The following is a 288,358-nucleotide window of genomic DNA, read 5'->3' as shown; positions in this document are numbered from 1 at the left end:
AGAAATACTGAAATTAATAAAGGACCCCCCCCCCCCCACCAAACGCAATCAGGTGTAAGTGCCCACCATTCCCGTTGCCGTTGCTGGCTTCTTTCCACCTGTGATCAGTTGTAATGAGTGGGATTACTGAAGCTGTTCCTGGAGCATTCATTCCCTTCCTTGGTAGTGCAACTGACAGCAAACAACTGACTATGGGGGGCAAGCCACTTTCAAAAGATCTCAGGGACAGAGTTGTGGACAGACATAAGACAGGAGATGGAGACAAAAACATCTTAAAGGCATTAGCCCAATAAAGTCCATAATAAAGAAGCGGCAAGTGTTTGGTACCACTAGAACCCTCCAAACTGGATGGAAGAGCAAGGAGGAAACTGGTAAGAGAGGCTACCCAGAGGCCAATGGCCACTCTGAAGGAGTTACAGGATTTGATGGCAAAGAGTGGTCATTAATGGTGTGCATGTGACAACAATTTCACAAGCGCTACACAATTGCGGATTGTTCAGGAGGGTCACACTTCTCAAGAAAGGCCACATTAAGGCTCGTTTGAGCTTTGCCAGAATGCACCTTGAAGATTTTGATGCCAAGATGGAAAAAGGACTTATGGTCAGATGAAACCAAAATCAAACTATTTGGCCTCAATACCAAACGGTACACCAATGCAGCTCACCATCCACAACACACCATACCTACAGTAAAGCATGGAGGGGGCAGCATCCTGTCGTGGGGGGCCTGGGGCTCTTGTTAGGGTTGAAGGAAAAATGGATGGGGCAAAATACCGTCAAATTCTTGAGGAAAACCTGCCAGAAAGTTGAAGATGGGCAGAATGTTCACCTTTCAACACGACGATGATCTGAAGCACACAACAAAATTGACCACAGAGGGGCTGAAGGAGCAAAAAGTGAAAGTCTTGGTGTGGCCAATCAGAGCCCAGAGCTAAATCACACTGAAAATCTGTGGAAAGATCTGAAGATAGCAGACCACCAACGCTCACCATCCAGTTTGACCAAACTTGAACAGTTAAAGTGTAAAGAAGAGTGGGGGGTACATATTGAGTGGGCTCAGTCTAGATGTGCAATGCTGATAGAGAAGAATCACAACAGACTCAAGGCTGTCATTAAAGCAAAAGGGGGGTCAACAAAATGACATTCACATTGGGGGGGGGGATCCTTTATTAATCTCACTATGTCTTGTTTTTGATTTTTTCTAATTCTTCTGAACTGTAGCTGTGATATCTTTCACTTGGATGTTAGCGGTTGCATTGAGTAAGTAAAGCTGGGAAGAAATATTTTTTTGTTTTCATTTAAGGTTGTAAAGCAAAAAAAAATGGGAATATTTCCAAGGGGGGGATTCTTTTCTATACCCACTGTATACATAAATATACACAAAACTCTCAAGGTGACTGAAGAAAACAAAAGACGCCCCTGTTCAGGTGAGGCACATCTATATACACGAGACACTAGAGACAGGTAGAAATATTCACACAAATCCAGTCCAAAGGGTTACTGTCCATGAAGGAAGGAGAACCAGGCGACGAGGGCAATCAGATTGGGACGGTGCTCTCCCGAAAGTAAAATAAAAAATGGTCAGAGATCTCACCCTCCGAAATCAGCAGGCCAAATCACAGGGACAGTCTGAAGAAAGGAAAAAAAAAACCATGCAGGTGGCCACTTCACTAACCTTATCCCAGCATCGGGGTGACACGTTTCTACTCCTTTTTTCCCTTGGCGTTGATAGCGTCTGTCCAGTTTCCACTTGTAACGCAAAGTGACTATATCTCTCCATCACTTCCTTTTCAATTTTGGCGCTCCATCCCTTTATTGGCTGTTAACTGGAAGTTTTTTTTTTTGTCCAGATCCCGCCCACAAAGGCATTGCCGTCAATCACCGCCTCGCAACTCCCGATCCTGAACTGCGAAAGGCTCCTCCATCTGAATCTGAGTGGAAGCCCCCCGGCAGTGACGAAAAGCACACCAAAGACAGACAAGATACAATACAACACACATAGTGTCACAGGAGGCTGGAGGACAGACCCAGCCGGGACGCCTGGAAGGACCGGGAGGTGGCGTATACATCCCCCGGGCCACGAGGGGGAAACCGCCCTGGATCTTGAGGGGACCACGGGAAAGGAGCAAGGAGGCTCAAAACCATTGGGGCCCGTGGCCACCATCAGGGGGCGCCCCGAGCCTCAGAGAGCCCGGGAAATATTCACTTCCATCACACCCGGAAAGATGGAGGAAGATCCATCCAGGGACGCCCGGAGTGCTTCCGGGTGCAAAAGAGCACTTCCACCACACCAGGAAGTGCTGCCGGAAGAGCATCATCGAGTACCTGGAGCACGTCCGGGTGAACATAAAAGGGGCCGCCTTCCTACAGTCTGGGAGCTACAGTCGGGAGTGGGAGCAGGACGAAGCTCCCGTGGAGAGAGGAAAGGCAGCCCACGGACATTTGAAGAGAGGCCCGTGTTAGGGGTGTTTGGTGCGGTAGCACTGTGTGCTGTGCGAGGTAGAGGAAAAATAAACGTGCGCTTTTATAAAGACTTGGTCTGTGTCTGGTGGTGTTCAGGCGTATCTCACAACAGGTAAAACATTACTTCAATACACTCCTTATGTGGCAGCACAACAGCAAAGCCACACAATGTAGGTGTTATTGACTCTATAAACGTTCAAACAGAGACAATGACAGTCCAGCCCACCCTCTCCAGAGCTGTACCAGTGCTGCTCTTGGCGAGCGCCATCATTTCAGACAGCGTCCAGTCCTGGCAGGTGCACTCGGAGAATGAAGCCGACGATGGCGACCCCTGAGACGTGGCCACATCTGCCATCCTCCTTCTCCTCATCTCCCCCCCCCCCTCCCCCCCCCCATGCTGTATCGGCTCATTTGAGGAAGCGGTCAGCAGACTGGCGGAGCACAGCAACACGTTTCAGCTGCCAGAAGTGGAAGTCTTCTTCAAGCACGCCTTGGTCCCAACTTCAAAAGCAGGCTCCTGAGAGCTTAATAAGATGTTAATGAAACTAATTATCAGGGCGATTACAATTTATAGAGCGCTTTTGATGGCTTACTCATCCCAAGCAGCGCTTCAAATGATGATCTCTTAAGCGGGCTCGACAGCAGCGACACCATATGTGCCGCGCACTTCTTACATCTGGAGCCACGAGAAGCGTCTGCACAGGCCTGACAGGAGGCCAATGGCTCAAACGGAGGCATGCAGATTCAATTTAAAGAGATATGAGATTAAAGCGCATCTCCGGTGGTTGGCATCAGCTTATTGGCCCTCCCAAAATTAGAAATTAAAGTCGGACAAGCAGCAAATAGAACAGTGATAAGTTACCTGCCTGGTGTCATTATGGAGATCAGGATAGACTTTACATCTCCAATGGGCAGGGGGGTTAATGCTGGATGCAGTGTCGCCCTCTAGTGGCTAAGCTTGAGCATTCAGTCCCCACCATTGATTTTCTGTGTAACGCTTAGTGAATCACACTATAGAAAAATAGAATGGCATTCAGAATGTAAAGGCGCTATATAGAATCACAAATTCAATCCAAACTACTAATTCCCTGTGTGACCCTTAGTGATTCACACACTAAAATACCTCAGGATGGTGTTCTTAGTGAAAAGGCGCTATATAATCTATAAACTCCCAGCATGAACCCAAATTTTGGACACAATATGAAATTGAAACGATGGTGCCATATCTGTGACGATGGGAAGATGCTCATTAAGTACGGCCGTGGCCAAAGGTTTTGAGAACGACACAAATATGAATTTTCACCAAGTCTGCTGCCTCCGTTTCTATGATGGCAATTTGCATCGGCTCCAGAATGTTCTGAAGAGGGATCAGATGAATCGCAATTACTTCCCTCTTTGCCATTAAAATGAACGTAATCACAACAAACCCACTTCCACTGCATGCCAGCCCTGCCACAACATGACCTGCTGACGTCATTTCAGTGATCCTCTCGTTAACACGGATGAGAGTGTCAATGAGGACAAGGCTGGAGGTCACTCTGTCACACTGATTGAGTTAGAATAGAGAGGTGAAGAAGGCGTCAGGTCGCCCAAGAGAGTCCAGCAAGCGCCAGGACCGTCCCCTAAAGTTGATTCATGGCTCAGGGCACCACCAGTGCAGAGCTGGCTGAGGAATGGCACTATATAAAATTACAACATGGACAGATCAATTCTCACCACTGACTCCTCTGTGAATTACTTAGTTGAAAATGGAGGCAAATTGCACCATACATATTCAGATGTTGTCCATTCTCTAAAGACTCTGGACTCTTGCCTTTGGGAACTCGGGATGGTTCAATCAAGGTCCCCAAGACTGGCCCGTCTGAGTCCCCTTTGCCATTTGACTTCACAGTCGCTCCCCAACTTTTCCTTGCAGAGCTAAAGTTTTCCATGTTCTCCATTCTCTGTTCCAGTGTGGTGCTGAGGTGTCACCTGCAGCACTCCGGTTCCAATCCAGGTGACTTGTCGTGTGGCAGGTGCGGCAACCAACCATTTCGATGATGCCTTTGAGGACGGACTGTCTGATCTCGGGGAGGTTTACTCTTGTAACCGATCTTCTGGTGATTACTCTTGTAACCTTGTGTGCTCACTTGCTCCCAACCAGTCTGCCAGACAGATGTTTACTTGATTAGGCCGAACTCTTTTGTAAGTCGCTTTGGATAAAAGCATCTACTGAGTAAATAACCGTCACTGTGTCCTCAAAGTGTAAGATGAAATCCATGGAGTTGAAGACTGAATATTTCCAGGCCCATGATAAGGTCCTCCACACCTGCCGGTTTGAGTTCTCTTTGCCGTTTGACTTCACAGAAGTGAGGTCGGTAGGAGGCGTGGCTAGTAATGGAGAGCAGGAACTGGAGGAGTCTTCAGCAGGTTTCTCTTCAGGTGATCGTCAGAAGAGGGAGAAAACAGGTCGGTGCCCTTCGTCAATCCCTGCCCTTGAATTCCACCCTCGGTTAAGCCCTTAGCCTGCCTCCTGAGTGCACGTGCGTGACTGGGATGAGACACTGACATTCTGATCTAAGGATGGTTCCATCTTGCAAAGTGACTTACTGATCTCCCGATGATCATTCTTGTACCCTTGTCCTCACTTGTTCATGAACAGTCCTCCAGAGACTGATGTTTACTCCATTATATTGATGTCTTTCGCAAGTCGCTTTTGCTAAGCAAATAAATGTTAACTGCATCCTCAAAATGGAAGAAATTTGTTGGGTTGAAGCCTTAAGAGGATTTTGATCACCCATGATGAGGTCCCCCAGACCTGCCAGTTTGAGTTCTCTTCACCATTTGACTTCACAGTTGCCCCAACCTCACCTTTACTTTCCAGAGGTCAGGTTTTCCATGCTCTCCATTCTCAATCCATAGCAGGCTGATGCCTTTCAGGATTGACTCCGACTTTCTGATCTTAGGATGGTGCCATCTTGTAAAGCGACTTTCTGATCTTTCGATGGTCATTCTTGTACCCTTGTCCTCACTTGTTCATGAACAGTCCTCCAGAGACTGATGTTTACTCCATTATATTGACATCTTTGGCAAGTCGCTTTTCTAAGCAAATACATCTTAACTGTACCCTCAAAGTGGAAGAAATCTGTTGGGTTGAAGCCTTAAGAGGATTTTGATCACCCATGATGAGGTACCCCCTCAGTTGGAGCCTGCCAGTTGGAGTTCTCTTTGCCATTTGACTTCACAGCTTCCCCTCTTCCTTCCAGAGGTCAGGTTTCCATACTCTCCACTTCAAAGATGCCTGTCAGGATGGACTCCGGACTTTCGGATCTCAGGATGGTTCAGTCTCGTAACTGACTTTCCGATCTGCTGATGAACCGCCCGGTAACACTTGTTCCTAAACAATCCCTCCAGACTGATGTGTATTCACTGAGGTTGTCCTCTTTTGTAAGTCATTTGATTAGCAACTGAATGTAACTGTATCCTCAAAGAAGAAGAAATCTGTTCTGTTGAAGCCTTGGAGAATTCTGAACGTCCATGATGAGGTCCCCCAGACTGAGTCCCCTTTGACTTCACAGTTACTTCAGCTTCGCCTTTTCTTTCCAGAGGTCAGGTTTTCCGTGCTCTCCATTTTCAATCCATAGCAGGCTGAGAACTTTCAGGATGGACTCCGACTTTCTGATCTCGCGGTGGTTCAATTTTGTAAAGCGACTTTCTGATCTTCTGATGGTCATTCTTGTACCCTTATCCGGTAACACTTGTTCATGAACAGTTCCCCCAGACTGACGTTTAGTTGATTATATTGACATCTTTTGTAAGTTGCTTTGGGTAGAAGTGTTTGCTAAGTAAATAACTGAATCCTCTCAGGGAAAGAAAGCTATTGGGTTGAAGCCTTGGAGAAATTTGAACGTCCATGGTGAGGTCCCCCAGACTGAGTCCCCTTTGACGTCACAGTTGCTCCAGACTCTCCTTTACTTTTCAGAGGTGACATTTTCCATGCTCTCCATTTCTCACCGTAGCAGGTTGATGCCTTTCAGGATGGGCTCCGACTTTTCGGATCTCAGGATGGTTCAATGTACACTTTGATACCTGCAGAAACACTCCCGCCGGGTAAAGGCAGGACGCCATTTTTCAATGCAATCTGTGATTCTGTCACCAGCTCTTCTATTCATTCCCTTAAGAGTTGCCGGCTGAATGCTTTATAACACAGAGATCATTGTCACCGGCTGGGGACTTGTTATTCCCTCGTTGTTGAAGCTGACACGGGCATTGTTGATTTTTGCTTCTATTGATTTCAGAGTGAGGGTTTATAGGAAGTGTAATGTCTATTGATCCGTAGGAACACTTGGGGTTAAGGAGACTCTCCTATTTTTTTGTCACTCTACAGGATTCTTGCTGGCCTCTAATCAATATCTCATTACTCCCCTGTCCTACATGACAACAAAGTCCAAAGGGGGAAATAAACCCCCAGTTATTCTATTCATTCTTTGTTCTTTTTTTACTTGCGGCTTCTTTGTTTGAGAGAAGGTATGGGCGCCCATCCTTCTGTTCTGTCTGTGGAATGCAAGCTCAATGAATCCAAGCATCAGTGACATCAGCATCAGGGCACCACCAGGCGGTCAGCTGGCTCAAATCGTTTTCTATCCTTCATTTATTGTTTAAAGCTGTTCACTTGTTTGGGTGGAATCAGTTTTAGACCACTGGGCTCACTCACCCAGACACTGACATGCAGCAAATGTAGATTGTGGGGCGTGGATGGAAAGAACTGGAATGAAAAAAAAAAGCCATCTGGACACAGGACAACATGTAAGCCCCTCAAAGAAAGTGAAAGTGGGCAGGATTTGAGCTCAGCAGTCCCCAGACGGTGGTTTAGCCTTCCATCCTTGCATTTATTGGCCTTCTTATGTAAATTTCATGGTCTGTGGGGATATTTCAGCCACCCCAGTGGTAAGATAGGAACCCACCCTGAATGGGATGCCTGTCTATCCTGGAAAACCTCTCATGCAAATTAGAAATCAACATTTAATCTAACATACTTTAGTAAGATAAGGCTCTACGTAAAATGTAATAAATAGATATGAAGGAAACTGTTTAAAATTAGATAGATAGATAGATAGATAGATAGATAGATAGATAGATAGATAGATAGATAGATAGATAGATAGATAGATAGATAGATAGATAGATAGATAGATAGATAGATAGATAGATAGATAGATAGATAGATAGATAGATAGATAGATAGATAGATAGATAGATTCACACAAGAGCGCATGGGGAGCAGCTTAAGGACCCGAAGCGCATCGCGACAAGTCGAGCCAGGGGAGAATGGCAGGGTACTAACCTCTCTCTCTCTGTTTCTCTGTAGAAAAGACGAAGCTCCGCCGCCATAATCCTACCCGGACACCTAAGAGAACAGCACTTCTGGGTCCCTTTCTCTCCTCTGGTCCCCCACTGATGACGTCCACTACCCATCCACCACGACGCCTTCCCAACATTCCATGTTGTTAATTTCCGGACTGGCTCTTTAAAATGTCCATCCACCCATCCCTTTTTGTCTGATGAATTCTTAGTTATTTGACCTTTGCTGTACAGTATACGGGGCTAAACACCCCTTTATGAGCATTCTGTCGTTATTATTACAATAGATAGAGAGGCGCTATACATTTCAGATATATACTGTAGATAGTATTTTTTGTCCCAAGGAGAAGTGTCCTATAGTATACTCTATGTAGCTGGACTGTCACATGTCAGATTCTCACTTGACAGACCATCCAACATGCAGCACATTGCCACTCCTGGACGCCATGACCAACAAGAGGCTGTTGAAACACACATTTTCTGAAGAAAACTCCACTCTTGTATCATAATAGCATAACATGACATTCTTAAACCTACATAATCTAGTTCTGGGCTACACAGGGCTGGGCCCTATCCCAGCAGCCCTGGGTGCAAGGCAGGAATATCCCTGAATGGTTTTGCCAGTCCATCTCAGGACCCCTGTAACACACACACAGTCACACCAGGCCAGTTTGGAAACGGTAGTTAGCCTAATCTGCACATTTTTAGGGATGTGGGAGGAAAACTAGAGAGTACCCTGCAGAAAACACATACAGACACGAGGAGAACGTGCAGACTCAACGTGGACAGTGACTGAGCACAGGTTATGAGCCCTGGACACTGAAGCAGTGATCAGCAGCAGCCCTCGCTGTTGTGCTACTATATTATAATGTTGTTCTACTCACTGATCACAGTGATGGTGAGGTGTTGCATGTTGATTTGCACATGCAAGTAAGAATTTCAATGAACTCTGTGACAGTAATGACCCATCCATCTTCTAAGCCCACTTATCCAGATCAGGGTCGTGGGAACCCTGATCTGACTGAATAACGCTGTGGTAGACTGGAACCTCTTTCAGGGCTGATTTCAGCATTGTAGTTTACTCGTGCTTCTATAGCAGATTAAAAAAACGGACAGATGGATTACTTTACATTGTGATCATTTTACCAAGCCCCATCACCAACTACTATAGTCTCTAAAAGGCTGAATGATGCGTCCACTTGCTGTTTTTGTGTACTCGCTGTCCTGATCAGATTTATGGGCCATCAAATGGGGGGCATTCTGACAATAAGAGGTACAAGACAGAACACCACTCTAGTTTATTTACAGTGCCTCAGAAAAGCCTCGTGTTGTGTTTAGCGACGAGTCCATGTGTGCAGCGCCATCACAAGATAATTGACAAAGCAGAACCAATTTCAAGGCTGCCTTAATGCTACTCACGTAAAAATACAGTAATGGTAATAATAAGAATAGTGTGCTGCCATCGGTGATAAAAGTGTGAGCGTCTCGGAGTAAAGGCCTGAAAATGTGTGACTAATAGAAAATAATTAGAGAGCGCAGGGGCCACTGCCGGCAGTGCAAAGTGAGCAATGTGTGAATTTCAGGCTGTAATACACCAAAGTTGAATTAAATTCCTCTCAGAGTGGGGGGCGGCAACTCAGTATGTAATTAATATTTCATATTGCTGCATATCATGCAAAATAAATAGAATTAGCATATTAGATCTGAACGGCTGCTACTCTGGCTTTCCTCCCACACCCCCCCAAAGTTATGCGGGCAAAGTGGACGGACAGTTCTCAGGCAAAACTTTTTTTGTCCCCAGGGAAAAATTAAATAAGATAGATAGATAGATAGATAGATAGATAGATAGATAGATAGATAGATAGATAGATAGATAGATAGATAGATAGATAGATAGAAAATGTGCTATAAAATAGATAGATAGATATACAGTGCTTCCGGAAAGTATTCACAGCACATCACTTTTTCCACATTTTGTTATGTTACAGCCTTATTCCAAAATGGATTCAATTCATTTTTTTCCTCAGAATTCTACACACAACACCCCATAATGACAACGTGAAAAAAGTTTACTTGAGGTTTTTGCAAATTTATTAAAAATAAAAAAAACTGAGAAAGCACATGTACATACTGTAAGTATTCACAGCCTTTGCCATGAAGCTCCAAATTGAGCTCAGGTGCATCCTGTTTCCCCTGATCATCCTTGAGATGTTTCTGCAGCTTCATTGGAGTCCACCTGTGGTAAATTCAGTTGATTGGACATGATTTGGAAAGGCACACACCTGTCTATAGAAGGTCCCACAGTTGACAGTTCATGTCAGAGCACAAACCAAGCATGAAGTCAAAGGAATTGTCTGTAGACCTCCGAGACAGGATTGTCTCGAGACACAAATCTGGGGAAGGTTACAGAAAAATTTCTGCTGCTTTGAAGGTCCCAATGAGCACAATGGCCTCCATCATCCGTAAGTGGAAGAAATTTGAAACCACCAGGACTCTTCCTAGAGCTGGCCGGCCATCTAAACAGAGCGATCGGTTGGAGAAGGGCCTTAGTCAGGGAGGTGACCAAGAACCCGATGGTCACTCTGTCAGAGCTCCAGAGGTCCTCTGTGGAGAGAGGAGAACCTTCCAGAAGGACAACCATCTCTGCAGCAATCCACCAATCATACCTGTATGGTAGAGTGGCCAGACAGAAGCCACTCCTTAGTAAAAGGCACATGGCAGCCCACCTGGAGTTTGCCAAAAGGCACCTGAAGGACTCTAAGACCATGAGAAAGAAAATTCTCTGGTCTGATGAGACAAAGATTGAACTCTTTGGTGTGAATGCCAGGCGTCACGTTTGGAGGAAACCAGGCACCACTCATCACCAGGACAATACCATCCCTACAGTGAAGCATGGTGGTGGCAGCATCATGCTGTGGGGACTGGCAGACTAGTCAGGATAAAGGGAAAGATGACTGCAGCAATGTACAGAGACATCCTGGATGAAAACCTGCTCCAGAGCGCTCTTGACCTCAGACTGGAGCGACGGTTCATCTTTCAGCAGGACAACGACCCTAAGCACACAGCCAAGATATCAAAGGAGTGGCTTCAGGACAACTCTGTGAATGTCCTTGGGTGGCCCAGCCAGAGCCCAGACTTGAATGTGATTGAACATCTCTGGAGAGATCTTAAAATGGCTGTGCACCGACGCTTCCCATCCAACCTGATGGAGCTTGAGAGGTGCTGCAAAGAGGAATGGGCAAAACTGGCCAAGGATAGGTGTGCCAAGCTTGTGACATCATATTCAACAAGACTTGAGGCTGGAATTGCTGCCAAAGGGGCATCGACAAAGTATTGAGCAAAGGCTGTGAATACTTATGGACATGGGATTTCTCATCTTTTTTATTTTTAATAAATTTGCAAAAACCTCAAGTAAACTTTTTTCACGTTGTCATTATGGGGTGTTGTGTGTAGAATTCTGAGGAAAAAAATGAATTTAATCCATTTTGGAATAAGGCTGTAACATAACAAAATGTGGAAAAAGTGATGATGTGCTGTGAATACTTTCCGGATGCACTGTATATATATATATAGAGAGAGAAAAAAGGTGCCGATAGATAGATAGATAGATAGATAGATAGATAGATAGATAGATAGATAGATAGATAGATAGATAGATAGATAGATAGATAGATAGATAGATAGATAGATAGATAGATAGATAGATAGATAGATAGATACTACAGTCTGAACACACAACAACAGAATGACTTAAAAGGAAGAAATTTTAAAAAGAAAGAACACTTCTGACTTGCCAGTCCCACTATGCGGACGTATTGTCATTTGGTATAAAGGAGCCCCCACAGCTCTTCTTGACACACTTCTGCTGAATAATTCACGGGCTGAAAGTCATGGAGTCAGAGAGAGGATATTCAGCATTGTTCCTAATGGCACTCAGTTCTGTTTTAACTCTCTCCTCCACTACTACCTCCAGGGGGTCCAGATTGTGCCCTTTAAATCAGCATGTTGATTCGGTGGGTCGCTATTGAAGTGATGTCACCAGCACACCACACCACACCGGCCATCACAGAGTTGTAGGAGATGTGAAGGATGTCACTTCCTACATTATTATACAGCCTGCTCTGCTGATGTGGACCCCCCAAGTGTGCCATGCACCACTTCATCCACTCCCTGAACAGTGACCAGGCGTAGACTCTTTGGTGCAATGAAAGTCAATAACCAATTCCTTGGTTTTGCTGATGTTGAGTTCCAGACAAAGAAACAAAGTTGTCACCTCTCCTCTGTCTCCGGACCCTTACTGACACACCCCGTAAGTGCAGAAGTGGCGTGTGTGTGTGTGTGTGTGAGGGAGAGAGTGAGTGGGTGCTGTGATAGACTGGATTCCCATTCAGCACTGGTTCCTGCCGTGCACCTGAAGGTCTTAGCATAGGATCAGCAAACCACAACTCTGAACTGCACATTATGTCCTGTTAGAGGTGGACAGATGGCGTGGTGGTAGTGCTATTGCCTCGCAGTAAGGAGACCGTGGAGTTTGCATGTTCTCCCCGTCTCTGCTCCGGTTTCCTCCTTCTGTCCAAAGACATGCAGGTTAAGTGGACTGACAGCACTGAATTGGCCCCTGTGTGTGTTCGCCCTGTGATGGACTGGCACCCTGTCTACTGAGCTGTTTGTTCCTGCCCTTGCCAGCTGCGAGAGCCTCCAGCCCAAAGAACTTTGTTGTTTTCAAGTTATGACGTTTCACATTTTTACATATTACAGGGCCTGTCAGAAGCACTCTCTAGAAGTGACTGGACAAGCAAGGCAGAGGAAGAATAGAGTTTGGGTGGGGGGGTGTAATGGTGGGGTAGTCAGAAGCAGGTGGTCTCAGAAGGCTTGGATGGACATCCACAAACTGATAATTGGGGAGGGGGGGGGGGAAGAGGGGGTTGCCTTTGACTATTAAAAGGGAAAGTTAGGTATGAGATTATCCCAAGAAAAGAGTGTGGTTGTGTTGGCAGGGGGTTTGGGGGGTGACTGATGTAATAGGAAGTTTTAGAAAAGGCCGGCAGCTGAACAGAAGTGAATGGGAGGGGCTCAGGAACAGGAGTAGCTGAAAGTTTGTGTGCAACGGTAGGTTCAAAAAGGTGATGCTTGAGTGGCAGCAGAATGGGCGGGGTTAGATACTTGAGTGGCAGCAGGGTGGTCGTGGAAATATCATTGAGTGGTAGCAAACTGAGTTGTGCGAGATACTTGACTGGCAGCAGGATTGCAGAATAACATGCTTGAGTGGCAGCAGAATGGGCAGGGTAAGATGCTTGAATGGCAAGCAGGATGGACAGGGCTAGATCCTTGAGTGGCAGAAAAATGAATGCTGCTACATACTTGAGTGGCAGCGAGGAGGGACAAGCTGCTTGAATGGCAGTAGGGTGGCCATGGAAATATCATTGAGTGGCAGCAAACTGAGTGGTGCTAGATATTTGAGTGGCAGCAGGATGCGAGGGGTAAGATACGTGAATGGCAGCAGGATGGGCGAAGTAAAATGCTTGAGTGGCAGCAGGATGGGCGGGGTAAGATGCTTAAGTGGCAGCAGGATGGGCAGACCAAGATGCTTCAGTAAGTGCTGTCTGTCTGGCAGATGGAGATCATTTGAGAAAGCAAACAAGAGACCAGGGAGAAAACAAATATACCCAGGACTCCCACACACAGCCATTAGCACTTGATGCTGAAGTGTGTGATGGTGGATAACAGAAAGCAACGGAAATTGCTGACACTGACAACGCTAACATCGCGGACCACTGCATTACTCCCGAAATGTCGAGCTTCTGTCTTCAGTGCCCTTAAAGTAACTCGAGCGGCAGCGCTGGTCTGTGGCAGGGTGGCACTTTGCTTCACAGCCGTTTCAGCTTGCCACACAGATACCGGTGCGAAGTACGCGGAGGCGAGGCTTTTCTTTGTACGCTGATCTGTTTAAGATATGGATATCCATACTGATAGCATTCTCCACAGATAATTCATTCTGTATTCTTTAGTTCTTAAATTCGAGCACGGGCGGCATCTCCTAATTACCACGGGGTATTTCACACATTGCCCGCTAAGCCGCCTTTCTGTCACAGCCACTCTCCGCTACCTTTTATGGGTAGCATCAAGGGGCTTTCCACGCTCCAGAGGGCCATTCCAGATGAAACCGTCCACTAATTATGCACAAGGATAATAACTCATTAAAAAGTAGCATTTTTAGCTGAAGTCTGCACTTTTTAAGCTCTGTAAATTCTTTCGTCGGAATGTTTATTTCTAGGCAACTGCGGCTTAATGGAACAAGAAAAGGAGAATTGAACAAAAAACGCATTAGGGATTCTGCTTCTTCATTCCTTAGTAGAGCCGTGAAGAAATTGTGAAGGGAATTAATTTCCCGGAAGCCTGGCTCCTCTGTCTTTTTTTTTTTTTTTTAATAAGGTCCTAAGGGAGCTGGTGAGTGCGCGCGTAGCCGTCGACTGACCGCCGGGACTGCAGCGCGAGGAAGCCTGGAGCGCGCGTGCTCGTAAGTGTCTGCGTGCGTATGAGAGGGAGAAAGTGAGCGAGCACGAGTGTGCATCTATGACGGAGACGGAGAGCACAAGCATCGGTACGGCCGTGTGCGCGCTTTAACCCCCGCCGAAGAAGCGCAGCTGTCCGTTTCATACTAAGTGATGACCCCATTTGGGCAACTTTCTTTTATCAGCATCTCCCCCCCTTGACCCCTGACCTGTCTGTTAAGTGAGACACGGCAACCTGGCAACACAGACAATTAGTGGACTAAAGAGTATGGCGAGCGGCCCCCGCTCAGGCTTATTAGGGGCTCATTGGGACATCATTAGCGGCAGGGAGGAATGCTCGACCGCTGTTAGAAAAGAAGTGAGTTTCACCTACGTAAATGATAGCTCATCCTGGAGAACAAAATAAAACACAAATAAAATGAGTATGAGACGAAAAATAACGGCAACCCTTAAGGGTTGGGAATACCTGAGTGCACCTAATGGTCAGACCTTAACAGAAGCTTCGTTTGATCATAATAACACGTACAAAGAACCGACAACATTTTAGGCTCCCTTTAGCACATTAGTGGTCACTTACTGGTGTGTAACAGGACCTTAACAAAGGCATACTTGTGTTACAGCAAGCAGAAAAAGTATGCGAATCCTTTGGAAATAACTACATTTATGCAAAATCTGTCTTAAAATCTGGTCAGATCGTCATCAAAGTTATAATAATGAACAAACATAGTCTGGTTGAATTGTTCTTGTACATATTGAATACATCAGTCAGACAACTCACATTGTGTGAACCCATTGTGGAGTTAGCAAACCTGGAGTTCAAGCAATGAAACGAGACTGGAGGCATGGCTTAGAGCTACTTTGACCTATAAAAAGAAAACTCAAAACATTTTGAGTTTGTTATTCACAAGTGCACCCCACACATGAAAGAAATCTCAAAAGAACTAAGATCAAGAATTGTTGGTTTTCATAAAGCTGGAAATGGTTACAAAGGCATTTATCATTCCAACAGATGGCTCATCACAAACATTTGTAGGATTGTATTTTATTACTACACATATTTGTGATGCACCATCTGTTGGAATGATAAATGTAATGTATTTTAGTACTGCAAATGTTTGTGATGCGCCAACTGTGGGAAGGATAAATGCAATGCATTGTATTATAACAAATGTTTGTGATGCGCCAACTGTTGAAATGATACATGCAATGCATTTGCATTTTATTAGTACAAATGTTTGTGAGGTGCTATTTGTTGGAATGATACATGAAATGCATTGTATTACAACAAATGTTTGTGATGCACCATCTGTTGGAATGATACATGCAATGCTTTATATTACTAAAAATGTTTGTGATGCACCATCTGCTGGAATGATACATGCAATGCTTTATATTACTCGAAAAATATGTGATGTGCCATCTGTTGGGTTGATAAATTCATTGCAATGTATTACTACAAATGTTTGTGATGTTCTATCTGTTGGAATGATACATGAAATGCATTGTATTACTGCAACTGTGTGTGATGCTCCATCTGTTGGAATGATAAATTCAGTGCATTTCCATCCATTTTCCAACCCGCTGAATCTGAACACAGGGTCACGGGGGTCTGCTGGAGACAATCCCAGCCAACACAGGGCACAAGGCAGGAACCAATCCCGGGCAGGGTGCCAACCCACCGCAGGACACACACAAACACACCAAGCCAATTTAGAATCGCCAATCCACCTAACCAGCATGTCTTTGGACTGTGGGAGGAAACCGGAGCGCCCAGAGGAAACCCACTCAGACACAGGGAGAACATGCAAACTCCACGCAGGGAGGACCCGGAAAGCGAATTCAATGCATTTCATTACTGCAAATGTTTGTGATGCACCATCTGTTGGAATGATACATGCAATGCATTATATTACTAAAAATGTTTGTGATGCACCATCTGCTGGAATGATACATGCAATGCTTTATATAACTAGAAAAATTTGTGATGTGCCATCTGTTGGGTTGATAAATTCATTGCAATGTATTACTGAAAAGGTTTGTGATGCACCATCTGTTGGAATGATAAATGCAATGCATTGTATTACTACATGCATTGCAGCTAATACCATTATGATTTGAGAGAAGTAATTACATCAGTGCCATGGGACCGCCCCAGCCTTTAAAAGCATATGGTTCATTGAGGAAGTGTTCTTGGAAGGTTGAGTGTTTTTAATGAAGAATAATATCTAGCATATAGGTTGTATAGGTTAATCTTTTTATTTTTTTTTTAATTTAATGTCTACATTTTAAAATGCTGGGAAGCTGCCTAAGCCAGTCCTTGCTTGGTGGACATTATTATGACTTAGTGAATCTGATAAGAGGTTCTCTGATAAGTGCTGCGAATTGACAAGAGTGGACCTGCTGTGCAGGAAGACTTCACATTCCATAATACAAGTAAACGAGAAGCAGGTTTGAGAATGCAGTTTACGACTTAATTTCCTATTTGTCTTTTCTTTCCTGTGCTTCTAACACTACATTTGTGCATCCTTTGAAACTGAAGAAAATACAAGTGGAAGAGCTGGAAGGACATGACCAGGCCACAACTGAGTCTGCCTGACCAAGAGTTGTACCAAGAACGACAGGACAAATTTGAATTAAGAGTTGAGAGAAAGGCAAAGTGTCTCTGCCATTTTCCATCCTTAGAACAGGCCATTTCTGCTGCCCTATGCAGTTGGCATGCTGGATCAAGGGCCATACTGGCCCATTATCTTGTTGTAGGATGAAGCATCACCCAGTGAGTTTGGAGGCCTTAACTGGAACGTGAGCAGATCAGATGTTTCTACACACCTCAGAATTCATTGTGCCTTCACCAGTTCCACCATCAATGAAGATAAATGTGCCAGGACCAGTGACAGCCATACATACCCACACTGTAACACCCCCAGCACTGCCATGTTTAACAGATGAGGTGGTCTGCTTTGGCCCTTGGGCTGTTCCTTTAGGTCTCCACACTTTGCTCTCACCATCACTCTGATGAAGGTCATCTTTGTCTCGTCTGTCCACGTGACCTTTACCCAGAATTCTGCAGGCTCTCTGAAGTCCTTTTTCACAAACTGTAATCTGGCCGTCCTGTTTTTGAGGTCTCCATCTTGCAGTGTGTCCTCCTCTGTGTTTCTGTTCATGAAGTCTTCTGCTGATAGTTGTCTCTGACACACACACACACATCGGCCCCCTGAAGACTGTGTCTGGTCTGTCACACGATTGTTTGGGCCTTTTTCTTGACCATAGTTGAGGATTCTTCTGTCATCAGCATTGGAGGTCTTCCTTGGTCTACCAGTCCTTGTGTGATTACTGAGCTCACCAGTGTGTTCTTTTTTCTTCATGATATTCCAGACAGTTGATTTCGGTCATCCTAAGGTTTTACAGAAGTCTTAATTGGTTTTATTCTTGACTTTCATTGGCACAGCTCTTGCCCTCAATGTTGAGCAATGACAGCTATGGACTCTTAAAGGGTAGAAGCAAGTCGAGGTATCAGTGAAGCCCCACCTGAGGAGTCACAAACACCTGAGATGCCAATTGTCCCAAACGTTACAGTGCACCCCAAAGTAGAAAATGTGTTGTGTGACCCCCTTCAATGAAAGTCTGCCGTGTGCACTTTAATCACAATGTCTGAATTGTTTGATTTGTAATTTTAAACTGTGGACCAGTGGGGGGTGAATCAAGGAACAAATGTGTCTTTGTCCCAAACATTATCCACAAGACTAATATTTACCGCATTTTTACTCTTTGCTTTTAAAAAGCCATTAGGATGGGTCACTGTGGTATTGCTCTGAGGAACTACTCTGGCATCATATTTTTTAAGAGTGTAACCGGCGTTATTAGATTTGTGATTTTAAACTGTGGAGCAGAGGGGGAAAAATGTGTCTTTGTCCCAAACATTATGGAGGACACAGTATAATACATGTGGAACTGCCGTCAGCAGTGTGTCTGTCTGCGGAGAGCGTGTCGACTTCATCGAGAAGTTTACTTACCTCGGCGGTGATATTCATGTCTCTGGTGACTCTTTCTATGAAGTCAGTAGATAGATAGATAGATAGATAGATAGATAGATAGATAGATAGATAGATAGATAGATAGATAGATAGATAGATAGATAGATAGATAGATAGATAGATAGATAGATAGATAGATAGATAGATAGATAGATAGATAGATAGATAGATAGATAGATAGATAGATAGATAGATAGATAGATAGATAGATAGATAGATAGATAGATAGATAGATAGATAGATAGATAGATAGATAGATAGATAGATAGATAGATAGATAGATACTTTATTAATCCCAATAGGAAATTCACAATGGATAGATAGATGGATTGGGAGAGCGTGGGGGTGGGGGGGTGGGGTGATGAGGTCATAAAGGAGTGTGTGGCGCTCCCAATATCTCTGGAAAAGGACGAAGGTCCAAGTCTTTACAGTCCTGGTGCTTCCTGTTTGTGAGACATGGACGCCAGTGAGCTGAGATGAAGACTGGACTCCTTGAGGTGCATGTCTTCAGAGAGTCCTTGGTCACCGCTGGTGTGACTTTGTGTTGCTCACAGAATCCCAAATGAGGTACATGACCTGCATTGTGAAGGAGCGTCAGTTACAGCACTACGGCCATGTGGCGCAATTCCCAGAGGGTGGTCCGGCTCACAGGACCCTCCTTGCTGATGACCCGAGTGGCTGGACGTAACACCCGGCTGTGGCTGATAGAGGGTCATTTCCGGAGGGTGGGACTGGACCGCGTGTCTGCCTGGCGGGTTGCCAACCAGGATCCCGCGCTGTTTTGTCGTGTGGTGGGTACGGCAACGCGCTGTACCAGTGCCTGCCCCCCCCCAACCTGACCTGACCTGAACTTAATCTAATTGCCTGGTGTTTCTTTAAAGAACGAGGGACATATTGAACTACAATAGCAGTCACTCCTGACAGTCTGGCAAGAGTATGGCATTTGAGGCATTCCGTTTTTACGGGGTTATTGTGGGCACTCTTTAATTACCGGGACCCGAGTACCAAATTTTGTATCTGCACACGGATGTTGGAATGACAATAAAAGATTCTTGATCCTTGAAAGAGTAAACACCCTAGGGCCCTACCATGACAAAACACAAGCATACGTGTCGGAGGATCTCCTCACGGACTCAATCAAGGTAAGTGATAACCTGCAGGAGGCGACAGGGGGCAGCTGTCACTAACATTGTCTTCTCCTTTTCTGCCCGCAGCACTGAACCACCGCCCAGTGAGGGCACTAAGCTCCGCCCCTTCTGGTTTGTGTGATATAAGAAGCCCGGCTGCATGGAAGGAGGCGTCTTTTGCACTCGGAGGGACCCGCTGGACAGCGCGCCAGTTATCGACCGCGGCAAAGAGACGAATATTTTTGCTGCCCGAGTGATGCCAAGAGGCTTTTTTTTTTTTTTTTTGAACTGCTTTAATTAAAACGGGGTAACCAGGTATGGCGTCCCAAACTTTTCATTTGTTCCACGACCGGTCATTCCCGTACCCTCAGGGTTAACAATGAGCACCTCAAATCTGAAAGACATCAAAGTTTATTTTTCCAAAGCAGCCTGGAGATAAAAAAAAAAAAAAAAATAGCCCGAGCATTTCTAATATCATGAAGGGTATCAAGATGGGGCTCTGGAGGCGCCACGTCGCTTTAAGGTCCCTCCAGATTCCTTTGGGGTTATGGCCACATCCCCTGAAGTCACTGAAGTCATAGATCGTTTTGGTCCGGTGCTCCTTATGGTGCCCCCTTGTGGCCAAGCTGCCACTCTTCATCTCCTTCTACTTCAGCTTCCAAGCAAATGTATTTATCCACGAGACCGGTATTTACTGCATTTTTACACTTTGCTTTTAAGCAGTATATAAAACCATTAGCTGAGGTAATGTAATGCCAGCAAATGAATGTGAAATCAAGTGTGTTAGCAAAACAGACCTTGGGCGATGTGCTAGATAATGACGCCGAATGACTCTGGTGCCTGCTTTTTTTTTTCTTCTTTTTCTTTCCCTGCCAACTCAATCAATAACGGAGCAGAGAACACATATTTAACAGTCATACACATCGGCGAGGAGCAGATTGACAAGGCTTGCTCACACTCATTAGAGTGAATAATGATAGCACTGTAACATTCCCCCAGGGAGCCGCGTTCCAAAAAAAGAGTTCTCCACATTAGAAAAAAAAAAAAGAAAAAGACACCTCCCCACGTGTAGTTAGGATAATGGATCAGCCCGGCACTGGTGTCTCAATGTTATGGAAAATAATTGCCCATGGTCTCCTGGCAGCCTGTTGCTTAATCAATCTATTAACCTGCCAGAGAGACTTAGCCAATGCCAGAGACATGGTGGGTCTCTGGAAAGGAGAGGCAGAGACAAAATGTGTGGAACGGGGAAGGAGGGCAATATGTACTGGCAAAGAGGGGCACAGACTGGAAATAAGGTCCTCGATTACAGTTTTTCTCAGTCGCTTTGGTGCATTTCACAGATTAGGATTGAAATTCTCAAAACTACTTGTTCAAACTCCATATTGGCTTATTGCTCTGCCCGGCCATGGAGACCCATTCATTCCATGAAGCTCTCTGTCTACGCTGCACTGTTCTTGAGCTTTTGGAGATCTGTCGCTATCGACTCTGCAGAAAGTTGGCAACTTCTGCCCACCTCAGCATGCACTGTCCCCGCTCTGTGATCTGACGTGGCCTAGCACTTTGTAACTGAGTTGCTGTTGTTCCCAATTACTCGCAACAGTTGACCGTGGAATATTTAGTAGCGAGAAAATGTCACGAATGGCACAGGTGGCATCCTATGACGGTCAAGTCAAGATGGGCAGCATGTACTGGTACAGATAGATAGATAGATAGATAGATAGATAGATAGATAGATAGATAGATAGATAGATAGATAGATAGATAGATAGATAGATAGATAGATAGATAGATAGATATATGAAAGGCACTATATGATAGATAGATAGATAGATAGATAGATAGATAGATAGATAGATAGATAGATAGATAGATAGATAGATAGATAGATAGATAGATAGATAGATAGATAGATAGATACTTTATTAATCCCCAAGGGGAAATTCACATACTGCAGCAGCAACATACTGATAAAACCAATATTAATTAAAGAGCGATAAAAACACAGTGCAAGTTAAAAAGTGCAAGGTGCAGAGTGCCAGGCAGGTATAACAGACAATAACTTTGTATAATGTTAACGTTTAACCCCCGGTGGAATTGAAGAGTCGCATTGTTTGGGGGAGGTACGATCTCCTCAGTCTGTCAGTGGAGCAGGATGGTGACAGCAGTCTGTCGCTGATGCTGCTCCTCTGTCTTGGAGATGATACTGTTCACTACACGACGAAACAGCTCAGGATCCCGGTTGGCAACCCCCCAGGCAGACATGCGGTCCAGTCCCACCCTCCGGAAATGACCCTCTATCTGCCGCAGCCAGGTATTACATGGGCGACCCCTTGGCCTGGTCCAGCCACTCTGGTCCCCAACAATGAGGATCTTACAAGCTGGATCACCCTTGGGGAAATGCTCCACATGGCCGTAGTGCTGTAACTGATGCTCCCTCACAATGCAGGTAATGTGCCACATTTGGGACTCCATGAGCAACACAAAGTCAAACCAACGGTACCCAAGGATTTTCCGGAGAGACACACATGTAGGAGTCCAGTCTTCGTCTCAGGTCACTGGATAGCGTCCATGTCTCGCAACCATATAGCAAGACAGGAAGCACCAGGACTCTAAAGACTTGGACCTTCGTCCTTTTGCACAGATATCGAGAGCGCCACACACCCCTTTCCAGTGACCTCATGAACCCCCATGCTCTCCCAATCCGTCTACTGACTTCATAGGAAGAGTTACCAGAGTCATGAATGTCACTGCCAAGGTAAGTAAACCTCTCAACAAGGTCGACACTCTCTCCGCAGACAGACACACTGCTGATGAGGATCTTGGTTTTTATCCAGGACACTCACAAGCCCAGACACTCAGACTCCTCGCTCGCTATGACGGTACCACACTTGAATTCACTGAGCTCCTGAGAGTGACCCATTCTGTCACAAATGTTTGTAGAAGCCAGCAGTCTGCATGCCGGGGGACTCGAGTTTATACACCTCTGGCCAAGGAAGTGATTGGAACACCTGAATTCAAAAATTGGAGTGGGGGGGGGTCCCAATACTTTTGACAATTTAGTATAATATATAATAATATAATATCTTCTTATATAATACACTACTGTGGCTGTCTGTTTGTCTGTCCAGGATTTTAAATCACTTGTAGCTCGCAAACAGTTTGACCAATTGACCCGAAATTCACCATCACTTCCTCTACCTCTTCATATCTTAAATCATTCTTGAGGCGGATTGAAGACTTAAGTGCCAGCTTAAGTGAAAAATTAAGAAAAATGTACCAAGTAATTGCAACACAAACACTGACTTAATCAGTTTGAAAAGATACCAAAGAAAGAAGAGAAGAAGTGGGCTGCTAGGGTGGAGAGAAGAAGAGCTGCTCAACCTCAGCAGGAACATCAACCTCTGAGCAAATGAATGCTAAACATACAGAGAAAGAGGATAAAAACTATAAGTCAAGTGGATTCACTGCACGTTATCGTTATAGCAGTGCGCCATTACTGGTAATATATAATATAGTATAATATATAATAATAATATATAATATATAATATAGTATAATATACCAGGGGTCTCCAACTCCAGTCCTGGAGAGCTACTGTGGCTGCAGGTTTTCATTCTAACTCTTAATTAATGACTAGATGTTGCTGCTAATTAACTCTTTGCCTTAATTTTAATTGATGCACAACTTAAGACTCAGGCCCCTTAATTATTTCTTTTTTCCTTAATTAGCAACCAAACAATATTAAGACACAAAATGAACCAACACAGAAACAACAACGACCTGCGTCCATCACACAATAACTGAAAATAAAGAAAGATGAAGGCCTCAGTAATGTTGATCTGCTCAGGTCCACATGCTCCTAAAAAAGAAAATGTCTGCCATGGCAGAATGAGCGCTATGGAATTAAATAACGGGTTTAATTAGCAACGAGAAGTGGCTTCAAATTAAGAAACGGAATGAAGTGAAGCTGGTTGGAGTTTGAGGCCCCAACTTAGTTGCTCATCTGTTGGCTCACTTTGCATCAAATTTATGTTTAGGTGCCGTTTAAGGAAAAAAGAATCAATTCAGCGGTCAGAGTCTCAAGAAAAGTCAATTAAAATAAAGGGAAATAGTTAATGAGCAGCAAGAACTGGTCACTAATTAAGAAAAGAGTTGGAATGAAAACTTGCAGCCACAGTAGCTCTCCAGGACTGGAGTTGGAGACCCCTGGTATAGACCAAGTATAACACAGATTACTGAAGCATTTTCCGACATGGTAATGGAGCAACCACAAGCTAATGAAGAGGCGCAACAGCCTGGAAGAAGGCGAGGTAGGATGCAGAGAGAGGTAGAGGAAGAGGAGGCTGAATACACAGGGTTGTTCCTGATGAAATAAGGGCCACCATTGTGGACCAGGCTGTCAATCATGGTTTCACAATGGCTGAGGATGGACGAAGGGTACAGCCAAATATTGGGCAAGCTACTACTTCAACTCCGTTTTACTGTTGCACTGCAACTGAAGACACTGAAGAAATGTTACAGCCACTGGTGTATTTTCAAACAATATTCCAAAAATCCTACCTACAGTATATCCAAGTCTCTTGCAACCTTTCAATTCCTGATCAGTAAACACAGTAATTTCAAACTTTGTAGTATAGACGTTGTTATAACACAGAAGAAAATATGTTGCCTTATGGATTTTCAGACAGTATTACCAAAATCCTTGTCAAAAATTTCAAATACAGATGAACCAATTATATTAAAAACTAGGGGGCTTTGCCCCCTGCTCACTTCGCTCACCAACCCCCGGGCCTGCGCTACACACGAGCCTCTTTGCGGTTCTGCCGCTCGCGTATGGTGTTGCGGATAAACAATTTAAACATATTTTTATTCTCATGGGAATTATTGCATATGCATAATAGAACTATTTTACATTATAGAGAGTAATTAACCATATTTAAAAATAGTAAAATGTAATAAATTGAAAGTAAATTATGTTTCAAGTTGCGTTAGAGGTATTCATTGTGTAATATGATTCCATTCTATTTGGCTTTGCAATTAATACGCAAATATTTTTTAAACTTATACTTTTACTGTAAAACTTGAATTAAATTTTCATCAATATCACTTTGAATTTTGATTCTGTGTTTGGACTTTCATCGTGACAGCTCCACGTATTACTGCCCGTGATTGAATTTCGTTTCTTTCTCTCTATTAAATAAAACGACTTTTTCGAATGTTTGGCTCTTGAGGTTTGTTAATTGTCTTTGCTATTCTAACGGGAAACTGTAAACATTTAAATACGAATGGCACATCAAGATCTCCTTTGGTGTCTCATGTTACCCCTGAAGATGGACTACATTTCCTTTCTTGGATACATCCTTCTTTCAGCAGTAATTTGGCCTGTGGATGACCAGACGGTGTTAATGGTTGTAGATATTCTTCAGGATATTGTAAGTTGATATTTTGATCTTCCACACCATCACCACCAACTGTTTCAGCAGAGTCTATTGATACGCATTTAACCAATTTGCCGTGTAACCTATCGACATTTTTCGTGTTAATTCATTTGACTTCATCGTTTCTCGGTGCTAGGATTGCCCGTGTACTCATTTCTTCTGTTGATAACCCTTCAGGATGAAATTCTTCAATAAGATTTGGACATAATACGTCTTCTTTAAATGGGAACTTAAAGTGAGGAAAACGTTAAAATTTGTAAGAGCGGAGAGCGCAGGAACTGTGTCTGACAAAAGCATTCACACGAATGAGAGGAGAGAGGACCGCTGGTGTGGGCTGTTAACTTGAAATGGTTGAGAGGAGGGCGATACTTGAACAAATCTCATGGCCAAAGTCTCAACTTGTCAGGACTTGGAAAAAATCTTCCAAAAAGTCTCGTTTCCTTGCAGGATTTTTTTTTTTTAATTTTATTAATTTTATTGTAATCATTCATACAAATCAATCAATTTTTACAAAAAAATTGGATTGAAAAACAAGTCGGCCCCCACCCCTGAGAGAGAGAGCATGGCCAATCTGGTAAAACTTGTCGCAGGATTTTTTATTTTAATTTAATTTAATTTATTTAATTTTTTTAATAATAATAGAGAAACATGTTCCCGCATTTTGACCATCTTGTCCATAGGCAGTGGTGCAAGGATTTGTCATTCTGGTGGCACTGCCAGTGTCACTGACACAAATATTTGCTTTTGGGGCAGAGACTAAGCATTTTGAGCAAGTCACTTGCTTTTGCCGGTAATACACTGTGTTTTGTGGTTTGTACATATTGTTCTTAGAAATGCACGTACCATTGCACAAACGTAAATTATGTTTCAAGAAATGCACCAAAATGAATGAGAATAACTGTAAAAATAAAAAAAATGTAAAATTACGCTGCTTGAAAAAAAACGAATCGGGAAGAAGTTTTACTACTCCATGTGAAGAAACTAACGTGTTCATCCGTCTGATTAATGATGCCGGACATTAATATGAAGGGTACTTTTAAACTACATGTTGTCCTGAACTAGGAGTCCCAAATGCCCACTAGTGGGAGGATTCCATATTAAACCTCAAAAATCTTTGTAAAATGAGCAGAAGCTCTGAAGAGCCCAAAAGGCATAAAGGAGTTGCCTGAAACAATAAGGCAATGGAATGCAAGGTATGGTTGTCCAAAAACAGAATCCAGGTACAAAGTTAAAAATGGAGCAAAAGGTGGAAAATCCATAAATGCAGTAAGAAGAACGATAAACACGGGTAAACTCACCAGCTCCCTAGCGCATTCACAATGAACCACCAGAAACTGTGGGAGATCTTCTGGATTTAGAGGGTGGAGGGCGGTTCCTGGAGATGACTGGCACGTGGCCCCTCCTCTTAGCAGAACCACCCACAGAACACTCAGAACATAATAAATACAGAATGACGCACATCTTCTTCTTCTTCTATCTTCTGCCTGAGATATAACACATTTACAAATCCACCATAATAAAGGTATACGTATCTGCGTGTCTGTCTGTATGCTAGGTCTCTGCTATTCCAAAAGACGGCGCATCTCAAAAAATTTTTAGTAAGAAAATGCATTTCATTTGTCATTCCAACAAATGGCGTGTCACAAAAATGAACACTGCTTTCACAAATCCCAAACCAAATGGCAATTCTGACCAGTCTCCCTGTCCCTGCTGTTGAGATGCACCTCCATGGCATGATGCTGCCCCCACCGTGCTTGTTAGGCAGGTGATGAGCACCGCTTGGTCTTCACTAGACATTGCTTTGCTCACGGAGTTCAATTTGTTTGTCTCATCAGACCAAAAAGTCTTTCTCCTCATGCTTTCAGTGTCCTTTATCTGCGGTCACATGCCTTTTACTCAAAAGGGGCTTCCATCTGGCCACCCGACCATAGATGTCTAATTGATGGAGTGCTGCTGGGGTAGGAGGTTCTCCTTATCCCAGCAGAAGGTCTGCTAGAGTCACCACTGATTTCTGGGTAACCTCCCTGACCATGTTGCTTCTTGCTCAGTTTGGCCATAGAGACAACTCTAGGAAAAGCCCTGAGAGTTCCAAACTTCTTCCACTCAACAATTCTTGAGGCCAGTGCGCTCCTGGAAACACTCAAATCTTTCAAAATGGTTTTGCCCTGATCTACTGTATGTCTCACCGCAATCTGATTGCAGAGGACTACAGGCAGTTCAGACACTTGGGGACAACGTAGTCAGAGATATTGTCAGCTCAAGGAGTCCCACACATGGCAAGGCCAGCACAAGAGATCATAAAGCTCAAAAGAGACTCACCCTGACCAACCTACTTCCAACTACCGCCAGGAGGCTTTGGCCTGACTAGGCCCAATAACGGAGAGCTTGTTTTTAAAGTTCAGTATAAATCTACTGTGACTGATGTTCTTTATTAATGTTATATATGCCCACCTTAGGTGCTTGTGGGACATCTTGGTGGCTATTCTGAGGTTTCTGAATTTGAAGAATTTGCTTAAGGCATTTATTTCATCCTGTCTTAGTTCCTAACTAAGCTGTCATTTTTTTAGTGTCTTATTGTGGCACCATTTTGAATATTGACAGGTGGCACCGTTTTGTTACTTTTGTGTTGTCCCTACTGTTGAGATGCACCTCCATAGCACGATGACCTAAACAGTGCCAAACTATCTCTCAAGGGAGAGAAACCATGGAAAACTCCGGCTTGTGGCCTAAAGGCAATGAGCAACTGCAGTGAAATTGAAAATATTCATTAAAGAACAAAAAAGAAAAACAAGATGTGTTCAAAAGACCAGAAAAGTACTTGTCCAAAAGGCAATCCTTAGGCAAATAAAGTCCCAAAACCAAAATCCACAATTGAATGCCAAAGACAGAATCAACAGTCAAAAAACAAAACAGCAATGCCTTGACTCCTCTTTGAGCTTCAGCGCGTGTTACAGGCTCAGGCTTAAGTAATCAGAGGGCGGGGCTCAGGAGTCATACGGTCAGGGTGGCCCCGCCTCCTGGGGCTCCACCCACAGGGGACATGAAATATTGGCAAATTTAATGGTAACAGTACACAATTAACCAATAATAAATAAAACCAACCAAAATAACATAAAATATGAAACAATTCAACACAAACAGAAACAAAAATGATGAAAATCTCTACATATATAAAATCCAACGTATGTCTGTCTGTCTGCTTTTCACAGTAGAGAACTACTTAAAGGATTTACATTGGGTTTTTTTTCTAGAATTTGCTTGAACATTCCAGTAGCTTTTGCAACTTCTCTCATCGTGTTAAGTATCACAGTTTGGTGGCGGCACCGATTTATTTGTGCAACTCTGACAGACAGGCTGCGGGCTGAGGGGAGGAAGAAGCGGGACCCTCAGGAGTAGGGAGCTGGGCGGGGCCCTCACTCACTCACTCATGCGCCAGCATCCATTCGAGTCGCTCTACCACTCACCACGTGTTGGAGCGCACCTTGCCTCCGCTTATTGTTCAGCAGACATTACCATCTACAGATTGTTAAGGAGTAACGTTTGACGTTTTTAAGAGAGAGATCAGAGCTACGTGTGTTTTAGAGGGCAGAGATTTCACGGCCACCTGCTCTTCTCCTCACGCGTTAGAGCTGAACAGAAACAGTTACAGTGGCATCGTCTGACATTTTGGAGCGTACCTACCTTCCACTTGGCCAGAGGTACCTTGCCAACTTTTTACATTTTTGGCAAAGAGATCTGTTGTGATGTAAGATTTTGAATATAACTTGATAAATATCTTTATTTGTATGTTAGGCAAAGCAATGTAATTTAGTGTTACAGTAGTGAGAAGCATTCATGTTTACCCCCCCTTTACGACTGAGTCTCTATGAATTTTACGACAGAGTTGAGGGGGAAGTGCCTGAAACAAGTTTGGCTAATGTTTCTCTGAAGTCTCTCCCTTCAACCCCCACAAGAAAGCCAGGCTGCCTAACTGCCAAGCTTTACCTTAACATAATGTCTTGGGGGGTGGCAAGTGTTAAGATGTTTTATTTCCCCCATTGGTCTGAAGTATGTCGGTTTGGAATTGGCTTGTATCAAAAGCCTTTAAGTACCATGACGTCCTATTGGCTCTAGGGGTTGGACAGAACATCGATAAATTTGCTCATTCCCTCACCCTCTCTCTCTCTCTTACTAACATCTGATGAAGAAGCATCTCTTACCAAATGGATGAACTGAAGGGACTACACAATGGAGAGCACAGCTCGGCAGCCATATTGAACAGACATGTGGCTGAAAGCTGACCACAAATGACCTAGAGACATTTTAAGAAACTAACAAGTCTGTGTGCCACCTGAAACTAAACATCAACATTTAATCAAGGTTGTATGGTTGCCAGTATTCAAATGTACTTTGCATATTGTTATTATTTATGAATATTACCAATAATACATTATTTAAATTGTAATTTAACTCTTGCTTGTGTTTTACTACACCTAATTGCCTGAGGTTATAGAAGTAGAAGGGAAGGTGGGGAGAAGTTAATAATAATAATAATAATAATTCATTACATTTATATAGCGCTTTTCTCAGTACTCAAAGCACTATCCACACAGGGAGGAACCACTGCAAAGCAGCAGCACTACCACTGCGCCACCTGTGAGGACATATATATAGTTATATACTATAATACCTTATAGATAGATAGATAGATAGATAGATAGATAGATAGATAGATAGATAGATAGATAGATAGATAGATAGATAGATAGATAGATAGATAGATAGATAGATAGATAGATAGATAGATAGATAGATAGATAGATAGATAGATACTTTATTAATCCCAAGGGGAAATTCACATACGCCAGCAGCAAAAAAATATTAAAGAGTAATAAAAATGCAGGTAAAAAACAGACAATAACTTTGTATAATGTTAACGTTTACCCCCCCTGGTGGAATTGAAGAGTCGCATAGTTTGGGGGAGGAATGATCTTCTCAGTCTGTCGGTGGAGCAGGACAGTGACAGCAGTCTGTCGCTGAAGCTGCTCCTCTGTCTGGAGATGATACTGTTCAATGGATGCAGTGGATTCTCTATGATTGACAGGAGTCTGCTCAGTGCCCGTTGCTCTGCTACGGATGTTAAACTGTCCAACTCTATGCCAACAATAGAGCCTGCCTTCCTCACCAGTTTGTCCAGGCGTGAGGCATCCTTCTTCTTAATGCTGCCTCCCCAGCACACCACTGCGTAGAAGAGGGCACTCGCCACAACCATCTGATAGAATATCTGCAGCATCTTACTGCAGATGTTGAAGGACGCCAGCCTTCTAAGGAAGTACAGGCGGCTCTGTCCTTTCTTGCACAGAGTAAGTGGTAAGTCTGTGAGATTTGAGGAATTCTGACAAAGGCTACATATGAATAATAGAAAAGGGGAAAGGAGAGTAAAATATTACTCTACCAAGACAAATCGAGATCACAGCTACATTCTCACCCGATAGCAAAACCAAAAATATTGTCTATCAAGAGGCCCTCGGATACGAAAGCTATCAAAATAAATTCTTCTCAATACAAATTATTACATTTTGTATTGATTTTTTAAAGTTTGTCCCGTTCCACTACTACAGCGTTTCTCAAACTTTAAGTATTTGTGACCCGAGTTTTCATGACAGTTTTAATCGCGCGCCCCCCCCCCCTCAACGAGGAGCCCACTAATACCAATTTGCTATTTTTTAATTAATGATATATCATAGGTGCTCCTGCCTTGTGCCCTGTGTTGGCTGGGATTGGCTCCAGCAGACCCCCGTGACCCTGTGTTCGGATTCAGTGGGTTGGAAAATGGATGGATATTTTATCATACCTACTTAACTTTTATCGACATTTATCTAACTCTGTATTTCTTTTTCTAGTATCCAAATGTAGTTTAAGTTAATTTGTTTTTCCTCAAATGAGTGTCTGCTTAGAATTCCAAGAGCTAAACTTAAAAGAAGTGGTAAGGCGGGTGGCCTTCTGCTGTTATGCAACTAAAATCTGGAATAGCTTGCCAACAGGAATTCGCCAGTGGAGCACATTAAAAAACTACTAAAAACACATTACTTTAACATGGCTTTCTCATAACTTTAATTTAGTTTAATCCTGATGCTCTGTATATTCAATCATCATAACTAGTCATGGTGGCTCTAAAATCCGTACTCACCCCTACTCTCTCTGCTGTTTCTTTTCCCGGTTTTCTGTGGCGGCGACCTGCACCACCACCACCTGATCAAAGCACCGTGATGTTCCTACATTGATGGATTAAAAGCCAGAAGTCTACATGACCGTCATCATCAAGTCCTTCCATGAGAACCCTAAAATACAAATGGGACTGTTCATTTATGTGAGGTAGAATGCCCAGAGGGGGCTGGGTGGTCTCATGGCCTGGTACCCCTGCAGATTTTTTTTTTTTCTCCAGCCATCTGGAGTTTTTTGTTTTTTCTGTCCTCACTGGCCATCGGACCTTACTCTTATTCTAGGTTAATTAGTGTTGTCTTATTTTAATTCTTACTTTGTCTTTTTTTCATCATGTAAAGCACTCTGAGCTGCATTATTTGTATGAAAATGTGCTATAGAAATAAGTGTTGTTGTTGTTGTTTTGGTTTCAATAGATGTATTTTTCATATTTTTGATTCTTGTTTTCTTTTTTTCACATCTTCGCGCCCCACCTAGGGGGGCCCGCCCCACAGATTGAGAACCACTGCACCACTACATGGGTGGAGTCGTGGGGGGACGGCTAGTATATCATACACAACATTTTCAGACCGTTACACAACAGTTCTGTAGGGTGGTGATATGTTGCATGTTGATTAGGTATGAATTTCACTGCAATAAGGACCCCCCCTAATAAAACAACTGATAATCCTCCTCCCAGGCTGTGTCCTAAACGGGCCAAGTCATATTCCAGCAATACCCTCCAATGGAAGGCAGCGTTCATTATACACAAGGTGGGTCTGGGGCTTGGGTGTTGTGGGGTGAGGCGGCCATTCGCTTCTTGATTTCTTCGCCTTAAGCACACGCATTTCTGTAACTAACAGGGGAAATAATTAGAAGGAAAATCCTTTCCACCCCGACATCTTCGGGGTGCTCGTGATCTTCGGCAACGTTGTTAAAAGGGAGAATGGCCGCTGGGCTGATGCGCAAGGGAATCCGGCAGTGAATTTTAAAAGCAACCGTTAGCACTTTAGATACTTTTCATTCCACGAAAATGTCACTTCCTTTTTTGCTTCCCTTCTGTAAAACATTGATTTAGACACAAAGGGGGAGCGTGCAAGGCTGAAAAGACTAGTTTGCTGCGGCAGTCAGGGAAAGCGTTAATAATTTATGATTGCTTCTGCTTTTCAAAGCACTCAGGCAGTTCTATTCTCCGTGACATTTAATTTATCTGAGAACCAGCGACCATGCAGCCGGATTATCACATGTACAGGGTGCCAGCTCTGTGCACTGCATAAAACAAAATAGGCAAACGACTGCGAATTGAATTTATTTACTCAAAAACGAATGAGTGGGAGTTCACAGCTGAACCCCTGAAATGCATGGCTCTCAAGTCGATTATCCTGTCATTCTCGCTATATGAGGTGGCACACCTCGCGTTATCTTGTGTCACACTTCGATAGTCGTGGAATTCCTGGCCGTCTGGGATGCCCCAGTGAGACCAGTCAAGGAAACAAAACTCTCTGCCTGTTTGTAACGTGTCTTTCAGTTTTGCAAAGGCCAGAGATATAAAAATAAATAAGTTATATGCAACAGAGTAGCCCTTTCATATCTATTTGCAAATGCTGTAATGGATAGGCTGGTGTCCCGACTGGAATGGTGCACAAGGCCAGCACGTAAAGCCCAAAAGAGGCTCACCCTGACCAGCCTACTACCCACTACTTGCCGGGAGCCTTTGGCCTGACTAGGCCCAAAAATGGGAAAACTACTTTTTGAAGTTCAGTATAAATCTATTGTGATTCGTTTTCTTTATTAATGTTATATATGCTTGCCTTAGACGTTTTTGGGACATCTTAGTGGCTATTCTGAGGCTTCTGAATTTGAAGAATTTGATTAAGGCATTTATTTCATCCTGTCTTAGTTCCGGTTCCTTACCCTGTTGGTTCCCACTGCTTCCCAGTTCTCATCCCAGGCGGAGAGACAGAATAATGGATGGACTGGTGGAGACCTTATACCAGAGACGGATTGTCCCCCAGTGTGAAACGTGGCAGTGCTCCTCTGGCATAGACTCGTACTCTGGATACCCGCAGGGTTACAACGGACTCGTAGTTCAAAAAGGGCAGCCCTGATGGGATCCTTGGGTGCCAGCAAAGGGCACTGCCGGGAAGAGACCCTCCTGTTTTTATGGAGTTTCCACCTGGCCCTGGAAGTGTGTCCACCATGCAATGTTGCAGCACCGGAAGTGCTCCTGGATCTGACATAAAAGGAGCCCATCCGCCTCACCCGGAGAGTTGGGAGTCAGGAGGTAGTGGACAAGGCTTGCCTGGAGGATTGTGATTGGAATTAGAATTGTGGTTGTGATCACACTTGTGCTTTCGGATGAAGAAGCTGAAAAAAGTATTTTATATAATAAATATATCTTGTTTGAACCTGTGACTGTGTCTGAGCACTTGTATCTAGGGCTCTGGGTCCATAGCAGGCAGCTGGCCATTGTGCTGACTTTGCAGGTTCCTAAGTCCATCCTGGATGCCGCTCCTAACGTATCCAGTATAACATCCTTCCACCTCCATGTCCTGGCATGGAAAGGAGATATCGCTTCATCCCTGGCCTTCCATTATCAAGGCCTCCTGTCCAGGTAAGGGAGCGGTGTCCATACTGCCTGGGACGCTGGTTCATCCGTCACAATACGTAAAATATATGAATTAAGAGTATCGTCTCATAGCTAGTAAGGATAAATCTTGGATGCGGTGCTTGGCAAAAATGCACTTTGTCCCAGGCTAGAACTAATCTGGATAAAATCTCAGAAACTGACTGGCCTGCTAGCCTGAGGGAATACAGGTGGGCTGAGATGAAAGGACATGAACAGGCCGCAGCCGGACTGGGCTGGAATGGGGGCCAAGTCGTGGTGATGAGCCGAGTCACCCCCACACTGATTCAAGAGTTTGTGTCGAGAAGACACAGGATTCTTTTAAATTAAGACCGATACAGAGGCTTTGTCTATCGTTGCCATTTACCGCCCCGAGGAGACCCTCGCTCGGTTGCCGTATTCAGACTGGCCATGCTGCCACTCCAATTCAAAGCCCACGCGGGAGCAAAGACTAAAGCCTGGAGGGTTCTTCAGGCTACTCCAGAAGTGCTGAGTGGAAAGCAGGAGCCAAACCTCAAACTGTCATTCTACATCACAGTCCTGTGAAAAAGTAAGTGCCTCCCATGAAATGCTTTTTCTTTTTTAACATATGTGCACATATCAACAATTGATTTTTATTTAAAGCGTATCTAAAGATAAAGCTGATAAAATTTGCGAGCTACAGGTGATTTAAAATCCTGGACAGACAAATTAACAGCCACGGTAGCGTATGATATATAAGATTGTACTTTATAACTTCTTCTCACCTTCCCTTCTACATTGATAACCTCAGGCAATTACAAAGAGTAAAAGATAAGCAGGAGTTAAGTTACAACTTTAAATAATCTATTATTGATAATATTCATAAAAAATAACAATAAGCAAAGTACAAGTGAATACTGGCAACCATACAACCTGATAAATGTTGATATGTAGTTTCAGGTGGCACACAGACTTGTTAGTAACTTAACGTCTCTAATTAAGCCATCATTTTTAGTCAGCTTTCTTCGGAACACCTCAAGCCTGTCTCAATATGGCTTCTCAGTGTGGTCTTCTTTTCAGTCCATGGTGTGTGAGATGCTCCTTTCATCATGATGGTGTGAGAGGGAGGGAGAGAGAGGGACGGGTAAAACAACCAAATTTATGTATTCTTTGTCCAAATTCTTACACCAAGAGGGCGTCAAAACGTCCTCTGATTCAAACCAATCCCAAACAGCCATACTTCAGACCAATGGTGGTGGCTGGGGCACACAATATCTTTCACACCGGCTCCCCAAAACCATTTGTTGAGCTGATGCTTGCTGGCTTTCCTGTGGGGGTTGATTGAGAGAGTCCTGCAGAGAATCGCTTGCCAAACTAGTTTTACGCACTTCCCCCCAACCCTGTCATAAAATTCACTATCCTAACTCAGTCCTAAGTTGTGTGGTTAGTTAAACATCCATTGCTGTTCTTACCAATGACTACCGTAGTAGTGAAACAGGACAAACTTTAAAAGTCAATAAACAAAAAGGTATCGCTAGCTAAGCGGAGGCAAGGTACACTCCAAAATGTAGAGGTAGACCGGCTCCCCATCCTGAGGTCACACCTCGCCCTCCCCTCGGCCCACAGCCTCTGTCTCGGATTAGCGCAGAGATATTGCTCCTGCAAGTGAACTGTGATACTTAGCGCGATGACAGAAGTCGCAAAATCAACCGGAATGTTCAAGCAAATTCTAGAAAAAAACCCGATCTAAATCCGCTAAGTAGTTCTCTCGTGAAAAGCAGACAGACATACAGATGTTGAATTTTATATATATACTAGCCATCCCCTAGTAGTAGTGAAACAGGACAGCGAGGAGGGTCCTGCCCGGCTCCCTACTCCTGACGTCACGCATCCCCCTCCACTTAGCCCACTGCCTCTCTCTTTCTCAGTTTTGCGCAAATAAATCGGTCCCACAAACGAACTATCATACTTAGCTCGATGACAGAAGTTGCAAAATCAACCGGAATGTTCATGCAAATTATAGAAAAAAAAATAACGCTCTAAATCTGTGAAGTATTTCACTCGCTAGGCGGAGGTAAAGTAGGCCCCGAGGTTGGTGTGTGAGTGAGGAGGGCCCCACTTCCCTCCTCTCGGCCCACTGCGTCTCTTGGATTCTCGCAAATAAATTGGTACCCAAGGAAACTATGAAACTTAGCACGATGAGAGAAGTCGCAAAATCAACAGGAATGTTCATGTAAATTCTAGAAAAAAAAACTGATCTAAATCCGTTAAAGTAGTTCTCTCATGAAAAGCGGTCAGTCATACATACAGATGTTGGATTTTATATATACAGTAGAGTGTGTGGCAGACGACCGGGGACCTGGCCCCACTGGGACGCCTGGAGAAGGGAAGGACCGGCAGAGGGCCAATATCTTCCCTGGGGGACAAGAGGACAGCCCGCCTGGATTACATCAAGGCCACGGATTGGGAGCTTGGAAGCTCAACCCTGTTGGGGTCCGTGGCCACCACCAAGGGGCACCTGGACGATCCCGGAGCTCTGGATGGCAGCACTTCCACCACACTAGGAAGTGCTGCCAGAAGAGGAACCAAAGGCACCTGGAGTGCTTCCGGGTGCCCATGCAGCACTTCCGCCACACCAGGAAGTGCTGCAGGAAGTTAATCAGGGCACACCTGGAGCACATCCAGGTGCAGCATAAAAGGGACCACCTCACTCTATTCAGGGAGCCGGAGTCGGGTGGAAGAGGACGGAACTTGCGAGGAGAGGAGTTGAGGTGGCAGAAGACTTGACAGAAAGAGAAGTGAAAGAGGACTGAGCCTTGTGGGTAATTTGTGCACCGTGTGCTGCGCAGAAGAGAATTAATAAACGTGTGTATTTGGACGTCGTGTGTCTCAGTGTCTGTCTGTAGCCATGCTGGTCTTCTACAAGAGATATAACACTAATATTACATTTGCTTTGTCTAAGTTACAAATAAAGACATACAAAATATTTATCAACTTATACACAAAATTTCACAGCAGAACAGATGCATTTACTTTTACCATGTGCAAAATCTGCATTTACTGTATGCTATTTTAATTATACAATAGACTACAAAATGTAAATGTGTTATGAGATTTGCGATAGATAGATAGATAGATAGATAGATAGATAGATAGATAGATAGATAGATAGATAGATAGATAGATAGATAGATAGATAGATAGATAGATAGATAGATAGATAGATAGATAGATAGATAGATAGATAGATAGATACTTTATTAATCCCAAGGGGAACTTCACAAGTATTCATTAGTATATCACCTTTCTCTATATGTTTAAAGGAAGATCAAATAATAATAATAATTCTTTACATTTATAAAGTGCTTTTCTCTCTATTCAAAGCGCTCTCCATGCATGGAGGACCCAGGAAGCGACCCCACAAAATGTGGTATTTCCACATATGCTAAAGAAGGGAACACATTTCATGGGGTGCACTTACTTTTACACGATTATATTCTTAAATGAGAACGAGAGCCTTAACAAAAGAAACACTCTCCTCTCCCCCTCACCGTAGGTAGCATTCACCGGCGCACTCCATTGACATCCTACTGGGATGCCCCCGCTCCCCCAGTATGATTACAGCTGTTGACACATTCGTTTGCCAAGGATATCCTGCCAAGGTGGGCTCATAAAATGAGGTCCCAGTAGGCGCCCCAGGTTTACCGTATTTGGACAGCTTTTCTTAAGCGATGTTCTTAATTCCGCGTGTAAACTAATCAATATTTTTTCATCACTTTTATAGTCGACGGTTTAAAATAAATTGGAAAAGAAAAGCCGTTGCTTATTGCACCCTTTACTCTGGCTTCGCCTGCCGTTGGTCCCTGACACGTTTAAATATTTCGGAATTAATTGCCAATCCGCTCCCTGCCCCTTGGGATTCTTTTGCTGAAATCCAGCCTTCAGAGGCCGTGTTAACGGCGACACGCAACGCTAATCACGTTAGTTATGTTTATCATGGGGATCAATAGAAGTAAGCGTGGGCCATATTTAGGGAATTTACTATTAAAAAGATGGGTGTTGGTAAAGTAGGATTTTATGAAACGCATTGATTATCGAGAAGGATAAGTATGAGGGACAGCCTTGTCATTCAGTCGCAGTCATTTGGGATCACGTCAATCATCCATTTGCTTTGGGAAAATGAATGGACTTGAATAGTGCAGCCTGGGAGCCTTCTCACTTTAAAGAAACAGACTCCTCGGCCATTTTTCAAAACGTTTGACATGGCCCTCAGTCGGAGTGGCGACTTGTAAAGTGCAGAATAATTGATTTAAATCGTAAATGTGCTTAATTGGCTCGTTCATTTGTTTTGACGGATGCTCCTCTTCCATTATCGTTCATGTTTCAGCTCCCACTGGTGGCAGTAGTGGGATGCAGGATTTAAATGCAGTGTACAGTTCTCAAAATGTCTGGTCTTAGAGATTTGAACACTACCAAACATGCAAAAAAGAGACCAGGGGCCTCATGTATAAACGGTGCGTACGCACAGAAACGTTGAGTAAGAACGTTTCCACGTTCGAATCGCGATGTGTAAAACCTACACTTGGCGTAAAGACACGCACTTTTCCACGGTACCTCATACCCTGTCGTACGCAAGTTTTCCGTTAGGTTTTGCAGACTGGCGGCACCCAGCATCAAAGCAGTGCTACTGTTCCTGTGTAGTTACCCTTTCTTAGATCCACATCCACGACAGCGGCTCAAGTGCTCCTTGTAGAACTGTTTGTACTTGCAAGTTACCGTGAGGTAATTGTACTTATGATACAGTTATAATACTGCACATCCTGAGCCACTTTATAAAGCGCGTATTTACATATGATGACGATATCATTTTTAAGATGAAATGCAGCAAAATATGTTGATTATATTATACAGATAAAACTTTAACTACACGGTGCTGCAGCGCTAGCGAGCTTGAGCTTCGTTCACGGTTTGTTCCTGCCTTGCGCTGTATTCATGCTGTGGCTGGCGCGACACTGGAAGGATAGATGGACAGAATAATTAAACATTATGAAGATATTTCGATGTTCCTTAAACGTTTTGAAGAATCGGTGTTCTAAGCTTACAGATGGCTTAACGTCTACTACAGAGCTGATTGTGTGGCGATTGGGTATTTGGAGAAAGAAAAGTAAGGACAGGAATTGGAGGTTAGTACGTTTGAAAAAGACAGTACTTCTGTACTAAAGTATTTCATTGAAGGTCGCGCATGGCGCAGCAAGCATCTTGCTGTAAGACATGAACAATCACTGCGCCACCGTGTTCCCATGTTTAATAACATGCTTTAACTCATATCGACATGAAAATGATATCATGTATTCTTCTCAGTATTTGAATTATTCAGAGAACTGTAATATTACGAACGCAATGGATTCTGTGTCCTGTCAGAGGAAGAGCACGTAGTGATTCAGGCACATAGAGTACATAGAAGATCAAATACACAACAAAGCATTTAACGTGCTACTTTAGTTACGATGGGATTTGAGAAACTAGTAAATTAAACAATTTTAAGATGAAGTTATGATGTTCTACTTTAATGACAAAATAAACTACGTGATTAAAGTGGAAATTTTCGAGATTAAAGTTGACATTTCGTGCTTTTTTCACACTGTGTGCCTTTTTTTCACTGTACCCTAATAAGCTTTCATATGACTCTCGGACAGTGGGCTACGACTCGCCTTTTCATGCCAACTTTGATATGTGACAACTTTTTTATTTCAGGCACTGTGCGACTTTGTGAACTTGAGCTTTCGAGTTTCTCCGACACGCTATGTCACTCGATCAACTTCCTTTTGTTGCTTATATAACTGTTTAAACCAACAAATAGTACGTTTTTCTTTGTCTCCATTTGGTATTCGCTGAAATTCTTTTATTTTTCCTCATACTTTTGCCATTGCCTTTTTACAGAATGCTGGGCTTCAGAGCTATTTATATTGATTTGCATATTCAAAGAGGCGTAATTCTGGGAGGAGTTGGGGTGGGACAGCAAGCGCGTGCATGTGCGTTTATTTCCACGCTGAGCGGGATTTATGTAGCTGAAGAACGCGGAAGTTGGCGAACGCACAGATTCCTGCATCTGGATTTTTCTGTGCGTAAGCACATTTCGGCTTTTGTGCTTACGTCATGTTATAGTGCGAATTCTACGCACAGCGTTATGCATGTGGCCCCAGGTGATTGAAAATGTAATGTTGTATTGTCTCATTTCTTTGCTCTTTTTCCATTGTCGCTTATTTTTTGAGGAGCTTCAGCTCTCATTGGTGGCAACGGTGGGATCTCTCTCTATTACAAAAAAACATAAGGTTGGGAGGAGACTAGACGTGATTTTCTCAGAGAGACACTTTCACATCCCGCAAGACAAGTCTTTGTCCCAAGAGATTTAACCACGCCCGGGGCCGCAAATAAAAGACAAAGAGTTGATGACAAAGTAGAATGTCATAAAGAAATCAAAAATAATGGCGCGATAGTTATCTCTAACCTGCTCTGCTTGTGTATGATACACTAGCTTTCCCCCACGGCTCCGCCCGTGTAGTATTGACACGGGACAAAGTTTAAGAATCAATAAAAAAATCTTTAAAAGAATGTAATAATTGGTATTGAGGAGAATTTATATTGACAGCTTTCGTATCTGAGGGTCTCTTGATAGACAATATTTTTTTGGTTTTGCTATCGGGGCGAGAATGTAACTGTAATCTGTTTGCCAAAAACGCAAAAAGTTGGCAAGGTATCTCTGGCCAAGTGGAAGGTAGGTATGCTCCACCGTCAAACATCACCACTGTGTCTGACCGTGTTCATCTCTGAAAGGAGAGCATCCCACATGTGGGGAGAAGAGCAGGTGGCTGTTATATCTCTGCCAATGTGCAGCTACCCTCTAAAACACACGTAGCTCTGATCTCTCTCTCTCAAAGACGTCAAACGTCACTCCTTAACAATCTCTAGATGATAATGTCTGCTGAACAAACAGGTATCGCTAGCTAAGTGGAGGCGAGGAGCGCTCCAACACATGGCGAGAGGCAGAGTGACTCAAACAGAGGCTGGCACGTGAGTGAAGAAGGCCCCGCCCAGCTCCCTACTCCTGAGGTCCCGCCTCCCCTTGGCCCGCAGACTGTCTCTCAAATTCATACAAATGAATTGGTCCCGTGACTGAACTGTGATGAGGCAAGTTGCAAAATCAACCAGAATGTTCAAGCAAATAACAGAAAAAAAACGGATCTAAATCCGTTATGTACTGTATACATAAACGTAAAAGTCGGGTCTTGAAACCTGAAAAATCGATCCTAAAATCAGACCCCGACTTGTATGCCCGTTCAAAAATGCAACAATTTTTTTTTTTTTTTTTCACATCTTCTTGCCTCCTCCAATCTCACACCAGTTTCTCAGACACATTGAATTTGGTTGCAGCGGCGCCGTTACCAATTTCTTTCGCCACTTCAATGACTTTTAATTCAAAACCAGCTTCATATTTTCTTCTGATCGAACGCTCCATCGTAGGTAAGGGATGCTCTTACGATAAAGGTGCGAGAGGGGGTGAGATACAAAAAACACAAAACAGTGCAAACGTCCCTTCGGAATAGTGCGGGTATTACCGTGTGGTCACATTAAAAAAAAAAAAGGGCCCTGTGCTTACTCTCTCAGGTGGGCATTAGCATATCATAATCTCATGGACCAATAGCGTGTGTTTTCTGCATTCGACTTATACGACCAACATTATAAAATACCAGAAATTATACGGTAAAAATCAAGCCCCGACTTATCCGTGGGAGAACTTAAACGAGAGTATATACGCTAGTTCTCTCATGAAAAGCAGATAGATAGAGAGACAGATGTTGGATTTTCTAGATATAGAGATACATTAGGACATCATGGTGGCCCCGAGCCTTGGGTTCAAACCTCAGCCACAGCACTGTGTGCGATATTTGCATGGTCTCACAAAGTCTGTGGTCATTTTCCTCTCAGTTCCATAAGACATCCATCTTTGATTAACATGGCACTGCGTGAGTGTGCCCAGTGAAGAACTGGTGCTCCAGAGGTTTATCCCCCCCAAAGTAGACCCCTTTCTCCATAGCCCTGGATTGGATTCAGTGACTCAAATACAACAAAAGAGCTCTTCAACAGCCAACTGAATTAAAATGCCCGATGACTTCTGAAAGAGAAGACATCCCTCCGTGCCATAACAAGCTGATGGATGTGCAGCAAAGAAACGAAAAAAGGAGACTTCATTCTGTAACAAAGGGCTGGAGAAAAACACTTTCCGCCTTTGAGAAAAATAAAAACACTTCAACAGTGCCCTCTGCTGGCTGGAAATAAACAAAATACCAAAAGAGCGAGGGAAGAAAGGCCTGATGAGCCAACAATCTGGTGCTGCAGCGCCACCCACAGGGACTGGAGCTTCACCTCCAAGTTACATAAAAACGCGTTCTGTATGTTCTGGCAAGTTATGGCGATGCCTCAAGAACACCTCCTAGTGGTCACAATATTCATATATACAACATAAAGAGAAAATATTACACAAAATATGACTTTTATCTTTACTTGTGTGCTTTTCTATTATGTTAAAATACTGACCCTCACAAATGCAATTCACTACTTTGTAAAGTTCTAGTTATCTTTATTACAGCCAACAGGGAACTACAGGTTGAAAAGGGGGATAGGAAACTTGGGAGTGGCACAAATGTGGAGTCAAGTGACGGCCCACCTGTCCCAATGGCCAAGTCACACTTAGAGAAGCCATCACGGAAGGAATGTCGAGAAACATTTGGACTTAATATCTCAGAAACAGCCAACCACCTTCTGACCTGCCAATCCCGTTGTTTTGTTACACATCACAGGTTCAAAAAGCTAAATGTAATGACAATACAGTCGACATTTAGTGGGCAGCCATCCTGTGCGGGACTGGGATGCTGCAATTCATGACCAAGACCAGGAATAACCACATTCAAAAACAGAATGAACAGCTTCAATATACACACACGAGTAGATAGATGAACAGATGGAAAGATAGATACTGTAGTTTGGATGGGTGGGTACACAATCATTAGACTGTTTGTCCTCGCAATTATCACAATGCCTGACTTCTGTTTACTCGTCATGTGTACTCCCTGCTTATACTAATGCTAAATAATTTGATTGTAAATGACTTGGGGTAAAACCAAATAAACAAATGTCAATGTAAAGCCCATCTGCTCGCTTTGTGGCTTGCACTGATTTACTCCTTTTGAAGCCACATGTTTATTTATTTAATTATTAACTATTCCATAAACGCATCCCTTGTGTGTTTTACACATGATACAATTGTCCATGAGATAGATAGATAGATAGATAGATAGATAGATAGATAGATAGATAGATAGATAGATAGATAGATAGATAGATAGATAGATAGATAGATAGATAGATAGATAGATAGATAGATAGATAGATAGATAAAGGCACTAGATAACATAGATAGATAGATATATACAGTGCATCCGGAAAGTATTCACAGCTCATCACTTTTTGCACATTTTGTTATGTTACAGCCTTATTCCAAAATGGATTAAATTCATTTTTTTCCTCAAAATTCTACACACAACACCCCATAATGACAACGTGAAAAAAGTTTACTTGAAGTTTTTGCAAATTTATTAAAAATAAAAAAACTGAGAAATCCCATGTACATAAGTATTCACAGCCTTTGCTCAATACTTTGTCGATGCACCTTTGGCAGCAATTACAGCCTCAAGTCTTTTTGAATATGATGCCACAAGCTTGGCACACCTATCCTTGGCCAGTTTCGCCCATTCCTCTTTGCAGCACCTCTCAAGCTCCATCAGGTTGGATGGGAAGCCATTTTAAGATCTCTCCAGAGATGTTCAATCGGATTCAAGTCTGGGCCACTCAAGGACATTCACAGAGTTGTCCTGAAGCCACTCCTTTGATATCTTGGCTGTGTGCTTAGGGTCGTTGTCCTGCTGAAAGATGAACCGTCGCCCCAGTCTGAGGTCAAGAGCGCTCTGGAGCAGGTTTTCATCCAGGATGTCTCTGTACGTTGCTGCAGTCATCTTTCCCTTTATCCTGACTAGTCTCCCAGTCCCTGCCGCTGAAAAACATCCCCACAGCATGATGCTGCCACCACCATGCTTCACTGTAGGGATGGTATTGGCCTGGTGATGAGCGGTGCCTGGTTTCCTCCAAACGTGACGCCTGGCATTCACACCAAAGAGTTCAATCTTTGTCTCATCAGACCAGAGAATTTTCTTTCTCATGATCTGAGAGTCCTTCAGGTTCTTTTTGGCAAACTCCAGGCGGGCTGCCATGTGCCTTTTACTAAGGAGTGGCTTCCGTCTGGTCACTCTACCATACAGGCCTGATTGGTGGATTGCTGCAGAGATGGTTGTCCTTCTGGAAGGTTCTCCTCTCTCCACAGAGGACCTCTGGAGCTCTGACAGAGTGACCATCAGGTTCTTGGTCACCTCCTTGACTAAGGTCCTTCTCCCCTGATCGCTCAGTTTAGATGGCCGGCCAGCTCTAGAAAGAGTCCTGGTGGTTTCGAATTTCTTCCACTTACGGATGATGGAGGCCACTGTGCTCATTGGGACCTTCAAAGCAGCAGAAATTTTTCTGTAACCTTCCCCAGATTTGTGTCTCGAGACAATCCTGTCTCGGAGGTCTACAGACAATTCCTTTAACTTCATGCTTGGTTTGTGCTCTGACATGAACTGTCAACTGTGGGACCTTCTATAGACAGGTGTGTGCCTTTCCAAATCAGGTCCAGTCAACTGAATTTACCACCAGTGGACTCCAATGAAGCTGCAGAAACATCTCAAGGATGATCAGGGGAAACAGGATGCACCTGAGCTCAATTTTGAGCTTCATGGCAAAGGCTGTGAATACTTATGGACATGTGTTTTCTCAATTTTTTTATTTTTAATAAATTTGCAAAAATCTCAAGTAAACTTTTTTCACGTTGTCATTATGGGGTGTTGTGTGTAGAATTCTGAGGAAAACAATGGCACTATTTAGCAGGTGAAGGGTCGGAGTGGAGGGGTGGATTAGTAAGGTGGGGTTTGGAAGGTGTTGGGATTAATAAAGTATCTATCTATCTATCTATCTATCTATCTAAAGACTTTTTTTATTATTTACAGTTGATGTTCTTCTGTTCTAGCCTGCGTATGCTGGGGGGCTCAAGTCCAAGTGCCTGTTAATGTCGTTTTCATTAGAAAGCTGCGATTCAGGCTGCTCTCTGGCACTCTTAGTACTGGCCCTGAATTTTACTTTCACCGTGTCCCAGTTAAACGTGTGTCCCTTCAAGCTTGTATGTGTGTAAATCAGAGACCGTGGGGCTTTCTTTCTGACGGCACTGCAATGTTCCTGTATACGTGCTGCGAGTCTTTTAGAAGTTTGTCCCACGTATACCGCTGGGCACTCAATGCAATTGAAAGCTTCTGAACTATTTTAAGATATGTGATTCACTTGCTCGCTTTGTGGATTTCCAGTTTCAAATATGTAAACCGTATCACAGGCCTTCGCCTCCATCTACAGTATATATGGGGTGTGGGCCAGGAGATTGTGTGTGAGTGAGAGTGGGGGGGCACCCTATAAAATGATAAGATTTCTAGACATAGGACTACTTTGATAGGCAGTGACAGAGTGTCATTCACTACATGTCAACATTCTTTTCTAAAACAGCGTGCTCAGCGGGCTGGAGTGGAGTGCCCCCTAGTGACTGCTTAGTGACAATGTGCCCTCATCCCAAAGCCTTAAAGGTTTCAGTATTTTTCTTTTTTTTTTTTTCTGTTTCCTTGGGACACATATCCACTTTGAGAAAACAAGCCCGGCTTATTTGACTGATGGCATCTTCCTCCACAGGGACCCAAGGATTCCATTACCGAGCGAAACAGAGGACGGCGTTGGGGATTCATACATTTGTTCTAATCTGAGTGAAGATTTTAATGTGCTCAATTAGCGTTCATTTACTGAAACAATAATTGGCTTGCTCAGTCAATTTCATGCTAATTCTGTTTAAAGAAATCCCAAAGAGGGAGCAACGTGTGCACGAGAAGACAAAAGAGCACAGCCTCCGATGCTGACATTAATGTCTTTGTTCTGACCAGACAGGGCACAGAAGAAGCGAGTTGCGAGGCAATTTCAATAACACTGTGATATATAAAAAAAATATGTAAGAAAAGGGAGTGGGCAGTCTTTCTTATTATACAGCGTCATTCACAGTGCCTGCCATCATTCCCTTACAACTCAGGTCACATTTTTCAGAGTTTGCCTGCAGCCATCAATAGTTGAGTCTTCACCTGCTGCATCCTGATTGGACTGTGCTAAATGGAGGGCCCGCCTACGAGTGCTGAGTACCACCCACATGAGGGATTAAACGGATGGGACTGGTGATCTTTGTTGGGCTGATTGGTCTGTTCTCGTCTAAATGTTCTAAGAACGTATTAATGTCCCAGAGTGGCCAAGTCAGAGTCCAGAATTGAGAATTCGTGGCTGGACTTGAAAATGGTTGAATTTAGTCCACTTCATCATGGTTCACTTTTCAGCTGGGAATAACGTAGGTTTTGTATTTGGATTGTGTCTGAATTACGTGTACACCTGGCACCAAAATGCATCTTCAATGCCTGCAATTTTATTTCCTGGTCAGAGGTCACCCTCTCCACACAAAATTCTAATCATCTTCTATTTACGTGTCTGGATTGACAAAACCCTATTTGAATTTCCACTTGTGTTTTAAAGTGGTCACTCTCTGTTTCTGACTTCCCTGAATGTGATCCGAGGGGTCCGTTGACAGGATCCTGCTGTGATACCGGAGCAGGACTGCATCACCGTAAACACATAAAAGGGTCCTGTGTGCTCAGTGGTGGAATGGTGTCCCGACCTGGACGAGTTCCTGCCTTGTGTACAATCGGGGTCACCTGCAGCATTACTGCTACCCTAAATGAAGCTGTAAACGGCACCCCACCCGACTCCATCGGCTCTGAGTGGAATTATCACTGGCTGAACTGTACGTAAAAACCTGGAGACATGAAACAGGGGGAAGAGCAAACTATGGAGGATCTGGGTACAAATCTGAGTTTATTATTTGAGAATGTTGAGGGGGACGCTTGATTAAATAAAGCAATGTCTGTTTCTCGAGGAGGGGCGACACTCCAGAAAACTCATAGGAACATGCATTAGCAGGCTTTCTTAATTTATTTTACATTTTCCCAAAGAAAAATATAAATGTTACACATAATCCAATAATCTTCTTATATAATACACTACCATGGCTGTCTGTTTGTCTGTCCAGGATTTTAAATCACCTGTAGCTCACAAACCCTTTGAACTATTGACCTGAAATTTGGTACACATATACCAAGTGACGTCTACTGTCTGCTTTCAGGGTGATGATTTTTATTCGTCTTTTTATTTTTATTTTATTTTATTGTAGAATCAACTCACTGCAGCGGGTAGCAAGTCGGCCATGCGGCGCATGTGTACGGGCGCCGTTCTCATTCCCTACCACCTCCGCCGTCATTTCCCCTAACTCTTCATATCTTAAACATTAGGACACTCTAAACAAGAACAGGCCATTCAGCCCAACAAAGCTCGCCAGTGCTATCCACTTATTTCTTCCAAAAAAACATCAAGTCGAGTTTTGAAGGTCCCTAAAGTCTTACTGTCTACCACACTACTTGGTCGCTTATTCCAAGTGTCTATCGTTCTTTGCGTAAAGAAAAACTTCCTAATGTTTGTGCTACTAGGGTGTTGTACCGTATTAGCCATTATGAATGTAGAGAAAAGCCAAGCAAAATGACACCGTTTATTGGCTAATTAAAAAGATTACAATATGCAAGCTTTCGAGGCAACTCAGGCCCCTTCTTCAGGCAAGATACTGTATAATACGGAAACTGGAGTTCCCTGCATTTATGTAGACACCAGGACAGATACAGCATTGGAAAACCTTTAAGTGAGACATCTTAAATGTAAAAAATTAATAGACCACTCCAGGCTAAGATTCATTTAGCAAGAGAGGAGAACAATGTCTAGTCAAGATCTTTGGATAAGATGACTGTCCAACAAAGTCTTTTTGCATCTCTCAGAATGACAGACAACCTGTCTACAGATCCACATTGTTTTGAAAAACTCATTACAAACTTCAAAAGACTTTGTTGGACAGTTATCTTATCCAAAGATCTTGACTATACATTGTTGTTCTCTCTCTTGTTAAATTAACCCTAGCCTGAATGAATCTTTTAGTTTTTTATATTTAAGATTTCTCATTTAAAGATTTATCAATGTTGTTTCTTGTCCTAGAGTGTGTATGTAAACACAGGGAACTCCAGTTTCTGTATTACATCTTGCCTGAAGAAGGGGCCTGAGTTGCCTCGAAAGCTTGCATATTGTAATCTTTTTAGTCAGCCAATAAAAGGTGTCATTTTGCTTGGCTTTTCTCTAATGTTTGTGCGAAATTTACCCTTAACAAGTTTCCAACTGTGTCTTCGTGTTCTTGATGAACTCATTTAAAAATAACAGTCTCGATCCGCTGGACTAATTCCCTTCATAATTTTAAACACTTCAATCATGTCACCTCTTAATCTTCTTTTGCTTAAACTCTGTATGCTCAGCTCTTTAAATCTTTCCTCATAACTAATCCCCTGTAGCCCTGGAATCAGCCTAGCTGCTCTTCTCTGGACCTTTTCTAGTGCTGCTATGTCCTTTTTGTAGCCTGGAGACCAAAACTGCACCCAGGACTCCAGATGAGGCCTCACCAGTGTGTTATAAATCTTCAATAGAACCTCCTGTGACTTGTACTCCACACACCAAGGCGCTATATAACCTGACATTGTTAGCCTTCTTAATGGCTTCTGAACAGTGACTGTAAGTCGATAGCTTAGAGTCCACTATGACTCCTAAATCCTTCTCATAAGGTGTACTCTTGATTTTCCGACCGCCGATTGTGTATTCAAACCTAACATTTTTACTTCCTATGTGTAATTCTTTACATTTACTGACATTACATTTCATCTGCTACAAATCTGCCCAGGCCTGTATGCTATCCAAGTCCTTCTGTGATGATATAACGGATTCCAAATTATCTGCTAATCCACCTATCTTGGTATCATCTGCAAACTTAACCAGCTTGTTACTTATATTCCTATCTAAATCATTTACATAGATTAAAAAATAGCAGCAGTTCTAGCACTGCCCCCTGCTTGTTACCACTCTTAACATCACCCAGTTCTGATGAGGTTCCTCGCACCATCACCCTCTGGTTCCTGTGTCTGAGCCAATTCTGCACCCATCTAAAAACATCACCCTGAACTCCCACTTCTTTTAATTTGATGCCCAATCTCTCATGTGGCACCTTATCAAATGCTTTCTGAAAGTCCAGATAAATAATCTCATCTGCTCCACTTGGATCGTATCTTTTTGTTGCCTCCTCATAAAATTCCAGCATGTTAGTAAAACACAACCTCCCTCTTCTGACCCCACGCTGACTGTTCCTAATAACTCCTGTCCTTGCCAGGTATTGCTCAGTCTTATCCTTAACAATTCCTTCCATGACCTTTCCTGTGATGCATGTTAAGCTTACTGGCCTATAGTTGCTTGGATCTGCCCTGTCACCCTTTTATATAAATCATTCTTGAGGCAGATTGAAGACTTAGTGCCAGCTTAAGTGAAAAATTAAAGAAAATGTACTAAGTAATTGCAACACAAACACTGACTTAATCAGTTTTAATGTGAAAAGATGCCAACAGAAGAAGAGAAAAAGCAGGCCACTAGGGCGGAGAGAAGAAGAACTGCTCAGGAAGCAGCAAGCGCATCAACCTCTGAGCAAACGAATGATAAACGTACAGAGAAAGAGGATGAAAACTAGGAATGATCAAGTCAAGTGGATTAATGTGCAGTGCGCCATTACTGGTAATTTATATTAGTTGAATTTTGTAGGTCTCTAATTAAACCACCAACTAAACAGGTACCTGACAATGATGGTGACAGTCTAGTTATATTCTTACCAAGGAAGCTTTGTAAACATATACTGTACATTTCATTTACATTATATCAACAAATTGACAAACTTACTATAATCACATCATTCAATGCAACTAATTTATAATGACTATCTTTAAACATTTACCCATAATTGCTATTTACTCTATGCTCAAGAATGCAAATAATGGAATACAACTAACCAATGGCTCCACCGCCATCTTGGAGTCAGTCAAATAGAGACTCATGTCTGAAAAGACCAAAACTGCCATTTTCCTTTTTTCTTCAAGCTGTCAAGTACACAGAGTTCATCACGGTGCCCCAAATCTTCTATCTGTTTCTCTTGTCTTTGTTACACAGTGCATGCTGGAATCTGGAAGACCACGTATAGGGAGTCACATGTTCAGACCAAAGAAAAGGCAAAATAATATAAAACGAAATAATTGGAGAGTTGCAGCGGCAGATCTACTACAAAGTTAAGCCCTTTGCCCATGGGATTAATAAAGTTTATCTAATCTGATCCTGGAGGGGGGCTCCAGAAGCAACTTTAGTCCACACTGCTTAAAAATGTTGGGTGTCTACTGTACTGTATTTTTTAAGAATAACAAGACTAATAATACAGTGTAACTCAGTACAGTTATTTTAATCAAAATCTGATGTGGTGGTTACATTAAAAAAAAAAAAAAAGTGTGCCGATCTGTCGTAGAATAACCCCACTGAAGAAGGTAACAGTGGTTACCCAGTCCTTGTTGCGGGTTGCGAAGGGCCCCCCATAACAGTTCAAGCTTCAGGGCCCCACTGGAGAGTTGTATTGAGCCCAAGAGTTCGTCAGTTAAGAGTTTGTATTGTTTAAATAAACGCTATTCCCCCCCATCCCCCCCAGGTTTGCCTAAATTGTGAATTTCCCCTTGGGATTAATAAAGTATCTATCTGTCTAAATGGCAGGGCCAGTCCTGTGTTCAATACAGCATGCGCTCCGACTCACCTTTATCCTGTATTAGCTAATCGCATTTCATTTTAAAAGCTAAGGATCTGTGCTGATGTCTGAAAGGCTGCCGGTTCAAATCTCATTACTGCCAGAAGGGATCTTACTCCATTGGGCCCTTGAGCAAGACCCTTAGCCTGAAAATTGCTCCAGGGGTGCTGTATAATGGCTGACCCTGCGTTCTGACCCCCAAATGTCATGCGAAAGCACAATTTCCTGTTGAGGATTAATAAAGTATAACAAGTGCAATACAAATAAAATTTATTATTATTATTATTATAAATAAAATAAAATTTATTATATATATATATATATATATTCATTGCATTCATAGTCTGAGTCCCGACCTCATTGTATGAGTGCTTACCTACCATATATATATATATATATATATATATATATATATATATATATATATAAAAAGCTTGCTCTGGTACTACCACCTTCTAACCAGTAGGGGGCATCCAAGTGCTAGATTTCTTCCTTTTTTTTTCCCCATCAAGATGCTGTGCCTTCAGAAAATATTCCAAGCTCTTCACTTTTTTCACAGTTTCTTATGCTGTAGGCTTGTGTTAAAATTAATTAAATTATTTTTTCCCTAATCAATGAGAGTATTTATGCACACGTAGAAGATGAATAACCCAAATAGGCAGAAACCTGGTTTCTTAAAAATCTACATTTATACAGGCAAGTTATGTTCTGGAGTTCTCCTTTTGTCAAAACACACCGACGTCATTAAAATGTGCAAAAAAAGTTAAATGTCATCATCGGCCACCGTGAATCCGATAAGACGTATCATTTTCTTGCGTTTTATAGATAATGTTTAGTCAAACTGATGCTTTATTTACAGGTTTCTGTTACCGGATTGCTCGCTGCACACTCTTTTGTGCTTGGCTGTGCGATTGAGCCCTACAATGGATCAGCATACCTGTACGTGTGCTTCTTACCTTAAACCTGGTGCTGCTGAAATAAGGATAACGCAGGGATTTTTATCTCAATAATGTAAGTTATTACATTAGGTTACTTGTTACTCTAAAAAGTACCGTATATACTCGTGGAAAAGTTCTCCCGCGGATAAGCTGGGACTTGATTTTATCGTATAATTTCTGCCATTTTATAATGTCGGGCATATAAGTCGAATGTGGAAAAATCGCGCTACTGGTACAAGAGATTATGAAATGCTAATGCCCACTTGAGAGAGTAACCATGGAGCATGCGGCCTTTTTTTCTTCTACGTATTGCGCCTACGTGACCACATGGTAATACCCAAACTATTCCAAAGTGAAGTTTGCACTGATTTGTGTTTTTTGTATGTCACCCCCTCATACACCTTTATTGTAAGAGCATCCCTTATCTACAATGGAGCGTTCGATCAGAAGAAAAAATGAAGCTGCTTTTAAATGAAACATCATTGAAGTGGCAAAAGAAATTGGCAACTGCACTGCTACAACAAAGTTCAATGCGTCAGAGAAACTGGTGTGAGATTGGAGGAGGCAAAAAGATTAGAAAAAAATTAAGTGTCGTATTTTTGAATGTGCGTACAAGTCAGGGTCTGATTTTATGATCGATTTTTCAGGTTTCAAGACCTGACTTATACGTGAGTATATCCGGTAATCGGACTACTGAACACATGATCACCAGCACTGCTCCCGAATTTGCGCTGGGCTAAGCACTGTATATACAACTCTTCAACTTCATATTGGGCGATTTCTGAAATGTTGAGACAGATTATGTCAACCTGGAGAAGGAATAATGTGATCACCCAAACCTTTGCCTCTGGAAATGTATTTTGTGGACACTTCCAACCGTTTCTGTTGGAAGTGTGTGCAGAGCAAATCCATACAGCAGGCTGACAGAGTGCAACGGACATGCGCAGACAACAAAGTCCTTAACAGTTAAGGGTTTACACGTCCACATAATCGGGTTATCTGTGGACAAATCTACCTCTGTTAACACGGCAACTCCGAGGACAATAACCCAAGTTCTCTAACCGAAATAAGGGTCTACATGACATTTCAGAATCCAGGTTTTTGGAAATAAATGGGTTGTTGAAGTGCATGAAGTAACACTCAATATCCCATAATGAGAAAGCAAACACAGGATTTTAGACATTTTTCAAATGTATTTGTCCCACCCCCTTTTAGCCCCACCTCTGTCTTATATGGATGTGTGCGTGCATACCTTGTAACAGACCCCCATCCCGCCCAGGCCTGGTCTCTGTTGTGTGCTCATTATGACAGCTGGTTTGGTCCAGCACCAGTCCATGGAGATATTCAATAGAGAATCAGCACCTAAATGTCTAAAATCATTGCTGGAAACACTGGGACAGAAAAAAAATCAACAATGGAAAACACATTATACTATACTTTCTGCCTCAGAGATATGCTACACTCTTAAAAAATAAAGGTGCCAGATTGGCTCTTCAGAGCGATGCCACTGGGGAACCATTTTTGGTTCCCAAAAGACACACCCACCCACATGAAGGTTCCAGAAAGAACTTTTATTTATTTAGATCTGTATTAGGCTCCATACAGGGAATACCAAGAACAGATGGTACCAAATTTGTGAAATAACAATGGTCCAGTACTTTAAAAGGACTCTCGCTGCATACAATCACACACAGGCCAAGTTCAGGTTTTCTTAATCTGTTAGTGTCATACTGGGTAGCCCACCATACATTAAAGATTTCAGCTTTATCTACATATTGGGAAGTTTTTCAATGCACAAAGAACCAACTTCAGGTCAGGTCAGGCTGGAGAGCATGCACCAGTACAGCACATTGCCGCACCCACCATAAGATGAAAAAGCTTGGGATCCCGGTTGGCAACCCCCCAGGCAGACACACAGTCCAGTCCCACCCTCTGAAAATGACCCTCTATCTGCCGTAGCCAGGTGTTACATGGGTGTCTCCTTGGCCTGGTCTAGTCGCTCGGATCCTCAGCAAAGAGCTGGATCACCCTCGGGGAATCTGGTGCCATAACTGACGCTCCCTCACAATGCAGGTCATGTGCCTCATTCAGGACTCCGTGAGCAACACAAAGTCAAACCAGCGGGACCCAGGGATTCTCTGAAGTGACAGACATGAAGGAGCCCAGTCTTTATCTCAGGTCACTGGATAGCGGCCATGTCTCGCTAAACAGGAAGCACCAGGATGCTAAAGACTTGGACTTTCCAATCTTTGGCAAAGACATTCGGGAGTGCCACACACCCTTTTCCAGCGACCACATGACACCCCCATGGTCTCCCAATCCGTCTATTGACTTCATAGGAAGAGTCACCAGAGACATGAACGTCACTGCCAAGGAAAGTAAACCTCTCGAGGAGATTGACACTCTCTCCGCAGACAGACACCCTGCTGATGGCTCTGGCCAAGAAGTCATTAAAGGCCTGGGTGTTAGTTTTTATCCAGGACACTCGCAAGCCCGGACACTCAGACTCCTCGCTCAGTCTCTCGAGCCTCTGTTGACTCCATGAAGATCACATCATCATGAGCAAAGTCAAGATCAGGGAATCTCTCTTCACCAACAGATGCCCCACAGCCGCTGGACCCCATGACCCTGCCCACCATCTCAGTCCATACAAGCATTGAACAGAGTAGGAGCAAAAATACACCCCTGACCAACCCCAGAATCAACTGGGAAGAACACAGAGGGTCTGCCTCCACTCTGCACAGTACCAACTTCATCCTTATGCAAAGAACCCTTTTCAGAATGAAATGGGACTCGGTCAAGCAATGGATCCACACATCCTAACCATAAAGTGCAATGAAAGAAGAAGCACTTTTAAGAGTGTAGAAGGACCCTTAGAGCATGGCTTCTAACTGAAGGAATTACTCACAGGCCGATACTGGGCTGATAACACCTGATATGCTTAAACATTGGTGTGCCCTTGAGGTACAATCTTTAAAATGCTGCTTCTTTATGGTTCTTTACTGGGTTGTGTGGTTCCATTGCTTGACCGAGCCCCATTTCATTCTGGGACTAGTGCTTTGCTAATGAACTCGATTCTTTGTGCTTTGAAAAACTCCCAAATATGTAGTAAAAACCTAACATTTTCAATATATGGTAGGCTACCTAACAGATTAAGAAAACCCGAACACAGCCCGTGTTATTGACTGCTTCAAAAGTCCTTTTAAAATCATGAGCCATTGGTAATTGAACAAATGTGTTACCATCTATTTGTGGTTATTTACTGTGTGGCGCCTGAGACAGAGCTAAATAAATAAAAATTCTTTCTGGAACCTTCATGTGGAAGGGTCTTTTAAGCCCCACAAATGGTTCCCCTATGGCATCGCACTGAAGATCTGCTCTGGCGCCTTGATTTTGAAGAGTGTAGCAGTCGGAGACTGAGAATTGCACAAGTATGAGTGGGCGCTAACTCAGCGTTTCTCAACCTTTTAAGTATTTGAGACATTAAAAACAGTTTTAATCGCGCCCTCCTAACGTTTTTTTTGAAAGGAGCCCACTAATACCAATTTGTTCTTTTTTAATTAATGATATATCATAGATGCATATTTTATTATAGCTACTTAACTTTAATCGACATTTAACTCTATTTTTCTAGTATCAGAATGTAGTTTAAGTTAATTTGTTTTGGTTTCAGTAGATGTATTTTTCATATTTTCGATTCTTGTTTTCTTTTTTTCACATCTTCCCACAGGTTGAGAACCATCATTTCCGAATCCGAAGCCGTTTCCTTGTGGCCTGCCACATCTCTCCTTTTTCCGTCTGCGCCGGTTCGGGGGACTTTAAAGGGGGTGACACAACTCAAAGACGCCCTCACGTTAATACAGGTGTGCGAGTCCCCATTTGGCAAGGCCTGCTGTTCTGTAGAAAAACAGAAACCGAAACCGCGACCCTAACGCCCCAGACAGTCTGAGCGTCCCCATCAGCTGACTGCCCTTGGCAACGGCAGGTGTAAAGAGCGCTCGCTCGCTAGCTCGCACGGCCCGGCAGTGTCTACAGCACATCGGGGGCTCCTTCTGCGTGCCAGATGGGCTCGGGGCTGGAGGGATGCGACGATCTGGCTCATCCTGTCTCAGACAGGAGAAAGGCGGTGTGACCAGCGCTCCAGTTAGACCCCCAACGCAGCTCGCTAAACTCTCTAGGGTCATCATAGCCGCCCCCAGCACGCGCCCGGCCAGCTGCTCCCGGCCGGGGCACCTTTACTGTCGCTAATGAATAGACGGAGAGGGCCAGTCGACCCATCTGCTCTGCTCTGCGGGCCGACCTCACGCGTGGCATCGGGGCTCTGGAGGATTTGCATGGCTGGGGTCCATTTTTAATAGTCTTGGAAACTAATACCTTTTGTACGGTTCATTATAATAATATATATAACTCCATCTTAATATATCTTCAGCCCGATGCCAGAGGGGAACAATTTTTGGGGCATAAAAGACCCATCCACATGAAGGTTCCGGAAAAAAAAAATTTATATATATATTTATATTTTTTTCTGTATGAGTTTATTTAGTCTGACTTGTTAGAACATTAAAAGAGAAATTCGAGGGGCCAGCAGCAGCTTCCTGGCTCAAAGTGCAAAAACAAAGAAGGCGACACTTTCCCGTGTACCAGTTTCTATAAGGCGTATGTGTGTCCACGCAGAGCACATTGCACCGACAAAATAAAAAAAAAAAAAACAAAAACCTGAAATTATGTTTTAGGGTTATTTTATTAAGGTAAGTGGTTGCACAATTTTTTGTCATTTAATTTATAATTACATTTTATTTGTTAGTTGGGCTTAAGTAATATTTGGCTCAACTATTTTGAGCAGAGTTTGATACAATTTGCTCCATAATTGCAACTCATTTAAAAAACGAATGCTTGAAATGTATTACTTTTTTTAAAAGTTTTTACATCCAAATACAATAAATCCGATTTTAAAACATGCTGTATTTACTATATGCTCGTATATTTACAGTTTTTTTATTTAAACATAGATTACTTCGGCAACTCCAATAAGCTTTTAAAGCACGGGGTGTGATGTATACGTGCAAATAAACATTTAAAATAAGGCAACAAAAACAATAAAGAATAATAAATAATAAATTATATATATATATATATATATATATATATATATATATATATAAATAAATAAATAAAGGTAAGGCAGGGAGCATGTGCTAAATTGCGCATTGCCGCACCCACCACAACAAACCACCTAGATTAGGACCCAAGTGCAGCGGGTGACACCTCAGCACCACACTGGAACAAATATAATGTAAATCATATAATTTTATGTAAAAGTAAATGTTATATACACAGTACTGTCTTGTTAAAAGTTCATACCAATTCAATTACAGCTTATAACAAAAACATTCTTATTAAACATTTTCTTCTCCACCTAAGCACTGAACAAACGTCCTTTCTACACCCAGTAAATGCCCTATTATCCTGTTCCCCAATATTTGATTGCATTTTTTTTTGCGAAATATTAACGATAATGAACATATTAGAAGCAAAGAAAAAGATGGAGGGGTTGGGGGTTCCTTAGATTTTATGCAAAATATTATGCTTTATGCAAAAAAGTGTGCGTTCACATAATTTATTTAATTTAAGTTAAATCAACATAATTATGTACTTATAAAATGGTAATACCACGTTTTGAGTATTAAAAATTGTTCATTTTCAAAAAGATTATGCTTTCCTTAAAAGAAAATAATTCAATGGCTTTGTTTCAACTTCAGTGAATTTTTTTATATGTAACTAGAAAAACTAATACCAGCAAACCTGATTATTTTTCAGTTAGATAACCTCAACTTAGATAATGTAAACATCCCTCAGTTATATATATATTTTTTTAGTATGCATATCACTCTTAAAAATAAAGGGGCCAGAGCAGTTGTTTTTTTAATCTATTTTGGATCCCAAAAGCCCCATCCACATGTAAGTTCATGAAAGAAACCTTTAGATCCACAGCAAGGTCCATAAATAGATAATAATAGATTTGTAAAATTCAAATGGGTTCCTGATTTTACAAGTAGAGTAAACACGGGTGGAGTTGGGGTTTTCTTGATCTGGTAGTATCCTGCTCAGTCGCTCTCTATAAATTAAATATTTCAGTTTTGTCCACACATTTGGAACCTTTACAAAGCCCATGCAAAATTAACTTTTTTCCCCCTCAAACCAGTGTTCAATGAAGAATCACACAGCCCAGTACAATCCCATTAAAGAGCTGTTCTTTTAAGAGTGTATACCACCATGTCTAATAAAACGCTGGCGAATGAAAACTCTTAATTTGCCATCCTTGTACTTTGTTATATTTGGCTAAAGATTGTGATGGAATAAAACCCACTGCTGGGAAGGTCCATGCCTTTCACTTGGTGATACTGCTGTAAGGCTCTGGCTCAATTATAATATATAATGCCTTTCACAACTATCTATTTTAAAGTGCCTTCCATATCTCTCTATCATCAAACATGTGTGAGTAGGACAAATACGTGGCTTCAATATGAGCATGAGAGAGAGCGGCCAGCAGCACCACCTTCTCCTTTACCTCCTGGTCAGATCCAGTGGCGCAGCGACGTCACTTTGTCTTCTCACAACCTGGAAGTCCCTAACTCATCAGCCTCGAACCAAACATGAAGGCCATTTATGCTTAAAGTCGGCATTCATTCATAGAAAATGCATCTGAGTGTGAAGATGAACACACAATTAGACCTTTTGATGATTTTATGACCTGTGCAGTCATTTTTGTTATCTGCTGTTTATTTCCATTTGCTTATTACACGGGGTATACCTTTGTGTTTCCACTACGTTTCATCATTGTCATTTGTATTTTATTACAAACATATATTCTATACTGACTTTCACTTCTATTTACAGTATATATCATTATAACATGTCTTTCACTTCCGTCTGTTACACCCCCTACAGGCCACAACCAATGTTCCCTCTAAGGAGTAGCATATAGTGAGCAAAAAACATTGTTTATGAGCGACATTTTGTTTAAGCCAAAAATTTATGAGCACCAACTCCGACGGTCGGAGTGAGCGATCGTGCGATAAGTACGAGCGACGCCGTCGGAATGAGCGATCGTGCGGGAAGTATGAGCAACGCTCTGAATTCGTGTGAGCGATCGTTCACGCGCTCAGCTTAGAGGGAACATTGGCCACAACCTGTATGTATGTATGTATATGAGCATTTGGGTTTGCTTAGGTTGGATGGAAGCCTTTATTGTCATTGTACTGGTACACTGATATTTTAAAACCAGTACAATAACCTACTAGAACAAAGTATTACCTATTATATAGTGCCTTTTACATCAATGAACCAATCAATCAATCAACCAACCAATTAAACTATCACATAGTACTTTTCACATCTGTCTCTGCAAATACTAGATAGATAGATAGATAGATAGATAGATAGATAGATAGATAGATAGATAGATAGATACTTTATTAATCCCAAAGGGAAATTCACAATTCACATTTATCAATCCTATAGTGCCTTACATATCTATCTAACTGTATAATATGTTATCTGTTATACAGCACATTTCACAACTATTTATTAGTGATTCTCATATATATATATATATATATATATATATATATATATATATATATATATATATATATATACTGTATATATATATATATATATATATATATATATATACACTGTATATATATATATATATATATATATATATATATATATATATATATATATATATATACATATATACACTGTATATATATATATATATATATATATATATATATATATATATATATATATATATATATATATATATATATACACACACTATTTATATAAATAGTTATCTTTCATATATTGTCTTTCACATATATCTACACTATATAGGGTACAAGGCAGGAAACAAACCCCAGGCAGGGGGCCAGCTCACCGCAGGGTGCGCACGCACACACACACCCAGCATGTACTAGGCCAATCCACCTAACCTGCATGTCTTTGGACTGTGGGAGGAAACCGGAGCACCCGGAGGAAACCCATGCAGACACCAGGAGAACATACAAACTCCACGCAGGAATGAACTGGGAAGCGAACCCAGGTCTCCTAACTGCAAGGCAGCAGCACTACCCACTGCGCCACCATGCCGCCATCTATAATATCACATCTGTTTATTATATACTCCTTTTCACATCTATCAATCATATAAGACCTTTCACATGTATTGATTTATCTATTATATAGTGACTGTCACATCTTGCTATGTATTAAATAGTGCCTTTTACGTCTATGTATGCATATATCTATCAGAGTGCCTATCATATGCATGCTCTATGTCTGTCAAGCACATAGCGCCCTTCATATCTATGTAGCTGCATAACATGGTCCGTCTATCTACATCATTTTTAGAAATTCAAAAAAGTGAAAAACCTAAATCCAATCATAAATATGGAAGATCACAGGATTAACAATTATATAAAGATAGCAGAATAAAAGGCAGATTTGCATTCTATACATTATATATATATGTGTATATACACACAGAGACACACGCACACACATATAAAAGGGAACAAGTTGTATGGAGACGGATGAAGCCGCAGTTGTCAGCTCCACAGGCTGACCTCGTGCACACGTTGCCCTCAATGACAGAAGAAAGTCGTGGTGCTAGAAACGGCCGACACGTCACTGACAGAGTGTCACCGCGGCTTGCAGGCCAAGTTAAAGGGTGTTAATTTGTTTTTGTAGCTCGACAGCTGTGCGCTGTGCTGTGAGGAGCAGGTGGCTGCCTTGCAGGAGAGATAGGGAGCGTGGGCAGGCTGATCGCACCACCCAAATGTCCTGTTTACGGAGGGTGATATACGAGATGCTGGACACGCTCCAGTATCAACCCGCTGCCATTCACTGTAAATCTCTGGTCAGGTCGGCGGGGCACTCACCCTCCTTATGAGACAGCAATAGGGGGCTTTCAACACACGTCCCCATAACATGGAGTTAACTGACCCACACGTAAAGATGCGTTTTTTCATTGTGCGAGACACGCGCTGAGCTATAAGAGGATTAAAACGTGTGCCGGGGTCACAAACTGCCCACCTGATGTTCATGCAGTTTCAGTCATTCTCAGTCTGGTTTTAACTGTAGATGGGGTCCATTGGATTCAATGACTCATACGCACTCGTGCCCCACACTCTCCACGCTGTCACCAAGCACCTCAGCAGATCCACAGGTCGCAGGTTGTTCCCTTCTTCAGCTTTGCCTGTTGTAACGCCGTTTTTTTTTATCAGTCTGCACTCCCTTTGTTGTAAGTCTAACTATTCTAAGAACTTTTAATTTGGTTTTACCCCAAGTCACTTACAATCCTATCTATCTATCTATTATATAGTGCCTATCTATCTATCTATCTAATCCTGCTTACTATACAACAAATTTATATCTATCTATTATATAGTGTCTTTCTATATCTATCTATCATATAGTATCTATCTATCTATTTGCTTGTAAGTCTACTAGATGTTAGATGAATATGGAACAACAGATCTTCTTGATAATAAATACATTCGTTAACAATTACAAACCTAAGAACCATTCACTGTAAGACCCACTACATACTAGAGCCTATCCGGCCCATCTCAGGGTCCACTGATGCACACAACCACACATGCATGCAACCAATCTGCATTTCTTTGTGGATGTGGGAGGAAAAATTACGCAGACACCCATAACTTCAATCTTTTAGAGTTCCCATGGGATTCTAAGAGGCAAATTTGGGTCCACAGCCCGTGGGTTGGGCGACCGTCTTATCCAGTGGGCCAAAGGAGATGTCCTGGGTTTAGGTGACTAATCATACTGCAAAAGCGTATCTTCTCAGCGGGCATTTAGACTCAGGATCCATTAGGCAGTGGTGTGTTTACCTGCCTAAAGTTCACCTATCAAAGTGTTACAAATAATATATCTAGATCCGTCACATCTCTTTCTCTTTTGAACCAGACAGACAATTTACGTTTACTTTGACTGAACTGTAAACTCTGGTTTGGGCTTGCACCCCTCCTGCTTTGTACCCCCATGCTTGTCGGGATTGGCTCCAGCTGCTCCATAACACTGCGCCGGACAAGCAGATTTGGAAGAGGTATGGACGGACAAGGTACAGACAAAGACGGCACCCAGGAATTAGACTTTTATAATGTATATACAAAACTGTGATGAACAGCATGGCATAACAACAGCTTGGCATGTTTATGATGATATCATCGTCACCCCATATATTTATATAAATGATAAAAACAATTAAACATAGTTTCAATGACTGAAATTTTACAAAACAGTGCAGGATTGAAACTCAAACCACATATTGACATCCTATTACTCTGCCTGCTGCTGACGGCTTACAGTTGCCAAAGGACCCGGTGCAGTGCACTTCCAGACTGCTGTGAAACCATATGTCCTTCTCAGGGCCCTGCTGTCTGCACCTTCAGGCCGTCTGACAGTGTCGGCTCATGGAGGGCTGCAAGCTCTTTACCACTGGATCTCAGGGCCTGTCCTCAAAACGGCCAAATCGCTCCCCATCTTCTAGGATGACATTGAAAACTGAACTCTTTGAAATGTACTTAACTCCCAGAGACAAAGCCTGCTACTGGGCACGTCTAGCCATCTGGTTTCCTCATTTGACTTGTTTAGCTCTTCTTTATATTTCCAACACTTTTGATTTTTCATCCATGGTTTAAACATGAACTTTTTGCACTTCAAAATCTCTGAAGCCCTTCTGGGCAAGATCTGACACAAGGCAGAAACCAACCCTGGACAGAATGCCAGCCCGTCGCCGAACAGATGAATATTCATTTATCATTAGATTGTTTGTCCTCGCAATTATCAAAAAGCCTGACTTCTGTTTACTCATCATGTTTACTCCCTGCTTATGCTAATGCTAAATAATTTGATTGTAAATGACTTGGGGTAAAACCAAATAAACAAGTGTCAATGTAAAGCCCATCTGCTCGCTTGTTGCTTGCGCTGATTCACTCCTTTTGAAACCACATGTTTATTTATTCAATTATTTACTTTTCCATAAACAACACCCTTGTGTGTTTCACACATGATACAGTTTTCCATTAGTTTATATTTATTACTTATCAATCCTGCAATCCTGTGAACTATATGATAGATAGATAGATAGATAGATAGATAGATAGATAGATAGATAGATAGATAGATAGATAGATAGATAGATAGATAGATAGATAGATAGATAAGGTGCTATAAGGATATAGCAGGCACTATGTTAACATGAATGCAAAAGGCATTATATACAAGACAAGACGAATACGAAAGATATTATAAATAATATAACTATTAAAGAAAGAAAACAAATTGACAGAAAAAAAAGCTATATTTACAGAGTGGTAATAAAGGATACATAGATAGGTATGAATGGCAGTATATGCAAGACAGAGAAATAGATAAGATTTGAAAGGCACCCATAGATAGACAGATAGATTTATATAAAGCCTTTCACATCTATCTTACAATGTGTTCCCTTTCATATACTGAATGTATATATATATATATATATATATATATATATATATATATAGGCATATATGACTCAGGCGCTGCCGTGAGTGGCAGCCTTTCCAGCAGCTCCATGTACGACTTTATATTTCTACCTTGTTCTCTATTTTTCTCTGATCACTCCTACCACTTTCTTTTATGTGGACTCGTTTTCTGGACACTTTTTACTACTTGTGAATTTCCCCTTGGGATTAATAAAAGTATCTATCTACAGTATATCTATCTATCTATATCTATATCTATATATATATATATATATATATATATATATATTATATATATATACACATATACAGTGCACCCGGAAAGTATTCCACATTTTGTTATGTTACAGCCTTATTCCAAAATGGATTAAATTCATTTTTTTCCTCAGAATTCTACACACAACACCCCATAATGACAATGTGAAAAAAGTTTACTTGAGGTTTTTGCAAATTTATTAAAAATAAAAAAATTGAGAAAGCACATGTACATAAGTATTCACAGCCTTTGCCATGAAGCTCAAAATTGAGCTCAGGTGCATCCTGGTTCCCCTGATCATCCTTGAGATGTTTCTGCAGCTTCACTGGAGTCCACCTGTGGTAAATTCAGTTGACTGGACATGATTTGGAAAGGCACACACCTGTCTATATAAGGTCCTACAGTTGACAGTTCATGTCAGCGCACAAACCAAGCATGAAGTCAAAGGAATTGTCTGTAGACAGGATTGTCTCGAGGCACAAATCTGGGGAAGGTTACAGAATAAATTCTGCTGCTTTGAAGGTCCCAATGAGCACAGTGGCCTCCATCATCCGTAAGTGGAAGAAGTTCGAAACCACCAGGACTCTTCCTAGAGCTGACTAGCCATCTAAACTGAGCGATCAGGGAAGAAGGGCTTTAGTCAGGGAGGTGACCAAGAACCCAATGGTCACACTGTCAGAGCTCCAGAGGTCATCTGTGGAGAGAGAAGAACCTTCCAGAAGGACAACCATCTCTGCAGCAATCCACCAATCAGGCCTGTATGGTAGAGTGAGCAGACGGAAGCCACTCCTTAGTAAAAGGCACATGGCAGCCCGCCTGGAGTTTGCCAAAAGGAACCTGAAGGACTCTCAGACCATGAGAAAGAAAATTCTCTGGTCTGATGAGACAAAGATTGAACTCTTTGGTGAAAATGCCAGGCGTCACGTTTGGAGGAAACCAGGCACCGCTCATCACCAGGCCAATACCATCCCTACAGTGAAGCATGGTGGTGGCAGCATCATGCTGTGGGGATGGGAGACTAGTCAGGATAAAGGGAAAGATGACTGCAGCAATGTACAGAGACATCCTGGATGAAAACCTGCTCCAGAGAGCTCTTGACCTCAGACTGGGGCTACGGTTCATCTTTCAGCAGGACAACGACCCTAAGCACACAGCCAAGATATCAAAGGAGTGGCTTCAGGACAACTCTGTGAATGTCCTTGAGTGGCCCAGCCAGAGCCCAGACTTGAATCCGATTGAACATCTCTGGAGAGATCTTAAAATGGCTGTGCACCGACGCTTCCCATCCAACCTGATGGAGCTTGAGAGGTGCTGCAAAGAGGAATGGGCGACACTGGCCAAGGATAGGTGTGCCAAGCTTGTGGCATCATATTCAACAAGACTTGAGGCTGGAATTGCTGCCAAAGGGGCATCAACAAAGTATTGAGCAAAGGCTGTGAATACTTATGGACATGGGATTTCTCAGTTTTTTTATTTTTAATAAATTTGCAAAACCTCAAGTAAACTTTTTTCATGTTGTCATTATGGGGTGTTGTGTGTAGAATTCTGAGGAAAAAAATGAATTTAATCCATTTTGGAATAAGGCTGTAACATAAGAAAATGTGGAAAAAGTGATGTGCTGTGAATACTTTCCGGATGCACTGTATGTATGTATGTATGTATGTAGATATGTAGATAGATAGATAGATAGATAGATAGATAGATAGATAGATAGATAGATAGATAGATAGATAGATAGATAGATAGATAGATAGATAGATAGATAGATAGATAGATAGATAGATAGATAGATAGATAGATAGATAGATAGATAGATAGATAGATAGATAGATAGATAGATAGATAGAACGAACTTCATTTATCCCGAGGGAAATTCTTTTGTCATATACATGCTCAGTGCAACAAGAGGAATAAAGATAAGGTAGTAAAGAGTTAAAAAGATCAGTAGTAATAGTGCAAACAGAATAACAAAATAACTCTAAACAAAGTAACAAATAACTATAACTATAACTAATAGTTTGTATTATAACTATATAACTAATTTGTGCAAAGCAACAAACAACTATAACTAAAACTATAACAGATATAATAAAACAACAGATAAACAACAGATATATTAGTCTGTGCATCTGCATTTATTTCTATTAGTTACTTTTTAATATTGTTAATCCAGTAATGTTCCATATTTATTACAGTTCTATGATTGTTTGGATTGGGTGTTTCACATTTTTGACTTTCTAAAAATGATAGAGACTATATTATACAGTTATATAGCTATAAAGGTACTATTTGATTGACAAATATAGTATATGCATTTGATAGGCACTATTTGACAGATATATACATACATACATACATATGAAAGGCTCTATATAACAGTTAAATGTGAAAGGCAATATATGATAGACAAGTAGATGGATATGAAATGTACTATATGACAAATAAATATGTATATATACGATAGATAGATATGAAAATCACTACATAATAGAGGTGAGATAGATAGATAGATAGATAGATAGATAGATAGATAGATAGATAGATGTGAAGGCACTATAAGAAGCAGAATGAGTTTTTTCATTTCACCCTTTAACCAGCTCCATGTTAATGTGCACAATAACGTTTACAAACTTCAAGAAACGCCCTTCAGCATGAACTGAGGGTGGTTTGAATCTGGCACCCGAGGGGTTAATCCCATTCTTTCCTTCACAGCCGGGAGATGGAGCAGGTCACAAGGGAAACAGATGGGATTGGAGTCACATTTGAGCCGACAGGTGGCTACTGCTAAAGGCTGCTTTCTGCACCAGGCGTAGCGTGTTACTGAAAAGGCAGGCAAGCAGTAAAGTCATCAAGAGTCCTATCATCTGGGTGTGTGAGGATGCACTTCCTGTACAGTGTGTGTGTGTGTGTGTGTGTGCGTGTGTGTGTGTGGTGAGCAGAAGGAGGCGGGTCAGCGGAGGGCGAGGTTTTGTAGTCACAGGACAGACAGGCCGCCCCAGGGATGTGGTGTGTGCACACACACATTGACCAGAAGGAGGCAGGTCAGGGGTTGGCGAGGTGGTGAAGTCACAGGAGAGACGGAGACCCCCTGAGGGATGTGTGTGCGTCTGCCTGCTATAGGTCTGCACTTCCCTCAGACTGCCAGCTGCTTAGAACGGTAACAAATCCCAACTGCTTCCTCAGAAGTGCCTTGCTTCTTAATCTTCTTTGTCAATTGTGTTTATAATAGCGAACTTGATTCATTAATTTATTTATTCCTCGAAGTATGTGCTTTTTTGTTTTGTCAGCGCATCCCCCAACACCACAGTAGAAGCTACCCGTTCCACTGGACATACTGTAGACACTGTCTTGAGAGAATGGAACATCCCCTGAGCCCTAGAAGTCTGTAGTGACAGTGACACCACGTCACCTGCGTATCAAGGCTTACACTTTGACACTGAATCTAAAGTTTGCGTTAATTGCACATGGTCTTCCAGTATCTGCGTGAGTCTTCCTCCCACAACAACCAGTTTTCAAACCCATATCCCATAAAATGTGCAGGACGGGTCAACAGGCAACTGTAAATTGTTGTGAATGTTTGTTTTTTTTTTTTTTTTTCTTTTCTGTCAATCGCATCGTGGAATCTTTTGGCTGCATTTCGAGTCACTTGCGGCAGAAGGTGACATAAAATGGAGAGAGACAGAGACAGCAGCCTGGCTAGCAGCAGCACCAACATGCCAAATCTCTAGCAAGTGCTCATGCCTTCATCAGCCACTGCTGTAGAGACTGGATCTGTCTGCCATTGAACCTGCAAATGTACGAGTGGAACCTAAAAAATGGACATTCTGTTTCATGGATAGTGCTTTAACGCGAGTACCCCACCTAATGTATATTTATATATAACTAGCCGTCCCCAGCGGCTACACCTGCGTAGTAGTGAAACAGGACAGTAAGGAGGGCCCTACCCGGCTCCCCACTACTGACGTCACGCTTCTCCCTCCCCTCGGCCCACAGCCTCTCTCTCAGTTTAGCGCGAATATATCACTCCTGCAAGCGAACTATGATTCATAGCATGATGAGAGAAGTCACAAAATCAACTGGAATGTTCAAGCAAATTCTAGAAAAAAACCTGATCTAAATCCGATAAGTAGTTCTCTCATGAAAAGCAGACAGACAGACAGACAGATGTTGGATTTTATCCATATTACTAACCGAGAATAAACTGGATATGGACGCAGGGACACGGCGATGGGACCATGAGATGTACTGCGCAGGCGCGCGTCTCATAAACCGCAAGCAAAGTCGTATCCATCGCGAACGAAGGAGTCACGGCACAAGACCGAAAGAGCTCAACTAACGTGAATGAGAAATGAAGCAACAACGCGCCCATAGCTACCACTAACGACACAACCACACAAAAAAGACGATTCTGCGCTGCACCCCAGAGTCAAACGTGAGAGGCTACGGAGGCCCCACAGGTCCACAAAGATAGTGCAAAAGGTGCAGGCGTCACCGCCATATTGTGAGTGGCACTACTGCGGAGTGAAGGCGCAGGCGTCACCACCATATTGTGAGTGGCACTACTGCGGAGTGAAGTTAGGACGTGCGTCTGAAACTGCGGACGCAAAGCAGGCACGGGTTCAAAACGAAAGACCACAACTGACGGAGATAATCTCTTTCAAATCAGGCGCCTACAACGCGTGTCTGAAACTGCGGAAGCAAAGCAGGCACGGGTTCAAAACAAATGACCTCCACTGACGGATATACAAACACGAGCCCGCTATTTCGGGTTACCCAAGACCAGGGGTTGGCGAGCGAAGCGAGCAGGGGGCGGAGCCCCCTAGTATATAGAGAGATGTAAAAGTTTCAAGGAACTGTAAGGAGTCAATTTATAGTCTTAGGTCCCAGGTCATCTGGCCCTGATAAAAAGGGCAGTTGTCCTGAATTGTGTCAGCCTTGATGGACAGCAAGAGAAAATTCTAGGATACAAGTTTTTATTGTGGGCTTACTTTACTGATTTGTGGACATTTTGGTATTTTAATAGGACAAAGGCCAAAAAAAGTGCCCGATCTGCTAACGTCTAAAATGTTAATTGGAACGTTGGATGCTCATGTGCTCAAGTAAAATATATCTCTCTATTATAAAAAAAAATCTCGGAAGGAGACTAGACGGGATTTTCTCGGAGAAACACTTATATGCAGAGCAGGTTAGAGATAATGGAAGTACGAAAATTCGAAAGTCTCAAAACAAAGGATAGGAAAGATCATATTAGCGCAAACAAACGGAAATTATTACTCGGTGAAATAACGGAACAGCGAAAAGAGGTTGAATACATTGTTTGAAATTTAAATTTTTAAGTCAGAGACTTGTAGATTTGTCTAATTCGTGTTGCCATCAGGGAAAAAAAAGTAGTGTTTCTTCCCAATGAAGAGGCACATCTGCGAGAATTAAAAGATTTCAAAAACGTTGTCGCGGTACACATAAACAGCAGGTTAGAGATAATGAAAGTACGAAAATTCGAAAGTCTCAAAAAATGACAGTAAAGATCGCATTAGTGCAAACAAATGGAAATTATTATTTGGTGAAATAACGGAACAACGAAAAGAGATCGAATATGTTATTCAGATTAAAACTTTTAAGTCAGAGACTTGTAGATCATCTAATTCATGTTGCCAGCGAGAATAAAAAATTTCCAAAAACGCTGGCACGGTATGAAGTCCCATGAGACGGAGACTTTTAACATGAGATTTTTTCAAGTCACGCCATACTTACAACTATTTTCAAACAAGACCACGGTCATCTAACCTCAGTCATGTGAATGCTTTTGTCAGACCCAGTTCCTGCGCTCTCAGCTCTAATAATTTTATACGTTCTAGATGACACATCAATGACTAAGCGAAGAAGAAACAGCATGGACAAACATTTGAAAAAGTCATTTTATTTATTAGAGAGAAAGAAACGATATTCACTCACAGGCAGATATACGTTGCGTTGTCACGATGGAAGTCCAAACATGGAATCAAAAATCAATGCGATCTTGAAGAGAAGTTAATTCCAAATATTGTTTTTACTAAAGTTTTAAAGTAAAAGTGAAAATAATGCATATGCAACAATTCCCATGAAAATAACAATCTCTTTAAATTGTATATCTGGTTAACCAAACACGGGGGTGGGGGAGTGAAGCGAGCAGAGGGCGGAGCCCCTAGTTTATAAAAAAAAGAAGAGGACGAGTAATTGTGAACTGACTTGGAACTTCTGAGATATGAACAAAGGTTTATGAAATGTGATCTTGCTGTTGTTTGAGTGATGCCACCTGTGCTGCCCTTCACTGGCGATGTGTCTGCTCAACCAACCTGAGCCGCCCAGCACACAATAGAAAAAGACAGCAAATATCTGAGCAAAGTGAGGCCAGCTGAGAGAGTGATGGACACTTGCTAGTAGCTCTCAGAGTCCTGCTGCATTATTTGCTTTAACCCTGATAAATTTTACATATATTCAGCCTCATGGTTTATTAATGGCACGGAGCGGTTACTTGTGGTGTGAAGGTGCTTCACGCTCTTGGAAAAATCTGCTGTCAACTGATGTTGTGGTGGATTAGCATTTTACCAGTCAAAAAATCTACAACTGATAATTTAAATACCACCTTTTCAACTATTTAGCAATATCAATGGCATGTTTATCACAAGGATGTGAGGGTGGGTCATTTTATTTTAATCAAGTAACATAATGAATAGATGAATGGGAATCTTGATATTCACCCCACCATAATAATAAGAAGAAGAAGAAAAAGAAGGGATGTGCAGAGCTGCAGTAATTACAGGGGGATAAAACTGATGAGCCATAGCATGAAGTTATGGGAAAGAGTAGTGGAAGCTCGGGTTAAGAAGTGAGGTGATGATTAGTGAGCAGCAGTGTGGTTTCATGCCAAGAAAGAGCACCACAGATGTAATGTTTGCTCTGAGGGTGTTGATGGAGAAGTACAGAGAAGGCCAGAAGGAGTTGCATTGCGTCTTTGAGGACCTGAACAAAGCATATGATATGGTGCCGCGAGAGGAGTTGTGGTATTGTATGAGGAAGTCGGGAGTGGCAGAGAAGTACGTAAGAGTGGTACAGGATATGTACGAGTGAAGTGTGACAGTGGTGAGGTCTGCGGTAGGAGAGACGGATGCATTCAATGTGGAGGTGGGATTACATCAGGGATCGGCTCTGTGGCCTTTCTTATTTGCTACGGTGATGGGCAGGTTGACAGAGGAGATTAGACAGGAGTCCCTGTGGACTGTGATGTTTGCTGAGGACATTGCGATCTGTAGCGAGAGTAGGGAGCAGGTTGAGGAGAACCTGGAGAGGTGGAGATATGCTCGAGAGGAGAGGAATGAAGGTCAGTAGGACCACCATGACAGAATACATGTGTGTTAATGAGAGGAAGGTCAGAGGAATGGTGAGGATTAGGGGAGTAGAGTTGGTGAAGGTGGAGGTGTTTAAATACTTGGGATCAACAGTACAGAGTAATGGGGATTGTGGAAGAGAAGTGAAGAAGAGAGTGCAGGCAGAGTTGAATGGGTGGAGAAGTGGAGTGATTTGTGACAGACGGGTATCAGCAAGAGTGAAAGGAAAGGTCTACAGGACGGTAGTGAGACAGGCTTTGTTATATGGGCTGGAGACGGTGGCTCTGACCAGAAAGCAGGAGACAGAGCTGGAGGTGGCAGAGTTAAAGATGTTAAGATTTGAATTGGGGGTGACTAGGACGGACAGGATTAGAAATGAGGACATTTAGAGGGCCGGCTCAGGTTGGACGGTTGGGAGACAAAGTCAGAGAGGTGAGATTGCGCTGGTTTGGACATGTGCAGAGGAGAGATGCCGAGTATATTGGGAAAAGGATGCTAAGGATAGAGCTGACGGTAAAAGGAAACGAGGAAGACCTAAGAGAAGGTTTATGGATGTGGTGAGAGAGGACATGCAGGTGATGGGGGTGACAGAGCAAGATGATGAGGACGGGAAGAGATGGAACAAGATGATCCACTGTGGCGACTCCTAACGGGAGCAGCCAAAAAAAGAAGAAGATGACCAAAGGACAACGAAAGACCCATTGTTGACTTCTGTCACCTCATACAGGCCCATCTATTCAACTAAGCACTCTGGCATCCTTAATTACCTCATGCATTGGCATAGATGGTCTCATCAACATCATTTCATAATTTGTATGTACAGAGTTTCTTGGCACAGCCAAAGGTTTTGCTTCCTGAAAGATTTTGTTGCTTATAATAGACAGATTTAACTTGAACACATACATCATTTCATGTAGGAATTTGGACAACCACAAAATTAACTTGGATTGAGTTTGGCATGTTTACTCACGTAAGGAAGCTGGCACATTGCATTAGTTCAGTTGAGCTAAAAATGTTTTGCCTCCGATTTTCATTTGTACTTGGCATCTAATGCTCCTTGTTTCAGTGTCCAACAATTGTCATCCTGCATTAATTATTATTAACAACAACAATAATAGTTCTTTACAATTACATAACGCGTTTCTCGTTAATCAAAGCGCTTTTCAAAGTGAATGGGGAGCTAACTCAACCAGCAGTAATGTGTAGCATTCACCTGGTTGATGCGACGGCAGCCATTTTTCTGCCAATATGCTCACCAAACATTAGCAGTTAGCTGGTGAAGGGGAGAGAGAGAGAGAGAGAGAGAGAGAGACAAAGACAGGGGATGCTTAGGGGGCCAGAATGACTAGGCCATGGAAGGCAACTCAGCTTGGACATCGGGATACACCCTGCCATTTACGAAGAATGTCCAGGGATCTTTTATGAGCACACAGATCTTTGTTTTATGTCTCAGCTGAAAGACAGTGCCATTTTTAACAACACTGTGTTCCCATCGCTGCACTGGGATCCACACTTAAACCACAGGGTAAGTGATCCCTGCTAGCCTCCCCATCACCTCTTCCAGCAGCATCCCAAGCTTTTCCTGGTTGTCCTCCCATCCATGTACTGGCCGGACCCGAGCATGTTTAGCTTCAGGTGGATGACTTGAATGGTTGTCCAGCATTGATGGATTCCACCTGCCCTCCTACTACTGCTTTTCCATCATCACAATGTCACCATGTTCGTCAAAGGCTGCACCAAGATCAGCAGGGAAGAAGTCCAAGTGTGAATGCAAAAAATGAACCTTCAGTGACTTGCTGCACGTTATGGTTTTGTATGCTTGAAGCACGTTGTCAACCAACTGGATGTAGTTTGGTGCTCTGCAGTTGCCAAAAAAAAAATCTCAACAACATCCTTAAATGCTTCCCGTGCAATTTCCTCCAAGCCCACCAATCCATTTTTGAACCGCTTGTCATTGATGATGTGTCTGATTTGTGGACCAACAAAAATAGCTTCCTTAATTTTGGCATCAGTTATGCGTGGGAACATCTGTCTTAAATATCGAAATCCTACTCCATACTTGTTTATCGCTTTCACACAAATTTTTCATCAGTCCAAGTTTTATTAGAAGAGGAAGCAAAAATGTGTTTGTTGGGTCTACAAGTGGATGATGTGCCACGTTTTTCTGCCCTGGAACCAAAAGGTTATGGAGTGGCCAGTTCTTTTTAATGCAGAGAGACCCTTTAGCATGGCTGTCCCATTCATGGAATTTGTTACATCCGAGTTGCAGGCCCACTGCTTTTAGCTCAGCACAAATGTTTCACTTGTAGTTGTTGTACTGCACATATATTTATGAGAAAAAAATAGGCAAAAATAAATAAATAAATAAATAAAACAGTACACAATAGAAAATTTTAAAGGTGATTTTTTTTGTGATCAAGATACACCCGAAAGTTTTCAGGAAGCGAAATCTTCATTGTCCGGTGTGTTTGTTAAATGCTGATAGTCAAAAATGTATAAATTCTGAGTGATATTAGTTTAAGAGTGATGTACTGGCGCGCTCTTATTACCATTTATTAAATGCTAGTACCTTACTCTTATTATTTATTGAGTATTATTATACAAATATTATTAACTGCTAAGTGCCTTCTCATCAACAGCATAAGGAGATTCTATCTGCAGATGATAAAACTGGATAAGCAGTGTAGTGCAGCAGAGTTTCAAGCGGCCCTGCATGAATCACTGGCCATCTGGAAAAGGAGCGCCTTGGGGGCGAAAACTAAAATGGGCAGGGAGCTCCAAAAAGGTGAGTGTTAAGGAGGCCTGACCTCCCCACCCACCACTGGATGCTCTTTGTGCAGTTATTGAAATAACAAACTATAAAAATCCTGGCTGGCCCCCAACAGACGAGACGTAACACTGACATCCATTGTGGAGAGTCGTGGCCTAGCAGGCATGGAAAGAGAATGGGCACCAAGTCATAGGTAGGCAGAAGCTCCCATACAGTTCTGCCTCCATCAGATTCCCAAGCAAATCACATCCTTGCATGCTTAGTTATGTATATTTAAATTTGTTTCAGCACATGTGGGTTGTAATTTTTGCCAAACCGGCTAGAAGACTAGACCTCAGTAAAGGATTCTCGATCCCATTTTGGTGACAGGGAAGACAGTTCTACTTTGGCACAATTTATGAGGACTAGTGGACTGGGTTGGTGCAAGCCATTCTTCCGATCTAGACAAAAATACTGCTGTGCAATCCCCCTTGAATTCCCAACATCAAATAAAATAAAATAAAATAGATAATAACACGTAAAAGCTGCATACAGTCCAATATCTGGCCATAGACACACACAGAATACAGATTTTAGTTTGTGGCACTTCTACTTTCAACACCCCTAAGTATAGGCTTTATGGGATCCACTGTTTGAGCATCGCAATGACTTTAATGACAGTTTGATACACAAATGCAAATCTCTCGGTAATACACCACCTCTTGCTCACATTGCCTTGACAGAGATCGACACCCACAGTGAATGAATTTGACTTTACACTCTTAGATCTTATGGGGTGTACTGATAAACGGGATGAGACCTTAGGAGTATAGGAGTCAGGTGGAGAAGTTTGTTTCTTGGCGCAAAGAGAATTGTCTTCACCTTAACATCCACAAAACCAAGGAACTGGTGATTGACTTTCGTGCACCAAAAAGTATCTATGTTGGGTCACTATTCAAGGAGTGGAAGTAGAGGGAGTCCACTCCTACAAGTACTTGGGGGTCCACATTAATGGCAGTATGGGCTGGACTTGGAACACAGAGGAACTAGAGAAGAAAGGGCAGAGCAGGCTCGGTGTTCCTTTAACGTGGGAAGTGACATCCTTCACATCTTCTACAACTCCATGGTAGGCAGTGTGACTTTCTAAGCTGTGGTGTGCTGAGCTGATAATATCACTTCAAGAAAGCCCTACTGAACCAACAGGCTAATTAAAAGGGCAAGCTCAGTTACAGTAGCGAAGGACAGAATTAAAACAAACCTGAGTGCCATTATGAACAATGCTGCACATCCTCCCTCTGACACACAAACACCGAGGACTTTCAGACAACAAATTATTCAGCAGGCGAGTGTCAAGAAAACATGACTGAAACTCCTTTGTACCAACAGCAATAGGTCTGCGTAATGTATTACTGGGACTGTGACAGCCAAGTCAGAACTTTTCCTTGTAAATTTTTTAACTTTATAGTCATTCTGATGTGTGTTTAGACCAACGTATGTGTGTACATTTACTTGGTTATTTAGTTAGTTACCTACGTATTTATTATTTATTTATTTAAATGTTTCTACAAAAATCCAAATTTCCCCCCTTGGGACAAATAAAGTTCTATCTATCTATCTTTAGCAGCTCTCACTGCATTCACATAGAAAACAAATAGCATGCAAGAGGGGGCCTGTCCTCCCATATTTCTACTTCCCAAAGGACATGCTGAGGAACATGGTCATATGCTTTTTCCAAATTTATACTTCCATACACGCTCCAGCAGCTGCACCAGGGAGAAGAGCCGGTCTACTGTTCCATAGCCTAGCTGGAATTCATATTGTATCCTGTATCTTAGGCTCGCCATTGGATGAAGTATTCACAGGCGTGTATGACTACCTTTCTACAGCCTCAGCACCCCCCCTCCCACATGATCACAACAACAAAAAAAATTCTTTCTTCTTTAATATACATCATAGTATGCGACAATACCCTCATTTTGTGATACACCTTGGTTTGGCTGTTTCCCTTTTGCGTGTGAGTGCCAGCTGTGTATTAGTATAAAAAACATTGGCGACTTCAAGTCGTTTCAGCTGGCTGCACTTTCTGATCGAAGAGGTATGGGGGGCGGGGGGGGGGTTTGGTTTAAGAAGCAAGATGTCATCCTCTTAACTCATTGGCAAGATGTCCCGTGGAGACTTAGGCAGCAGCTCCAGATATCCACAGAGCGGAAAGATGGCATTGACAGGTGCAGCCAACCAGGGGTGAAATTCAAATGAAGAAAAGAAAGTTGTGCAGAGCAACCAGGTGGAACTTACTGGCAAACTTTATTTTTTCCTTAAAGTGTAAGGGGATGAGCGCATGACAGCTCATGAGTATCCGCTAATGCGCATTTCTGATTGATTGATTAATAAATAAATAAATAAATAAATAAATAAATAAATATGACAATGACGGGCCTCACCTGTGAATCACACGTGTGACACAAGGAACCATTTCCAGTAGTAAGTCATATCTGCAGTGCAGAATTCAATTTATTTTTACATAATGTTTGCCATGGAAGAGAAGCAAACAACAATTACAAAGTTTTCCATTAAAACAAATAACATAAAATATAAAACTGTGCAATATTTAAATTCATAAGGACACATAAACATTTAAATGAATAATAACAGATAGATCTATAAACTTTGGCTAAAGCTGTTCTTACACGAATGCAGCTTAATATGCCTCCTACCAGCAGATACTTTGGTAACTGTGTTCTGAGACTTTTCACATAAGGAAGACAGAAATTTCAAGGTAAGGATGTTATACTCGCTAATCATGGTATACGTTTATTAGTAAATGCAAGCAAGAATATTCCTATACTATACACCTACTATATAATTGGTCAGAAATATGCACAGATAGCACGTACTGTATACCTATAGAAAGAATTTAAAAAAATGTACTTGTAAATGTAATCAAAATCATGCTAATAATAGGCAAAAGAACAGAGAAAACCAGTAACTCCCACTTATGGTTGTAATAAGCGTGAAAACCCAAAATGAAGGTAATAAAGAAAATGGACCAGGACATGGAGTTGAAATAAAGTAGCAACCAAAAGCAGGTGCTGACTATCCTATAATAGAAGCATTCCCCTTGCTTACCAGCCAATAAACAGACCTTTCAGCACTCTAGGTGGTCACCCTTCCTCCCTGTTGCCAGCTCTTGCTGCTATCTATCTTTCAACTTCATGAGACTTAAGCCATGATGTGACAGAACTTCCAGGTATCCCAAGCAAGTAAACACGTGAAGAGTCCTGGATGACTTTACCAACCCCAGCAACTGCCTGTCACCTCAGAGGTGTATCTGTGAGAGTCAGATGCTTTATCCCATTCAGTACGCTTCTGAGGCTGCGACACACTTCTCCCTAAAGCGTTCTCAAAGGGGATCACTACGATTTAACTTGGTGTCCCGGTCTGTACCTGTAGCACCCCTTGTGAGGTATAAACTAGACGGCTACTCGAGAAAGCTTCACACTAGGCTATAGCAGAAGAGCAGCATTACCAATGGTGATTGGAACAAATCGTATGGATATGCAAAGAAATACAACATGACATTTTGTGTCTTAGTAATATAGTATTATATAGCATAAGTTACCTGGTCACCGTGGTATAGGTTACAGTTCACTCTTATCCACTTGTTTGGAATGTGCTGAAGGCACAGAAGGGTTGGTTAAATACTTAAAATGCCTCGAACCTTGTTCTGCTCTCTTTTGTGCCCACCAAACTGAAAAAGGTCCAGACCACCTCTTCCAGTTCACCCTAAGGAAAGAAAAAAGGGGACAGGGGGAACTCAAGGGTCTATTGCTTATAAATGGATCGGAGCTTCCCCAATAAAACTGATTACCAGGCTGAATAATATTCAAGCTGGCCCCAGCAAATATTTTTTTTTTTCAATCAACAGCAGTGCCAGCTCTGTGAAGAAACTAAGTTGAGAGGATTTTGGATGAGATTTAAAGTCTGTTCAAGAAAGACCTTCAGCATCACTGTGACATTTTGTCTTAACTGGAGCAGCACTGGGTGGCAACTGTTTAGTGCTGCTGCCTCACAAATCCAATATCTGATGCCTGCGTCTTCCCCGTGTCTCCATGGCATTTTTCTCTACATATTGCAGTTTTGTTTCACATCTCAAAAGCGTGTATTTTTATTGCCAATTTCAAATTTTGAGTGCGTGTGCATATATATATGAGTGTGTTTGTAGAGTTGCACTCCATCCTCTACCGTCTCGCCTTGTGCCTGCTTACTGCCAGGAAAGGCCTCTGGGCCTTATTAAAAATTATAAAATGCTTCCTCTTCGCCTGTGCACTGTTCTATCAAGACTTAAATACAGTATGTGCAGATACCTTAGCAATTTTGAGTCATGCCATCCATCCATTTTCAATGCTCCTACTTGTTCCGGAACAAAGCGGCGAGGAGATGAGAGAACCCCAGTTTGCAGGGTGCCGAAGTGAGGAGGGTGTAGCATTCTGAAGTAACTACAGTACCGCGTTGTGCACGAAGCGCAGCACAGGTTTGTCCTCGAAAGGACAGTTTTATGCAGTTATTCATTTTCTTTACCTGCTTTTGTTATTAAACTTTTAAAAGAACAAAGCGCGACATACTGTTTTTCGGAGCACAAATATGAAATGACGCCGAAAGCAGCCAATGTTTGCTGACCAGAGAATAACCAGCTGAGGACTGACCGGGAACTTCGACAGGTAGCCGGGCAGAAGGGCGGGACTAGAATGCGCTACACAATGGGCGTGACTTGTTAGGGGCGGGGATTAGTTTGCGTCTACGAATAAAGAGAGGCGGGGTCAAAGACTACTGCTAGTTGGGTGGGCTCTGAAGGGGCGGAGTCGCCCTGTTTAGTATCTTGCGGCAGAGGCGGAACCAAAGGCTTCCACTAGTTGGGCGGGATCTGACGGGGGCGGAGTCGCTGCGGATTAGGATCTGGCGGCTGAATTTGGGTGGTTTGTTCCGCGCGTTTAGCGCAAGGTCGGTTTGTCGTGTTTTCGTCGCTGTTCACAAACGACATATGATTGTGAAGAAGTGACGAGAAATGGTTGGCATATCGGGGAGCTATCAATGTAAGTACCACCTATTTTTGTTTATTGTGCAGGCGGCGATATATATGTTACTTTAAGCAGGCGGGTTCGGTTCGGGTAGCCAGGGAAAGAACGAGAAAGAATGTGGCAAACTTGCCGTTCATTTTTCCCCTTAGAACCTCCTTCTGAAGGCAGATGTTAACGTAGTTTCGGATTTCATAGGGTGATACGAACACGAACTTATGTGCGTGGATCCTTGCAGAGTACAAAGCCTAACGCGATTAAAAAAGACGATTCGTCCATTTTCTTACCAGTTTAGATAAATTCGCGGAGGCGGGGAGTGTGTTTGGAGTCGAAACCTCCATTAAAAAGTCAGTATCTTTTTTTCTTAGAAACCTTTTGAGTCGTTAAAACGGTCGTCGACGTTTTGGACTATTGGGACGGTTTTACTTAGAACGGTTCCACATTTTTGTCGAGTTGCATCCCATTAGGTGCCATTGGCTGTTGAGTTTTATTGGGGTGCTTGCTTAAGCCACACGAGCCCTGCAAGCAGCCACCTCAAGCGGCGAACGGGAGACGGACAGCGGCTGCCTTTCTTCCAGGAGGCCCGATGATGAGACTTGAAGACACACGAAAACTGTCCGCGTTCTGTGAATTCGAATCTGCCGTAGCTTGCCGGTGACAACGACAGATGCGAATCGGGCCACAAAAGCTCAGCTTCTGCCTTCGGGAATGAAGTGGCGATCAGTTTGAAAGAGCATCCATCGCTCTCCAGCCGCGCTGGGAAACCTCTTCACAGTTGGCTGAACATACACCACAATTCCTCCAGGCCAGAGGAAACCTTCATTTTTACTTCGTCGACAAGCGTAATTTTTCTTGAGAAAATTGGATGCAGTCGGGTGAAGCGTTCTATCCGATCTTTGTCAGTAAAGAAGTTGTAGAGCATCCTATAATTGGTATATTGAAAGATTTATTTTAAGGAAGAGAACATTGAGGCTACTCCAACATTTCATCATTAAAGTCGAGTGCTTTTTAAACATTTTAAAATTTCAGGATAAATAATGTTAAAAAACGATTCACCAGTTTGAAGCTATTAACACATGAAAAGAGCATCAGACCCATAAAATATAATTAGAAGCATAATATAAAGGAAGCCCTCTAGTTCTATAGTTCGCTTCCCTTGGCTTGAGCACACGTTAAAAACACTTCTATAGGATTTATACATTCTTTTTAAATCTATCTCCTTCATGAAGCCTGAACTGCCTTTCCATTTTCGTCTGTCTCTTTGTGGTTTCAGATTGAAGATTTTAATGTATTTGGCTGACCAGAAATCATTTAGTGCTTTTATGTAAGAATTCTGCAAAGTCTGAATGCTCATTTTGACTGCAGATTGAAGCCAGTACATTTTTGTGTTTGGCACATTTTCTACATACATTTTAGTTATAATTCAATATTACTATTGTGTTTTTGGTTTGATAGGAGATTGCGCTCTTTGGTGTATATTCACACTGCTCTATTAAGAAAATGTTTCTGTAAGTTATGTTTTTTTTTTTATTTTGCCAAGCTTTGTTTGAGGTCTGAATTCTGATTTACAAAGGGGGCATTTCTGTAACCACTACAAATGTAAATTTAGCTGAATGTTAAAATCACAGGCCATTAGAGAAGGGAAACTGTTAAATGGCGATTGATTGTTCCCTTTGCTGAGGTTATTCAGACCACTCGGATTCTTTTGATCCCCATACTACTTTTTTCTCCCCCAAAGGACATAGAGGTGGGGGTGTTTACCAGTCCATTTCTTTTGTCATGTAAACAACTCCATCCGTTGAACAATAGCCCACGGCAGTAAAATCTGTTCTTCAGCTGTGGGATTTTAATCTGTGAGGCGTATTTTGGTACCATCTGCAGAATGCTGAGTTTCTGTCCTTTTATTTCCCTGTTGTCTACTTGCATGGATGGGATCGTAAGTTCATGGTGAAACATTTTTTTAAGTAATGCACAAGACCAAGCAGAGAAAAAAATAAACTTGTGTACCACAAAGATAGACATTGAGCTTGTTTGTTAAACCTTTTGGAGCTTTTTTTACTTCCATGCAAATGGAAGTGTGGTGATTTGGTCAAAGATTTGCCATTAAGTTCAGATTCTGAATCCGTGGTGTTCAAAACACAGAGGAAAACTGCTTTTAGCATGGCGTGTGTGTTCTGTGCAAACCCATGTATAATGATAACTTGTAAAGAACTGACCTTTTTAAAAACACCCTGTTTGTCTTGTTACAAGTTCCAGGAGTTTTGTTTTTGGTCCAGTGCTTATCTCCATATCTTTCAAACACCTTTTGACCAATGTTACATGATAACCAGGATTTTTGCCTTCTGCTCTGTTTAGTCTTGGCGCCTATTGATTTGCAAAAGCCTTGCTCGAGAAGCTTTTGAGATACGTGGTTTATTTATGTTGTGATTTTTTTTCTCTTTATTATCCAGCAAGATGTACACGCCACAACAGACCTGTAAAGGTTGGCATGGACAAAGGCGTTGAGCCACCCCGTCGGTCGGTCTGTCAGTGAAGCTTGTTTACTTCATTTGATCCAAAGTGTTTTGTTTTTAGATATCATTAAAGTTGTTCACTTAATTCAATTTTCTGTTTGTTTTAGTCTACATTATTTTTTACATTTAATAAGTATTATTAAAGTTAATGTGTTTGTACAAAAATTTTAAAAAAATCAATCTGTGGTATTGCATTATAAAATCTTCTGTGGGGTGATTTTGGTATCACTAAAGTGAAGGTTACATGGAAATACTGTATGGACCATTGCATGCCTTGTTATTTTTTTAATCGGTAAATCACCCTTTGTGTGCATCGATTTATGTCCATATTATCTCACACTTCAGAGACAAACGTTCTAGTTACATTAATAAGGTTATTCTCGACATTTAAGATTTTCATTTTCTGAAATGAGTCTAGGGCTAGGTCAGGGGTAGGCAATGTCGGTCCTGGTGAGCCGCAGTGGCTACAGGTTTTCATTCCAACCCAATTGCTTAATTAGAAACCAATCACTGCCAATCTCGGACCTTATTTAATTTTATGGCTTGTTAGTCTGTGCAATGTAAGGCTCTTATATCGTAGATTTTTTTCCTTTCCAAAGATATCATCCAAATGATTTGAAGCCTAAAACAGATCATTTTCAGTCTGTCACATTTTTCTATTAAGTGTTTTATTAAATCAAACAGTGCATGATGAACACACACAGGTGTAATTGGAAAAAAGCTAGCTGGAGAACTGCTGGCTGCTTTGTCTTTTACATGTTATTGCTAATAAGGAGCAATTAAAACACTGAATGCATCAGTTTTAAGATTGAAATAAGCAATTAAGGTTGGAGAACCTTAACAAGTGAGACCACTAAAATGAAGCATCAATATGTGCTTCATCAGCAATAGAGTTCTCGTTAAGGAACTGGGTTGGAACAAAAACCTGCACATACTGCAGCTCTCCAGGACTGACATTGCCCACCCCTGGGCTAGGTGAAAAAGTTTGTTAGGTTATAATGTACCTCCTTTTAAAATGTAAGTATTGCAAAGTGGGAGAAGGTCCACAGCTAAACAGTTTGCAAATAGTATGTGCAACTAAGGACATGTTCCAAGCGCAGCTCCATTTCAATTTGGTTTTTTTTACCGTGAGACATATCCAGTTCTTTTTTTTAAAGAAATGTGTATAGCAAAAACCCGCAAGGAATTGAAACTTTTTCATATCAGATTTAGACCACTTCATTATGTGATACCTAATCCGATACAGCAACTTACTCAACATTCAAAGGCAGGTTGTGATTAAGTATTACTTGTTTTATGTCGTGGTTTATGCAACCCTTTGTCATATTCTCTGCATTGAAAATCAATACAGTTCCAGCTTTGCATGCCACAAAGAGAAAGTGAAGCAGTGGTAACTTGGTGCATGTGGGCCACTTTCAGGATAGCTTGCATACACAGTCATTTCGGAAATGCATTGCTTGCAAAATTTGAACCACAAAAATAAAACCAGATATGAGACAAAACTTAGCATTGAGTCATTTTGAGCTGTACAGTAGTGTGAATGTACTCCTTGATGAAATGCATATGACCATGGGTATTTTAGTTGGCCAATACAACTGTTTAAAACAAAGGCATACTATCAGTAATCTATAACATTATTAATAATATTATATCTTAGAGACACCTTTCAGCTATTACTTAATGAATTACAGTAATGCATTCACAATTTTCAATGTATGACCTTTGTATTTGAATTGACCCCTCCGAAGTGTCGTATTAGAATACAGCTAAAGAAATTGGAGATTCAATATTATGAATTAATGATCCAAAATTTTTTTTTCTTGTCGTTATCCTATTCTGCCACCTGTCTGTGTGGTGTTTACTTGTTTAATTACAGCGAGATAAATATTTCATTGACTTAGCAGACCTGTTTGCACCCTTCTAAAATGTTTTACATTTTTACGTTAGATAATGCTTATTGACTTTCTATTCACGCTTGGCACATTTGATTCTAAATCCATGCATTATTGAGTTGTACGCATTAAACACAAGTGAGAGGATCATCACACAGTCAGAAAGCACGTTATATGTTCGCTTTGGAAATCCTTGGTCACACAACAGAGCAGTCTTAAGATGGAAGTAGGAGAAATCCGACACCAAGTCCTGCGAATAGAAGTTACTCGCGGTGTAGAGCACTAAGACTTGAAACTGACTCCAGCATGAGATGATTGATGGTGTCATTGTAACATGTGTATGGCCCAGAACAGCTTCCACTTTTTTTATATGGTGCTCAAAACATTTGTGTTAAAGCAGTCATCCCACGGTGCTACAAGCTATAGTGGTTATGAAAACATTTTAGTACGTTCATATTCCTGAAGTTTAGTCTGGTTTGCCACATCCAGTATGAAAACTGATATGCATCTGTTCTGAAGTAGAGATGAAGCTCAGGGCTGACTTTAGTAGTTGTAGATAGCTAGAGAAAGGGGGGTAAAATAAAGTTGTTGGTAAATGAACTCCTTTATCCTGATATTTGGTATGTTCAGGTTTAAAGCAAGTAATCCGAGATTGTCAAATGTAGTCAAATGTCACACTCTGGAGAATGCACTTGTACTTCAGGAAGCTCGCTATGTTGTATTTTTGTTTTTTATTTTTTTACACTTTGTAGTCTGAAAACAATTTGGTGGCACTGACCAGAAAGCAGGAGACAGAGCTAAGAAAGATGCAAAGATTTGCATTGGGGGTGACGAGGATGGACAGGATTAGAAATGAGGACATTAGAGGGTCGGCTCAGGTTGGACAGTTGGGAGACAAAGTCAGAGAGGCGAGATTGTGTTGATTTGGACATGTGCAGAGGAGAGATGAGCGGTATATTGGGAGAAGGGTCCTAAGGATAGAGCTGCCAGGTAAGAGGAAATGAGGAAGGACTAAGAGGAGGTTTATGGATGTGGTGAGAGAGGACAAGCAGGTGATAGGTGTGACAGAACAAGATACAGAGGACAGAAAGATGATCTGCTGTGGCGACCCCTAACGGGAGCAGCCGAAAGAAGTGAAAGTCTGAAAACAATTTATGACATTTTGGTCTAGGCTCTCACACTGGTTTTAAGTTCATATTTGCTCTCCTTTCAGTAGAGCTGTGCTGGTTCTGTTAGCAGTATCTTCACATTTTTCATTCACTTTTTAAGAAAATTTATATTGGAATTTTTGTAAATTCTCATTGTTTTTTTTTTTATTTATATATTTTGGGTGTGTGAGGCAGAAATGGAGGTTCAACTCCAAGCATGTTTAATACTGTCTGGTTTTATTTTTTTAATGCATCCTTTGTGAGTTCTTGTGGTATTGCTGTATCGCTATTTGAAATCTCAAAATTGTCACTTTAAAAAATATGCCAGAAAAAGTTTGGAATTTCCCTTGCTTTTCTAATCAAAAGCACATGTACTAGCTTGATTGCAGGCCCGCTCATCTGTTTTTAGTATTGCGGTGGGGTGAAGTTCTGTCCAGATGTGATTTGCCTTTTTTTTTTTTTTCTTTTTGGTAACCTCTGTTACTAATATAGCTAAAAGGACTTGAGTAAATCATTGTAGCTATCAGTTGCTTGTATGTTAGGATGGTGAAGCTTTCGATAGCTGTTGTGTTTAAAGCACCTTATTTTTGCATTGGTCTTTTTTTTTAAAAGCAATTATTATATAATTTTGACATTTTATTTGTCAGAATTAATAAGCAGTGGAAAATGGTGTCAAAATGCAAATACATTTTGACCACATTACTAATTAATGTTTGTGGCGGGGAAACATTTTTTTAATTTATTTTTCCAGTCCACCTCTAACTACTTTACAAATTACAAGTTAAAGAATCTTATTCAGTCCTTTTCCCAGATATATATATTTTTTTTTCTCTAAAATCAGATTAGTTGTTAATACAATATTTCCTTTATATTTACTCTATAACGAGCCTGCAAAAAGGATATTTCAACTCGGGCTGTGTATTGGCAAAAATTTTGCGATATGATACGTATCATAATACAATATATTGTGATATATTGCAATACTGTAAGCAAGGTGATATATTGCAGTTTTTTTAAAACTCATTTTAGGAAAACTATCGTAGTGTAAAGCACATCACTATATGCATAAAATCTGAGTAAAAAAAGAAAGTTTACTTTTTCATGCAATCGGAACAGTGGGATCTGCAGCTTTATTTATCACAGTCCTTATAACTTCAGACATCATAGCAATACCTTTTGTGCAATCTGAGGAAAGGAATTAACATGTTCCTGTATCACAAAAAATCGCTGTACTTTTTGATCCTGCTTTAAAGGTTCATAGTTTGCCACACTTTCAAGCAGTTTATAGGAAAATACATAACATCATAGCACTGTAATCTGAACAAAGGAATTAACATTTGCTTACAGTATATCAGTAAAAAAGGGCATGCGGGATTCTTTAGGTAAACAAATTGAGAAAATTAAAAAAACTCAAACAGTGTTATATAATTAAATTCAGACAGTATGTATATTAAATTCTGCTTTAAAGATTCACATTCTATTATAGTATATGTAGGCCATTTTTAAATTTTTCAATCTGAAGTGATTAATAAACGTGATTAATAAAAGAAAATGCATTGTCCCTGTAATATCCAACATCATAATATTTTCTGCAATCTTAACAAAGGAACTACATTTGCCTATATCAGTGAAAATTAAAAGTGCTTACAGGATTCCTAAAATTACATCTTGCCTGAAGAAGGGACCTGAGTTGCCTTGAAAGCTTGCATATTGTAATCTTTTTAGTTAGCCAATAAAAGGTGTCATTTTGCTTGGCTTTTCTCTACATTCATAATGGCTAACACGGTACAACACCCTAGTACTACAGGATTCCTAAAGAAAAGATTAAACAGATGTAAGTATACATATAAGGCTTCACTCTCTGTACAAAACTCGTAGGGCACATATCTTTGCGAATTAGATCGAGTATTGACTGAGTTATTTTGTTTGCTTGAGTTGAGGTCTGTTTGCTAACTTCGGTGTGTGAACTTGTTGAGTTGAGAGGGATCCACCTTAACGCTTGCCGTTTGCTGCTCCTTTATCTGTACATCAGAAAGGTGTTTAGCTAAGTGTGCTCTTGGATTCGTTGTGTTTCCCTGAATATTTTGATTTTGGCATGGCACAATTTGCAGATAATATGGCTCTTGTCAATCTCCTTGATGCCTTCTTTATTGTGAAAGCCAAAATGAGCTCACACTTACGCATTGAACTGTGTTACTAGTCAGCTTGGTTTGTCACTGCACGATCCACGTTGTCTGTCAGATCCGCTCGCCTGAGTATTGAATGCCTACATATCAACCCTTGCGCTACTTCCTGTCTCAATTTATGTTGTTACGTTTGCTGCTATCTTGCGATCAGGGGTTTAAACACAATGCAAAATGAACTGTGTGCCTTTGAATGTACACTAGTCATTAAAAATCGATACTATGTTTTTGAGAATTGATGCACTATCAAAAAACATAATATTACAATACTCGGGTGTATCGATTATTTTTTTTACACCACTAATTTCAATATTGTCTTTTTAAAAATTTAATGACCTTTTGTCAGTCTCAAATTTACTTTGTCCTTCTTGGGAGTCTAGTGTTTTCTCCATCGCAAGACATACACACATGTAAAGACCAAAATATTCAATAAACATTATTTTAAGTTACATTTTTGGAGAGAATCTATATGTTGCTATGCCTACTTTAACTGTTAAAAATTATTAGAATGGAACTTTTGGGTTTTTCACTGTTGGGAAGGAGAAACCGTGACTGAAGCAATCATTGAAATGGTAAAACTGGAAAGAGGAGGGTGGGCAGAGAAGGGTAGAAATATTGGGGGTGTGTGATCAGACTGGGTGCTCCGTAGGAGAGCACCTTACCCTGAAAGACCGTAGCACAGTCCTGCAAACGGTTACAAATGTCAAACAACACCAAATATATGAAGGTAAGGAGTACAAATCCATTAAAAAACAATGAACCAAATAATTTCTGGTAGGTCCATTAGGGGTATAGCTATTCTCATCAGGTGTATGCCAAATGCCTCTCCGTTTTACTTTTTTTAAATAAACCAGGCTCCTTCTCTTTTGAGTCTTTGTCTCTGTTCCTCTTCCAACTCCAGGCTTATTTGACTGACAAGATGGAGACCCTCGTATGCTTAGGTTGGTAGTATTTTTGTAGTACATTCCCAGCTCAAGATCTATTAACGTAATCATTTGACCAGGTAGTGGCATCCCACCTGGAATGTGTACCCTCCTGTAGACATTGTTGCTGTTACCCATGCTGTTATGCTTGTTAGAAATGAATGGGCACAGCAGATATAGGTTTTGTATTTTGTATATTGCTATATTGACAAGATACTTCTACTTGAGGCAAACTGTGGATTATATATACATTGGTGTATACTTTTTATCAGTTAGAACTGAGGGAGTGGCTTATGTACCTGATTAATCAATAATTATGGTTGTCTGTATTGACAGTCCCAAGATAACTTCTTCAGGTCTGATGGGACTGTATATTACATATGGCAAGTGTAGAAAAATAAAAAAACTGGCACACTGTTCAACCAATTAAAGTATATCAGAGTCTGAAAATTTGCTCCTACTAGGGATGAAAAAGATTATGCATAAAACTCCATGGAAATCATATACAGGATATAGTGGTAAATAGTGAACCTTGGAAGCAGCACCATGCCATACTGTATGTGACAAAGTGCTGTGGACTGTGCTGTTTTCGGAGACTTGCACGCCTATTTGCAGTACTTTGTTTATACTGTACTATGAAGTGTTATCTTGTGTGTTTTTTAACATAACTCGAAACAAAAATGTCAAAAAACTGAAAAATATCAAAATAGTGGGTTATAAGTGCTAAAAATACATAGCAGTAATTGTTCTAGGGAGAACACAATATATTGAGAAGGAGTTTACATCCTCACTTCTGTATGTGTGTGTCTCTCTGCTGGATTAAATGAGAAGTGTGAGAGTGTAGGCAACATCCCATCTGACAAGCTGTTTCTGTTTCCTTAACTCAGCTGCATGACCTCCCTGTCAGATGAGCCCTTATTCCAACCCTTCTACCAACTTTGAGATCAATGAGCCACTCACTGGGAACAGTGTTTAAACTCCATCATCTAGTAGTTTGGTGTAGGACAATACCTGGAATTACTAGAGTCGGTAATTGTGTTTTTTTTTTTTTTTAATGTTCTCAGTCTGTCCCAGCAGTACTTCAACTAGTGAACCCTGATATTCTGGCATCTCCAAGCCCCATTTTACAACTTATAGGCCAGGCACCTTTGGTGGCTCTTGGACTGCTTGCCTTAATTAATACACAGCAGTTTCCTTCTCATGTTCTGACAGGAACTTTTTACAGCAACATTTCAGTGTCTGGAAGTTCACCTCACTTTCCCTTCGTTTCCTGTAACTCCTCTTTCACTGTGGTGCCTACTGAGTGATCTCTTTTTGTCCTGGAGAGATGAGTGTTTGTTCAGATAACCTGTGATGAACCGTAAAATAATTCTTTTGGGACTCTTGTTATACAGATTAATGCTGTTTTACATCTATACCTTTTCTTTCTTTCTTTGTTAGGTTGGTAGTACTTTTGTAGTAGTAATATAGTCATTTGACCAGGTAGTCTTTCTTTCTCTCTTTTTCACCTACCCTCAAGTAGGGAATGCAGGTGGCCAAGGTGTAAGGACAAGAAGGATTGGTCTGGCCAGGGATAGCGGGGTTGGGGGGGTGTGTGGCTGACTTATAGACTTATACATGAAACATGATTGATCAGAGTGTGAAGTCTAGATCGGGGAAGGTGGCCTGCACTAGAGGGTCCCACTGCCCTAGGAGGTATTGAGAAGCCATGTAATCCTGGTGCAAATTGAAGGCAATGCGGAAGCTTGTGTCTCTACATCATTTCATCATCCACAGGCCACGCAGGAGGATGAGACGTTGGACTCCATGCTTCAGCTTGACTTCTAGCTTTAAACAAGGTGCACAAAGTGACATCCTAATTCTGACATTGCTGTTCAGTAAGCGTTCTGACTTTAAAGCAAAGATATATTTTTGTTTAGAGAGATATATATGTTCACAATTAACTGGAAATATTCAACCTCCTCACCTCAGAAGATGTTATAGGGATGTGAATTGAGGTTAAATCACATATACAGCAGAAAAAAAACTTAAACAACAATACATATTTGGAGAGCATAAATTGATTTTGAGCTCAGATGGAAATAATTCTTTTCATAAATGTGCATGTGCACTATTCCTGCAACTTCAGTATTTTGTGGTGTATCCTTTAGCATCTATAACTTCGAATAAGCGTTATTTTTTTTTATTTGATAAGTGCTAAGCTTCTTGCAACCCTCTATTGGAATCTATGCACATTCTTCATGTTCAGAAGTCTTTAGCTCATTGATTTTTGATGTTTCCTGTGCTGCAAATGCCTTCTGTTAGTCCCACCAAAGATTAGGGTTGGAATTTTGTTTTGTTAGGTTTTGTCTTTTTTTTTTTTTTTTTTTTGCTCCTGCTTTCTGAAGTTTTTTCCCCCTAGTTTGACTTTGGAGTAATTTTGTTATATAAGTATGGCTTGATTATATGCAATTTTTAAAATTAAAAAAAAAAAAAATCCTCCAAAGATGATGTATGTGATTTAAATCTGGGTTCTCTGAAGGCCACTCCATTACATTCCAGGATCTGTTTCTCAACCAATGTTTGGTTGATTTGGATGTGTGCTTGGACTCTCCAGCAAGACAATGATCCCAGTGATCACCAAGGTTCGATTTCCCAACAGGAGGCATCAATGTCCTATTTAAAATGCCCTGGAATTTCTGGGAATTCATGATGCCAGTAACCTAAAACCCATATCATTGACACCAGCCTCTGTGCTTGACCATAAGGATGGTATTCTTCTGGTTATAAGCCTGGCCTTTCCCACACCAGGTATACAGCTGGTCCATGTGTCCAAACATTTCCAGTTTGATCAGTCCATAGAACTATCTCCTAAAACTCTGCAGGCCTACCAAATTCCTTCTACCATATTTTGGGTGACCTTTGATGCTTGGCATGGTCAAGAGTGGAATGCTTCTCGGATGCTGGCCATGAAGTCCTGTACTTTGTTCAGTGTTTGTCTAACAGTTGCCACTGAGACACTTCCTGTTTCCTTCTTCAGGTCATCCTGCAGGGGTTTTCTTATTTATCCTGATTAAATTGCTACGGTCGCTTGATGAAATGTTTGACTTTCTCCCACGGCTGCTGTGCTGTAGGTTTTAATACTTTCCTATGAGGCTCCCAATTGTAAATCTGCTTGTACCCAAATGCCCTTCAGTTGCAGTGAAATTATTTCTTCTCTCAGCTTTTGTGAAAGCTCCTTAGTCTTGGCCATTATTGCACTTCACCTTGAGCACATTCATGGGTGGGCTTTCTTCATGCATCACAGCTGAAGCAAATTAAGGATCATTATAGAGTTCCAAAAGGCTTAGTTATGTTTTGATACTACTTTAGGCCATAAAAACTAGCAGACATTTTTAAAAACAGCAATATTATACAGTGTAGGAGTTGAATAATCGGGACATGGCTATGTTAAAGTATTCTATTACTCATGAATACAGCATTCTCCATTTTCTTTGATTGTATGTGTTACTTAACTGATAAGTAATCAAAATCTAGATTTTTGAAATAGGTTTGGGGGGGTGTGATTATTTTCGATTAAAACTTTGTGATTGTGTGTCTGTCTGGTCTATATACCTTAATCCCTCATTATATCGCGCTTCGACTTTCGCGGCTTCACTCTATCGCGGATTTCTGCGCACAATGGGTCTTTTTATTTCTGGTACATGCTTCCTCAGTTGGTTTACCCAGTTGATTTCATACAAGGGACGCTATTGGCATATGGCTGAGAAGTTACCCAATCAGAGCACGCAGTTAAGTTCCTGGGTGCTGATTGGCTCAGCGACGGACAGCAGCATTCAGTTCCGCTTTGCGTTAGCCATCATCTCGTCTCACTCATTCATCATCGTGTTTCGCTGTTGGTGAGTACCCATAACTTATTTTCTACGTACTTAGTACATGTGTATACAGTTGTGTATACAGTTGCACTAAACGTATGTACATTTTATACAATTGTTCTTGCATTGTACGTATTTATTGCTGGTGGCCTGTCCATCGTAATGGCTGTAACATATGTGATATCGGAGACACTCGTTATCTTTAAAATAACATTTAGGTTTTATTTATATTTGCATGTTGTAGATTTTTCATTTATTTTTATGTTACCTAATCAATAAACTACATTTTTCTTAATTTATTACTGGTATTATGTTCCGAATGAACTGTACCATTTTACAACTGCCAACAATTAGCGGTGTTACCAGCCGAAATCAGCTGAGAATGTAAACATTACCAGAATGCAAATGGCACATGACTGCAGTGTTCATATTTTAGAAATATGATACTAATACTAATGGAATAATCATAATATATCTAATATAACTGGATAAGTAAAACGAGTGCATTACTACCGTCTTTTTCTGAAAATAAGACATCCCCCGAAAATAAGCCCTATCGAGATTTTCGGAACTTTTTGTAATATAAGCCCTCCCCCGAAAATAAGCCCTAGTTAAAATAATGTGAAAAAAAGAATTCGTTAAATGCTGTTGATTTATTAAGTATGTTTAGCTTCCCTAATACTCGTATTTCAGAGAAATGTTTGAAATAAAATATTCCGAGAAATTCATTGTTTACCTCTACAGTTCGTTTCAAATTAATTCTTGGAATTTATCTTAAAAATACAACATAAGGCAGCATGAATACATAAATATTGTGTCCGCTCTGCTCTGCTGTGTTGTACTGCGTCGCGCGTATCGCAGAGTATGGTCGAATGAGGTGGGGAGGGGGGGGGGGGGGGCATGCATATGCGGAATGCGACGGAACGCGTCGTTGGCGCACACTATAAATAATTGTTCGTTAAGGCAGCAGTCTACATTGAGCGACAGTGCAGATACAATATTTGTTCATTTCAGTCTTGTAAGTCTGATTATTTCCTCATACGTAATTTTATTTTTTATAAAGTGAATAATTTTTAACCGCAGTTAAAATGAGTACAAAACGAAAGAGCTATTCCGTCGAGTACAAAAAGGGAATTGTGGAAGACTCCAGGGGTGTAAATCTTGATTTATGACGATGTTCCAGAAGAAGATGACATGACTGTAATTGAATAAATTTTAATTTCTGTATTCTGTGTAAAATAAATAAATATTAAATAAAAATATATAAATATACTTTTATTTTTGTCCTCCCCCGAAAATAAGCCCTAGTGCGTATTTTGGACCAAAAAAGAAAGTAAGACAGTGTCTTATTTTCGGAAAAAGACGGTATATATACAGTAAATATAAAATTATTTTTGTTAAAATATTATTACAATGTGTTTAAAACTGTATTACGTATTAAATAAAACTCAATGATATACGATAAGGATGTTTGTGCGTAGTATATAAACAGTGTGTTTACATACATAATTTCAATTAATCTTACCTAATATCTAAGAGAATATAAAGGGTTTATGCTGTATACTGTGTGGGAAATGTTTATAAGGGCTTAAAATATATAAAAACAACCATATAAATATATGGTTTTTACTTCATGGATTTTCACCTTTCGTGGGGGGGGTTCTGGAACGCAACCCCGCGATTAAGGAGAAATCACTGTGTGTGTGTGTGTGTGTGTGTGTGTGTGTATATATATGTATATGTGTGTATATACTATATATATATATATATATATATATATATATATATATATAATATAAAATTCATATTTCAACATCTGTATGTCTGTCTGCTTTTCACAAGAGAGCTACTTAACCAATTTAGATTGGGATTTTTTCTATAATTTCCTTACAATTGAATTTGTGTCTTCTCTCATCGCGGAGTGGGTGGGGCCCTCCTCATTCGCGTGCCAGCCTCCGTTATTTTTTTATTGAATTTTTTTTTAAAGTTTGTCCTGTTTCACTACTACGTGGGTGGAGCCCACAGGGATGGGCGGGCACCAGTATATAATAAAGAGCATGTTCTTGCTATCCACATATTCTGTTCCTGTGGATTCGCTTATTTGCTATTGGGATACAAGTTATGCTTTTATGATTTCCGCATTCTAATCATGCCTATTCACAGATGAGGTTGTTGCTGTGGGATGTGGTGGGGTGTTCATCAGTAGGTTGTATTTCCAGCCATGTTCAGCAGGGGGGAAAAAATTCTGAGAGGCCTACTGTATCATACAATAGGGAAATGTGAGCTTGACCAATAGAAGGTCCGTGACCCCTGGGGCTCCATGCGTGCTACACTGAATGGATCAACTTGTGGGCTCTCTGGAGCTGAGGGGAATAGGTAAGTGGTCGAACATCATTTGTGATGGTGACCAGGGCTTGCAGTTGTTACCCACAAACAAGGAATTCCCAGTGGGTCATAAGTTTGCACTTACTAAGTCCGTGCCGTTTGTACACCCCACTTGTTGTAGTACCGTTTGGATGGTTCATTGAGCTCCTCTGATTGACCCTGCTGTGGTCGCTCACAGCCTTTGACAGAGTGCCCAGTAGACAATTGACCTTGATTATGGAGAAGTTGTAACAAGATTTCTGTAGGAGAAACTCTGTGCCAATTTGGAATCTTCACCTAATCTGCACATGTTTGGGGATGTAGCAAGAAGACTGCAGTTCTTAACGGAAGTGGTGAAAAAAGTTACCGTTCAATAATCTGATCTGAGTATACATTCTTATAATCGAAATCTACATGCGATTGTAGACTTTGGTTTTTTTCCATTCCAGGAATACAATTCAAATTTTTAAGTTATTAGAGGGAAGACCTTTCATGTACGTGGAATACACCAAGGGGATTACAGTTGTGTCATTTGAACCTTGTGATGTTTAAAGTTGCCCAGTTCTCTGCTGGTGATTTCTTTGTAAGGGTAATTCAGCTTTATTTAAATATTTCCTTCCGTTTTCATAGTCTTCACCTGCCATGAGTCTTTTACACATCCAGAACAGCTGTTGAGGTTTGTGCAAGTTGAACCCAACTTACTTGGGGTGGAAGCAGAAACCATTGTCTATGGTTTGAGCCACCTTGGTGTCTGGAGCACATAATGTCAATGGCACCACTTGACCAAGATTAATGTAATCGTAGATTTAAAGCCACTTTCTCAGGGTCACTTGCAGCGAGATGCCAAGCCATGTATGGAGATTCTCGTAGTTTGTGAAGCGTGTCCATTCCTTTTTGGAATTGGCTGCCTTCCAGTTAGCCAAGTTTGAAGTGACATTATAGTACTGGAATAACAGGGGTGTGCAGCAGTTTATTAAAAACAGTAAACATTAATTAACTAAATTACTGTTCCGTTAAAGGTATTGGTTTTGCTGCATTATTTTATAGTGAATGTTTTTAGACATTCAGCCAGTGCGTCATATATTATTTATTAAAAATGCATACATGTCGTCCCTTGAGCCATTACTGGTTTTGACACAATTTACAGCAATTGCTGCAACTGGGTAATTTGTTATTTGTTAGTCTGACAGCATTTTGTTTCTGCTCTTCCTGATAGTGCTGCTTAGATCCATTGATACCTGAGGATTTTCTAGCATGTATGGTATATACTGTTTCTTCTCCCTCCCTGATTTTTGACCGTTGCAGTTGGCTTAACATCAGACTAAAGCTTTCACATACATTTCTTTTCTATCAGCTGTTCTGATGGAAACTCGTTGCATAGTCTTGCTGTGTTTTTCAGTATGAATTCACTGCTACAGAATAGGGTTTTTGGTGCCTTTTAGTGATTGCCAGTTGTGCCGCCTTATAATGCAATAATGCTGTGTGGCGACGTATTAATTGGCATTGCTGCTTTACAGATCCAACATCCAGGGTTCCACCTGTCTAACTTTTCCTCTGGTTTTCCTCCTACATTCAAATGACAAATTGGCAAAGTAAAGGTGCAAGCATTGGGGGATGTGCCATTTTAGGGCTGATACCATTTTCTGAAACATTGTCCCCAAAATTGTTTAAGTCCAATATTGATGTTTTTTCAAAAATTTATTTCCCTTTTGAAATTTTTATAGACTAAGCTCCTGCATAACCTGCCACACAAATTTCATGTTCTTTATTATTGCGTAGCGTATGGTATTTTTACAATGAAAGTTAACTGCAGACCACACTTGTTTTTTTTTTTGTTTTTTTTGTTCACTATATCCAAATTTTCAATGACCAACAAATACAAAAGCTGAAATAAAATTAAAATAAAACATTCGTAAGATGTTTACCAAAAAGAAATGAAGCTAACAGGCTTAACAAGTTTCCAGGTACAATGGCTTACAGTAATTGGGCTCTCAAGCTAACAAGCCTATAATTTGCTAAATACAAAGGACATATTGTAACTTATCATGACGAGCGTCTCTATATAACAGGGGTCACCAACTCCGGTCCTGGAGGACCACCATGGCTGCATGTTTTCATTCTAACCCTTTTCTTAATGAGTGCCCTGATTTTGCTGCTAATTAGCTTATTTTTAACTAATTTTAATTGACTTGCTTTTTAAGACTCAGACCCCTGAATTGTTTATTTTTCCGTAATTAGCAACCAAACAATCATGAGATACAAAATGAGCCAAAACAACTGGTGTCCACCATACAATATCTGAAAATAAAGAAAGATGAAGGTCTCAGGAATGTCGATCTGCTCAGGTCCACAAAACATTTTAACAGAACTCTTAGAAGAGAGAACATCAACAATTTTGGAAATGTCTGCTAATGCACCACAAGAGCAGCAACAAGCCATGGAATTAAAGAACGGGTTTACTTAACAAGAATCAGCACCTAATTAAGCAGCTGGTTGGAGTGAAATTGGTTGGAGTTTGAGGCCCTGACTTAGTTGGTCTTCTGTTGGCTCACTCACTTCACGTTTCATTTCTGTTTGGGTTCCATTTAAGGAAGGCAATTCGGAGGAACGATGAAGAAATTCAGGGGAACAAATCTTAAACAAGCAATTCAACTAAAATGAATTCACAAGAAGTTAATTAGCAGCACAAACAGGGCATTCATTAAACAAAATAGGTTAGAATGAAAACCTGCAGCCATGGTGGTCCTCCAGGACTGGAGTTGGTGACCCCTGCTATATAACATATGCTGCCTAGCTGTCAATCTCATTTGAGAAGTGGCATTTTTAAACAAAGACCAAAATGAAACATCCTGAGCTTGTTAAAGCAGCTTCTCTTTTAATTTAATTTGAAGATGTGATGCTCTTGAGTATTTTTGTTCACCCCCCCAAGCCCCCCCCCCCCCCCCCCCCGAGTCAGTTGAGTGACACCACCCAAGTTCACCTGGACAACATATCCATTGGCCTTCCTTCCACTTGTAGAGAAGAACTCCTCTGATTTCTGGTTCTCGGTTTATTACTCCCATCTTGTTAAACGTAAAATTGAAGATATCAGTTTCCTCTTTACAGGCCACCTCCCAGCAATAGCACTACTACGTTTAGAGGAGCACTGCAACTCCATTACTATAATGTTTAGAAGAACCGAGCATGAAACAATTGGATTTTGAGACCAGCCAATTTAGACTCCCGATTGGTTGGTGGTGAATACCGAACAATTTTGACAGGCAGCCCATTGATTGGAGCCTCATTAGTGTGCACGAGTGGCCCATGTGCTTGAATAAGGTTTTTGACTTTGTTGTGTTGCCATTCAGCAAATTGCCTCCACACTATCTCTCTCTGGTGGTGTTCAGTTCTTGTTGTGGAATGCAGTAATAGCTTTTCTCCAGAAATGACAGGGTTCATGTTTGCCAGCAAGATCATCTTCTGACTCATCATCTCATTTTGAAGCAAAGCTCTTGAGGCTCATCCAAGTATGTTTTGGCAAACTTGAGGCAAACATTCATGTTCTGCTTAGTGAGGAGTGCATTGATTAATTGCCATTCATCTGATTTTTTTTTTTTTCCCCCCTCTCCTCTCTCATTGTCTATCTGATGGTGACACATTGACCTTGGCTGCAGGGTATGAGAGTCTTGCCGAGAACTAGATGTTGTAGGATTCTTATGAAAAATCATTTGCTTTGTTTTTGGAATATGTTTAGCATAATGGGTGCTCCTGGTAAAAATATAATACTGCCACAATCTCTTTTTTTCATCATTTGTGTTTCTTCCATCCCATTTCTGTTAACCCAGAACCTTAAAAATGTCTTAAGTCTTATTTTGTTTTGCAGACTGATCTATATAAGCAACTTTTTACCCCCAGAGGTTTTCAGGAATTTATTTTGGTCCTGGCAAGCTGTGCCTCTAGTGTGTGTGCTGATGGCTGCTGCTTAGAAGTGAAGTTTGAATTGTATTGGGCACTGATGTCCTAAACGGGGCCTGATTGATAGCTAAGGCTTTGAAACTCCTTTCATCCACTGTTGAACGGGCTTAATCCCGAGACTCAAAGCAGGAATCGGCACAGAATGGGCATCAGTAGCCAACCCTTCCTAGTCCTGGAATCGGCCTAGTTTCCCTTGTCCTGGAGTTTTATTTTGTAACACACTTTTCCTCCAAGTGAGACCCCACCAGTGCTTTACAAAGTTTAAGAATAACCTCCTTTGACTTGCTGTCTGCACGACGTGCAATGCAACCTTCTTAATGGCTTCTGTATACTGTCTGAATGTAGACAGAGACAAATCCATTGTGACTCTTCAGTCCTTCTCATAGGGGGTACTTTCAAGTTTCAGACCTCCCATTGTATATTCATATGTAAAATTTGTACTTGCTAAATGTAATTCTCTGCATTTACTTACAGTATATTAAATTTCATTGTACACAAACCTGCCCAAGCCTGCATGCTGTCCAAGTCCCTCTGTAATGGTCTGGACATCTCTAGATTAGCTGCCATTCCACCTAGTTTCGTATCATCTGCCAACATAAACAGCTTGTTAAATGCCCATTGAGTGTAGTACCAGTGGGCGCACAGATGTACAGTCATATGAAAAAGTTTGGGAACCCCTCTCTGCCTGCATAATAACTGACTACTTTCAATAAAAAAGATAACAGTGGTATGTCTTTCATTTCCTAGGAACATCTGAGTACTGCGGTGTTTTCCGAACAGTGACACAGTATTTAGTTGTATGAAATTAAATCGTATGTGAAAAACTGGCAGTGCACAAATGTGGGTCGTCCCCTTGTCATTTTGCTGATTTGAATGCATGTCACTGCTCAGTGCTGATTACTTGCAACACCAAGTTGGTTGGATGAGCTCGTTAAGCCTTGAACTTCATACACAGGTGTGTCCAATCATGAGATATAAAGGTATTTAAGGTGGTCAATTGCAAGTTGTGCTTCCTTTCCTTTGACTCTCCTCTGAAGAGTGGCAGCATGGGATCCTCAAAGCAACTCTCAAAAGATCTGAAAACAAAGATTGTTCATTCTCTTGGCTTAGGGGAAGGCTACAGAAAGCTATCTCAGAGGTTTGAACTGTCAGTTTCATCTGTAAGGAATGGAATCAGGAAATGGAAGGCCAAAGGCACAGTTGCTGTTAAACCCAGCAGGACTTGCAGGCCAAGAAAAAAACAGGAGTGGCATATGAGCAGGATTGTGAGAATGGTGACAGACAACCACAGATCACCTCCAAAGACCTGCAAGAACATCTTGCTGCAGATGGTGTATCTGTACATCATTCTACAATTCAGCGCAATTTGCACAAAACATCTGTATGGCAGGGTGATGAGAAATAAGCCCTTTCTGCACTCGCGCCACAAACAGAGTCACTTGTTGTACGCCAATACTCATTTAGACAAGCCAGATTCATTTTGGAACGAAGTGCCTTGGACTGATGAGACAAAAATGGAGTTGTTTGGTCAGAACAAAAAGTGCTTTGCATGGCGGAAGAACACCACATTCCAAGTAAAACACCTGCTACCTGCTGTCACATTTGTTGGAGGTTCCATCATGCTGTGGGGCTGTGTGGCTAGTTCAGGGACTGGGGCCCTTGTTAAAGTCGAGGGTCAGATGAATTCTCCCCAGTATCAACAAATTCTTCAGGATAATGTTCAAGCATCGGTCACAAAGTTGAAGTTACGCAGGGGTTGGATATTCCAACAAGACAATGACCCAAAACACAGTTCAAAATCTACAAAGGCATTCATGCAGAGGGAGAAGTACAATGTTCTGGAATAGCTGTCACAGTCCCCTGACTTGACTATCATCGAAAAATCTATGGGATGATTTGAAGCAGGCTGTCTATCAAACTGAACTGAAATGGAGAGATTTTGTATGAAGAATGGTCAACAATACCTCCATCCAGAATCCAAACACTCATCAAAGGCTATAGGAGGACAGCGTCTAGAGGCTCAACTAAGTATTGATGTCATATCTCTGTTGGGGTGCCCAAATTTATGCACCTGTCTAATTTTATGATGCATATTGCACATAACTTAATGTCACTGAAATACTACAGTTTCCATAAGGCATGTCATCTATTAAAAGGAGGTTCAGCCAATGAGAAACAAAAATCCAAAGAATTAAGAGGGGTTCCCAAACTTTTTCATATGACTGTAAATGTCATTATATATATTCCCTATATTTCTGTCATGTTATGCCACTGGATTGTCTGTTTCCCTCTCTTACGGCAGTAAATCATTTTGACTAAAATTAATATGTTGTCTTTATTAAAGTGCAATATCAGTGCCGAATAAATCACAGCTTCACTCTACTTCAAGAGACTGACTGATTGCCTTTATTTTGAAATGTGAATCTAAGTGTTGAAAGGGAAATACTTTGTTCAGCACTCAGCATGCAGCTTAGCCCTTAGTGTTTTTTTGGGGGGGGGGGGGGGGGGTGTTCATATGATCCTGCAGACCAGGTGTTTGCAGCCTTAACCACATTTGAGACATCTGTATTATCTGCATTCACAGGTGTGGCCCTCAGTTGTGCTGGCAAAACACAGCTGTGACAGCTTAAAGGGAAAAGCTCCAGGGTGCGCGGTTTCATCTGGAGCCTCGGAAGAGTTTCTCTGCCCTGAAGGAATGCTCCCTGCACACACAGCAACAGCCACCTGATTCACATCCTTCACGTTATTTGTATATGAGGCAAGATGAAGTGTGTTGAAATTTTTTTATTTTTTTTTCCCCCTTTGTTACTTACTTCACCAGACTGCTTTTCTGAGCAGTCTTGTTTGTCCTCCATCCATCCATCCATTGTCCAACCCGCTATATCCTAAAACAGGGTCACGGGGGGTCTGCTGGAGCCAACACAGGGTTCAAAGCAGGAACAAACCCCGGGCAGGGTGCAAGCCCACCACAGGGCACACACTAGGGGCAATGTTGGATCGCCAATGCACCTAACCTGCATGTCTTTCAGGAGAAAATAAACCCTTTTAGCTGACAGATTTTACCGAGCACAAAGTAAAGTTCAACCCATCTTGATGCCGTTTTCCCCTAAGGTTTTAAATGGGAAGTTGCACGTGAGCAGTAAGTCCCTTCAAGTTTCATCTTCTCCATAGTGACGGGGCTGGTCGCATCTAGCCTGTCATTGTAATGAATAGAATATGCTGCAGTTTGTGTGTGATTGTCATTGCTTCTTGTACTGTATTTGCTATAAATATTCAGTAGGTGTGCTGGTGCCCATTTTAATTGAACCGTGTGCTTAAGTGGCAAAGTGCATGGAGTGAACCACAATGAGTCATTGTGTGACCCTGAACAAGTCACTTGACCTGTGCATGTGTCATCTGTAATAAGAAAAGCATGTAAATAATTGTAAAATGTGTCTGTACTTGTGAAGTGCCTGGGAAGAGCCATCACTTTATAAAATAAGATTTGTTTTAGCCTTATAGATATTTGTGTGATTTAGGAATACATCTGCAGAGCATCGTTTTTTACAGTCTTATTGATTATAAAATATTACAATTGCTGAATTCGTGTGCTATACGTTTTGAAAAGCTTGCATTTAATTTTTTTTTCTTGTTTTACTCCCTAAGAGTACTGAACTGTTGACTTTGTAAAGAAACTATAGAAGTTAATTGCTTGTAGGAAGCTGCTTTAGGCCTGTTATCCAGGTGCTCCTGTGGCGGCGTTTACACAATACAAAGTAATTTGGTGTATTAGTGCTGTGTTAAGACTGCCACCCTATGCAAACAGAATGTGGGGAAGCCACTGGAGGCTAAATGGTGTTTGCAGAAACCCTTTGTTTGCAGTGTGCAGCTGCAAGATGGCAGGTATGAGTATTAGGTAGATATTGAGTATTTTAATTGATGTTAATTTGTTGAACTTCCAATATTTTAAAACCATCACATGAGTGCCTGAGTGCATCCTGGTTGCCACAGCATCAGCATGTAATTTTTACAGCTATGTGTTGCTAGAATTTGCCAGTATGGGACATAATTATAGTCAATTTTTTCTCATAGGGACCTTTTTTTTTTTTTTTTGCTGCTCTGTTATATTCTACCTACTGTTCTATTTATAAGTTTACTTTAAATGGAGTTTAGGGTAAAATGTGATTCATGGAGTGCTACATAGGGGGGGTCGCCGCCCGGATCATTAATGGAGTATCCACAGACACTGTGCTGCTGACCCCCGAATTACATGTACAACTCCACTGAACATTGAGTTGATTTTTGACTGATTTAAATTAATGAGGTGATGTTCTAGTGGACCATTAAGATTCAATCACCTGAGGGCATGAGGGTTAACCATGCATGTTCTCCTCATTCTAAGTGTTTTCTTATGTTATTTAGCACTTTTGATAGCACCCTCATGCCCTGCGTTTGGAGCCCTGGCTGATAAAGTAAAGAGAGCCTGGTAGTGCCCAAGGGGCATTTTAAATTATCAGAGCATTGCAGTTAATTTGTCTTAAACAGAGTAATTGTGTTAATATCCTCTGCAAGCCTGGCTTTGCTAAATATTCATATTTGTTTGTTTTTACTTTACTATTTTACACATTAATGAAATATATATGAGATTTTAGATTAGATATACTTTATTAATCCCATGGGGAATATTCAGATACAAACATACAGCAGCAGATAGGTGTCATCAGGGCTCTACATTACTGAGCAAACACCATACCCACAGACACAGTGGCCAGGGAAGCAGAAGAACATCATATCAAAAAGGCCCTAAGAAAATGTGGTCATCAAAGCAGGGAAGACACCTAAAAAATGCTCTAAGCAATCCAGGAGAAAGGAAGGACAACCACTGCTTAAGCAAAAACCTTTGGTGATCCCTTATGTGTCAGGAGTATCAGAACAGCTGAGACGCATTTTTTCAAAACACCAGGTCTCGGTGGCTTTCAAACCCTAAAACACGCCACGGCAAAAATTGGTCCACCCCAAGGACTGGGTTTCTCCGGCACAGACAGAGTAATATAGTTTACGCAGTTAAGTGCCAAGAGGATTGCCATGAATTATACACCGGGGAAACCAAACAACCACTGATGAAGCGGATGGCACAACACAGACGAGCTTCCTCGTCAGGCCAGGACTCTGCAGTCTATGTACACCTATGGGGCAGTGGTCACTCTTTCAGTGATGAAGATGTGCACATCCTGGACAGGGAGGAATGCTGGTTTGAGTGAGCTGTCAAGGAGGCCATTTACGTGAAAAAGGAACGACCATCTCTGAACTGAGGAGGGGGCCTAAGGGTACATCTTTCACCATCTTACAATGCAGTGATTGCAGCCATTCCCCATCTGTCTGTGAATGGTACTCATGGCCATTGATCAATGGACAATTGGCATATCGTTGATCACACGGCCCATTGTTGGTCAATGGTGCTAGTTTCGGTCATTCTGCAAAGGTACTGTTTATAAGGTTGGAGAAACCTGCAGTCAACTGAGACTGAGGAAGTCACTAGGATGAGTGATGTAACGTATCTCCCTGGAAAAGAACTACATCCGGATGAACTGAATCAACTTTCTAGAATACAGCAGCAGAAAACTAAAAAAACAAGGACACAGTCTCTCAGGATGGATAATACAGCCAATCAATCAATAAATACAAATAAACTTAACAAGTACATTGAGTGGAAGGATTGAACTCCCTGATAGCAGTGGGCAGAAAAGACCCCCAGAGGTGATTCTTAGCACACTGGTGGAGTGAGCCTGTGAGAGTGCCTCCTGGAGTGGATGGAAGAGATTTTTCATGATGGTATTCAATTTTGTGATCATCCTCTTTTCCACAACAGCTTCCAGTGTGTCCAGATTTTATTGATAAGTTTGTTCCGTCATTTTGCTGCTTTTGAGCTCAGGCTGCTTTCCCAGAAGACCACAGTGTATAGAACACCACAGTGGCTACTGTCGACTGGTAGAACATTTCCAGCCACTCGAGTCTCCTTAGTCCTTTTGTGTAGCACCACTGCGTTGTGCATGTGTTCAGCATCGGCTGGGTTTAGCCAAGTGGATAAAAAAAGAAGAGGGACAGGTAAGAAAGGAAATAAAGGAGTGAGTGAGCACAAGCTCGAGAAAAGCCACTGCCAAAAAGGCTTCCTAGAGCTCTGAGAAAGTTTCAGGTAGACGTGAGAGTGAACAAGATGGGAGGAGAAGGCCAGATCTGATGAATAACTAAGGGAGCAGTGAAGGTGGAAGCTAGCTGACGTATATGCCATACTGCTTTTATTTTTGGTTAAGCAAAAAATATATATACAGTATTAATGATATGCAATATAAGTTATTATAAATGTGTAACACATTGTTTGATTTTTATGTGATACAAATTATTTTCAGTTCAGTTAAAAAAAGAATATTAATGATATGCATTTATAATAACTAATATTGCATAACACATTAATTTTTATGATACACATTATTTTCAGTTTATTTTCGGTTAAAAAAAAGAGAATATTAACCCTTTAACCGCCAACTCCCTAAATATTCCCCACGCCAGGCGAAATCTGAACAATTTTTGTTTTTTTACTTTTTTACATTTTTTTTTACATTTTTTACATTTATTCAAGCAGTATTGACCACTAAATGTTGTGCAAGTTGCCAGTGTATACACGAAATCTATAAATGTAACCTGAATTCTCAGCTAAGCAAAACATCTTGATACCAAACCGTGCCCTTTTCAATGGTAGATACTGTCGAAACTGTAAGCGGCCCTTCCACGACAATAAACTTTCATCAACTGCAACTGACGGTCCTGGCATGTAGGGCAACTGAAATGCTTCAAATAAATGATCAATCAAAGGACGTAGCTTGAACAAGTGGTCGCGGTTTGGATCTTTCTTATCTGGCTCGTTTCTGTTGTCATTCAAATGAAAGAATTTCAGCAGCAAAGAGAATCGGTTACGTGTCATGACAGCTGCAAAAATAGGTGTTGCATACATAGGATCTGTAGACCAGTACATCTCAATATCTGGTTTTCTGATTATTCCCATCAACATCAAAATCCCAATGAATTTTTTCATTTCGTTTTCATCAGTGTCAAACCAAGCACGAACACGGGAATGTGGAGGTAAATGGGATTTTTCTCAATAAACTGTGCTGCATACAGATTTGTCTGATGAACAAAATGTCTAATCAAATCAGGTGACACAAACAGCTCATAAAACTGCTCAGCAGTGTAATTGTTTACATCAACAATAAAGCCACACGTTCCCTCAAACGAATGCAGAAAAGGTAGTTCACCACGGGCAGCAGCCAGCTGAGATGCTGGGGATACACCCACTCAGCGCCGTCATCCGATGCGTCTTCATTCACAATATCATGCAGCGCACGTTGCTGCTCATCACTGTCACTAAAATCTTCTTCAGAACTGCTACAATCATGATCAGAACTGTCCAAAATCTCCTGCAAAGCCTCACTTGAAGTCAGTTTACGTTTCGCCATATTCACAGCTGTTACATGCGAATCACGTCACATGACCGGCCAAAACAACCACAGACTTGTCGAAATACAACGTAGTAATAATACCCACGCCAAACCGTCAGTTATACTACTTGCCAGGCATTCATATAACCACAGGCAAATGTGCCGGATAATTCCGGCAGTATGGCGTTAGCATTAAAACAGCGGTGCCGGATATATCCGGCAGAGGGTGGTGAAGGGGTTAAAGATACACATTTATAATAACAAATATTGCATAACACATTGATTTTTACATTTACATTTACATCATTTAGCAGACGCTCTTATCCAGAGCGACTTACAACAGTGTTTGTTAGTTTTTTTCGCATACCCCTTGGGGTCAGAGCGCAGGGTCAGCCATTGTACAGCGCCCCCTGGAGCAATTACAGGTTAAGGGCCTTGCTCAAGGGCCCAGCAGAGTAGGATCTCTTTTGGCACTGACGGGGATTCGAACCGGCAACCTTCGGGATACCAGCGCAGATCCTTAGCCTCAGAGCCACCACTATTTTTATGTGATACAAATTATTTTCAGTGTTGTTTAAATACTTTTTGGCTTAGGCATATGTTTCTGTGATCTTTCATCAGACTCTGGAAATATTTAGTATTCAGGATTCGCAAATTACCGAAACCACAAATGTCAAACCTGCGTGTCTGGAGCGGTCACTGTACGTATGTATTCTGTATGTGTGCAGTTGAGGGATAAACGTTAAGTAACTTTCACACTGAAAAGGAAAAAAGGTTAAAGACGCCACATTTTCACTATAAAAGATGCAACATTTTGACTATATAGCCTTCATCAGGTGTACAACTGAAAAGTAAAGAGCAGGTGACATACTGGAGGGGAAGGAAGAAACCAAGCCAGGGCTGATAAAAGGAGGCAACATGACAGTAGGTGAGAAAAAGCTGCCATTAGAGAAGATAGAGAGATGAAGAAGTTAGTCGGAAATATGCGATCCCAAGCGGAGAATGAGCTTAACTTTTTGTTGGAAATGTATCTTTGAAGTCCTGTGACAGAACACGAGCAGAGAGGTCAGTGTGGCTATGATCAAGGGATGTAAAAATAAATAATTGCTTTAATTCGAAGTGATGTACTGCAAATGTGTATAAATTAGTAGTAGTGATTTTAATTGTTACATGCATGTAGTGCAGTGAAAGTGTTATTTGCATGTGCAACCAACACGCCATATGTCACAACTTCCGGTTAAAGGGGTCCAAGACCAAGAATCTCACATTTTTAATTGCTACCAAAATGATAGCAGCCCACCTTTGCCTTTCCCTGCCATTTGATACCACTTGGTCTTGGCCCACTATCTTATTTTGTCGCTCTAGATCAATGTCTTATGTCAAGGAATCGCTCCTTGTGTTATGACCTAGAGCTAATAAAGCGTACTGTATAAAAGTCTGCATATCAGGTATCCCAGATATGTGTATGTGTGTACATATAAATAAACTGAGTTACGGAGTTTAACAATTCTTACATTTGGATTAATTTTGCAGACACTTTTACCCAAAGCAACTTAAATTCTTGTTTAACGCAGCCGTTTTACAGTTCTTTGCACTATTGTGAATTTATTTAAGACTTGGTCATTGTCACATATCACATTCATAATTGTTTCTGACAAATGTCTGTGTTCTTCAATGGAATGAGCAGATTTCTAGCGTCCCATGCAGGTTTGCTTTTTGCCTTGTGTCTGACACGTTAGGCTGCTGCTCCCCCACTTTTAAGGGTGCTACACTGTTCTAAATGGCTGCCTAGGCAGACACAGTCAGTCAGTTATTATCCAACCCGCTATATCCTAACACAGGGTCACGGGGGGGATTGCTGGGGCCAATCCCAGCCAACCCAGGGCGCAAGGCAGGAACAACCCCCGGGCAGGGCGCCAGCCCACCGCAGTCAGCAGACACAGATTAAATAGAATCCCACCTTTTGGAACCTGTGCACATAGTTCTTGTGCTTGACTTATGTGTTTTTTTTTTTTGTGTGTTTTTATTTGGCGAGTGCTGTGCATTCAAAAGTAGTCCTCTTTGATTTACTTATGCGCTAATACAGCGTGAAGGCATGGGATATGGGGGATGCAGATAGAATTAACAGAACAGCAGGCTAAGAAAGCCCCACTTGCTGACATATTTACCTGCTTTCAATTGCTTTCATGCTTTATAGGCCAGTATGAAATGTCTGTCGCCACACATTCAACAGAAAAAGGGCATTTGGTTGTCTGATCTGCTTGTGAATGTGCTCTGTCTCTTTCCTCCGCTTCCTTTTCGGTGGTTGTGCACGCACATGTGCGCTCCTTCCTCCCCTCCAGTGTAATGAGAGATCTGAAAGTTTTCCATGGGTGGGTAGCCAGGTCAGGCTTTGCTTAAACTAATCGCTCCCAGCAGTGCTGGATAGTCAGACTCTCTGGAGCCATGGGTTGGTGGGGGGGGTGGGGAATGGGGATGCCAGTACAAACTCAATGCCTGCCTCCCCCCAACCCCTTTAAAAAGAAAAAGGGGGAGACAAAGTCTTACTTGTGTAGAAAGCAGCAGGTCAGGTAACAAAATTGATGATGAAGATGGTGCGTCTGTGCACAAATGATCCTTGTTATGACGCTCCAGTAATGTCTGCTTTCTTCTGGTGGCCTGGCCCGACTCGCTTTGGCTGCAGCATGCTTTGAAAGTTTAAATTTGCATGGCCAAACTTGGAAGTTCCTCACGTATGTTCTCCCCCACCCCCCCTTGAGGCCCCCTAATTACAACAACATGATTCCCACTGACGCCACAAAACTTAACAGAGGCCAGAATACGAAGAGAATTCGACTACGTTGAGGAGGGGGGGAGACTGTGCTGTGTTTCACTGTTCCCATTTACTACCATTTTAAGTGCATTCTAGGTCCCTGGTTGCTCACACACTTCTACTTTAGCGGATGACATCTTGAAATATATTTTAGCTATTTGCTGTCATATGAGGCTTCATGTTTGGATTTTTTTTTTAATGTGGTAACTTACAAATAATTAATTCAGGTGGTAAATTTGTTAACCAACATTTCGTTTCTTTTGGCTCAATTTGGTAATTAAGCTGCCATCTATTCATTCTTTTACCCAGCCTGCTTTTCCAATACAGGGCTATGGAGGCTATTTCATACATCCGGGGGTCTAATAGAGGTAAGAACCCTAGACAGGATGCATGCAGCTTTAGTACTTTTTTTACTAACATGAGAATTGAGCTAATTATCTAGTTCTTGATTGTAATGGAAAACACAACCTAGAACTCTGAAGGAGGTAATTACTTGTATGTTAATTAATGTTGTATGTAAAACACAAATTTTATGTATTGCTTTACATTAGGACTTTGTCAAAGGTGACACACAAGATGAGAATATGGTACAATTATTTTAAAGGATTTATTTTTTTTAAATAGTTGGAGCATTATGGTCAAGTGACTCGCTGAGGGTCATATACTGAGTCTAAGGGGTGAATTGAGCTGGCAGACTTCAGGGTTAAAAGTCCTTTAGTGACGGAGCCTAGCTGCATTGAAGACATGGAGGACACGGGCCATAACAGGACGTCCGGCCGTCTGTGCAACTAAGGCTCTGGCCTAATAAGAAAATTAGATTACCGTTAATACTCGCATATAAGCCGGGTCTTGAAACCTGAAAAATCGATCATAAAATCAGACCCTGACTTGTATGTCCATTCAAAAATACAACACTTAATTTTTACATCTTCTTGCCTCCTCCAATCTCACATCAGTTTCTCAGACACATTGAATTTTGTTGCAACAGCGTAGTTACCAATTTCTTTCTCCACTTCAGTGACTTTTAATTTAAAACCAGCTTCATATTTTCTTCTGATTGAACGTTCCATCGTAAATAAGGGATGCTCTTACAATAAAGGTGTATGAGGGGGTGAGATACAAAAAACACAAAACAGTGTAAATGTCACTTTGGATTAGTACGGGTATTACCGTGTGGTCACGTAGGCCGTGTGCTCCGTGGTTACTCTCTCAGGTGGGCGTTAGCATATCAATCTCTTGGACCAATAGCGTGAGTTTTCTGCATTTGACTTATACGACTGACATTATAAAATACAGGAAATTATACGGTATTTCCGGGGTATTTCTCGACTTATCCGCGGGAGAACTTCAACGTAAGTATATACTGTATATTGATTTTATTAATCCCTTAGGGAAATTCTGAATAGATGGAAATGGTACAGGTTTCTATGTGTATACATGAAACATGTATGATTATATACATGATCATTTAAGCATACAAGAATGTAATGTGTATATACAGTAATCCCCCCTCGATTGCGGGGGTTGCGTTCCAGAACCCCCCCATGAAAGGTGAAAATCTGCAAAGTAGAAACCATATGTTTATATGGTTATTTTTATATTGTCATGCTTGGGTCACAGATTTGCACAGAAACACAGGAAGTTGTAGAGAGACAGGAACGTTATTCAAACAATGCAAACAAATATTTGTCTCTTTTTCAAAAGTTTAAACTGTGCTCCATGACAAGACAGAGATGACAGTTCCGTCTCACAATTAAAAGAATGCAAACATATTATCCTCTTCAAAGGAGTGCGCGTCAGGAGCAGAGAATGTCAGAGAGAGAGAAAAAAGCAAACAAATCAATAGGGCTGTTTGGCTTTTAAGTATGCGAAGCACCGCCGTATAAAGCAGTTGCAATGAAGGCAGCAGCTCACACCCCCTCTGTCAGGAGCAGAAAATGTCAGAGAGAGAGAGAGAGAGAGACTGATAAAAACAATCAAAAATCAATACGTGCCCTTCGAGCTTTTAAGTATGCGAAGCACCGTGCAGCATGTCGCTTCAGGAAGCAGCTGCACAGAAGGGAGCAACGTGATGATAATCTTTCAGCATTTTTAGACGAGCGTCCGTATCGTCTAGGTGTGCGAACAGCCCCCCTGCTCACACCCCCTACGTCAGGATCAGAGAAAGTCGGCGCAAGAGAGAGAGAAAAGTAAGCTGGGTAGCTTCTCAGCCATCTGCCAATAGCGTCCCTTGTATGAAATCAACTGGGCAAACCAACTGAGGAAGCATGTACCAGAAATTAAAAGACCCATTGTCCTCAGAAATCCGCGAACCAGCAAAAAAATCCATGATGTATATTTAAATATGCTTACATATAAAATCCGCGATAGAGTGAAGCCGCGAAAGGCGAAGCGCGATATAGCGACGGATTACTGTACTTGTATGTGTATTGTGCTCCTTATTGAATTAACTCTTTTTCAGGGCTGATGTCAACTCTTGTCAAAAGGAGGACTTGATGATGGTAATCGTCTGTAAACTGTGACAAAACCAACCGTTATGTTTTAGTTGGACTCTCGTTGCTAGAAGGAAAGTTAGCTTCATTGGTTTGACTGAGATTTCCTGCACTCGTGTGAGTAGCAAGGCGCAAACAAGAGAAAAAAATGGCACTGACATAATGGCGAGAGATCAAAGCGAATGCGTAAAGCAAAATACTCTGTGGACGACGTTTTGCCTATCTTCTATGAATTGGACTATGACTTGTCGGACTCCGGTTTTGATACAAGTGATCGAAAACGAATGTGAGGTTGCAGCTTCAGCTGACTGGTCCCCAGTTGTGGTGCTGAACAGGTTCATGTAGCTGACACGCCTATGGCAATGTTCACCAGGAGGGCTGTCACTTAACAATGATAAGAAGTAGAAACCAGATTGCAAAGCACAGCGACCATGACCGGTGCTGCTACTGCCCCAGCCACGTGAAGACAACATGGGAGCAAGCCAGCTACAGCATGCAGCAACAGACGTTTTATGTTGATTTCTGTGTGAAACCATTGCTTTTCAGAAACTGTTTTTTGGAAAAAATAATATCCCTCAAAGAGTTAAAAAGCAGTTATACACAAAACACTTCCTTATACACAATTCTCTGACTTCACACTCTTGTCTTCATTGCACATTAGTTTCCCTTGCTTTTATATGTCAGTTTTAACTTTTGCTATTAAGGTTGTTCTAGGACAAAATCTTTGTGGCAACAATAAATAAATACCGAAAATATGTAATGTGTGCCGAGTGATGGAGATGGTTGAAATGGCACATGTACTTAGTCTGCAAAATGGAGTTGAATGGTTATAAACATACATATCTGTACTCTGTATGTGGGTATTTTCTGCTGTGTGTTTATTACCATCTACATATTCACTGCTTCCTGTTCGACGTGTCGCACTGCTTTGTAAAATACGTGCACGGTGCAAATTTTGAGAAATCTAAAGCATTGTCCTTCATCTGCACATACTGTAGTTCTACTTTTTGTTTGTGCAAATTCCCATTTCTTCGTTTGTTTGATATCGGACTTTATTGTTGTGTATGGAGGTTTTCGTGTCCTATAAAAACACTCATCCAGACAGCAAAAAGTACTTGCACATGGTCCAGCACACTTGGGTGTCCATTTTACTCAAAAAGCTAGTACTGTGCAGAACAATTATGGGGTGGAGTGGTGGCTCTGAGGCTAAGGATTTGTGCTGGTATCCAGAAGGTTGCTGGTTCAAATCCCAATTGCTGGTAACAAATTCCTAATACAAGAAATTGTAGTTTATAAGGCAAAATAAAGAACAAAAAAAAAAACTGGTCCACACCAATAAAAGATCCCAAGGCAACCGTGCTAGACCAGCAGTCCTTCTTTTGGGCAAAAAGACTGGCATCATAGTGTCTCCAACAGCTTAGTAGAAGCTTTCATAGAACATCATCATCATTTTAGGAGTTTGTTGCTTATGTTGGTACAGAATCCACATAATGAGCTGGAATGCTTGGTTCTGTGAGCCTAAAGTAAAAACAGGAATGGGGCCCAGCCCATGTCTATAGGGCAGTGTAAAACTGGCCGCGGTTTTGCCTTGCAGTTTAGTGCAAACGTAGAGAACATGACTACTCCACCCAGAATATGTGGAAAACCTCCAATGCTACCCAGTGCTTCTTTCAAAAGCTAGCTTTGAAAATTACCGATAACCAAGCCTTGCATGTGGCAGTGGTTGTGCCTGAAACTTGTCATTTGAGGGGAGCGTATTAAACAGATTGCCTTTATTTCATTTAGACTGTTTACTCCTTGAAAGCTGGGGTGATAGTTTAATGGGGTGCACCTGTTTGTTCATTTTTGCATTATGGAATTGACTAATGCCAGTTGTTTAAAATGAAAACTTTTTTTTTTTTTTTGTACCTCTGAAATGTAAATGTTTACAGCAAACCACACTAAACACTCCTCTGCCTCTTTTTATGTTTATATTTAAAATGTAAAAGCGAGCCAAATGTTCTAAAACTGCTTTGCAGGAGGTTGTTGCAATTTCAAAGCAAAAACATTGACCTGTTGATACAGTTTTGGTATACTTTATTAACTTGGGGAAATTGTCATTTGTGACCTTTTTGGGGGGGCTTGGGGTCACGGAGCAGGGGCAGCCATTGTACAGCTTGGAGCAGTTTTCAGGTTAAGGGCCCAGAAGTGTAGGATCCCTTTTGGCAGTGATGGGATTTGAACCAGAACCCTTCCAGAGACCAGCGCAGATCCATAGCCTCGGAGCCACCACAATGCCTTAACTGGGGCTTCTGATCACCCAGTTCTGAGGTGGCAGTTCTAGCAGTGTGCTATTCCACCACCTCATTATGTGTTTTTGTTTGTTTTATCTGGTGATGTGGAAATTCAGAATGATTTGATATTAACAGGCTCGGTGCTTTCTATAGCAACATAACATCCTAAGACCTGCTGAATGGATTTCAGGCTTCTTCACACCCTAACACCAGTAACCCACTCTTACCGCTCACCATATTGATACGTGTAATTGTTGTTACCCTGAACTCGGTGACACGCTAAACTGAATTTCTTAAAAGTCGGCAGTTTTCTTGAATCATGCCTTTTTGTCATCAGATTTTAAAATGTTTTCACAAAGATTAAGCAACACAGTAGTGCCGTGGTTGCTGGGTCCAGTGCCTTGGGTTCGAATCCAACAAGATTGTGAATGCTTGGTCATCTGCCCACATTCCCCGCGATGTGCAGGCTAGTCTAACTGGTGACCCCAGTAAAGGTGGAAGGCACTTGGTGATTTACGGTTCTGCAGAGCTGGTTGTGTTTTAATGGAGGGCGAAGGGTTTTGATACAGTGCATGCTGAGCAAATCCTGTCTGGATTTTAATGCATCTGTTTAACACATCAGTTTTAAATTGCACCCTTAATATTTTATTCTGATTACTCTGACTCATTCATTTTGGATGTACTTCAGATTGAGTAGGTTTGGACTTTTGCATAATAACAAAAAACAAAGGCCTCTGCTTTTATCCGTTGGCTTCCTACACGACTTTGCCTGGTTAAACTGAAACTGATGCTTGGTCATTTCACCTTGAAAGTATTGCACTCTGAGTGCGAGTGCTGTGTTTTACTTTGTCATAATATATTTTAACATAATGAAATGTGACAAACTGGAGCAAAGCATTCAGGCCATCAAGCTCATTTGTTTAGCGAATAGCAGAGCTGTCCGAATATCTCGCCCAGATTCCTCTTCAAGGTAGACAAGGATTTTGCTTTAACCATTATTCTTCTTCTATTGACTATTCATGTTCCATAAAGTAAGGTAACTTTCATATGGCATCATTTTGAAAGGAACAAGCTTAATAAGTACGTAACAATAGCAGAGCTGTTTAGGTGGGTTTGTTTGTGACGGGAGTACATACGCATGAAGGGTCTTTTCTTGAGCTGGGCATTGAACCGTCTAGCCTTTCATTGTAAGCTTTCACTACCGGGCCTCTATAAGGGCACACAGAAAGTCGCTAGTGCACCCCTGTAGTCTGTTGCTCCTTTGATAAAAGGTTAGAATGATTTACATGGTTAGAGATTGGAGGGGAGGAAACTTTTTAAAAACAAATTGGGGTTAAACTTACTAACCGTTAAAATAAAATTCTAACGTGAACTGGCGGTGGAGATGGGAGAGCTGCTGTGGATTTGTATGTTTTGGACGGGCTTTTTGTTTTGTTTTGTGTGTGCCAAATTAATTAGTTATGTTAATTACCAGGCTGTCAGTAAATATATTAAACAGGTTAACTGCAGATTGGCCAGGGTCCACCAAAGGGGTGGATAAGTGGCTACGTCAGCTTGGCAGACGGCCCTTGGAAACAGAGGACGGTGTGTGTGTGTGTGTGTACGCGTTTGCGAGAGTGGAGTGGAGGGGAGGGGAGGCAGTGTCGCTGGCGTGGTAGAGAAAGCCAGTCTGCTTGGATAGCCCTTCCCATCTGGGACCCATCTGTGATTCCACAGAATTGGACAAGCTGCCTGGGCACCAAAGGAGTTTGCATATGTGGGAGAGCAAACACATGTCCAACATATGAAGGTGTGGGGGGAAGAAAAGAAGGCAAGCAACAGCCGTCTGGATTGAATTATGACGGAGAGGGACCGGGATACTGGAGGAAGGTGAATGTGAAAGAGGAGCACAACTTGCAGGCTGCAGGACATTATTCCGGATATAAGGACTCCCATTTGGTTCTCGTTTTCTGCTTTGAGGTAAGGAATCCAATTTTTTCCCCCCAGAGAACAGAGGCCATGTAAAGTGTTACAAAGCTTGCTGCTTAAACATTTGGGCCTGTTTAGTGTTCAGATGTTTTATGTTACGTCCAAGCTGAACCTTTGTGTAATTTGGAGGAAATAAACCTTTACAATTGTCTTGAAATGAAGTCCAGTAAGAGTTCCATAGTCAAATACGCTTTGTGTCCCGTAATGCTTGTTTTCCCTTGCGGGATGTGATTATCTATTTGAGTTCTGGTCCTAAATGTTAAAGCTTTATGTTTTTATTACAGTGCAGCAGTCAGTGATGCGGTGGTCCTGTGTTGAGTGCCTGCTTTCCAGTGTTTGCTCGGTGCTCCTGCTTCATGTAAACCACTTCATGTCTATCTGCTTAGTTAGGAATTGTATTTCCAAATTTGTTTATAGCACTTAGCCTGTTTCTTACTGTTTAAGACTTGTGAAGATGCTGCTTATTAACACGGGCAGTAAGTTGCTTTTGCCTTCAGGTGCCTGCATGGACTGAGCTTTAAGCTCATGATGGGGCCTTATCGCTCCCCTTGTGTCATTAGTTTGCATTGACCAGTGGGTTCATTATTTAAAGCCAGAGTGAGAATAAAGTAGTTGAACTTAAACTGAACTGTTGTGTTGGGCTAAAATCCATTTTTAAAGAAATGTTTTTACAACCGAGTCTGTTCAAGGTGCAGATTACGTATCAATTATGGCATGTGCTTTCAAAAATATAGTTAACAGGCGTGTAGCAATCCTGGTGATGAACTGGACAGGGTCCCTATTAGAAAATATCCACTTGGGACTTGCTTGTTTTGTTGTATTCCAAGTAAAAAGTGACGGCGTTGTGTCCTTCCCCAGCTGTGGACTCTGTGAAATCTTCAGACACCAGGCTGTTTGAACATGGAGAGAGGGACGTGCCAAAGAAAGGGCAACGGTTTCTGGACATTAAGGGATAATAAACTGTGATCATTCATTCTACTAGCTGGAAAAAATCGGAAGAGAGTTACAAATGTACTGAAAACGTCATATTCAGGTCAGGTTTGATTTGTCACGTCACCTGGCTGAATCTGCACATTGAAATGGATTTAACTTCAGTTTATTAGATAATGTGACAACTGTACAGTCCTGTAAAAATCTTTGTGCTTAAAGGGATGATTTTACAGCTAGCTGGAATAAAAAAACGTGATAAGACTATACTCGTGCTTCCGTTGGATTGTCAATGTTGACATGGCTGAAATGCAATGTTAAGTCTCTCGAGTCTGAAGGGGTTTGTTTTGAAGACATTTTCATAAAAGAACTCTGCAGTCACACAGGTTTGGTCATTCTCCTTCATTAATGCAGTGTATGAATCTGGTAAGTAACTGAATATCATTACATGGCATTTGTAAAGCCTTGTTAAGCAGCGCCATTGTTGATTCTTATTACACTGTCCCTGCAGGTACTGATTTCTGCCTTTTGTCATTTAAATTGCAGTCATTATGTTATTCTAGCAGCAGTTGGCTTGAAGTGTAGATAAGGGTTTGTTTGAAGTTTTAATCTTGTATAAGCTTAATTATTGAGGGTCATGAAAATCTAATTTGTAAACCTTTTGGGTTCTGTGGTAAGGATTTGTGCTAACAGTTTTGGTTTAATGAATGTGAATGTGTGTTATTAGGTATGTGTGAATTTTGTATTTGTGATTAAATTGTGTCTGTTTAGAGTATTTACAATAATTTGTAGCTGTTATTGAACTGAAACATAGGAATTGTCTGTAATCTCGTCATATAAAATTAGGGGCTGGAAATGTAAGAGCCTGTCTTAAAAAGGTAGAATTAAATGTTAAAATTTCATAGTTACATAGACAATGGGAGATTTTTTTTTAAAATCCCCTATATGCTAACTTATAAAGGAAAACCCTTCTTGCTCTGCAATGTATGTGATGTAACAGTGTTGGTTAAATAAGAAATATGGACAGATTAGACTGTTTGCTTGCTGGAATAAGATCCAACTTCCCTACAACCTGCTCAGAATAAAGATAGTTTGGAAAAATGGATAGACGGATATTTACTTCCAAATGGAAAGATGTAGAGGTGTACAGTTTATGTCATAGCATATAACGTGATGACATGTAGAAATTTAAAGAAACGTAACTAAGATACACAATATACAGTAAGCCTTAAGCACAAGCATCATAGACCAGTTTTCCTTTTTTTTGTGTATTATCAGGATTTTGTTCTTTATTATTGTTAAAATTTTTTGCATTGAATTTCACTAACACTTTTAAAACAAAGACACTTGAACTCTGGAATATTTGTGCATGTATCATACTCCGTGCTGAAATCCTGCCAAGCTGTCTGTCTATCTATCTATCTATCTATCTATCTATCTATCTATCTATCTATCTATCTATCTATCTATCATATAATGCCTTTCATATCGATCTATCATATAGTGCCTTTCATATTGATATATCGATCTATCTATCTATCGTCACATATATATATATAGATAGATATAGAGATTTATAGATACACACTATATTACATCTACATAGATATAGATTATATGTATGTACTGGGGTGGGCAAAAGTAAGATAACAGTAGTTATATGGAAAAAGACCTGCAGGTTATGGTTATTGTAATAACTTTATTAACTCAAATAACTGATACAATCTCATAAGCACTCAATTTGCCGGCCTTGCATACTCACAACTGTAAAGCTACTTTTGCCCACCCTGTGTGTGTGTGTGTGTGTGTGTGTGTGTGTGTGTGTGTGTGTGTGTGTGTGTGTCTGTGTGCAGGAATGACAGGCTCTCAGAAGTTTGCTTGGTTCATTCAGGTCTCTCTTGCCATTTAGGAAACTGGGGGGTTCTTGTGGATGGGGTACCAGAAGGGGCGCAGTCAGGTCCCCCCCCACTGGGTGCTTTCTCAGTGCTGCAGGGAGAGGAGGAGAAGACCATATTAGCAGCAGGTTAGAGTCCGTAAGGAGATCCTCTGATGTGCATGCATGACAATATACTGTACGTGCAAAATAAACTGCAGCATGTTGGCCACTGTATATACTTTTTGTTTGTTTTTGTATTGTATTTTTGTCAGCTGTTCTGAGGAGGCCTGCAAACGTACAAATGACAGTAAATTTTACTTGATAAGTATAAAGACTCTAATTGCCTAATTCATCCTTCCCTCCATTTTCTAACCAGCTTACCTTTTTGAGGATTAAGAGTCCAGTGCCAGTCCACGCCAGCATTAGAAGAATAGGTGGGGGAAAAACCCTCCCCCGTTTAGCGATGGTGATTCATTCATGGACTGTAGAAAGCCCAGAGGACACCGGGCTGTCTTTTGGCCTGGGAATCTTCCAAAATTTTATTTTCTCTCAAATCCCGCCAACTGGAGTTTTTATGTTCATATCCTCCCTGGCAAATAACTATAAATTACGATGGACATTGTGATTCTCTGGTGTAATAATAAACAATTGTCCTTTAGTTTTTACTTTCTTTTGTAACTCTGTTTAGTCGTTATTATTGGAAAACACCTTGAATCGCTATCCTGTATGAGCTTGTACTATAGAAACAAATGATGTTGCTGCACAGAACAGCCAGTCCATTCTAAGACACTTTTTTGCACACTGTAACCAGTAGAGGGTGCCACTGAGCCCCAGACACAGTCAGACCCAAACCAGTCAGGGGTTCAAGTATAGCCCTTTTCTTTTTTTAATAAACATTATCTAAACACACAGGTTAAGACAACAAAAGTATAAACAGCCCAGAAAACAATCCTCTTCATTCCCACTCCACCCGACTTTGACTCCCCAGTGTGGACAGCAGGCTCCTTTTCAAGTAACACCTGAGAATGCTTCTGATGTCACTGGGGAAATTCCAGGTCACATGGAAACCAGTGTTGTCCTCCCACGGCAGCTCCCTCTGGTGGCACCCAAGGACCCCAACAGGGTCCTGCTTCCACACTGCATTTCCCATGCAACCCTACGGGTGTTCTGATTAGGATCAGCCTATCAGTGTTTCCCAGACTTGGTCCTGGGGACCCCCTGTGGCTGCAGGTTTTTGTTCCAACCAGCTTCTGTTTTTAATTGAACTCCTGGGCTAATTAAGTGATGTGTTATTTCCCAAGTTCTGTGTTTAGGGAACAATCTAGAAATTAGAAAACTAAGTTTGCTAAAAAAAAAAAAATATTAATGTACCAAGCAGTTATATAGGAATAATGTATTTTTTCTTCTTTTTAACAGTGTGTTCATCTTGTTTTTCATTCTACTTTTCTAGGTGTTGTAATTGTTTAATTAATCCGTTATTGACTAATCAGTGGGTGTGATGCTAAAGTAGTTGCAGCTTTGATTATTGTGTGTTGTTTGCCTGGGTGTCTGATCTGCTAGTTTTAAATTATCATTATTAACATACAACGAAGGGGGAAAAACTGCACAGAGAAAGGGCAAAGTATAACGAAATCAACAAAAGAGAGTTAAGCATTTAAATCTCTAGCAAAAGCAGAAATATTTCTAAATGTGTTATAAATCTAAAAATCATGCTGCTGTGCTTTTCTGAACGTTGAATAAAAAAAAAATAATACCAGCTAATTAAATGAGATGAGTGCTATCCGGTGTTGTCACTGATTAGGAATCTGGTTGGAACAAAAACCTGCAGCCACAGGGGGTCCCCAGGACCAAGTCTGGGAAACACTGGCCTAGAGGAGCACTGCCACCTCCTGTGTGGGGGTATGAACTGCTACTGATATCCACATTCATCCAGTCAGTCTCTTCATTATACGTCGATCCTAGTCAGGACGAAGATTAAAGGGGGCTCCGGCCAGGTTGTGTTTTCACTCCTGTAGTCCTTTCTTTATGGCCTCCCAGCCGGGCAAAAACTCTCGACTGGGATGCACATCAGTCCTCCATGACACTTACAACATAACACTTGCTAATTTGCAGTCGTCAATACATTTATGTGAAACAAGATGCCTTTTCTGGTCCTTAGTGTCCCCGTATAAATATTAAGACGCTGTGAGTGAAGTAATGCGAGAGCCATAACTGGTAGTGTAGCAGTACAGCGGCGGCATGTCCTGGTAGATGAGGCGAGTTTGTACCCAGTGCTACTGGATTAGACATTGGCTAAAATGGGTTTAAAAAGTGGATGGATAGATGGCGTATCGTCTGCTAGTCATTCAGGTCCCAATGAAATTTGATCAGTTGACGCTAGTAGTTTCTTGAATCCTAAGGTGAAACTCTGATGCATGCAGCAGCAGAAACATAAACGGATTCAGACTCACAGGACAAGTAACACAGCCAATCGACCGATAAATAAATAAAAATAATTGTGCAGATATTTGAAAATGAACTCGACGAGCACATCGGGATGATGCCATGAATTGCCACCCCCCCCCCCCCACTGTGGTGGGATGTGCCACTGGCTAAAAGTGCCGCCAGAGAGCACCTCCTGGTGGAGATGTAATTAGACTTGTATATTTGCTATGTTGATCGACCGCACACGAGACACAAGACATTTCATCGCTGCCATCGGGACTCCTCAGGCTACTGTTTAGCACCCTAATGTGTTCAAAGTTTGTGGTGACGTTGCTGTGACTCTCAAACACTGAGTAGCATTTGACATAAAACTTAAATTAACAAGATTTAAAAAAAAGAAGCTGTGTTTTTATCAAAAGTCTAGAAGAAATCTTCTTCTTTCGGCTGCTCCCGTTAGGGGTCACCACAGCGGATCATCTTCTTCCATATCTTTCTGTGCTTGTCATCTTGTTCTGTCAAACCAGTCGCCTGCATATCCTCTCTCACCACATCCATAAACCTTCTCTTAGGCCTTCCTCTTCTCCTCTTGCCTGGCAGCTCTATCCTTAGCACCCTTCTCTTATTATACCCAGCATCTCACCACTGCACATGTCCAAACCAATGCAATCTCGCCTCTCTGACTTTGTCTCCTAATTGTCCCACTTAAGATGACCCTCTAATGTCCTCATTTCTAATCCTGTCCATCCTCGTCACACCAAGTGCAGATCTTAGCATCTTTAACTCTGCCACCTCCAGCTCTGTCTCCTGTGCCACCGTCTCCAGCCCATATAACACAGCTGGTCTCACTACCGTCCTGCAGACTGTCCCTTTCACTCTTGCTGATACCCGTCTGTCACAAATCACTCCTGACACTCTTCTCCACCCATTCCACCCTGCCTGCACACTCTTTTTCACTTCTCTTCCACAATCCCCATTCCTCTGTACTGTTGATCCAAGTATTTAAACTCAGTCTGGAAGAAATAATAGTTTAATTCAAATTAGTATATGTGAAATTGGAAATGTTAACACATTATATTACAATTTACATTTAGTACATTTCTACCGACTTCAGGAACCTAATAATTGCTTCTGACTCCAACTCCACAGCCCTGTAAAGATGTCATGTTTTTCTTTAAAACCATAATTTCTATTGGATAAATACGCACCAGCACTCTTTTGCTAATTGTGAAAGCAATTTTGCCGACAGGCAGTTTCTATTCCTAGTCCATCACTTGAATGCTCTTGTATTGCACTTTATTTAATCACTTTGAGTACCACTGCATGCTTTTTCAAAGGTGCCTTTCGGTCATGCGCTGTATGAAAGGTCATCAGAGTCGTCGTGCTGTGATGTGCCAGTGATGCCCACTGCGCCATCATGCCACCATAAGATGATATATAAACCCATCAGCCGCCTCCCTCTCTCTAACTGTATCATTCTCTAAGTGACCACTAGTAAAATAACAGAATCATGAGAATCATTAGGTTGGCGTGTAATGAAATACTTCAGTACTGATTAGGTGACATCATGGAATGTGGAGAGCTGTTGAGGTGTGTTTGTCATTTGAAGGTCTCTTTTACATGCTCTTTAATAACACACACATTAACAGATACCCGGTTTAAAAGAAATATTCTGTATTATCGTTAGAAAAACCGGGATATTGGGTCATGAGGTTAACACATGTAGATTTCTCTGATTTGTGAGGCCATATAAGCCCTTACCAGGGTGGCAGGTGAGGATTGTGCACTCTCCGCATGTCCATTGTACTCTGGTAACCTGTGCATCCAGCAGCCACAGGTGCAGAATGGTGGAAGCGGCCACCAAGATAAGTTCCTTGGGGCAGATGCTTGGTCGGTCGCATTATTCCTTCTCCTAGTTGAATCATCTGTCTCAGTGTTTCAGAAATCACTATTTATTTTAAGGAGCTGAACATGTTCTGCTTAGAATTCCAAAAGCTACACTTAAAAGAAGTGGTGAGGTGGCCTTCTGCTGCTATGCACCTAAAATCTGGAATACGAGTTTACCAATAGAAATTCGCCAGGTTGATACAGTGGAGGCGGCATGGTGGCACAGTGGTAGCGCCGCTGCCTTGCAGTTAGGAGACCCGTCTGGGTTCGCTTCCCGGATCCTCCCAGTGTAGAGTTTGCATGTTCTCCCCGTGTCTGCATGGGTCCCCCCCCCCCCACAGTCCAAAGACATGCAGGTTAGGTGCATTGGCCATCCTAAATTGTCCCTAGTGTGTGCTTGGTGTGTGGGTGTATGTGTGTGCCCTGCGGTAAGCTGGTGCCCTAGACAGTTTTTGTTCCTGCCTTGTGCCCTGGGATTGGCTCCAGCTGACCCCCGTGACCCTGTAGTTAGGATATAGCGGGTTGGATGATGGATGGATGGATACAGTGGAGCACTTAAAAAAACCTGCTAAAAACACATTACTTCAACATGGCTTTCTCGTGGCGTCATTTTAGCTCAATCCTGATACTCTGTATATGCATGTCATTGTCCTTATCATTCATGGTGGCGCCATAATCCGTACTCACCCCTACTTTCTCTGCTGTTCTTTTTCCGGTTTTCTGTGGGTAGCGATCAGCACCATCACCACCTGATCAGGGCACCATACTGTCCCTCCATTGTAGGATTGGCCAGAGGTCCACATGACCATCATCATCATCAACTTCTTCCATGTGAACCCTGAATACCACGAGGACTGATTGAGGTCATTTCTGTTAGGGGGGCTGGGTGGTCCTGTGGCCTTGGTACCCCTGCAGATTTTTCTTTTTTTTTTTTTTCTTTCCAGCCATCTGGATTTTTTTTTTTTTTATTCTGTCCTCCCAGGCCATCGGACCTTACTTTATTCTATGTTAATTAATATTGCCTGATTTTATTTTTTCATTTGTATTTTTTCCTCATCCTGTAAAGCACTTTGAGCTCATCGTTTGTATGAAAATGTGTGACAGAAATGAATGGTGGTGTTGTAATCTCAGCAGAACATGATTGTTGTTGAATTTTTTTTTAGCATATTTTTATGCCATCTGAGTAGTTTGGATGACCCCATATGTGAATTTCTCATTGGGATTAATAAAGTATCTCTCTATCTCTCTATCTCTCTCTCTCTCTCTCTCTCTCTCTCTCTATCTATCTATCTATCTATGTGGACTCGCACATGTAAACTGGAATTTTTAAGAAATGGTGTATGTTCTGACATCAAAATTTTTTTGGGGTTTTTGCCCTACTCGGGTTACTCGACTTAGCCATCAATGAGTGTGTGTACCAGGATAACACACTCTCAGTAATGCTAAGTGCTGTCACTTAGGGAATGTCCACTGCTTAAGGAACTCTGAGGTAACCTGGCATCATTTGGGTGGTGGTTTTAGGGCATTTTGGGGTTTATGCAATTCTGGGAGTTTCAGGACCTTCTGTATATCTAATCACTTGTTGAGATATCTCTGTAGCCAAGAACCCGGGGTGGGCTGTGGGGGGGGGGGGAGCAGCATAGACCTGTTGCTAGTTCTTTTTAAGAAGCCCTCCAGGGAAGCCGAGAGACTCCAAAGAATTGTACTTGGCAGCCGACATCTGTTTATTCAGCATTCAGTATTGTTCACGAATGGATCGGTATAATCCAGAACACCACTTCCATCTGCCATTGGCGTAAGTGATTTGAAGCCCGATGAAGGCCTTTCCTGTTTTACTCCTGCTGGCTAACAGGAAGAGTCGGATTTTATTGCACATGTAATAATAATTCCAATAAAATATAACCATACACTTGTCAGCTTTATTCTTTAGTGAGTCGGCCTTGTCATTAACTGCATAGCAGTAATAATTCGACGGGATTTTTCATGATGGCGTAGAGTTTTGCCACCATCCTCCTTTCCACAACAGCAAATTTATCAAAAATATGAGCCTTGTAATATTCTGTCATTTTGCATTGTTTTCACTCTCCCTATACTTCATATACGAGAAAGTATTGTAATCATCCACAAAGTCGATGTCGAGATTTTGATGAATCTTGACGTTTTAGACCTCCCTGACTTTCTCGTATACAAACTATAGGGAAAGTATTTCCATTTCAAAACTTTAATAAATTGACGTTTTAGACTTCCATGAGTCCAAAAATACCATTTTTGGGATTGTGTGTGTGTGAGAAAACACGATAACTTGAGGACACTTTCACTTAGATCATCCAAATTTTTTAATAAGCCTTCCAATATTTTACTGTATGTTAACTGTCAGTCAGTCATTGTTCAACCCGCTATATCCTAACACAGGGTCACGGGGGGGGGTCTGCTGGAGCCAATCCCAGCCAGCACAGGGCGCAAGGCAGGAACAAACCCCCAGGCAGGACGCCAGCCCACCACAGGGCACACACACACACAATTTAGGATCGCCAGTGCACCTCACCTGCATGTCTTTGGACTATGGGAGGACACCGGCACAGACACGGGGAGAACATGCAAACTCCACACAGGGAGGACCCGGCAAGCGAACCCTGCGCCACCATGCCACCCGTATGTTAACAGTTGTTTAGATTATCGTACACTAAAGTGTTCCCACCATCACTTTTTCCAATATGAAACCCTGTGTTTGCACAAAACCATTTTAATCCTACAGGTTTGTGTTGCACTGTTACTGTAAAGGAGGCCATGTTGATTTGAGTAAAGTGCTAAAATACATTTCAGCAAAGTTGCATTTCACACCCAAGACGAGGATCACGACAATGCCATGCCATGTCATCTGAAGTACTCGCTCTTACTGTATCCTTTAATTTAGTATGATATGTCTAATCGTTCATTTTTACTCAGGTTTAAATATTATTATTGCTTCAGAATAGCATTTGGCATGCTGTCTCGCTGGCCAGATGTTTAAGCTCTTTTCTTGTCGGTGCAGCCTTGGAATCCGATGTGCTGTATGGGAATTCTTTTTTGCTGTCAGGGCAGGTCATGAGCATTTGACTTCTGCTATTTTTGTTTTGTATTTATAAAGAAAAATGCACTTTAAAAATAAATCCAGTAATGTTTCTATTTGCGGTGAGCTTATCAGTTTGTAGTCTTTCCATCTGTGCTTTAACGATGGACGTGTTCGTCTCCGTTAGCTCACAGGCTCTCTGAAGGCCGTAAATCAATGGAGCGCCAAGTTTTTCTGTCCAGTCCAGGATGGTCAGATCTAATACTGGCATCCTCTGAAGCTGAGGGGTCTGCATGGCTCCCCTTGTTAGCGTTGGGTTTGTTTGTTTTTTTTTTTTTTTTATCCCACATCCCCAAAGACATGCAGGTCACGTGACCCTGGGCGTGTGTATGAGTGGGCCCTGTCATGGACTGGTGCCCTGTGGCTTTGCACCCAGTCCTGCCACTCTCTGCCCAGCCGAATCCTCAATTAGATTAGGTGAGTGTTCACATTTTTCTTTTTGGTCAGTAATATATCCAGTTTTTCCAACTCTCCACAGTTCACTTTTCAAAACACACTTACTGTCTGGCAGTGACACCTCATTTCAAATGACACTCTGAGCAGCTGACTTTTGAGTTGACGGCGGGTGATGTTGTTGTAGGCTTGTCACGTGTGCAGACTGTCTGACTAACGTGTCGGCACTCCCCGGTGCGATGGTAAAATACTTCATTTTATTTAATAGAAAACCCAAATTAGCTTACCCAATGTTTCCATACCACTTGTCCACAGTAAAATTGTCAAAATGCCCTAAAACTTGCTATTGTTACAGCTTAGGTTGTACTTGACTGTTCCACTCTGCTTATGGACACCTGTTCTTCTCCATGGATAATGCCAAGTTACTCAAAATGGCCTTGTGGGTATAGAATGGCTCTAAATAGCTAGTGCAAAAATAAATGACTTGCAACCGTAAATGTTACCTGATACGGACGATCAATGCCATCAGTTTTAGTAATGGCACCCTGTTTCTAGTTTTAATACCTTTTTGTTTTAAGGCAAGTGCTGTTTTAGAGGACTGCAGGGTCTTCAGCTGTTAGTCAAGCCCCGTCCACACCAGCAGCCTATTCACCCTGGTGCTTTAAACTACACGCTGCCATTTGTATGGATTCCATAGTTTAACATTTCGTGTCTTGCTGGCCTCCGACTGACGAAGCCGCATACTGTAAAATGTCTCTGCTGTACGGACACAAATCAGGGCCACACGTTTACTACACGCTGTAGGAATGGCAGAGTGGGATCATACACAGCCAATCCATTAGAAATGCAGAGCAGAACTTTAATGTTATTTACGAATTGATGTGACTAATGACCAGTAAAGTATTAATAATATTATGGACTGTGACGTATGTTGGCAAAAGCAGCACATTAGTTATCCAGAGCAGCAGTTTCTCTTTTAAACGAGACCTGTGTGCCAACACCTGGCAACTCGGTGCTTCCTCCTGACATTCCAAACTCAATGCTCTGATACTCTAAGTTCATTTTGCAGTTTCTGCACGCTAAACATTTATTGATTGATTAGTTCCATTGTGAGGCTGTATTCTTGTTTTTAGTCTTCCATTGCTGTATGCATGTCAACTTTCCCTTAGGATTAATGAAGTTCATCCTTTAGATTAGATGCTCTCTCGTGCAGATGTAGGGTGAACAGAACGTTACCCGTCACTCTCTCATAGGTGGTCCTAAATTGAATACGTATCTGATTTGTGGCCATTTGCCAAGAATGAGAACGGTCCGATCAGAGTTCATGTGCCGTTTTTCGCCCATTGGGTGAGTGCTGCCATCATAATCCACACCGACAATTGAGCAATTGAGGACTCGGGAGAGCTGCAGTCACTGCCTCACCATTGCGGACTACTCCTCTTGGTGCAGCGGTGCCAGCAAAGGCTACGAGAAGAGCAAAAAGCTTGCTGTCTTTTTTTTTTTTTTTTTTTGCCTTCTTGACATAACCGTGTAAAGCCAATGAACTGTTTGCCGTCCTCCTGACCTACTGGTGTGTCCATTTTATCGCTTTTAATGCCGTCTGTCGTCTCACAAATATGACGTTTTTTTGTTGTTGGTGACGCAGGTGACTTGGGCACAAATGTGTCAATGTGCGCATGCATGCTGTTCTGGAGGACCATTGCATTGACGTCAGTTACGTACAGCAGATCACTTGCGCGTATAAATGTGAACCATCTAGATAAGCAAATCAAATCTGAGCAAAGAACAGTGAATTTAGCATTGAGGATGTAACGATACGAGACTATAAATCAGAACTACATTTATTAGGGTCACCAAATTAGAAAATTAGAAATACGGGACACTCTCAAAATCTCTGTATATTACTGTATATGTAAATGTGTACATGCCCCCTACATACCCAGACTTATATTATACAAACTGAGGGCACCGTGACGGATGTTAGCAGATTGCTGGCCAACCACAAGCGTTACCTGGTAGGTAACCACCCATCCAATCAGATTGTGACACAGACTACGAATGCCGTGAATATATATATATATATATATATATATATATAATATAATAGAATTCTTTTCACATTTGAAACGGAAATTACGTATGACCACAGAACATATTATAAATACAGGAACTAATCACTTCGTTTGGCGTGTTTGTATTGTCCACAGTCTATCCCATAGAAGTGCGCCCCGCATCGCCCTCTCCCAGCCCTCCTCTCTGGACTACCACGCTGAGCCGTCCGCCGCCAGGCGCATTCTGACAGAGAAGTTTTATTTATTCATCCACATTGTAACTTTTTTTTTTTAGTTGGCAGTACTTGATAGTAGAAGAGATGAGTAAAACAGCTTTGCGTCTTTCTACTTTTTAACTGCGCCGAGCTGTAAACAATGTGAAGACGAGACCGCCTTCAGCGGCCAGGGGTCGTGAGAACAAAGTGGACGCTGGGAGGTGCAGAATGTGGGGCTGCTCCGTCGGGTCGAGAGCTTTGCAGTTTCGGGCAGCGTCCTCTCTTCCCACACTGTTTGTGACGCTTCAAGTGCCCTGTTGGCTCCTGGGAGAGTGGAAATCTTTGCGAATGAGTGTAATCGGCGCCATCGAAGCAGGACTCTGTTTGTTAATTGCCCTCCACGACTACTTACTGTCCCTTAAGGGGAGTTTGGGTCACTAAAACCCCGCAACATTCAAGGTTGCTTTTGTGATCAATTATTTTAAGAAGACGCAGAGTTTACATCAAAGATGATGTACAGACCTCTTCATGTAAAGTGTTGGACTTGGGAATTGTTTGGACCTTTTGCCCATTAAGCACGGAAGAGCAGCATCCACATTTATCAGAATTATTTTTTCTCTTAAATCACAGGCACGTAGTGCAAGGTTGTCGGGCAGAAATTTGAACGATCACATAGAAAATGTAATTTCTGTACCACAGCGGTCGTGTAGCGTCTTTCACAAGGGATCTACTACCAAGAGATGATCCAAATACATTTTAGCTGCTGTTAGTACTACTTACCTGTTGTGTTATAGCGCCTTTAAAATATAGTTTACCCAAAACCACTCCAGTAGTGCTCAATGTATCTTTACTTCTTAAATGTTAATGTTTTACTGTTTAATAACTTATAGAATACATTTTTTGTTTCCCTTGCACTCAGTGAGCGAAGCCACTGGGTAATCAGCTAGTATTATATAAAAGTAGAGACATAAGTTAAAAACAAAGCAAGGATTTTAATGGGTTATGAGGAAAACAAAAGTATAATCATTTGAAAATTATTTAATACAAGCTAAAAAAATAATTCTGTAAAAGTGAAATCATTTGAAAATATTTATCTAATACAGACAACAGAGAAATATTATTATTTACAGTAATATGGGCAGTTAGAAAAAGAGTGGGCCATGGCAAGTAGTAACAAGACACTTTGCTGACAGTCACTGTATGTGGCAATGGCGATCGAGAACTGGAGAGCCAAACGGTAATAAGAGTGTCACCATCCACCGCCAACCTGAGCAACTGAACAAGCTGCAGACAGGCAGCAAACACTCGTTACATTTGGGTTATGTTCATAAAGAGAATCTGAGAAAAGAATTACTTGTAAAGTTACAACTAAGTACCGTAAGAAGGTAGTAAAAATATTCAAAAATGAAGTAAATATGGGGACATTTGGGTGTCCCTGAAAGGTCAGTACGGGACAGGGAACATAAATGATCAAATATGGGACATGTCCCGTATATAAGGGATGTCTGGCAACCCAAACATTTATGTATCTGTGTGTTGACGAGGCTTGTCATGTGAGCGTACTGTTTGAGAGCGCTAGCAGAATAGTTGTACAGGAGGCGATTATCTTAGTTTAAGGTTCATCACAAATAAAGGGCAAAATTTGTCAAGGTCATTACATGTATAGGTTGCTAGTTTCCTTAATGTAAACTTCACATTCAAGTTCAGGTGTTGTGTGTGTGTGTGTGTGTGTGTGTGTGTGTGTGTATTCACACCCGAGTAGTGGGAGCGGCAAATAAAGAGTGTAGAGCAGAGTGAAAGGACAGAACGACACGGCTAAAGGCCTTGTCACGTTGCACAATTTTTCCAGCAGTTTACCGTTCACAGGCTTCATTTACGTAGTAAGAAGTCGAGCAGAATGACCCCTTTTATTGGCTAACTAAAGATTACAATACGTATGCAGGCTTTTGAGGCAACTCAGGCCCCTTCTTCGGGCAAGTTCTAATGAAAGGTGTCCTTTTGCTTGACTTCTCACTACATTCATAATGGCTAACGCGGTACGACACCTGAGGACTAAAGGCTTCATTTACTTAATTCTTTGAGTTGTGACGCTCGCTCCAGTGACTACCAGTCGTGTGGTCGGACATCTCCAGTACAAGTCTGCCACAGGTTTGAATTTGTCTGTAAACTGTATAGTTGGGCTCTTGTGTGAGAGCTGATAACTAATGAGCGCCCATCGGGACTAAGGAACACTGCTGTTTGGGACCTTGCAAACAGAAGAGAGACTCGTCCGTCTTCATATCACAGCACATCAGCCTGGTCAGAATGGGGGCAGAGGTTGTGGCTGGACTCGGTGCACCTCTAAACCTGTTGTACAGCACCAGCTCCACCGGGTAGCATGCTGTTGGTCATCAGTAAAAGGGACGAGCGAGTGTTACTTTCAAAATGTGAAACTGCGGGGAGAGTTCGATCTCACCTGCAATGGCTGGTCTTCTACTCTGACATCCTTGGACGAGAAAGACCAGCAACCACCGTCATCGTGTTTTCCCAGTGATGCTTTGTCCTTTTTGTAGCCTGGAGGCCAAAACTGCTGATGGCACTCAAGATGAGGCCTCGCCAGTGGGGTGTTGTGTGTGTTGTTTTTTTAAATAACATTTTATTGAATTTATGAAAATCAAATAACATTCCATACAAGCAAGTCAAATGAGTCAACATAACCTCCTTGTCCTTCTACTCCACACCTCTGGACACTTTATAACATTTACATTTATTTGCTTGGCAGACGCTTTTAACCAAAGTGACTTGGCCTTCTCAATGGCTTCTGAACACGGACTGGCAGTTGATGGTGTCGAGTCCACTGCGACTCCTAAACCTTCTCATGAGGCGTACTTTTGATTTTCAGACTTCTTTCAATTTGATGCCCAACCTCTCATGTGGCGTATGCTCTCTGAAAGGCCAGCTTTATGCTCCATTCCGGTCGTATCCTTTTGTTGCTTCCTCATAGAATTCCAGCCTGTTAGTAAAACACGACCTCCTCCTTCTGAGCCCATGCTGACTGTTCAGTAAAACTCCTGTCCTTGCCATGTGCTGCTCAGTCTTATCCTTAATAACTCCTTCCATTAATTTACCTGAGATACAGATGAAGCTTACTGGCCTATAGAGTTGCTTGGATTTGCCTTTTTATATCACGGGATATTATTTGCCCTTTTCCAGTCCTCCATTTCCCCAGTGCACAGTGACTTCCTAAAAATGCGTCAAGGGTTTATATCTGTACTCGCTTACCTCCTTAAGAACTCCATGATAAATCTTATCTGGTGATTTGTTTCATTTCAGCCTATTTGATCTACGCAGCTGTTCTGCCTCTACAATTTCCAAATCACTCAGGGTACGTCCCTAGTAGCCCCTGTTAACGCTGGGGTTACTACAAGCACAACGGAAGGTTTTCCTGGATGCGTCTCTGTTGTGTTTTTCCAAATGTTGTATTGGAACGCAAGCAAGTGGAACACAGCATAAAGAACGTGTGCGTGTAGAGTGCTGAAGTGATGGCGACGGACTGATTACGTGTCCTGGTTCCACTGCCCTCTTGGATCACACATCGCTTTCCGTGCACATATATATATATATATATATACACTTGCGTATAAGTCACGTCTTGAAACCCGAAAAAAATCGATCTGATCATAAATCAGACCCTGACTTATGCGCCCGTTTAGAAATGCGACCCTTATTATTTATTTATATTTTTATTTGTACATGTTGCCTCCTCCAATCTCTCATCAGTTTCTCAGACACATCGAATTTTGTTGCTGCAGCGCAGTTATCAGTTTCTTTTGCCACTTCAATGACTTTTAATTTCAAATCGGCTTCATATTTTCTTATCGAACACTCCATTGTAGATCTGGGATGCTGTTACGATAAAGGTGTATGAGGGTGTGAGATACAAAAAACACAAATCAGTGTAAACGTCGCTTCGGAACAGTCCGGGTATTACCGTGTGGTCACGTAGGCACACTTGGGCTGTGGGCTCTCTCAGGTGGACGTCAGCATATCATAATCTCTTGGACCAATAGCGTGAGTTTTCCGCATTCGACTTACATGACCAACATTATAATACCAGAAATTATACAATAAAATCGAGCCTCGACTTCTCCTCGAGTACATATGGTACTTAATAAGAGTATTCAACCCCTGATTTCTGGGTAACTTGACAGCCCCGTTCTGAACGCCCTGCCCCAGAATCTCTCTTGGCAATACAAATAAAGACCTGAAATTGTACGTATTCGGCACTCATCTTTTTTTTTCCTAAGCTTACAAATGTCAGTTCAGTGTGTTGTTGGCTCTTTTCTGCTTCTGTCAGTCTGGTTTTTGAAAACCAAGAGGCGTGAATGACTAAGAGCTCAGCATTCTGGTCTTGGCAGGGCCAAAGCGAGGACTTTTTGAAAAGTGGCTGCCATTTTGTGTTTTGTGTCCGAGCACCGGAAGGGAGTGAGCCCCCCAGACCACCATACCCAGCAGCGTTGGTCAGTCTTTTTAAAAAAACAACATTTATTTATATTGCACATTTTCAAGTAAATAATGTAAAACGGCCAATATGAAGCATTGCTCAGTGTATCGCCTGCTGTGCTGTGAATTTGACCGGCCTGCCTTGTACTAATCTGCAAACGTTTGGGTGGGGGGGCATGTCGGGGGCAAGGGCAGATGCGTGTGGACTGGCGAGGGACCAGGTGCACTTATTGTTGGAAGCCAATTGTTTCCTTCTGCTATGTGACTCGTATCTCTTCACCCACACCCCCCCGACACATTGTGTCTGTGCTCAGGCCTTCTGTTCCTTTTCTCCATCACAGGTGACTTTTTGGAGAGCCCCATCTGGCAGGCTCTTGCCCGATTACATCCATATGCTGGAGAGGGATGGACAGAGTTAAGGGTGGGAGCTGCAAGACGAGGCCGAGCGAAGCGGCAGAGCGGTGCGCCAGCAGCTTAACTCGTTTTCCGTGGGGATTACTTCACCGTATGTTGTTTGGTTGTGATCGATGTCAAGCGGTGGAGCCAAAAAAAATGAATTTGCCATCCTAACGTCCTCCATTGAAGACCCCAAGACGAGCCAAACTAAAAGACCAGAGAGGAAATTGTGTTTTTAAAAACAAAAAATGGTTTTATCTGTTTGGTTCTAGCTTGGGGTGGTGGGGGGCTACACATAGGAAGACCGCTCAATTCAATTTTCCCAATCCACTAGCCGTCCATGTTTCCCACTGAATACTCGGGTAAGATTATTATTATCACACGTTTAGCTAATTGTGTTATCCACAAGATCAGCGTGAGGCGTTTATCACTGACCACATCCTGTTGGCATCCCTTTTGTTTCCTGCCATGTGGAATACAAAGCAGGATGGTGAGATTCACAGGTCCAAACAGGGACTCTCTAGCGGCTCCACCATGCCAGCTAAAGCCAATGGCCCACCTAAAAATGCAGAACCGGGGCACAGCCCTGTGGTGTGTTACAGTCAGTAAGGCCTTGACCCCGGTGCTCTGCCATTGCCTCTTAACATGGCTGCCTCGTATTCAGTTACACCAACTCATTTTTCATGGCTTCAGTGGCGGCCCCTGCCTTATTGACTTGGCTCTCAGTTTTCACCCGCGTGCCCCCATATAAAACGTTTGCAGAGCTAAATCCCACATCCAGAAATGTATTTAATGATCCATGGAAAACCCCACAACCATCATCATTCATGGATACTCACCCTGGAAGATGTTTCTGTCCCGCACAGGTGGATCGCTCTCGCTTTGGCTATCCTGTGAATGGGGGGGAGAGCGGGTATTAGGTCGCCAACTGGCATCAGACTTTCCAGTGCCTCATTTTCCAGGTTGTCGCAAGTTGAAAGCAGGTGGCAAGACTGGAGAAAACCCTCATGGTTGGCAGCAGAGCTCGCCACATGGCCGCTAGAAAGTAGAAATGCCAAATGGACAGGAGGGCCGCACGATTAGCCAGACAGCTGTCAGCGGGCACGCAGGACCACTTGAAGTGTTGTGCTGATGCTGGCTGCCTTGTGTAGAACAAAAAAAAAAATCAGAAGGCTTCCTGTTCGGTTTGCAAAGAGTTCGGCTTAAATCGAGATTTCTACTTTAAGGTACTAAAATATTGACACTCGACGTGCAATTTTTTAAAGGCACCTCTGCCCGGCTTTGTTTTAGTTTAGGAGCAGAACGGCAAAAATCAGGAGAGCGTCGCCCTTCAGGGTGCTCACAGTGAAGTGTTGGCCAGACAAGACATGCAGGTTTGGTGGATTGGTGCCCCTGAATTGGCTCCTGATAGACAATCTGTGTGTGTGTGTGTGTGTGTACCCTGTGATAGCCTGGCACCCTAACCAGGGATTGTTCCTGTTTTGTGCTCTGTGCTTGCTGGGATACACTTCTCGGACCACCACGTGGGAAGATGGAGTTGTACAGTTTTATTATGGAACTCGCTGAAGGAAAATAAAGTTTAGCCTCTATTGTCAAAATATAATCGTGGAATATGTTGATGGGAAAAGAGGAGCCTTTAAGGTTTTTTGACAGATTCATTTTTGTTTTATGGTCTAGGAAAAAGTTTTTACATGCTGAATTTTTGACGACCAAAAAAAAAAGTCAATTTATGTTCATATTATTATTAGGTTGTTTTAATTCTGTTATCACTACAACATTGTTACAAGAAAAATAATCCATCCATCCATTTTCCAACCCATTGAATCTGAACACAGGGTCACGGGGGGGTCTGCTGGAGCCAATCCCAGCCAACACGGGGCACAAGGCAGGGAACCAATCCCGGGCAGGGTGCCAACCCACCGCAGAAGAAAAATAATGCAAGATGAAAATATAGTTAACAAAAACAAAGGACAAACAAACAACACTACGGACTTTTCATGATTTAAACTGTCGGTTGCTTTTATGGAGCACAACAGAAACGTTGATGATGACAGACGTACAAGAGTGCGAGATTGTGACAGTCTGCTTTATATATGAGAGAACTGATGTGTCTGTCTGTCTGTGTGTGTGTGTGTGTGTGTGTGTGTGTGTGTGTGTCTGTCTGCCTGTCCCTCTGTGTGTGTGTCACTCTGTCTCTGTGTGCATCTCTCTGCCTATCTGTGTGTGTATGTGTGTCACTCTGTCTGTCTGTCTCTCTGTGTGTGTGTGTCTGTCTGCCTCTCTCTCTCTGTGTGTGTCACTCTGTCTGTCTGTCTCTCTGTGTGTGTGTGTGTGTGTGTGTGTGTGTGTGTGTCTGTCTGCCTGTCCCTCTGTATGTGTGTCACTCTGTCTCTGTGTGCATCTCTCTGCCTGTGTGTGTGTGTGTGTGTGTGTGTGTGTCTGTCTGCCTCTCTCTCTCTGTGTGTCACTCTGTCTGTCTCTCTGTGTGTGTGTGTGTGTGTGTGTGTGTGTGTGTGTGTCTGTCTGTCTGTGTGTGTCTGTCTGTTTGCCTCTCTCTCTCTGTGTATGTGTGTCACTCTGTCTGTCTGTGTCTCTCTGTGTGTGTGTGTGTGTGTGTGTCACTCTGTCTCTGTGTGCATCTCTCTGCCTATCTGTGTGTGTATGTGTGTCACTCTGTCTGTCTGTCTCTCTCTGTGTCACTCTGTCTGCCTCTCTCTCTCTCTGTGTGTATGAGTGTCACTCTGTCTGTCTGTGTGTGTGTGTGTCTGTCTGTCTGCCTCTCTCTCTGTGTGTCACTCTGTCTGTCTGTCTCTCTGTGTGTGTGTGTGTGTGTGTCTGTCTGCCTCTCTCTCTCTCTCTCTCTCTCTCTCTGTGTGTATGTGTGTCACTCTGTCTGTCTGTCTCTCTGTGTGTGTGTGTGTGTGTGTCTGTCTGCCTCTCTCTCTCTCTCTCTCTCTCTCTCTCTCTCTCTCTGTGTGTATGAGTGTCACTCTGTCTGTCTGTGTGTGTGTGTGTGTGTGTCTGTCTGTCTGCCTCTCTCTCTGTGTGTCACTCTGTCTGTCTGTCTCTCTGTGTGTGTGTGTGTGTGTGTCTGTGTGCATCTCTCTGCCTATCTGTGTGTATGTGTGTCACTCTGTCTGTGTGTGTGTGTCTGTGTGTGTGTGTCTGTCTGCCTCTCTCTCTCTGTGTGTGTCACTCTGTCTGTCTGTCTCTCTCTGTGTGTGTGTGTGTGTGTGTGTCTGTCTGCCTGTCCCTCTGTATGTGTGTCACTCTGTCTCTGTGTGCATCTCTCTGCCTGTGTGTGTGTGTGTGTGTGTGTGTCTGTCTGCCTCTCTCTCTCTGTGTGTCACTCTGTCTGTCTCTCTGTGTGTGTGTGTGTGTGTGTCTGTCTCTGTCTGTCTGTCTGTCTGTGTGTGTCTGTCTGTTTGCCTCTCTCTCTCTGTGTATGTGTGTCACTCTGTCTGTCTGTGTCTCTCTGTGTGTGTGTGTGTGTGTGTGTCTGTCTGTCTGTCTGTCTTACAGTGCTATTCATCTATCCATCTGTCTATCCTTCCATTGTCCTTCACCTAGCTATCTGTCTGTCTGTCTGCTGTATGGTGCCATTCATCTTTCCGTTATATGGTGTCCCCTAGCTGTCTCTCTGTATATCTATTATTATATAGTGTCTTTCACATCTATCAATTTAACAATTCCACATGGCTAAACACAACCCATGATGAGACAGACGTACTCCTCTCGTACAAAAGCTGTAATCCAACAAGACAAAGAAACTGCTCCAGATTAGTTGAGAAGAAGCCCCCCGTCATGCAGTCTCCCCCAATGCGTCTGTTTTAAGTCGGACCAACGGTGGGGCATTTCATGAAAATCGGTTCAGCTGTTTTTGTTTGATTAGCAAGCAAAACCGTTTTCAATTTAATTTTTATAGATGGCAATATCTTTTGTTCAGAGGGTTAGGGAAAGGGGTGTTTTCAGCTCTTTAATGTGATAAACACCAATCCATATTTTAAAAAGTTTTTTGTTTTTGGTCTTATAGTTCATTTTGTTTGTTTACATTTAAAAAATGCCCCCGTGTCCGATTTATTTTCAAGTTATTGGCCCAATACAAAGGTCGGCGATGCCTCTTAAATACACTGCCTTTCTCTGTGGATATGTGTTGCATTCCAACAGGGGGTGTTTTCGAGCCACTGCTTGTAATGGTGTCTGTCCTATCTGAGATGTCACAAAGAGCTTCCTCTCCCAAATACCTGAATGGCTTACTTCTTATAAATTATACAACTGATTCTCCAAATAAGTACAGAAATCTGTGAAATGACACTGCAACTCCAACAAGGCAGAGAGTTGAATGTGCCTCACCACCCTGGTAAAGTGGCCCGTGCTGGCAGAGGACGAGTCTTGGGTGCCACTTCTGAGCAGTTGGGAGGTGGCGTTGCGTTCAGCCCGTCTGATGCGATCCCACAGAGGAACACAGAGTGATGCTGGGCATGAGAGACAAGTGCCAGAGCCACACTGTGCATCGGTGGGCGCAGCGCCCATACTGAGCCACCACTGAAAGTGCCTACAATGAGATTGTGAATGTCGGAGCCGCACTGTGGAGTAATGTCAGAAAGTGGCCTGGTCTGATGACTTCCATTTGAGTGTGCGTCGTCTACCTGAGAAGGGGGGGCAGCAGCATGCACTGTGGGAAGAAGGCAAACCAGCGAATGGCAATATGACAACATTCTGCTGGGCAGCCTTGGGTCCTTACATTCATGTGGATGTCACTTTGACGTGTACCACCCACCTAAGCCCCTTCATGGCATCGGGATTCCCTGATGGCTGTGGCCTCCTTCGGTAGGATGACGCACACTGCAAAAATCGTTCAGGAATGGCGTGAGGAACGTAATCAAAAGTTGGAGGCGTTCCCCCAGATCTCAATCAATCGAGCGTCTGTGGGATGTGCTGGAAAAATTAAAAAACCAAGTCTGATCGATGGAGGGTCTTAAAGGATCTGCTGCTAACCCCTTGATGCACAGGGCGCCTCCAGAGGTCTTGTGGACTCCATGCCAGGACAGGTCAGCGCTGTTCTGATGTCACGACACAGGATTTTAATGTTGTGGGTACGTCCGTCTGAAATCTGCAGAAGTGCGTTCTACGGGGATCAGTTTTTAATTACACTGCGATTCGGGGTGTTGGCCGTGCCGCTCATTCCTAGCAGAATCCATTTTATTTTGAGATTGTCCTTTCTATTTAAAGGTAGGTAAAGTGTGACCCATAGTGACGTGAGTAACGTGAAGTGATGCGTGTCGCCGACGGTGCAGTGCAGTCCTTAATAATCAATGGAAAGCAAAAAAATAAACTGAAAACGGGACGTCCTGTAGAAATTGTGAAGAAGGTGCTGCGTGATGTGCAGCGGCCCGCTTAACGTTCATTTTGTTTTTAACCCACTTCCTTGCCCCATTGCTGCATTTTCAGAATGCTGACTTTCACCTTCAGTCTGCTTTGACGTTTGTGTGGCCTCGTAATAAGCGAGCCTTCTGTTGCCATCCCTTAACCACCCAACACTTGGTTGTCTCTTTTTATTTTTTTTAGACAGTGGAGAAAAGAAGAGTCCTGCGATGCCCGGATCCCCTGGCGAAGTCAAAGTCCACACTCGATCCACACCCGGCGCTATGCCTCCTCTTCCACCATCCAATCCCAGCAGACCTCGGCCAGCATCTTTCTCCTCTGCAGCCTGTGAGTTGACGGGTTTGACGTTTTCTCTTTTGAGCCACGCGGCTCTGACTGAAATTTTAATGATAATATGAAGGTAACTTGGTTAGCCGCTTTAGCCCTGGCACATCATTGGCAACTCTCGTATACAGTGGAACCTCAGTTGGTGAGCGTAATTCATTCCGGAAACGTGCTCGCAATTCCAAAGCACTCGTATATCAAAGCAAATTTCTCCATAAGAAGTAATGGAAACCCAAAACTATTCATATAAAAAAGATTACAACAAAATATAAAGTAAAAATACATAAAACAAATTAAGCTGCCCTTTACCTTTGAAAAGAGTCCTGGCTGGTGTGAGGGAGTTTCTAAACTCTTTGTGGGATTCCACCCAACATGCAGAAGAGCGTCCTGCAGCAACCACAGGCTCCCAGCACTGTAGCAGTTGGCCATAAAAGCGAATCTGAAAAGATCACGGACTTGCTGTAAGCGCCTGCCATCGATGGGTGATAGAAGGAACATTAGAAGTGCGCAGGGCACAGGATTACCTGGTCACGACCCTACCTGACTGCTGCGTCTCTGTATAGGAGGGCGGCAGATCCACTACAATAAATAACCGCGCTGTTCCTGTTTCACGCTGGTGTTGCTAAAGGACTCGGACTCGGCCTTGTGTTTTGGGGTGCAGGACAGGGACTCGCACGTCACAGCGCACACACACACATGGTCACCATGCTATAGTGAGGCACACCGACTGAGACCAAGAATGGGAAACGATTACCCACAATCCCGCATCGGTTCAGTTGTGATCATGTGACAGTCGGCCTTGAAAGCGTATACGTACTACTCGTATTGCGAGACCTCGCTCGTTTATCAAGTCAAAATCTATTAAAAAATTCTAGCTCATCTTACAGATCAAGTTACTCGCAATCCAAGGTTCCACTCGTACTTTCAACTTCCCAGTGTTTACTACACCAGCGTCACTGTGTTGCAGGTGGTGCCATCAGATTGTCAGCTTTGCTAATGAAATCCAAGATAAAAGGACAAAGGACGGAGTGAAGGCCACTGGGCGCCTTGTGTTAGAAATACGTGTGAATAAAATGAGCAAACTCTCCAAGGGGCGGCGTATTGTGATGTTATAACCAGGGCTGTGAAGTCGGTAGATAAAACCTCTTGACTCTTTAGTCCCTGGTACTTTGACTTTGACTCCTTAGTTTCCGGTATTTCTGACTCCGACTCCTCTGTATTTAATATTCTAATGTGTTTTCCATGTTGAATTAAAGAAGGCAACACACACGTCGTCACTTAACTACAGAACTACTGGCTAGAAAGCGGCCTCTGTGCCATATTGGCCAGTTTAAACAAAAGACACACGTCAGGCCATAGCACACACCTACACCTACATCATTACACTTGTTAAACACATTAGATCTGAAATAAAATGAAAACCTAATCCAGATTACGACATGTGAACGTCAGGTTGTATAATCGCTCGGCGGAACTTCACACTTGTAGTAACACAACTGTACACTCGGCTTTATTCTGACATCGGAGAGGTTCCGTATTTTTTGCTTCATAAGACGCACTTTTTTTTTCCCCCCAAAAGTGGGTGGAAGTGTCTGTGCGTCTTACAGAGCGAATATTGCGTCACAGACTGTGATGTGTATTACATGACCCGACTCTGATGATGATGAGGGTTCTACATCGGAGAAAGAATGCACGTCACACCTTTGCCGTCGCTGTACTCTGTATATGTACGTGGGAAGCTCTGCAGTCTACTTGTGACTTTACGCTGTAAGTAAGTAAATCGAGGTAAAGAACATTCGATCTGGCTCTTATATACAAAGTACAGCGATGGCAGCTTCCACCTGCAGCTGTGGACTCTTCAGTGAGTGAGCGAGCGACTCTCCACGCTGGTGTTTAGATCTGGACGGTGCGTGTGCCCAAAAAAGAAGTCTAACCGCGTTCTCGTAACATTGCTTACAAACTAAAGTGTCAGCAGGCACTTTTCGTGGCATTACATGTGTATTTTTTGAGCATGCCTGTGTCGATCAAACACGGAGCTCTGCAGTCTACTTGTGACTTTATGGTGATGGAAATAAGTAAATAAATCGAGGTAAAGAACCTTCAATCTGGCTTTTATGTAAGTAACATATAAATGTTAATGTTGTGTGCACATGCACCGTAAACACCAGCGTGGAGAGTCGCTCACTCGCTCGCGTACTGAAGAGTCTGTAGCTGCAGGGGGAAGTTGCCATTAGCAATGCCTTAGCCCAGGGGTGCCCAGTGCCGGTCCTGGAGGGCCGCAGTGGCTGCTGGTTTTCATTCTCACCCTTTTCTTAATGAGTGTCCTGTTTTTGCTGCTAATTCTCTTCTTTTGAATTCATTTTAATTGACTTGCTCTTGAAGACGCAGACCCCTTAGTTGCTCCTTTTTCTTTAATTAGCAGCCAAACAATAATGAGATACAAAATGAGCCAAAACAACTGGTGTCCATCACACAAGATCTGAAAATTAAAGAAGGGTGAAGGTCTCAGGAATGTCGATCTGCTCTTAGAAAAGAGAAAGTCCACAATTTCGGAAATGTCTGCTATCACACAATGAGAGCAGCAACAAGCCATGGAATTAAGTAACGACGAGACTCGGCGCGTAATTGAGCAACTGGTTGGAGTTTGAGGCCCTGACTGAGTTGGTCTTCTGTCTGCTCCCTCACTTCACGTCTCATTTCTGTTTGGGTGCCGTTTAAGGAAAGAAATGAAGCAACTGAGAGGAACAATGAGGAAATTCAAGGAAACCTTTCTTAAACCAAGTCAATTATCATTTCATTGTATGATGTACTACTGTATATGGATGAAATGACAATAGGTACAGTAATGCCTCACTTATCGCGGGAGATAGGTTCCAAGGCCGACCGCGATAACTGAATTTCCGCGAAGTAGGGACACCATATTTATTTAATTATTTTACGTGTATTTGGACGTTTTTAAACCCTCCCTGTATTGTTTACAACCCACCATTTACTCTATTAATAACAGGGACAACTGCTAAGCAATATGAAATCGGTAGATAAGTTTACACTTACTGTATAGCGAAGTACACGTAGCAGCTTGTAGGCGGTCATGACGTCGTCGACCTTGTTGCAAAGATTCCTAAAGCAGATTCCATCCACACTACTGCCTTATCACGTCCACTTGCAACTCGTTTTGCACCCTGGTTAAAGGACACTGCGGCCATAGATCTTCGATTCTTTTTATTTAAAAAGGAGGAAAAGCATATGTGTCCTGCAGCGGTGTAGCTGTTCCCTTCCTTCAACATATCCAAAACTTTTACCTTTTCTGCAATCATTTGCATCTTCTGTTGGTGCTTGGACACGGCCCCTGAAGCATTAGCACGTTAATGATGAAGAGTGAGATGAGACTTCCTGGTTAATGCAGCACTCCGTCGCTGAGCCAATCAGCAGCACACAGGAACTTAACTGCGTGCTCTTGATTGGGTAGCTTCTCAGCCATCCGCCAATAGCATCTCTTGTATGAAATCAACTGGGCAAACCAACTGAGGAAGCAAGTAAAAAGACCCATTGTACGCAGAAACCTGCAAAGCAGCGAAAAATCCGCATTATATATTTAGATATGCTTACATATAAAATCCGCAAAGTCGTGAATCCACGAAAAGTGAACCGCGAAGTAGCGAGGGATTACTGTACTCTTGAAAACAATTAAAATGAATTCAAAAGAAGTTTATTAGCCGCAAAAACAGATCACAAATTAAGAAAAGGGTTAGAATGACTGCGGCCCTCCAGGACTGGAGCTGAGGACCCCTGTCGTATCTGAAGATCGCGACGACAGTGATATCAGTGATTGGGAGCAACTGAGCTTCGTAAACACCGACACGGGCGACGAGGAGTTCTTGGGGTTTCCAGAAAACGAGAAGAGTGCTTGAACCTTAAAGTCTCTCCTTATTTGTTAACGACCGCTGTTGACTTTACATTATTCTGCAATATTTTATTAAATAAATCTATTAATACACCATTTGGTTCAGAATATTTTTTTTTTCTTGTTTTCCTCCTCTAAACCAAGGTGTGTGTTATGGAGCAAAAAATACGGCACTTTAATTAGGACATTTGAACTTGCTGTATTTTTTTTTTTCATTACAATTTAAATTTATTAGGAGTCCGTACATTTTTCACGACTCCGACTCCTCGACTCCGACTCCACAGCCCCGGTTATAGCAAGACTTTGGCCTGAAAGCCGTGATTTGTGCTTTTAACATTTTCTCAACGTTGGGTAGTAGGCCGTGAGTAGTCTTCCTCAGTGCTGTTTTCTTTATCCTGCCATTTTGCAGATTCTAATGCCTGTTCGCGTGCCCGAGTTTTGCTCAAATGCATCTCTGAATCTTCTTGTTGTTAACAGTGGCCAACGGGATTAGTCATTCGCCTCCCACCCTGAACGGCGTTCCTTCTCCACCTCAAAGATTTAGCAATGGACCTTCTTCCTCGTCGTCCTCCTCACTAGCCAATCAGCAGCTCCCTGCCACTTGTGGTGCCCGTCAGCTGAGCAAACTCAAACGCTTTCTGACCACCCTGCAGCAGTTTGGCAGCGATATCTCACCGGAAATTGGCGAGAATGTCCGCAGCCTGGTTTTAGCCCTTGTGGTGAGTACACGGATATGTTGGCAAAGTGACATTTGCTTTAAATTGAATCTTTTTCTATGACGTCTGTGTTTGCAAAACTCTCAAGAATATTGTTACAAATGTAAGATTTAATGTTAGACGGTAGAGGCTTCACCCAACACCCTTCAAGTTTATCGTCCTCTGGGGGATTTGAAGGGTGGCGGTCTGCTCCACCGATGGCCTGAGAAGTTACACAAACACATCGGGTCACTGGCTTTTGTCACCTGTCACTCTGTGATTAACATTGTAGAAATAAGGAGACCCACAAAGCACCTGGTAATTTAGCTACAGAATACAGAAAGGCGCTATAAATGTACGCCTCGCTGTGTTAGCTCATTGTCTGGAGAACATTTGTTTGTCAACATTTTTAGAAAGTGCCACAAAGAGAGTCGATCAATATTGGGTTTATAAGACGAGATGTATAATGTAACGACTTTCTTCTAGTTTGCAGTAGGCCACAGCCTGGCATTTCAAGGCCCCTGTTCTTGGCCTTCTTCCTGCCACTCGCCCTGTCAACCCTACAGCCCAGCGTCTCCTCGTCACACTACAAGCTGACACTCACTTCTGTCACCCGGCACATATGATCACGCAAGCTGGTGACCCTCAGAATCTTGTCTTCTGATTGGCTGGCGACATTGGCTCTGCCAATCAATTACCTTTGCATTGCGCAGGACACCACTGGACTCACTGACACTCTGATTTTTATTTATTTGCAATTTCTCTCGATGAAAGGCCGACACTTCTAAGGGTACCGATGCTGTCTCGTTTAATTTAATTGCCGTTATCACTGGACTGTTGTCCAAGTAGGACTTTGGAGGGTGGAGTCACACAGGGTGTTCCAACTCTGCTTTAAGACAATGGAGGGTTTTTAAGTAATCAACACAAGTTGGGACACCTGTGCAAATTGTTTGCTTTAATTTACTTGAATTGCTGCCGAGGATCTGTAGGTTGTAACCCGTTAGTTGTTCCCTGAAGAAGGCCCATTTGTAATATTCTGATATCTCCTCTGGCGCCCTGCCCGGGGATTTTTTCCTGCCTTGCGCCCTCTGCTGGCTGAGATTGGCTCGAGCAGACCCCCGTGACCCTGTGTTAGGATATAGCGGGTTGGGAAATGACCGACTTGACTGACTTCTTGCTTTGAATTATTTCTTTGCCAACTCTTTTCCTGGACAATCGCCATACAGCCTGCTTGGACAAACTTTTCCCCAGAGCCCCATGATGCTTTGCGAGGACTGACTGATATTTCAGATTTGCTCACCTAAACTTTTCATTTAAACCTCTGGCACCTTTTCACCATTTTAGGCCATTTATTGCATTTCAACTGATTTAAATTTAAAGTAAAATGGAGAACTTTTGACCGGTAGTGTGTATGTACAGTATACAGAGTGTGTGTGTGTGTTTTGTTTTCACTATCCCCAAATTCCGGTCTTTTCTTTTCAGAATTCTTCCATTACAATAGAGGAGTTTCATTCCAGACTTCAGGAAGCCACCAACTTTCCTTTGCGGCCGTTTGTCATACCGTTCTTAAAGGTACGTCCTGCGGCTCAGTGCCTTTAACAGTCTTCTAGAGGGCACTGCCCAGTGTGGTCTGTATCGCTGATTGTGCCGAGTGTGTGTGTGTGTGTGTGTGTGTGTGTGTAGGCCTGACCTGTTTCAACCCTGAGCATCACTGAACCTCTCTGTGTTTTCACCCCGTGCAGGCTAACCTTCCCCTCCTGCAGAGGGAGCTCCTACACTGTGCCCGCGCTGCAAAGCAGACCCCCGCGCAGTATTTGACCCAGCATGAGCATCTCCTCCTCAGCACCACCATGAGCTCCCCTCACGACTCCTCTGAGCTGCTGCTTCTGACAGGCGACAATGGGAAGAGAAGCAGCCCTGACAGGTGAGTGGACTGCCCACCCACCCCTTCATTCGTACCCGAGTTAGAACATTAGAACGATTTTGACAGGAACGGGCCTTTCAGACCCACACGACTCGCCAGTCCTGCCCACTTAGTTTCTGCAGGATAACGTTCGGTTGAGTCCTGATGCGTCGTAAAGTCCTACTGTCTGCCACACCACTTGGCTTTTATCCATCATGTTTTTATAGCTGCATGGCACAAATGGCATTTGTGATTCTGGATGTTGGTACAGTATGCCAATCCCTTCTGGCTGACGGACAAAGAGGTGCCAAGCTGCTACAGAGCTCCCCAGAGTAGCCTGCGTTTGTAAAAGGGGGGGTCGGCCCAACCAGTTGACTAGTGCAGCAAAGCTCTGGTGAATTTTGGGCGTTGGTGTGGCATGGGGGTGGGTTTTGTGGGTCTCTCCCCATGCAGAGTTGGTCCTCTTGCTACTAGGGAAAATGATGCCAAGCTACAGTGGGCTCTGGTACTTTTCATCGATGTTGAAACTGGTGCCAAGCTGTAGTGGATTCATTGACAGTAATGTTTATCCAAACAAAAAATCCAGAAGGCTGCACCTGTGCCATTGGGCGCTAAGCTGAAAAAGTCGAGCAGTGTCTGTGTACCCACAGTTGAACTGTGTAGCTCGCTCTTGTGTGTTCTTAGTGTAAGTCACATGCAGGCGTGGCTTGAAATTCACATATAAAAGTGGCATCTCCTGCTGTTGTGTGCCCGCATGTAGAGAGCAGCAGGGTGGTCTGTCCTTAAACACTGCATGTAATCAAAAGGGACGGCCAGTTGAAGGCCTTGCTGTGCTAATTCAGGTTGGTCAGCCTGGGCACAGACATCCTCTTGGATGAAATACAGAAAACGGAACCTGCATTTGGTGGCAGAATCCCACCCTGCTTTTAAAAGGACGACTTGTGGACAGTAAGCTGATCACATGACCCCTCTTTTCATATCCGTTCCCTTGATGTTTTGAACGCGCGTGTTTTGCCAGACTTGATCCATTCATGCTGCCTGTGTCTTTTATTAATTTTTTTTCTGTCTTAGAACTAAAGAGAACGGACTTGTGGAACGTGTGCCGGGACCGATGGAGCCCCCCGCGAAAAGAATCTGCACCATCAGTCCTGCCCCTCGCCACAGCCCGGCTCTCCCATCACCCCTGATGTTAAGTGGGCAGGTGCACCCGACGCCACCTCCTCTGCAGCACTATGCCCTGGAGGACATCGCAGCTCCACATCTGTACCGCGAACCACAGCGCCTGCTGGAGCTCCGAGACCTTCGGGATCGCTCACGGCACCATGGTATGTGGGGCGACAAGAACGTATCGGCCTCGCTGGTAATCGACAGAGGTGTAAATAGTTGCCAACAGATCTCGATCTGCTGCCTTGTTACTTAATGCTTATGCCACAACACTAGAGTGCCGCCATTTTGAGATGTGGCGGAGACGGGCGATAGAAATTCGGTTCATCAGTTAAGAGCCATTTGCTAGTTACATAAGAATCATAAATGTGTTACTAAATATTAGAGCATAATCTATGGGAGGCTCCTATTACTCGGAGATCAGTAATTTAATAAATGAGTATAATAACAACATGATTAACGACATACAGTACACAATTCAGTTACGTTACAAAGCGTGTGGATGCCACACAGAGAAATCGCAGATTGTACCCCAATACAACGAGAAACAAACATAAACTCTGACCTCACAGCCCCCCATCACTAGAATTGAATTGGCATATTGTCAGTTGGTGATCAGCCCTGCCATGTGTAGAGGGCACACGGTTTTAAACCGGGCCTTGTGTGCCAAGTAACATGCAAGACAAAGCACTTGAGTGAAAGGGCTGCGCCGTACGTTTAAAGCGTACAGAAGAAGAAGTCGTCTAGAAACAACTAAAGTTTGACAAGAAAAGCCAAGTTGCCTTTTATTCTACGTGTGTAACAACTTTTTTTTTCTTTCTTTCTTTGTGTGGATTGTTTGCTTGGAATTTTCACTAAATATTTTAAAACAAACTTTTGGACCGAGAGATTTCTTTCGGCACACGTTTTACCCGTGCACTCCTGTGGCTACGCAGATTACTGATTAGGTACCTCTGGCATACACCACAACATCGACCCAAGATGCACTTTGAGGAGATAAGAGGATTTACAGTAAAAACGGTTAATCATTAAAGCGGTACATCCTAATATTGATTAGTTACGTTAATTACGAGGGGCGTTCAAATATAACCAGGAATTTCTGAGCCATGCTTTCTTTATTGAATACGACGAAATGACTTGCACACTGTTCTTCTGTGTGGTCTCCTGCCACTGCAATCCGCTTGTTCCAGCGCTCAATCCCCAAAGAGTAGAAGTCTCCTGACGCCATGTTGGCCTATTCTTGCTCAGCGTCGGTAACCTCCTCATTACTTCCCTCCTACAAATTCCTTAAGTGGACCGAAGAGATGCCCGCCAGTCTCTCTCCGAATGATTTGCACCAACCATACACTTCAGACTGAGAGACGGAGACACTCATCTCCAAACTGATTTGTAAGTCTCAGATAAATCTGAGATGGTGCGACTCCTTCATTTGTCACAAATTGAATAATAACGCGCTGCGCACCACAACTGTGTACCTTCTGCTGATTACAACGGACAGGAAGGGAGGGAAGAGCAGCCAGCACTACTAACGACAAGTCCATATATGCGTGTGTTTGTCCAATGAGTCAGGCCTACCTTGCACTACTTATAAGTAACAGAGCCTGACAATTCCTGTTTATAATTGAACAGCAGGTCGTACATTTTGACATCTGGTAGAGACGGAGGATGTAACTACAGTGGAGGGTCATGTTCTGTGTCCCCCCCCCCACACACACCTAGGGGCTCTCACCGCAGCACTCTCAATGTTGTTTTTTTTCTGACATTGCCGAGTACCCCACAGTACGCAGAACGCCTTCAGCAGATGGTAATGGTGGCTGGCACAGCAAGTGCAGCAGACGAGACTCGAGTTTCTCACCTTTCAGTCTTTGCTGCCATCTAGTGGATACAATTAAACAATGCAGGCAAGGCAACTTTTGTCGACTTGGATTTGCACCTCCGTTTTCTAGCGTCCTCTGGCAGCTTTTTCGCCATTAAATTGGCCGCTTTAGCCGAGTCTTGTAGGGAGTGCCAGCTGGAAACCATTCGAGTGTGGTGGGTTCTTGCCATCCTCGGAGAGCGGGCTGACCAGGCTGTGGTAGCACGTCAATAGAAGGAGCCGATCATAAAGGAATAAAAACTACACACACACACACAATTTGTTACTTGCCTCGTGTGGTTTGCAGTGACAGTTGAGAAACTTTTACTCTCCTGTTTTCATGGAAAATGCAGATAAGTATTTCATACAGTTGGTGTCAATGGGGCCAACGCCAAAGAACAGAAGTGGAGTATCTATCTATCTATCTATCTATCAATCATGTATTATCTATCTATTATATAATGCGTTTCACATCTATCTATCTATCTATCTATCTATCTATCTATCTATCTATCTATCTATCTATCTATCTAAAACATTTACGACTCGTGACACATTATCTACACCTCACTTATCCAGCCGTATGCCCAAAAATGCTTTTTGCCCAAAAAGTAAAATATGAAATAAATACTTCTGGAAAATCGGAGTAACCCATGGAAACAAATGGAATTGAGCTTTTGAATGTGTTTGGATGTTCACAGTTTTAAAGTCTAATTAAACCTAAAACATGTGCCCCCCCCCCCAGCACCACGTATGTACCCCTGCAAGTGGCGCGAAGTAAAACGACTTATTTTACCGATGATCGTTCTCCTTGTTTTAAGGCTCAAACGGAAGCTACCGCGACGAGCCAGTGGACCACAAGCTGACGGACCGAGAGTGGGCAGACGAGTGGAGACACTTAGACCAGGTAAGGGTACGGTGGGTGGGCTGCTGAAGGGTACAAGACAACTGGATGCTTACGTGTGCCTTTTTTTTTTCGTCCATATGACATAGAAAACTTTTATAAAAAGACAACTTTTGCGTTGTAGAATTTTTTTTGTGTCTGATGATACAGAATGTGCCATCCTTAGAAGTGAGATGTGATTGAACACCTTTACCCAGAAACCCTTGCAGTCCAGACCTTTTCACATACTGTCCATCGAAGCAGTGTGAAATAAATAACATTATTTAGGAGTTCAAAACCCACGAACTTTAACACTGGAATCCCTCAAGCCTACGAACAAAGTCATAATCCCGGAATAGAAGTTTGTGCGATACGTTGGCGAGCTCTGTGGGTCCTGCTGTTTCGCTGAAGGACAGGTGTGGGGCAAGCAGACTGACTGGCAGGATGACTTCCGACCTGTTGCTGGAACCAAATGGTGCCATCTTTCGCCTTTATGCCTGGTGCTCTTATGCGTGAGTGGGTTCTGTTCTTTCTCCGATGTAGGACCCTCATCTGAGTTCACCTCTGCTACAGGGTAAGGAGCTGATACCACATACTGCACCCACTTCATGACAAACCAACTCAGGATCCCAGATTAGGACCCGAGTGCAGCCATGCGACCAACGGGTGACACCTCAGCACCACACCAGTTGAGATGGAGGTTTCTTTATGGTGGCTGGAGTGCCAATTCTGCCACCGACCCCCAGGTTTTTTTCTCCAGATTAATGCCATACCCAGGACGGGTATGTGGGTTGTTTTTCACAGTAGTGGTCCCCCACAACCACGTTGGTGGGTTCTTTTCTTCCTCTGATTCTGCGCCGTTCTCCACGTTCACCGTGGATTTGTCCTCCTTCCACAGGTGTTGAATTGCATTGTGGACATGGTGGAGAAAACCCGGCGCTCCATCGACGTGCTGTGGCCTGGTCAGGAGGCATACCTCTAAGGGCCTCGATCGAGGGCCCAACGGAGTAGTCACTTTTAGCGTTTACAGGATTTGAACCAGCAACCTTCCGATTAGCAGTGCAGACCCCTACCTCCGAGCCACCACTCCGCGTCTGTGTTTGAAAACTGACAGATCAGGGGGAGTGCGAGACCAGCCAAGCGGACGTGTCTGTATCGTCCTCTACCCCAGTTTCTTATTCTTTGGTTGTATTCTTGATTTGTTTTGTTATACGTGTGTGTACCTTTTGTGTCTATTTGATATTTGGACTTCTGTCTTCACACATTATACACTTGACGTCTACATTTTGTCATCAGTACAATAACATGCCAAGCGTTTCTGCTTTAGTTACGTGTTCAGCATTTCTTGCCTTGCATCTCCATTCACCCAGACTATTGTAGGCACGAAACACACAATGAGGTGTACGGATTCCGAATGCTGAGATATCCTTCACCCTGTACAAATCCAAACCCCTCCCTGCCAGATAAAGAGACTTCAGCTGCCTCCGTCGGGGGGGTTGAGTGGGCCGCCTGCCACCAGTGCCCAACAAAGACGCTGATGAGGAGGTGCCAGGGAATTTTAAGGTGGCCCGGGATTACAACTTTTCTCGTAGGCTTCAGGGATTCTGGTGTTCATGAAGTAACGACAAGTCCACTGCAGACGTACACATCAACGGAAGACGGCAGAAAGAAACTCGTTTATAAATGTGAACTGAAAAATGATTTGATCGTTTTAACTGTCGCATTAGCGAGTGCTGTTTTCCTAACAGCCGTCTTGGAGCTCATGCAGCATCTGACTAACCAATTAGAAAGAAGAAAATGAAATGCTTTGGCAGATCAAGTGACGCTCTTCACCAGTGGTCCTCAGTCCCAGTCCTGGTGAGCCGCAGTGGCTGCAGGTTTTTGCCCCATCCCAGTTGCTTAATAAGAAGCCCACTTCCTCTTTAAGATTTTGAGCCCTTATTGCGTATTTTAGTCTTAAACAGCTGAATTCTTGTATTTTATCAGCAATAAGGTGACAAGAGAGAGCAGCATTACTCCATGTAGCTGGGTACCACTGACACCCCTGTGCGTATTTCTCATGCACTATTGGGTTTAATGAAATACTTGGAAGGAAAGTGAAGGACTGAGAATTACTCCTCCATTTCAGCCTTCAGATCATGTGGATGACACCCTCAGAAAGGGGGAGAAAATCCAGGATATGAGAATGAGCTGACATGGCAGTTATAGAAAATAACAAAAGCCATGAAATTAAATTATTGGCAAGAATTGCTTTCTAATTAAGCCACCGGGTTAGAACAAAAACCGGCAGCCACTGCGGCCCTCCAGGACCGGGACTGCGGACCCCTGGTCTTCACAGTGGGAAGTGGGGTGGGAGTGGCTAACTCTGACCCGCCCACATCTAACCATGCAAATGAGGATAACATTACATGGGTGGGCACAGAATCCTAACCACGCCCCTTTCTGTTTACACCCAAGTCTCCACCCCATTCCTCAATGAGGGTTACTTGAGTCGGGCAGGGTGAAGTGGGCTGAGGGTGCTGCCATTTGGGGGGATTTCTTCTCTTGATTTTTCAAATGCATTCATTCTGGCCAAAACAAACCTGCCAGAAGCGCCGTGGTCCGCCAGTCTCATGGACGTCTGCTGTATGTTCAGCATGGTGTCCTACTTGCACCCGCCATGCTTACCTGGTGATGTGCCACTTATTGGGTCCAATCAGGACACCCCTCTGCCTTCTCGACTATCTCCATTAACTATCTAAACTTCTCGGACGATCCATAAAGTGGTGCCATCTGCCTGATCCTCCCCATAAGTTTCCTTTCTTGAGCCTGCTGTACTTTCTCCTCCCTGTCTGTCTTGCTTGATGCATACGAGACACGGACGTCCTGGTTTGTTTTTCACTGTAGTGGTCCTCCCGTTGGTGGTTTCTTTTCTTCCTCTGGTTCTGCACCATTCACAGTGCATTTGTCCTCCTTCCACAGGTGTTGAATTGCATCGTGGACATGGTGGAGAAAACCCGGCGCTCCATCGACGTGCTGCGGCGCTGTCAGGAGGCGGACCGCGAGGAGATAAATTACTGGAGGAGACGGTCCGCTGAGCACGAAGAGGGACGCAAGAGTGGCCCCCCGCACTCCAAGCAGCTGAGCCCCCTCATAGCCGACATTCTTTGCAGTGGTGAGTGTCTTGTCGAGGTGCGATTCTCTTCACACCAGCTGACCCACCCTGGCGAGCTGCCCGGGACCCAGAGGTTTGAGTAAAAGGCCCTTTTCAGAGACGGGACCTGCCAAACGCATACAGACCTGTGAAAAAGTAAGTGCACCCCATGGAAGATATTAACCCTTTGTAACATATTTGAACAGGCAAACCGTCGCCGTTCATACAGTCGGTGGCAACGGATAAAAGGTGAGAGACCTGAAACTGACCTGGTGGCTTCATTCTCATAATCCTGCAGATTGGTCACGTGGGGAAAAGTCAGTCGACCCCTCCACGGGTCACCACTGCCAGTCCATCAGATTAGAGTCGGCTGGCTGTTCCAGCGGAGGTCACGATGACTGGCACCTCCTGAGGCAATGCAGGTGCCACCCGTCTCATTTTAACCACAGATAGCGAGGGTCTGGTGTTCTCTGTGCTATCGCCACGTGTGTGGCGTCCTCATGCCAAGGCCAAAAGAGGCCCTCAGCAAGGAGGTGGTGTATGCCTAGGAATCTGGCAACAGATTTCAAATAATCTGGTGATCTTTTTTTCAATCAGCCATTCCAGTGACTACACACCCGAGGGCTGTCGGCACGAGAACATTCCAGAAAGCAGGGTACATCCTTACCTTGGTCAGGGCATCACAGGAGCACACGTAACAGTGCTAGGGAAGTGGTGGCATGTGACAAGGGAGACGACGCCAAAAAGTCACACAAGTGGCATCCCACGTGGAAGACAAACTTGAGCCCCGACAGTCTGGCAGGCGGCGTCTCTTTGTCAGCCCGTCGACGTGCTGCGTTGCCCCTTTTGGTTTTGTACCGCCAGAGGAGTTCACTTTCCTCCAACCTTATCACAGGGTGACTCTGTCCCCCCAATCTGCACTGCATATTTCGTAAAAAGGAGCCCAACGTAACATAAGTAACCAACGGTAGCGTTGGGGTGTCAGGAATGACTTGTTTCCGGTGCTTGCCCAGAATGCACTTGGCAGCCAGTGGGGGACTGAGAGGCCGTCCTTCCGCCATCACAGCCGCCTTTCATGTCCCTGCCAGCATTGTGATGAATTCCAGTCTCCCCAGTTGGGCTATTTTCGATTGCCATTATGGTGTTTTGCTTTTTAGAATTCAAGCTTTAAAAGTCTCTCTTGGATTAACGTCCTACCAGCGACGGAGCAACCGCAGGCGTTAAAAGTGCAAGGGCCCGACGTCGTCGAGTCACTTGTGGTGTTTTACGGGATTCGAGCGGTGCAAACCCGCCAACCTCAGAGCCACCACTCCGCCTGGTGCCTAAACCCGTTCTTTAATTCCGTGGCCTGTTGCTGCTCGCTTTCTCTTTCTGCCACAGCAGACATTTTCCAAAACTGCCAATTTTGTTTATTCAAAACAAAAAAAATAAAACTGGCCGCTGCCCCCCCACTCACGACGATTGTGTAAATGAAGGCTGCGACTGCTAGGCGTCACGTGGCCCGTCCTCGTCAGTCGTTGTAATGCGCGTCGTCGGTGGCGAATTCTTCTGCGATTTTGAAATTTCTGAATATTTATAAGTGTTACGTGTGCCCTTTAGCTCTCGTCTAAGCGGAAACCTTTTTTTGTTTTGCAGATTCACAGCGGGATCTCACAGTCGTGTCGGGCCCCGGATACGTTTCTGATGAAATCTGGAAGAAGGCAGGTATGAAGGCCATTGGGCTCTTGTGAATGTTTGTGTTCAGCTGCCCGCTTCAGCCATTGCCACGGCCGTCAGTAAGAGGGCACCGCGCTCCTCTGCTTGGTCAAAGGGCTGAGGCGTGGGCCCACCACTATTTTATTTCCACTGCACATTTTCCCAGTTCACTTTATGTCACCAACTGTTTTCCCAGTTTCATAGAAAAGTGAGGGAGTATCTCGAGTCCAAAACTTCTAATAATCGATGGCAGTTTCTGGCGAGAGAATCTTGTAGGCAGTGGGGACCACCTCTGACGAGAGAGGAGACCCCTGAGCGAGCCGCTTGACGTTCACGATTGTAAGGATTGTAAGACCCTGTGAGGCACCTGAATGGGTCTTCATCTTTCTGCCATACCCCCCCACATTGCTACCTAAGCCTCTTTTGCTTTGGCAGTGAATTCCCAGTATGTGACCAGTGCATTTCACCCTCATTCACTAACCAGTTAACTGTCTGGTCCTCTTAGTCAGTTTTCCCAAACTTGGATTCAAAACGCTGGGGGTACGGTGACTTAACCTGCATGGGGTGGGCAATAAAATGAGGGTTTTCTTGATAGGCCCGTCCCGCATGTTCAGTTGTCTTCACACAAAAAAACGTTGCAGAATTTCTGTAATCGAAACAAGCGGGTAACACAAGTTCTCTCTAAAGTCCCAGTCCACGACTGCCGAGGATGCCTCCTTCTACGACTGCAGCTCTGAGGGCCTGTCACATTCGAGGACTGCGTCAAAGGCTGTCGCGTTCCCCAAGTAGCCCAAGCTCGCCCCTTCTTCTGAACAGCTAATAACATGCTGCCTGGCGGAGCAGGTGCCTGTGCGAAGGGTGTTATGGGTATGGCGATTGTGGCCGTAATCTCGGTCCTCGTTGTGTCGAGGCACATAAACCTGGTCAGACAGATGAGCGTCACCCGTTTGTCAAGTCCTACACTCCCATGTTCCTCGTTATATGCATTGACCTTCTAGGTGAGCACTTATTGGTTGCCAGCGAGCCCCATTTATACCAGTCTGCCTGAAGACTAAACCTGTTTGGATCTGTCGGGGTGAGTCCCTGGGGTTGTCGGACTACACGACTGGCACGCCACAAGTCAGCAGTTGAAAAGCTTTGATAAATAAGGTGACGGGGCCTTTAGGTGGGCTTACAACTAAAATAGAAGGCAGCCTTGAAGAGATGACGGATCAAACGTAAGAGCATAAGCCGGGACCAGCGATGGCCTCGTTTTTAGGTGGCAGTTGACAGATTCCGTCTTACCCTTTTATTCAGCCAAGTGTTGTTGCCCACCTTTACCCTTCTCCTGATGAGCCGTCTTGTACTTTTCTGCAGAAGAGGCGGTGAATGAGGTCAAGCGGCAGGCGATGGACGAGGTGCAGAAGGCCGTGGCCGAGGCCGAGCAGAAGGCCTTTGAAATGATCTCGGTGGAGAGAGCGAAAATGGAGAAAACTCTTGCCGATGCCAAGCGCCAAGCCACAGAGGACGCCATCCAAGTCATCAACGAGCAAGAAGATTCCACTGAGGTAATCTTGGGGTTTCTCCTTAACGTGAATGAGGGAGCGGGCACCGGTGGCTGCTGGGCAGAAGAAACCAGCAATGACACACATGCACGCTGCCATGACTGGAAGGAGTCAACCCGGGCACACAGCACACACAATCGTCATTCCAGTGGCACGAGAATACCTGTAGAATTTGCATTCTAGGATTTCTGCAAATTAGTTTTAGTTTTATTAGTGCCAAGATGTCACGTTGCACGACTTCTCGCTGCAGGGTGTCTCACATTAGCCAACCGCCACTGCTGGACCATCTCAGTTTACACAAGTGAAGATCACTGGGCAGCATGCTGACCTTCCAGCACAATTGGGCTACTGTTTGTGACGGCCAATAGCGGACTGTGGGATGGGACAGCAACTATGGCGGGTTGTGCCACACTCTCTGCCCTTATTGTTGCTCTTTTCCATTTGTTTGTGGTATGAAAACCATGAGATGTCAGACTTTTGAGCTCCTGTTCAGCACTTGCTACATTCTATGCATTTTACATCCGGATGAGTGTTCATCGGTGGTCCGCTCTCACGGAGCAGACAACTAAAGACAAACTCGAGACGGGTTTGATTTTCCATCCATCCATCCATTTTCCAACCCGCTGAATCCAAACACAGGGTCACGGGGGGTCTGCTGGAGCCAATCCCAGACAACACAGGGCACAAGGCAGGAACCAATCACGGGCAGGGTGCCAACCCACCACAGGACACACACAAGCACACACTAGGGCCAATTTAGAATCGCCAATCTACATAACCTGCATGTCTTTGGACTGTGGGAGGAAACCCACCAGACACGGGGAGAACATGCAAACTCCACACAGGGAGGACCTGGGAAGTGAACCACAGGTCCCCAGGTCTCCTAACTGCGAGGCAGCAGCGCTACCCACTGTGCTGCCCAGGTTTGATTTTGTTGGAGTGAATTGCAGAGCACATTGCATTAGGCGACCACCTCAGAGTCAAAATGAAGGCAACAACTGGAAAAAATCGCTAGAAAAGTCGTGTAACGCGAGACGCAGCCGTAAGTAGGCTGACACAAAAATGTTTAGAGGGCAGGAACAACCCCGCCAGTAATGGAAGGCGCAGCCCCTGACGGGAGTTCGGTAAAGCAGGTGCAGACTGCCCCCCCATACCCGCACCGCTGTATCCGCCCACAACTCGATTGACAGGCCAGCCATTGTTACAGTAAGCGCCTAATCTTAAGATACCTACAGTGCCCTAATGTTAGTTTCCTTTTTCCCTGTTTTTAAATACGATTTTTTAACCCAATTTTGAATAATTTTTAGTCCCTCAGGTTAAAAAAAAAAAAAAAAAAGTATATCCTGTAGGACTTTAAAGATATGAACTAATTTTACAGTTTATATTTTTTAATTTTAGACATGCCTTTTAATAAACAACTATTTTAATTTTTCCTGTTGTAAAATCTGTTTTCTGAGAGAGGTGTATGATTAGGGGGCGTATTTTACAAAGAGAATAAAACCTGCTTTTAGCCCCATTTCGAGTTTCACGTCACACGCGTTCTCGTCCAGTTGGGGTTTGTGACAAACTTGATGACTGCCGTCACCCTGAGGAGGTCCGATTACACGGCTCCACTAAGAATTCTCAGCCCAGTTTTAAATTTCCAAAGCTCGTCCCACAAAGATTGCAAATTGCTGTGCTGCCCGACCACACCGGTGCCTGCAAAACCAAGTAGGGCAAGTTCATCACCCCCACCCACCCGTGTTGAGACCCCTCTCTCGTGGAGTGTGTGGTCCTCATGTGCCCATGCAAAGCCTTTTATGGATACGGCAGGTGCAGCCTCTACCCGTTTTCTTTTCGTGGTACGTAAACAGACAGACGAGTGTCTCTTCAGTTCATTAGGCCCGTTGCTGTGCCTGTCCCTTTTTGTGTGTTGCGGTCTATCGTGTGCATTTCACTCCCGACTGAGCGCTCATCGGCTCTAAACTCGCACACACCAACACGTCGCTGGGGATGTCAAACTACACGACTGGACAACTGGCCCGAACTCGCTGAGAGTATAGAAGTGAAGTCTGGGGCTGGAAAACGTCACACATAGGGTGACAGGCCTGAATCTTCTAGGCACACTCCAATGACCTGCTCACTGGCTGGGCACACGTGGAGATGGCAGTTGAAAACGCAGGATATATTTCATGTATACAAGAACAATCAAAAGGCACCACTACATGACGACTGACCAATTTGTTTTTCTTTTTGATTAGAGTTGCTGGAACTGTGGACGCAAGGCCAGCGAGACGTGCAGCGGCTGCAACGCCGCCCGCTACTGTGGCTCTTTTTGCCAACATAAAGACTGGGAACGGCACCACCTGATCTGCAGCCCCGGGCTCCAGGCACAGCCAAAGCCACCACCCGCGGCGACGGCCAGAGCCACAGGCAGGTTCCCCGACAGAGGCGCCATCGCTAGCCCCTCGCTGGAGAAAGCAGCCGCCTCGCGGTCATCGACGCCTTCTTCCATCTCGGCCGGCGAGGTGAACGGACATTAAGGCCGGTGGAGACGCCCTGCCCTGCTCTGCTCCCGTCTTCTCTTTATCTTTTGTCTTTCGATTCATTCCTGAGTGTGCAGCTCTGTGGGTGGACTGGTGCTGTGTGGGCCCGGACTGGTGGCTGCCTTAACAGCCTGAGCTGATCACCTTCTTTTGTTTTGTTTTTTTTTGGCTTGTGTTTTTGTTGCTTCTTTGTAATTGTTGCAATCTCAGGAGGGTCGTGTAAATGCTAAATTAAAAACGGAGCATTTCTGTCTGTCTTATTGAATTCTTTGTATGACTGCAAGCTTCAATTGAAACTCACACAGCAAGGAGCCATGCTGGTCACTATGGGGTGGGACGCGACTGATGCGGAGGGGAACTCCGTAAGTTTGATGGCCTTCGGCCTCGCTTGATGGTGCCCACACCATTGTGTCTCGCCACTGGCACAGATGGCCAATCCCAGCCTGACACTGGGTGTTACAGGCGGGTACTCCACTAGAAGGTGGTTTTCTTTTCTGCACTTTACGGTGGTGGCCAAGAAAAATAAAGTGAATCCTGCAGAAAGGAGAGACAACATCTTTACTGTTGCAGCTTCTTGAACTGTTTAAACAGTGGAATCATCGGCATGGGCCGAATGACGGACATTTTGATGTGAAGGCCACCCCACCGTTCAAGAGTCGTGTCTTCAATTCAAGAAGGCAGCCTCTCTCTTACCGGAGGACCTCCGTCATTTTAGTCCTGTCCGAGTCGCTCGCATCGCCAACTTTTCACAGACTGCATGTTCACGTCTCATAAATTACAGAGACATTTTTTTTAACAGAAGGCAAGTCCTTAAAAATTAATAAATAAATAAATAAACAAGCCCTGGATCAACTAGTCAGGTGTTTAAATAGAATTGAGGAAAATTCATCTGAGTGATTTGAATGGGACTAAAGTCACAGAGGTCCTCCAGTAATCATTACGTCAGCCAGTGCCATTTGGGGAATTGAAGAACTGTCTGTGTCCGTAGTAAGGGAGGGTGGGCAGCGTTATATCCCCTCAGAAGTTCGGTGGCCCCCTGCCATCCACTTTTATAAAAAGTACCGGGGTTCTGGGCTGCACCAACTGGACGTGTTGTTTTTTTAAATAAAGACTGGTAGTGTGGTCTGAACTGACGGTTAGCCCTCCATTAACTAAAGAGAACTGGGAAGTGCTGATAAAGGGCGACGCACTGCTGGTTTACATCAAAAAAAAAAAAACGAATCCCACCTGAACGGGGTTGTAGTTTTAGCACCAGGAGCTCAGGAGACGCAGAGGGAGATGAAGCTCTTGAGTATCGTCAACTCAAAGTATAGTTTTAGTAATAGAGAGGCATGGTGGTGCAGTGGTTAGCACTTGTGCCTCACAGCGCAGGTCATACTCTTAGCTACAATAATCGGTCCGGCGTTGTTGGCAGGCACCTCCAAAATACTTAAAAGTCCACTCCATCCTTCTCATCCACTCAAATCTAATTCATTTTACCCTTCCTCCATTTCACCAAACTCAAAGTGAAGCAGGGTTGGCATGGTCCTGGGTTTAAATCCTGCTTGTTTGGGGGGGGGGGGGGGGTCCACACCGTCTCTCGCCCACAAAGCGGTGATTTCACTTGGTGGAAATTGGGAGGGTATGGTCTGCCCTTCTGTACCCTGTCTCTGGTTGTTTTGTTACCTGATGCTGCCACCCTGAATTTGGACCAATGGGGTTGAACAGTACTGTGCAATAAATAATGACAAGAAGAAGTGGTGGTGCTTGGGGCATGGCAGCCTTCAGGACAAAGATGCCATCAAAATGGAGACAGGTGGCAGGTCTGCCCTTGCCATAAGGTAAGCTGACCTTCTGTAGATGCCATTTATTGATGTGGCTGACACCTTTATGATACAGTGGGTGACATTTCTTTTTGGTTTCCCAATGGGAGCACAGGCAGGTCAAGTGACTCCCCCGTCTAAAGCCTTTGCCCACTATGCCCCACTGCCTGTCCGATTTGTACACACCATGTCAAACCTTACTGAATTCAATTCAGGACCGCCGGGTCCGGGCCTATCCTGGCAGCACTGGTGCAGGGCAGGACCCAACTCCAGATGGGGGTGGTCCGTCTACTGCCAAGCCCCACACTTCGTATTCATAGGTGCCTGGACAGTGAAAAATGACCAGTGGTGTGGTGGCTTGATGGCACCAGGACAGCTTGTGGCAGCACGCATCCTGACAATGACCATCCTTTCTTATTGTGTCTCCAAGGGTGGAAAGCCCCCTAACCCCCCCACACCCCCCCCTACCTACCTTTTAAAACTTTGTGAACAAGCCTGAAATGACAAAAGTTGCCTTCAAGAACTTCTAAAGTTGCAGGCACAGAGTGGAGCCGTGACCGATTTCAACAGGCCTCACCATATCACGAGGTACACAGCAGGGGCACATTTAAAAACCACTTTACTTCGTCGATTGCACCTGAAATGACAAAGCAATGCGCTTGACGTCGTTCCCATTGGTCCTTCTTTTACGGAATGTTGAGGCGATTTCCTTCCATCACATAAAGGCAGCCGAATTCCTGAGCTCTTTCTTGACCACATCCAGTAGTCGGTTAAAAAAGAAAATAAGCTGCCAGAGACGTCCCGTCAGTCTACAGCCTGAATGAAGATGGGCACTGCCAGCATAGTCACGTCCTGGTTAGTCTGCAGCTCCGCCAGATCTTCAGTGCTTGGCATGGCTCCCGAGAGCTCCTGCGCTGGAATGTGGACCTCCGCCGATTCTTTGTCTCCGTTCTCCCCGAGCGACTCTAATATCCGGCCCTCTTTGTCCTTCTCGAGGCCCAGCACCTTGCCGTCGTGAGGAAGGTGTGCTTCCTCGTTGGTCCGCATGCAGTCTACCTCCTTGGACGCCTGAGCGGCCTTTTTCTTAGTTGCACTTTTTTCTGGTCCCGATCTTCCCGCTCCAGACACCAGTGGGCACTTGTGGTCCCGGAAATATTTCTGTCGCGTGAAGCCTTTGTTGCAGGTAACGCAGCGGAATCTGTAGTTGTCGGTGTGTGACCTCTGGTGCTCGAGCATGTGAGCTCTGCGGCTGAATGCTTTTTGGCAATACTGGCACTTGTAAGGCTTAATACCTGGAAGACAAAGGGAGAAGACCACTGACAGAGTGTTTACACAAATATACGTACATACATCAATTAAAAAACAAAAGAAAAGGTCACACTGGCAAACGCTCCAAATCCTGGATTATGCATTGATTGGATTACAAGGAAAAATGACACCTCAGTTCAGGGTCATGGGAGACAGACGCCTGTCCTGGCAGCAGTGTGGGCAAGAAATCGGTGGACTTAAAAAACTCTTAAGATACGAACAGCACTAATAGGAATGCAGGGTGGAGGATTTAACTCTAACTCTGTGGTGGAGACGCCAATTGGGTGATCGATCATCGGTGCTAACGAGCCGTGGATTTAGACTGGCAGTTCAATGGAAAGCGAGTCATCACACGGCCTTCCCAGGACATTCAGAAATACGCAGCCCCCTTCACAACTGTCACACTTTGGTATGTTGCAACCCTGGGACGAGACCTCTGAACCGGGCCTGCATGGCATGAAGCTGCTGCTCTGTGATTGGCTGTTTGGAGAAAGACGCGATTTAGATTGGCAAGCACGTGGTCCCCACAGTTTGTGTATCAGTATATCTACAGTACACTCAGACCCCCCCCCCCCCCCCCCCCCCCTCCCCGGTGGTCCCCACAGTTTGGGTATCTGTGTATCTACATTGCAGTCAGACCCCCCCGGTGGTCCCCACAGTTTGTACTATAGATATACAGATACCCAGTCAGCCCCCCCCCCCCCCCCCGTTTGTGTATCAGTATATCTACAGTACAGTCAGACACAAGTATTCGAGACCCTTTGCTGTGGACTCTTAGTAGTAACTTGATATCAGCACACAGATAAAAAATCTCACAAACGACTCGCCGAATCAGAGCCGCACCTGATTAAGGCTCAAAGTCCCTCGCATGCACGATGAGACACCAATTGAACATGTTGGAAGATCAGTCAATCAGCCCTGGTGAGACCGCCGATCAAGTGTACGAGTACATCTGCACACAGGAGGGGCATCCACTCAATGCGCACCCTGACACGTCCGTCAATGCTAATCAAGCCTTCTAAAATAAACCCTGATAACAAATATGTACAAAAGTTAAGACAGCAGATTAAGGTTATGTTCATATTGTGGCTACGGGAGAGTAAATACGCCAACAGCATACAGTTAAATGAAAATGACGTGATACGTCTGCCATCATAAAACTGAAGCACATCAGTGGACAGAGCTCGTCGTCTGTTGTACACTCAGCTATTTGAAACGTGTTCTTCAAAGCATAAACTTAGTAGAGCACAGTCGTCAAGTAGTCCTCCAGTTAATGATTATGAAACATCCAGTGGTGCGCAAATCCCCGCCATGAGGTTTTTTTTTTTCCTGAGGGTAAAAATTATTCTGCCCAATGAGAGAAGTCCATGACACACCCACAGGATGTTTAAAAAAAGTTTACAGAGTGAAATGCAACCAAACTAACTGGAAATTGAAACAAAGGAACAAAATGTCCGTTTGCTTTGTTCCAAATCGGGGGGACTAGGGGTATGAAAATGACTTAAGTGACATAATCATCAGTCCAATACAGGAGAAGCAGCAAATCACATCTCCAATGCCACTTTCTCTTGTGAGACCCCTGGAGGCAGCTGGAGATCTATATTACTAAACGACAGTTTAATATATGCATGGACGGCGGACACAGGACGCACCGAGGCACATGCGCCAGAACGCCTCAGAGTCAAACCCAGCGGCTTCGCAGAGTCAGTAGGTGGCGCCCAAACAACACAACCTGTACGAGACCGCATAGATGCGCCCAAACAACACAACCTGGAAACTAAACTTGCTCTTATCCACTGTGCCAGCAGTCAGTGTGGCATATTTGAATCACATAACGGTAATTCAGTATTAAAAGTAAGAGTTGTACCTAACGACACAGCCACAGAGAAACAAAAACGAGACCGCATGGATAAAAACAATAAACGGAGGCTCCTACAACGCGCCTCTGAAACAGCAGAAGCAAAGGAGTCACGGCTCCAAAAACAAAGAGCTCAACAATTAGAAATCCAAAACCGAGCCCATATGGATAAAAACAATGAACGAAGGCGCCTATTAATATATGCACGGACGGCGGACGCAGGACGCACCGAGGCACATGCGCCAGAGCGCCCAGAGTCAAACCCAGCGGCTTCCAAGACTCTGATTAAACTATTTTGGATTTACCATTTTATGAATGTTTTGTTTCCAATTTACTTCATTTAAACCTTTCCACTCCGATATTGTTTGTATTTATAAGTGCAACAACTCAAAGACATTTTGGACTTAAATGATGTAACAATTAAAATTCAATTTTTGTTTTAATAAATTGATTAATTTTAGTACAAATATATTATAAATATAAAATAAACTTTACCAGGACGCTCCCACCCTCCACCATTTGTCATTCCTCCAAATATCGGAGGGAATAGAAACTGATTGCCATTCTTGCATTTGCAATTCTTTAGAGAATCGGGGGTTTACTGGTAAAATACATCTGGTGGACGTATTGCGTTCTTACCCGAGTGGGAGAGTATATGTGCTTTCAGCTTGTCTGGCCTGTTGAACTCTTTGCTGCAGCCCACATGTGTTCTGAAAAGAAAGAAGCGAGATGGTAAGAACCTAAAACTCACAGAAAGGAGCGATGATAGGCTGGTGGGGGCCATCTTTACCTGAACGGACATTTGTACTTCTTGAAGGGCTCGTGGATCAGCATGTGTCTTTTTACTTTGTCTTTGCGATTGAATGTGGCGTCACACACAGAGCATTTATAAGGCTTTTCTCCTGTAACGTAATTTCAGAATATCAGTGACATTTGTAAAAAGTTCTTTCCACATTTAAGACTTGCTTAGCAAATACAGGGTGAGCCAAAATGAAGTACCACATCTCTCAAGGTGGGTATTGGGGTGGGGGTCCTTTGATAGGTGATCCCTTGTAGTTTTCAGTCGGTCCAGTGCGCACTGTGCTCTCGCTGTCGAGGCGTTCTTCAAAAACAACGAATCCATCGTCAGTACACAACGCACCTCAGCATCCCTCCTAATGGCGACGTCCCAAATTAGAAAACAATTCTTTAGTGGGTGGCTAAATTTAGACGGGTACAACATTGAACAGAAAAGCTCCAGGCCGTCCTCAAATGCCTGAAAACATCCAAGGTGTAAGGGCATCCATTTTGCAGTCTCCTAGACGTTCAGCGCGCTTCAGCCTCGGGCATTTCCAAAACTTCTTTCGTTTTGCATAAGGACCTTAATTACCACCAATACAAAATGATGGCAGGGCAGGAACTCGCTGAGAGAGACTGGCAGAGCCGTAGAGAGTTGTGCGCAAACATTCTGCAGACCGTTCATCGAGATGCCATCGTCATGTGACGTCAGCGATGAAGCACATTTCCATTTGAATGGTTGTGTAAATAAGCAAAACTTTCACTTTTGGGCTGAAACTAACCCTCGTGAACTTCACCAGAGACCCCCCCACAGTGAGCGTGTTACAGTTTGGTGCGCTGTTGTACAGGGTGGGCCATTTATATGGATACATCTTAATAAAATGGGAATGGTTGGTGATATTAACTTCCTGTTTGTGGCACATTAGTATATGTGAGGGGGGAAACTTTTCAAGATGGGTGGTGACAATGGTGGCCATTTTGAAGTCGGCCATTTTGGATCCAACTTTTGCTTTTTCAATAGGAAGAGGGTCATGTGACACATCAAACTTATTGGGAATTTCACAAGAAAAACAATGGTGTGCTTGGTTTTAACGTAACTTAATTCTTTCATGAGTTATTTACAAGTTTCTCTTTGTGTACAGCCATTGACATGTCACTGAGGTTAACACGTGAGGAGCGGATAGAAATTGTGTTGATGTCTGGTGAACGCAGTAACCGGGTCATTGCAGCAGATTTCAATGCAAGACACCCTACGAGACCACCCATCTCCCATGCTACAGTTAGCAAACTGCTTGCTAAGTTTCGTGAAACTGGTTCAGTGTTGGATTTGCCAAAATGTGGACGCATCAAAACTGTCACTAATGAAGAAACATCAGTGGCTGTCCTAGCTTCATTCAGCAAGAGCCCACAGCGTAGCACTCGCCGCATGTCACTGGAGAGTGGCATTAGTCGAACATCCCTTCGGCGGATATTAGCTACTCACAAATGGCACCCTTACAAACTCCAGCTACTGCAGCATCTCAACAAGGATGACCCAGATCGGCGCACTGAATTTGCAGAATGGGCAAAACAAAAATTGGAACAGGACCCTCAGTTTTCGCAGAAGATTTTGTTCAGTGATGAGGCAAACTTTTATGTGAATGGTGAAGTTAACAAACAAAACCACCGCTATTGGTCTGACACTAACCCACATTGGATAGATCCCTCCAAGACTGTTGGAACAAAAAAATTGATGGTATGGTGTGGTATATGGGGTACAAAGATAGTGGGGCCATTCTTCATCAATGGAAACCTCAAGGCCACTGGATATGCGAAATTGCTACATGATGATGTGTTTCCCTCTTTATGCACTGAAGCTGGCACGTTCCCCGAGTTTTTCCAGCAAGATGGTGCACCACCACATTATCGGTGTCAGGTCCGAGCATTCCTAGATGAACAGTTTCCTGGAAAGTGGATTGGTCGTCGTGGGCCAGTTGAATGGCCCCCAAGGTCTCCCGATCTGACCCCCTTAGACTTTTATCTTTGGGGTCATCTGAAGGCAATTGTCTATGCTGTGAAGATACGAGATGTGCAGCACCTGAAACTACGGATACTGGAAGCCTGTGCTAGCATTTCTCCTGCGGTGTTGCTATCAGTGTGTGAAGAGTGGGAGAAGAGGGTTGCATTGACAATCCAACACAATGGGCAGCACATTGGACACGTTTTATAAGTGGTCAGAAACTTGTAAATAACTCATGAAAGAATTAAGTTACGTTAAAACCAAGCACACCATTGTTTTTCTTGTGAAATTCCCAATAAGTTTGATGTGTCACATGACCCTCTTCCTATTGAAAAAACAAAAGTTGGATCCAAAATGGCCGACTTCAAAATGGCCACCATTGTCACCACCCATCTTGAAAAGTTTCCCCCCCCACATATACTAATGTGCCACAAACAGGAAGTTAATATCACCAACCATTCCCATTTTATTAAGGTGTATCCATATAAATGGCCCACCCTGTAGAATTTGGCCCTTACTTTTTTTGAGGTTTGGGGAGCAACGGTCATCGTCACTTCAGAATGTTACATCGAAATGCTAGAGAACTGGAAGCAGTAGATGTGGCGGATGCCTGGTGTCAACAGGATGGAGCGACAGCTCAAACGGCGCAGAGATCCATGCAAGTTTTGTGGGAGATGTTTCCGGGGAAGCTGATCTCCATGCGTGGCGATGTCGGGTGGCCTTCATGTTCGCCTGATCTTGCTCCGTGCGATTTCTTCTCAAGTTGACGCTGAAGCCCTCAAGGACGCTATTGGCCGAACGAGTCATGCAAGTGTTCTGAAATCGTCTCGAAAAGTGTATCGCTAATGATGGCCACCATCTTGAAGACATTTTTCATTCACAGTGAACAAAAATGTATTTTGTTTACCCTTTGTTGTGTCGTAATGAAATTTATTTTATATTGTGGCGTTTTTGTGGAATAAACTGTTTGAAATGTGGTACTTTTTTTTGGCTCACCTTGTATAACTAGTAAACTTTTTTTTTACTTAATTGATCCTTTTAATAAAAGATGAAAAGGAAAAATGTAGTTACGCAACGGTCTGCCAAACATAACCCATTCTTAAAAATGCAACAAACAGCAGCATACTGTACACAGTGCAACACAAAGCCAAAATGGTGAGTGACAAAGCAGAGGTAAGCCCAGGAATTTTAGCGCTGAATAGAACAGTTTTACAAGTTCGCTGACAGCCGAGATCGCAGGACGGGTAAAACACCTTCTCCTCTCACCAGAGTGAATGCGAGTGTGAAGTTTGAGGTAGTGCTCAGTTTTGAAGAACTTCTTGCAGATCTGACACTTAAATTTGCCCCCAATTCCATGTGTTGGAAGGTGTCGACGAAAGTATCTTTCACATGGAAACACCTATAAACAACAACAACAAAAAAAAGAAATCTGTGTTCAACAAAGTCAGTCGCGTGGGCAAACGTGTTTAGACCACCCCCCAATTCAAACAGGCCGCGGTAGGAAGAACCGTTGACGGAGGATCAGTGAACCGATGACCACTTTGCATGAAGTGTAATTTTTCCACTCTTTAGTGTGGAAGTGCGGATCTTTACAATTTCACTTTCTGTTGAAGTCTTCTCAAGCTGCTTTTTGTACAGTGGCTTTTCAGTGTAAGCATGATCATGTTTTATATGAAAAAGATAAACAAAATAATCAAGTAGTGGTGAGGCCTAAGCAATTCTCCACTTTCAGTAAAGAGTCCCGTTTCACCCCGTAAGATCCTCTAAAGGCTGCACTGCATAAGGATTGCGATGTTGTATCCACAAAAGACATTTTAAATAAAAGCTGCAGAGTCATCATGACTGGCTGAGTGTATATTAACACAAGATGAGGACAAAGCTCCCCGAGTACGAAGAATTTCTATTGGAAACAAAATAAAAACAGCTTAGCAGAGTGGCCATGTTGGTCTACTAATTTATAAGGTGCATCTTTACATTTTCTACAGAGCTGGTGCCCCTTACAGCGATTACAGCAGCATACTGCAGCCTGCTTGTCACATGCATAAAAAAAATGCAACTCATTAGTATGTGGCCTAAATTTATTTACAATTATATAAAAAAAAAGAAATTCTTTGTGCTTTTGCTGTCAATCAGATGATAAATTAACACGAGAATTACCAGAGCCTACGAGAAAACTCGTAAATCTGGCCCACCTTAAATCTGTTCGCACCTCTCCGTCAGCGTCTTTTGTCCTGTAAATGTGCCGACTAAGACTTTCTTTCAGGTGTATAATTGAAACCACCACACAGAGAGAAGTGTGTGCATTGCAACAGGTACACATGTCATAAATGTAGGAAGGACGGTTCTTGCGTGTGTGTACACGGTTAACATTTGAATCTGATGAATGCATATAGCGCTGAACTGACCTTTCTACTGTTCTTTCCTCTGCATGTCCTGGAGTACAAAAGAAACATCACCATACAGCAACATGTGGGGACTGGCAAGATCGGGGGAAAAAAAACATGCGATCAGTGATTACTACCGCAAGATGTTATGCGAATGAATATGAAAAATACGGATAATGTTGCATCCGCGCCACGATGTTTTCCAAAATGTACTATACAGGTCATAAAATGAGTTATTCCAAATGTCTTTTATCCCTCCAGATCAGAGAATTTCCAGTTCCATTGCCTCAAAACACCATTCACATCTACAGTTATTCCCAGTTTCAGATAAAAAGTATCCGCGTCAGATCCCGGAGTGGGGGGTATGGTAGTATGCATCGTGGTCGTGACTCAGAGACGTGAAAAAAAATGTTAACTTTTACAAGTCCTATAAATGTACAGCGGCTGTTACAGACACGCACCAAATATATGTGTGTACTGTATAATATTAACAATAAGAGGAGCTCACTACTGAAAACGCCAAAATATAGGAGGCAGTGGGGATCGAACCGGGGACATTTGATTACAAGTCAACAAATCTTAGCGTTACGCCACGGAAGGTGTTGCATCGTCCTTGAACCTTTTGTGAAACTGTTTATTTGATCTTTGGACTTCAGGCTTCACACATTCTATACTGTAGTTTATGCCTACATTTTGTAACATTTATTACTAAAATATGAAAAAGTTTCTGTTGTAACAATGTGTTTACACAGATTATTGTAGAAACGGAACACACATGAAATGCATGTGTTCCAAATAACGATCTATTATTTCCACTCTAAAACTCCAGCACTTCACTCCCAGATAATCAATCAAGGCATGAGCTGGGAGAACACTGTGCACATTCTGCGACGGTAGGGGGATGGAATAGCAGGCTGCTTGCTGCTTGTCTTAATCGGCACATTTACAGGACAAAAGACGCTGACTGAGAGGTGCAAATGGATTTAAGGTGGGCCGGATTTACGAGTTTTCTCGTAGGCTCTGGTAATTCTAGTGTTAAAGAGAAGGATCTATCTGCAGCCTGCAATACCCATGACATAGATGAGGTAATGCCCACAATGTCAGTCACAAAACACCCTTTGACTGAGATAACCCTCATCTTAACCATCGTGTAACGGGGCTCTAATATTAACCATAGTCTAATGTGATGGGTGTTACGTGACTGACGTTGAAGGTGTTTCATGATGTTGGGGGCATAACTGACCTCATAGGTACTGCGGTCTGCAATTACACTCTGTTGAAATTAAGTGGAGATTGTTAATTTGAATATAGCACAGAAGCAAACAAGCTGGTACATATTTTTATCTTCGCACAACTTACATCAAATTTGGACAATTTCTCGACATTAATTGCCAAAATCAATGTGCATGGCCACACCAACACTTCGCTTCCATCAGGCGGATGTAGTTTCCACTAAGACTGCTAGATGGCGTGACCAGTGCTTCGAATATGATCCTTGGTACGTATCGAATACGCATCAACTGGCATTGGCAGGATACATACGCCACCTCGGCCACATTCAGTTGGTTAAATGAAAAGTTGTACCAAACAGCAAATCTACCAGGTTGTTAAACACAGAATCTAAAGCTGGCCTGGATATTATCTGCCATGCAAGAATCTGTATGGGCATAAGTGCATATTAAACCAATCAAAAATGTCTTTTTCAATTTTCCCACTACTTTCCCTCCTCTATTTCGATAGCTGTGACTGTCCTGAAGCATACAGTCTACACTGTAAAATCACACAATTCCCAGAAAGGTGTCACAGCAGCAGCTGTTCATTTTAAAATCTGCTATTTTGTAATTTTGCGGAGATACCTTTTGACAGTGTGGGCAGGGGAAGTTGTGAGAGGCTGTTTGAAGATGCTGTTCCAGAGCTTCTTGTGTGGAGTATCTGCTTTGGCATTTTAAACACCTAAATAGTAAAAATAAATACAATTGACATACGAACAAACATGTCTGCAGGAGACAAAACAAAAAAACCCAATCGGTTCTTAGCACTGCTTCTATTTATTAAACAACAGAATTTTGCAAATTTATAAAATAATTTTTAAAATAGAATTTAAAGAGAGATGGTGATGTCAATAATGAAACCAAAGTAACCCAACCAACTTGCAGCCAGTTTTGTGTTTTCCTTGTAAAGCGAATATATGTGCACACATGCTAGGATTCTTCCAGTCTGTCTCCCCACTTTTTGCTTACAAACCTGCAGAAGCAAGCTAAGCATACTATCAAAACAACAGTGTGGGGTTATCACTGAAGAAAGTTACGGAAATTCAGAGCTGCTGTTAATCAAGACTCGCATCTAAATACTTGGTTTCCTGCCTTGTGCCAGATTTTGCCATGATGTGCTTTAGTCAGTTCAATAAATAAGTTAAAGCAATGAGAGCACACACCCTGTGAAATAAAGCTTTTCATATCTAAGTGTTGGGCATGACAGCAAATGCTCTTTCACTGCTTATGAATGACAAGTGCAATGGCCAGGGCGTCAATCTTACAAAAGGACACCCAAAAGATGTTTGCAGCTTATTCTAGAATGCAGTATCTGTTATCCATTCATTGATTTTTCTTATGATAAACAATGTGATGTCACAGAGAGGACCCTGTCTAATCTACACCTATTACAGCAATATTTAGACTGAAGAATTTGCAGGCGATTTAATGGCTTACCTGAAAAATGTGGACTCCTTTCGAGGATTCTGCTGTGGACAGAAGTTGTGTGAATACTGATGTACCCCGAGTTCAAACAGCGAAGGAAACACTTTACTGCACAGATGGCAGCGGTATGTGAGCTGCTCTTGATGGGTTCTTATATGCTCCAGAAACAGATCCAGCTTCTGGAAGGTGAGGGAGCAGGACTTGACAACACACTTGTAAACCTGTGAAAGACTGCGCCAGTCAATAGAAAGTCACTAGACTATCTGTATAGACACTTTCAGTTCATTGCTCAGATTTTGTCTTCATCAAAAGCACTTGCTGAATGACATTTTTAGAAATCAGATTCACACAAAACTGTTGTGTTCCACTAATAATATACAGAGTTCATGAAAACAAAATCCCATTATCTTACTTCTCCATGTTTAGACCACAAGAGAGCAAATTGCATACAATTGATAATGCACTAGTTTCTCCCAAATTCCACATGCTCTAATTATTGCATTAAATGTCATTTATTGTAAAAGATGAAAAACATTACATCCTATCATGGTGTAAATTCTGTTAGAGTATGCCACTTTTTGCCTATATGGACTCGAGCAACACTATATTCATATAAATGGCTCTTTTTACTAAATGAACAGCCCATCTCAAACTCCTATGTCTTTGGCAGTCTGCAACCCATTTTGTTTCTAGTTCTGCATAGCTACGAACAAAGAAGGGAACAGTTCTGTGTAAATATTCTTTAATGAGAACTTTGCCACCAAGTCTTTCATAGAAGATGAGCAGCTTTGGGTTTCAATTTCTCATATCACATTAACAGCCTCTGGAGTTTTTTTTACTAAAATAGGATATGAGGCAACAAGACTAAAAGTAAATTATATAGGACATGGCCCTAATGTCAAATTTGCAGTTTTCAGAATATGATTGATTTATAATGAAACCTTGTATTCCGTGTCACTTTTCTGTCTGTGAATGAGTGTGCCATACAATGGACTGGCTCTCCATCCTATTTGTATTCTGCTTTAGCAGGAAAGGCTTCAGCACCCACAATCCCAAAGTGGATAAAGCAGGTTTTCTAGTTAATGGATGGATGGAGATTCTACAGATACCTCCAGGTGTGGTTGTGTATTTTTTGCTTAACAGATATGGTACTGCTTCTCTGGTGGAAGCTCAGCTTTATGCAACTTTTGGAAACAGTGAGAAAGGCAACAGAATTCATCTTTTTGACAGTTGCTGCTTCATATTTGTACGCACTGTTTTTCCACAGTATTATTGACCTTTAAAATTAATCTTTGAGATTCAACTACCTGTATATTATATCATACAGTACAAAACCACCTCTCAACCAATGTTGCTTAATCTATTTTGTTTTAGTCAAAAATAAATAACACTTTAAATAAGACACTCTGAAGTTGGTGGTTGTGGGTCTTTTGTACACCTTTTAGGATCTCTGCCCCCATGTCTGGGACTATATAAGTGAATACAATGCGTCAGTCTGGGGAAATTACTCTGTTAACCCTTACATCTGTGAACAAGCAAATCCCTGTAAATTTTGGCCTGGCTAATTCTGGAATATCCTGGGCTACATGTATGGTGCGAGTCACTTCTTATAAAGATCACAAGTGTAAACATGAGGCCTGTCAGTAGTAGTGTCCCTTTGTTGTGTTTTTTCTTTTGATTTGGAAATTGGATACTTTGTAGATGCTTAGATAATCCTGAAGTAATTCCCATAAATTTGCACACAAGATCTCTAGGGTAAATTTAGTCTTGATGCAAGTCTGACTGTGAGGATAGTAAAGAAATTTATTATATGCCAGAAGCCTAAAATTCTTGGCATGTATTAATAAAGTGAGACACTTCAGTTGCTCAGCTACAGCTGTTCGTACCTGCTCATCCTTGTGTTGCGTCATATGCGACTTCAGTTGGAAGTATGTACTAAATTTACTGCCACAGAACTGGCATTGGTATGAACTATCGATGAGTACAATCTGCTTGTTTTCATTGTTCCCACACGTCCTTGGTTTGCTTTGGAGCTGGCTGTCCATTTCAGGAGGAATGGTGCTGTCAGGTACTCCCATCTCGCCTGTAACAATACAAGGGATTTCTATAGAATCTCTGTACTATTCAGTAAAAACAAAAAAGCAAACAAGCAATGGCCTGAAAGCAAGCAGGCAGGGCGATGGATCAATCGATAGATAGATCGATAGATACTTTATTAATCCCCAAGGGGAAATTCACAGTAAATACTCAGTAAACCTATGTTTATAAAAGAATGAATGCTAATGAAACTATTCCTTTTAGAAGTCAGATTTCACATTTTAGTTTCTATGCCCCCAAGGGGAAATTCACAGTAAATACTCAGTAAACCTATGTTTATAAAAGAATGAATGCTAATGAAACTATTCCTTTTAGAAGTCAGATTTCACATTTTAGTTTCTATGCCTATTTCTTCTTCATCTGCTCAAATTACACATTTCTAAAAACAATGATAAATGTTCACCTGAAGTATAGCTGTTAAACAAGCACACTAATACAACAATGGAAGGCATGTTTTCAGCCTGGGCTTTACATTCTTGATGTATTACACTAGAGCTACGGGCACTGAACAAAACAGATTCAACAGGTAAAATGTCACCAAGTTTCTACTTAATACATAAGAATGGCTGGGAACGATCAGAGCTTATAGGCATTCATTTCAAGTTAAAAGTCAAAGCGAACTTTATTGTCATCTCAATCATATATAAGTATACAGACACGAAATTGCGAAGCTCAGGGTCCACAGTGTAACAACATGAAGTGCAAATAAAAAATTAAAATTAAATTAAAAATAGAATTTAAATTTAAAACACAAACAAGATATTGTGCAAAGACAAGACAAAGATGTAGCAGCAATATTGACGTGTAGTAATCAATATGAACATTGATGCAATGTATGGTATAATTTTACTGAACAACAGCTTAATACCTTGTCCTATTTGTATTTTTGAGATGGTGTATTTCCCATCTATCTATCACACACACACACACACACACACACACACACACACACACACACACACACACACACAGACATAATCCAACATCTATCTGTCTGTCCACTTTTCACGAGAGAACTACTTAACAGATTTAGCTTGGGGTTTTTTTCTATAATTTCCTCGAACATTCCGGTTGATTTTGTGACTTCTTTCATCGTGCTAAGAATCATAGTTCGCTTGCAGAAGCGATTTATTCACACAAACCCGAGAGAAAGGCTGCGGTCTGAGGGCAGGGGCAAGCGGGCAGGGCCCTCCTCACTCATGCGCCAGCTTCCATTTGGGTCAGTCTGATGTGGCATTGGCAAGAGAATTCTAATCCCTCACATTCCTCAAATCGCGATGGACATGCCCTTTCAATTCAAGAGATTACAGTCCCCGGTAACACTTTGCAATGTCAATTAACAAGACCCAGAGGCAGACACTGAAGGTGGCAGAGGTTGATCTTAGCTCACCAGGCTTCTCGTATGATCATCTTTACATCGCTTTCTCCCGAGTTAGTTCCCCAAGAAACTTACATGTCTTCGCCCCCAATAGCAAAACCAAAAATATCGTATATCAAGAGGCCCTCAGATACGAAAGCTATCAATATAAATTCTTCTCAATACATTTTTTTTTTTTTTTTGATTTTTAAAGTTTTCCTGTTTCACTACTATGTGGGCAGAGCCGCGGGGGACAGCTAGTATTAATATGGCAAATTGACTGTCGAACTGGAATGTACAAAAATATTTACACCATCTATATGACCCAATGGTGTGTACTGTACAACGATAAACACAGCATAGTGTGTTGAGCATAAGCACGGCCTGAGCGGTCCATTTCTGCTTTCCTGAGAAAAACAAGCATTTACATTTATGTTTGCCCTTAAATCAAGTCAGAGTAGCACATTTATTGTATGCAGTTTCAGTCAGCAATGGGTCTCCCTAACAACTGTAAAATATTTCTTAAAATAAACAGTACCACAGACTCGATGGCACAGTGGTTAGTGATAATGCCTCTCAACTCCAGCTTCCTTGGCTCAAAACCTGTGCCCAGATGAAATTCTGAGTGGAGTAGTAGTCTTCTCAAAATATCTGCGCAGCTTTTCCTCTGGATACTCTGGTTCTTATTCTACACCCCACAGATGTCTTTGGTCAGGACTGACTAACAACTACAAATGAGCCCAATGTGTATATATGTGCGAGTGGTCCCTGCAATGGAATGGTGCCCCTTACAGTGCTGATGCCTGTCTTGTACCCATTGATGATAGTATAGGCTTCAACCACAGACCATACACAGAATTAGATAAAGTGGGTTTGAGAATGTTCGGTTGTTGCTGCACTATTTTGCAAAATTGCATTTTTCAAGTGTGCCAGGAGTGGAACATCACATCAATGCAATTATACCTTGTGTGGGCTTCATTTTTACAGTATATGTGGCATTATACAATACTCCACAGCACTTCTACTATAATGTGATGTAAAATTCAAAAAACATGTTTAATTCACTGTAAACCAAGCTAAACAATGCCTATCTTAACAATTTAGGAACAAAATATTAAAGGAAAAAAATAAATTTCTGTCGAGTGAGATAATGTCTGTTATCAATTATTAATGGAATCAGTGAACGAATATAGAATACACATATTCAATATACTATATTATACAGCATCCATTAGTTTCACTTCTTGGAGGCTACCTATGATTGACAAGCCAATTATCAGATGCTTCAATGAGGAATATTTTTTAATACATGCAGAATTCTGCTTTGTCCAGAAAAAGATGTCATTAAGCAGTACCTGAGTGGTTTTCTTTCTCTGTCGGCTGATCTCCACCTTCACTGTTATTTGAAGGAATGACCTTAACAGTAATGGGCAGCCGAGAGACCGTTGATCCCATTCCAGAAGGCCACACTTTATGAGTTTGCATATGTTTCTTCACATTCGACTTCTGTGCGAAGGCCCTACCACACACAATACACTGAAATGGCTTTTCCCCAGTGTGGCTGTTAAGAGAGATAAAGGTAATTGTGCTCTGTAATACAATATTAAAAACCTTATTTATTATTCTTATTTTTTTTTCTTAATAGTCTGACCTTAAGTCAACTTGCAATTCCTTATTCTACCTACTGACCGACAGTACTCAGCTAGCAGTTTTCACACAAACTTAACAGACTAGTAATGTTCACTGTCTGCTGCACAGTATATTGCAGTTGTAGTTTGTTTCACATTAAACTATTCTTTTTACAAGCATATGCTTATTTTTAAAAGGGTATCACACAAACTGGGGAGGTAATACCAAAATTCTCGTAAAACATATTCAATTCTAAATTAAATCACAAACTCACCTACGGACATGCTGCTGTAGATCAAAGTTCTTAGTGAATGTTTTGTCACAGAAGCTGCATTTCAGCTTCTGGGCCTTTCCTTTTATTGAAGCACCTAATAAAGGAAGCAGAGCTGGGATTAGCCTTTTCATGCCTTATGCAAAATTTCGAAAGTTCTCAGATGCTCACAAACTATTTTTAAAGACAAAAGACCATTGTCTTTAGGTACAGTAGTGTTAAAAAGCTTTACGTTTACATATAAATTACATTTTGGCTGGTTTCATTTTACCTACTTTCATGGGCCAATTCTAAATTAACATGTTTTGCTCTTAAACGTTCTATACCAGGGTCTTCCCAAAAAAAAAAAAAAAAACAACTTAATACATATATAATGACCAGATGGAACACAATATACTGCATTTCTTGCTCATGTTTATGGGAAGAAAAAAAATCCAAAAACCAACGTAAAATTGACCATAAACACAAAAGTCACAGATTCCACTTCTGCAATCCCAAATCCAAACTTTAGGTTTTACTAACAAGTTTTAATGTGCTGCAACATTCAATAAAGCCATAAAGTTCAATAAAGTTTAACTCCTTCAACACAACTTTGGAGTTATCTGTCACTTTCCTAGCCTCACATCATCATGGGCTCTTCCTGGTACAGTGATCCCCTGCCTATCACAGAAGTAACATTCCAGACCCATCAGTGACAGGTGAAAATCTGCGATATAGAAAGACCATATAAATAAACATTTTTTTATAGTTTAAGTTTGGGGCAGAGTGGTGGCTCGGAGGCTAAGGATCTGCGCTGGTATCCCAAAGGTTGCCGGTTCAAATCCCGTCACTGCCAAAAAAGGTCACTGCTCTGCTGGGCCCTTGAGCAAGGCCCTTAACCTGTAATTGCTCCAGGGGCACTGTACAATGGCTGACCCTGCGCTCTGACCCCAAGGGGTATGCGAAAACTACCAAATTCCTAATACAAGAAATTGTATAATGCGAAATAAAGAACAAAAAAAAAAAAAAAAAGCGCCTTAAAATACCCCTCCCACACGCTTTAAACACATGTAAACTTATTAAAATGCACTTTGTAAACACATATGATATGTGGATGTCGGGCTAAGGATATGAGTAACATCTCCATCCATCCATCCATTTTCCAACCCGCTGAATCCGAACACAGGGTCATGGGGGTCTGCTGGAGCCAATCCCAGCCAACACAGGGCAAAAGGCAGGAACCAATCCCGGGCAGGGTGCCAACCCACCGCAGATGAGTAACATCTCTCTATTATAAAAAAAAAATCTTGGCAGGGAGACCAGGCGTGATCTTCTCAGAAGACAATTTGACATCCCGCGAGAGACATTTTAACGTCACGTCAGCCAGTAGCTGATCCGTCTGCTTCTCCTTAGCATGCGTTCAGCTCCCCCCTTCACAACACGAGCGAGAGAGATGCGAAGTGGCAGGAGCGTAGCGCGCCTCCGGGGGGGGTTGAGCGAAGCGATTGAGACCAGATCATCTCGGAGAGACACTTTGATGACACACGAGACTAGACATTACAACCTTAGGAAGCAAAACCCGTGAGACGGTGACTTTTGCATGTCACGTCCTACTTACAAACAATTTAAAACAAGTTCACGGACATCTAACCTAGCAGTTGTTGGAGTGCTCCCAGCTCTTAAAACAATGACATGCAGAACATGCAGCTCGCCCGCAGCAGCTGCAGCAAGCCAGCAGATGATCTGAGTGCATCTCCTTGGTGTGCGTTCAGCCCTCACCCCCCCCACCCTCCTTTCAGAAAGCTAGTGGCAGATGCGAAGTGGCAAAAGGACAGCTACTGTACATGCTTTTAAGTGATTGATGCAAAACGTGACAAGCAGAACACACAGCTGGCCAGCAGCAGCAAGACAACAGCTGAACCAATCACATCTCTTTAGTGTGCGCTCAGAAAGCCTACAACCTCCCCCCCCCCCCCTTCACAACGCAAGCAACATTATAAGTCCTACGAGAAAGAAACTTAACCATGCCCGGGGCAGGAAATACAGGACAAATATTGTTTTTACAAAAGTTTTAAAGTAAAAATGAAAATAATGCATATGTAACAATTCCCATGAAAATAACAATCTCTTTAAATTGTTGATCCGGTAAACCAAAACGAAGTGAGCTGGGGGCAAAGCCCCCTAGTAATAATAATAATAATAAATCCAACATGTAGCGGGGGCGCGATAGCTGAACCGCAATACAGTGGGGGATCACTGTAATCATTTTCTGCTCTCTAATTTCACACAAACTCAGTCATAAATTCAATTTAATGATTTTATGACATATTCACAGTATTCTGTGTGCTGTTTGCATGCGTGGGTTCCCTCCCACAGTCCAAAAACATGCAAGTTAAGTGGACTGGTGACGGTAAATTGGCCCGTGTGTGAGTTCACCCTGTGATGGACTGGCCTCTGTCCAGGAACTGTTCATGATATGCACCCTATGCTTGTGACCCCTGTGACCCTGCTCAGGATAAGGCTGTTTTAGAAATAGGAATGAAGAGAGATTAAATTAATTTTTACTCCTACCATATTTCCACTGTTTCCATGGAGCAAGACACCATGGAAGGTTAGCAAAGGCAATACAAAACTGCTGGGTTAGGATAGAAATAACCATCATTCCGAGACAAATATTCAAATCTCATATGTAAATGCCCCCTTTCTGCCTTCTGCCAAAAGTTTTAGTCTTGATAAACACAATTCTGCATGGTATAAAGTTTAAAAAAAAAAAAAAAAAAAAAAAAAAAAAAAAAAACAATTTTCCAAAATAGACCCTCCTCTTTTCTCATACTGTAACAGGTGACATGCACAAGTGTCTTTGTGTTTGCTTTTATGTGGACATCTGTTTTTGTCATCATGCGCACTAGAGGTTTGATTTGCTGCTGTGGTAAATCATTTAAATAATTTACTTAGCATTAATGTTGCTTTTCACCAGTCAGGAAAATGTATCTGAATATCAACTGTTAAAGCAATTAAGAATGTTCTTTACTTTGACTCATAGAGATCCCAAGGAAATAACTCTTCATGTTCATAGTTGTGTGACTCATAGTACTGCACAGACCACAAAAACAATAACGGACTGCTGAAATGTAACCAAAACAAAAATCTGAAAATCAAAAGCAAGCAATCCAAAGCCAAGGTTTAGTCACAACAGAAGTATGGAGTGGCAAAAACTATAACAGGATGAAAATTCTGGAGGAAACAACCTCTTATTAATAAACTTTTACTTCATAAGGCAAAGGTCAGTCCGGCCATGGGCAGATGGTGTTTATTTACTATTACAATAAGCGGAAAAGTTTTCAGACAAGAAAAACTGCTCTGCTGCCACATAGCTTCAAGAGTTCTAAGTTCAAATACCAGACCATGCACTGTCTCTGTGGTATTTGCAAGTTCTCTCGATATCTGCAATACTTCTGTCTTCCCCACATATTCCTAAGAGTAACATGTTTATTGAGGATTTTAAATTAGACCAGGGTGTGTGTGTGTGTGTGTGTCTGTGTGTGTGTGTGTGTGCATGCATGCAGATGCCACTTCAAAGTTAGGTGCACTTTTGTGATCACTTTCCCGGCATGTGTGGCAGGAGGTGGTGCAATGGTAGTGCATGGGTCCGCATCCTGGGTCCTCCTTGCGTGGAGTGCTTTCAGCAGTGAGAAAAGGACTACATAAATGTAAATAATTATTATTTCCAATATTGTAAAACAAAACTGCAATTTAAAACAAAAAAGGGAAAATGTCCATGATTTGCATCATTGTGAGCTCAAAGCCACCATGCAGTCACCGTCCAGGTTTGTTCCTACCTTGTTCCTAGGTTTGACAGGAAAGGAACCTGGCCCTGGAAACATCTCAGTTGGAAAAGTAAATTTGAAAAAGAATGGATGGATGAACAAAAAGTATCTAGGAAAGCAAGTACAGTACACAGTAAAAGTGGATGGTACAACCTGGAGGCTAACACTAATTGTGTGGTTTCACTCACTTATTATGTTAGGCCATGCCCTAATTAGTACTAAAGATATCACTTGCAGAGCTGCTGGCATTTAATTTGTCAGCCTTAAAAATGTCTATTAGAAAAAATGCAGGCAGTGAAGTCAACAGTTGTGAAGCCAACAGAGGGAAATAAAAAATTAAAATATACAATATCAGGTTCAGTCAATTCAATGGGGATTGAAACTTATACAGAAAAGGCAGAGGAGAATAAAAAGCACAAGGTGACCATGCTGCTTCATATGCCATTTAGAAAAAGAAGTATGGGTAGGATGGATATTAAAGCTCAGACAGTTAAATCTTATGAGTGAAGGAATCATTTTACTGATGGTTAGAGAATGGGGGCTGCCAGTGCCAGCAGAAACACAATTACTATGATTTACCCCCAAACCAATCCTTTACCCGCAAACCAATCAAATTTTCCTTTTAATAATGCACTTGCAGTAAGTGGTAAAACTTGCTATTTATGTTCACTGCTAGACACTTTTTGTCCAATTTTCCCCACAGTATAGTTTAACAGGACCTCCCCACCACTACCACTACAAATCAAATGTATTCCTTCACAAAGGCATGCCTCATTGCCACCCTAGGAATCACAGTACTCTCTCTTTGTTGGTAGATTTAATATGAGCAGCAATAAATTAAAAATAAACCAAACATTATGTCTACATTTATTCATCATAGTACCTGCCTGTCCATCAACTATGCTTTTTGTATGGTGCGGCTTAGCAGATTGATCAAAATCTCCTTGCTCCGAAAGGTTATTGCTGGTGATGGAACTGCTAATGCTGCTGGTTTTTGTCTTGAATCCTTGCTTTCCAGGGCTATACACTGGTGGACTGGAAAATGGAGGACTGTCTACACACTGGCTTGGAACCTGCTATAAACAAAGAAAAGTTAACATTTCTTTTTGTAACCGCTGCATGACAGAAAGAATGATCATATTTAATCACTTTAAATATTTTAGTAAGTGGCCTCCAAAGAATAATGTTCCATCTTTTTCTAAACTTTTAGCTACATTGTATGCTGCCTTATACACAAACCAGGGAACTGCTGTCACTAAAGTGGTTGCTGCCAACATCAGCTGTATCTGCTACCTTTAAAATTTGGCAAGGCGAGCTTCTCAAAGTATTCAAACCTCTCTTATGTGTCTCATTTCAAATGCAAATGATAAATATTGTAGAAACACAATTTTATACTGCATCACTGCCTCATGCTTTCTTTCATCTCTGTAAAAGTAAACATCTCTTTCTGTTGTCTGGCCCTCTTGATTATGAAAACAAATTCTACAGAACTAAGCAGAAGCAAATTTCTGCTTCTTGTATGCACTATCAATATTCCAGTGATAACTACTGAAAAAACAAAAACAGTATGTGTTTCATCCTTTACTCCTACCTGTGATTGCTGAAAGTGCTGAAGACTCAGACCCTGAACTTCTCCAGCACCATTTCCAGTTATAGCAGGCAATGAACTGTAGACCTGGGCACCAGCATTGCTACTACTAGATGGCACCTGTGCAACAAGAGAAGCTGACTGGCCTGGAGGTGCAGGATGTTGGAGGTAGGATGAGCTGGCATGCATGTTCATATTGCTCTAAGAAACAAAGAAAATAATTATTTATAGAAAAAAAATACACACCATAGAGAAATAATTCACTCGATTATCAATACTGTAACGATGGGGAATTCTGAATGTTGGTGTTATCGGGTAGGCAACTTTGGATGGATCACACTTCTAACGGACTGTTCCTTTTGTGGACAAAACAAGCTGGACCTGCTGTATTCAAATGTTAATGTGTTTAAATGAACATCTGGACAGGTCTGACCATCTTACCACCACCTACAAGCCTGTTATTGACAGCAGCAGCTCTCCAGTATCTAAGCTAGTAGTCCTTATGTGTGGTTATGGGGTTGTTGCTTTATATTTTATTGTGCAGACAAAACGATATCTTAATTCATAACTGCAAAGTATACAACAACATACTTTAAATGCAACATTAGACTGTATGCATGAGCGGCTGTTGATTAGACTTGTAAATCTAGAGGTGCTAATGGCTGACTTGTCTGCCAGAACTGAGAAGAGAGAAAAGTGACTGTGCATGATGACAGAAGTCTTACTAATATTGTCAGCTTTTCTAAGTACTCTTATTTACCAGCATGGTATTCTGCCCAGAATTTGGTGTTCTTTGCTCATGTATGAGTTCCCACTGTCCAACGTGGAGGGCTTTGATAGAAGGATCAGTTCTCAGTTCTGCAAGTGGTCAGGCCTGCCACAAAGCCTAAGCAGCATCACACTGTACAGAAATAAGAACAAGCTGAGATTCCCCATCAGTAGCTTGGGTGAGGAGTTCTGCAGTACAGAAATTCAAGTGATCTAATGTCTCCCAAGCGGTCATCAAGGTAAAGACTGAGAGAAAATGGTGGGCACTGGATGCCACGACTCTGTCTGGTCTACTGCTAGATCACAGTATGCTGGTGGGTTTAATGGCAGCAGGCCAAGTTGGATTAGGGAATGTATTGGCACCCTTCTATGACAAAGCTCTGGGTGAAGACTGATTCAAAAGAAGAGCTGAAGCTGAAGAACTGCACATAAATTAGATGGTGGGTATGCAGTAGCAAGGTGTATGGATAAGACTGGAACAAGCAATAGGCTGTAAGATCTGGTTCAGTTTGTGACAGGCTAAATATTACCACAATAAGTTGCTTATCCAATCTGTGTATGATGTTTTACTAGCCCATCTGCTGCCCCGGACAAGGTGGACTCACCAGCGTGCCCCATGTGCCTCAGAAGAGGAACATTTGAGCGTATCCTCAGCTGTTGCCCTACAGCAATGTTTCTCAAACTTTACTGTCTTGCGACCCAGTTCTACCTTTTCGATTTTATTGGCCACCTACAGACAGCAATTGAAGAGAGCATATACCCTTTAATGAAACGAGCAAAATTAGAAAAGTGGAGGAGTACTGTAGACGGGGTGGCACGCATTATGTGTACCCATAAAAGAGTGCTGCAGAGGCTTTGCAGGTCAGTTTCTATACAAGGCCTTCAGCTTCCAAGCCATTCTTGGTGCATTCAGAAGAAAGGACTTTAGGAAAACAACAGTGGCAGCAGAGAAAGCCTCAAGATGGCTGTAGATTGGGAGGGGTGCTTTGCAGTCACATGCTAGGAACTGATCACTCCAGGCTGGATCGCCTGGATGAGGGTGTGTGATGTTTAAAGACCCAAAACAGTGGATGAAACCAGGAACTATCACTGATGAGGTGTTCAAGTGCATCACTTAGCAAAATGGCAGCAGGCGTTGTATACAGTATGTACTGAAGGGATCTGTATATACCAGTAACATTATGACAGTCACCACATTTTTGCCATTCAGAGCTGAGCAGGTATTGTATTAGGATATAATGCAGCCAGTGAGTATAGACCCCACTCTTCACCAGTAGAGGTTAATAAACATAAAACAGGAGATCTTGGGTTTCTAGGCTTTCCTCAGACATCTTAGGAAGTAAAAACATTGCTGATTAAACCTTAGTTAATTTGCATAAACCAATTTTTGGACTTTTAGGAAGTAGAATTTCCCTAATTAGTACATATGCATGAGCTGAAAAATGAGAAAATATGGCTGCGTGTAACACGTGAACTTTAATCAACTTAACAAAAAGTCCAGAAATTAAACAAAGCCACTTTTCAATTAATTTTAAATAAATATGCTCTTTCCACCTTTAGTGTATTTTACTAAACAGGTAATGAATTGTGAATTTCCCCTTGGGATTAATAAAGTATCTATCTATCTATCTATCTATCTATCTAACACACATACCTCACATTGTGTGTTAAGAATATATTATACATTTGTAGTGTGTATTTTTATATAGCCTACTCTTCACCATTATTCACATACCAAAAACTTATTTCTGAACTGTATACAGGGAGTCCTCGGGTTCCAACACAGTTCTGCTCCTACAACAGTGATGTAACCCGAATTTTGGTGTAAGTCGAAACACACCCTAGCCTAAGTCACTTACCTATCCTAACACATTTGCAAAATCATAATCTAGAACATAAAAACACAACTAAGCCACAGAAAAAGGAAAAGGACATAAATATAATGTACTGTACACTGTACTGTAGTAACAGAAAAAAACGAGTGTAAAAAAAAAAAAAATAAACCTTACCTTTATTCCTTCTCATGTCTCAATTTTTTAAATGTTTTTATGGGAGTGAGCGTTGTAAACTTGAAACGTCATATGTCGAGACGTAACCCGAGGACCCCCTGTATTTCCATTGTTTCGACCAATACTGCTTTATTTCTTTATTCATAAATGACATCTGATTTGATAAATGCAAAACAGTTTTAAAGTTGAAAAGGATTTTTCGCTACCTTAAAATAAAACATAAATGAAGTCGACAGGAGTTAAAATACAGTTTGGTTCATGGGTAATTTGGAGAGTGACACCATTTTCATAATTTTGGCCACTACAATGGATCTGAAATAAAGCAATCCAATATGTGATTGAACTATAGACTTTCAGCTTTAATTTAAGGGGTTTACCAAAAATATTGTACAAGCAGGTTAGGAATAATAAACATTTTTTATATATGGCCCCGCTATTTTAAGGAGCTCAAAAGTATTTAAACATTTGACTGAAAAGCTGTTCCACAGTCATGTGGTAGCAGTTCCCTTGTTGTTTCATTAACTACTGGGCAAGTAAAAGGTCTGGAGTTGTTTCTAAGTGTGGAATTTGCATTTGGAAGCCGTCACTGTGAACTCTCAATATGAGGTCAAAAGTGCTGTCTATGCAAGTTAAAACAGTCCAACATTAAGCTGAGAAAACAAAACAACCCCTTTAGAGAGATAGCAGAAACACAAGGAGTGGTCAAATCAATCATCTGGAACATTCTTAAAAAGAAGGAATGAACTGGTGAGCTCAGCAACTCCAGAAGGTCTGGACAATCATGGATGATAACTGCACTGGGTGATTCCAGAATTCTTTTCTTGATGAAGAAGAACCCCTTCACAATATTTAGCCAAACCAACAACAACACTCTCTCTCTGGGAGGTCGACCTATCATTGCCAAAGTGTACAATGAAGAGGAAACTTCATGAGTGTAAATAAAGAGAGTTTACCACAAAGTGCAAACCACTGGTGAACCTCATAACCACAGGAAGGGCAGATTAAAGTTTGTTAGAAAACATCTTTTAAAAGCCTGTCCAGTTTTGGAACAATTTTATTTGGACAAAGAAAACTAAGATCCATATGTACCAAAAGAGAAGTGTTTGGAGAAGAAAAAGAATGGCTTGTGATCCGATGAATACCACATCATCTGTGACACATGTTGGAGGCCATGTTACGGTATATGAGTATGCCTGACTGCCAATACAAGTCAGTCACTGGTGTTTACTGATGAAATGACTGCTGGCAGAAGTAGCAGGATGAATTCTGAAGTGTGTAAGGCTATACTGTCTGCCGAGATTCATCCAAATGTTGCAAAAGTGACAGGACAACGCGTCACGGTACAGATGGACAATGAGCCAAAACATACTGCAAAAGCACATCAAGTGCTTTTCAAGGCAAAGAAGTGGAAGATTCTTCGAAGGCCAAGTCAATCAACTGACCTCAACCCAACTAGACATACATTTCACTTGCTGAAGATAAAATTGATGGCAGGAATTCCAACGAACAAGCAACAACTGAAGACAGCTGCAGTACAGGCCTGGCAAAGCATCAATAGGGTGGAAATCAAGCACTTGGAGATGGCCAAGGGTTGGGGTTCAGACTTCAAGCAGTCATTGACTGTAAAGTATTTTCAACCAAATATAAACAATGATTGTTATATTCTTGATTATGTTAGTTTGTCTAAATACTTTTGAGTCCCTGAAAATTGGATCATTCTTAAACAGTTCATATGATATTTTTGGTAAACCCCTTAAATTAAAGAAGAAAACCTACACTTCAATCACATAATGACTACTTTATTTCAAATTCATTGTGGTGGCATACTGAGCCATAATTATGAACATTTTGTCACTGTCCAAATACTTATGGACCTGACTGTACCTCACTGTGTCTGTAAAATATATAAAACATGCAACTGGTGCAAACTATCTCCATCCCTCTTCATTTTAAAAAACAGTGCTCTTGTTCACTGTGAAAGCCTATAGGCCAAATGACTGATTCACAGGCACTCTGTGCTTTGTGCTCACAATTAAGATGGAGTCTTATGTTCATAGTGGTAGGGAGCAAAGTACTTGAGAAGCACAGAAAAGGGACATACCTGCACAGATGGCTGCATAGCAGACTGGTCCATAGACGTGAAGGCCGAGATAGCAGACATCAGTACATCATCACTGACAAGGACATTCCCCTGTATCAATGTGTGAGCAAGGGGTGACTGAGGAACCGTAACATAGGTGGACACTGGCTAAAGAAGAAACAACAAACAGCCCACAGTTAGGTTTTCTCACATTGTTATCTAAAGGACTTTAAAAATTCTAAATCTGAAAATTAATTACTTGTCCCCCATGTTAAGCTGGTAACCTTTTTAGTCAGGACTTCGTCCTCAACGTCTGATAAGTGCAATAAAGACAGACTAGCATACATTTACATAAACAATCATTTTCCTTTAACTGTTGGTACATGGAATGTGTTGCATACTACCTCTTCACTGGCCTAAATTAGAGTGACAAGAGTGGAAAACCACAGTCTAGAGCAGGGATCCCCAACTCAGGTCCTGGAAGGCCGCAGTGGCTGCAGGTTTTCATTCTAACCCTTTTCTTAATTAGTGACCTGTTTTTGCTCCTGATTTAACATTTTTTGAATTTATTTTTATTGGACTTGCTCTTAAAGACTTTCATTAAATTAGCAGCCAAACAATAATGTGATACAAAATGAACCAAAACAGGACCAGCAAACTGCGTCCATCATACAATATCTGAAAATAAAGAAAGGTCTCAGGAATGCTGATCTGCTCAGGTCCCCAAAACATTTTAACACTGCTCTTAGAAAAGAGTAAACAATTTTAGAAATGTCTGCGATTGCACAATGAGAGCAGCAACAAGCCATGGAATTAAAGAACGGGTTTAATTAACAATGAGAATCGCCGCCTAATTAAGCAACTGGTTGGAGTGAAATTGGTTGGAGTTTGAAGCCCTGACTTAGTTGGTCTTCTGTTGGCTCACTCATCTCACATTTAATTTCTGCTTGGGTGCCATTTAAGGAAAGAAATGAAGCAACTCAGAGGAGTGATGAAGAAATTCAGGGGAACAAATCTTAAAAAACAAGTCAATTAAAATGAATTCAAAAGAAGTTAATTAGCTGCACAAACAGGGCACTAATTAAGAAAAGAGTTAGAGTGAAAACCTGCAGCCACTGGGGACCCCTGGTCTAGAGCCACATACATAAGCAGAGACAATTTCATACCTGAAACAAAACTCCTTACATATTAATTTCCACATTGAAAATTAGACAAAGTTTGTTCTCTTCTTATTGTGAATAACAACATTGCAGTTCACCCCACACTGCAGCACTGACCCTCTAACATACAAATGTGAGTTGCTGAAATGTATCTACTGCATCCCTATAGTCTTCACATAATACAAACAAGCTAGCAATAATAAAGATAAACCTCCTAAGTTCTTTAAGTGAAGTTCTCCCAAAACAAAAAAAGATTTTAATTTGATCACAACTGACTATATCAAAACCACACAAAAGCTACAAAGGCATTCAGGATGGAATGGGCTACTGTAACAGATGAGGCTATTACAACAAAATAAAGAAATGGAATTATTGAACTGTAACAGAAGGTATAAGCACAGGTAACCAGAAAGATGAAAACCATAATGTACTGTACGCGAGGATATCTGAGAGGAGGATAATAAATATAATCAACTTGTACCACTCAGCTGCTGAGGACAGGTAATAGAATACATTTTTAAAAAATTGATATTTGTTATTTCTTGGCCTATGTGAGCTGTGACTGTACCTACGTTGCTTGTTTCCAAGGTTTGGGGCTCAGTACTGCTCCCTGTCTGTCACACTGCTCTTTGATTAACAGACCACTTTAAATAAAATCTGCAGCTCAGGGGCTCAGCTTGCAACCCTCAATTCCAAAACAACAAACATAGATCACACACATTGATAATCTAAATATGTAGAAGACTAAACACAGATAAAGTGGTTTGTAAAAATAATGTAGTATCACAGGCAGCTCTTAATAAGAAGCCTCATCGTGTGTGTCACTTGTGATAATAAGGACATTTAAACTCTCCGAGCAGTACTATCGCAAATATTCATTGAAGGAATGCCAGCTACTGCTAAAGCATCATTTTTTTCTTATTACAGACAAATCATGTAATTTGGGGAAAGGGAGAGTAACACAATCTTCATTGAAAAATACAAAATATTGATACCATTTTTATTCTAACAAAACCTTGTCATTCTTAAAACAGGGAAGTATTAGCAGGAAAACAAATGCTTAAGTAAGTGCTCTCATAGTTTTACTATTTTACACAACACAAAGCAGTGTTTGTAGATTACAGAATTAGGCTACAGATCACTAAGAATGAGAGCCGTGTGACTGACAGCACCTTTGGAATTAGGCCTTGAATAAGCTTTCAAAGCTGAAAAATGTCCAATATGCCTGCTCTTGGCATAATGGCTACGGTTAACTAATATTAAAACTCTATACAGGTAGTAGGCAAAAGGACCTTGAGTTGGGGTGAGAGGATACACAACACAGATTTCCATAAACAAAACGATAAACAGTGTGAGATATGGCTGACCATTCATCCCGGCCAATACACCCAGGCCACCAGATGGAGCCCTCCTTGCAGCATGGATGTGCTCCGAATGCCAGCAGGGAATCATGGACAGTGGAGTTATAATGCACAGCCCTGCTGGATACCATTGGGGCCGCCAGGAGTCGCTGCAGGGAGGCCCAGGGATTTATATTTTCCATATAGCCCGGAAGTATTTCCAACTCATGGGAATGGAAGAAATGATATACTTCTGGGCTGAAGAAAAAGAAGTTTTTACCTGACCCGGAAGTGCTGGATAATCACATGGACTGAGGGCTCATAAGCACTTCTGGGTCGAGGACTATAAAGGACTGTGGGAGATCCCAGACAGATGAGCTGAGTTGGGAGGCAGGATGGCCAAGCGTCTGGGAGTGGAGGATTGTTTATTGGTTATTGTTCTTGGATTTATTGAGTATTGTGGAGAGGAGGGTGCTTTGTGCACTTATTTATAATAATAAATATTATTATTGGACTTTTATCTGGTGTCTGACGTCTGGTCTGAGGGTTCAAGGGGACAACAGTGCCTCTAATTGTCACAACAGATATTACAGAACACAATAAAAGCTGGGACTGAAAATATGGTCAAAAAAGTTAACACTATAAAATATACAGTACATACCTATATACTCACGTTTAAGTTCTCCCGCAGATAAGTCGGGGCTTGATTTTACTGTAAAATTTCTGGTATTTTATAATTTTATAATGTCGGTCGTATAAGTCAAATGCGGAAAACTCACACTATTGGTCCAAGAGATTATGACATGCTAAAGCCCACCTGACAGAGTAACCACGGAGCACACGGCCTTTGTTTTCTATGTATTGTGCCTACGTGACCACATGGTAGTACCCAATCTATTCCGAAGCGACATTTGCACTCTTTTGTGGTTTTTGTATCTCACATCCTCATACACTTTTATGGTAAGAGCATTCGTTATCTACGATGGAGCGTTCAATCAGAAGAAAATATGAAGCTTTTAAATTAAAAGTCATTTAAGTGCCAACAGAAACTGGAAGCTGCACAGCTGGAAAAAAATTTGATGCGTCTGAGAAACTGGTGTGAGATTGGAGGAGGCAAGAAGGCACATTTAAAAAAAAATTAATTAAGTGTCGTATAAGTCTGATTTTAACACCCGATTTATATGCGAATATTATATAATAATAAATAATATATACAGTATATGTAATAATTTCATTACATGGTTTTAACATGTTTTTACTGTGTATATGACAATAAACTTGTGTGTGTGTGTGTGTATATATATATATATGTATGTATATTTTTTTTTTTTTCCGATTGCCCTTTATTTATGTCCTTGTTTATATTAAACACTAGCTGTGTAAGCCTGTGCTGTAAAAAGCCCAGAGTCCTAGAAACTATTGAAATTGTCAGAAAAAAAAATTGAAATGTAGAGATGCCAGGTAATTGAAAGGAACTACTCTGGGCTCTCCTAGAAGGTTTCGTTTTGATGACGTGCTCACATCGCTTTTGCGGCTAAGCAACTTTGTCTGTCTTCGGAGGTCTTGTTTTGCCAATGTGCTGGCCTCGCTTGTGTATTAGCGGCTAAGCGAGTTTCTGTTTCCTCGGAGGTGGAGCCTTTACCCCAACTCCACCTCTCACTTCCGGGCTGGACAGAGAGACACACACTTCCACGTGTAGACGTTTTATATTATATATATATATATATATATATATATATATATATATATATATATATATATACACACAGTGGAACCTCTAGATACGAGTTTAATTTGTTCCAGCACTGAGCTTGTATAGCGAATTTCTCGTATCTAGAACAAACTTCCCCATTGAAAATTATGGAAATCCAGTTAATCCGTTCCGCACCCCAAACATATTAACATAAAAATCCATTTTCCTAACAAATAACACTGATAAATTATATATACTGTAGTCTACCTTTAATAAATAACACTGGTAAATAATATAACTGATTATTAAAAGAATCAAAACAGGTGTCCAAAGTGCAGTAGAGCATTCAATAAATCTTTAAATAAATAATCCTTAAAACAGTTGTGAAGTGGAGGTTTAAAATACACAAGAATAACAGTCCTTTAACACGAGGTTAAAACGTCAAAAGGATGCAGTCTTTAAAAAACAGATGACAATCCCAGGTGCTTCTTCTCTGTTAGCGTCTCACCTGCGGGCTCTGCAACAGGCGAGACACTCTTAATGCAGCGGACCTTCTCTACACCGTCCTGCTTCAGCTGTTTGGCTTGCCTGTTCAGCTCACTGTTCAGCTACACGCGAGCCTGCACTCGCTCGCTCGCTCTCCCGCACCGACTGCCTGCCTGCGCGCGCGCGCGCTCTCTCTCTCTCTTTTATTTTACTTCTTCTCCCCCTTAACCGGCTCGCGCTTCTCTATATATGCGGGGAGGACATGGCAGCTGCAGCCCATCAGCCACAGGAACAATCATGGATGTGGGCAGTTTCCCACCTGTGCACTTAAGTGAGAAACGCAGACACCGCAGATCGCGGCTCGCAACTGCTACCACGCCCCCTCGCTAAGCCGCGAGCTATACCCACAGCCTGGCTCGTGGCTCGTTACGCGAGCCAATGCTCGCATTTAGATCTGAATTTTTCGCTCATACTTTCCTCGTATTTTGAATTTCTCGTATACAGAGGTGATCGTATCTCAAGGTTCCACTGTATATATTCAGGATGGTAATGGTTATAATGACCCTGTGATGGAATGGTGCCCTGTCTAAGGACTGTTCCTGCTTTGTACCCAATGACTACTTTGAGAGGCTCCCTCCAACTCTGCCCTGGATAAGCAGGTTTGGAAAATATATTGATGGATGGAGGATTATAATGATACAACAAATAATGGTACAGTGATCCCTCGCTATATCGCGCTTCGCCTTTCGCGGCTTCACTCTATTGCGGATTTTATATGTAAGCATCTTTAAATATATATCGCGGATTTTTTGCTGGTTCGCGGATTTCTGCGGACAATAGGTCTTTTAATTTCTGGTACATGCTTCCTCAGTTGGTTTGCCCAGTTGATTTCATACAAGGGACGCTATTGGCAGATGGCTGAGAAGCTACCCAACTTACTTTTCTTTCTCTCTCTCTTGCGCTGACTATCTGTGATCCTGACGTAGGGGGTGTGAGAAGGGGGGCTGTTCGCACACCTAGACGATACGGACGCTCGTCTAAAAATGCTGAAAGATTATCTTCACGTTGCTACCTTCTGTGTGCAGCTTTTAAGTATGCTGCACGGTGCTTCGCATACTTAAAAGCTCAAAGGGCACGTATTGATTTTTGACTTTGTTTCTCTCTCTCTCTCCCTCTCCCTCTCCCTGCTCCTGACGGAGGGGGTGTGAGCTGCCGCCTTCAACAGCTTTGTACCGCGGTGCTTCGCATACTTAAGAGCCAAACAGCCCTATTGATTTGTTTGCTTTACTCTCTGTTTCCTTTGAAGAGGAAGATATGTTTGCATTCTTTTAATTGTGAGACAGAACTGTCATCTCTGTCTTGTCATGGAGCACAGTTTAAACTTTTGAAAAAGAGACAAATGTTTGTTTGCAGTGTTTGAATAACGTTCCTGTCTCTCTACAACCTCCTGTATTTCTGCGCAAATCTGTGACCCAAGCATGACAATATAAAAATAACCATATAAACATATGGTTTCTACTTCGCGGATTTTCTTATTTCGCGGGTGGCTCTGGAACGCAACCCCCGCGATGGAGGAGGGATTACTGTATATGCACATTACTACAAGGATGATTTTTCAATTAAACCATAATGCAGGAAAATTCACAAAGCATCACAATATTTTACCAAGGTTAACGTTAAGCTGATAAATGAAAATACACATACATATAAGTAAAACAGCCAATATGTTACAGCGCTTAACCATTACCTCTGTATTGTCACTAGCTTATTATTACAGATAAAAAATGCATGCCCTATTGATTTGCCCTTCACTAGTAAATGAACATGACAAGCTTTGCACAACACTGAACTGACTAAAAGTTTTTGTGAGTTAGTTCTGGCTGTATCCATATGTGGACTGAGGTAGAGACTGGTATTTACAAGGACACTACTATCATTCTTTATTTCATGCTACAAAATTTTAGTGCTGTCAAAATGAGTCAGTGGTTAGAAGATAATATGCAAGACTAACATAATCCGAGTCATTAAAAAAGATTATACTTTGTAGTTTTTTCAGTTGCTTTATCATGTTGTCACCCAGGCCTAAATAAAAGTCAGTCAGCCAGTTGATAAAGCTGAATGAGCTCTATTTCAACCTCTTTATCAAAATAAAAATCTCATTAAAAAAAAAAAAAAAAAAAGTGAAAGATATCCACGCAGCTATAAAATACATCCTGTACAGGTTAATAAATTATCATCTTTCAACTAAAATTTTATAAATGTAAACCTGCTTCAGGCAAGACCCAAAATAACTAAAAATAATAGCCTGTCTTGTACTTCCTTGTGAATTTTTGTACCCTTACCTGTCGACTGGAGATGGGACTGTGCTGAACAGAGTTGATGGATGGCACAGATGTGTAAGCATTGCTAGAAGAGAGTGACACTGTGGCTAGAGAAGGGGTGTTAGCCTGGCATTGCTCCCGCTTGTGGATCATAAACGCAGTGAGAGAGTTGAACTGTTTTTTACATTTCCCACACAGAAATACATCTTCATCATCTATAAAAATAGGAGTGAAGAAGAAAGAACAAATGAAGACCACAGACAGACAGTTTCATGCATGAGCTAGACACACAAACACACACAATATAACAAGAAACAAACCCTTCTTAACAGAAGATGGAATGTCTTCAAACACCTCATAAAACTATACTCTGATTAAGGCATGTGTTACAATTAATCCTGCCACATCCAAACAACTACTCTTTTTAACATACTATAAAGTTAGTCATTTTCCATTCAGCCATCCGTTTTCTGCATCTGCTCAGTCCAATTTAGGGTCACACATACTGAGAGAGTAACTATCCTAGTAGGAACAGCAACAAGCCAGGGACCAACATTAAATGGGGTGGTGGCCCACTGAAGGGCACATTTGTGCCCACACATGCATGCCATTTTTGAATCACTAAATGACAGAATGCATATCTTTAGGGTGTGGAATATTTGATACATTTTTTTCATTTTTTCAAATAATACATTGTGACCACTGGGAAGACATCTTAAAACCCCAAACATTTGACACAACTGTACTGGAAACAAGCCTAGGTCAAATTATTTTTTTCTCATTCAATTCTTCACAAATGCCTTCCATGGGCTTTTTCTTCTTCATTCATTATTATAACAGCTCCTTCGGTCATCTTTGCCAGTCTTCTATAGGTAAGCCTGGTCTAACACCACTCGCTTAACTGAAAAGCTTCTTTTATGCTGGACATGGAGTATTTCTGGTGCACCAATATTGAATCCAGGAAGCACTTCTGGGTCAGGTGGAATCTCTTGAGCAAAGAGGACCTCCCTCTAGCAGCACCTAAGGATTCCATCGGAGCAGTTCATTGCAGCCCAGTGGGTGTCCAATTCAGAGCAACCTCAGAGGCCTGCTGTCACCCAACGTACAGGGGGAACACATCTCCACAGGAGAACGCCGGGATGTCAGTCAGCCAGTCCTTGCCTTCTATGACAACACTTTGTGAAATACATACTGGATCTTCAATTTCACAATCATCACACCAATAATAAATAAAATGGTACTGTTTAGATGCCAGTGTTAAGGACCACACTGGACATTATCTCAATGAATAATGAAGAGAGAAGCAACACTTCAATCACACAAAAATAATTACTAAATATGTGAACACCAAGTCAGATTCCAAAGGCTGTGTGAAAATAGAGAGCTTGTGTGTGCATTTTTCATACATTTCTTACTGAATAGCAGTTTTGATTTCTAGATTGTTTTTCTAATTTATTTAATAAACACTATCTTTCAAATATCAATACCATCATTGGCCATTATTTTATCTAAATCTATGTATCTCTCTATATATAAAAGAAAATCCTGGAATGGAAAGCAAATGCAAGGCTACGATACGTGATCCTCTCGGAAGACAATTTTAAAGACCCGCGAGACCAAAGACACTTGCCACGGTGCAAGACACACCCTACTTACAAGGTAAGACCACGGGCAGAAAAAAAAAATCAGTAGTGTAAAGGCAGTCACGCAGCACACACAGCTCCAGGGCTCTCAGTGCATATAAAGTGTATAAGGTCAATATGGTGGAAATGAAACGTCGACGACTAAACAAAGATGAAAGAAAAGCATGGAGAAAAGAGACCCACATGCGGTGGAGAGAAAAAAATGCTAAAAAGAAAAACAATAATCTAGGTGCAAATTTAGAAAATAAGGAAAGTGATAATCAGCCCAGAACAAGTGGAATTGAAAACAAAGCATATCCAATAGGGCTCAGAATTAAAAGATTAGAACTTCATAAACGGGAGCAGCGTTATACGTCCTGCAAGAAAGAGATTTAACCACGCCCGGGCTGGAAATAAAGGACAATTATTGTTTTTACAACGTCACGCGAGATAAGTCAGTGAGCCATCATTTAAAACAAGTCCACAGACCTCTAACTAAGCAATTGCTGGATTGCTTTTGGCAGACACGCACAATGTGCTCCCGGCTCTTAAAACAACGACATGCAACAAGCAGAACAGGCAGCTTGCCAGCAGGTTGAAGCCTTTTTTGTTTTAAGTGACTGATAGGTCCGATTGAGGGGGGCGGAGTACAGCACGGAAGGCTGATAGCAGGGTACTGATTGATGCGGTAAGGGGGAGACCCGGGGGAGGAGAGGGTGCTAGACAGTTGTGTTTGGGGTATGAAGTCGGCGATTGTTCAAGTAAAACGTTTGTGACACTTTATTATGTCAGTCGCTACAGTATCCAAAAAAAAAAAAAAAAAAAAAGATAGTAAAGATCTCATTAGCATAATCAAAAGGTGATTAATCATCAGAGCCAGGTGTAATTGGAAAAAATAGCCAGGACAAAGCATGGTCGTCCCACAACAGTTAAAGCAACGACAAGTTTAATTTCAAAGAATACACAGTTCGGTCAGGTGTATATTTATGATGACGCAGATGCAAATTTTAACAGGCGACAAGTAAGGTGATGTATATATTCCGCGAATAACATTAGACACCAAAGGAGATCGTGATATGCGATTCGTATTAAAATGTTTACAGTTTACCGTGAGAATAGCTTTTGCTATGACAATTAACAAATCAAAGGGACAACCATTAGAAAACGTCGGATTATTTATTAGAGAAACAGAAACAATATTCACTCACAGGCGATTATACGTTGCGTTGTCACAATGTATTTCCAAAAACGGATTCAAAATTCAATGCTATCTTGAAGAAAAGGTAATTCCAAATATTGTTTTTAATAAACCTTTGAAGTAAAATGTGCAACTAATGAAACTGAAACAATTCCAAAGAAAAAAAAGCTTTTAAAATTGTATATTCGATTAACCAAACAGTGGCACAGTGGGTAGCACTGCTGCCTCACAGTTAGGAGACCTGGGTTTGCTTCCCTAGTCCTCCCTGCGTGGAGTGTGCATGTTCTCCCTGTGTCTGCGTGGCTTTCCTCCGGGTGATTCTTCCCACAGTCCAAAAACATGCAGGTTGGGTGGATTGACGATTCTAAATTGTCCTGTGTGTGTGCGAGCCCTGCGATGGGCTAGCGCCCTGCCCGGGGTTTGTTTCCTGCCTTGCGCCCTGTGTTGGCTGGGATTGGCTCCAGTAGACCCCAGTGACCCTGTAGTTAGGATATAGCAGGTTGGATGATGGATGGATTAACCAAACACAGGGGTTGGCGAGCGAAGCCCCCTAGTAATCCACAAAAATCAGAACATCTAATCAACACTGAATGTAAAACTGAAGGCATTCCATTAGAGATTTGAGCAAACGTATTACACAGGCAGATTACTCTTTGGGTAGGGTTGTGAGCTTTAAAGATGGGACATTATGGGTTTCTGTAAGTAGGTAAGTTTCTAAAAGGTATACACTTTTCACACAATTATGTTTCTTACCGGCAACTAAATCCTGGAGAACTAGCGTCTACCCTGTGAGTATGAAAGGCACATGTAGGAACTAGACCTTGACATAAGACCAGTTCACTGCCAAGAGACACACCTCTGCATATTCTCATACTTAATAAAAAAAAATAAATTACCCAGCATATCTCAGATTTATGGTAAAGAACTGACTTGTTCCCAGTCCCACCCAAACTACATTCTTTTACGTTTAACTTGAGAACATCCTTACCAGTGAGGCCTATTCCTGTCAAACACGTAATCATTTTCATCTCATTCTTTCATCACGTTGCTTCATGTTACTAAGCACCACAAATAAGTTGTAAAAAGAAATGATAAATAAAATGAAAATTCATTGAGCTCATTACACCAATTAAAGAAAACAGCTGTGACAATTAGCAGGAAGCAGTCAGAGGCCTCCTTCTTGGCTAAAAACCCAACTCACCCAGCTGGATGGTGGAAGCTGCCGATACATTCTGGTTAGATGGGTCTGTCACTCCACTTTGTCCATCCAAAAGAGACTGAACAGCCAGCACCGTCTGATTGTCCATCCCTGAGAAAGATGAGCATATATGAGAAACTCTGGTGAATTATGGGAAAACAGAATTTTCAATTGAACATAATTATTAAAAAAGTATATAATCCCAGTGCCTTATATAATTAAAACAATATTTCAATTAAAAACAAAAACAAATTAGCCACGCACAAAAATCGCTAGTCTTCATGTGGCTTTAAATTTAATTATTAACAAACTTGAAGTAAAATACTGCTTACAGTGCTGCTAGCTTGGAAAAACAGAGTCCCTCTGTCAGAAATACATTAAATTGCTCTAATTCATTAATCTAAAAAAAGACACCTCATCACACAGTTGCACACTTGCATACTTTGCACTAAAGGTGATATTTTAAGCAACTGCTAAGAAAGAAAAGAAAGTGGTAAACTGACATCAGTTGTAACCGCAAATTCATATTCAATGCCTACAGTAAGGCAATATAACCAAGGGCTGTAGAAGCTGAAAGATCTTTGTATAACAATCAACCCTTTTTTTTTTTTTTTAACAGAAATATATTTTAAAGAGTTTTTTTGTGAATATTATAAAAAAAACATTTTTATTTTAGGACCATTACAGTATTGTTAATTCCTACATTAGAAAACATTTGGAACATTAAATATGCACAATCATGAAATAAAAGAGTAATAAACAGCTGAAAAGTAAACAAATAAACACCGTTAACACATGTAATTATAACAGTGGGAAATACAAGCAAAACAGATTTCAGCTGCTATTGGCTGGCCACCTACGGCTCATCTCATTAGAAGAATGCTGAAAATGCTCATTCTCATTTCTTTTTCATAAAAGTATGACAGCACAACTTTTCTAAAGCGGAGAGGAAAGCCTTCATATGTGGTTCCATGTTATTATAAGCATATTGCACGGTTTCATAGTACATAAGCAAGACATACTTCTGAGCAAGTGTGCTTTAGATCAAAACTTTTATTTCTAGTCTGACATAGTTACTTGGCTGTGTCCGCTTCCTCTCCAGTATCCGAGACAATTCACACCGAGGTTTTTCTCAAAAGGGAGCAAAATATCAAGTGTTCCCTGAATACCAGCTTCATTCTAAAATCCATTTTAGTGAACAATTTGAATCTATTATTTTACATGCAGGCTAGATGAGAAACGGTTCTATGCAGCTAGATACGTGACAAGAAATGACAAATTACTAACTTTCAGCCAGATATGTGACAATAAAATGACAAACTGCTAACTTTCACTCCAAACATTACTTTTCTAACCACACTGAGTACTTTGACAGAATAATAATACTAATATACCAAACAGTTTAATTCAAATTTCAAATAAAACATTCCCTTCACGAAAATAAGAGCAGTAAAAAAACTGCAAATTATGATATATTGTTATGGTATATATTTACTGCAGGGGTCTCCAACTCCAGTCCTGGAGAGCTACTGTGGCTGCAGGTTTTCATTCTAACCCTTTTCTTAATTAATGACCAGATGTTGCTGCTAATTAACTCTTTGCCTTAATTTTAATTGATGCACAACTTAAGACTCAGGCCCCTTAATTATTTCTTTTTTCCTTAATTAGCAAAATTTGTCCCTAGTGTGTGCTTGGTGTATGTGTGTGTGTGTGCCCTGTGGTGGGCTGGCGCTCTGCCCAGGATTCCTGCCTTGCACCCTATGTTGGCTGGGATTGGCTCCAGCAGAACCCCGTGACCCTGTGTTAGGATATAGTGGGTTGGATAATGGATGGATGGATGGATAGCAAACAATACTAAGACACAAAGTGAACCAACAAATAAACAACAACCACCTGCGTCCATCACACAATAACTGAAAATAAAGAAAGGTGAAGGCCTCAGAAATGTTGATCTGCTCAGGTCCACATGCTCTTAAAAAAAACAAAAAAAAAAACAACAGTTTTGGAAATGTCTGCCATGGCAGAATGAGTGCCATGGAATTAAGTAACGGGGTTAATTAGCAACGAGAACAGGCTTCAAATTAAGAATGAAGTGAAATTGGTTGGAGTTTGAGGCCCCAACTTAGTTAGTCATCTGTTGGCTCACTTTACATCAAATTTATGTTTAGGTGCCGTTTAAAGAAATTCAGCAGTCAGAGTCTCAAGAAAAGTCAATTAAAATAAAGGGAAATAGTCGATGAGTGGCAAAAACTGGTCACTAATTAAGAAAAGGGTTAGAATGAACACTTGCAGCCACAGTAGCTCTCCAGGACTGGAGTTGGAGACCCCTGGTTTACTGGGAGCTTTGGAGGCTATGAAGACTAGGTGTTTACCCACCTTTCCCAATGTAAGGGATTCAGACAGGAGCACTCAAATAGGTCTTTATTATAATCAAGGATATTAAATGATTAAAGGTAAATCCTTAACCAAAAGCAGAAAACACCAAGTCCCGCAGCTTGTTGGTCACCCTGGTATATCAAATGCAGGAAGACAACTAAAACTTCACTACTATGAGATTCAGCAGATACTGGACATCAACTGTAGGTGCAAGTGTAGTAAAGCAAGTCTAAATACGGTAGTTAGAGGTATTCCATGCATAATTATTTACTTTGTTTCCGAATTCACTTAAACACCTTGATGTACAGTACACTCTTTATGAAAGCATCACTAAAACCGCTAACAGTAAAAAACGTAATATCCATCCATTATCCTAACAGGGTCACGGGGGTCTGCTCGAGCCAATCCCAGCCAACACAGGGCGCAAGGCAGAAAACAAACCCCAGGCAGGGCGCCAGCCCACTGCAGGGTGAAAACGTAATACTAAAAATATTTTTTACACAATGGATACATTAGTCCTCATAACTCTGCTTTTTTAGTTATGGGTTGTGAGATGCTATAGGCTATTTTAGCAGCAGCTAATGAAATATCACAACATTAATTTAGCTCCTGGTCTTTCTTTAAATATTAGCAGATCTTATAAATTGGTTTTGCACTAGTTATCATGTCTTACGGTTCATAAACGTCTTTTCATTCCTTAGCTTTATGTTACTCTGTAGTAATTTAAACAGGTCTTACTTTCTTGCCAGTCTGTAAATCAATGCTATTTCTGCCAATCCAAACACAAACATAAGAGACAGTTAAGAGCTGGGCTGATAAGAACGGACAAACAATCAACTCAGCAAACACTTCATAACCTTACAATACATTACTGTGAGGTGGTTTAAGCCAATACAACAAGTATTTGTTTACTTATAGCAAAGTTAGGCATATCTTTAAATTCTAATATTTAATACTAACACGCTAAGCAAGAATGCAACCAACAACATTCTACATTTTTCTTCAATAGTAGACCAAGAAAAACCAAAAGCTATTAGAATAAGAAAAAAAAACTCTGATATCATTAAACTGCACACAAAAAAAAAAAAAAGTTAAACTTTATCATCAGCCACTGTGAATCCAAAAATAAGCATGATGTATGTGATAATTGTCTTCTGTTTTAAAAATATGTTTAGTCAAACTGACACTTTATTTATAGGTTTCTGTTGCCGGATTGCTCGCAGCACACTCTTTTCTGTTTGGCTAGGTGATGGAGTCTTACAAGTGATCAGCATAGCGGTACGTGTGCTTCATGCTTTACACCTGGTGCTCCTAGTAACAATGCACTTATGTTTTTTCAGTATGGTAAGTATTGTGTTAGGTTATTTGTTGCTTTAAAAAGTAATCTGAATTTAACACACATTACTTTTAACACGTTACCCTACTACAATCACCGACTGTGTTGCCGAGTTTAGTACTGTACGTTCAGCTCACCAACATAAATGTAATGGTTTCTGAAATATTAAGACAGATTATTTCAGGCAGGAGAAGGAAAAATGTGATCTCCCGAATGTATCATGTAGACACTTCTACCTCTGGCTGTTGAACGCGTGCGTAAAGCGAATACATGTGCAGGCTGACAGAGTGTAATAGACATGCGCAGACTACAAACTCCTTAACAGTAACTCGGTTAAGGGTTTACATGGCCACACAATCGGGTTATTCACTGAGAGATCTACCTCTGTTAACAAGGTTTCTCAGAGGCCAATAACTTGGTTTCTCTAAGCAGAATAAGGCTTTACATGGCATTTGAGAAATCAGGTTTCTGTGAATAACCAGGTTACTGAAGTGCATGTAAACGCACTGAATTGACAATAAAAGTCTACCATAAACTTGTAGAGTATAAAATGACGCATCATGCAAGAATTCTAACATAAACTGTTTGATGTTAAAATTAATAAGTGTACATACAACTAACAGCTTCTACAGCTTTTTTTCAATATAGGCTCCATGAGAACTGGAGTCTATGTATCAAAATCACATACAAAAAACAACAACATCATGCTTGAACTCTAACGTACCTGTTAAATGTTAAAATTAACAAGTGTGCATATAACTAACAACTTACTATAGATTTTTTCCCACCAATACATGAAATAAGGAGAGTCTATCCTAAAGCTGCTAGAACACCAAGTATCAAAATCACATACAAAAAACCCGATACCTCATTCTTTAATTTCAATATTAATATAAACATTGATTACAATTTAAAGCTGCTAGAACGCCAAGTATTAGTATCACATACAAAAAAATCCAGATACCTCATTCTTGAATTTTAACATTAATATAAACATCGATTACAATTTAAAGCTGCTAGAACGCCAAGTATTGGAATCACATACAAAAAAATCCTGATACCTCATTCTTGAATTTTAACATTAATATAAACATCGATGGAAGGCACGGTGGTGCAGTGGGTAGCGCTGCTGCCTTGCAGTTAGGAGACCTGGGTTCACTTCCCGGGTCCTCCCTGCGTGGAGTTTGCATGTTCTCCCCGTGTCTGCGTGGGTTTCCTCCCACAGTCCAAAGACATGCTGGTTAGGTGCACTGGCGATTCTACATTGTCCCTAGTGTGTGCTTGGTGTGTGTGTGTGTGTGTGTGTCCTGCGGTGGGCTGGTACCCTGCCCAGGGTTTGTTTCCTGCCTTGCGCCCTGTGTTGGCTGGGATTGGCTCCAGCAGACCCCCGTGACCCTGTAGTTAGGATATAGCGGGTTGGATAATGGATGGATGGATAAACATCGATTACAATTTAAAGCTGCTAGAACGCCAAGTATCAAAATCACATACAAAAAAAATCCCGATAACCCATTCTTGAATTTTAACATTAATATAAACATCGAATACAATTACAAGGGTAAATACAACCGGCCAACTTTCTGATGCTGATCCGCCCCCAAATATATGATTACGGAGAACCGGCGTGGATGAGGAATGAACTCGAATCGGCACCCTTTGTACACAACAGCACTCACTCACATTGTACTTATCCAGATCCCAGTTAATGAGTGTCGATCACGGCAATCGTCATCTCCAAGTGTTCTGCATGCACACCCCAAGCTCGACTGCTTCTCGTAGTAACTGAACGGTACAAGCTGCCCAGGAGTAACAATCGAACCAATCCGACCTGAATAAACGGAAGTGAGTTCTCCGGAGGGTGTCCCTTACCGATGCGTGCCCGTTATCCATCCATTCTCTTTGCTAAAGCTGCTTATCTAGAGAGCAGGTTCGCGCGGAAGCATCCTAATCTCTTAATGGGGTGCACAGTGCCGCTTATTAGGGCAGCATAAAGTGCAAGGCAGTTAACACCTAACGCAAGTCCACCGTAGTGCATGCTCCTCAGGATAATTTATGGTCGCAAAATAACCGGACTGTCACGTCTTCAGAATGGGGAAGAATAAGACAATAGTCGCAGAATAATTCATGCGGACAACATGCAGGCTGTGCTGCGACTTGAACCCAAGCTCTAGGGGCAGTTACGCAGCAGCAGTGCTAGACGACAGCGATGTGCTTTTTCTATTTTAAGTTATACACGAAAAGGCCAGCGCACCCGGTGACCGTGCCTACTCTCACCCCCCGTTAACTGCACACCTCACGTACCCTCCCGTAACCGCCTGTCACTTCGGCATCAAGTACCGCAGCAGGTGCTTAACAAACGTGGCCGGCTGCCGGTCATCCGGGATCGAAGCGCAATTTACGCCGCAGTGAGAGAACGCGACGTAAAGTTAAAGCCACGGCGCATTAAGTTCACAAGCGGGGGACATTAGTAAGTGTCTATCACCCGAAGGCTTCCACACACGACCTTTCGGTTTTAAACAGTAACAGAAAGTCTACAAAAGCCCCCGAGTGGGTAAGCCCGCATACCCCGGTGGCTGTTAGCTGCTCTGCCTGCCTGCCAAAGCCTTCCTTCCCCTAAACTCTGAATGCAGTGCACCGCAACGGCTTCGACACGACCCCTGCCGGACGCTGGGAGCCCAAGGTGCTGTCCAACCTGCCCTTCTTCCGCTCCTCTCGTGTCACACCACGCCAAAGACAATCGACTGCCTTGTTTTCTCTTGTAATTATTACCTTCCAATGCTTCAAATATAGCTTGCGCCATCTTGTACTTGTGTGCATGCAACTAGCATGCTGGGAAATTGAGAAACAGGAAAAAGGCGCGCGGCGGCGAACGTCTACTGCCCGCCCGGGAGACGCTGAGCAGAGCAGACGGCGCGCGCGCGGGAATGCAAGCAGTCAGTCAGTCAGTCAGTCAGTCAGACGAGCTGGCAGGCGGCTCTGTGTGAGTGCGGCTGGTGAGGGCACAGAGGGACGAGGAGAAGAAACGACGGGCCGGTACTTGCTGCTATCATTTCATGCTTTTATTTTTATTTGTTATCCCATCCACGGCCGGGCCACTTGAGAATGATCATCACGTAACCTTTAAAGATGTAGTTCACTGATCTCCAGGTTACAGGACAGATTTCTTGGAGTGCCAATAACTGATATGAAATGGGCACAACACATTTCTGCTATCGTCAAGAAGGCTTACCAGCACCTTTACCTCCTCAGGTTTAATTTTCTCTGAGTCTGTAACCCCTACAGGTGCACGGGAGGATGAAATTACTGTGAATTATTTGTTATTAATCAAGTGTTCAACACAAATATTTGCGAAATTTCTTTACAGACAATTGAGCTGAAGTGACGTTAACATTTACTCTTTTACGTGATGTCATGTGTGAGATCCGTACACATACAGGCATGCGAGGTGGCAGAGGTGACCGTGATACTAAATCAGAGGCGAATGCCAATGTCCACTTGTAACACAATAACAAATATTTATATCTTAGTAGAATCTAGTATTTATTTATTGACAGCAAGTCACAACATACATAGATTAGCATGAGGCCCCTATGCTCGTGGGGCCCCGGGGCAACTGCCCAGTATGCCCATGCGAAAAGACAGCCCTGATCCTGGGGTGGCACCTGCTCGGCTCAAGATCATAAAGCCCTGAAGAGGGTGGTGAAGGTGGCACAAAATATTACCAGTCCCCAACTGCCTTCTGTTCAGGACATTCACAGCACTCGCTGACTTAGAAAGACAAACTGTACAATTAAAGACTTCAGCCATCCTGGGCAGTCGCTTATATTAATCTTTATTTCTGGTAAATGGTACTGCGCTGGAAACGCATGTTGTCTCTGTGTAATTGAGTGATTGTGACTGCACGCATGTCTGGCACTCACACCAGCAGATTTAGGGGTAGTTACTAACCACACGTTGTAATTTTATTTTGACAGATTATATATTATAACAGATCTATATATAAAAAATGCTAAGGTATGTCCGTCTGCCATGTGATTACCCGCAAACTGCAAGGACTAGAGCCTTGATCTTGGTCTTAGTCAAGTGCTTATGATGTAATATGTTCTTGAAATTCGTAAACATTTAGGTAGTGGCAACCTGCTGGCCATAAAGGATGGCAAAGTGAACTTAAGTTGTGTGTTTACCACAAAGTGACAGAAAAGCCAAGTGATAACCACTATAGTGTGTACCCAGCTGGGACGCCCTGACTATGTAAGGACCAACAGCAGCGGGGCCACAGGTCATGAGCATGGAGGCTCAATCCTGTTGGGACCCATAGCCACCACCAGGGAGCGCATGGATGTTTTCAGGGTCCTATTTGGCAGCACTTTAGCCACCACCAGAAGTGCTACCGGAAGAAGCTCTTTGGGCACTTGGAGTCCTTCCGGGTCCCCTATAAAAAAAGAGACCAGACGCCAGAAGTCATCGGCCAGAGTTGGGAGGAAGAGGACAAAGCCTGTAGGGAGGACTGAAGGCAACGGCGGAAAGACTGTGCTTGCCGTATGTACCGTGGAAGGCAACTGTGTAAATATATCATGTGCTGTGTGGACTAGAATTAGTGTCCTGCCTGTCTGTGTCGGGGTTAGGGTGGCTGAACACGCCCGGGCATCATAAGTGACATAAAGAAAAAGAAGAGCAGCGACATCTGCTGAGTATCAAGCAAATCACAGGAGGCGATTAAGTGAAGAAGAAGAATAAGAAAGAAAAAGCAGACAAGACGCTGAAGCACAAACACATACCAGAATGGGTAAACGGGAAGAAAACCATACGAAATCGTTGATTTTACATCCTTACGTCAATGTTTCTTTGAAGACCACTTTACCAAATTCAACAACATTTATTTCTAGAGCACATTTTCATACAAATAATGTAGCTCAAAGTGCTTTACATGATGAAGAAAGAGAAAAAAAGACAAAATAAGAATTAGAATAAGAGAACACTAACATAGAATAAGAGTAAGGTCCGATGGCCAGGGAGGACAGAAAAAACAAAACAAACTCCAGATGGCTGGAGAAAAAAATAAAATCTGCGGGGGTTCCAGGCCACGAGACCACTCAGCCCCATCTAGGTATTCTACCTAACATAAATGATCAGTCCTCATTGCATTCAGGGTTCTCATGGAAGGACTTGATGATGACGGTCACGTGGACTTCTGGTCTTTAATCCATCAATGGAAGGACATCACAGTGCTTTGATCAGGTGGTGGTGACGCAGGTCGCCATCACAGAAAACCAGAAAAAGAACAAATGTGAGAGTAGGGGTTAGTACGAATTTTGGAGCCACCATGAATAATAATAATTAATTGAATATAAACAGCGTCCGGATTAAACTAAAATGAAGCTATGAGAAAGCCAAGTTAAAGTAATGTGTTTTCAGCAGTTTTTTAAAGTGCTCCACTGTATTAGCTTGGCGAATTTCTATCGGTCAGCTATTCCAGATTTTTGGTGCCTAACAGCAGAAGGCCGCCCGCCTCATCACTTCTTTTAAGTTTAGCTCTTGGAATTCCAAGCAGACCCTCATTTGAAGATCTGAGGTTACAATTTGGAGTGTAAGGTGTCAGACATTCCGAACTATAAGATGGAGCGAGATGATTTAAGGCTTTATAAACCATAAGCAGGATTTTAAAGTCAATTCTGAATGACACAGGTAACCAGTGTAGTGACATCAAAACTGGGGTGATGTGCTCGGATTTTCTTTTCCGAGTTAAGATTCTAGTGGCTCCATTCTGCACTCGTTGCAATTGATTGATGTCTTTTTTTGGGTCGTCCTGAGAGGAGTGCATTACAGTAATCTAGCCAACTGAAAACAAAAGCGTGAACTAATGTTTCAGCATCTTGCAGTGTTATAAGAGGTCTAACTTTTGTTATATTTCTTAAGTGAAAAAATGCTGTCCTAGTGATCTGATTGATATGTGATTTAAAATTCAGGTCAGAGTCAATAGTTACCCCTAAACAAATTCAGAGTTGTGTGGGGTCAGAGCCCATCTCGGCTGTGTTGGGTGCAAGGCAGGAAAAGTTCATTGCAGGCCTTCTTATAAACACATCTGGTTTACAGCCAATTTAACTACCTGAATATCTTTAGGAGATGTGCCAGGAAAACACGCTGACTCCACTGAGACAGTAGCCAGGTGTGGGATTTGAACCCGGAACACTGGATCTGTGCAGGGGTGTTAAGAGCCAATGCCAGATTTTTACCTCTTTGTGGTTTAGTGGCAGGTGAAGCTGGTCCCTCTGTGGAGTTTCTGAACCAATCAAATAAAAGGGAGGGCTCCCTGTGGGTGGTTGTGCCAGTCAAATAGAGTGGGGGTCCTCCGTAACAACATTTATTTATAACGCAAATTTTCATACAAAAACCGTAGCTCAAGGTGCAAGGTTAATGAAAATAAAGAACAATATATTGGGGCCTTTTTACTAGCGATGGGCATTTTGATTCACTTTACTGATTTGATTCTTTCGGTCTACCCATTTAAATGAATTGATTATTTTGATTAGTTTGATTTATTTAGAGTTTAGTGTATATTGGTAGTGGTGGGGGGAGTCCTTCTGATCCCATCACAATATAATATCAAAATTAATTTAATAATTTGTACATTACTTTCAAATATGTGTATATGTATATAAAATATACAGTCAAATTAATATTACCTGTTAATTTACATTAAATTCTTATATATAAATATATAAAATTCATTATGTATTTAACATGAAAAATCATATACAAAGCATGGAAAACACATTTAAGATGCATAATAAAAATAAGATTTCGTTACAGAATAGAATTGTGCAGCTCGGTAATGAGTCGCTGACGAATCAAACCAATGGAAGCTCACAAGCCGGCGATGTTTGCGCATGCGCTTTAAACGTCAACCCGCGGCTGCGAAACGAAGAGGTCGACGTCACATGCATGCGTTTTAATACTCCCGCTGAGCTCTACTGAACCGATTCGTTCATGCTCACGAATCAATGCACGTGAATCACGGAAAACAGTCATTTTAAAAGAAAGAATCGTTCGCTAATCGCCCATACTACTTTTTACGACCCCGTCACCTCCCCCCCTTTCTTGTTGGTGCTGGACCTGTGAAGCAGCAACGCACCACCATGCCTCATGACTCAGTATGAAACATCCCATATGTAATTAGCAAATTATAGATCACTATTTTATGATTTTGTTGTAGAGACTCCAGATCCAATAAAATAAGTGTATAAACCTGCTTAAAGGCGTCAAACGCGCTAAGAACCGCTTCGCTATTGCAGTGTTTCCAACCGAGGTGCTATTGGAGCCGTGCGCTTCCGGATTGCTGTTTCCGTAGGGTGCCTGTCATCTTTTTGCGGTGCTGGTTGTACAATGGCAGGTTCTAGTATAGCAGAGACGTTACTCTACACAGTAAATCATCTTCTACGGGAAGAGAAATACAAGACGCTGCTGGCTGTCATCAAAGGTTTCAGGAATGGGGCCGTGTGGGTGTCAAACTTCATGTCTGTAGCCGGGCGATGCATTTGGGGGATTTACATGATTAATTTCTAACAAAAGAGTAACGATATTAACCCACCTCTTTTAAGTCAGTGGGTTAACTCATGTTATATACGATTTGAAATTGGAAAAAAAAAATCAAACTCTCACTTAGAGGTTCTGTGCAAAACCTTTTAAAAACCTGACAGGATCTGATCAGTAACATTTTAGAATAAGCTTTTATATTGGGGAGAAAGACTCCTTTCTCTCTTTACTACTCTCAAAATTAGTTTTGGCCGTTTGCCTTCCTCTCTTTCTCATGGGTGGGGGTTGATTTGAATTTAGTTTTATTAAGTTTGACTTGATTGTATGGAATGTTTAAATATAAAATGTTATATTTAAAGAGAGAAAGTAGGGTTGATTGTCTTCTGTAGTCAACCTCTTTAATTACGCGGCTGTAAAGAGCCTTGTGGATCAATTAACGTTTTGAAGAAGTGGAATTAACTGTCGATGACATCGAAGGCTCATTGGCGGTCAGTCCCTCCATTCCCTGCTCTGGTTATCTATGAAACCATAAAATGTTCAGATAGAAATGAGGAGGGTCTTAATCTTGCACAGTTCGCTTTACCGAGGTAAATATTAGCTTGACATTCGGACTTTGACGCTTCATGTCTCCGAAATTAAAATAGGGTCTTATTCAAAAAGCGGACACTAAGACGAGGCGCCTTTTAAATTTAAGGTCAGGCACCCGATCTAATTTTTAACATTGGGGACCATGAAATAAATCGGCCCACACCCTACGAACCTTAAGATAAGGGCAGGGAAAACAAGTGGCGTCCGCTTTTTGAGCAAGACCCGAAAATAACGACGTCATTAAAACCAACTACTGTATGGAAAATAAAAATCTGATTTGTTTATAAGCGTTTCTTTTTTTCCGCAGAAGTGTCCCAATTTTTGTAAAAAAATCAGAACTAGCTAAAGTCCGTAATTGGTCCGAAATGGGTGCATAATACACCTAAAATCGGCACTAATGTATAGAATACTGTTTGAGAATTTTGTCTCAACCTTTACATTTTTTGTGAACATTACTGGTTATTTTAAAATATATTTTTTTAAAATAACGCATATTTACCCCAGTGTAAAGTCAACAAACTGGAACAAGTGACCTTACCTGCCATCACAAAGCACGGTGTGAAAACTGGGCAGTTGTAATTGGGAGTCATTTCAATTCTCTCCTGCAGTCTGTACAGTAAATGAGTTGCCATCCAGGGCCGATTCCTACTTTGTGGCTCAGCAGTTAAGATCGCCATCATGTCTCCATGAAGATGGTTAGAAATTCAAGCACCCTTTTAATGAATGCTGTCCATATTTAACGTGACTTTCTTTTCTTGTTTCAGGTATGGGGTGAAAATTCGTGCTCCTCATGCTTTTGTCATGACCTTTCTTTTTAAAAATGGAAGGTAATATTTGTTTACTTCAGTTGTGAACCTTACACTGCTGCATTACATTTGTGTATGATTTTTTTTACCACAGAGATTTTAATGTGTGCTTATCTAATGTTTAATACTTTCAGCTGCACACTTTGGCCAGGGGGACATGGGGGGGTTTGACATGTTTCATATTGATTGTAGGGTTTATAGGGTACGTAAGGTTTTCATACATCTACCCTTTATATATAAAATCCTAAGCCTAAAAGTGCAACGGTTTTATGTGACTTTTTTGTCACGCTTTAAATCCGGATTATTTTAAAACCTACATATATATGTTTGGTATCATTCTTTTCAGAATTTATCGAACTTTAATGTGATGTTGTTAGATTTTCAGATTCACCAAGAACTTGTGTCTTGCAAGACAAGAGTTTGTACCAAGGGATTTAACCATGTCTGGGGCCGGAAATAAAAGACAAAGAGTAGGACAGCTGCTGTACAGGCCTTTAAATGTTAATTTCCCCTTGGGATTAATCAAGTATCTATCTATCTATCTATCTATCTATCTATCTATCTATCTATCTATCTATCTAGATCAGTGTTTCCCAAACTCGGTCCTGGGGAACCCCTGTGGCTGCAGATTTTTGTTACAACCAGTTTCTGTTTTTAATTGAACTCCTGGGCTAATTAAGTGAACTGATATTTCCCAAGTTCTGTGTTTAGGGAACAATGTAGAAAGTAGAAAACTAAGTTTGCTAAAAAAAAAAAAAAAAAAAAATGAAAATATACCAAGCAGTTATATAGGAATAATGTATTTTTTTTTCTTTTTAACAGTATTTTCATCTTGATTTTCATTCTACTTTTCTAGGTGTTCTAATTGTTTATATGATCCATTATTTACTAATCAGTGGGTCTGACTCTAAAGTAGTTGCAGCCTTTGATTATTTAGTGTTGTTTGCCAGGGTGTCTGATCTGCTCATTTTTAATTGTCATTATTAAGATACAATGAAGAGGGAAAAACTGCACATAGAAAGGGCAAAGTATAATGAAATCAACAAAAGAGAGTTAAGCATTTAAATCTATAGCAAAAGCAGAAATATTTCTAAATGTCTTATAAATGTAAAAACCATGCTGCTGTGCTTTTCTGAATGTCGAATAAAAGAAAAAAAAATAGCTAATTAAATGAGATGAATGCTATCAGGTGTTGTCAATGATTAGGAATCTGGTTGGAACAAAAACCTTCAGCCACAGGGGTTCACCAGGACCGAATTTGTGAAACACTGATCTAAATGTTAGAAGCGTCACACAAGATTTAGATCACGTGGCATGGCAGCAGCTGATCGAGCAAAGGGGGGGGGGGGGGGGGGGGACGGTATTTGTTTCCCATTGTATCACCGTTTAAGAGGGGGTCTCGGAGGAGCGGCTGCGTCTCATTGGGGTGCGTTCAGCCCCCCTCTTCACAACGCAAGTGGCAGACAGAAATACGAAGTAGTAATAGTAAAATAAAAATATTGCAAGTACAGAGCAGAATTGAACAGTACATGATATCATATCATAGGAGTCCTGGAGACCTCGGCCATCAAGCTGCCTCCCCCAGTTGGTCATTCCACAGCTGAGTCGGTCTTCTTCTTAGGTCACCTGAAGCAGAAGTGATGCCTCCTTCCAGGTGGTCTTGCTTTTATGGCCCAAGGTCTGGAAGGAGTTGTGTCGGTTGCCCTCACTGGGCGGTTTCTCTGCACTGTGGAGGAAGAAGAAGACAAGACAGTTAGTGGTAGCACATACCTGGGAAGAACTTGGACGGTGACCCTCTGACGGGCATGCGTGACACCATATAAAAGTAGAATCAAGTGTCAGTCTGATCTTATTTCTGTTGTAACGGGCATGGCGTTTGCTATCAGTGGTTAACTCCACTTCCGGGGCATCTTTGTGTGTCATCAGCATTCCATCTGATTTTTCAAATTCCACTTCACCCCAATGCAGGAAAGTAATACGCCCTAATATGAAAATAACAGGCATTGACATGCTGAGGACGCACCTGTGACACGTATATGTCCATAGTCGTGCTTGTAAGTTTTTGAACCACTCAAGGTGCTTCTCATTATTAGATATTACAGTTACATGAAAAGGCAAGTACACCCCGTGAAATTTTTTTTTTCTTTTTTAATACATGTCAAGCTTTGATATTCATTTAAATAGGATCTATAGATAGGAGTGATGTCATATAACAAACATCATACCACTTTTACACTTTGGGACGCTGTGCAAAATGTATATAAAAACAGAATGCAATGATTTGGAAATTATTTAATAATAATACATTTTATTTATACAAGGAGCCTTTCTAAGCACTCAAGGACACCAAAAAACCAATAAATAAAAAAAGCACATTATAAACAAAACTTAAAACATCAGAAAATATAAAAATTAAAACCAAACAAAGCCACTGTAATCATAAAGAAAAAGCCATTTTAAAACAGATGGGTTTTAAGTTTACATTTGAAAGTTGAAAATAATTTCGTATTTCTAAGCTCAGTAGGTAGTAAGTTCCAGAGCTTGAATGCTCTGCTCCACTTCTTTTTCTTCTTTTGGCTGCTTCCGTTAGGGTTGCCATGGCAGATCATCTTTTTCCATATCTTCCTCTCCTCTCCATCTTGTTCTGTTACACCCATCATCTGCATGTCCTCTCTCAGCACATCCATAAACCTCTTAGGCTTTCCTCTGTTCCTCTTGCCCGGCAGCTCTATCCTTAGCATCCTTCTCCCAATATACTCCGCATCTCTCCTCTGCACATGTCCAAACCAACGCAATCTTGCCTCTCTGACTTTGTCTCCCAACTTGAGCTGACCCTCTAATGTCTTCATTCCTAATCCTGTCCATCCTCATCACACCAAGTGCAGATCTTAGCATCTTTAGCTCTGCCACCTTCAGCTCTGTCTCCTGTGCCACCGTCTCCAGCCCATATAACACAGCTGGTCTCACTACCATCCTGTAGACCTTCCCTTTCACTCTTGCCGATATCTGTCTGTCACAAATCACTCCTGACACTCTTCTCCACCCATTCCACCCTGCCTGCACTCTCTTCTTCACCTCTCTTCCACAGTCTCCATTACTCTGTAGAATGCTCTGCTCCACAATAATGCCAATATCACCAGTCATAGCTAAGATCAACAGTCTAGTTACCGGCGAGCAGTCCCACCAGCGTTCGTTTAAACCCATATTAAATTGAAAGTGGAACAAAGAGAACATAACCAATGTTTAAAGTGAGAAATTTTATTGTTTTATGAAAAAAAAAAAAAAAAAAAATATGGTCATTTTGAATTTGATGCCGGCAACTTGTTTTAAAAAAAGTGGCAACAAAAGACCAGAAAAGTTGTGTAATGCTAAAAAAAAATATAAAACCACCTGGAAGAACATCTCGCAGTTAATGAGGTTAATTAGCAACAGGTCAGTCACATGATTGGGTATAAAAGGGGCATCCCAGAACACCAGCAAGGTGGAGTCTCTAAGAAGTAAAGATGGAGAGAGCGTTCGCCACTCTGTGAAAGACTGCCCTCGATGGCTTGTCATTCTGGCCCCCTAATTATCTCCTCTCTCTAATTCTCTCTCTCTCACCCCTTCACCACCTAGTAGCTCATGTGTGGTTGAAGATGGTGGCTCAGTCTGAGGAACACAGTCCCATATGACGGAGCAACCCGAACCAGAGCTGCAGAGAGGCTAAAAAGGCAGACATTGCTTCTGATTTCTATTGCGCCACCACAGGCTCATTTTTGTTGTTTGTTTTAGACACTGGCAGTAAACGGGCATGACCCTGCTGGCACCCAAACTTTTCTTTGGTTCTGCTCTCCTTTATTTACATGCAACTCACAGCAGTTAACAGAAAGGTATTCCTTTCAGGCTAAACTATGATTAATTGTACCAAAAATAAAAAAAACTCCACAGTCCAAGTGTCTTCATTTCAGAGATATTAGTGAAATTCAAAGCAAACAGTTCACACAAAATTAGGAAAAATGTCGACAATAAATGTAAAAAAAAAATTAAAAAGTGTAAAAAGGGAAACAAATTTCCCCCTGGGGACAAATAAAGTTCTGTCTGTCTAAATGTCTATCTGTGGTATTCTGCTTGAGGGTTAAGTATCTCGTGTACATTTCCTTAAGGTTTCTGTCTGTTATCACATACTTTAGGACTTCCAGTACATGTGACCTACGCACATAACATACATAAAGGTTAGAAAACTTGATGCCCTTAATGCCTTTCAGTCTAACATTTCGTGTTTCTTTCTAGCTGTCTAACTTCAACCTAAGGGCTACACCATAGACATTAAGAACATTACATTAACTTTTAAGTTATTAGATAGATAGATAGAAAGGCACTCTATGATAGATAGATAGATAGGGGAAATTCACATACTCCAGCAGTAGCATACTGATAAAAAAAACAACATTAAAGAGTAATAAAAATGCAGGTATAACAGACAATAACTTTGAATAATGTTAATGTTTACCCCCCCCGGTGGAATTGAAGAGTCGCATAGTGTGGGGAAGGAACGATCTCCTCAGTCTGTTAGTGGAGCAGGACGGTGACAACAGTCTGTCGCTTAAGCTGCTCCTCTGTCTGGAGATGATCCTGTTCAGTGGATAAGGGGTGGAAGCGAGTATTCCATTATCTACGTTAAAGCTAAATTATATTTAAGTTCAAACGAAGAAGAAGCTAAAGAAAATGTACCATTAACTTAAAGGATTTGGCTCTTACCGTGCATTCATTATTGGCACGGTTTTATGGTCATAATTTAAAACATCTCAACCAAATGATCGATTGCTTTTCACAATGGCATACAATTTTCATGTCCGGTTAAAAGGCAGTACAAAAGCAATTTGCAGTTTTAATTCATGTCCACAGATCACATGTCATAACTAAAAGCAAAGCAGATGTAATGCATTTTGTTTAGCGGCCACCCCCAGTGTACTGCATGTCGATTCAAGACCACCTGATTTACGTCAGGAGTGAACGTAAATCAAATGGCCAGTCTGTGTCAAACGGTAGATCGAGGAGCATCAGCAGTCTGGGTATTCGACATTCCACATCTAATCATTTTTATCTGTTGCCGCTGAGCGTAATTTTTGTTAATGTGCAGTACAAGGTTATTACAGTTAACAAAAACTAAAATCAAAACTGAAACAACTGTTAAAAAAACATTTGCGTAAACTGAAATAAAATAATTAATAAAACCCAATTGAAAAACTAAAACTAAATGAAACTATTACAATACAATACAATTTATTTTTGTATAGCCCAAAATCACACAAGAAGTGCTGCAATGGGCTTTAACAGGCCCTGCCTCTTGACAGCCCCCCCAACCTTGACTCTCTAAGAAGATAAGGAAAACCCTAGTACAAAAAAAAATGGAAGAAACCTTCGGAAAGGCAGTTCAAAGAGAGACCCCTTTCCAGGTAGGTTGGGCAAGAAGGGGGTCAATACAATACAGTACAATACACAGAACAGAACAAATCCTCAATACAGTATAAAAATAAAAATTTTACAAGTACGGAGCAGAATTTAACAGTAGATGATATCACATAATATGATTTGGATTTGTTTAGAGTCCTGGAGACCTCATCCTTCAAGCTGCCTCCCCCATTTGGCCATTCCACAGCTGAAACATTGCTGGGCCAGCCAATCCGATGAAAGGACCCCTCTACCCCACGATTCCTGTGATCCTCTATCAGGGATGACTTTACCTTAGGCAGGCAAAACAACTTGGCAGGTGGGGCTGTGGCACCAAGTGCCACATTTGAGTACCGAGAAGAGACACAGAATAGGTGAGGGTTAGTAACAAATTCTAACTATCATGTTACTTATGTTTTAGTGCTAATGACACAAACAACAGAGATGCAGTCTGCACAGTTAATCAGCAGCTCTAGTCAGGGAGTGCTAAACTGAAGTAGTGAGTCTTCAGCCGGGATTTACCAGCTGAGACCGAAGGGGCATCTCTTATAGTAGCAGGCAGACCAGTCCACAGTTTAGGGGCCCTGTAACTAAAAGCTCAACCTCCCCCTGTTATTTTATTAATCTTTGCAATTATAAGCAGACCGGCATCTTGAGATCTTAATGTGCGCTCTGGTTTCTAAGTCATGATAAGTTCAGACAAGTAAGCCAGACCTTGGCCATTTAATTCTTTATATGTTAAAAGGAGGATTTTGAAATCTGCCCTAAACTTAACCGGGAGCCAGTGTAAGGATTTAAGAACTGGAGTTATGTGTTTGTACTTTCTTGTTCTTGTAATAATTCTTATTAACTATTAAAGTAGCTGGAAAGATTAACTGAAATAAAATAATTCACTAAAAATATTTTTAGTTTTCATTTTTGAATGAATATTCTTGCCGTTAGTCTTTAGCCCTTGTAACTTGTAACTCTAAAACAGAAAGTCATCCACCACGAGCCACCCGCATGTATTCATCCAGTGAACGGCAGCTGGTGAAGGTGGTTGGTTGTTCACACAGCATTTGCGGTGACAGGGCGAGCTGAACACGGGCGCGTAAAGCGTGTGAAATAGAAAGCGATATGTAGTGTGATGTAGACATTTTGAGAAAAAACCCTCAAACCTTAAATTTCATTACAAATTGGCCCATTCTGGGCAATTAACGGAAAAGATAAAAAGTGCCAGCAGTCAGCGCAGATTTGTTCAGCACAAATGACATAGAAAATATTTTAAAAATGATAAAATTGTGTAAAATTGTTCATATTCGGTATCTGGTTTTGATTATGCTTGGTTTTATCAGACAAAAACAAAACCAGGTAGTAAACCATGTAGTGTAGTATGCGACCACTAACATTAAACTCGTCCAAAACCGTTACGTCTACAGTTCTATCTGACTGACACAAAACTGAACTCTGTAGTAGCTCTTTAATTAACCATACCATAATTACTAAAACTAAAACTGAAACTGATAGATATAAAAATGAAATAGAAATGTCTTTGTGAAATAAAAACTAAAAATATGTGACGAAGGAAAACTAAAACTAAACTGAATTTCCAAGTAAGGTCAGAAAAAATATAGAAATAAAAACTAATATAAAAAGGCAAAACTATAATAACCTTGGTACAGTGATTTACCAGAACTCAGTGAGACGTATGAAAATTTTAAATTGTCTCAATGATGTTATACATGCCTTATATCATCTTGCTCCTTTCTTCTTTGGATAGTCCTGACCGATATGTTAGTACTGTCATCTCCATCTTTAGGTATTTCCCATTTTCAGTATTAAAATCCCCTTTTATGATGTTAAGGACAATTGGGAATATTTTGACTGGAAAAGAAGGTAGTTGCCTGACAAACTTACAGTATACTCAAAATCTGTAACTCTTGTGTTCTTTATTACTTTATTACTCTTAGCTTACAAGACAAAGTGCGAGCCATCGTCCAGGCGACCTACACACACTCCCGTAACCTGGCCTGCTTTGTTTTTATCTACAAGGGGCTTGTTGCCCTGCAGCGGTGGCTTCAGAAGCGAACACTCCAGTCCCATTCCTTCCTGGCAGCTTGTGTCGGTGGTTGGATTGTCTTTGGAGACAACAATCATATTAACAGTCAGGTGAGTGGATACCCAATTGCTTTTCTTTTGGTGTGCCTGCACTACAGATTTGAGGTTCCAGGGGTGGTGAGGCTCCCAAAATTCCAGGGTGCGGCAGCACTTTTCATAACTTTTCTAAGATCATCATGTTCTGGTATATTAAACTATTCAGTGTCAAAGTAGTAGCTTAACCAGACCATTTCTAGAAAATTAAGGAAAACAAGGAACCACCTTGATGTTTCTCCTGGCAAAGCCTAAGAAATGCTTTCTCACAGATTTAAGGGCCGGTATATACTTCATGCTCAGAATGCACACGCATCATGGCTGCCACGTGTTCTTTTGACACGTCCTCTGCACAGGTCCTCCGATATTAACGTGATGCATGCGCAAGTTGCAGTATCAGCAAAAAGTCGGGGGGGCGCAGTGGGATCAAGTCGGAACGTGACATCAGAGTCTCTGTTTACTCTCCACATGTGACAGAAAGCTGCCTTGCAGATCGTACAGGATCGATGTGCATGCTTCGATGTTTGATGAATGGTTCGATGTGGTGAAGCAACATGCAGATGTACAAATGCATTTGTGGTGTTTTTATATTCAAGCATCGCATATTCCCCAATGTAATGACATGATACATTTTAAAGGTCTCACATACCATCTTTTGTGCCATCTTTTTTATTTGTTTTATTTTTTTGCACCTTCACAACAGTATCAGAATGTACGGCGCCGTATTTGAGCCACAGAGAAAAAAAAATTAAGGACACAGTGAAAAGGTCCATTTTGTGATTAAAGTGGAGATTTCGGCTTAAATCTTGAAATGTCCACTTTAATCTCGTAGTTTATTTTAACACTGAAGTAGACCATCGTAAATGTCATCTTAAAACCCAGCTGTTAATCACAAGCTGCTTCTGGGGCTTCCTACTGAGGTGACAGCAGCGGCAAGCAGCAATCACCACACAACATATTACATTTATGATATTCCAGCTCTCGGCACATTTAGAATCCTCAGATTTATACTTGATATCACTTTTATGATGAAATGCATTAAACTATGTATATTACATTTTACAGATAAATCGTTAACTTAATTTAAATAATGAATACTATTAATAATTACACATGTGGGGGTGACACGGTGGAGGAGCGGTAGCGCTGCTCTCTACGCAGGGAGTCACGTCCGTGGTGTTCCCTGCCTGGAGTTTGCATGTTTCCCTGGTGGATTTCCACAGAGTGCTTCGGTTATGCAGGTTTGGGGATTTAGTGATGCTAAAATGATGCCAGTGTATGTGTGTGCTTGTGTTCACGTTGTAATGAGCTGATGCCCCGTCTAGGGATTCTTTCTGCCTCATGCCCAATGCTAGCTAGAATGGGCGCATCCCTGGATTGATGGATGTAATCATTAAACATCCATTCTTTACAGAGATATTGCGGCAAGTGTCCTTGGAATTTAATGGGTGTTTCAGGAAATTCACAACGCAGAGAAGCCGAACCTGTTCTCACCATCAGAATATCTTGCACTGCCACCTGCTGGAATCTTCCAGATTTACGCAAAGTACGCGCACAAGTATAAACAGTACTAGCAGAAGCATCCATAGGCGCGTGGGTCCCATGAAATAAAAAGAATAAAAGAAGACAATGATTAAAAAAAAGTGAGCATTGTAGCATAGTAGTAATAAGCACACATTTAAACAAAAATGTGAAAGTATAATATTTCATAAGCAAGCCATTTATAGGAGTGCAAAGCTTATTACATACACAGAGTACCGCAATGCACTGTATATCATTAATCTTCGCTGCTGCCAACATAAAGGAACATGAAATGCACTAGTAGAAATGTCCATTGAGGCAGAATACAAACAGGATCAAGTTACGCAATTAAAAATCTTGGTAACTTCTTACAAGCAGGAGGACAACATTCAGGCCGTCAGACTCCTTTACAGTGCCCTCCAGACAGTTTGGTACAAAGACACATTTCTCCTCGATTTCCTCCTCTGCTCTACAGTTTAAAATTACAAATGAAACCATTCAGTTGTGATTAAAATGCACACTGCAGACATTTTGGTCACACGATTATGGTGCCCTGAAATGGGGGGACACGACCATGTAGAAAAAGCGTTGTCATTTCTACAAGTCTGCAATGTGCGCTTTAATCACATCTGAAGTTTTGGACTTGCAATTTTTAAACTGTGGAGCAGAGGTGGAGTAAATCAAGGAAAAATGTGTCTTTGTCCCAGACATTATGGATGGCACTGTATTAAACTAATGGCTAAGGTGCGGTAATATTAATTTTAAAATTTCTCAGAGACTCCATTTCAACAACAAAAAGTGGTTAGTCAAGTCCAGTCAGGGCTAAAGAGTAGCTGGTAAGAGGTGGTTGTTGAAAAAGGAATTGGTGCTTTTACTGAACAGTCTGCATGGGTTCATTAGAGGGAGGTCATGTTTTACCAACATGCTGGACTTCTATGAGGAAGCAACAAAAGATCAGAGTGGAGCAGATGATATTACTGATCAGGACTTTCAGAAAGCATTCAATAAGGTGCCACATGAGAGCTTCGGCATCAAACTAAAAGAAGTGGGAGTTCAATCACTTGGACCTTAACATAAAAAACACTTGGGGGAGATGATCGTAGATGTCAGGACTCTAAATGGCTAGGCCGTTTGGACAGCAAAGTCACTTAAGTTTCTGGGCACTGTGCTGTCAACAAAACCTTAAGTAGGACGAAAACATGACCGGTATTAATTATCAAGAAACTCCGGAATGGAGTTTGCATGTTCTCCCCGTGTCTGCTCCGGTTTCCTCCCACTCTCCAAAGACATGCAGGTTAAGTGAACTGGCAAACACTAAATTGGTCCCTGTGTGTGTGGGTTTGGTGTGTGTGTGTGTGTGTGTGTGTTCACCCTGTGATGGACTGGCACTCTATCCAGGGTTTGTTCCTGTTTTGCATCCTGTGCTACTGGAGATGGGCTCCAGCAACCCCCTGTGACCCAGATTTGGATTTTGCAGGTTAGAAAATGGAAAGACTTTTGACAAATTATTCAATCAATTAGGATTTAAAAATAAACTGTTAGTACATAGCGGGTTGGACGATGACTGACTGACTGACTGACTGACTGACTGACTGTTAGTACACTTAGGCTGTCAGTGAAACACTAATTGGAGGAATATGTGTATGGATCTTTTGAACTCCAGAGAATGGTGATGACTTTCAAAGGGACTGTACATTTTTGCAAGGCACTGTATATATCTTTGGTCAACTGTATTCAATTTTGCTTTTCATTATCTATCTATCTATCTTGGGGCGGAGTGGTGGCTCTGAGGTAAGGAATCTGCACTGGTAATCGGAAGGTTACCGGTTCAAATCCCATAAACGCCCGAAGTGACTCTACTCTGATGAGACCCTGAGCACGGCCCTTAACCTGCAATTGCTCTGTCCTGGGTATGACATTAATGTGCATCCAGATGTAGGCCCTCCAACCTGCAGGGAAAAACCTGGGGGTTGGTGGCAGAATTGGCACTCCATCCACTATAAAAAAAAAAATCCTCACACTGGTTCCATTCCATCTGAACTGGTGTGGTGCTGAGGTGTCACTTGGGTCCTAATCTGGGATCCTGAGTTGATTTGTCATGTGGTGGGTGCGGCAATGCGCTGTATCAGCTAACCTCTCTCCCTATCTCTCATTGTGTATCTCATTTTCACTTTGTGACGGTGCGGTGTGTACCCTCTTCCCATTTGGGAGCATCTTGAACCCGACACCATCGATAGTCATGACCGAGACGAGCTATGCAATGAGGACAACCAAACGAAGCAAGGAGAAGGTGCAAAAGTTTTAAGTGCTTTTATTCAACAAAAATCAAAACGGTGTCCAAATAAATAGTGCAGTGTTCCTAAAACTGTTTCAATAGATAAATAATCCATAAAAGCAGTTGAAAAGTGGGGGATAAAATCAAAATAAATAAATCCTTTAAAAGCAGAGGTTAAAAACACAGTCACTGGCCCCGTCATGGTCTTTTCAGTGACTGATGATCCCAGCCCACCTCCTTCTTTGTCCCCCCAGGCTTACCCATGACTCAACAGCCACAATCTTCATCCCCCGACCCCCATCTTGGCTGCCTCCGTCGGTGTCTGCCAGACCGTCCGAGTTCGGATCTCCTCCTGTCATCCTTCCTGCACCCGCAATCGTACCTCAGATCCCTGGGGAGGTCATCAGCCACGCTCGCACCACTCCACACCTTTGATTAGTGGGGTGGACCAGCATGTAGAGCGCCACGATCTACTGTCCTTCGCAGGACCTCAGTTCGTGCTGCCTTTCCTCTCTAGATGGCCAGATCATCCTGCCCGAGACTGCTCTCCTGCCACACTTGAACCTCTGACCTTTTTCTCATTCTATCTTTCTCCCCCTCGTACTTCTCCTTTTTATATGGGGACGTGGCACAGGTGTGGCGATTTAGCAGCTCCCCTCATCAATTACGGACAATTCCTCACCTGTGCATTTCCGTGCAGAAACGCCCGCCACGCCCCCTCTTTAAAGCCACAAGTGCGGCCATTATTTATTTTAAAAAAGCAATCAGCCGCAGACCTCACTTTACCACACACTTACATGTTCTTCCTATTTGTTTTACGGATCCATTTCCTCTAAATTTGGGTTATCAGCTGAACTGAATTATCATGCAAATTAGATATCGCATTGTTACTTGTAGCTTGTTATGTTACTGTGTTCTGATTACACTGCTACTAGTTTGTTGCTATTATTAAGTTTTTCTTTTTAATCTTCTGCTTATTTCCTCATCTAGGCGGGGTTGTTTCCTGACTGGAGCCCAGTGCTATTGGGATTGTCAGTTTGCATGAGAATGTATTTATGTCAGCATGTAAATGTATTGTTTTGATCTCAGGACCCCCCCCCCCCCCAGTCCTTGGTGTAAACTGGCTGGCACTATAATGGAATTCGCTGCATTAGATAGCCAATTCAAAAACACGGATGCACAATAAACTCTGCTACACCGAAGACTGAGTTTACTTGTAAACACACCTAAAACATGCAGTGCAGTGTCGTAACTTAAACTATTGAATTTTACTGCTGAGTGTTTATAAAATGTATTTATTTCATTGGAGTGGATTAATTTGGCTATTTTGACACTGATAGACAGTGAAAATAGATCTTTGGTAAGTGGTCTAAATGGATTACAAATATAAAACGCAAAATAATTATATACAGTGCATCTGGAAAGTATTCACAGCGCATCACTTTTTCCACATTTTGTTATGTTACAGCCTTATTCCAAAATGGATTAAATTCATTTTTTTCCTCAGAATTCTGCACACAACAGCCCATAATGACAATGTGAAAAAAGTTTACTTTAGGTTTTTGCAAATTTATTAAAAATAAACAAACTGAGAAATCCCATGTACATAAGTATTCACAGCCTTTGCTCAATACTTTGTTGATGCACCTTTGGCAGCAATTACAGCCTCAAGTCTTGTTGAATATGATGCCACAAGCTTGGCACACCTATCCTTGGCCAGTTTCGCCCATTCCTCTTTGCAGCACCTCTCAAGCTCCATCAGGTTGGATGGGAAGCGTCAGTGCACAGCCATTTTAAGGTCTCTCCAGAGATGTTCAATCGGATTCAAGTCTGGGCCAAGGTTATTATAGTTTTGCCTTTTTATATTAGTTTTTATTTCTATATTTTTTCTGACCTTACTTGGAAATTCAGTTTAGTTTTAGTTTTCCTTCATTGCGTATTTTTAGTTTTAGTTTAGTTTTTATTTCACAAAGACATTTCTATTTTATTTTTATATATATTAGTTTCAGTTTTAGTTTTAGTAATTATGGCATGGAGCGTCTATGGAGTTAGTTTTGTGTCACAATCAGACAGAACTGTACACTTAACAGATTTGGATATGAGTTTAATGTTAGTGGAAGCATACTACACTGCCTGGTTTACTATCTGGTTTTGTTTTTGTCTGATAAAAACAAGCATAATCAAAACTAGACACTGAATATGAACAATTTTACACAATTTTATCATTTTAAAAATATTTTCTCATGAAAATCACAGGGGCTTAGGAAGAACAAGGCTCTTAGACTTGAATGAGTGTGCAGACCCCACCTGGCTGTATTAAGGGAAACAAAGAATAACAAGCATGTAGTGTCAAGGTTAGGGGCAGTGAGACTTGAATAGACCACCATAAAGGACAGTAAGCCCATAATGAGAAGAGCAAGAGCAGGTAATAGGAGTACGGACAGGCATAAAACAACAGAGATCTCAGAGAGTCTGAGATTAAGAACAATATATACATTATCTAAACCTGTTTATCCAGAGTAGAATTGCAGGAAATCTGGAGTCTACCTCAGCAGGTTTGGATGCAAGGCAGGAAAAATCCCTGGTATGCATATGTTTGATAAGGCTGATGTTAAGAACAAAAAGAATATGATATTTCAACTATCTATTTTGATAAAGAGAGAAAAACATTGAAAAAAGGGAGACAAATATTTTAAAATATAATTCTGCTAATGGATTACTTTCACAATATCAGGTATTTTGAGTTGTGAATATGAACTGAAAAAGATAAAAATTAATAAATATGGAATAAATACAAAAACCCATTAGTATGTTTAGTTTTTCATCACTTGTCAGACTGTCTACCTTTGTTTGTATCGCTTCGTTGTTAAACGATGTTTTTAAAGCAAAAGTGACTGGTCAGCAACAACATGCTGATCTTGTATGATGACCTAGTCAGTCTCTCAATCAGTGCCATTTTATTTTCAAAAACCGGGAGTGCTCTCCCCTCGATTTTCTTGTATACTCAGATATGGGGATGGACATTTGAGGAGTAAACCGCAAGACAATGATTATATTTTTATATTCTGTACATTAAGGAACCATCAACAAGAAATCAATTTAATAATATATTGAACAATTATTATAAAAGTTAATTTGAATAAATCGGACTCTGCAACTGTATAAATAAAAAAAAATTGAGTATGTGTTCAGGTAAAGTACCACTTCTGGGTGATGGATTTGGCCCAAAAGTTAATACAGAAGTATAATTGTGGCGTAACAACTACATGCTGAATTTCATCCATCTATCTAGTTGCGTTTTTGAGTTATCGTGTTTTTACACACACACACACGCACACACAGGCCCACACACACACACGCGCACACGCACACGCACACACACACACACACAGTTCCAAAGAGCAATATTGTTGGACACTGGTTAGTCTATAATGTCAAGATTCATCAAAATATCTTGGTCGAATTTTTTCATGATTACTATACTTTCTCTATACTTCATATATGAGAAAGTAAAAACGATTTCTCCAGTGCGAAGTGGCAGGTGAATTGCTGTCAACAAAAAGCAGACACCTGAGAAATAAACTGAAACGTTACTCACTCGTGATTTTTCTGTCCATATGGTAAATGTTTTGTTGACCAGCACATTCTGATTTCAGCCGTTTGAATTACATCTTGATATAGAACAAGCGCAAAGAAAGGTGGCATGCAAATCGGTTTCTATTTCGCACGCTTTACGCACCCGCACTCAGCTTGCTCTGTCACCGCAAATGCTGTGTGAACAGCCGCCCTCAGTCACCAGCCGCTGTTCACTGGATGAATATATGCGGGCGGCTCGTGGTGGATGACTTTCTGTTTAAGAGTTAAAACTTACAAGGGTTAAAGACTAACGGCAAGAATATTCATTCAAAAACGAAAACTAAAAATATTTTAGTAAATTATTATCTTATTTCAGTTAGTCTTTCCAGCTACTTTAATAGTTTCATTTAGTTTTAGTTTTTCATTATGGTTTTGTTAATTATTTTATTTCAGTTTACGAAAATGTTTTTTTAATAATAGTTTCAGTTTTGATTTTAGTTTTCGTTAACTATAATAACCTTGGTCTGGGCTCTGGCTAGGCCACTCAAGGACATTCACAGAGTTGTCCTGAAGCCACTCCTTTGATATCTTGGCTGTGTGCTTAGGGTCGTTGTCCTGCTGAAAGATGAACTGTCGCCCCAGTCTGAGGTCAAGAGTGCTCTGGAGCAGGTTTTCATCCAGGATGTCTCTGTACGTTGCTGCAGTCATCTTTCCCTTTATCCTGAAAAACATCCCCACAGCATGATGTTGCCAACACCATGCTTCACTGTAGGGATGGTGCCAGGTTTCCTCCAAACGTGACGCCTGGCATTCACACCAAAGAGTTCAATCTTTGTCTCATCAGACCAGAGAATTTTCTTTCTCATGGTCTGAGAGTCCTTCAGGTGCCTTTTGGCAAACTCCAGGCGGGCTGCCATGTGCCTTTTACTAAGGGGTGGCTTCCGTCTGGCCACTCTACCATACAGGCCTGATTGGTGGATTGCTGCAGAGATGGTTATCCTTCTGCAAGGTTCTCCTCTCTCCACAGAGGACCTCTGGAGCTCTGACAGAGTGACCAACGGGTTCTTGGTCGCCTCCCTGACTAAGGCCCTTCTCACCTGATCACTCAGTTTAGATGGCCGGCCAGCTCTAGGAAGAGTCCTGGTGGTTTCGAACTTCTTCCACTTACGGATGATGGAGGCCACTGTGCTCATTGGGACCTTCAAAGCAGCAGAAATTATTCTGTAACCTTCCCCAGATTTGTGCCTCAAGACAATCCTGTCTCGGAGGTCTACAGACAATTCCTTTGACTTCATGCTTGGTTTGTGCTCTGACATGAACTGTCAACTGGGGGACCTTTATATAGACAGGTGTGTGCCTTTCCAAATCAGGTCCAGTCAACTGAATTTACCACAGGTGGACTCCAATGAAGCTGCAGAAAAATCTCAAGGATGATCAGGGGAAACAGGATGCACCGGAGCTCAATTTTGAGCTTCATGGCAAAGGCTGTGAATACTTATGGACATGTGCTTTCTCAATTTTTTTATTTTTAATAAATTTGCAAAAACCTCAAACTTTTTTCACGTTGTCATTATGGAGTGTTGTGTGTAGAAATCTGAGGAAAAAATGAATTTAATACATTTTGGAATAAGGCTGTAACATAACAAAATGTGGAAAAAGTGATGCGCTGTGAATACTTTCTGGATGCACTGTACAGTCATATGAAAAAGTTTGGGACCCCCTCTCAACCTGCATAATAATTGACTCTCCTTTCAACAAAAAAAAGATAATAGTGGTATGTCTCATTTCCTATGAGTACTGCGGTGTTTTCCAAACAAAGATTTTTAGTGACGCAGTATTTAGTTGTATGAAATTAAATCAAATATGAAAAACTGGCTGTGCAAAAATGTGGGTCCTCTTGTCATTGTGCTGATTGGAATGCCTGTCACTGCTCAATGCTGATTACTTACAACACCCAATTGGTTGGATGAGCTCATTAAGCCTGGAACTTCATAGACAGGTGTGTCCATCATGAGATATAAAGGTATTTAAGGTGGTCAATTACAAGTTGTGCTTCCTTCCCTTTGACTCTCCTCTGAAGAGGGACAGCATGGGATCCTCAAAGCAACTCTCCAAAGATCTGAAAACAAAGATTGTTCAGTCTCCTGGCTTAGGGGAAGGCTACAAAAAGCCATCTCAGAGGTTTAAACTGTCAGTTTCAACTGTAAGGAATGGAATCAGGAAATGGAAGGCCACAGGCACAGTTGCTGTTAAACCCAGCAGGTCTGGCAGGCCAAGAAAAATCCAGGAGCGGCATATGAGCAGGATTGTGAGAATGGTGACAGACAACCCACAGATCACCTCCAAAGACCTGCAAGAACATCTTGCTGCAGATGGTGTATCTGTACATCGTTCTACAATTCAGCGCAATTTGCACAAAGAACATCTGTCGCTTGTTGTATGCAAATGCTCATTTAGACAAGCCAGATTAACTTTGGAACAAAGTGCTTTGGACTGATGAGACAAAAATTAGGTTATTTGGTCATAACAAAAAGCGCTTTGCATGGCGGAAGAACACCACATACCAAGAAAAACACCTGCTACCTACTGTCAAATTTGGTGGAGGTCCCATCATGCTGTGGGGCTGTGTGGCTAGTTCAGGGACTGGGGCCCTTGTTAAAGCCGAGGGTCGGATGAATTCAATCCAATATCAACAAATTCTTCAGGATAATGTTCAAGCATCAGTCACAAAGTTGAAGTTACGCAGGGGTTGGATATTCCAACAAGACAATGACCCAAAACACAGTTCGAAATCTACAAAGGCATTCATGCAGAGGGAGAAGTACAATGTTCTGGAATGGCCGTCACAGCCCGCTGACTTGAATATCGTTGAAAATCTATGGGTTGATTTGAAGCAGGCTGTCCATGCTCGGCAGCCATCAAATTGAACTGAACTGGAGAGATTTTGTATGGAGGAATGGTCAAAAATACCTCCATCCAGAATCCAGACACTCAAAGGCTATAGGAGGACAGCGTCTAGAGGCTGTTATATTGACAAAAGCAGACTCAACTAAGTATTGATGTTATATCTCTGTTGGGATGCCCACATTTATGCACCTGTCTAATTTTGTTATGATGCATATTGCATATTTTCTGTTAATCCAATAAACTTAATGTCACTGCTGAAATACTACTGTTTCCATAAGGCATGTCATATATTAAAAGGAGGTTCAGCCAATGAGAAACAAAAATCCAAAGAATTAAGAGGGGTTCCCACACTTTTTCATATGACTATACAGTGCCCTCCATAATGTTTGAAACAGTCACATTTGTTCCTTGATTCCACCCCCTGCTCCACAGTTTAAAATTACAAATCAAACAATTCAGACATCACGATTGAAGTGCACACTGCAGCCTTTCATTGAAGAGGATTTGCAGACATTTCAGTCACACAACACTTTTTCTACACAGTTCCCCCATTTCAGGGCACCATAAGGTTTGGGACACTTGGTGTCACAGGTGTTTGTGATTCCTCAGGGGGGATTCATTGCTTTATAAGATACCTTGGCCTAGTTCTACCCTTTGGAGTCTGCAGTGGCCATCGTTCAACATGAGGACAAGAGCTGTGCCAATGAAAGTCAAAGAAGACATGAGACTGAAAAAGAAGAATTAAACCATTAGAGACCTCAATAAAACCTTAGGATGACCGAAATCCACTGTCTGGAATATCATGAAGAAAGAACACACTGGCGAGCTCAATAATCACAAAGAGACTGGTAGGTCAAGGAAGACCCCCACTGCTGAGGACAGAAGAATTCTCACTATGGTAATGAAAAAGCCCCAAATGCCTGTCCGACAGATCAGAAACAGTCTTCAAATGGCCGATGTGTGTGTGTCAGAGACGATTATCAGCAGAAGACTTAATGAACAGAAACACAGAGGTCACACTGCAAGTTGCAGACCACAAATTGTGAAAAAGGACTTCAAAGAGCCTGCAGAATTCTGGGTAAAGGTCTTGTGGACAGATGAGACAAAGATGAACCTCATCAGAGTGATGGCAAGAGCAAAGTGTGGAGACAACAAGGAGCTCCCCAAGATCCAAAGAAGACCACCTCCTCTGTTCAACATGGCTTGGGCATGTCTGGCTGCCACAGGTCCTGACACACTTCTCTTCACTGATGGTGGAACTGCTAATGGCACAGTGAATTTTGAGGTGTGTAGGAGCTGTGGTATTGTATGAAGAAGTCGGGAGTGGCAGAGAAGTACATAAGAGTTGTACAGGATATGTACGAGTGAAGTCTGACAGTGGTGAGGTCTGTGGTAGGAGTGACGGATGTGGGACTACATCAGGGATCGGCTCTGAGACTTTTCTTATTTGCAATGGTGATGGACAGGTTGACAGACGAGATTAGAGAGGAGTCCCCGTGGACCATGATGTTTGCTGATGACATTGTGATCTGTAGTGAGAGTAGGGAGCAGGTTGATGAGACCCTGGAGACGTGGAGATATGCTCTAGAGAGGACAGAATCCATGTGTGTAAATGAGAGGGAGGTCAGTGGAATGGTGAGGATGCAAGGAGTAGAGTTGGCGAAGGTGGATGAGTTTAAATACTTGGGATCAACAGTACAGAGTAATGGGGAGTGTGGAAGAGAAGTGAAGAAGAGACGGCAGGCAGGGTGGAATGGGTTGAGAAGAGTGTTAGGAGTAGTTTGTGGCAGATGGGTATCAGCAGGAGTGAAAGGGAAGGTCTACAGGACGGTAGTGAGACCAGCTATGTTATATGGGCTGGAGATGGTGGCACTGACCAGAAAGCAGGAGGCAAAGCTGGAGGTAGCAGAGTTAAAGATGTTAAGATTTTCTTTCGGTATGACAAGGATGGACAGGATTAGAAATGAGGACATTAGAGGGTCAGCTCAAGTTGGACGGTTGGGAGACAAAGTCAGAGAGGCAAGATGGCGTTGGTTTGGACATGTGCAGAGGAGAGATGCAGAGTATATTGGGAGAAGGATATTAAGGATAGAGCTGCCAGGCAAGAGGAGAAGATGAAGGTCTTAGAGAAGGTTTATGGATGTGGTGAGAGAGGACATGCAGGTGATGGGAGTGACAGAGCAAGATGCAGAGGACAGAAAGATATGGAAGAAGATGATCCGCTGTGGCTACCCCTAACGAGAGCAGCTGAAACAAGAAGAAGAAACCTCTGATCTGCTCAAGTTCCAGTAAAGGCCTCCAAACTCATTCATCCCACAACAAGATAAGGATCCAAACATGCCACTGGTGCAACACATGGAATATTCTTGAATGGCCAAGCCAGTCACCAGATGTAATTTCAATTGAGCAGGCCTTCCATATGGTGAAGAGAAAACTTAAGGGGATAAGCCCCACGAAACAAGCAAGAGCTGAAGATGGCTGCATTAGAGGTTTGGCAGAGCATCAGCAGAGAAAACCCTCAGCACCTGCTAATATCTTTAAATCACAGACTTTATGCAGTCATTGCGTGAGAGGGATATGTGACAAAGTCCCAAGTATGACGTCTTTAATAGACGTGCCATTGCGTTGTGTCCCAGACTTTATGGTGCCCTGAAATTTGGGTTTGGGGACTGTGCAGAAAAGGTCGCAATGTGTGCAAATCCCCTTCAATGTAAGTCTGACATGTGCACTTTAATCAGATCTGAATTGTTTGATTTGCAATTTTAAATTGTGCAGCAGTTAATTATATATGATGCTGGTTGCAGAGTATTTCTTATCACACGGAATACCCACTTACATTTGCTGTCTTTGCAGATAAACATGTACCTGCTGTCCAGGATCATATTTGGTCTGGTGCGTCTGGCTGCAGAGAAAGGCTACATCCCGCAGACAAAGCATGATCCTTTCCCTGTGTTTGCAACCCTCGTCTGGGGTATTGTGCTGTGGCTCTTTGAATACCATCCTCACACGCTCCAGCCTTCTCTTCAGTCCTCCATGAACTACCTCTACCACGACAGTAACACATGGCATGACATCACCGACTTCTTAATCTATAACAAGCGCCCACTACAGAAATAACAGTGGCATACTCATCAGCATATCGACCAGGTGACATGGTTTGGCTTTGTTTCCAGTGTTGCCCTTGGGAGCCTCCTATCTGATAAACATTAGCCAAATTTAATAGCACTCACTATGTAGGAGGGGTACCCTGTATACTTGATTATCTCCTCAACATGTTACTGTGATATATGAAATGTCTGAGATTGTAATCACATGGTCAATGACCGCAGGGATTGCTTTTAAAAGGAATTCTACTCCTGTGGACATGATGAGACTTTTCTGTGCATTTTACTGTAAGACCGAGGCATATCCTCATTGCACTTGACTTTCTGGCCATTTCCAGTGTCCTAATGATAAAGACTAGAGAGAGTGGGCTATTAAGCAGTAAAAACAGCAGTTTTGGGAGGAGAGGTGCTGCTCTGAAAGCAGACAAAATTTGTACCCCTGGTTTAAGTGACTGATTGCTAGAAGACCCTCCTTGAAGATTTTATTTTGCAGCTGCCTATGCAAAACTGATTTTGAAGAAAAGGTTTTAAATCGTGAATACCAATGTGTTGATGTCGTCTTCAGTACTGCCCTGGGTGGATGACACAGCAAGAGAACAGTGGCGATGGAGAAGGCGATTTTGTCAGTTTCTGTAATGGCATGTGCTTTTAATTATCAAAACTAGATCTTTCTTTGTTTACTGTAAATAAATCATTTATACTTAATTGCAAAATTATGAGATGTCAGAATTATAAAAGTGCACAAATTAAATATTAACACATTAATATGATTTTTCCATTAATAAACACTTTCTGTAAAACTTGGCTTTTTCTGCTGACTTTGTCACGGTTGAAATTTTAAAATATTGCTTTCTCTTCTGTGTGTGGTTGATCCTGTCGCCACAAGAAGGCGTCAGACTGCAAGCAATATGGCTAGGGTCTCTGTCTCAGTAAGCGGTCAGCCATTAAAATCTTTAGATAAGCACAAGGAGCCTTATTCTCACCACCTTGATTTTCACTATTCTGTGGATCTGACTCTGTAAGCTCTTTGTAAATGGAGTGGCATAGGAAATGCTATGATGCGAGAAGAATGACTGATCGATTGATTTGACTCTCGTAATTCATTAAAGAATTTAAAAAAAAAAAGATCCCTACCCAGGGATGTCAAGGTAATGTAGGAGATGCGAGGATGTTAAGTTCTGTCACCCAAGGATCTGGTTCATCTACAAATATGAGGTGATTCATACAAAAAAGTAACCAGCTATTGAAAGTTTTTTTTTGTGTGTAAGCTTTAGTTATTATATTGAAATTCTTCCATTACTTATATGTACACTTTGTCTACCAAAGTAATCAGCTATTTACATTTTTTTTAACATCATACCCTTGGTTTATTATACTGGGACTGTTTAAGCTCATATCCTTGGTTTATTATATTTGGACTTTACCTTCGGAAGATATCTCAATTTTAACCTTCTCTACACCGCTGCTGGGGGCTTCAGTTCGCTGTAGACGTGCTCTGTCTCTTGGCATGTCATAGGACCGGGACTTTCCAAAGTGTGGTTTGCCTCACTTGCAGAGACAAAATGTGGGTGGGGAGAGAAAGAGAGGGATGCCTTTTGTTTTTTAATCCCTTCTACCCCAATAACCATAAATGCCAACACAACAATAGGCTCCATAGCCATAACACCTGGAAATATTATGAAATCTATGTAACAATGTACTACCTTAACCTAAGACTACAAAATGTCAACAGATCGTACCTCCCCCAAACTATGCGACTCTTCAATTCCACCCGGGTTAAACATTAACATTTAACATTATACAAAGTTATTGTCTGTTTTTCACCTGCATTATTATTATTATCAATCTTTAATTTAATATTATTTATTGTATCAGTATGCTGCTGCTGGATAATGTGAATTTCCCATTGGGATTAATAAAGTATCTATCTATCTATCTATCTATCTATCTATCTATCTATCTATCTATCTATCTATCTATCTATCTATCTATCTAAATGCCAGGGGAGTATTTTTACTGGAGACTCACTTATTAAGCAAGGACCAGTTTCAGTTGCGAAGAGAGTGGATGGGACAAATTTTTCACTCCAGCTATACAAACAAAATTAGGGGTGTGGGAATCTTAATACACAGAACTATTCCATTTGTAGTGTCAGATGTAATATCTGATACTGAAGGGTTATATGTCATGGTAATCTTATCTAATACTAGAGTGATTTTGATAAATATCTATGCACCTAACAAGAATGACAGAGCTTTCTTCCAAAATGTACTTGCATCTGTCCCTAATGTGAACACTCATAAAAGTATAATTGCCAGAGTCTTTAATTGTGTTTTAAATCCAGACCTCGATAGATCCTCCGCTACAGTGGTGATAACATCTAATACTGCAAAGATAATTACACAGTTTGTAATGGATCATAACTTATCAGACCCATGGAGGTTTTTAAATCCTAACCCAAGAGCATACTCCTTCTCACCTTTTCCTCACTCATAATTTTTTGCCTACTATCAAATCTTGCAAATACAATGCAATTGTTATCTCTAACCATACCCCTCTAATCATGGGGCTTAAATTACTGCGTCCTACACACTCATCTCGTAGCTGGCATCTTAACCCACTGCCATTAGCTGATGAGAACTGCACAGAATTTATATCCAAGCAAATTGATTATTTTCTTCAGACAAATGCATCCTCGGAGGTATCTGCATGTACAGTATACTGTGGGAGACTCTGAAGGCATTTTTAAGAGTACAGATTATTTTATATTTTTCTCACAAAATAAATAGGAGATCCATATAATTTATGAACAAGGTTCATTAATCACCAAAGGACTACTTTAAATACTTTCACTTTATCTGTGGCAGCTTGGCTTTGGCAATAGACATACAGTAAAACCTTGGATTGCGAGTAACTTAGTCTGTGAGTGTTTTGCAAGACAAGATAAAATTTTTAATAAATTTAAACTTGATAAATGAGCGAGGTCCTGCAATACGAGTAGTACATATACACTTTGTCTGCCGAGCATCATGTAATCACAACTGAGCCGATGGTTCTTCTCTCTCTCGCTGCGGGATTGTGGGTAATCGTCTACCATTCTCGGTTTCAGTCGGCGTGCCTCACTCATATAGTCAACATCCGTACGAGCGTATACTGTTTACTATAGCATTGTGTTACCACGTGTGTGTGTTGTAACCTGTGAGTCCCTGTCTTGCACTCCAAAACTCGAGGCTGAGTCTCAGTACTTTAGCATCACCAGCTTTATTCAGCATGAAACATGAACAGCACGGTTATTTATTGTAGCAGGATCTGCTACTCTCCTATACAGAGACACAGCAGTCAGGCAGGGTCATGGCCAGGTTTGTGGCCAAGTAATACTGTGCCCTGCACATTTATAATGTTCCTTGTATCACCCATCAACGGCAGGCACTGATAGCAAGTCCGTGATCTTTTCGTACGATTAGGTGGAATCCCAAAAGAGTTTAGAAACCTTATAGTGCGTAAAGCATTTTTAAAATTTTGTGTCCAAGTGTAGTGACTCTTCAGGCAAAAGCAACTGAAATTGGAGAGGTTCCTTGTTAAAGTCGCAAAAAAAGGAAGATTCCAGTGAGCGAACAGATAGCAGGGATTCCATTAGTTTGAGTGAAAGTCGTCCTACACAACAACCCTCCTTCTCTCCTCTCTCTCATCTCCCTTACACCAGCCATGACTCTTTTCAATGGTAAAGTGCAGGTTAATTTGTTTTATGTATTTTCACTTTATATTTTGTATTAATCATTTTTATATGAAGTATAAAAAAAAGTATATTTATATATAGTTTTGGGTTGTGGAACGAATCATCTGAGTTTCCATTATTTCTTATGGGGAAATTTGCTTTATTATGCGAGTGCTTTGGATTACAAGCACGAATCTGAAATGAATTACGCTCGCAATCCAAGGTTCCACTGTACTTGTATTTTCAACAAATAAACCAAACACGCTGCTTACAATAAAAAATTATATTTTATTTAGTTTATTTATAACATAAGGATAATAGATCAAGATGTCTCTCTCCCTCTCTCTCTCTCTCTATATATATATATACAGTATATATACTGTATATATATATATATATATATATATATATATACACTGTATATCTATCTATATATATCTACTCTCTATATATAAAATCCTAAGCCTAAAAGTGCTATGATTTTGTGCAACAATTTTATGTGACTTTTTTTGTCACGCCTTAAATCAGCTTATTTTAAAACCTTCATATATACAGTATGTTTGGTATCATTCTTTTCAGAATTTATCGAACTTTAATGTGATGTTGTTAGATTTTCAGATTCTTATTCTGTTTTTAAATTATAAACTAAAAAATATCAAGAACTCACATCCCGCGAGACGAGAATTTGTGCCAAGAGATTTAACCATGCCCGGGGCCGGAAATAAAAGACAAAGAGTAAATGACAAAGACAGCTGCTGTACAGGCTTATAAATGTTTGAAGTGTCGCACGAGATGCAGATAATGAAGCACGGCACAGCACAGCAGCAGCAAGTTAGCAGCAAAGAGGAGGTAAAAAAAAAAAACTGTATTTGTTTCCCATTGTATCACCGTTTAAGAGGGGGTTTCAGAGGAGCGACTGCGTCTCCTTGGGGTGCATTCAGCCCCCCTCTTCACAACGTGAGCAGCAGAGACGTGAAGTGGCTGTCTCATAGTGCAGGCCACAGGGGTTGGCGAGCGAAGCGAGCAGGGGGTAACTCCCTAGTATAGTATGTACAGTATATATGTATATAAAATGTGTGTGTGTACGCACAACCATGTGCTGGCGTGTAGCTCCATTTGGGCCCGGCTATTTGATCATACGTCATATTGGCTATATGTTAGTAATGAAGTACACAGGTCAGTACAGTTGTGGGTCTGGTGTAGGTCACCAGGCACACTTTAACTGCCAGTACAAAGTAACCCAAATTGATCTTCAAGGCTCAAGTTTGGAACTTGATTGGAGTCCACCTATGGCAAACTGTATTGACTGAACACTGTTTTGGAGGAACATGGGTACCTGTTGTGACCTGTTGTGCCACAAAGCCCCATGATGCAGACACAATCTTCACAGACATGCATCCCAGTTCAAATGAAAGGAATTTCTGTAACAAACAGGCTTCTTGTACAACACAATGACACTTCTTTTTTTGTTCTTCTCTCTTCCTATACTCCTCCCTGGCAAGCTTTGTCCTCTTCCACCCAGCTCCAATTTACTTGGGTAAGGCAGAGTGTCTCATACAAGTCCCAGGAGCATTTACAGTGTCAAGACATTGCCTACAAGAAGCTCTTCCAGGTCAGGTGGAAGCCCCACAAAGTAGGGATCACTTGTCCCTACTGCACACCCTGTGGCACCCACGGGACTACAATTCCCATCATGCTCGGTGCATGTTGATATGTGTACTGTAGCCCATGGATACTACCATCGAGTGTATTGGGACACTAAATAGTCCAGGTAGATTGCCTCCTCCTGTTCCTCCATTATACTAGCCTCCCAGTCAAATAAAACTCTTCAGTCACGCCCTGCTGGAACACCAGCATAAGTCCACTATTGTACTGGCATCTTCTGCCTATTGCCCAGCTGCAGTGGGGAATACCCTGCTTTTCTTCTTACTTATGTACTGCCTTGGCCACTCGGCCAAGTAAATGAAATCTACAACACAATAAAGTGTACAGAAAGTGAAGGGGTCTGAATCAAATGTGTATTCCATTGGTGGCTGCAACTGGTTACTATTAAATAAGAAAGTGGTATAAACAAAAACCTGCAGCCATTGCTGCCCTCTGGGATCTGGTTTGACTCCCTGAGATAACTACTTGATAGGTTTGAGGACTCTTGTGGTGCCAGACGATGCCACACTGAACACGATTTCTAAGTACTGACTTGGAGCAGGCGGCCTGTGGTGTGTGTGCTTCCTTTCTGAAGACGACCACAGGCAGCCTAATCGCAAGCCCGCAGGCAGCCACACTTTCTCTGCTCTTACCTTATCAATGCCTGGTGGAGGGCTGTTTGCTAGATTAAGCTAAGAAGGGCGAGTAGTGGATGAAAGTCTTCAGCAGACTGCTTTTTAACAAATGTTTCCTTCTCTCCAGCCAAGATGGTGCAGCCTTCAAGATATGGTGGTGAGGCTCTTTGACCCATTTTCAGGATTACTGCAGATCCATTTTTGATTTGATCTCAAAAGATTAGCGGTGTTACATCCTGAAAGTACATAAAGAACAATGGAGAATGGCTTACTAAGTGCCCTGAAATCTCCTCCGTCTTTTCCTTGTCCTGGTGTAGCAGTGAAAGATGGAAAACTAATCCATCTGTCCTTGAAACTGCCAGAACATTTGCTCCTTTTTCATTGTTAACTAGCCAGGCCCTCAGCTGTTTGGCTTATTGTCCAATTTCTATGAACATCAGTGTACAAATAGGTGAACAGTAAATAGATTTTGATCATAAAACCACAGCAAAGTCCCAATTTATTCATCCAAAATGTGGCTACACGTTGACATCACGAGGGGCCTCATTTATAAAACTGTTGTACGCACAAAAATAGGCTAGAAATGTGCACACTCAACTTTCCTACGCAAATGTTGGGATTTCTATACTAAATCTTGATGGGATAACGTGCGTATATTTACAGCAACTCTGACCAATGCATACGCAACATTACAGAGAAATTGGGAAATGACAACAACAACATTTATTTATATAGCACATTTTCATACAAACAATATAGCTCAAAGAGCTTTACATGACGAAGAAAGAGAAAAAAGACAAAATAAATAAGAATTAGAATTAGAGAGTGTTTCAAGGATGATTACATTTTGGAAATGTTCAGAGAAATACACGATTTTTAAAAAAAAATTCTCGTTATTTTTGGGTTTCCTCCCTTGTATATAATACAATAGTCCAAATAAACTGGGATCTATCATTAGGAAACATCATGTTAATTTTCACTCGTATGCAGATGACACCCAGTTATACCTTTCATTTAAATCAGATGAAGTTTCTCCGATGTTGTCTTTAATTAGTTGTGTTAGCGAATTAAAGGAGTGGATGAATGAGAACTACTTGTCTTTAAATACAGATAAAACAGAGATGTTAATTGTTGGAGGGAATGACGCTGATCATAATAATATTTTGTCATCATTTAACTCAGTTGGAATCCCAATTAATTTTACTGAATCAGCCCGCAATCTAGGAGTTATCTTTGACTCTAGCATGTCATTTAAAGCGCATATTACAAAGTTGTCCAAATCATGTTTCTTCCATCTTAAAAATGTTAGGAAATTAAGGCGCTTTCTAAATAAACAGGATTCTGAGAAATTAATTCATGCATTTATCTCTAGTAGGATTGACTACTGCAATGCGGTGTTCACTGGATGTTCAAACTGTTCTTTATACAGCCTCCAGTTAATCCAAAATGCGGCTGCAAGAATTATTACAAGAACAAGAAAATACGAACACATAACTCCAGTTCTTAAATCCTTACACTGGCTCCCGGTTAAGTTTAGAGCAGATTTCAAAATCCTTCTTTTAACATATAAAGCATTAAATTGCCGAGATCCAGCTTACTTGTCTGAACTTATCATGACTTATAAACCAGAGCGCACATTAAGATCTGAAGATCCTGGTCTGCTTATGGTTCCAAGGATTAATAAAATAACAATGGGAGGTTGAGCTTTTAGTTACAGGGCCCCTAAACTGTGGAGTGGTCTGCCTGCTTCTATAAGAGATGCCCCTTCGGTCTCAGCTTTTAAATCCCGGCTGAAGACTCACTACTTCAGTTTAGCACACCCTGACTAGAGCTGCTGATTAGCTGTACAGACTGCATCTCTGTTGTTAGTCATTAGCACTAAAACATAAGTAACATGATAGTTAGAATTGGATACTAACCCTCACCTATTCTGTTTCTCTTCTCTGTACTCAAATGTGCCACTTGGTGCCACGGCCCACCTGCCAAGTTGTTTTGACTGCCTAAGGTAAAGTCATCCCTGATGGAGGATCGCAGGAATCGTAAGAAAGAAGGGTCCTTTCATCGGATTGGCTGGCCCAGCGCTGTTTCAGCCGTGGAATGGCCAAATGGGGGAGGCAGCTTGATGGATGAGGTCTCCAGGAGTCTAAAATTATCTAAATCTTATTATGTGATATCATCTACTGCTAAATTCTGCTCCGTACTTCAAAAAAAAATTTTATTTTTTATTGAGGATTTGTTCTGTTCTGTGTATTGTATTGTATTGACCCCCTTCTTTTGACACCCACTGCACGCCCAACCTACGTGGAAAGGGGTCTCTCTTTGAACTGCCTTTCTCAAGGTGTCTTCCATTTTTCCCTACAAGATTTTTTGGGAGTTTTTCCTTGTCTTCTTAGAGAGTCAAGGCTGGGGGGCTGTCAAGAGGCAGGGCCTGTTAAAGCCCATTGCGGCACTTCCTGTGTGATTTTGGGCTATACAAAAATAAACTGTATTGTATTGTATATATTTAAGCCTGACCGATAGTCCACCATTTAAGTACAGAAGTGACATTTCTACCCTACATTGATTTAATGATGACGTTATAATAATAATTGCACCTTGTGCTTCCAAGTAAGCTTGAGCTCCTAGCAACCTTCAAGAACATTCACCACTTCCCTACCGTGCTGCCGTTGTAAGCTCACCAGACAAAATAATTTGTCAATCTTGGTTAAATCTTACCTAACAGCACGTAGCTTCTCCTTAATATCGAACGACAGCTGCAATTCTGTCTGACATGGACACCACCACTTTGCAGACGCAGGTGACATCAGTTTTCATCCACTCTTCTAGCACCAAATCCTGCAGGTTGTCCGATTAGTTGGATTGCTCTGCTGATGTTTCACTCGTTCCTCCAAACATTTCCAGAAATGTTCAATGTGTTTGAAAGCTGGGTTAGGATTCTGCGGGCCACTCAAAATGGAAGAATGCTTCAGAATGCTCTTCATGCCAATTAAGACACACAGTTCCAGCCCTGTGCACGTGACATTCATTGTCTTGGAAGACTAGGGTAGTCACTCTGGAGATGAAACACAAAAGGTAACACAGTTTGGTTCAAAACTGATTTTACACAAGCAGAGTGTTTGTAAGTAAACAATAAAAATTAATAATAATAATAATTCTTTACATTTATATAGCACGTTTCTCACTACTCAAAGCGCTTTACATAGTGAGTGTGGAGCCACTTTGAGTAGGATCTACCCGGATGATTGCAATGGCAGCCATTTTTATGCCAGTACACTCACCACATTTGAGCTATTAGGTGGTGAAGTGGTGAAAGAGATAGCCAATTAGAAACAAGGGATGATTAGGGGGCCATGGTGGGCAATTTAGTCAGGACATTGCAATGCACCCTACTTTTTATGAAGGATACCCAGGGATCTTTAATGACCACAGAGGGTCAGGACCACCTATTTTACGTCTCATCTGAAGGATGGTGCCCCTTTTTTTTTAAAAAAAAAAAAACAACACCGTGTCCCCATCACTGCACTGGGAAATTGGGATCCACATTCGGACCAAAGGGTAAACACCCAATGCATGGCCTCACCAACACCTCTTCCAGGCAGCAACCCAAGCTTTTCCTGTTTGGTCTCCTGTCCAAGTACTGGCTGGGTCTGACACCTGTAAGAATTGTTCGCTGTCACGATGTGTGACACATGGCAATGGTCCCTGTCTGTCACCACAGTCTTTTGACCATAGTTCCAGCAATGATTAGCTGTTTACTACAATGTACGCCACTGCTAGAAGACCTGTTGAACAGTGTGGTTTGACACACTTGCAAAGTTGGCAACTGTCTGTAAGCTACGGCCAAACGCAATAACCCTTTTATGCCAATTATTCACGTCTGTTGTGCGACCAATTTGAGAAAACCAAACACATGTGACACACCACTACGCCTGGACACTCTATAAGTCCTGTAGTACAAGACACAGCTGTTTGTAACGTGATATTCAAAATGGGGTGTCCTCTGTTGGTGTCTGAATTATGTCTCAGCTATTATACAATTTTTTTTTGTCCAGTCAGCTTATATACACTGATCTGTCACAACATTTAAACTACCGACGGGTGAAGTGAATAACACTGATTAAAAACTTTTACAATGCCATCTGATGAAGGGTGGGCTATAGTAGGCAGCAAGAGAACAGTCAGATCTTGAAGGTGATATGCTGGAAAGAAGCAGAAAAAAATGGGCAAGTGTAAGGATCCAAGCAACTTTGACAAAGGGCCAAATTGTGACGGCTAAATGACTGCATCAGAGCATCTCCAGAATGTCAGGTTTTGTGGGATTGTTCCCAATATGCGGTGGTTAGTACCTACCAAGAGTGGTCCAAGAAGTGACAATCTGTGAACCGACGACAGGTCATGGGTGCCGCATGTGGGGAGAGAAGGCTAGCCTGTCTAGTCCAATCGCACAGAAGAACTACTTTAGCACAGACATAGTGATGGCAGAACAGACAGCGGGTCACAGCTTGCTGCACAGCCACAGACCAGTCAGAGTGCCCATGCTGACACCCATCTACTGCCGAAAGAACCTACAATGGGCATGTCAACATTAGAACTGCACCATGGAGCAATTGTAGAAGGTGGCCTGGTCTGCTGACTCAGATTTTCTTTTAGATCGCGTGGACGGCCAGGTGTGGGTGATCATTCACTTAGTGCATCCTGCTGCCATTTTTTCTCTATGGCAAGAAGGCAAGTCTGTGAGGCAGTGTGACACTCTGGGTAATGGGGAAACCTTAGGACAAGGAATTCATGTGGATCTAATTAGACATGCTGCTAATGTCTTGGTGCAGATACCACAGGGGACCTTCAGAGGTCTTGAGGATCGACAGGTCAGAGCTGTTTTGGTAGCACAATGAGGACCTACACACTATTAGGGAGTTGCTTTTAACTTTCTGGCTGATCAGTGTAAAATACATAAAGCATGAAGCTGCAAAGAAACGCCCATGTCAAAAATGGACAGAATCCGTACCCAGCACCTTAGCTAGCTGCTCGATAAAGACTTGCTAAGTCACTGACCTACTTTTCTGACAAGCATGACTTGGTTTTCAGAAGGGGCCACCTAATCTAGAAGAAACAGTGCAAGTGCTTCATTTCCAAATCTGAAATGGGAAGAGCACCTAATTTATGGCTTCCTATCAAGCACTGCTACTACTTGAGGTTTACTTTTATAGGAAGGAAAACCAAAAAAGTTACCTGTGAATACTGGATTGTGTTCTTGTTTATTATGAAGAAAATCATTATATTTCTCATGAGCACCCCGAAATAGGGTGCCGATTCTGACCTTTTCCAATTATTTCAGCTAAGAACGGCAACTTGGACGTTGGTCTAAGGTTGCTTCAATTTGAGTGATCTAGAATTGGTTTATTTAGTAATAGTTTAATTATAGTCACCCGCCATTAACTGCAGGTGTCAGGAAGGACATACAGTGCATCCTGAAAGTATTCACAGCGCATCACTTTTTCCACATTTTGTTATGTTACAGCCTTATTCCAAAATGGATTAACTTCATTTTTTTCCTCAGAATTCTATGCACAACACCCCATAATGACAACGTGAAAAACGTTTACTTGAGATTTTTGCAAATTTATTAAAAATAAAAAAATTGAGAAAGCACATGTACATAAGTATTCACAGCCTTTGCCATGAAGCTCAAAATTGAGCTCAGGTGCATCCTGTTTCCCCTGATCATCCTTGAGATGTTTCTGCAGCTTCATTGGAGTCCACCTGTGGTAAATTCAGTTGACTGGACATGATTTGGAAAGGCACACACCTGTCATATCTAAGGTCCGACAGTTGACAGTTCATGTCAGAGCACAAACCAAACATGAAGTCAAAGGAATTGTCTGTAGACCTCCGAGACAGGATTGTCTCGAGGCACAAATCTGGGGAAGGTTACAGAAAAAATTCTGCTGCTTTGAAGGTCCCAATGAGAACAGTGGCCTCTATCATCCATAAGTGGAAGAAGTTCGAAACCACCAGGACTCTTCCTAGAGCTGGCCGGCCATCTAAACTGAGTGATCGGGGGAGAAGGGCCTTAGTCAGGGAGGTGACCAAGAACCCGAAGGTCACTCTGTCAGAGCTCCAGAGGTCCTCTGTGGAGAGAGGAGAACCTTCCAGAAGGACAACCATCTCTGCAGCAATCCACCAATCAGGCCTGTATGGTAGAGTGGCCAGATGGAAGCCACTCCTTAGTAAAAGGCACATGGCAGCCCGCCTGGAGTTTGCCAAAAGGCACCTGAAGGACTCTCAGACCATGAGAAAGAAAATTCTCTGGTCTGATGAGACAAAGATTGAACTCTTTGGTGTAAATGCCAGGCATCACGTTTGGTGGAAACCAGGCACCGCTCATCACCAGGCCAATACCATCCCCACAGTGAAGCATGGTGGTGGCAGCATCATGCTGTGGGGATGTTTTTCAGCGGCAGGGACTAGGAGACTAGTCAGGATAAAGGGAAAGATGACTGCAGCAATGTACAGAGACATCCTGGATGAAAACCTGCTCCAGAGCGCTCTTGACCTCAGACTGGGGCGACGGTTCCTCTTTCAGGACAACGACCCAAAGCACACAGCCAAGATATCAAAGGAGTGGCTTCAGGACAACTCTGTGAATGTCCTTGAGTGGCCCAGCCAGAGCCCAGACTTGAATCCGATTGAACATCTCTGGAGAGATCTTAAAATGGCTGTGCACCGACGCTTCCCATCCAACCTGATGGAGCTTGAGAGGTGCTGCAAAGAGGAATGGGCGAAACTGGCCAAGGATAGGTGTGCCAAGCTTGTGGCATCATATTCAACAAGACTTGAGGCTGGAATTGCTGCCAAAGGTGCATCGACAAAGTATTGAGCAAAGGCTGTGAATACTTATGTACATGGGATTTCTCAGTTTTTTTATTTTTAATAAATTTGCAAAAACCTCAAGTAAACTTTTTTCACATTGTCATTATGGGGTATTGTGTGCAGAATTCTGAGGAAAAAAATGAATTGAATCCATTTTGGAATAAGGCTGTAACATAACAAAATGTGGAAAAAGTGATGCGCTATGAATACTTTCCGGATGCACTGTATACAGTATACCTACAATCTGTTTGTTATCAACTGAAGGAAAGGCGGTTTTGTGTTCCTGTGTATTTAAACAAATCTGCGCCTTTATACATACTAATTCTGTATGAAGCGATTTGTAAAAATGTATACTTCCATTTTACCTGAGAAGTTATCACTGCCTTCTATACCAAAATAAACCAAATTGAACAGAGTTTTGGGGCAGCACACCAAAATGGATAAGGCCTCTTTTAACACAATGAGAAAATGTCATACTTGCATTGCAAACGCTACCAATTAAATGTACATACAGCTATGAAGATATAATACATGAAAAGAAAATGAGAGTCAAATTATGGTGAGTGTTCGCCCTTTTATTGCTTGAAAGACGCTATATTGGCACACGCCTCTCGAGAGGCCTACTGAACGGATTGAACAGATAACGCAGTAAATATTGAAGCGTGCACATCACAGGTCAATTTTTTTTTTTAAATTAATTCAGTTGTACAGTTCATCTTAAATATATCACAGCACTTTAACCTTTCTTTCTTTACTCCCTTCCTGTATTGCTGCATACATGCGCGCTCCGTCCTACTCCTTTAATTTATTCTGTGATCCTTTCAAAATTCGATCATATCAAGGAAAGCAAAACGAAGGAATATCAACACACACACTCGCTACCTTTTCTCACACTGCTATTTTGTTCCAACTCCCCACTGTAACTGCATCTATCTGCCATTTGTCTTCGGCAAACTTACAAACCCCACCTCCCGTTGTGCGATTGGCTTAACAAGGACACATCGTGACGACTACGATTGGTTCACAGGTCTGACCATCATTCGGGTACACGGCCTTGTTACCCACGCGCAGCAAACCAGCGCGACGCTAAAACGGCCAGCCAATAGCAGTTCGAAGATGGGTTACGCTTCCGTCGCCAATCCACCAACCCTGCGTTGCGTTTTACCCACGTGCGACTTTCGCGGCAAAAAGGATTTGGCGCGTAAACGTCTTCCTTGTCGCATCAGCTGGCGTTCGGCAAAAACAAAAGCAGTAAAAGTGGAAAGAGAGCGCGGCGGAAAAGGAGAGCAAAACGAACACCGGGGGACGGGGCTCAACACTTGCGACTGCTTTGGGGGCACGAGAGCAAGGAGGGTGTTACAGCCAATTCAGCAAACAGCTGCGACTGGCCGGTTATTTTTGCGTGAAGTAAGCCGGGGTGGCGTCCCTTCACTCGCTGTGTGGAATACGGAGAGGAAGCGCCACGCGTACCTTCTGTGGCAGACTTCGGCTGCACGTGGGTGGTTTGTCTCCGGCGTGTGACAGATGTACACGCAGCGAGTCTGCCTTTTCATTAACCGGCTAAATGTAATGGAGCCACTCACTTGATTTTGATATAGCGCCGCCCTTTAACCTGGACATGCGAGCAGCTGGGTGTGCGACCGGAAACGTGTGAAGAGCTAAGTTCGCCTAGCCGCGAGGCACGCTCCCCCAATGGCCGGCACCTTTTAAATGCCCTCCGCACAAAAGAAAGAGAGCGCGAGTGGCGAGCCCCTTTTGCGCCGCCCCGCCGGGAGCGACCACAGTGGTGGCGCGCCGGGCCGCCTGCGATCCTAAACTCGGGGCTTCTGGGAGAGACAATGCAGAAGTGCCGGCTCTGTATAGCTGGATAAATCGGCTCTTAATTACAACTTTTCACCTTTTTGTTTTTGTAAATTCGGGGTAATATTAAGGGATCTTTGCTTTGGGGAGTCAGCGTGCATTTGTTTAAGCGTTCACATTTGGAATAGGCATTTTTTCAGATTAATCACATGCTGGCCGCTCCCGATTAGGCGAGAGTCTCCGCAGCTTTACGTGCCACGTTTTAAGCCCACCGAGTCGCGCTTTCTCAAGGACTTTTTGAGAAATCTTTGCCGATCTCACTAATGTCTGTCCAAGTCGGCTACCATACTCCAAATCAAATGCCAGAAGAGAACTGTGCGTAGTGCGCGACTGGCCATGTCAGAGCAGCTCATCTCTGCCCAGACCTCGGAGGATCTTTTAGCCAACTTCGAAACGATTCTGAGTGCGGGGAGCATCGAGTTCGGCGAGGAGCAGCAGATCGTCATCATTTCGACCCCAGCCAGCGCAGACGTGCACCCAGCTGTGTCGAGTGCCGCCGGTGACATCCTGTTCTTTGCCACTCCGCAGAGCTCGGGACACGACGACGAAGGGAGGAGACCCGCTTTGGGGCGGCCGCCGGTAAGTGCCAGTAAACGCGTGGGCGGGGCGTGCCAAAGGTCTCTACCTGGACCTTAAACTCTCTGCCCAAATATTTCACCTCTTGCTGTTTTTCACTGGTGTTCTAGAATGCTGTTCGCCTGTTGCACTCTACCTACAGGGGGAGCACTTTCTGGATCCAAAGTTTATTTTTATTTTTTTTTTGTACTGCAGAAGTGAAAAATGATGTCCTGGCTGCCCTTTAACTGGGCTGTGACCTTGTGATTTGTCAGTCGTCTTGGCCAAACTGGCCAGGTAATATGTTAGTATGACGCGTAATCTGAATTTTAATGTCCAGAAAGTACTAGATGAATTGAACTTTATTTGACCCCAGAGGGAAATTTTGGCCTTTTACAGAAGCTCTTCAAATAAATAAATACACATATATACACTCACAATGCCCAGACACGGAATTCTGGGCTAACCTGCTTGGCCTGCTGCCACCATAACCCTTATCAGGGAAAGTCGTTTTAGCAAACAAAGTGGGCAGATTCACTCCCACCAGCTCTCCCAGTATGTGACTTTTTCACCAGAGAAATTATGGGAACAGTTGTGGTATATTGGTAAAGAGTTATTGCAGTGCGCATTACTGTAAGATGCCCTATTAAATAGCTGCCAGGGAAGAAACATTGAATGCTTTGTCATTTGTGCGGGTAAACACAGAAGTCGGTACTTGTGTACTAAACGGACGGATGGCACACCAAATTGAAGAGGGGAGGTTGCATAAGGTTTCCCCCTGCCCTTTCTGGTGTTGGGCTCCGTGGGGGAGGCTTCATTGCCGTCCGTTTAGTACACAAGTACCCAGAAGTCTTACCATTGAGGAATCTTCCGCTGAACATGTGACCTCCCTGTGGACGAGGTGTTAGATTAGGGGTCTTCAGGTTTGGTCTTGGAGGGCCGCAATGGCAGCAGGTGTTTACATAATTAGATAGACAGATAGATAGATCTTTATTGTCATTGTCACTTTTACAAAGGAACAACGAAATTGAAGAAGTTAGAAGCCAGTACTTGTTATCCAATATAATGACTTGCTAATGCCTTCATTCTTATACAGCGGGTTATTCAAAAAGGCTTTTATATTTTGAGATTATCATCCAAATGAATTGCGGCCTAGAACAGATGAGTACTTCTCAGTCCTTAAAGGGTAAGTTTGTTATTCCTCAAGTCCAAGTTATTTCTTCACAACCATGGTATATCTTGTGAAAATGTCTTTCTAAAATGAAACATTTTTTATAAATTAAAAAAAAAAGTCTGTTCTTGCACCTTATAATGAGGATGAAGGGTACATGTGTCCAAACATGAAAAAAAGGCTTAAACTTACCAAGTAACATCCAGTTTTTAAGCTCAAAAATGTCATGTCTTGATATTCCATCAATATTATAAGAGTCTATCCACGTTGCTTTAGAAAGCAATTTAAAAAAAAAAATTAAGCTGTTTGTGAAATTCAGACATCTTAGAAGGAAGCCACCCCTGCACCTCATCTTTCTTTGGGCAACCTTTCACCCCATCAGGATTAGGGTTTCGTCTGGCTCATTTTGTGAATGCTGCTCACTCCATTTTCTTTTTGGGAATCGACTCCTTTTGGGTACATTTTCTATCAGGATAATGTATCTTTTTAAAATTGGAAATATGTTTGACTATGAAGATGAGGATACATTAGCACAATCTGGATGGGAACAGGCCATTCAGCCCAACAAAACCAGTCCTGTCCACTTAATTCTTCCAAAAATAACATCAAGTCGAGTTTTGAAAGTCCTGCTGTCTATCAGACTACTCGATCATGTATTCCATGTGTCTGGGGTTCTCTGTGTGAAGACAAACGTCCTAATGTTAGTGCAAATTTACCCCTAGCAAGTTTCCAGTTGTGTCTGTGTGTTCTTGATTAACTTATTTTAAAGTAAGTCTTGATCAACTGGACTAATTTCCTTCCTAATCTGATGCTGTTCAATAATGTCTCCTTATATTCTCCCTTTGTTTAAACTGTTAAGGCTCACCTCTTTTAACCTTTCCTCATAACTCATCCACTGTAGCCCTGGAATTGGCCTAGTCACACTTCTCTGGACTTTTTCCAGCGCTGCTATGTCATTTTTGTAGCCTGCAAATCAAAGCATAATGGCTAAACTGCATTTGAATTAGCCAGAATATACTGATGAGGAGCTCCAACAGATCGAAGGGGAAAAAACACAGAGGAAAACAGAATTGGAGAGACAAAAATGTGCAACTGGAAGATACGGTGATGCAAGGAATGGGTACTAATGGCTACTGAGGAAGAGTTCCTCTGTTGCAGGGAGTGGGATGGGCTGCTAGCTCCTCTGGAAAACTTGAGGCATGAGCCCACTTTTTAATGTCCGGGTGTAATATGTGTTACTGATGAAGACAAATTTTCATCGGTCATAAATTCGTATAGTTCTGGAGACATTTTTCAAATTTTTAAAATTTAAAGTGAGAGAAATAAGCAAAACTCGAATAACCAATTTGGCAGATTTCAATGACCTAAGTTTGCTTATTGTTCTTATTTTTTGGAGTGTTAAATACTCACTTAGTGTTGATGCATGTAAGAGCCATGTGATCGTATGGGGATTATTATTATTTACATGGACAATCACAGGGCACACAATGCAAACCCATGATGTTAGATCTGTAAAGCAGCACCGCTAATGTCTGCCTAGACATCTTACATAAGAGTTATTTATCTATACAAGTACTCAGCTTGCTAGTAAACAACCTTGCCATTGTTGTTATCCTGTGGGTCAACATTTCAGTCTGCTTCAGTTGCAGCTGCGGTGAAATGACTTGCCTTAAATATGTGCAGTGGGCTTCAATAACAGGCAATCAGGAAGACATTTTCTTTTGCTGCTCAGCTGGCGTTAGAAGTCCATGAAGTAATGAGCATCATAAACACAAAGATCCACTTTGAAAAGGTGGTCTTTCTGAGTGTTCACATCTAACCTAAGCGCTACAAGCCGTGACTTTAAAGTACTGTATTGTGTGTTCCTTAAGGAGGCCGATGAAAACTGTAGAAGCTTTGTTTTTCGGGTTTATGTTTACACCCTGGATATGTGCTTTTTTGAACCATTACCTCAAAAGACACAACTGCTCTAAACACCTTTAGACATGTTTGTTTTTGTGCTGATCAAATTCCTTATTTACATCTAAATTCCACCGGTGATGGTGGCTGTGAGTAGTGATGCAATCAAGAAATGTATTCTTACCTCAAGAAACACATTTTCAGGAATGTGTGATGACCCTGTGTTCGGATTCAGCGGGTTGGAAAATGGATGGATATATATATAATATTGGTGTATATATATAATATTGGTTGTACCCTCCCCACTCTGGAACAAATCTATACCTCCCGATGCCGCAAAAAAGCAATAGACATTTCACAGGATTCATCCCATCCCAGTCATTGCCTCTTCCAGCTTTTGCCATCAGGCAAGAGATACAGAGCAGTGAAAACCGGGAGAAACCGCCTTAAAAACAGCTTTTATCCAAAGGCAATCATGGCCCTAAACTCAGAATAAAACTGCTCCATATCATTCTCCCAATGTGCAATATAGACCTTAAGTCAGCCAGTGCAATTTGTATATATAACAAGTGCAATTTGTAAATTTTGTAAAGTACTTTTATTACTATTCGTTTTATTTTCTCTCTTCTTGTCTTTTTAACTCTTCTGCCTCACACTGAGTCGACTGCACCTTCAATTTCGTTGTTCCTTTGTAAAAGTGACAATGACAATAAATATCTATCAATATGTGTGTGTATGGAGAGAAAAATATAAATATATATAATATAAAATGTGATGGGCAGCCATGGCTTCCATACACCATCGGCAGTGCAATACCTTCCCTGGGACACTGGAGGGCAGCTCTCCTGGGTGGCTGTGGCACCATGGTTTCCCACCGGGTATGGTAGGTCTTGGAGTTTGGCACAGCCCTGCTAGGTTCCATGTGGGCCGCTAGGGGGAGATAGAGCTGTACAGCCCTACATTGGGGCTTTCACCACACCTGGGAGTGATTCCAGGGCTAATTAACTCCCAGGACCATCTTAAAAGGAGCCGCCTCACTCCATTCAGGAACAGGAGTTGGGAGGCAGAAAGACAAAGTAGATGACTGGAGGCGAAAAGGCAGCAATTGTTGTTGCCATTTTCTGTATTCTGTTGAGAAGTGGAGAGCAATTGGAAACTGCTTCTCAACAGAAGAATAAACGTGTGTGGTAAACCTGTATCCTGCCTGTCTGGGTCGGGTTAGGGGTGGCTGTACACACCCGGGCTTCACAATAAACATATACATACAGGTGTGGGCAAAAGTACATTTCCAGAACTTTGTGAGTACGCAAAACAGTTTATTCTTGTATTACTATTTATTTGTAGTATTTGTCTTCTTTTTGTTGTTATTGTTATTATTATTTCATATCCTTATTTAGCAAGTAGACTACACAAATGTGTAACATTCTTTTGAGTTAATAAAGCTATTGTAATAATCATAACCTGCATGTCTTTTTCCATACAAGTAACTGTAAACCTACTTTTGCCCACCCTGTGTGTGTGTGTGTGTGTGTGTGTGTGTGTGTGTGTGTGAGAGAATGAATGAGAGATATGGTTAAGTTTGAAAGTGATACTAAAGCAGGAAAAATTGCATATATTCAAGAAATAGTTGTTTAACAGAATACAAGCATGGATAATGAAACTTGAATTTCATTTAAGAAAATGTAGGGTTTTACATGTGGGAAGGAGATATGTTAGGTTTGAATACAAATTGGGTGGTGTGAAATTTGAAAGCTCATTTCATAAGAGGGGTCTGGGAGTTAAAGTGACTCGTCACTATTAGGGCTATCAAATTATACAAAATTAGGGCTTGAATATTCTTTTTAAAAATAAGTAAATATTCAAATACATGCAAATGTAGGTTTAAATTTCTAAGTGGTACATGTACATTTGCATTTAACATGCCTGTGTATACTTTATTATTATTATTATTATTATTATTATTGCTTGTGGTGCATCACTTGCAGCCCTTTATGGTTCATGCACTGATGCAGCCTTCACAAAAACGGGATTTTCTGTGCCAGGAAAGTGGCGTGATCCAAGAGAAGAGTGGAATGTCTGTAATGCATATATGAAACTTATACAAAAATTGTTCCTGATTATTTAAACCCATTAAATGCTGTCATTACTTTAGCCCTTCATGGCCTACCCTCTACTCCGCTGTGTGGCTTTTTACTTATGCTAAAGACGTCAAGTCTGTGCCCATCTCGTGGTACGGTGAGTCTATTCACTTTACGTAAAAGGGGTTTCTGATAGTACTAAATGTTGCGTTGTAGTGATCTTGAAGTAATCCCTCCTCGTAGTGTTTTTATTTGACATGTGATTTCATTACCAGCAATTTAAAAGTTCTGCTACAAAGTTAAAAAAAAAAATACACAGTAACGTTTTAAAACAAATCACAAGCAGCATAGGTTATAGTTCATAAAAAAATATATATGCTTGCAAAACTTAAATCAAATGTTCAGAGCAGCCCAATTTGAGGAATTTGCAGAATGGCACCAGTAGTCAAAGAATGGCATACTGGATTAAACTCTACAGGATTCTTTTCCCCTTTTTAAGTATTAACAAAAAATCACAATATGTAACCTTCATTGTTCATTTCACCTTTGTTTTAGGAACTGTGTGTCAAGCCAGTAGACTCCAGAGGGCACACATTCGTGTTAAAGTAGCTAAGGATGTTTTCCTGACACTGAAAATGCTGTTTAAAATGGTGCAATAAATCTATGTGGTGGTTTTAAAGCCATTATGACGATTAAAAGAAAATCAGAAGTATGGCAGATATTTCCTATTATGTCTAATAAGAAAGGAAACCAATTTGTGCTAGCTACGGTGAATGCTTAACAGTTTTTACAACAGCAAATCGTGGATTTCGGGTTCAAGAATGAAACTGAACAGGGTCAGGAGCAAAACTGTACTTCTGGGGTGCTGGAGACATGTTTAACTTCTGTTGTTGGTACAACCTCTAACCAAAAAAGCACACCAATGCAACAGAAAAATCTGTCCAAACTAAGGATTCCAAATTGTAAAAACGCTGATTGTGAACGTGATATACAAAACTCCCGCCAAATACAAAATTGTTACAGCATAGCATCTCTGGAAATAACACAAAGCTGAAATTAATGGCAAGATAAAAACAAAACAAAAAGCTTTCTTTTACAGTCGAAGGTCAGATGTTGTCTTTGAATAAGAATTTTTTAATGTACTAGGGGGCTCTGCCTCCTGCCCGCTTCGCTTGCCAACCCCCGTGCCTGCACTATGTGCTAGCCTTTTTGCGGTTCTGCTGCTCTCGTATGGAGATGTGGTTGTACAATTTTAAACAGATTTTTTATTTTCATGGGAATTGTTACATATACATAATAGAACTATTTTACATTACAGAGAGTAATTATCAAGATTTCCTTTGTTATCCGTTATCCCCTGAAGATGGACTACATTACCTTTCTTGTATACATCCTTCTTTCTTCAGTAATTCGTGCAGTTTAAGACCAAACGGTGTTAATGGTTGTAGATATTGTAAATTAATGTTTTCATCTTCTGCACCATCACCATCAACTGTTTCAGCAGAGTCTATTCATACGCATTTAACCAATTTGCCGTGTAACAGACCAGCATTTTTTGCGTTAATTCGTTTGACTTCATTGCCAGTGCTAGGATTGCCAGTGTACTCATTTTTTCTGTTGATAACCATTTGTGATGAAATTCTTCAATAAGATTTGGACATAATACGTCTTCTTTAATTGGGAACATAAAGTGAGGAAAACGTTAATATTTATAAGAGCTAGGAAGTGTCTGTCAAAACCATTCACACGAATGAGAGATGAGATTACCGTGTGCGTGGTTGAATATGGTTGAGTGGAGGGAGGGACTTGAAAATATCTCATGGCCAAGGTCTCAACTTGCGGGATTTGAAAAAATCTTTCTAATAAAAAAAAAAAAAATCTTGGGAGGGAGATGAGACGAGACGTGATCTTCTCGGAAGACACTTTGACGTCATGCGAGACAAGGCAGTGAGACAAAAAGACAGCTGCTGTACAGGCTTTTAAATGATCGACACGAAGCGCAACATGCACAACACAGCTCACCAGCAGCAGCAAGACAGCAGCTGATCTGACCTCTTCTCCTTAGCATGCGTTCAGTCCCAATCACAACCCCCCCCCACCCCACAACGCGAGCAGCATTGTATGTCCCGCAAGAAAGAGATTTAACCATGTCAGGGGCCAGAAGTAAAGGACAAAGAGTAGATGGCAAAGTAGAACGTCATAAAGAATTCAAAAACGTTGGTGCGGTACACATGCACAGCAGGTTAGAGATAATGGAAGTATGAAAATTACAAAGTCTCAAAAAAAGGATAGTAAAGTAGTGCTGGGCGGTATACCGGTTCATACCAAAAACCGTTTTTTATTTTTGTTATGATATAGATTTTTCTTATACCGGAAGGAACACCGGTTTAAATAGCCTAAACAACATTCGGAACGTGGTGCAGTGGGAAACTGTTTAAGGGGGACCTTTTTCACTGGTGCACCGCAAAAGACGCATCCAACAGAGTACATGTGTTAGTGGAGGTATTGAACGGTGAAAATGGACAGGGAACATTCTGAAACTGAAGCTGTAGCAGACGATAAAGTTGAACATGATAACACAGAAGAACTTTTGACGAAAAAAGGTGCTGTGTCTGTTATCTGTAGATACTTTGGTTTTAAAAGGTCTGATGTGGAGCATTATGTTCAAATGTATGAATACTGTTTCTATACTACTGGATAATACTGCAAGCCAAGTTGTACTTGTTTTATTTTTATTTTTTTTCAATATTGTGTAATGTATCTGGTTACTGTGTAATACTGTGACGGTGCCGGTCCCCTACAGACTCCCTCTTCCCACATGGGAGTCTGTTGAACCAACACCGTCGATAGTTATGACCGAGATGAGCTGAGAAATCTCATTGAAGCCAGGGGATGTTGGAAAGTGCTCAAGTGCTTTTGTTAAAAACAGTCAAAGTAAAACCAAAAGTGTCCGTTGGACAGTGTTCAGAAAAATACAGTACCCAAATAAATAGCAAATCCATATAGCCAGTGAAATGTGGGGATAAAATCCATAATAAATATATCCGTTAAAATGCAGTCTCTCTCCTCGCCCGATCGCAGCACACCACCTTCTGTCTCCACGGCTCACCCTTCACTGGCGTTGCTGACGGAGCCTTTGCAGCACGAACTGCTTTCTGCCAACCCCTGTTTTGGCTGCCGCCACACTGCGCAGCCAGACCGTCCGAGGTCAGCACACCTCCCGTCTTCCTTCGTGCTCACTCAGTCACTCCTCAGATCCATTTGGAGGTCTTACATTTCGCTCGCCCCACTCCACACGCTTACTCAGTGGGGTGAACCAGCCCCTAGATCGCCTAAGCCTGCACTCCCTCACGGAGCACCAGCTCGTGCTGCCTTCTCCTTCCTGGTGTCTGGATCGTCTCCCATGACTGCCTTTTCCCTTCTTTAACCTCCTTGTGTTCTATCTTTTCTTTTTTCCTTCCCCCATCCTGCCGGCCCATAAATATAGTCTCCGTCCGTGGGCTCAGCGCCTTATTCACACGTCACACTAAGCCGACGAAGCAATTGAGAATGATCAGATGCGACTCGCCCCGATCACCTCATCAACTCCCTGCGGTCGAGCAATCGCGCCCACGAAGACAGACACGGCGAACTGGATTTAAAAACAGACCTTTTTTTTTGTTTGTTTTTTTGACCCACTAAACAACAAAAAGTATTATAAATACAAGTTGCAGTTTTATTATTTTTTATTATATATTATATAACTTAGCTTGAATCAAGGTCTATATTAATGCAATTTGCCTTAATGACGGTTCAGTTGGTAAAGATGTCATCTCCAAGTTGCACTTGTTTTATTTTAGTTTGGTGAATACTGTGTAATGTACCTAGGCTTGAAGTTTTGATGTAATAATAGTGCAACTTCCAGTAATAATACTATTTATTTTATTGTTATTATTTATTAGTTTATATATTATGCAGTTTAATGATGGTAAAGTTGTTTAAAAAGTCACTTTAACATGTCAGTGGACAGAGATTGTTAACATTAACAAAGTGTAGTTGGTTTACAAAAAATATTTGCCATTTATTCCTTTTCTAAGACATGTTCAGTGCAATACAATTAAATGCCTCTTTGGATGGTTGACAATATGTTGTCAAAGTTTTAGTTTAAGCAGTTTGCAAAATTTGTTCAATAAAAAGGTTCTATATTTTGACAGCAACTGTCATGCAGTGTGATTCCTTCTCTTCATTAGTGCCCCCCGCCCTTTGAAAACTATCACTTTATGGAGCCATGCAAACCTGTATTAATACTTGTGTGCACATTAAAATGTTTTTTTGTACAATGTACAATTCTCATGACAGTGTAATAGGTTATTCTTTGCCAGTCTACTGCAGTAATTGCAGTGGAATATGTGATTAACTCATGCATGGGAAAAAAATACCGTTGAATACTGTGAAACCGGTACAATCTTGAAAAATACCATGATATAGAATTTTGGTCATACCGCCCAGCACTATAGTAAAGATTGCATTAGTGCAAACAAATGGAAATTATTACTCGGTGAAATAACGGAACAGCGAAAAGAGATTGAATATTTTGTTCGGATTTAAACTTTAAGTTGGAGACTTGTAGAGCGTCTAATTCATGTTGCCAGCAAGAATTAAACGATTCCAAAAACGTGGTTGCGGTATGAAGTCCCGCGAGACGGAGACTTTTAACATGAGATTCTTTCATGTCACGCCCTACTTACAACTATTTTCAAACAAGACCACGGTCATCTAACCTCAGTCGTGTGAATGCTTTTGTCGTCAGACACAGTTCCTGTACTCTCACTTCTTATAAATATTATCAGGACAATAATTTTATACGTTCTAGATGACACATCAACAACTAAGTGAAAAAGAAAGAGCATGGACTAACATTTGAGAAAGACATTTTATTTATTAGAGAGAAAGAAATGATATTCACTCACAGGCAGATATACGTTGCGTTGTCACGATGCAAGTCCAAACACGGAATCAAAATTCAATGTGATCTTGAAGAAAAGTTAATTCCAAATATTTTTTTTTTACGAAAGTTTGAAAGTAAAAGTGAAATTAATGCATATGTAACAATTCCCATGAAAATAACAATCTCTTTAAATAGTATATCCAGTAAACTAAACCCGGGGGTGGGTGAGCGATGCGAGCAGGGGGCGGACCCCCCTAGTCTTCCAAGAAATTCTCATCTTGTTGCAAGATTTTTTTATATAATAGAGAGATATATTTGAATGATAACTGAATACACTGCAGAAAATTACATGCAAAAAATAGACACAAAAACTTCAAATGGGAGTTGTATTGCTATTGTTTAGCAAAAAATTCTGCTAATGAGGTAAGCAAAATTTACTTGACAAGATTTCTTAAAGTAAGCTAAATGATCAAAAATACTGTTTTTTTTTTTGATAAGTCAATAATTCTTACAATAAGGAAAACAAGATTTAATGTCATGATGTAAATACTTTTCCCTTGCTTAGGTTTCATTTTTTTGCAGTGTAGTGATTGTTCTGCTGGTCCTAGTCACTATCTTTACCAGAAGGCATTAGGACAACTAAGCGTATATTGGACGATGTGTTGTGTAAAAGTCAGAGGTTATGCTTAAACTTTATAACGCACTGGTGGGGCATCACCTGGAATACTAGGTGCAGTTTTGGTCTCCATATTATAAGAAAAAAAACAAAAGACATAGCAGTGCTAGAGAAAGTCTAGTGGAGAGCGACTAGGGAGTTTGAAGCAAACCGATTTAAGAGGTGACACTACTGAAGTGTTTAAAATTATGAAAGGAGTTTGTGCAGTGGATATGGGGCCATTGCTCAGTGCCGTAGCTGGAGTTCGTGCCCCTCGGGGCAGAGCTTCAATTTGCCGCCCTCCAACATATCGGAATATGTTAACCTATTTAAATAGAAAATTAAAATGATGTATAGAGAAAAACGAAGATAACTTTGCATAGATTTATTCATATATAGGAACAGCAATAATTTTTCACATATAATTATTTATAAGCATCAACTAGACAAGAATATAATATAGATGCACTGATAAGCCGTGTTCTAATTATTAGTTATGCTGCGAAAATGAGAACTAGTGTAGCATACAAGTGATAGGTGGGGATGTTTTCTGCGCAGAGCAAGAACGCATTCGGATTGATAATGAAACGAAATGATAAATTGTAAATTAGTTGTTTATCTTCCTAGAAATTATTATTGGTGTAATGTTTATTTTTGTTATTGCCTCATAAATTTCAACTGCTGTGTCTGATGACGTCACAGAAGGACAGTCAGAAAATTATGTTTGAAGCATTTGTGGATAAAAATCTGAGAATTTTACATTTTTCATTCATGAGTGATATTTTTCCGAACCCTGCTGCTTACACACGAATTGTACTGAGCCGTTTGGCCAATAATGCCACCCCCAAAAATTTGCCACCCTTGGTAGACTGCCCCCTCCTCCCGCCCCTATCTACGCCACGGCCATTGCTTTAAAATAAGTTCAACAAGAACACAAAGACACAATTGCAAACTTATTAAGGGTAAATTTTGCACCAACGTTAGCACGTATTTCTTTATTCACAGATAGCCTTAGACACGGAATAAATAACAAGGAATGTGGTAGAGAGTGAGATGTTAGGAACCTTCAAAACTCAACTTGATGTTATTTTGGAAAAATTATGTGGATAGGATTGGCAAGCTTTGTTGGGCCGAATGGCCTGTTCTTGTCAAAATCTTTGCAAATAATTGTTAGATGTGATTTTTTTTTTTTTTTTTTTTTTTTTTGTGGTTCAGTTTTGTGCAAATTATTTGAGTAATGTACAAAGGAAATACTAGTTTAATGTTATGTTAATGTATTCTGTTTTATTAATACAAAACTAGGAACATAATGCAGAGCAATATCCTTGTTGGTGTAAATGCTTAGTATGTAGTAAAGCTGAGAGAAATACATTTTTTATTTCGATATTTCAAGCTAGTACCACAGTCCCTTCACCTCACATTTTCTATGCCACACAACATGCCTTTGCTGTCAGTGATATCAATACGGTAGTTTCATGGTTGTGGCAGGAGTATTTATTATATTTTAGTACCACAGTAATGAAAGCTCTCTGTGTGATATGTCAGCGGTGTTGTTTATAGGCCACATCTCCTATTGCAACTAACACAGTAAATAGAACATCAAAATAGTTTGCCAAATAGAGGTTGGTGTATCACTCAATCGTGACAGAGTTTGCACTTGCATGAGCTCGGCTAATTTTACTGTACATTCATGTGCTGACCCATTTTTAAAGAAACACTGAGGGGATGTGTGCCTGGCATTGGGTTGATTGTCAGGTCCCAGTTGGTTGGCACTACGGGAGTGTGTGCATGAGTTGCTCCTGCAGTAGACTGGCAGCCTCTCCAAAAGTGGTCTCCTGCTGTGCTTATGAAGCTGCCAGGATGTGACCATGAGTTGATGGACTTTTCTTTTTGTAGAGCATGTCCTGTTTGTTGATTGTTGCATAGTTGGTGTCGATATTTGTAGCACAGATACCTGACTTGTAAAAATGGTGTTTTTGTCTAGACCGGTTTGCGCCGATGTGGAATGGATTGTGGGAAATGCAGTGTGTATATGTAGACGCTGTACTTCTAAAACAAGAAATGAAGGATGTTTTGGGACCTTTTTGTTCCCCACTAACTTTATCATTGGCAGCACCCAAAAACCCTTTATAAACTGAATTAACGAATGTTGGGCTGGTGGTGGGTATTTTTTCCCCACATTCTTGTCTGTAGTTGCTCTTTGTGGAGGAGGTGCACCTCAGAAGGTCATTCACTCCTGGACTCTGATGGTAGGACTGTTTCCATTATCCATTTTTTTCCCCCAAGAAGTAGTTTATCAAAGGGGATTATTCCACCACATCTTTACATCTAATAATTGTGGTTTGCACTTCAGGATCCATACCAATCACTTACAGCAAAGACTTTTTAGGACTGTGTATATTGTTTTGGGGGTGTTCGTGACACTCTCTTTTTTTTATGGTTATCATTACCTTTTTCGCTGTGTTTGTAAGTAGTTACATTTATATTTAGAGCTTAATATGTTTAATCAATTTTGACATTTTTTTGTATGTTTTGGTAATATTGGGGTGTTGAGGTGTAAAATACCGTAGGGCTTAGGTGTTGGCCTAATTCCATCTGTCCATCATTCTACAAGTGTAGGGTTTCATTGCCACGCTAATCTGTTGGCAACCTGGGTACTCCCCAGAAGTCAGGGTTTGCTACAACCTTGTCTGTAAAATGAGGCCTACAGCTTGGGCATTGGATCACATCAACCCCCCCATTTATCACGTTTTAGCATCACCAGATATTCTTTGCAGTCATGACCAATACGTCACCAGACATCAGCTCTGTGCCAGCTGGTTTGAAAATTGTTAGTGATCGTAAGTTACAATGTGAGGTGTGCAGTGATTGATCTCGACCTCCCTTTTTTTACTTACAGTACATGCTTGTTGGAGCCCCCTCCATTTTAAATCTTTAATGTTAAACATGGTAAATATTCTCAACTTCAGCTCATGTTTATATATAGCCGTCCCCCATGGCTCCACCCGCATAGTAGTGAAACAGGACAAACTTTAAAAATCAATAAAAAGGTATCGCTAGCTAAGCGGAGACAAGGTACACTCCAACACGTGACGTGGCGAGAGGTAGACTGACTCCCCATTCATGATGTCGTGCTCCCCTAGGCCCGCAGCCTCTGTCTCGGATTCGCGCAAATAAATCTGTGCCGCAAGCGAACTGTGATACTTGGCGCAATTCGAAGTCGCAGAATCAACCAGAATGTTCAGGCAAATTCTAGAAAAAAACACGATCTAAGTCCGTTAAGTAGTTCTCTTGTTCGCTGGCTAAGCGGATGTAAGACACGCTCCAGGCTAGTGCGTGAGTGAGGAGGTCCCCTCCCCTCGGCCCACTGCATACCTCTTTCAGATTTGTGCAAATGAATCAGTACTACAAGCGAACTGTGATTCTTAGCGAAATGAGAGAAGTTGCAAAATCAACCAGAATGTTAGAGGCAAATTCTGGAAAAAAAACCTGATCTAAATCCGTGAAGTAGTTCTCTCGTGAAAATCGAACAGACGTTGGATTTTATATGTATATCGAGATATATAAAATATATGTATGTGAGAGTTTATATACATTAATAAAATTATGTATGCATATGTAATGCATCTTGACATTGAGTGGAAGATGGACTGCCAATGAGAGACCAGCAGAAGAGCCTAAATGCACATGACGGCAAAGAAGGAAGCCTCTTCCTTCTGAACGAGATGTACATTTTTTCAGCAGTCTGAAGTTAGAGTTGAGGACATGAATTGGTGGCCTCTTTTGTGTGTGTGTGTGTGTGTGTCGTCTGTGCCAGTGATAACACACAACTATCTCATTGAGATGTGGGAGAAAACTTGGAGTACCCTGAAGACAACCCACACAGACATGGGGAGACAATGCAAAGTCTGCACAGACGGCAGCTGGCTGTTGATGGCAAACTCAGGATGGTGGATCCTGCCTGCCTGGCACATAAAATGCAATCTTGGAATGACTGGTATTAGCAGGGAGCCTTTCTATGGCAAAGTCGAGTCAAGTTGATTTTTGAATAGCGGTCTGTAGTGAGTGCATGCTCAGAGTGCTGTAACAAGTTCACAGGTTAGATATGTCATAAATAAACTGTACAAGTTACAAAATGTGCAAACCTACAAATAGATTAGTTTAAATATACGGTAAAAAAAGCAACTTCAAATTGATCAACACAAAAGGATCTTAACTAAAGACGTCACCATACCAGATTTGTATCCGATGCTAATACCAGTGAAATGTCAAGATATTTGATACCTACATGTATATGACACCACGGCAAAAACAGAAATCCCTTTCACTGGCTTTTTAATTACAAGTACCTCCATTATTCAAGTGGACAATATTGATTCTTCTTTGTAATAGAATATGAAATATATAAATACTAATGGTAAATGGCAAATTTTAAAATAACTGTTTCTCAATAAAGTAGTTGCCTAGAAGACAGTTTCTTGTAGCACATAAATGTACTGTATTTCATTATTCTGAAAAGGTAACTGACTTGAAACTTCACCTTTAAGTGCTTAGCAGTGGTGAAGTTTACCACCCAGTATTTACTGTAAGCACCCTAAAACTGCTAAAAATCTGACTTTAAGGTGCTTTATTTCACTTTCTACTAAGATGGCCTTTGCATTTAAATGTGTTACTAATTGTCTTGTGTAGGTGAAACGGAAACTTGACTTGGAGACAGATCACCAGTATGTTGCTGAACCCAGGCACTACTCGAGGGGCAGAGGCCGCTCATCTGAAAGAGGTCAGTGTCCCGTCATACACGGTAAAGAAGCTTTCAAGCCTAATTTCACTTCTCGCATGTCTTATTTACAAATCTTGTACATCGTTGCAATGATCAGATTTGGTTAACTGAGGAGCTGGGCCAGTCACTTCCAGTACAATCACTGGATGTTGATCTGTAGGATTAAATAACTTGGACAATTAAGTGTTAGGTTTGAATGAAGAGTTCCCCTTTTGGCAGGGCATAAGCAGAATGGGTATGTGGGTGGTACAGAACCAGACCATGACCCGGCAGGAGACTTTTGAATAGTAGCATATAACACTAACCTCTGCATGCTGCGAGGGCTGGCTGGGACTACCAGAGGGTCTTAGGAATTCAAGCTTGCAGACAACGTCACTAAAGGGAATTTTCCAGACAGCATAAGATGGGTCCTGTGCCATTGTCAGCTGGCAAGCCCAACAAGTTAGATGTAGAGACCTGATGAAAATCGGTGCATAGACATCTTAAAAGTTGTAATGGGTGTCTGTCCCTTTTTGGAAAAAAAAATGCAGTGGCGCAGTTCCTTTTTGAGCCAGTAGAGGACATTGTAGACTTACGGTCATTTAGTTTTTAACAAGACATTTTCAAGTTCATTTAATTCTAAATCTCTTGGATGAAGGGGTCCAGAGCATGTCCCAGCAGGGGCACCAGTGTATTGAAGTGTGCCCTCCTACACTGAGCCACTTTCTAATTGCCAGTTAACTCAAAATGCGTGTTTTGGTGGTTCTGGAGGGAGCAAAAGTAGAGCCCTCGAAAGCAGGAAAGAGCAATACAAACCCCATACAGACAAAGGTTCAAATCCAGCATGCTGAACCCGTGAGACCCCCAGTGTCACCCTGGAGTTTTATAGGCTATGATGTCTAATTGACTTTAAAGGGAGGGTGGGGTTTGAGTGAGGAGTGAGTAAGAGTAAGGGCTCACTTGGCAACGATGAAGAGAGTATGGTAGAAAGGAATAATCCCTGAAACAATCATTTAGGGAAATTTTTGCAGGATGTTTAAAATTATATTATTATTAATTAAATTATTATAATTAAGTAAAAACTGAATATTTTTGTCAGTTCTTTTCAGGGAAGCTGCATTTGATTTATTTACCCTGCGCCTGCATTGGCTATCAGATGATGGCTTCAGTAGCCCCACCACAAGTCCGCACACAGCCCAACCTTTTAAAACTAAAGCAGAAATAGGCAGCTATTTATTTTATATAACGTTGACGTATATGGTGCCACGTACTAGGAAGCAGCCTTTCAGGATGAATACCCACCCAGTGCTTTTATTCGTTTCGGTCAGCTCTCTTTCCTTTCTTTTAAATATCATTTCCAGTAATATTTGTTTAGATATCGGCTGAAATAGGATAAAACTGTTTCTTTCTTCCTACAGTGTCATGGACCGACTAAAGCACCCTGACAGTCTGACTGCTTATCTAAGAACACCATGAGGCTCAATCGTATTTTATTGTGCTAAATTCTGCATGTTGTTTTATTCTGTTGATTTTTTTTTTGTACTATCTTTAGTTACAGTTTATTTCCCTTTTTATATTTGTTACTGAGAGAATAAGTTCAGACTGATTACAGATGGCAGATAAATTATTTCTGTGTTTGTAGACTGATGGCTGAAATGACCTGGTCAGTTTAAGAGTTTAGTTCAAACCAGGGGTTGTCATTGAATAGCGGCTGTCAGGGCTGTGGAGTCCGTCGAGTAAACCTCCGACTCCTCAATTTATGAAACCACTGACTCCAACAGCTCTAATTGTTATTTAAACCAAAAATACAGAACTAGACAAAGGTTTGGGGGCACTCAGAATTTTGTTTTTGATAGAAATTGATCCCTTTTATTGTGAAGATACCATTACATTGATTTTAAACTGTAGCCAAGGCATTAGTAGGGTGTATAATTCCTATTATTACTTGACATGACTGATTTCTAACTTGTTATTCTTATGTGACTGCAATGCCCCATTTTCAGCAGCAATTCCCTCAATGTCCAAATGGTACACTCCCTCAACTTATCCTTAATTAGTCATAGGTTTCTCTAATAACCAATTAGTGTTAACATTTCTAATTACTATCTGTTCACACGTGTTACAAGGTACTGGCAATCCTAAAGTTCAGTTCTGGGTTTAGGACCCCAAACCTTTACGCAGTAGTGTATTGACCTTGTTGACTGAAAGCACACGACATACAAGATACAAAGAGCATTTGATCAGTACCCACCCAAATCACCAGGCTACTTTTTAGCACCCCAGCCTATTAAAGTTTGGGTTTAAAGGCTGCAGCGTTGCCATTGTGGCTTTTTTATACTATTTATTAAAGACATTACAAACACTGAGTAACATTAAACAAAAGCAACACTTAAACATTAAAAATGTATCAGAAGACTAGAAGAAAAAATCGTTTATTTGAATTGGTATATGACAAATTGGAAATTTTAACACATTATATTACCGTTTATACATTTAGTCGGTGTGTCTGATTCCAGTCACCCAATAATTGCTTCCGACTCCAGCTCCTTGACTTTGACTCCACACCCCTGGTAGCTGCCACAATGTCACTCTAGCACCAAGATATAAGACTGTTGGTAATAAACTAAATCATATAGTGCCTTTTGTTTCTTTGTCTCAGATATGTTGCCTTTTGCATTATGTTTATCTGCATCATTACAAGACAAACTCTAAGACAGGCAGACAAGAAAAGACAGTATAACTTTAAAAAGATGGCCATGCGAGGTCCTGTGTAAGACCGATAAATGACTGACGAAACTTGTCTTAACTGTGCCTTTCATATCTATCAGTCTGTCTGAAAGTTATTTTAGAACTATATAAAACCAGCCATCCCCCGCGGCTCCACCAGCGTATTAGTGAAAAAGGACAATGAGGAGGGCCCTGCCCGGCTTCCCACTCCCCTCGGCCCACAGCCTCTGTCTCAGATTAGCGTGAATATATCGCTCCTGCAAGCGAACTATGATTCTTAGCGCGATGTCACAAAATCAACCAGAATGCTCAAGCAAATTCTAGAAAAAAAAAAACCTGATCTAAATCCGTTAAGTAGTTCTCTCGTTCGCTAGCTAAGCGGAGGGAAAGTACACACCCCGAGACAGATGCTTGAGTGAGGAGGGCCCGGCCTGCTGTGTCTCTCTCGATTCGTGCGAATAAATCGGTAACGCAACCAAACTGTGATACTTAGCATGATGAGAGAAGTCGCAAAATCAACCGGAATGTTCAAGCAAATTATATATATATATATAATATATATATATAAAAAACGGATCTAAATACATTAAGTAGTTCTCTCGTGAAAAACAGACAGACAGACGTTGGATTTTTTTAAATATCTTTTTATATAATACGCAACCGTGGCTGTTCATTTGTCTGTCCAGGATTATAAATCACCTGTAGCTCGCAAACCGTTTCACCTATTGACCTGAAATTTGCTACACATATACTACGTGATGCCTACTGTCCACTTTCAGGGTGATGATTGACCTCCAAGGTCAAAGATCAACCCAGGAAGGTCAAGGTCAAAAATCAGATAACCTATAGCCTGAAATTTGGTACACATATACTACGATGAAACTCTGCACTACAGCTTTATATTAAAAGCAAAGAGTGTTGGATTTATTACTCATTTTATTGTTGAATCAACTCTCGGATGCGTACGGGCGCGGAGTAAGTATGGTCAAGTCAAGTGTATCCACTGCATGTTATTGAGCAGTACGCCTTTACTGGTATATTATATATAGTGTGGAAATAAAAAAGAAACTCCACAAAAATAAAGGTTTGGGGACCATCCCCGTATATTGTCCTACAGACAAAATAAAGCAAAAATGGCAAAATAATTGATCAAAGTACTGTATTCAAGCATTTGACAAAGTTCATGGAACAAGATGGCGTTTATATACAGAATTGAATTATGGGAACAGGAAATGGTTGGCAGGAAGTGACATCATTCGGACTGGCCGACCATTTTGGAACCCGGAAGTAGAGGCAATTATTTTTCTTCGGGTTTTCTGTTGAGAGATGAAGAGATTCAGGCAAGTACCACGTGACAAACCCCTTATCTCGTGATATTTCACTCACGTTTAGGCTTTTTGACTGCCTCCTAATCGCACGTGTATGACAATAGATATATAGAGAGCGGGAGATGTTAACAAGTGTTCTTTCTAAAATCCAGGTTTGAAGTCTCCTGGAGAAAAGTCTCGCTATGACACTTCCCTGAACCTGACAACCAAACGCTTTTTGGAGCTGTTGTCTCAGTCCCCTGATGGTGTGGTGGACCTCAACGTGGCTTCGCAGATACTGAAAGTTCAAAAGAGGCGCATCTACGACATCACAAATGTACTTGAGGGGATCCAGCTAATAACCAAGAAGTCCAAGAATAACATCCAGTGGCTGTAAGTGGCTCTCTTGTGTTTGCCAACAAAAATCGTGCACATTGTAAATATTTAGAGGTTCTGGTTGCAATTCAACCACAAGAGAAAATGCCATTTCCCGCCCACCAGGTTAATTTTTTTCGTTTTATACAGTTGACTAAAACCAATGTCGCATTACATGACTTCTAGTCATTGGGTATGTCAGACTTGCCAACAGACGTTGCTGACCTCATCATCAAACCATGTCAGTCAGTACAGCTGAAAATTGCTGGCCATGTCTCATTTAGTGACTGCTTGCCAAACTTCCAGCACAGTCACGCTTGCCCCTTTTTGTGACAGCCAATAACATGCCACCTGATGGTAGTGTGAGATGAGTTAACAGGTATGGCAGGTTCAGCTGCAATCCTGGACCTTTTGTTTTATTCTGTTGTAGGATGCAAAACATGAAATATCAGACAGAGAAGCTCTTTATTTGTTTTTGGGGTATTAAACACCCGCATTCCTTATTCTTCTTCGGTATGTGCTTTGTACTTCCAGATGAGCATTTGTTGGTTGTCTGTGCTTATTCACACAAGCCCACCCGTACAATGAGACGTGTTTGTTTGACCAGTGGACTATTTGGATTGAGTCACTGGGCTTGCCACATTACATGGTTGGCTTCATGGGAATGCACCACTGACTGCCTCCAACTTGCTAAGATTACATAAACCAAGGTTACCACTGAAAATCGCTGGAAATGTCGTCTAATGTGACATGGCCTTAAGCTGAAAGGTCAGCATTACTTCACATCCTGGAGAGTTCTGGTAGCTTTGTTCTCTCCAAATTGTCCAGCGCATATCTTTGAGTTTGTAGGGCACTCAAGTGGAATTTCCGACTAAAAAATCTTATTTACCACCTCCTCAATGGCATGTGAGTGCAGCATTAATCGGACAAAAAATATTCTTCTTCATCTTTGAATCCCTAGCTGGCATTTGGTTGGGATTGGCTCCTAAGCCCCTACGCTGCAGTGGATGCCGATGGTTGTCAGATTTCAATCGTAACGTGTTTCTGGTCTCCTCGATGTTAAGTCCTCACATGTTTGGCCTACTTGATCCACCAGGTTTTCTTTGGCACTGATCGTTGGACTTTGCACTGGGCGGGTCGATTTCAAACTATTAACATCCCTAATGCCAAGCTCCCTTGCTGAACAGTTTCTCACTACATTTTTGAAAAGTTTTTTTTCCTCTGTTCTTCCTCTGACCAGTGGCAATAACTCAGAGAGGGTCTCTGCCACCAAATATCAGAGCCTGAAGAAGGAAGTGGCTGACTTGGCGCGGGATGAGCAAATCCTGGATGAGCTCATTTCAAAGTGCAACCTACAGCTAAAGCTGCTCACAGATGATCCACAGAATAAGAAATATCCTTTTAAAATGAAACCCCCTCTGCGTGCCTTCTGTCTGTTTAGGATTCTTCACGGTAAAGTGCTTATCACCAGAGAGCAGTGTTGGGAATTGTTACTTTTAAAAGTAATTTAGTTACAGTATTCATTATTTTGAAACCCAGAGTAACTAAATAGAGCTTCATATGACATATCTGCACCTCTGACTTTTCTTTTGCATTTAAATTGTTGGACCTCTCGGACAGCATCCCTTTGTTTTCTTTGGCACCATATGCCATCTAGTGGCTAAGTGGTGGTGATGTCTCTGGTGTTTCCTTTTGAGGTAAGTTTCAGGTAACATGCCCCATTGTGCCCTGGTGGAACACTTCTTGTTTTCTACCTCTCCCGTGCTGATGCTCCTGGGCACAGAACCCACTGATGGTCTTTGTCTTTCCACATGGGCAACACTTTTACAACCAGCAACCTGGTTGGAGATCTTGTGTGGACAGTAGATCTGTCATCCTGTTGGTGACTTTACCCGTGGCAAATTCCCTGCTAGCACCCTCTCACACCCACCTCTGATTTTGATGTATTCTGCTCTCTTACTAATAGATCAATGTGTTTTGAATGTCTCCACTGAAGTTTTGCTAAATCTGAGTTACACTTCTTAATGCTGCACATTGGCATATGTCAAGTGCCAGGACCTAAGGCAGGCAATTGACCTTCCAGACCAGCTGGTGATGGTGGTGAAGGCTCCAGCAGAGACGCAGATGCAAGTGTTGGACCCCAGTGAGGTGAGTGTGTCATGCAACTTGTCTTGCGTCATGCCCGGCCATTGGAACCTTTCTGCTTACAGGTTTTGAGATTCTCAGAAAGTGGAAGCTGCAGTGCGCCTGAGGCTTTGAGGTTACATGAGATACAAGGAGCTTCCTGCCATGGCAGCCAACCACTTTGCCTCAGCTCTGTCTGGATGCCTCTAGTGCCAGGACTGGAAAGTAAAGGCCCGCACTCATTGTCCGATACAGGATGTTCACCTTTTGCATTTATGATTCACCTTACAAAGGAAACAAGAATAAGTTTGAAAATTGTAACAGTAAGCAAAAAAAAAAAAAAAAACACACTTGATATATTGTAACACCTAAGTAAGAAATGGCAAATCAAAGTCTTGTGGTCAAGTCAGGATCAGTCAGGTCCATGTTTATATATTAAATAAATAAATTGAATTAAATAAAATCGGACAAGACAAGTTCAGTGTGATCTGAGATTTAAATGATGCAGAGTAGAGAGAAGCTTCACAAACAGACCACATGAGAGCGCCTGGTCTTGGAGAAATTAGAGGCCGGCAGTCTGATGGAGGGGCAGGAGATTCATAAATCAGAGGCCTGTGGCATGTGCTCTGGCATAGATGTATCGGGCTTTCTCATGAGAAGATGACCAACCTATAGATACTTTATTAATACCCAAGGGGAACTTCACATACTCCAGCAGCAGCATACTAATAAAAACAATATTACTTAAAAAAGAGTGATTAAAAACACAGTGTAAGTTAAAAAGTGCAAGGCAGGTATAACAGACGATAACTTTGTATGATGTTACCGTTTACCCCCCTGGTGGAATTGAAGAGTCGCATGGTGTTGGGGAGGAACGATCTCCTCAGTCTGTCAGTGGAGCAGGACGGTGACAGCAGTCTGTCGCTGAAGCTGCTCCTCTGTCTGGAGATGATCCTGTTCAGTGGATGCAGTGGATTCTCCATGATTAACATGAGTCTGCTCAGCGCCCATCGCTCTGCCACAGATGTCAAACTGTCCAGCTCCCTACCTACAATAGAGCCTGCCTTCCTCACCAGTTTGTCCAGGCGTGAGGTGTCCCTCTTCTTTATGCTGCCTCCCTAGCACACCACCGTGTAGAAAAGGGCGCTCGCCACAACCGTCTGATAGAACATCTGCAGCATCTTATTGCAGATGTTGAAGGACGCCAGCCTTCTAAGGAAATATAATCGGTTCTGTCCTCTCTTGCACAGAGCATCAGAATTGGCAGTCCAGTCCAGTTTATCATCCAGCTGCACTCCCAGGTGTTTATAGGTCTGCACCCTCTGCACACAGTCACCTCTGATGAACACGGGGTCCGTGAGGGGCCTGGTCTTCCTAAAATCCACCACCAGCTCTTTGGTTTTGCTGGTGTTCAGTTGTAGGTGGTTTGAATCGCATCATTTAACAAAGTCCTTGATTAGGTTCCTATACTCCTCCTCCTGCCCACTCCTGATGCAGTCCATAATAGTAGTGTCGTCAGCAAACTTTTGCATTTTTATACCGAGTACTGGTCTGGAGGCAGGGAAAGAAGACCATTTTGGCTAAGATGCAGCTTGCTGTCAACAACGTCAGACACCCTGAATATGTTCTGTTTATCATATAGTACCTTTCCTGCCAGTCTATTTAGTCTGCTTAATATATAGCCCATTACACAGCACCTCCACGTTTCTGCTATCCTAGCTGTCTGGGCTGGTCCTGTGAGTGCCCTGACACAGGCTAGACGAGTATTCACCCAATCAGAGCAGACTCTCTACCAGAGGTGTCAGCTATTTCCTCTCTCGGCCTGTGGCCATGTTGCAATAAGTGTGGTAACACATCTGATTAAACAGTACCGGTGGATTTATATCTTTTTATTTTTTTTATGTCAAGCAGGAGGGTGAACTGACCCACCGTGCAACTCTTCTGTTAATCTGGCATCATCTTTTGAGTCCGCGTTTAAAGCATCTTCTGCCATCACCACAGTGGGAATGTAGCTGTCAGTCCGATGTGTTTAATGGGGATTAAAAACATCAAGTAAAGAAAAAACGGAGCTGGAAAGTGGTACCTGCACTGGCCTATTAGTCTGAACATGGTGGCATTGTTCCTGTCGCTCCGTCCTGTACTTCAGAGTGGAACAAACGGCACAGCATGTTGGTTAACAAGCAGGCTAGCACGCTAATCTGAGCCAAATTCATGTTCATTCTATATGGTGCCTTTCATTGGCCTCATTGCAGAGCTCAAGAGACACCTAAAGCTCATGGGCCTTATCTGACTGTGGACTCTGAGGTTTGTGACATCCTGTCTTTTCATGAGATGCGGAACATATCAAACGAAATGTGAAGTACAGAAATACTACAAGGACTGTAACATCTGAAAAGGAAAACAACAAAGTAAAATGAGCAGCAAAAAATATAATTTACTATCCATCTACCCTCTTGTTTTAATCAGTTGGAGTCAAGGGATTGGTGATGATATGAAAAATATGGATCACCAGGGGATACCCAGGAACACTGAGCATGGAGAAGGAGGTTTTTTGATCGGAGTTTGGGATTGGGGCTGGCCTAACCTGGGTATACCTGGGAAGTGGCTGTTAAAGTCCCGATGATGACAATTGACTGTTTTCCATTTTGTTGTTGTCATTTCATTCACATTATTTCAATTTATTAATGCTTCACATTTCTGTTATCCCCATGTAACATACATTACTTTTACTCAACATTTTCCAGACTGAGTCTTGTAATTTCTATATTGACCCCAAAACATAGAAGCAGGCGTGCTTCCTTAAACAAGGCATCTAACTAAAAGCTGAATTTTGTTGGAATGAAAAAACCTTCAGCCATATGGGGTTCCCAGGATGGAGTTTGAGAATCGCTGTATTAGAAGGTTTTCTTCACACAGTGGCCAGTGGAGTAAGGTACCAGTTGTGGACATTAGGGACCTTCAAAAGTCATCTAGATGTTTTTTTGGAGAAGTTAGGCAAATAGGACTGGTGCTGCTGTTGGACTGAATGTCCTGTTCTTACCGATGGTCGTTCTGATCATAAGTTGGTCCACTACTGAGCTCACACACGCACTTCTATTTTTTAACATTGCTGGCGTTGAAGAAAAACAAGACATAACATGAAGTAGAAGTCATAGTTTGGACTTGGGTGCTTATGTCAATAATGTCCAAAAGGCATTCCTTTTCTGGTCGTTAAATCCGGAAGGGAGAGCCCATTTGCTCCCTTGTCGTCATCCTTCCTCTGAAGGAAAAACTGCTTCCTAACCAGACACGGTCTCAGTGTTCAACAGTGTGGTGGGGTGGGGTGGCTGAGGCACAGGATACTGAAGCACAAGGTTGCCAGTTCAGTTACTTAACATGTCTACTGTCCAGGCGTTCAAATTAAACTGTTTGTTGAGTTTGACTTGATTGTATGGAATGTCACGTGCTTTTAATAAATTCAATAAAATTGTTCTCCATTCTGTGATGTATCTGAACCTATACGGAAAATGAATGGTAAGGGTTTTTAAGCCGTTCATGTTGAATTTTGGCATTACGCCATAGAGATTATACACGACACGTGTAATCTTCCTCTCTTTTCTCCCACAGGGCCTACAGGTCTCCTTGAAAAGCACCCGTGGTCCCATCGAGGTCTTTTTATGCCCGGAGGATGGCTCTGAGGAATGCAGTCCTGTGATGGGTAACACCCCAGTGAAACAAGCTCCACGGGAGCTCTCGAGCAGCACCTTGTGTTTGGGCACATCTTTGGAATGCAGTCCCCCCAACACGTCACATGCTGTGACTTCATCGGTCTCTCTAGAGAAGACCACCCCACCCGGCGAACAAGGTAAATCTACATTGTGTGGAACTGAAGGGAGAGTTGGGGGGGTGCAGTCAGGCTGGTAGACTCGGTGAGTTATTCCACGTATTCCTTGTAGCATTGCCATAATATTAGGTGTGCGTTAAAATGGACCAAGGAATTGCACTGTGGGAAGGTCGTTCTTTTCACGGTTCTATCTCAGAGCCACAACAGCAACAAAACTAATCATGACACAAGCAGTTTATTTATTCTCGGCTTGTGTTAATGAATCATTCAGCATACAAAGCTACAGCCAGTCTCCGCCTTAAGCAGACGGAGATGAGTGCAGCATATACAGAGGGTGCTCTTGGTGTTCTGGCTGCTGTCTTCTCCAGGTGCATTTAGGGTGTCTGAGGTTATGGAGGGATGCAATTTAGAGGTCCCAGGGTTGAGCAGATCAGCAACTGTGGTGCTCTGACTGTTGTAGGGTCTCTAAATATATCATTTTTGTAACTTTTTAAGATCATACTGTTTTGGTGTAATAAACCAGTCTGTAACAAACTAGGAACTTGACCAGACCATTTCTAGAAATCTTGGGATAAACTTTCTCCTGGCAATACCCCAGAATGCTTTCTCCCAGACTTGTATAGCACAAGAATGAAAACAAAGTTAAGCATACCATATTAAAACGGGAAAGTGAGCACAATAACACAGCAATGATAATAATAGGAAATAAAAAATATACACTGCATATTGTATGTGAAAGAATAACACTTCATAAGCAGCCTATTAGCCAGGGTAACTCAATACTTATCCACACTTTTGTGAACATTTTGTTTGGGTTGGCTGTAAGACTTTCCTCACATACATGTGGAAATGTGGTGGGGTCTCTGCTCCCAGTGGTAAAGATTTCAAGCCCTAGTACACCATAAAAAGCGGATCACTGCTCGGTGCTGTTCTTTGGTGCACAATCCCATGGTGTTCGTGGGGTGTTTTTGGTCTAGGTGTTCCCATCTTCTCCCTCATTACTGATGTGACTCTGTAATGTGGCCCAGTGTGATCACAGGTGCCCTGTATTGGACCATCAGCCCCTCCAGAATGTGTTCACGCCTGGTGCCTGATTACGGAAACTTGTTCATAGCAAAATAAAAGGCACTGGAGGGTGTTAACTACATTGGAATGCAATGCATAGAAACATGTTGTATTTCACTTTGGGAGTTTTGTTCTGCGATAATTAAAAACCTACCAACCAAATGATTGATTGCTTTGCACTATGGCATGCGATTTTGTGTCGGTTTAAAATGCAATACAACAGTGTTCTGCATTTCAATTCTTGTCCATAGAGTGTGTGTCTTAACCAAAAGCAAAGCAAACGTGTTGCAATTCGTTTAGCAATTGCTCCCAGTGTATTGCTATGTCGATTCAAGGCCACACATTGACCAGGCCAAAACTGAACGTCGTCAAAAGATGGGGCAAGGGACACCAACAGCTGTGGTAAGAGGCTTTTCACTTTTAAACATTTGTGTTCTGGCAGTAAGCACAAGTTTCGTCAGTGTGGAGTAAATAAATGAAGCATTGAGAAGTGTGTATGGTAGTAGATAGAGCGTGCATGCATATTTTTATGGTCTGAACACACACCAGAATGGCTTAAAAGGAAAACAAATTTAAAAGAAAATGTCTGACTTGACAGTTACAGTGAGGCGCTATGCAGGCATTTTACTCTTGATATAAAGAAGCCCCAGCCGCGTTTCTTGACACACTTTTGCTGAATAATTCATTGGCTGAAAGTACGCAGTGTTAGTGTGTCAGAGGATGTGTAGAATAGTTCATGGAGACACTCGTCTTTGTTTTCATTGTCTTTTTCTGCTACCTCCAGTGGGTCCTGAGTCTTGGGTTTTGCTGAAAGAGCAAACTTATGTCAAGTTGTCTAAATAATGTGTTACTTGCCTCATACTGAATCCTACTGTTCCATTCATCTTCTGATAACCCTGACCAATATGTCAAGACGTTTAGGAATAGCCTTTACGGTCGTCCCCATCTGCTGGTATTTACAAACCGTATTTAAGCGAATAACAGTTTAACAGTTCATGAACAGGCCACTTCTTCATAATCGTAGCTCTTGAATGCTTTCTGTGGATGTTATTGTAGCCGCTGGAAATTCTTCTCATGTTGCTGCTTCTCTTACATCGGCTCTTGCCAGCAATCAGTCGACACGAAAGAGAATGAAGTCCTCATTTTCAATGCCAGCATCCACCTATTCAATGAAATGGCGGATCTCAATGAAATCACCATCTTTTTACTACTGGGTGAACACACTCATGATTGGAATGCCTCACACCCCAAACTGTTGACTCTCTTTTTGCCCCACCTTTGGACGCTGATTGGTCATTTTGGTTACAATCCAATTTGACATGACCAATGTGTGTTATAGAATCGAAATACAATACACGCAGAGCAGCCAGTAAGTGAAATGCATTATGCTTGGTTTGGTTTTAGTTGTGACACTCGATCTATGGATGTGAATTAAAATGCAATATGCTTTTGTATTGTGTTTTAAACTGACACAAAAATTGTACACTGTAGTGAAAAGCAATGAAATATTTGGTTGATAAATACGTGCCAAAATTTGTAAAAACGTATTGCAATGTAGTTAACACTTTGAACTGCACTACGTTTTGAAAGAAATAATCTGTCCATACCTGTTGACTGGAAAATGCTGGTGCGGAATTGTCCGAATGTGGCCCTTATTGCTCCACCGGATTCTTTTGCTTTTCATCCTGCATTTTGTTCATCATCCCCACCCATGCAAAAAGGTGATTCCTGGAATTGCACCCATCCTTTACCAACCCGCTGATCGAGTTAAACGTGACTGGGAGTCCGTCTCAGTGGCATAGGGCTCAGGGTGCCAGTCCAGTGCAGGTCGCACATCCTTCGGGCTCACACTGGGCCAGTCCAGAGTTGCCAGCTCTGAGGCCTTTGGGGTGCGCTAGCTACTGAACTTTTTGATCCAAGGGTTGCCTGTCCAGACAAAATCCAGGCCTTCATTTCCAACAATATTACTCATTTGGAATGTCACCCGTACAGTAAGTGTTTGTTGCCAAGCGCTTGCTAGAACACGTGTTACCCACAATCTGGTTTTCACTCCCTGAAAGTGCCGTTGGCTGTGTTTTTGATTTTTCTGGTTTTTTTATGTGTGTGCAATTTATAATTTTTTTTTTTGCTTTGTATTTTCCTGCTGCAGAGGTGCTGCTGACAGGGAGCAGTCTGTCCCCACTGGGAGCGTTTGCCGACATTACCGGCCTCTCTCCGCTGCCGTTATCAGAGTTCCTATTGGACAAGAATGTTGACGAATTGCCACCCTTACCCCTCGAGTCCTTCATCAGCCTGTCCCCTCCTCACAGCAGCGAGTACCACTTTGGGCTGGAACCTGAGGAAGGGATCAGTGAACTGTTTGATTGTAACTTTGGGGATCTGACCCCCTTGGAGTTCTGAACCACCATGGCTGTCAGGGTTTGGGGGTCCTGCACAGGTTTTTTTTTTTTTTTATATATATATATAAAAAAAAAACTGACTTATTATTTTTGATTCAATTACAATCAGTTTTATAGGATGAAGTGTTGATGTTCTTCTACCGTGTAAATGTTTCTGTACGGGGTTGGTGGCGAAAACTCTAAACAGAAGTGAAATTTCATTAATGTGGCAAAGCTGCAAGGTGGGTGGCGTTGCTTCCCAGCATCACAGGTGTTCAGTTTCGCTTTCCAGTGTTTCCCACTTTTGTGGATCGCATAGTTGCCCACCTCCTCGACACCCGCAGAGGCTAAACGTTGGCTCATGTTTGAGGTCGCCGCATTTCTGCATATGTTTGTCGCTTGCAAGCTACACTATACTGGTTTCCGTTTCTTAATCCCCTTCTTTTAATCCAAACGTCTTGTTCAGATCAGTTTTAACTTTGGTATGAAGGTTGTTTCTTCGTTTTCCGTCGATTCTTAGCCACTGTTCCCTTTGTGTGGCAGAGTGACTCTTATTGGCCATCTTGGTCCTTAACTGCAGTTCTTTTAAGACTCCTCTTGAAAGGTTAGAAGCTCTTCAGTGAGAGGCCCATCTTGCAAGTTGTACAGATCTTCAACTTAATTTCATATATAAACTTAATTCCTCCCTCTTGATTGCAAGTTATTGAGCAGAAGTCATCATACTTCAGTATTAGAAAACAGCATTTAAATGATCTGCCAACTTGGAGAAAAAGAAAAACACACCACTACCACAGTGCCAAGACCACCCACCACACCAAGGATCATATGCCATAACCTAAAAATTTGGATCAGTGTGGCGGTGTTTTTCCAATTTGTGCAATCACATCAGTGAGGTGAGCAGTGGATGGTGGCCTGGTCTCAGAGCTGAGCCTCCAAGAGGTCCAAGTGTTGTAAGCAAAACAACGAAGTAAGAAGTGCAGAAGTGAATTGTTGGTTTTTTTTTCCCACGTTGGTAAATTTGTACTTTTAACTTATTACATGTTTTTTTTCTCTGCTCTTTTGTGAAGCTGAGTACAGTTTTATAAGCTGTTTCTTTGTGTCTTTATTCTAAGTGTTTCATTTTATTTATTTCAGTGTTTAATTATTTAATTGATGCAGTAGTTTTAAGAAGTTAGAACAACGGAGGTGTACATTGTTTAAGGTCATTTTTATTGTTCGTTACTCCTCCGCAGCTTAGCAGCTGCCCACCCATTCTGTAAGCTGGAATGCACGGATGGCTGTTGGGAGCACGAGATGATGTGGCATGCTGGGCTTGAATGATTTGGGAGGGTGGAAGGGTGTGTGTGTTTGAGTCTTATTTTCGTAATGAATATTTCCGCATTTTGTATAAAAAAAAAAAAAATAAAGAAAAAATATATATACCTTTCAGGTTCATATTGATGGGACCTTTATTTCTCTTTTTTGTTTTTGAAAAGCACTTTTCTTTATGTTATCTGTAATTTTGTTTTTTATTAAGTGTTTAATGTATTTAATATTTAGAATTTGATTGCAAAACTGTGTGTCTGTCATTTGTTTCACTTCTGTTGGGGTAGAGCGGTATGATCTGTGTCTGGGTTCGGGGTAGGGCGACAGGGGAAGGGGGATCTTTAAAAAAAAAAAAAAAATAAGTCTGGCAGGAAATTGGAGTAAAATGAGTTTGATTGGGGGTGTGGAAGAATGTATTGGAGTGTTTCAAATAAACAAATAGATGAAATCCTCTGTAAACCCAGACACAGGCGATGCACAAGCCAGTTTCTTCACGCCGGTCCCAAGCCCAGATAAATGGGGAGGGTTACGTCAGGAAGGGCATCCGGTGTAAAATTTTGGCCAAATCAATATGTGGACATCAATACAAATTTACATAAAGGTGATCCGCTGTAGCAACGCCTAAGGGCTTGTTTATACTTCACGCTCAGAACGTGTAACGCGCCTGCATCATGGCTGCCACGTGTTCCCAGTGTTCAATTGACGTGTCCTCTGAGCAGGTCCTCCAAAATTAACGCGACGCGTGCACGAGTTGCAGTACTAGCAAAAAGTCAGGGGGGGGGGGGGTGCAGTGTGATAAAAATCGGAACGTGACGTCAGAGTCTGTGTTTACTATCTACATGTGACAGAAAGCCGCTATGCAGATCTTACGAGATCAATGTGCGTGCTTCGATTTTTGATGAATGGTTCGATGTGGTGAAGCAAAATGCCGACATACAGATGCATTGGTGGTGCTTTTATATTCAAGTGCCGCATATTCCCGATCGTAATGACACGACACATTTTAAAAGACTGGCATACCATCTTCTGTGCCGTCGTTTTTTTTTTTTTTTTTGCAACTTCACAACAGCAACATAATGTACAGCACTGTATTTGAGCCACTGAGAAAAAAAAACTAAGGACATTGTGAAAATGTGTATTTTGTGATTAAAGTGGAAATCTCAGCTTTAATCTCGAAATGTCCACTTTAACCTCGTAGTTTACTTTATCATTAAAGCAGACCGTTGTAAACGTCACCCCAGTTTTTAATCGCTACAGCAAGCAGCATTAGATCACCGCACAGAACACATTACATGTTTGATATCCCAACTCTCTGCACATTTAGAATCTTTAGTTTTATACTTAATCACTTTCAAGATGAAATGCATTAAAGTATGTATGTACATTTTACAGGAAAATTGTTAATTTCGTTTAAATAATGAACACTGTTAATAATTACAAACATGCAGGTGACACGGTGGCAGAGCGGTAGCACTGCTGTCTCGCAGGGAGTCACGTCGCTGGTATTCCCTGCTTGGATTCCACACTGTGCTCTGGTTTCGTTCCAAAGATCTGCAGATTTGGGGATTTGGTCCCGCTAAAATGACTCCCGTGTATGTGTGTGCTTGTATTCACCTTGCAATGAGCTGAATCCCCGTCCAGGGATTGTTTCTGCCTCGTGCCCAATGCTTGCTGGAGTGAACACATCCCTGGATGGATGGATTTAATCATTAAACATCCTTTTCAGAGATATTGTGGTAAGGTGTCATCGGAATTTAATGGGTGTTTTCCCGGGCAATTCACAACACAGCGAAGCCGAACCTGTTCTCACTGTGATGATATCTCACGCTGCCACCTGCTGGATTCCTCCAGATTTACGTAAAGTATGCAGCAAGTATAAACAGTGAAACACTTGCGTAGCAGGAGCGTCCGTTGCAGCATGCGTGAAGTATAAACCCGGTCTAACGGGAGCAGCCGAAAGAAGAAGATAGATAGATACTTTATTAATCCCAAGGGGAAATTGACATACTCCAGCAGCAGCATACTGATAAAAAACAATATTAAATTAAAGATTGATAATAATGCAGGTATAAGAAGACGACGACCATAGGAGCAGAATGGATGGATACATACTGTTACCTTACATACTGCTACAGCAGTGTTTATTCCATTGGCCAAAACTGCTGAATGCTTCCTTGGCAGCCCTTCTGATCATCCATGGAGCCTTTCTTGCAGCTCCAGACTCTCTCATCTGCTTCATCCACTTCCTGCATACTGGGATCACAGACAACACAATCTGCACTCGGTTTCACAACTCCATGAGCTGATCCACTAGCTGGGAGACGTGCTGATGGCAGATTTTAGCAGAGGAGACGCATATCCTTCTTGTAGGTACGTGTGCCCTCTTTCTACACCTTGCAGTTCAGTGATTCTGCTGTGTGGCATTTCTTTTCTTCAGCTTCTATTGTCTTTTTTACAAATGTTTTACTTTATTAAAAAAAAATTAAATAAGTACAGTATGTGTGAAATACCAAAGCACTCACATATAGCAATTTCTTTTTCTACAGTACCCACGGTGTTCACAATGGACCATGAGCATTCTGGCTAGGGAGAATGCATGGGGACTACTACACCACTCTAGAAGGCATTGGGCATAATGGTCTTAGGCCTGTGTGCAGCCACTTGACCATGGAAACCCATTCCATAAAGCTACAGACATGCACTTCTTCTGTTGGTTGTTGCTTCCAGGAGGCAGTTTGGAGGTCTATTGTGACAGCGCAGAGGGGCAGGTGCTTTCTGTGTACTTTAGCAGCCCCACTCTCTCTGTGTTTGTGTGGTCCACCACTTCATGGCTGAGCTGTTCTTGCTCTTCAGCACTTCCACTTCCCAATAATGGCACTTACATTTAGTGCTGACTTGTGACAAAGGTGGCATCCTATGACAGTGCCAAGTTTCTTCACTACAACCCAGTGTTTGTTAAAGGAGACTGCACGGTTATGTCTTCATTTTAAGCACCTATTAACAACACCTGAACTCAATCATTTTGGGGAGTCTCTAAATATTTTTGGCCATATAGCGCATGTAAGGACTTCTGATTTTGAAAATATTAACAATTTGGGTGGACTACACAAATATGTATAGTAGATTATCAGGATGTATTTTGATTTGTAAGATGTATTTCTTCCAGACGAGTTAATTTTGGCACTGAGGTCATTGTCCCCTATTTATTATTTAGGATTGTCTGCATTCTGACAAAATTAATTAGGCAAATTGTGTAGAGAATAACAAAGGAGACCAAATATTAAATAGTTCAGTATCTCTTGGAATGTGAGAATAAAAAGACCAGCTCTCTAAATAATCCTATCAATTAGAAGTGAGATCCTGCTAGCCATGGTGGTCCCCCAGGACTGAACTAGTACTATTATTTTCTTTGTTCCAACGTGTATTTATCACAATCATTGTGTAATCCATTAAGTAACAAAACAAAATTGATTGTAAAATGGCAGCGTTAGTGGCTGCTAGTCGTCTAATTTATAGTGCCTATAAAAAGTTCTCCAACGTTGAGCCACGGTGGACTTCATTTGTCTCTTTTGGTTTTTTTTGAGACTGATCAAAAGACTTCATGGTTAATCCAGGCCTGGCTAGTTTTTATTCTGAGCTTCTTTTAATGACCGCACCTGTCCTTTATTAGGGTGGCACCCCTAATAGTCATTTTTGGCTACTGAGAGGAGCCATTTTTAATCGGTGATTTAAAAAAAATTTCCCCCCTGTTGAATTTATTTCATGAACGCACCCTCACTTCATTCTGCAGCGGGCAGTGGTGCACGGTGCACCAGTAGAAAATTGTCAGCCAGGAGAAGTTTCCGTGTATCATTTTCACAGCAGTTTAGCACGTTAGGAAGCCACCTTTATTACTTGTTGTAAAAGTGACACACGTGGTGTAGTGGCATGGTGGGCAGTGGGTGTTCTGTTACCTTCTGATACAGCTCAGCATGTGGCAGTACAGTTGTGGAGATGGAGAATAAAGCGGAGAGACCAGTGGGCTTTCTTGGTGCAAATGGAAGGAGCGCTGGAATGTGGTGCCCTTTACAATTAAAAGTAGGTGGCACGTTGTGGACTGAGTGCACTGCATGCGCTTCCTTTGCTTTTGCAGGCCCAATGATGTATGCAAATGTGAGAATGAACAGTGGGTTTATTTCTTTGTTAACATGGAACATGAAACTTGGCCATAAATGAGTTGCATTTTACCCAAAAAAAAAAATGAGTGGTTGTGTTGAAATGCTGGTTCATGTAATAAAATGTTTGTTCTTACTTTTGCATACATTGTCGGGTATGCAGTGTCTGTGCTTTCTAATTAGAACATTAGAATACTCTAGACGAGAACAGGCCAGTCAGCCCAACAAAGCTCGCCAGTCCTGTCCACTTATTTCTTCCAAAAAAACATCAAGTGAAGTTTTGAAAGTTCCTAAAGTCCTCCTGTCTACCACACTACTTGGTCGCTTATTCCAAGTGTCTATCGTTCTTTGTGTAAAGAAAAACTTCCTAACGTTTGTGCGAAATTTTTTTTTTGATATGTGCTGTGCTGTGCTCTGTACACGCATTGCATTCTATTCACAATATGCCACCTCGTGTGTTCTCCTTCTCCCACGTCAGATTTTACTGCAAGCTTTGTACTTTGTATACTGACGTTTTTGCTCCTCTTATTCACTTGGCACAGTTTGGTCCTGGCTGCGATCTTTGTATTCTCATTTGTGTAAAAACATTGCACACAAGGTGGCACATTGTAGACTTTTTTTTTTTTTTTTTTAAACTGCCTAAAACAGTATTATTTAGTACATTTTTTCTATGATTTTTTTCAATTGCAATTTGCATGACTGTTCAAATATAAAAAAAAAATTTGTGAAGTTTAAAAAAAAAAAAAAAAAAAAATCATTTTGATAAACTCCTTCTCCTACTTAATTTTCATTATAGAAGTTTTTCGATTTTTAGGACCATACTATGATATATACGGTTATTGTTAAAAATTTTGTTCAAATGTTTCTATTATATTTAAAAAAAAAAAACTTGGGACGAGACTTGACTTTTTCAGAGAGATACTTTCACATCCCGTGAGACGAGACTTTGTGCCAAGAGATTTAACCACAGACGGGGCCGGAAATAAAAGACAGAGTAGATGACAAAGTAGAACGTCGTGAAGAATTCAGAAACGTTGGTGTGATACACACGCAGGACAGGTTAGAGATAATGAAAGTACGAAAATTCAAAAGTCTGAAAAAAATGATAGTAAAGATCACATTAGCATAAACAAATGGAAATTATTACTTGGTGAAATAACAGAACAGCGAAAACCGATCAAATGTATTGTTTGGATTTAAACTTTAAATCTGAGACTTGTAGATTGTCTAATTCGTGTTGCCATCAGGGAAAAGTAGTGTTTCTTCCCAATGAAGAGGCATATCCACGAGAGTGAAAAGATTTGTTGTTTGTTGAAAGTGAAATCCACACACATGAGCGGCAGAGACATGAAGTGGCTGGTGCGTAGTGCAGACCGGGGGGTTGGCAAGCAAAGTGAGCAGGGGGTGAAGCCGCCTAGTATAATAAAAAAAAAAAATTGTTTGATCTGAAGTTTAAAAAAAAAAAATAAAAAAAAATAGTAGTCATTCTGATAGTTTTTTGATTTTTTTTTCTGTTTTTAGGACCATACCGTGATACATACTATTATCGTTCAAAATTTAGTAAATATGATATATAATTTTTCTTATCACCCACTGCTAGCACTGGGTGCTCCTGATTGTAGTTTTTTATTATATATATATATTGTGGTGGATTGCCAGCTTTCCATTCCGGCTCTCACCCCCAGGCCGCCAGGAGGAGCTCTCCCAACAGCGTGAACATCCCCAGAGTTCCAGCAGGGCCTCATGGACTATGTAGTTTCTACACACAGCCCTGCTGGATACCTTGGGGGCCACCAGGCATCGCTGTAGGGGGGCTCGTGGGCTCTTATGTGCCCTATAACATAAGGGTACCGGGGGTACATCATCATCACGTGATAGGAAGAAACGATGTGCTCCCGGGTTGAGGAAAAGGACTGTTTACCCTGACCCGGAAGGAATAAGGAACTGTGGACTGTTGGACAGGAACACTTCCGGGTCAGGGTGTATAAAAGGACTGTGGGAAAGCCCAGACACTGAGCTGAGCTGGGAGGTAGGGTGGCGAAGTGTCTGGGCGAGGAGGAGAGAGTATTGTTGAGAGAGCTTATTGTTTATGAATAGTGTGGTGTGTAGAGTGCTTGGTGCACAGTATTATTATTTAATAAATAATAATTACACTTTTACCCGGTGTTTGGAGTGGTACCTGAGGGTCCGAGAGGTGGACGAGGGGCTTACCTGCTACTATATATATATATATATATATATATATATATATATATATATATATATATATATATATATATATATAAATAAAAAAAATCAGCTTCCTAGTCACTATTTGGAATGGTATGTTGGGATTGTTAGGAGTGTAAATTGATTTCTGTATCATAAAAACTGAATGTGAAATATCTCAAATTATAAGCCAGTATTAAAAACGCTGCATAAACCATTACCAAAAGATCTTTATACAATGTCTTAAAAAAATACATTTTAAATAAATCACCTGTGAAAATTCAGTCCTGGATTTCCGTGTCCTTAAGCACACCGTGACGACGATGAACATAAAATGCCTTGAAATTAAACTCCGCCCACCCAAAAGGCACTATACAGGTGAAACCGTATCTTAGTCTGCGTTTTTCCTGCATTCCCCTAACATGCCAAGCATTGTCTCATTCCCGTCCTCCGGGGACTTGTCAGCAAAAGGGTGGATGAATCCTGGCAGCGAGCGGTTGTAGCTTTCCAGGCCGTTGGAGCTCACTCCCCCCGTGATGCCGCTTCGCAAGAAACTCCCTTTAAAGATCCCCAGTTTGTCTCGAAACTCCTTTCGGATGAGCACATAGATGATGGGGTTGATGCAGCCGTTCATGTAGCCAAAAGTGGAGGCCAGGGGTAGGTAGAGCTGGGACATATGCAGGGTTTCATGTTGGACAGAATAAACTGCCAACAGCTGCACAAAACCGAGCACACGAGAAGGCATCCAGGTAATGAAGAAGGACAGGACCGCTGCCGCGATGACCCGGTAGGGCCGGATGAAACCTGGCGACAGTGGCATCCTCCTCAACTTGTATATAATGATGGAGTACGAGGATGTGATGACAGTTAACGGGATTAAGTAGCCGCATGTGAAGATGGGCATGAAGACCCCCAAGATGTTTCCCAGGGTCCGGAGCCGCTCTTGCTGCTCTGCTGAAGTCCGGTTGGTGCCCGGGACGCTCAGGTTACCTTCCGAGGACAAGTAAACATCAACTTCACAGACCTTATGGGTTTCTCGGCTTTTCAGCTTGGAAAAGATGGCAATCGGGGAACTGATGGTGAAAGTTAGGACCCAGATGACGGCACACACTTGGGATGCCAGCTTTCTTGGCCGATGGTTGCGATACCATACTGGACTAGCCACTGAAACGCAGCGGTCAATGCTGACGACCATGAGAATGAAGGCGCTGGTGTACACGTTGACTGTGGACAAGAAGTAGTAGCCTTTGCAGAGGAACACCCCGAAGGGCCAGTGTTGCAGGTAGAAGCTGGCCATCCGCAGCGGGAGCCAGATGATGAAGGACACGTCAGAGAGGGCCAGGTTCAGGAACCAAATGTTGAACTCGCTCCTCCTCATTCGGAAACCCGTCAGCCAGATGACCACCCCATTCCCCGTGAGCCCGGTGATGAAGATGATGGTACAGAGAAACAAATTCACGTGGGATATGGTCACTTGAGTGTGCTTCTTGAGACCATCTTGCGTGGCGCCCTCTGTCAGGTTGATAATCATCACTGCGTCCACAGGACCCATGGCACAGACAGGAGCTGCTGGCAAGTGAGAAGGATGTATGTGTCAGCAGAGCCATAATATTTGACATCCAAAGTCAGACACTATGCAGAATGACTTATCTGTAGAAGCAGGAACCATCAATCCATTTCCCAACCTGCTAATCCCACGGCACACACTCTGTCTCATTTAAGAGTCTCCAGCTAACCTAACCAGCATGTCTGTATGATATGGGAGGATTAAAGGGAGAACACGCCGACTGCACATTCCCCAGGGCTAGAATCTCGAACTCTGGAGCTGTGAGGTTGTGCCGTGAGCGATGAGATCAGAGGAGATGTAGTCTTCAGAAAACGGAAAGCCGACAGAACATTTTAATTGGCTGCGAGTAGCCGTTAAGTTTACCTGTTTGGCTGTGACCAACTGCATTTCGTCCATTTTGGTTGTGGTTTTTACCCGAAAGAAATGAGCATTCCCTTTCAGGTAAGTTTTTTGTTTGTTTGTTTTGTTTATTGTAATAAAATAAATACATTTTAATTTAGATTTAATGATGTGTGTTATTTAGAAGCTAGGTTATCAACACAATCCAAATTTTTTAATTCTGCCGATTTTACATTGCGTGACTTCTAGTTGTAGGATACGTCGGACTTGTCGACTGCACTTGCTGATCTTCTACTATTTATTTATTTATTTTTAATTAGATTTGACTTAGTTTTAGTTTTGCTGTTGACATGATCGGCTGCTGCAACTTAAGCCAGTGTCACATTATGCGCCTTCTAGTCCTGCGTTATGTCAGGCTTGCTGACGGTGGTAGCTGATCTCGTTGCCAGACCGTGTCCATTTACGTGGTTCAGAATCAATGGGCATGTCAAATTCTCCGACTGCCTGACGACTTTCCAACACGGCTGTACTTGTCATTTTTTTTTTCTCCCGACAGCTAATAGCGTGTGGCCTGGCGGAGCCAGTGCTGTACAAAGGGGGTAACAAGGTATGGCGAGTTCGCCCGTAATCTCCACTCTGGGGTGTGTGTTTTTTTTTTTTCCTTCATGCCATTGTGGTAGATAAAATACAAGACATCAGACAGACAAACTTCAGTTCAGTTTGTGAGGTCCAAAGGCTCCCTCCTGTGTCCCTTTATTTCTTATTTTTGCATTCTATGTGGTGGCGCAGTGGGTAGCGCTGTTGCCTCGTAGTTAGGAGACCTGGGATTGCTTCCTACCTACCTGTGTGGGGTTTATTTGTTCTCCCGGTTTCCTCCCACAGTCCAAAGACATGCAGGTTAGGTGCATTGGTGATTCTAAATTGTCCCTAGTGTGTGCTTGGTGTGTCTGTGTGCACCCTGACTTGCACTCTGTTGGCAGGGATTGGCTCCAGCAGACCCCCGTGACCCTGTAGTTAGGATATAGCGGGTTGGAGAATGGATGGATGGATTCTATGCTGTGTACTTTTCCTGCACACAGCCATCCCCTTACCGCTAAAGACAAAGTCCAACCTGGAGCAAGTCACCGTCTCGGGGGGCTATCGCACTACATAACTGGTGGTCACGGGAGCGCACTGCCTACTAACCAAAGATTCTCAGTAAGATTACATAAATGAAAATGATGACTGAAAATCACTGGAAAAGTCATCTAATGTGACATGACCTTAAGCTGAAAGGTCAACATTACATGACAACTTGGAGAATTCGGGTAGCTTTGTCTTCTATAAATTTTGATTGCCGGTAAAGTCGTCTAACGTTACATGGCTGGTGCCAAGGGGGTTAATTTCCGTGTTTCCTAATTTGATTTAATGTACTTTCATTATCCAATCAGCTGTGCAGAAAAGTGTTAAGTTAGAGCAGCGAACAGATCGCCCTTGTCCATTCACGTGACAAAGTTTATGGAAGGACGTTGTGTCGGGAAGAATTTAAGCCTGTTATTGTGAAGAACCTTCACTGAGAGGACTTCAATTCCCAGCAGTCAGTGGGAGTGCACAGAGGCTGATGGGAGGAAGACCGACGCAAAAATGAGTCCGCTTTCAACAGACTGCTGTGGTATTTCAGACTCAACATCTGAGTGCTCCACTTGAATGTCATAAGTGTGACGTGACGTGGCTTTTGCTTCCAGCGTGTGTGTGTGCAGCAGTGTCAATCAGTGTTAAAATGGTGACTTCAGTATCAATACCCGTTTTTGGACCTCAGTACCAGTACAGTTCCAAAGCAAATAAGGGAGATCTCTAAAACCTCACAGCCTCTTTGGTGCCCCGCTCCACTGCACAGCCTCATTCTTGGTAGCCACGAAGTCCTGTTTGCATCAAAGTAGGGGGCGGGGGGATGACGGTGAAGGGGGGTCTTCCAATCACCGTCCAAGCAGGTAGTTTTGTTTACAGAAACCTTTCACTTTTTTCACAACTGCAATAGCGAGGGCTGGAGGGAAGAGCAAGAAGGAAAGATGACGTTAACTACTGGTACAGAAAGAAACCATCCATCCATTTTCCAACCCGCTGAATCCGAACACAGGGTCATGGGGGTCTGCTGGAGCCAATCCCAGCCAACACAGGGCACAAGGCAGGAACCAATCCTGGGCAGGGTGCCAACCCACTGCAGGACACACACAAACACACCCACACACCAAGCACACACTAGGGCCAATTTAGAATCGCCAATCCACCTAACCTGCATGTCTTTGGAATGTGGGAGGAAACCGGAGCGCCCGGAGGAAACCCACGCAGACACCATTGTCTTAAAGTTTGGGTTTTTCTAGATTTTTTTGGTACCCACATATCGCGCTGCCCTCATGGTTTGCTGCATATTCTAGGTAACAGTATTCTCCTTTACCGATTTTATTGTATTGTAGCATCCCTGAGTGACACAGGCTCCTAAGGTGGCAGAGATCTGTATGGTGGGGTGGGATTAACTGGAGAAGTTGGCATAAAAGCAGCTCTCCGAGTGACATATTGGCAGAAGCAGCACTTGGAGACTCCCCAAATTGCTCTCCAGTGTGGACCCTGGGTTTTTTGGGTTGGTTCATGGAGCTGGAGGAAGAGTGGCATGGATTTGGACCCCCTTGGGGTCATCCCTGACCCTGGATGAGCAGAGTGAGGCAGAACCAGGCAGTGTGTGAGAGAGTAGGCAAGAGATCAACACAGCTGCAGAACACCAAAATGGCACGGCAGAAGGTCCTTTCTAGGCCCAGATTGTTGCTTATTCCATTCCCCCATCTCTCATAGCCCCCAGGGTCATTATGGTATATTTCAATAAAGATTTCAATGTTCAACCAACTGAGACCACAGGGGATTTCACACACTGCTTATGATCCCATCAGTTTAGGTGTAATAAAACAGTCATCAACTACACCCTGCATTATAGTTATGACCAAATGTACCACCACATTGGGTTGGGGAAATCGCACCGTGGCACTGGCTGTGACTAAAATTCACAAATGATGATAAAACCAAATTTCTAATGTCTGACAGAGAGATTGCAGTGACCAGGGCTGGCACTTCCATATAGGTGAACTAAGAGATCGCCTGGGCAGCGGTGGTCCGATGCCCCGCTTCAGTTATGTCCTTGTTGGCAAAGTCCATCATCCCACCGCACTCTCTCTAATCACGGCGAGTGACTGAAGTTTGAGTCAGTCCTCCAGGTCTGGTGTCACTTCTGATCAGCGGGGTGAGACTTCATCAACTGATAGCCAAGTGCAGTTTGTTTAATTAAAAAATCTGGCTGTGAATAAAAGGAAAAAGCAACTGATAAAAGTGCAGACACTCCAACAGCCGAGTAGAAATCTGAAGGGAAATTCTGAGGAGGGTGGCGACATGTTGCAACTACCCAAAAAACTGTGCAATGATAATGGGTACTCCCTGCTAGAACTTTCTTTGTATGAAAAAAGATTTTATTCTTTCATTTTAATTATTCTGCGGTGGGTTGGCACCCTGCCTGGGATTGGTTCCTGCCTTGTGCCCTGTGTTGGCTGGGATTGGCTCCAGCAGACCCCCGTGACCCCGTGTTCGGATTCAGCGGGTTGGATAATGGATGGATGGATTTTAATTATTATTCTACTGTTAACTTTTGTTTTTTTTTTAAATGTAGTTGTGTCTTTGACTATGGTAATAGAAATGCACCATATCTATTCCACCTTCATAAAAAAACACAAGTTTTTGTGTTTCCATCCACTTGCTATGTCGCTGTCATTCCAACAGGTGGTACATCACAAACAGCACTGCTTTTATGAATCCCACACCAAATGGCATATAACAGAGATACTGTATATGTGTTGCAATTGTCATTCCAACAGATGGCGCATCACAAACATTGATGCTACTTTTTTTGCATCCCATACCAAATGGCAAATAACAGAGACATATGCATTGAATTTATTCCAGCCGATGG

General features: G+C 41.9%; 4 protein-coding genes and 1 long non-coding RNA gene across 9 annotated transcripts; 3 read left to right on the top strand and 2 right to left on the bottom strand.

Annotated features, from left to right (window-relative positions):
• The first annotated feature begins 78,423 nt into the window (after positions 1-78,423).
• On the top strand, positions 78,424-157,303 carry cbfa2t2 (CBFA2/RUNX1 partner transcriptional co-repressor 2). Of its 3 annotated transcripts, none has more exons than XM_028812398.2 (11): positions 78,424-78,604; positions 137,760-137,903; positions 142,282-142,523; positions 143,982-144,071; positions 144,242-144,423; positions 145,474-145,727; positions 148,243-148,328; positions 151,266-151,458; positions 153,073-153,141; positions 154,489-154,679; positions 156,917-157,297. In XM_028812398.2, exons 1-11 carry the CDS (start codon positions 78,577-78,579, stop codon positions 157,196-157,198), a joined length of 1,761 nt encoding a protein of 586 aa, XP_028668231.1. In that variant the 5' UTR covers positions 78,424-78,576; the 3' UTR covers positions 157,199-157,297. The 3 variants fall into 3 exon arrangements, with proteins under 3 accessions (XP_028668231.1, XP_051789256.1, XP_051789255.1); XM_051933295.1 differs by lacking the exon at positions 78,424-78,604 and adding an exon at positions 114,141-114,425 and having other exon boundaries at positions 156,917-157,298; XM_051933296.1 differs by lacking the exons at positions 78,424-78,604; positions 142,282-142,523 and adding an exon at positions 100,065-100,185 and having other exon boundaries at positions 156,917-157,303.
• Positions 157,304-159,605: 2,302 nt separating this feature from the next.
• On the bottom strand, positions 159,606-203,207 carry znf341 (zinc finger protein 341). 3 transcript variants are annotated; one of them, XM_028812395.2, is made up of 15 exons: positions 203,130-203,207; positions 196,652-196,759; positions 192,652-192,845; positions 185,652-185,798; positions 180,777-180,974; positions 180,069-180,261; positions 175,383-175,476; positions 174,835-175,040; positions 171,912-172,108; positions 170,038-170,246; positions 169,186-169,282; positions 166,212-166,344; positions 162,960-163,071; positions 162,809-162,879; positions 159,606-160,295 (listed from the first exon to the last, which is right to left on the bottom strand). In XM_028812395.2, the coding sequence occupies exons 1-15, from the start codon at positions 203,158-203,160 to the stop codon at positions 159,808-159,810; spliced, it is 2,478 nt and encodes an 825-aa protein (XP_028668228.2). In that variant the 5' UTR covers positions 203,161-203,207; the 3' UTR covers positions 159,606-159,807. The 3 variants fall into 3 exon arrangements, with proteins under 3 accessions (XP_028668228.2, XP_028668229.2, XP_028668230.2); XM_028812396.2 differs by having other exon boundaries at positions 180,069-180,258; positions 203,130-203,206; XM_028812397.2 differs by lacking the exon at positions 203,130-203,207 and adding an exon at positions 203,053-203,096.
• Positions 203,208-207,684: 4,477 nt separating this feature from the next.
• Positions 207,685-231,030, top strand: pxmp4 (peroxisomal membrane protein 4). Its single transcript, XM_028812394.2, has 4 exons — positions 207,685-207,856; positions 209,246-209,308; positions 216,667-216,865; positions 229,980-231,030. The coding sequence occupies exons 1-4, from the start codon at positions 207,744-207,746 to the stop codon at positions 230,241-230,243; spliced, it is 639 nt and encodes a 212-aa protein (XP_028668227.1). The 5' UTR covers positions 207,685-207,743; the 3' UTR covers positions 230,244-231,030.
• On the bottom strand, positions 230,798-239,273 carry LOC127529496 (uncharacterized). The gene is made up of 3 exons (XR_007936158.1): positions 238,940-239,273; positions 236,243-236,460; positions 230,798-230,860 (listed from the first exon to the last, which is right to left on the bottom strand). It is a non-coding gene; the product is annotated as an uncharacterized LOC127529496 (long non-coding RNA).
• Positions 239,274-244,233: 4,960 nt separating this feature from the next.
• e2f1 (E2F transcription factor 1) lies at positions 244,234-276,555 on the top strand. The gene is made up of 7 exons (XM_028812393.2): positions 244,234-245,533; positions 260,929-261,019; positions 265,206-265,425; positions 266,648-266,800; positions 267,441-267,555; positions 271,138-271,375; positions 274,569-276,555. The coding sequence occupies exons 1-7, from the start codon at positions 245,291-245,293 to the stop codon at positions 274,817-274,819; spliced, it is 1,311 nt and encodes a 436-aa protein (XP_028668226.1). The 5' UTR covers positions 244,234-245,290; the 3' UTR covers positions 274,820-276,555.
• Positions 276,556-288,358: the final 11,803 nt, after the last annotated feature.

Source organism: Erpetoichthys calabaricus, chromosome 10 (genome assembly GCF_900747795.2).
Source record: "Erpetoichthys calabaricus chromosome 10, fErpCal1.3, whole genome shotgun sequence".
NCBI classification, from domain to species: domain Eukaryota; kingdom Metazoa; phylum Chordata; class Cladistia; order Polypteriformes; family Polypteridae; genus Erpetoichthys; species Erpetoichthys calabaricus.
The sequence above is the reverse complement of the archived record's forward strand: the minus strand, read 5'-3'. Positions and strand labels throughout refer to the sequence as shown.

Excerpts from the sequence above, each read along its gene's own strand:
- e2f1 (XM_028812393.2), top strand. The coding sequence starts at position 245,291 with ATGTCAGAGCAGCTCATCTCTGCCCAGACCTCGGAGGATCTTTTAGCC. Across the intron at positions 266,801-267,440 it reads GATGATCCACAGAATAAGAA|ATTGGCATATGTCAAGTGCC; the intron begins ATATCCTTTTAA and ends TTAATGCTGCAC. Across the intron at positions 271,376-274,568 it reads CACCCCACCCGGCGAACAAG|AGGTGCTGCTGACAGGGAGC; the intron begins GTAAATCTACAT and ends TTCCTGCTGCAG.
- znf341 (XM_028812395.2), bottom strand. The coding sequence starts at position 203,160 with ATGGCGCAAGCTATATTTGAAGCATTGGAAG. Across the intron at positions 192,846-196,651 it reads AGCTTCCACCATCCAGCTGG|ATGATGAAGATGTATTTCTG; the intron begins GTGAGTTGGGTT and ends CTATTTTTATAG. Across the intron at positions 160,296-162,808 it reads ACATATACTCTCCCACTCGG|GTATTAAGCCTTACAAGTGC; the intron begins GTAAGAACGCAA and ends TTTGTCTTCCAG.
- pxmp4 (XM_028812394.2), top strand. The coding sequence starts at position 207,744 with ATGGCAGGTTCTAGTATAGCAGAGACGTTACTCTACACAGTAAATCAT. Across the intron at positions 207,857-209,245 it reads GGTTTCAGGAATGGGGCCGT|GTATGGGGTGAAAATTCGTG; the intron begins GTGGGTGTCAAA and ends TTCTTGTTTCAG. Across the intron at positions 216,866-229,979 it reads ACAATCATATTAACAGTCAG|ATAAACATGTACCTGCTGTC; the intron begins GTGAGTGGATAC and ends CTGTCTTTGCAG.
- cbfa2t2 (XM_028812398.2), top strand. The coding sequence starts at position 78,577 with ATGGTTGGCATATCGGGGAGCTATCAAT. Across the intron at positions 137,904-142,281 it reads ATCTTTCTCCTCTGCAGCCT|TGGCCAACGGGATTAGTCAT; the intron begins GTGAGTTGACGG and ends TGTTGTTAACAG. Across the intron at positions 144,424-145,473 it reads AAGAGAAGCAGCCCTGACAG|AACTAAAGAGAACGGACTTG; the intron begins GTGAGTGGACTG and ends TTTCTGTCTTAG.